Genomic DNA, 255,448 nt, shown 5'->3' with positions numbered 1-255,448 from the left:
GCCTGTTGTAGTAGGTGACATTAGACTGTGCTGTTACATCAAATAAACTGACAGAACTGAACAGCAGCTTTGAGCAACAACCTCTGACACACTGACACATTGACATGGGATCAATCTCTTGCCTTGTTTCTAGACTGAAGCCTCAAACCCAGTGAGACTCTGAACCAGGAATGATATGAATGATAATTGTGTCAACACTGAAAGATGTTGTGAATAATCTTTAAGGCCAGACCAGGACCTGACAGCAACATAATGTAGAAGTGGAGCTGTATTTGGGTCTGTTTTTCTGTATCTGAATTTTAGTTGTAGGTATTTTTTTTGATACTTTTTTGATTCTACCTTACAGTGTGCTACTTTTAAGCAGCTTGTAATCAGTGGATGAAAAATGCAGGATACACAAATTAGAAACCAAGTTGAGGTTTTGTAACATCTGTTCAACTCCTGATAAATGTTTTAACAGAAATGTGTAGTTGCCAAATGTATGCTACAATCATCAATGCCTTTTTATTCTAACAATTAGCCTGCTAAAAGTTGGCTACAGTAACTAATTTGCCATATTAACAATGTGCTGACATAAAAAGTAAAGATCTGCTTTTGAGTATTTATGTATTTTTTTTAACCAAATACTGCAGTGCTCTTTTTTTTCACTTTTCCTGGAGTCATATTTTACCATTATGATCTTTACACTACCTCCAGACTGGAGGAGTTAAACGTATCTTCACTGTACAGGTTCACACAGTGACCCTGAGAGCTCAGCGCCTGGTTCATCACTTTTTGTGTGTGTGCACTGAAAACACGTCCATGTGTTTTTAGCATTTTCAGTTGTTTGTGTTGTCAAATGTTTTCTGAGGTTGTTTGTGTTGTGTCCATTTGCCTGTGTTGTCTTGAGCTCTAAGGGCCACTCTAAGTTCAAATGAGCTGAACCTGCATGGGGTGTGATGAAGTGCATAGCATTAGAGATTGGACCGTTTTCAATATAGAGCTAAGGCCCATAATGAGATTTTTTTTTTTTTAAGGAGGGGGTTGTTCAGAAACCCCCACACTGGCACCATGTGCTTGTAACCCCAAGCCCCTCAGGGGTCATGGGAGAGCCAGAGGTGAGCAGGATGGATGTGCAGATGAAGGTGGGGGGTGCAGCTTGTCTCCAGCCCGAGCTCTCTCCCAGCCCTCCCATGCTATTGTTCTGCAGGACTGCTGACCCTGAACTTCACAGATTTAGGTCCATCCCCCATAAAATATGGGATGGAGAAAGAAAAGAGGGGTCCTGATCAGCATATACAAATCTTTGCACCAATATCCCTCCATTCCTCTCTCACCATCTCTGATTTAAAAGCAGCTTTGGAGGACAAGAATAAAATGATGAAATATTTCTATTTAACTCTTTGCAAGTATCAGTATTGTTGAGAATAATGCTAAATCTGTAATGACAAAATGTTTGATAAGACATTTAAATATGAACAAATCTGAGCAAATTGAAAATTTTCATCATGTCCACTATTATACATTTGAATTATTATCCTTTCTTGTCTTTGTTTTCTTTGCCCCTGACCTGGCTCAATATCTGTGTCATAAGAACACTTTGAACAGTGTGCAGCAAAAAGGCCTGGACTAGTAGCTGGGAATAACTGGGAAACCTTGAAACCCATTGCCTGGGGGCTTCCTCTTTTGTCCAACAGGGTGGGAGTAAAACTGATGGTGACGTGTCTTGGCTCTGTTGTGTAAACCAGATGTCATTTAAGTGTCATGTGCCAAGTTCAATGTCCAAACAGTGTTTGTAAGAGATGGACTGGGAGAAAAAAAACATTCTTTGTTAAAAAACTAAAGGAAACTCAGTGTGATGAAAAAGAAAGTATTTTTGGGTTTTGACACTGATGGTGACCCAATATCTAAGCCATGGTGCTAAAACCGGATTGTTTGAATCAGGAGCTGACTAAATAATAAACAATATTATGAATCAGGTGATATATATATATATATATTGGGCACAGGTTTGCACACAGCATTTCAGTCTTTTCAGTAACAAATCTGTCTTTCCTGGCCTATTGACAACATGCTTACTAGGGTATAATGACACTGGCCCATGACGTCCAATCTGCATTTGGGATGGGGGGTTGATTTCTAGGGTCAGTGCAGATTTAAATGGACTGACCAAAAAAAAAGAAGAAGATGGGAGCTGATGTGGATCAATAGCAATAACCTCTGATGTGGTGGAGGGGAGGCTTCTTTGTCAACCCTGAGCAGCAATGAGCATCCAGGTGATGCAGTAAATGTGCCAAACATCAGTGGTAGCATCTCTAGATAAACCAGAGTGTAGTTTTAATGGGGCAATAAGAGCAGCGGAGGCAGATAACTGTGAGTTACAGGCTCTTGTGCCACTGCTACAAATTATATAGGACCACTGAATTTACCAGCTTCAGTTCGACATTACTGAGAGTTTATCAGTTATAGACCGATAAGATATGATTTTACTCTGCTGCTTTAGCTCTTGGTTGTTTTCTCTCAATTTTTGGTAATAAAGTTTGCTGCCTGAAGACTTCAGCATTATTATTTTTCTATAAAGTGAGGGTTTCTTCACAATTGTGTCTCATAATGAAGTTGAGATTACAATATGGCAATGGGAGTTTATTCAGCTGCTGGGAATGTGCTCTCGTGCATTTCCTATATAAGCCATTTGTTTGCCCCTAATGGTCATACTGGACATTTAGATCCATTCACATTCGCTGCCAATGTAAGCGATGGCTGCAAAAACCCAGAGACCATCTTCATTTTGTTTTGTTTACTTGTTTTCAACTGTTTATCTGAAGCTAAAATGAGGTTTTGCAGCCTGGTAGGAACAGCTTAGTGTGACCACAGTGTTTCCTCCATGGTTCATCTCTGGTAGTTCATGAGCTGTTTGATTGGTCAAACATTTCTAGTTATGAACTGGTGTCGTTCTGGTCAGCAGTGCATCTACTGGTCTTGATCAAACTGGGGAAACTGGATTTATATTTAGCTCGCCTCGACCATTTCCACTGATCTCATCATATAAGGCGTTAAACAGAGTTGTCAGGGTAGTTAATGCTACTTATAGTCATGTTAAGGTTGGATGAGGGTCCCCAACAAAATGTCCCATCAGCCTTGTAATCATTCTGCTACATGGTTCAAATCCTGTTAGCATTAGCCTAAACGCTCCACAGATTGAGACATTAGCTATTTTTGTTCACGCAGCAGGAACCACCAAGCACCACAGGCCCCTTTTGTATCCCTGCTGTGGATTAAAACCAAGGAGGTATCTACTCCATCATGGACGTAGTTAGATGCTGAGCGAGGGACCAGTGGTGGAGGGGTTGGGGGTTTGCTGAGGGCACGGTCATGGGCAGCTGTCGGGGGATTAACGTATACACACATATCTTTAATAAGGTCTCAATCTGAGCGCAGACCGGGGGCAGTGTTATGGAGATGAGGGCGTGAGGGTCAGGTCACTGAAAAATTGAGGGCTTGGGGGAGGTGGTGGTGGTGGTGGGAGGCAGCGACGGGGGGGTTGGCTATTGTGTCCATGATCTGCCCCTCCACAGACTGCTCCACTGACCAGGACGGCTCAGAACCCAACCCCCCCCTTCATAAAGGTCAGAGGTCGTTGACTCTGACCCCTTTCTGCTGTTGGACCTGAATGCAGAACCTCCCACACCGTCTGCACCACCCCTCTTCTTATGCAAAGCTGTCTTCGCTCGAATAAAAACATATTTTCCAAAAAATCTGCAACTTTGTGAGTTATCTTGAACATTTGTTTTGCTTTAATTGTGCCTTAAAAAACAAATGGAAACTTTCAACTCTCATTTTAGTGTTTGGAAATATGATTAAATATACAGAATGAGTAACTTAGTGCTCATTGGAGAAAGGAATTCTGGGTACAGAAAATGTTTTTGCATCCCAGGCAGATAGTTTAATGTTTATTCCAGTTGAATCCAGTTGAACACTATTTTCACACTTTAGCTGGAAGAAAGGAAGTACCTCAATATTTTCAGTGTAAAAGCTTTAAATGTACTCTATGATGTGGCCAATTTAAAGCAGAACAAGCAGTAAATCTGTGCTGAACATTCACTCTCTCTCAATCTAAGAGATGGCGATTCTCCTTCTTTCAGGAAGGACACACAATGAGTTTTTGTCAAATTACAAAGCAGGTACTGTTACTTACAGTTCATGTAAAGATGTTTTTCATCTCTTTGAGTTTTTATATTGTTTCATATTTGTGCATGGGATCAGGAGAAATCAATGAACATCCATATAGATATTGACAATAGCCCCCAGTCATTTGGACTGAGTGGATCTGATTAGTTATTGTTTATTGGTAATTCCTGGACTGGTAGCTGAGGACAGAGCAGAAACCTTTTTCTCCAGTCCACACCAGTTTGAATTGATGGTAGTATATCAGTGCTGGTGGGACAACTTGTATGTTGTGTTTACAATTACTGGCAGGTTTGTTCAACAACAACTGGATCTTCAGCAACAACAAGATGTTTAGACAATGATTATGGATCAAAGTACGTAAATTGGATGATTGATAATTTAGTGTAGAGTTCTGTTTTACTGAATGTCACAGTACAAACTCCAGCAGCATCCCGCTGCTCTCTCATCCTTCACTCACAACTGAACCAAGCTGCAGCTCTAAATTAAAAAAGTGAAAGCATACTCACTCAAACAGGAGAAAGCTGTGAGGAACGTGAGGAAGAGTCTTGGGTTCTCCATGACGTTCAAGCTTCTTACACTTGGAACCTCAAAAGATCAAATGGAATGAAAAATAAAAAGTAATCCAAATGGAAAGATCTTCCTCTGTGTCCTCCAACAATGTTTCTTCTTTGGTGATAAAGCTGAATTTTTTTGTATTTAATTAAAGCATTGCTGTTCTTTAGATTCCCTGGTCCAGCATTTGGCCCATGGAAGGCTGCTGGTCATGTCCAAAGCTACTCTGCGAATAGGGCGAGAGAGACACCTCAGCTCGGACAGAGCTCATTAGTTATTTAGCCTCATTGTTGTCAGTGAATGGACACTGATACAGCAGCTTTCACCGGTCTCCGGCAGGTTGGTCTCCTCTGGACCAATCACAGCCTCGAGGTAAGAGAGGGGTGGTAGCTCAGCCTGGGAGGCTTGATTGATATTCATTTAAACAGAGGGCTGCTGGCCGGCTGCTCTGCCCCACCCTGCCCTACTGCCTGATGGAGCAGCTGTGGCCTGAGCTGGACATATAGGCTGAAGGAGCAGAGTGACTGACCCAAAGCAGGTGTTATTTACAATTAATTCACAAAATTTAGAGGTGAACATTATAAGATTGGAGCAAATATACTCTCACATGAAACATTTTTGCTAAGAGGAAGTTTTAAGACTCTAATAAAAATCAACAAAATTCCGAGTTGTACCTTTGAAGTGGATGAGTGTATTGATTAATAATTGCCTTTTTTGGGGGGGGGGGGGTTACAACCCAAGTATTGCACCTAAACATGCTCAAAGACCTCAGCACACACAGTTATATTCAGTTAAACATGACACTATGGTGGCCATTCTGAATGCAATTTCTTATATTTTATTCCTCTTAAATTAATAAATTGGTATCAAGAGCTCTACTTATTCCACCTAGCTAACTGTTGTAACTAACTAAAGCTACATACAAGAGTTAGAAACTGTTTCTAAGATGTTGATAACGTCTTTACCGTTTTTTGCCAATTGCTTACATCTTGTCTGCATTCTGCATTAGGCCCACTTGATGCAAAACACTTCACAGCTGTGTGTGAAACTCTGCAATCAAAACCTTCCTTTCTAAAAATGTATGTCTTTGTTTTTTTAGTTTTTTAGTTTAGTTTTTTTTTTTTTTTTACTTAAAAAACTATTTTTAAAACTATGGCCCTTTTGTCAAAACTTAACACACAAAAAACAAAAACATACACACAAAGTACAAAATTTCAGACATCTCTTGCACAGCAAACACTTAAGGCTACTCTTTGAAAAATTGTATTTTTCCATCTCTAATAGTAAATCAGTTGCCACTTGCCATTTGCACACTGATGTGGCACATATATAAGACACTATCATCTAGAGTCTTGCATTTCTGTTTGTAGCATGCTGTAAACACAGTTTTTGCCAATTGCTTGCATATTTTTTTAGAATTTGGCTCAAAAACTCTACACATATAAGTAAGATAAGACACAATGCTTGATGTAAAACACCTCACAGCTCTGTCAAAGTGAAACTGCAATCAAAACCCATTTCTGTGCCAGTGTCTGTAAACCAGTGTCATTCTAGCACTGATGACATTTGTTTATTTGTTTATTTGTAGGATCCCCATTAGCTGATGTCATGACATTAGCTATTCTTCCTGGGGTCCTCAATGCAATTTTAAACATTGATGTGCTTTACACAAACACTGAAGTCTATTCTATTCTATTCTATTCTAAAACACTGAAGCCTTTGCTATTTTTACTATTTTCTCATACCATTCTGTGTGAAGCTCAAAAGTGGAATTTCTATAGTAATCAGCTGACAGGTTTCTTTTTTCTCCACAAAAGTCTTTTTCCCCTTTCCTTTTTTTATTTTTATTTTTTTTACAGTAACAGGGAAATGAACATTTCTTACAACAAATACAGTGAGAAAGATAGAATACTGTAGTAACAGTTATCAATACGATATAAACGAATAACAGTACCTACTTTTATTTTACTGACCTCATCCACATTGCTGACAATTCCTCTCAGGCTAGGGTTACACCTGAATATCCCTGCATTCCTCTTACATTGCAGAAGAGGCATGTGGGCATGTGGTTGGCGATCATATATACCTTCCATGGCGCTGAGATCTGCAAATTGTGTTTTACTAGGTAAAGATTGTTTATGGTTTTGTCAAAAAGATGTTCAATTCAGTGAATGAGGTTAGACAACTGAGCAACTGATTCACACGACAGGAATTAGTGTTTTAGCAATTCAGACAGACTGTAAATAAAAGAGTCTTCCCCATGATAACAAGGTGTAGGAAACATACAAAAACTGTGCTGAAGAATTGCAAACAAAGTGCAAAGCAGAAAATCTGTATAGAAGAAGTTTTGGTTTTGAAGCTTTGTGTGACAGTTGATGGTCCTGTCACTATGCCTCCAACTGATCATGCGCCCTACAGTGATATCCCTTTGGTCGAATGGTCGGCGCATTGTTGGCAGGATCCATGTAGCACCAGTGGTGGGTCCATGAATTCCTGATGGGTGGCAGCCTGCGTGGAGCACGAGGACGTGCTTGTGAAAGAGGGGGAGAGATGTGAAGGTTGACAATCCTGTCACTATGCCTCCAATTGATCATGCACCCTGGCTATACTTGGCCACTGGTTGAATGGTCAGCACGCATTAGAATGGGGTTCAAACCCTGCCCGGGCCCTCCTTCGTCCTGCCAGCATTCACTTTTTGGGTGTAAGCAATTGGCAAAAACTGTAATTCTTCGATTTGGTTCAGAAATGGGGAGTAAGGGGGCAAATATAACACTGTGAAATTATGATGGTTTGTGAATCTGAGCAGCCTGATGGAACATTTTAATATTATAGCACTTTGGCCATCTTGGTCCAGTTATAATTCAGTGTTTTAATTTTAATTATTTATTGTCAGCATCTGTGATCTGTCTATTGTTTATGTTTACTCCAGTGTTTTGTGTTTGTATGTTGTTTTTATGCTCCTCACTCCTGCAAACGAATTGCCCCACTGGGGGACAATAAAATTGTTAAACTTGAACTTGAAACCTCGGCTGCCAGTTGACAGAATGTCTTACCTGAACTCGGTTAGACTGATTGCTGTTGAGTTATCTGTGTAAGTGTTTTCAGGTGTGTGCAGAAGTCTTTCCTATTACCAGGTGTTTTACATTTCAAATAAAAGTGTTTTCCCAATGATAACTTTTGAGTGAAGTGTCTAATGTAGGAAACTGTTCAACAACTGTGTTGAAGAATTGCAAACAAAGTGCAAATTTGTTTAAGGTACAATGCGTTTCAGGTATTGTGACAAGAAGTTCTGGTATTGAAACTAAGGTTTTCATTTTCTAGATGTAATCTAGACGTAATGTAGATGCAATTGGCAAAAACTTTATTTTACAATAGACAGAAGACTATTAATCAGGAATTGACTTTTGTGCTGTAGCTTTTGAAACTTTAATTTTCTTTTGTTGGGTTTAGTTAATGCAGTACATTTTGAAGCTTAAATCTAAGCATTTGTTTTTTCGATGTAAGTAGTTGACAAAAACTACTTGATAGGTGGGTGCATAGCACATTCATAAGACTTTTTAAAAGGTGTTCATAATGTATTCATGATGGCTTCATTAGGCATGACTCAGCATCACACATTGAATTATATTGCTATAACAAACTGGGAAACGTTTTCAAAATGTACGTCCTCTAATTGCACCTGGAAATAGTCAAACAAAAATACCTCTATTTGGCATTACTGTACCTATATTGCAATGGTTCATGAAGGCCTCATAAAACAGTCACAAATACAGTGTGTTGCCCCATGAGTGTGTGCCTGGTTTTCTGGTCTAAATGAAAGAAAAGAAGAAACATATGATCTCAAAGTAATTTAACAGTTAAAAGTTACATTACATTAAAGTCCTATGGTCCATGCTTGTTCCATTTTTACACTTGGATGCGACTTCTTCGTTACAACCACACTCATTGTGGTACGCTAACAGTTTTCTACACTGGGTGGCCTATATTGACATGTCAGAATGGCACCCTGGAAGTATTTCATGATTAGTTTATGAATGTTATTTTGTATGTCACTTTACAATACAATGATGATTTCATAAGGGCTATAATTATTTGTAATCTTTCATGGATTGTGTATGAATAATACTTTGTATGTTACTTTGGATGTAACTTGGTGGTGAAGGATTCATAACTGAATTACAAATGATGCTACCACTGAAATGGTTTGGTGTCTGGGCATCTTTGGGTGACAGGAACAAACAGTTGGTATTTTGTCCGGGATCATCCCTATGTTCCTCGGGTCCTATGTTCCCCGGGTCCTATGTTCCCCACTTTGTATGGGACCAGGGACCATACCCTTTTTCTAAAAAATGGTCCTATGTTCCCCGCTTTTCCCTAAAAGGGTCCTACTGTATGTTCCCTGTGACCGGGGAACATAGAACTCTTTTTTAGAAAAAGGGTCCTATGTTCCCCGCTTTTCCTCAAAAGGACCTGGGGAACATGCAATTTTTGTGCCCATACCTGGAAGTGGAGTTGTGACTTTGCAGATTTTTGTCTATTTCTAAATGAGAAGTTGAGTTGTGACTTGACTGAGAAGTGGAATTGTCCCATGGGTTTAGGCAATAAAGAAAGGAGTTGGTTAAGTTTAGTAAAAAGGCCTAGACAGGCCAGACAGAGAGAGTCCAGATAAGTAGAGAGAGTCCATCGACCAGCAACAGCGAACATACTGTAGGACCCTTTTTCAAAAAGTGGGGAACATAGGTACGCTCCCATTTTGTCCCAGTAGGCCCACTTCCAGGTGTGATAAAGGGACTTTGATGAAACATCTGGGTAACACACTATGCATTTGTGACTGTTAACCATTGCAATAGAATGCTGTATAGGGGTATTTTTTTGCGGTGCAATAAGGGGACTTTTATTTTGACAAAATTCCCCAGTTCATTATTCCATACAGTAGCAATTAACCTTCTGTATCACTGTTAAAGCAGAAGTGAGTGATATATTTGTGTTAATATAAGTCTTAAATAGTTATATCTTCCGACAGCAATCACTTACATAGAGTGTTTGGACTGAAACACGGGTCTCTCAGTCCCTCTGCTCTGCTCTGAGCCGAAGAGAAAACATTTATCGTATCCTACAGTTTTTATCCAATGAGGAGAGAGAACGGCATGCAGGGCTGTGTGTGCAGCCAAGGGACGCCGTGAATGTGGTGACGTAGCGACGAGGACTGTTATGGTGCGTTCAAGGAAACTCGTATTTTTCCGACCGTGAAGTGGTACCAGTTCGATCTGGTACGAGTTCACCGGTCGGAAGTTACGAGTGGCCGTTATAGTGACTTTCACCGGTAAAACAGGTCGGAAAAACACGAGTGGGTTGCCTGGAACGCTACAAAGTCGTAAGTTGTGACTTGAAGCTGTAATTTACGATTTCAAAAGCCTGCCTGGAACGCAGCATTAGCGAAAACGACCGGATCACTCACTTCTGCTTTAAGTCATGCCTCATGAAGCCGCCGCAAATGCATTACAAACACATAATGAAAGGTCTTGTGAATGTGCTGCACTCGTCAAGTGAAGTGATACCGTGTGTGTGTGTGTGTGTGGGAAGGGGAGGGGGTTGGGGGGTGGGTGTCTCAGACTCTGTGTGAGTGTGTGTCTATATTTGTGTGTGTCTGTGAATTTGTTTTTGTCTGTACATTTGATCCTGTGAGTGCGAGAGTGTGGGAGTGTATGTAGGCCAATGTTTTGAATATTGTTTATTGTATGTTTCTTGTGTTTGGATGTTGTTTATGATTCTACCTGAAGCACTCCTCTGTAAAGTTTCCTTGAGTGGCTTGAAAGGCCCTTTCTAAATAAAATGTATTATTGTTATTATTATAATTATAATAATTATTATTATTATGTGTGTGTGAACCAGTCTGCCATCCAGTCCTCCCATTAAGCTGGCCTGCTCCCTCTGCCTCCCTTGCCTATAAGCTTCCTCCGTCAGCTGTTGTTAACATTTCCATGTTTCCCACATTCTCTGTTATAAACTGTTTTCTTGTCTGTAGCAACATCTATTGCACGTCTGTCCGTCCTGGGTGAGGGATCCCTCCTCTGTTGCTCACCCTGAGCTTTCTCCTGGTTTTCCCTGTTAAAGCGTTTTTCTATGGAGTTTTTCCTCAGTCGATGTGAGGGTCTAAGGGCAGAGGATGTTGTTATGATGGGATGTAAAGCTCTTTGAGACAAACTGTTTGTAAAAACGGGCTTTACAAATAAAATTGCCTTGCCTTGCCTTGCCTCAGTGTCTAATGTAGGAAACTGTGTGTCTGTGAGTGTGTGTCTATGTATGTGTCTGTAAATGTTATGTTTGTCTATGCATGTGTGTGTGTGTGTGTGTGTGTGTGTGTCTATGTATGTGTCTGTAAATGTTATGTTTGTCTATGCATGTGTGTGTGTGTGTGTGTGTGTGTGTGTGTGTGTGTGTGTGTGTGTGTGTGTACATGTGTGCGTGAGATAGGAGAAACCATGGGAGTGTGTCTGAGTATGTGTCTATGTGATGTGTGTGAGAGAGTAGAGACTGTGTCCTACTCTGAGTTTGGCTGCAGCGACACCAGAGATCAGTTTCACACGTCAGTGGTTGGTGACCTCATGTGGCTGTAACAGGTAACTGTTATAACACGTCCAAAGATCAATACGGAGACATTTCATTTTAAATTTTAGCTGCTAATTAAACCCCAAATATTGAAATTATTTCTGACAACAACTGCATGGATGAAGATCACATTGGTCCTTAATCTGAGCAGGTGTTTTTTCAGAATTATATTTAATTGTTAGATCCAAATCATACAACCACTGAAATAATAGGTCAGCATATATTTATAGACAAGACACATGTTTTTCTGGTGTTTAACTTAGTGGCTCCAACTTACCTTAGAACTGTGAGCAACTATAACTCAGCATATGGGCCTACTACTAAAATTTCCATTTCAGTGTCCCTACCTCTTTTGTCCACATGAGGTCGCTGTGCAACATGGTGTAGCAGTGCCAGATTTGATCAGTTACCACTCTTACAGGTTTCTGTTTTTATTTTCATTCGGGACTATGAATTTGATCATCATCATAATTGTCCTTCAATTCACAATTACTTTATTGTTCTACTACTTTATTATAAAGCATTTTGACCTACACTTCTTGAATTAAGTTCTCTATAGATAATTATTAAACATTCTCCCTTTAATCAATGATCCAGTATTAATTTTTGCAATTTAGGGCTAGACAAACTGAAATATAAGCCCTTGAATTATTTATGCTTATAGTGCTGTGTGAACATTGTTCATAAGCCACAACTTCTTTCCCGAATAGAAAGAAATTAGATAATGATACATTAGAAACAGCTAGTGGCTACTTAAAGCCATCGACGGTTTTCTTTGGAAGTGTCCTTTATTATTTGATTGACACAAACAGGTGACGTGCGTGAACGTGTAACCTACTTGTGCGCGTTCAACCGTGCGCGCGGCCGCGGCAGGCGTTGTCCACCGCCAATCGGACCACGGGACGGATCTGTGTCAAGTCAATTAAAGTTTGACAGGATAAAAACCGGAAAACTAACCTTCTACCCTTTCAAAATAAAAGGGTTCGTTTGAACGAGAAGAATGTTGGCCATGAAATGAATATCTAACATTGGAGAAGTAGTACAATTCTACATTTAAAACAGAGCCTAGCAATATAAAAAAGGTGGTTGAAAATGATTTATGTATAGGCGTAGGTCAATATTTTTGGAAAAATGAAAAACCTCCTCATAAATCTCCTCTTAAAATCTTTTTTGTTTGTTCGTTTGTTTGGTCCTACAAAAGCTACATTAAACCCATCAATCATTGAAAAAAAAAAAAAAATACAGAAGCCATTGATCCATGTTTGTGCTATACGGTGTCAGATAACTGTACCATTTATATGATGCATGATAGGCAGATGAGGTAGGCTATGTGTAAATATAAATACCAGGATATATATATATCGCCTATATTTTTTTCCTTTTTCTTTTTTACATTTGTAATATCGGAGTTATGCTATTATTTAAAAAAAAAATTAAATCATATTTATATAGCTGAATTGAGCACTGTCTGATGTTGTTTTGAAGTTTTATTTTGAAAAGCGATGGCTCCGTTGGAATAATTCACTGTGTGTCTTGACGCTCCTGCAGAGAGCAGGGGGAGGAGGAGGAGGAGGAGGAGGAGGGTGGGGGTCTCTCCAGCTGGGTGTCTTTAGTTGATCGAAGGACATGATGAGAGACAGACCCGTGTTTCCAGTTCTCATGGACACTGTCGGTAATGGATTACAGTAACAGCGTGTGTCACGGTAAGTTCGCTTTCAGTGTAGATCACACTGTGATCACTGCTGACAAAATGTGTTGTCATGTAACGTTAACGTCTCGTTTTACTGAAATGCAGTGACACACTGTCACTGAATTAGATGATATGATTGATTTTTATTTGAAATTTTTTTTTTGTAATCTATAAGAGGTGTATTTATAGTAATCACTTGTTGGCATCATAGTCTTCCAGTCATGCGTGGTCTGGCGCTAAGCTGAGAGCCAGAGAGAACTATAAACCAGACTCCATTTAAAAAACTACTAAATTAAGAGGCTTTGACTCTCTTCAGGTTTAGCACAGAACCAGAGAAAACTATACGGCAGAGTCCATTTAAAAATAAAAATAAAAACACCTAAATGAACAGACTCAGACTCTGCCAAGCAGCTTTGTCTTATGTGAGTGGACACATTTCCTCCATCACTGATAATAATTTGGGCTGTCTCTGATCCACTAAAGTGTCCACTGTGAGTGACAATGAATCCTCAGTCTCTCTCCACAACCAAGGGCCGTGAACCAAATTGTATGTAATTAATCAAAAAATATTGCTGTATTGATGTGTGTGTATTTGCAGATGACCAAAGATTTATACATTTACAGATTTAATTGAAATGTGTCCTATCCATTCAGTGCAAGAGACAAGTCAGTCTGTGTTGCCAAGCAACACCTTTTTCCTTCTTCTTCTTCTTCTTCTTTTTTTTTTAAAGCTATATCTCCATGTCAGGCTGCTGGGGTGTTGTTAAAAAGCCTTCCTCTGATCTGTCCCTGAAGACTGGATATGAATTCAAAAGCCCTCATCCTGTTGTTAACTGATTCACACATTGAATAGAAATTAGCGTATGAAATCCCTGCCGGCTGCTGTGGCGCTACATGTGCAAATGGGCTCCGATCCACCTTGCTGTTTTATTTCTCATTCATCTCTCACCACCAGGATAATGTAAGGATCTGTAGTCCAGAGGGAGATGGGAAGGGGGGGGGTTACAGTAGGCCTACGTGTTGGGTGCTTGGTCTTTTGTATAGCAGAGGGCTGATGTGTGTTTGTGTGCTTTGACTCATTATGCATACTGTGTTGACCCCTCCAGGCATGAGCTGCACTCCCCGGGGAATGAAGTCAGCCTTGTGAAGATTTGGGGACGACTTCTCCTGCTCTCTTAAACAAGATGGGGAACGGCTCATCAGATCGTCACTCTCTCTTCCCTTGCCTCCCTTCCTTCCAGGCCCTGCACATCGTCATTCTGGGGCTGGATTGTGCCGGAAAGACCACCGTACTGTATCGCCTACGTTTCAACGAGTTTGTGAACACTGTCCCAACTAAGGGTTTCAACACAGAGAAGATCAAAGTACCAGTCAAAGCTGGCCAGAGGACAGTGTCCTTCCACTTCTGGGATGTAGGTGGCCAGGAGAAGCTGCGGCCTCTGTGGCGCTCCTACACGCGCTGCGCCGATGGTATCGTGTTTGTCGTGGACTCGGTGGACACCGAGCGCATCGAGGAGGCCAAGACGGAGCTGCACAAGATCACACGCCTGGCGGAGAACCAGGGTGTGCCGGTTCTAGTGGTGGCTAACAAACAGGACCTGAGGAATTCGCTCAGTCTGGCTGAGATGGAGAACTTGTTGGCTCTTGGCGAGCTCAGCAGCGCCACACCCTGGCACCTTCAGCCTTCGTGTGCTATCATCGGGGAGGGATTACAGGAAGGACTGCAGAAGCTGCACGCCATGATCATGAAGAGGAGAAAGACCCTACGGCAACAGAAGAAGAAGAGGAGATGATGTGTGGAAACTATGAATTAAGAGCTGGATCTAACGCCGTGTGGGAACTGCATGCTGCGTTCAGTCTGCTGGTTCATGGTGCTTTCTTTGAAAGAAGCACAACAACTCCTGTCCAGTTATTCAGCCGATTGGCCAGGATTGATCATCCAGTGGAACTGATCAGGTGGCCAGTGCTTGACTCCCACAGAGGACAGTGGGACTGGTTGTGCTTTGTGGACTTGGGATACCAACATCCTTCACAGCAACAAGTCGAACTATCGAGTTTACACTGAAGAGGGAAATTTAGCTCTGTTTTATGTTATTTGTAAAAAAAAAAAAATGTGCTGCTTCTCTGTTTAAAACAATCAATCTTTATATTTTTATTCACTGAAAAGAGAAAGAGAGTACTGGACAATTGTACTCAAGTAGAACTGCTGTTTTTATTCAAGTAGAAATAAAATTGTGCAAAAATAGGTTCACGTTGCAGTCTCTGCTTACAACTGACATATGCATAACCACTTAACTAGAAAAAAAGTGGGGAAAACTGAAGCAATTCAACAAAAATGACCAGAAACAAATGAAACGTGTCACTTTAGGTAACCATATATGTAGTGAGTGACATTAAGCTGGAGTCCCTATATGAGAAATAGCAGGATAAAGCATTAATTAGACAAACATCGCAGAGGTGTAAACATTTTAAACTCCACATGGTCTGCCGTCCACAAAAATTACTTCTCTCTTATTCCTCTGCCGCCCTTTGTAATGATACATTTTATGATTTGCTGCATTCGAATGGGGCTCAGTGTACTGGGAGCATGCACTCCTCCTCTTCCTTTCAGCTTACAAGCTGCTGGGAAACCCGTGCAACAAAGTAGCAACACCTTCTGTTAATCAGTCAGTCAGTGACTTTCTGGATTATAGGGCTGGGCCAAAAATAGCAGAATAACAGAACGAAAGCACTGCGCTTTGGAGCAAAAGTTAGTCAGAGGCACATGTGTCCATGTAAGAGGTGAGAATAGTAGTGGTATTGTGAGACTTCACTGACATAGCTTCATGTTGAGGTTCCTGTTTGTGTGCACCGTCTGTTGACTGACAGGCCCATTTGGCCCAACAGGAATAGTCCTTGGCTGGCTGTCGGCGTGTCCCTCCTCAGATACACGTTCAGTGGAGCTGGTGTCTGAATGCAGGACAGTGGTTGTTTTCCTCCACTTTCTAACAGCCTCTGATTCTCAGACTGAAAAAGTCAAATACTCCCTCACAAGAAGCCATTTTAGATATTTACGCTGGATACTGTTAGCAGTTTCACAATCCCCTGGTCTGTTTGGCAGGGGGTTGTTGATAAGTCTGTTTGATCCTCTGTTTTCCTGGAAGAGAGCAACAAAAGGACAGTGACACTGTGACTGTTTGTTTCTTTATTTCCATCAGTGTAGCAGAGCACAGTCCTGCATGATCCACATTTATCCTCCACTTGTCGGTTTATATGTAACTAGCAAACTGTTCACAGCAAGAGCTGCCCTCCAGTGTTAAAGAGGCTCTTCTTGGCTCTCTGAATATGTAAACACCAGTTGCCTTTGTTGCATTATAAGGGAGAAACAGTGTTTTTCTTAACATTAGCTGTTGGTCCAGAGACATGGACCAACACTCACTTGAAATCCAAATGTTCTGCAGTTTGCCTTTGGTATTGATTGCTGTATATAATCTTGCTATAAATATTCCAAACAAGACTAAGTCAAACTCATATGGCTGATCTGTGTCGCAGCAATGGAGGACTCGAGGCATCACAGGTAAAGTAATGAAGCAGATCCTTCAATATGAATTTGCATAAAAATTATAATTGTGTGAGGAATTCATCAATGAACTGATATTCAACCAATTTTCAATTCATTAATAAATAGAATTTAAACCACAATTTGAAAGGACTTTGTAAAAATGATGATTTAAAATTCTATTTCTCTTCTTTTGTTGCTTTTTCCTTTCCTCTCCCATTAGTTCAGTCATTTAACTTAACTTAAACTTAAAATTCACTGCTTCACTCCCCAACCAATGTCCCAGCTCAGGTAATAGTATTACAAATATCAAACATTTGTTTTAGATTCCCATTCTCTGAGATGAGACATCTCATTAACAGCTTGGAGAAATTATTCAACTCAGTTCAACACTTATTCAAATATGGCACAAAAACTCAGCAACTGATTAGATTAGGGTGAGTGGTCTGAGGTCAAAGGTCAAGGTTGCAGTGATATAAAAGAAAACAAGGTTTTGGCCTTATGAATACAATATATCAGCAAAACTTTGACCCAAGTGTCCACTTCTCAAAGCTTAACACATCAGTGGTGGCCTCTAGAAGCCATTGCTCTCTTGTTTTGTTTTATTTCGCCTGAACAATTCAAGTCTTTATGAACTACAAGAAAAACCCTAGTTATATTTGGTCCAATTCAACATTTACTAAGCAATAGTTTAAAAGAATTGTGTCGACATGTCCACAGGGCAACAACCCAGGGAAGATCTCACTTGTCCTTGTCCATCATACCCCCAGGACAACGGGACATGATTAGTCATGAGCTCTGTGTGAGGTGTGAATTCTGTACAGTTTCTTAACAAAACTAAAAAAACAGGAGGCTACCTCTGAGGCGTGTCTCTAATAGCTGTCTCCAGTGTGTTTCGTGAGTACAGAGGACAGTCCTGGGTCAGGCGGGGTGTGCTCTGAGAACAATACCCGGCACAAGCACATGGAGGAAGGAGATAATGGATTTTGCAGTGCAGGGAGTGCTTCCCTTTCTTGTCCTGACAGCAAGGCCAACTGACTAACTCTACACTATCTGGGCTCCTAATGACACAAAACTATATCAGATAATCTCACAATTTCTGAAATAGGATAATTCGCTGCTGTATCAAACTCTTTTTCACAGGGTTGATATTGTTACACCACCGGTATCAGATTTTATTTTAAGCACATTGAACCAAAGATCTCACATCTGCTTTCGTCAGCTGATACAGTATGGAAACAAGGTGCTAAAGGCCTTTGCTCTATCTGCGGACCAGATTTCCTTATTTCCTGTTCAGTGTCCTCAATGTGGTTTAGTCTTGTCCACAACTTAAATGTTTTTTCCTGCATCAAAAATATAAAGATAGATAGCAAAATGTTGCTAAAGTTATTATTACTTCACTGATATGAATATCATCTTGCATTCAGTCATCTAGTCTTTGATCCCTCACTTTCTCATTTGTAGAAATGTGCTATGAAAGTACAGCCGTTTATCAGAAGAGTGTGTATCCAGCAGGAGGGATGTGAGGTTTGTGGGGTTTGTGTTCAAGCCGACTGTCGACTGTGTGAACTGCTCATATGATCCTCAGACAGCCTGAGCTGGAAAGGGTGTAAACAGGGCAATGATTTGAGTGGAGGTCAGGAAGGGAGATAAGGAAAGAGGAACCACTCCCTGCCTCAGTTTCCTGAGAAGAGCTTGGCTGTTTGCCACTACAACCAGTTCAGCTCAACCCCCCAAACACTGGGTCCAGAGATGGCAGGGGCTGTTCTTCTCCACACTGTGACTTTTACGGTTCTCAAGTTGAGTGGTACACTATTTTGGAGAGATAAAAAAGAGACATAGATATGCGACTATAATGTGAGTGAGAATAATGCTGAAGAATTCGCACTGTTGACCAGCTGCAAGTCAGTTCATTTAGATAGGTCAAATGTCACAGAACCCCAAAAAAGTCTAAATTAGTCAAATTTGACATCAGTTTGTTGAATGAAAATGTCTTGCATTGAAGCATCAGGTCCTTTTTCAAAAAGGAATGTCATAGAAATAGAAAGTTTTCATTGTTAAAGCAGAAGTAAGTGGGACGTTTGTGTTAATATAAGTCTTAAATAGTTATATCTTCCGATTGCCGTCGGAAGATATAACTATTTAAGACTTATAAATAGTTATAGGTCTGTCAGTCACTCTGCTCTGCTGTAAGCCGAGGAGAAAACTTTCCTTGTATCCTACAACCTTTATTCAATGAGGAGAGAGAACGGCATAAAGGGGCGGTCCTCTCCGTGTGTGCAGCCAAGGGATGCGCATGCATGCGGTGACGTAGGGACGAGGGCGGGGACTGCTAACTCCATCGGCTGACAGGAAGTTAGCCAAAACGACCGGATCGCTTATTCTGCTTTAAGATATACAATAAACTACTCCTGATCTGTGCAAATAGTAAACACATAAGATGGACAAAAAGAAAAGAAAGTGAAAAGCTCTGCTGATTATCTTTTTTATACATTTGCGTTCTTCATTGTTCAGTAGCCTAGTACTAATCTCACATGACACAACATCCAACCAGCTTTTGCATTTCCAACTGATAGACCACGAAGGTTGGGGTAAAGTCTATATCACAATATTTCTTTGTGATGCTGATATACAATGCAAAGGTTTGGGTTCCCCGGGACAAAATGTCTGTGAATGTGACACATTCCCTTTACATTTATAATATATATGTATACATATATATTTCTAAAAGGGTCCACAGCAAAGGTTTGGGCACCCTGCATATTTAATACCTAGCACCACCTTTTGGAAACTATCCCAGTGTAGTAAATAGTAGCTTATCTGATACCTTGGTCAAAATTATGTGAGATCTCAAGTCTCCTGGGTTTCCCAATGCTGACTTATAAGGCTCTTAATGACAAAGCTCCATGTTATCTGAAAGACCTCATCATTCCTTACTGTCCTACCAGTAAAGAGCACTTTACTCCCAGAATGCAGTTCTGTTAGTGACTCCCAGTACCTCTAAAAACAGACTGGGAGGTAGAGCCTTCAGTTACCGGGCTTCTTTACTGTGATCCAGCGCTCTCCATGGGCCAGAGAGGCAGACCTTTCCCCTGCTGTTAAACTGGTCTGCCATCTCTTCTCACAATCCAGTCTGCCATACGCCCATTAAGCTGGTCTGTTCTCCCTGCCCAGCAAAAGATGCCTTCACCAACTCTTGTTTTTCCATTTTCTGTTATAAACTGTTGTCTGTATACAACATCTACCTGGTTGAGGGATCCCTCCTCTGTTGCTCTACCTTTACCTCAGATGTGCATTGAAGTATCTGAGCTTCCCTCCTTCCTTTCATACTCTTCTGATGACTAGATATCATTTGCAAACTTTGCTATAATCTAAGATAGTTATCAACTACCACTGTAACACTCATTGACAGTTAATAGAAAATGAAAAAGCTGAGGGATTCATCATGTTAACATATGTCAGCAGCAGTAACACTCGTGGAAAGTATCTCTTCTATTCAGTTACTGAAGTCAGAGCTGTCTAGTCTAGAGCAGCCTTTGTCAAATAATGGTCTACAATGACCCCTTGTGGTCCATGACCCACACTGTAACCAGAGTACACAGTGTAGGTCATGATGATTCAGGATATTGATATTTTGTACCAAAACTATCATGGTTTTTGATACTTTTGTTCAGCATTTGTTCAACATATAAAGAGGGGGGGCACAATAAGCGTTTCAATTTAAAAACTTTAAAAATTCCTACCAAACCAACGGTAGATGCTACAGTTTTGAAACTCCACCACAATGTCGCCTCAATACTGCTGAAACTTTTGTCCACTTAAACTCATTACAAATTATGAAGTCCATCACTCTGTTTTTTTCAATAACTGTAAAACTTTTAAAATGTATCTCCTCCCACAATTTTTGCTCAATTGACACCAAACTTGCTACAGAGCATCTCCAGACCGTCCTCCACAAAACTTGTTTCTCAGATTTTTGATTAAGCAAAAATTGAGCCTACAGTGCATGAAAACGTTTGACTGTAAACAGTACTGTAAACATATACCATCAAATTCTTGATAAATACATTTTCAAACTTCCTGAAAAAAAATTACAATATTTTGGAGTCATCGTTGATGACAATACGATGACGATAGACAACGGTCTTTGGTTCCCGAGGTTGTGGGTTCAATCCTCAACTGATGCAAATTGGACATTATAAGGTCAACTGTCTTGTCTTCCTATTCTCCTGTTTGTTGCTCAGAATTGCCTAAATTTGCCCAAAAGTAGCCTGGACCCAACCCATCGCTGCGCAGCAGCTATAATTATAATAATAATAATAATAATAATAATTATTATTATAATTTTTTTTTTTTTTTAATTCTGCTCGTCATACAGAGTTGCACCTGGTCCAATCAGGTCCTTCCATCCCTCATGACCTTTAACCTTAATGTAGGATTTTGAAACATTGGTATATTATCTGACATGTGTGTGTTACTGACATTATGTTATTGACACTTTCGTAAATGCAGGTTTCGCTTTCTCTGGTATATTAAAATCCATAATGACAGAATGAGGTCTCACGCACTGAGATCAATGGAACAATCTGGTGAGGAGTGAAGAAGCTTCTTATACTGCAGCCTACACGGATTAGTTGGCCTGGAATAGGCCCGGTGGCTAGGACAGTTTGGTATGTTGATAGCCAGAGTTGGTACATTAATTTTGTGGCAAATAAAAAGAGACAGTAGATGAAATGGTTGTATTGTTTGTGCAGTGTTGTTAAGAAAAATCACCCATCGTCTTCAAGAATGTATTCAAACAAGATACAGATAATGCAGAACAATACAGAATGCAGAAATGGCAACATCTACTACTCAGCCTGTTACACGTAAATTTCCACCCTCTCCTTGGTAACACTTTACTGTACTTGACGGGTGGGTGCATAGCACATTCATAAGACCTTTTATGATGTCATTCATGATGACTTCATAAGGCATGACTCAGCAGTCATACGTTGGGTTACGTTGCTATTGAATAACGAACTGAGAATGTTTTTCAACATAAAAGTCCCCTAATTGCATCTGGAAAGAATGCATACAGTATGTGTGTTACTCAGATGTTTAATCGAAGTCCCTTTATCACACCTGGAAGTGGGCCTGCTTATGAGCTTCTTCTCCTTGATATCCAGGTTTATAAAAACATTTGTACGTTAATTTCCAGGTTTGGTGCATTTATTGTTTCTACATGCAAGGAGATTAAAGAAATGGTGGTTTGATTATTGGTGCAGAACATATGAAGAAAAAACTTCCATCATCTTCAAGAGTTTATTTGAACAAGTAACAACAGATGATCCCAAAAAAGACATATCACATACCAAATCCTCTAACTCCTCTTCCTCAGACCCTACAGGTCACTGTTCTTTTCACATGAGCCCCAACACTTCTCCACAGCCCCCACCCCGTCCTCTAAGAACAGATGATGCATTGTCACTGAGGTGTTTCATTGGTTGATTCAGGGATGACAGAGACTTTTAATAGATTTTTTAAATTAGCTATGATATTGATCAATTCATAAATTCTTTTAAGAGTATGTGAGAAAATGTTTGATGGAGAATGTATTTGCCCTTCACCATGGATAACTCAAAATTGATTAATTCGGCTATGTAATGAGAGATGGCTGAATTGTAAGATGTGGGTGGCACGGTGGGGCAGTGGTTAGCACTGTCGCCTCATAGCTAGAGGGTTCTGGGCAGGAACTACGGTGCTTCTGAGATTACTAAATGATAACCAACAAACCCACACTCATTTGCATGTGATGTTAGAATCAAACTTAAAGCAGAAGTAAGTGATCCGGTCGTTTTGGCTAACGTCTTGTCAGCCGATGGAGTGAGCAGCCCCCGCCCTCGTCATGGATCTATTGGTCCTCGTCCCTACGTCACCACATTCATGCGCATCCCTTGGCTGCACACACAGCCCTTCATGCCGTTCTCTCTCCTCATTGGATAAAGGTTGTAGGATACAAGGAAAGTTTTCTCCTTGGCTTACAGCAGAGCAGAGTGACTGACAGACCTGTGTTTCAGACCAAACACTCTTTGTAAGTGATTGCTGTTGGAAGATATAACTATTTAAGACTTATATTAACACAAACATTCCGCTTACTTCTGCTTTAACTTGAATCAAATATAATTTGCTTGCTCTTTCTCACTAAAGCCAGCCTGGACAATTTCTTTGATTCTCTCAGTCTCCTGTGGTGGAGCAGCCGGCAGAACAGCCTTCAATTCACCCTCTATTTTTGCCATCCTGGCATCAGTCTTCTTCTGAAATTCATCCTTGTTCTTCAGGACCAGCCTCAAAATCCCTTCTTGAGCTTCATGGCAGGAGTGTAGCAGGCTGTGACGTTCCTGTTCGAACTCTGGTTTCTCCTTATCCATGGCCATGAGCTTGCCCAGGCTGCTCACTTTGTCCATCAGGTACTTGTTGGACACCTCAGTGTAGGTCGTTGAAATCATGTGGACCAGGCCGGCAATGTTGGAGGCTTGAAAGGCCTGATTGTACAGGAGGTCTTTGGCAAAGAGCTTCCCATTGTAAGAGAGTTTCTTTGTATCCTCAGATGTTGTGACAAAGTTGTGCAGTGTCTTGCTGAGGCTAATTTTGACGATGTTGGAGACCATCTGGAAGAAGAGTACCATCTTCTCCCACTGCTCTTTGACTCTGCCCATGGCGTCCAGACCCTTGACCAGCATCTTAATGGTGGTCTCAAAGTCGATCTCTTTGATTTTGCAGTTCTGCATTTCAACCAGAACATCAATCAGCTCCTTTTGGTTCTTCTCCATGTTCTCCACACACTTCTCATATTGCTCCCGTGTTTGTTTGAGTTGTTCGCGGCTCTGCTCTATTTTGAAACGGGCAGTCTCAGCTGCTCTCTGGCCAGCAGACTTCTTTTCCGAGCTGTTGCTCTCTGCTTTATACATCATCGGTGCTGTTTGGGTAAAAGCTGGTGTACCTAAAGCTTTTTTGCCGAAAGAGTCAAACGTGAGGGCTTCATCATTCAACTCTGTAATCTTCTCAATCAGCTGTTTAGTTGCTGCCTCATTCCACTTCTGATCAGGGGAATATTTTGCCAACTCTTCACATATGTTGCGGCTCTTTGCACAGAGTGACAAAACTTTGTCACGTGTTTTTTCTTTTGGCATCTTCTCCATTTCCTCAGAGATCCTCTTAAATTGATTTTCAGTCCATTTGGTATTTGGGGATTTATTATTCTGATCATACAGGTTCTTCCAGTCTATTTCATTTCCAATGGCAAAGTTTTTGAGATTTCCTACAAGTGGCAAAATCTCTCCAGACTTGCTGCAAGCTGTCATTTGTGTTATCATTTGCACTCCTGTAGATAAGCATCCCATAGGAGTACGGTTGATCATTTGAGTGGCAAGTCCATTGATTAGTCCTGTTACAGCTGTTGTGAGTCCTTCAACAAAATCCATGCCGACCATCTCCCACCCAGAGGGAAGTGAATCCATGGATTGTTTAAACGTTGCTTGTGCTTCTTCCACCTGCTTTGACATGGCCTCCATTGCTTTCTTGGACCGTTCATTCAGAAGTTGGGCAGTCTTCTCCCTCAATTTGGCCTCTTCCAGTTTCATCTTGGCCTTTTCCAGCTCTTCTCCATAAAAGTGTTCAGCGTTAACACAGGCCTCCAGCAGCTCCTGGATTAAATTGATCACGTCAGAATACTTCTTTTCAACACCGTCTGCCAGTGCCACACAGTCGTCTGCAATTACACGAATGTTCTCCAGTTGATTTGGTAGGAGGTTTTCAATAACTTCATCACTACCATTAAAAAGAGTGTTGACCGCTGCCTTCATGTGATCAGGAACTGTTGCTGTGCGAAGGCGGATCTTATCCATATTCTTGTGGGCTTCATTGAATGCATGCCAGCCTGAGTTACAGATCTGCATGAGACAGGCCCTGAAGGAGTCTGGGTATCTGATGTACTTGAAGCCATCTTTAGGGGCGTTCTTGTTGATGGAGAAATCTTGAACTGAGGAGATGAATACAAGCTCCCCCATAATGGCAACAGAGAGGGGAGCAGGAGTCAGATACTCCTCCCAGTTTGCATAGGGTTGCATCAGCATCATGGTGGTTTCTCGCATCTGTGCTGCAGTGGTGAGACTTTGAGTGGTCTTTGCAACTTGGTCAGCCATGTTTACTGTCTAAAAAAGGAGAAATAGAAGTTATCAAGCTATCTTAAACCTACACCGGTGAAGTTGTTCACCTTCTCAAGCTGGTGGAAAATAAGAGATGAGCTCATTTTAAACAATTTTGACATTTTTAAACTGTGTTTGTAATATTCTGCAGATTATCAGGCCTCAATTATGTTCTTTTTAAAGCGAAGCTCTAAGTATTTGAGGAAATTCGACACCAGTGGCTACATTTCAGATAATATAATTGATAATGCAACAAAACTTTTTTCATTCAGAGTTAGTGGCTGCCTGGGCGAAGCCATTTATTATCCCACAATTGTGTTTGATCTTTTTGAATCCTAATGATAAGTGCAAACATCAAAATGGCCCTGATCAAAAGTTTACATACCTTGTGGTATATTTCGATGTCAATGCTGATGAAAAGATGACCACTCTGACACGTCTTCTTTGTAGATGGTAAAAAAGAGTTTATTACAAAAAAGATGTAGGGCCCTAGTTTGCTGGCGCAGCGCAGGTAGCGCAAGGTAGCGCAGCCGGTCTAATGCAAGTTTCGACCAGCGCAGCCGAGCGCAAAGTCAGATTGGAAGATTGGCAGATCGCGCTGCGCTGAGATAGGCGTGGCCGCGCAGCAGGGGGAGGCGTCACAGATTCAGCTTGGTGCAGTGGAAGTTTTGTGCGAAAATGTCTCGCCGAGGTTGCGCTGAAAGCTCGCCACCTCCAACCAGGTCTAGTCTCAGCGCAGGGCGAAGCGCAGCAGGTGCAGTGGAAGTTTGGCTGACTGACCTGCAGTGCACACACGTCACCAAGACCTCACAGGCAGATTTCCACAGTTCCAGACACATTTCAATGCAATAAATATCCACAATAACCACTATTTAATGCAACTAATGGAATCAACAGTGAATTTATATCTATATAGATTGTCCCGTCACATCTGACGTCAGATCAAAGCAGAGATCAAAGGCTGTCGGCGCGTAATGGAAACTCCACCTGAATTAACACAGCAGGGACGAACTGGCACTGAAAAGCAGCTGTGGATGTCCCAAAAGCAGGACTGAGGGTGGATGACTGCATGTCGCTGCCGTGTTGAGATACCACTCTGCCCTTGTGATGATCGCTTTATTTATTTATTTATTTACTTATTAATTCATTAGAGCTAGCGACCGCATCACGCAGCCGTAATGAAAAACAAAACACAAATCATCATCTCTCTTAGTCCACCACAGCCTCTGTATCAGATAGTCAGTATATAGCCTACTACAGTATACTCTCTATCACAGAAAAAAAAGAGAAAAAAAGAGACGGACAGAGAGAGAGAGAGAGGAGGACAGAGAGAGAGAGAGAGCGCGTCCTTTACGCTGATTTCATGGTGTTTGTTTATGTTGTGATTAGTGTAGGCTACACCTCTCATCTTGCTTACACAGAGTTTGAATAAATGTGAGTTTCTTTATTAGTTTATTAGTTGTTGTTTCTTACATTGAGCACCGGTTCTCAGTGTATCAGATCAATCCTGGTTAAGTATATTAGTAAACTCATTATTGGTCACTCTGAGCTCGGACCTCCGGGGAAACAGCTGTTTCCTCCGGGGAGAGGTTCGGCCTCTGGCGTCGCTGTTTCCTCCGTCCATGTCAAAGTATAAAATGACAAACTTGCAGCGCGCATCACCCGCCGCGCAGTTAAAGGTGAGGAGAGGAGCTCATTTGATTGGTGAAGATCTGACTCGGCTGTGTCAAACCCACTCCACGCCTTTCTCTCCTCCTCCTGTCTCCCTCCCGCCCTGTCTCCTCCCTCTTTGCCGTTTGCGCCGGTGGGAGGGACGAGGGGAGGGTTTACGCTGGTCTAAGTCTGACTGCGCGGCCCACCAATCTTGCGAAATGGTCCTGGGCCACACCCCGTTGACGTGGCGAAGCTGCGCTGCACTTAGACTTCGCGCGGTCAAGGAAACTAGGGCCCGTAGTGTCAAAAAGCCGAATCTTCGAGAAGCCTCTATAGCCAATTACGAGACCTCTGGCTCTTAGCCAAAAGTCCTGACCTTATATACTGTAGTATGTTCTAAAACTCCACCTCTCTAAACATAAGGAATGAGTATTTAATCAATAAGAGTCAGCTGCCACACTGAGTGGTACAGTAGCTGACGTCACCAGTTACTTTGGACCTCCTTTTCAGACAATGGTATTTATGTACCTTGAACTGTCTGTAAATGACCTTTAATATGGGCATAGTATTTTTATAAATGTGTTTTTATGTTTACTTAGTAACATTCTTTAAAGCCAGGCTTTTATTTTTTATATATTAAGCAGACGGATATTCAGTGCTTTTATTTTGAAAGCGTCTCGCTGAGACCTCGTACACATCCGGTGCTTCGGAGTTTACCGGCAGAAGGAAAAGTGTGTCTTCAATGCTAAAAGCAAGCAAAGTGTGTCTAACCCTCATGAAACGCCCTAGCACCTGGCTAATAAGGGGCACAAGGTTTGTTTTGTTACCATTTCATGCTATATTTATGTCCGGCTCGAGTTTGGTTGCCGTGGATATTTTCATGCATAAAACGTATTGTGGTTAGCGGTAGCTACTATTAGCATCGGCGAAGCTGCCTTGTCGGTCTGTATTGAAGTGAGATGAAGCTATAAGCTAACTCGTAGGTTGGTTTAGTAATGCAACAGAACGTATTTTGTCTGTTTTATATAAGGTCTGCTAAGGTTAAAAACTGTTTATTGGGTTAAAAACGAACGGTTAAAAATGCTAATTTCATGTTAAATACTGTTTTATATTGCACTCTATGGGAGGTTGTCTTTCAGTTAAAATGTGAATTTTCCCTCATGACTGTAACATCAATCGTAGCAGTTAAAATATATATTTAAATTCATGGAGTAAAACCTGTGAGTCTACAATAAGTTTATTAGATAAAAGGTCAACTTACATGATTGTGATAAAGGCAGTTAAAGGTAATTTCAAGTAAGAGTAAAGGTAACTGTATTTTGTTTTCTTCTTTTCATAGCTCTTACGGTGTGTTTACATTGAATACGGTCCAAGGAATAAAACATTGTGAACCATCAGTTTGAGAGTCCGACCATCATTTAGCCGGGGATGCTACAGTAAGAGCTTCACCTCATCCGTCACATCACGCCGCTGACCAAGGACAACTGTAGAGGGACCTGATGTGATGGTCAAGGATTGTGGTACCTGCTCACAACATGGAAGCATCAGTAAAGACGCCTCCAGACGACAGCGACTCCGAACAGATGAAGGATAAGGATACTGAAGAGGAGGATCTCCGTCGCTCTGGTCGCCTACGGAATCCCACGGAAAAGATGCATGCATTTCATGAGGAGGAGGCCCACAAAAAGGAGAAAAGGTTGACTCACATTTATGAACAATGGAAGATCCAGGCACGTAAGGCTAGAAAACAGTTAAAGTTAAACATTCCTGAAAGTGACATTGCAACTCTTATAGACACACTAGAAGAAGGAAAAAACTGTGTTATAAACCTGTACATAGACATCAGAGCTCACCTCACTCCATCTAATGAGACAAGACGTCGTATTGATGCCTGTGAGGCAGTTACAAGGGACATTGTTAAAATTGCTCTTGAAAGGATATCAGGCGTAGATGAAGAATTTGATAGTGAAGCAGTAAAGCAGCGTCTTCATGAGCTTCTTAACAGAGACTATGCTCACTCCATCTACGGATCCACAGCTTCACCTCCAAGTCAACACTCAAGTAAAGGTTCAAGTCAACACTCTGTTATAGCAGCAAAAAGAGCAGACGCTGCAGCAGAATTAGCAGCAAAGGAAGCAGAGTATGAAGTGTTATTGAAGGAGGAGAAACAAAAAGAAAAGATTCAACTCTTAGAGGAGAAACAAAAAGAAAAGATTCAACTCCTAGAGGGACAACAAAGGAAAGAACTTGAAGCTCAAAAACGTGAGTTGGAAAGATTAAAGGCAGAGAAGGACATTAAAGCTGCACGAGCTAGGTTCACAACTTATGATCAGGAAGTAATGCAGGAAGCAAGTGTTCATTCTGTAGATCAGATGAGAACGAGAGAACATCAGTTTGTGTGTCCTCCTTCAGCTCTCATCCAGCAGCCCACTGATATCACAGTGACAGCATCACCTGCAAGGACAGATGTAAGTTATCTGGCTCAGGCAGTCCAAGATAGCATAGCTCTGAACAGGCTCCCAATGCCAGAACCGTCTGTATTTACTGGTGACCCTATCCAGTTCATTGAGTGGAAGGCTTCCTTCACATCCCTCATAGACAAAAAGAACATTGCTTCAGCTGACAAATTACATTATTTGAAAAAATATGTAGGAGGTCCAGCTCGAAAGACACTTGATGGCATATTTTATAGAAGTGATGATGAAGCCTACAAAGATGGATGGAACCGTCTCAACCACAGGTATGGTCAGCCGTTTGTTATACAAAAAGCATTCAGGGAAAAACTAACAAACTGGCCAAAGGTCCATCCAAGAGATGCTGAGGGACTTAGAGCATTCGCTGATTTCTTACACTCATGTCTGGAAGCCATGCCTTATGTCAAAGGTCTGGACATTTTGAACGATTGTGAAGAAAACCAGAAATTGGTCCAAAAGCTACCTGATTGGGCAGCATCACAGTGGAACCGCAAGGTCACTCAAGTCATGAGAGTTGACCAGGAGTTTCCCAGCTTCCAGGAGTTTGTCTTCTTCATTGTAACGGAGGCAGAAATTGCATGTAATCCTATTACTTCATTCCACGCTCTCCACTCATCAGAGGCTAACTCATCACGTCATCTGAAAGAAAAGAAATGTAAATCCAGTGTTTATCACACACAGACAGTTACAGAGAATGAAACACAAGGACAGTTAAGAACAGGTTTAAAGCCACCATGTGTGTTTTGTCAAGACAGTAAACATCAACTTCATCGCTGTCCTGAGTTTAAAGGGAAAGCTCTGGAGGAACGACGGAAATATGTGAAAGAAAATAAGCTTTGCTATGGCTGCTTGAGGACGGGCCATAACGCCAAGGACTGCCGCAATAGACATTCATGCGACAAATGTAAAGCAAGACATCCTACGCTTCTCCATGATGACACCTATACCAAGGCCAAGCCCACGTCAGTCTCAAATCAAAGTAACACAGAGGAAACAGCAACCACATTGGCTCTCAGTGTGGCAACTAAGGAGCCATCTACCAACACTTCAATGATAGTGCCAGTGTGGGTTTCTTCTGTCAGCAATCCAGGTACGGAAAGACTTGTTTATGCGCTGCTTGATACCCAAAGCGATACAGTCTTCATTGACCAAGAAGTCAGCAATAGTTTACAGACTGAAACTCATCCTGTAAGACTGAAACTAACGACCATGACAGGAAAGGATGCATTAATGCATAGTCAAAGAGTGTCAGGTTTGAGAGTGAGAGGTTACAGCTCTGCTATCCACGTTGATCTTCCCCCTGCTTACACCAAGGACTGTATACCAGTGAATCGAACACACATTCCTACCTGTGACACGGCACGGAACTGGAATCATCTCATCAAAATAGCAGATGAAATCCCACCACAGCTGGAATGTGAAGTCGGTCTGCTGATCGGCTACAATTGCTCAAGGGCACTGGCACCACGGCAGGTAATCCTTGGAGGAGATAGCGAACCATATGCAGTTCAGACGGATTTGGGGTGGAGTATCGTAGGCTGTTCACCTCACCACAACTCACCAAGCATCACCAACATGTGTCACAGAGTTTCAGTCAGAGAGCTTCCTCCAGTGACCCCAGCTGAGGCACTCAGGGTTCTCGAGTCTGACTTTAAAGATGCCAATAAGGACGGAAAGACTGTGTCTCAGGATGACATCCGCTTCCTGGATGTGTTAAAGGAAGGGATCAAGAGGAACATTCAGGGACATTACGAGATGCCACTCCCCTTTAAAGAGATACCTCTAGCTACAGATGTTAGCGCAGAAATACAGATTGGAGATCCTGAAGTCAAGAGGATTCAGACTCTAAACACACAGACACGGGAACAGCTGAGTCTCTCAGACCGCCTGTCAAAGTTTTCTTCGTGGTCAAAAGCAACTCAGGCTGTCGCTCGTCTCATTCGTCGTGTCAGACATGATAAGTCAACAGACCACAGCACCGTCCAAGAACGAGAAGACGCACGCTGCATCATCATAAGAGACTTACAGAGACACGCATATCCAGAAGAGTTAAAGTTGCTCAGTAAGGTAACTCAACTTCCCTCTCAGAGTAAACTGTTTCAGATGGATGCTTTTCTTGATCAGGATGGACTCCTCAAGGTGGGAGGAAGACTGGAAAATGCATCACCCCCTACCTCGCTGAAGCATCCAGTGATCATACCAAAGAGTCATCCCATCACCAAGGCAATAATTGCTCACTGTCACGAGAAAGTCCAACATCAAGGAAAAGGCTTGACTATTAATGAGATCAGATCAAATGGATTCTGGATTCCAGGAATCAACAGAGCTGTGGCAACGCATCTGCATCAATGTGTTACATGTCGAAAACTCAGAAGATTCACAGAGGAGCAGCGAATGGCAGATTTGCCGTCTGAGCGTGTGGATCCATCACCACCTTTCACCTATTGTGGAACGGACTGTTTCGGTCCGTTTTTCACCAAACAAGGACGCAAGGTACAAAAGAGATACGGACTGCTTTTCACCTGCCTTTGCTGTCGAGCTATCCACATTGAAATGTTAGACGACATGTCGACAGATGCTTTCATAAATGGACTTCGTTGTTTCATTGCAATAAGAGGAGCAGTACGTGACATAAAATGCGACCAAGGAACGAACTTCGTTGGAGCTAAAAATGAACTGAATGAAGCTCGTCTGACTACGTTTTTGGCTGAGAAGCAGTGTGACTTCAGCATGAACGCTCCGCATGCAAGCCATGCTGGAGGCGTATGGGAGAGACAGATCCGAACGGTGAGGAATGTTCTTCGTTTAACTCTTTCACCCTCATCAGGCAGGCTGGACGATGCCTCTCTACGGACATTCTTTTATGAGGCAGCAGCTATTGTGAACAGTCGTCCACTCACTGTTGACAACTTAAATGATCCAGATAGTCCAGAGCCGCTAACGCCCAATCACCTGCTCACCATGAAACCCACTGCAGCCTTACCACCTCCTGGCAGATTCATCAGAGAGGACATGTATGCTCGTAAGAGGTGGCGCCGTGTTCAGTACCTTGCAGAGCAGTTCTGGGGCCGGTGGAGAAGAGAGTATGTGTACAACATTGCTACCAGACAACGCTGGCATACTCCAAGGAGAAACCTCAAAGTAGGTGACATTGTGATGGAAAAGACAGAAGATCAACCTCGCAACGAGTGGAAATTGGCTAAAGTTGTAGAGACAGTGACTGATAAAGATGGACTAGTGAGGAGAGTGAAGATTCGTGTTGGAGACCAGAAGATGGGAAAGGAGGGACAGCGTTCTGGCAAGCCATCCATCGTTGAACGTCCAGTGCAGAAGCTGATCCTGCTCCTAGAGACTGTTTAATCACCCCCTTCACTCCACAACCTATCCTTTACAGTATGAAGAGTTTATGGACATTTTTGACTCAAACACTAAAGGTTAAAGGTCACATGGTTTAGAAATCATTCATGCTTTACATCTAATAAGGGGATGAAAAACCAGTAATGATTTGGTGGGAGTGTAAATGACCTTTAATATGGGCATAGTATTTTTATAAATGTGTTTTTATGTTTACTTAGTAACATTCTTTAAAGCCAGGCTTTTATTTTTTATATATTAAGCAGACGGATATTCAGTGCTTTTATTTTGAAAGCGTCTCGCTGAGACCTCGTACACATCCGGTGCTTCGGAGTTTACCGGCAGAAGGAAAAGTGTGTCTTCAATGCTAAAAGCAAGCAAAGTGTGTCTAACCCTCATGAAACGCCCTAGCACCTGGCTAATAAGGGGCACAAGGTTTGTTTTGTTACCATTTCATGCTATATTTATGTCCGGCTCGAGTTTGGTTGCCGTGGATATTTTCATGCATAAAACGTATTGTGGTTAGCGGTAGCTACTATTAGCATCGGCGAAGCTGCCTTGTCGGTCTGTATTGAAGTGAGATGAAGCTATAAGCTAACTCGTAGGTTGGTTTAGTAATGCAACAGAACGTATTTTGTCTGTTTTATATAAGGTCTGCTAAGGTTAAAAACTGTTTATTGGGTTAAAAACGAACGGTTAAAAATGCTAATTTCATGTTAAATACTGTTTTATATTGCACTCTATGGGAGGTTGTCTTTCAGTTAAAATGTGAATTTTCCCTCATGACTGTAACATCAATCGTAGCAGTTAAAATATATATTTAAATTCATGGAGTAAAACCTGTGAGTCTACAATAAGTTTATTAGATAAAAGGTCAACTTACATGATTGTGATAAAGGCAGTTAAAGGTAATTTCAAGTAAGAGTAAAGGTAACTGTATTTTGTTTTCTTCTTTTCATAGCTCTTACGGTGTGTTTACATTGAATACGGTCCAAGGAATAAAACATTGTGAACCATCAGTTTGAGAGTCCGACCATCATTTAGCCGGGGATGCTACACTGTCTGTTTATCTATAACTATCATGCACTCAAGACTCAATCATTCTGACAGTAGATGTCCAGCCTGTGTTATAACGTCCAGTCTCACAATTACTTAACAACTTAGGAGGTAGAAAATACACCACAACCTCCAAAGTTTTACCCTGATAATATACACACAGATTGACACCAGTGGCGTAGCCAGAAAAAAGACATTGGGTGTGCACCTGCAAAGACTGGGTGTGCCAAATTTATTTTCAACAAACTGAGCGTTACACCTCCATAAATATTCAAAAGAATTCCAACATTATTGTGTGCGTTCTCATCAGTAATAACAAACCATGTGTTATTCGCTCTCAACAAGCCATAGGCCTTTAACAAGCATCAGACACAGACTGCACATAATAACTTGGGTTTAACAGTGGCATCATGGCAAGCCTGTATGATCATACTTATCTTCTAATCTATATGCAACGCTGAGTAAAAAAAACTGCTTAGTAACTGCTCTTATGGTCAACAGTACAACAGGTCTAAACATTCACACATATGACGTGCTCAAATAAATCAATAACAAAGTCATAAAAAAACACACTTTTGCGTGTCTGGTTAGCGCACACACAATAGGTGATCTACTAAGAGTAACACGCTAAATGAAAACACGCGCAAACCGCAGTATTTAAATGAGGGTTTTGCGCGTAATCGTTTCCGCCATGGAGAGTGTGGACAGAGAGCTGGATGGATACAAACGCAGAATAAAAATTTGATCCGACGCATTAATAGAGAGAGGGACAAATAAACATATTGTGGAGCTGCAGCATAAGAAACATGGGAGATTATCTATGAGAAAGTTAAAATGTGGTTGGTAAAACAAGAAGAGAAGAGATGAAGTGAAGAGAAGATGGGGAGATATAGGCCTATGCGGCAAATAACAAAATAAGATTTTAGTTTATAATAAAACCTCAGCAAACGAGGGAGAGCTGCTCTGATCAGTGTTGAGCAGAATCTGAGCAGGTAACTGGGAGACCTGCTGTCATTCATTGAGCTGGAGCTGCGCGCTATGGCACAGAGCTCAGGTGGGACACTCAGGCCACACTCGGATCTAAACGCGCTGACCAGAGGGATCACAGACCGCCATAGAGCGCACTGGACGAGAGAGGTGCGTGCGCAACGGCGCTTAAATGACTTTGATCACATGATCAACAAAGCTATTTAACCATCTGAACACAACTACTGGGCTTATCATTCATCACATATGATTATGTTACAGCTTGGCCTGATGGTTTTATATCGCAAAGCAGCAGAGGACAACGATATCGCTGCTTACCCGTGCGCACTGCGCAGCTCTCAATTTAAAGGGCAAGACGGCGTGGCTTGGCCTTGAACTCGTTAATTATTCCATTAGTCCAGTTTCTCCGCGAGCCGGTGCAGGTGTCGCAATGCATCACCTGACGGCAATTTTTACAAATTTATTAACTGATCGATAACATGTTAGTAGCTATAGACTATAACAAAAACAAAAAATGCATCAAATTTTTGGGTGTGCCAGCTTCCTCTGTGGGTGGTATATATATTCAGTAGGCTACTTAATTTCATTAGCTCAATCAAACAACTGAGTGATGGTTATAGCGTAGCAGCAAAGCAACTGAAAACACGGAGGGACAACCCAGCTAGAAATTTTTTGTTCTAAAAACATTCTGACAATGTTACCTATAATGTTGTTAGAATGTTTTTAGCGGGAAGTTTTCTTTAAGTTCCCAGAACATTCTCTGAAAACATCTTAAAAATGTTTTATGATAACCTTCTTGAAATGTTGAAAGGAAATAGTGCTATAACATTATACCCTAATGTTTAAATGATGTTTTTAGCGGGAAGTTTTCTTTAAGTTCCCAGAACATCCTGGAGGAATGTTCTCTAAAAACATCCTAAGAATATTTTGTGATAACCATCTTAAAATGTTGAAAGAAAACAATGCTATAACATTATACCCTAATGTTTTAATTGTGTTTTTAGCGGGAAGTTTTCTTTAAGTTCCCAGAACGTTCTGGAGAAACATTCTCTGAAAACATCTTAAAAATGTTTTATGATAACCTTCTTAAAATGTTGAAAGGAAATATTGCTATAACATTATACCCTAATGTTTTAATTATGTTTTTAGCGGGAAGTTTTCTTTAAGTTCCCAGAACGTTCTGGAGAAACATTCTCTGAAAACATCTTAAAAATGTTTTATGATAACCTTCTTAAAATGTTGAAAGGAAATATTGCTATAACATTATACCCTAATGTTTTAATTATGTTTTTAGCGGGAAGTTTTCTTTAAGTTTCCAGAATGTTCTGGAGGAACGTTCTCTAAAAACATCCTAAGAATGATTTGTGATAACCTTCTTAAAATGTTGAAAGAAAATATTGCTATAACATTATACCCTAATGTTTTAATTATGTTTTTAGCGGTAAGTTTTCTTTAAATTCTCAGAACGTTCTAGAGGAACATTCTCTAAAAACATCCTTAAAAATGTTTTGTGATAACCTTCTTAAAATGTTGAAAGAAAATATTGCTATAACATTATACCCTAATGTTTTAATGATGTTCTTAGTGGGAAGTTCTTTTTAAGTTTCCAGAATGTTCTGGAGGAACGTTCTCTAAAAACATCCTAAAAAGTTTTGTGATAACCTTCTTAAAATGTTACAAATGAAAACATTGCTATAACATTATACGCTACTGTTTTAATGATGTTCTAGCAGGAAGTTTTCTTTAAGTTCACAGAACGTTCTGTAAAAACATCCCAAGAATGATATGTGATAACCTTCTTACAATGTTACAAATGAAAACATTGCTACAACATTATGTCCAAATATTCTTGCAAATGGTTACAGCTGACAGTTTTTAATGTTTCCAGAATGACAATACTTAGGGACTCAATAACATGCTTTGAAAAAAAAGAAATCCACAAAGGTAATGTTGTAACATTTCATTAAAATATTTAAACATTGAAATATGACATCATCATTCAATTTCAAGATTACACTTTCCTAACAGACCACTAGGATCACTGAGAATTTACCTAATAATGGAACTGGACTACAAGCCCATGTTAATGTTTGACAACATTAATTTATTTAAAACATTTTTTGATCTACTTCAATAAGCAATACAAAAGTACAAGGTCATCTACTGTATGATTTGAACCATTTAAAATATCAATCACAAGCAAAAAAACCCTAACCCAAAAATACAAAGAGTGTGTGTTCACTGTTCATGTGTCAGAATCCTCTGACAGCAGTGTGGGGCTCACACACTGCAGGACAGGAGTCTTCCTCTGTGACAGATGGTCCAGTTGCCTTAAATCACCACCTGCATTATGACAAAAAAAAAAATCATAAAATCATGATTGTTTCGGCTTCATTAGATGTCTTTTGGTTATCCTGTAAATTACAGACCATTAATAATGAAGTTAATACCAGAAATAACCAGTTATATCAGCAATATAAGTAAAGTAGATAAAAAGTGAGGTATGGTAATAGTGGTAGTGATACAATGTCTAGTAATTACTATACTATTTACTACTATATACAGGATTCCAAAAAACTTGTTAGGGATAGTTCAACATTTTGGCAAATTGGCCCGTTGCCATAATCCCTATAGTTTTAGCAGTAGGCTTGTTACCTTTAATTGTGGGTGTAAGCTATTTTTAGAACGGCGGAGCAGAGCCGCGAGCTGCTACGGAGGCTCATGTGATTTCTTGGTTTCCCTCATCAAATACACAATCCAACAACTCCACAACGCTCTGGTGAACAAATTGTGACCTGCACACACGGCCGGATTTACTAAGATCCCAGATAGCGGGCGCTATATTGTTTGCACCCGCTATCTGGGATCTTAGTAAATCCGGCCCTAAGTATTGTTTGTTTGTTACCTCAATAAAGTCATTTCTATTTAATTTGTGTATATATCTTAGTCATTAACATTGAAAACACTCTCTTTTTTGTAGTAAAAATAAGAGTGAAAGGTAAAAAAAAAAAACAAGCCCCTCGGTGTATGTTTAAATAGCCATCTGACGTTGTCTGTGGGGGGAAAAAAATGTGGTTTTGAGGGAAACAGGTAAACAGCCTAAACAACGTAAGATCCGCCTTCTCCCATTACGGGGGCAGCTCTCCATTCCGACACACCTCCACTTCGAAACACCGATGTTCCGATGGGGACAGGAGGGCTCTGTCTCGCGCGCGATTTTCGTGGCGCGCCGCGTCCGATGTGTCCCCGGCGTTTGGTTCAGTTGACTTTTTTTCTCTGCTACTCTACACAACTCTACAATGGGTTGAAACTGCTTCAGCACACTGCTGCACCGTGTTGTCAGACATGAGTGTTGCATGATTCTCTATGTCAGCAGCTTTTTGCGTAGTTTAGAAAGGCCAATCGTACCAGCGTATTTTGATGTCAAATTGCATACCTGCTTCGCAAAATGTGTACACACGAGAAGGTCTCAGACTCAGAGCAGAACTTGGTGCGGTGGCCCGGTGTGTGTTGATTCCTCCAGCAGCAACATGCTACCTGGCTCTCAGAGCTGCAGGCTTTCAGCAGCTGCCTCTCGGCACACGGCAGCTCGATCCCCTGGTCCAGCCCCAGCTCTCTTCTCCGCAGCTTTCCAGTTTTCAGCAGGACACCGCAGCTGCCGTGACATATTGGCATGTGAAGTGTTACCCACTAAGCGCCACAGGGTAGTATGATATATGGACCAGGGACAGGTTCCTAGCAGGAGGGTTAAAGTGACAGAGAGAGAGAGAAAATGACACATTATCATAAATGGAGCCACAGGATACAGTCAGCTTGGCTGTATTGACCTGTATGGAAAATAAAATAAAAAAATACATGGAAAGTGTCCAGTGTTATGTTCGTTTCAATGTCCCTTTAATGTCGTTGTTGTGGTCAAGTCAGCACGCTCAGTCCAAAGGGAATAAAGTCAAGTCAGATATAGTTTAAAAGTCTTAAAATCTGTGTTAAGTGTCATCCGAGATTTGATAAATATGTTAGAATATGGTTCTTGAAAACACATGCAAAGACTGATAACTATGGAGCACTGATCTGAGGGTAAAACTATTTTAGAGGACAAGGATTTCTCAGTCCAGGTGAGACGCTGGCTACCACTGGCAATGGGAGCCCTGAGCTATGGGCCAGACGCTCCAGCGCCTCACCTGGACTGTATGTCTTTTCCCTCAGCATGTGTTTATCTGAAGTATTCAGAATTAGAGCTGGACTCAGACTCAGAGGTTCAAACCTGTAGCTGCCCAGGTATGATGTGACAGTTTGCATGAATGTCGTTTGGTGGTACTTGATTGAAAGTTCAAATTTGACAAAGCTCAGCAAGTGGGCAGGGCTTCAGTGCCTGCAGCAGACACAACTCCAGCTTCCAGAGCTAGGAGAACTGCTTGATTTTGTCATGATTTTAAAACCTAATTTACTAAACTAATTTTTCTAGCATTAAATCAAATTTGACAGGATGGTTAAGACATCTGTGGTGTGACTAACTTAGAAAACTAGTTTAATTTTATACAGACTTTAAGCTCAGTAGCCGTGAGTCTATGGTGGTCCTACCACAGTGTGGATGAAGGTGTCGAAGAGGGTTTGGTGTCCTCCTTGGGCACAGTCGATGTTGACCCAGTCCTCGGGAAGGAGAAGCCTTCTCACTGGGGGCTCGTCATCTCCCTTGTTTCCTGACAGATCTCAAAAACCTAGCCTGTAAAGACAATGCTCTTACTATATGTTATTTTGAAACTCTCTATGGCCATATTCAACACAAAACACTAGTCTAACACAACAGTGATTAAATTATCTTTTTCTTCTAATCTCAAATGGAGTATTTTAAATCATGAATTATCATATTATAGCTCTTTTCCTATTAAATATAATTAATTTCCCTTTTTTTGTCTGTTACATACATTGCCATAAAATGATGAACTAAATAACAGCAAAACACACATCCTATAGGCTACACTTCTCAATCTCAAAATAGTCTTTTGATTTTGTGATAAATGAACAATGAATTTAGGCTTGCAGTTTCTTTAAACATACTACACATTATGAACAAAGTGAACACACACACCGTAGCATAACAAAATAGCATATCTCATTTTCTATTAGGTTATCAGTGCAGAAATATGCAGCTCTAAATCTTGCTTTAATACACTTAGCATACAACACTAAACAGTAAGTCAGGTTCATGTATCGTCGGTGGTTTTCCACCTCTCCTGCTCCACTCACCACATGGCTAATACAGTTAGCATGCGCTAGCTTAACTCCACCAACTCACCATGACACCGCCAAAAGTAGTGATAGTCCTGGCTCACGGCTCCTAAACCACCGCTCGGACTCAAGTTGCGTCCCTTAAATAATTATTCAGTGGTGATAACCGCGTTCACAACCACTGTGTGCTTAATTTCTGCTTGTTTTCTTCCTTTTATCTCACCCCTGCAGCCTCACCGCTCTGACTCGGCACTGACGAATTCAAACTGGAAGGGGCGGGACTTACTCCCCTCTGACCAATCATTGATCTGCGCTGCTTGATCTAGCCAATGAGGATCTAGTGTGTGTAAAATCACTCTGATTGACAGATTAATGAACAAATGGGGAAATAATGTGAATAACTAGTAAACTAACTGGACCCAATTCTCTACTGGGGATCAATAATCAATTCAAAACAGTTATTGTAGTCTTACCATGATCCACGATCACAATCTGGGCCTCCAATGTGGACTTGGGAGCGAAGTAGTCTGAAGTTGCAGCAGGTTCCTGGTTCCTGTTGTGTCCCGCCGGCTTGGGGGTCAAACCACCAGTCAATCACTACTGGTCTAAGTCTTGAATTTTAATTCCCGGCTGGGCGGTAAATCTACTACATGCCAATGATCTTATCAACTGCCTAGGCTAATAGATCACTGACACCTTAATAACTGTTGTTTAAAACGCACACACAACAATGAGCAAGGCAACATATGCCACTAAAACACACATAGCCCCATTTTCTTTTCTTTTTTAAGATCATCCAGTGAAAATACATTAGCATGATGATTTAAAAAAATATATTTTAATTTTATTATCCTGTAAATATACTTCAAAAGCATTAAATCCAAATTGGCAAGCTTTCAGGCCACCATTTAGCTTCCCCCTAATGTACAACCTACAACCAAGTTGCCCACTTATTTCAAACAGCCCACACAAATACAGTGGGCTGCATAGAGCTGCCTGTATTTTATATTGTGGCAAAGGAGTTGTTGTCCTCATTCGGGGAAAGATGGACTGTAGAGTAGACAATGGATAAATAATTGCCTGCCCATCTCTGTCAGGTTTCTCATGTTCCCATGATAATTACTGACCTTTCTCATATCAAACTTCATATCACAGATATCATAAAATTCAGCTGCTGCTGATTTGAAAATTTTCTAAAGTAGCCTAGGTGAAAAATAACTTTTGCCCCATACTGTAATCAGTGTCATACAAAACGTGCCCATTCATATCGTGAGAGAAGATGAGTCAACCTAGTGCATATTTCCTTATAATTGATGAGTAAAATATTGATAAGTAAAAAATAATTATTAGCTGATGACTGACTGATCAGTCCTCTAGTCATCATCAATCATTGTGATAGAGCAGGATGGTTTATATATATATATATATATATATATATATATATATATATATATATATATATATATATATATATATATATATATATATATATATATATATATATATATATATATATATATATATATATATATATAAAGGCTATAATGTAATCAAGGCCTTGTTAACATACTGAAAACCTGTTCTGAATGTTGCTTTGAGAATGTTCCTCTGTTGTTTTCCTCTAACATCATGGAAATGTTTTATAGAATAACATTCAATAATCAAAAACATCCCCAGGACACCCTAAGCATGTTTTAGACAAATATTCTACGTCCGTCTGTTAACATATCACATTAAAATGTTTTGGAAAAGAACACTGCATAATCTGAAGTATCAATAACATCATGAAAATATTTTCCAAATATTACTTAGAAAATATTCTTAAAGGGGAACTAAACCCCTCAGTTTTGGATGACGTGCTCTAAGCTTGAAATTCAAAAAATGCCTTGATTATGGGCGGGACTCAGGAGTGTCGCTACCCGATCCGCGACGCTACCGGATCCGTGACAGCCACGTACGGCAACTCCACTTGGACAAACTTAGTTGAATTGACTTAGGATCACTGCCCTATGTGCGTCGCCAGAGACGGTTTATCTTTTTATTTATTTTTTTAAATACTTTATTAGTAATGTAAATTGAGGGTTGGTTGTGGTGGTCTGGATCTTGATGCTCAGAAAACAGGAACACAGGCGGACTTTTAATGTTTACTGTCCTCTTTTCTCGCCGGCCTCATTACCATGACAACCACAAACAATCACAACTACCACAACACTCACTGAATAAACGAGTCTGCCGCGGCTGTCTTATGACGGACCTCCGCGGTTTTTATTTTATTTTATTTTATTTTTTAATCATTTTCACAGTACCGTATTTTAAATTCACAGAACTTAAAGCATGTACGCAAATCGGGCAGTGCCCAAATGAAGTTTGTCCAAGTGGAGTTGCCGTAGGCAGCTGTCCAAGATGGCGGCCGGTCTGCGCATGCGCAGACCAGTTTTGTCACGGATCCGGTAGCGTCGCAGATCGGGTAGCGACAGAGAATTTCTAATATTGAGGAGAACTGCCACTCTCGTCCTACTTCCGGGTTTTCGGTACACGTCTCTGTCCATGTGGGGGCGCTCGCAGGCGAGTGCAGAATGAATGGGAGTCAATGGGGATACACCCCTAAAAATCCACTTTTCTCTGGAAATAATTTTTTGTCAAGTAATTTGAATATTATTATCAAAAGGGGGAAGCAATAAAATGCACTTGGCTGAATATTGGATTTTTTAAGTTCACTTTTCTGTTCTAAAAAGCTGTTCAAAAAAACAAGATGACGTCACAGACAAGAGGTGCTGCTTTACGGTAATTTCTGAGTCACCTCAGAGCACGATGACAGCCCGTCCAGCCCGTCTACAGAACCGCGGACCGTAACCATGTTATAACCCAGTGTCTGAGAAAGGCTGTTATAACCTATAACATAACATAATAATAATTTTTTTTTTAAACATTTAATGCAGGCGATCGGTTCGTTGTAAAATATTTATTTATTTATGTAAATGTGGTGAACGTAGGAGGCTACAGAGCCCCCAGGCAGCACTGCTCTCTGTCCAATACACAAATGAAGCTTCACTTTTCATTCAAACAATAAACTAATGCTACTGCTACAATTGTTAGATTTCATCAACCAGCCGGTGGTAAACCTCTAAAAACCTACGGGTAAGTTAATTAACGACCGTTTTCTCCGCCGGGATCGACGACAGAGGTACGCCGACCGAGCACGTCAGCAGACCGGCTGCTGCCGCTGTGATGTCCCGGTCATTGCTCCACAGGTGCAGCTTCACTTCTCCGAAAACATCGGAGCAGACTTCTAAACAGCCGTCATTTGGATGAAGTGACCGCATATTGGGAGACTAAACAGTTACTTTCTCGCTTGAAAAAATATTAAAAGTTAATAAAAGTGCATAATAACAGCGGTACAGAAAGAAATAAAACAGCTTTTCGCCCGTTTTACAGCTACTGTGTCATCAGGTGGGATCTCTGGTCGTAAATAGTCGCAAGTCCGTCACTGACCAGGGTCATTCCATGAAAACTGTTAAGTTTGGGTCCCCAACATTCAAAGAGGTATAGGAGGCATAATAAAACTGTCAGTAATACTTTCAGTGTCTGAAGCCATTAATTAAAGTTTACTTTCTAGCATGAGGTAAAATAAAAGTAAATAATAAATATACAATTTGCACATATATAACTTTTTGTGTTAAACTACAGTCATTTTCTCATGTCCGCTCTGACCATTTTTCTCATTCATGTAATGTAAAACTTAAAAAACATCAAATAAATCTCAAACATTTATTGTTCTTATAGTTAGAAATACTTTCTTCTTAATAGGAAATATGTTAATTATATTAAAATGTCATATTTTTTTATTAAAATAGCATAATTTCTCCATGTCCATCAATTTCATATTCCACCCCGTCACACCAATGTAATTTTGCGCCAAAATGCAATAAACTTCCTGTAAGGAAACAGGAAACAGGGAGTGACATCATTCAAGAGTTTGAAGGAGGGAAGTGCAAACAATGATGAGTTCTGATTTTTCTTTTAGAACATTTTTGGTAAATTTTTCTTTCAAAACCTTCTCTGTTAAGCATAGCATATCCACCCCGTCACACACAAAAAGTGGGGAAAACAATTTTTAAATCAAAATTTCAAATTACATTTGTATAAATCCTTAATTTTACGATGTAATTCCATGCTAACTGCAGTGTTAGCTTTTAGCACATCCAGGATTTTGGCCATATTGCTTTAGATTTTCCACCCCGTCACATTCCACCCCGTCACACACTAAAGTGACGGGGTGGAATCAGTGGCACTGTTCTTCATATTGAATTAGTATAAAATATTTAAATCTCTATCACTTTCACATTTCCCTCCCCCAGCATCAAATGAAACACTTTGTTCTGTGTTATCAGTATGTTCTTAAATTTTGTCCATTCCACCCCGTCACAATATTCCACTCCGTCACACATATATTCCACCCTGTCACAGTGTGATTTAACAAAAAAAAAAAGATTAAAAAAAAATAATTTAAACAAACTATTGGTGTTTTTGAACAAAAAGAATACTTCTGAAGTGAATAACTTTTTGTTTGTCTTATTTTAATCTAAAATTACTGTTCAATTTGTTAACCTTTGTCCTGTGACGGGGTGGAAAAAGAAACTCTGATTTCGGGATTTTAATGTGATAAAAGACCGTCAGAAAAGGGTGTCTGAGCTTGAAAAATATGTTTTTTTGCAAGTGTTACATGTTCTTCATGCAATGAAACAAAAAAAAACAAAAAACGTTGAGATCAAAAAACTCAAATTTCCAAAGCCCAAATTTAACAGTTTTCATGGAATGACCCACCAATCAGCATGCATTAGCAGAATGCTAGCGTTTTATGGGCAACAACAGCCCAACCTGTAGGAAATCGAAAGGACAAAACTTCTCAACAATTTCACTTTTAACCTATAATCCATATTGATCTTGCAGAAACTACAACAATATTTGCAATTTTTTGACTATTACCAGGTGAAAGGGACAGATTTAGCCTTCTAGCTCCATAGGGCCCCATTCATTCTGCACTCGCCCGCGAGCACTCCTAGTGGAATTCTGGCGGAACTGCAACCAAGTTCGATACAATGGGGCTAATGGAGAGTGGCAAGGCTCGTCAATAGACTGGCTCTGGTAGCGACAAGGAGCACTCTCCGATCCCCCCCCCCTCCCCCTCGCGCCCCATTCACACCCGCGAAATCACACAAAAGAGAAAAAAAAGTAATAAACACACATCGACACTTCTGCTAGCGCTAACGAGCTACTAACGAGCTACTAACAGCACTAGTAGCGCGGACACTACTAGGAGCCCTAACACAGTGCATCTACAGCTGATCCGCCGGCTCGTTAGGTCGTTAACGGCTCGTTAGCGCCAGCGGCGGCCGCACTAACGATTCCCGTTCAGGCAGCTGTTAGCAGCCGTTAGCTGCAGCAGAGCAGCTAGACTGCCTAGCAACCGTTAGAGGCAGGCAGCAGCCGGTGCTGATTGGCTGGGGAGCTAGTGGACGGTGACGAAAGCTGCCTCCAAAACGTCAGCTGCCTCCATCTCAGCCAATAGAAAAATTCGATTGTAATAGCCGTGTTTCGACCCATAGAGGGCAGTCACACTGCATTTTTACTACAAAATACACCAAGTTGAAATATTTTGACTAAAATGTCAAAAGTTGGACCAGAATCAACTCACAACACTACCTTATACCCAAATATATTTGTTTTCAGCAGAAAAAAGTGGTTTGGGGGTTTAGTTCCTCTTTAATGTGATATTATTTAACATTGAGGGAACATTGTATTAATAACATGCTGTAATCTGTTACCTAATCATTGTCCCTAAAATATTCTCAGAATGTTACATGCAAAACATTCTTCCTTTGTTTACATAAAACATTAAAGGAACATTTGGTAAAAAAAAAACAAAAAAACATTTTGTGATCTGAGGCATCAATAACATCCGGCAAACATTTTCAAAATATTGCTTTGTGCATATTCTTCATTTATCATCATATAACATTGTAAGAATGTTTTATAAATAACATAATATAAACTGTGGCCTTAATAACATAATGAAAACGTTTTCTGGATGTTGCTTTGACGATGTTCCTTTGTGGTTTTCCTGTTACATCAGGGAAATGTTCTCTAGAAGAACATTCAATAATCAATTAACTCAACAACATACCCAGAACATCCTAAGCATGTTTTAGACAAATGTTCTACGTTTGTTAACATATCGCATTACAGAAATGTTTGGGAAAAGAACATTGCGTCATCTGAACTATCAATAACATCCTGAAAACATTTTCCAAATATTACTCTGAAAATGTTCTTAATGTAACATTATGAGAACATTTTATAAATAACATTCTGTAATCTCTATGTAAACGTTGTCCCTAAAATATCCTCAGAATGCTATGGGTAAAATGTTCTTCCTTTGTTCATAAATGACATTACACAAACATGCTATTTGTGATCTGAGGCATAAATAACATCCTGCAAACATTTTCAAAATATTGCTTTGTGCATATTCTTCGTTTATCATCATATAACATTGTAAGAATGTTTTATAAATAACATAATATAATCTGAGGCCTTAATAACATAATGAAAACGTTTTCTGGATGTTGCTTTGACAATGTTCCTTTGTGGTTTTCCTCTAACATCAGGGAAATGTTCTCTAGAAGAACATTCAATAATCCATTAACTCAACAACATCCTCAGAACATCCTAGCATGTTTTAGACAAATATTCTATGTTTGTTAACTTATCGCATTACAGAAATGTTTTGGAAAAAAACATAGCGAAATCTGAACTATCAATAATATCCTGAAAATATTTTTGAAATATTGCTTAGAAAATGTTCTTCATGTGATATCACTTAAAGCAGATATCAGCTTCACGGCCGTTTCGGCTAATGCTGCGTTCAAGGCAGGCTTTTGAAACCGTAAGTTACAGCTTCAAGTCACAACTACGACTTGGTAGCGTTCCAGGTAACCCGTAGCTCGTGTTTTTACCATCCTGTTGTCTGTGAAAGTTCCCTATAACGGCCACTCGTAACTTCCGACCCGTGAACTCGTACCAGATCGAACTGGTATGACTTCACAGGAAGGAAAAACACAAAGTACGAGTTTCTTTGAACGCACCATGAGTTAGCAGCCCCCGCCCTTGTCAGGCATCAATTGGTCCTCGTGCTACGTCACCACATTCACGCGCATCCCTTGGCTGCACACACAGCCCTTCATGCCGTTCTCTCTCCTCATTGGATAACACTTGTATCCCACAAGGAAAATTTTCTCCTCGGGTTACAGCAGAGCAGAGTGACGGAGAGACTCGTGTTTAGGCTGAAATACTTCATGTAAGTGATTGCTGACGGAAAATAGGACTATTTAGGACTTATATTAACAAAAACATTCCACTGATATCTGCTTTAACATTGTGGGAACATTTTATAAATAACATTATGTAATCTGTTACCTAAATGTTGTCCCCTAAAATATTCTCAGAATGCTATGGGTAAAATGTTCTTCCTTTGTTCGTAAATGACATTACACAAACATGCTATTTGTGATCTGAGGCATTAATAACATCCTGCAAACATTTTTAAAATATTGCTTTGTGCATATTCTTCATTTATCATCATATAACATTGTAAGAATGTTTTATAAATAACATAATATAATCTGAGGCCTTAATAACATAATGAAAACGTTTTCTGGATTTTGCTTTGACAATGTTCCTTTGTGGTTTTCCTGTTACATCAGGGAAATGTTCTCTAGAAGAACATTCAATAATCCATTAACTCAACAACATCCCCAGAACATCCTAAACATGTTTAGACAAATGTTCTACGTATGTTAACATATCACATTGCAGAAATGTCTGGGAAAAGAACATTGCGTAATCTGAAGTATCAATAACATCCTGAAAACATTTTCCAAATATTACTTTGAAAATGTCCTTCATGTGATATCATTTAACATTGTGGGGATATTTTATTAATAACATTCTGTAATCTGTTACCTAAACATTGTCCCTAAAATATCCTCAAAATGCTATAGGTAAAACGTTCTTCCTTTGTTTATAAATTACATTACACAAACATTCTATTTCTGATATGAGGCATAAATAACATCCTGAAAACATTTTCAAATATTGCTTTGTGCATATTCTTCGTTTATCATCATATAACATTGTAAGAAAGTTTTATAAATAACATAATATAATCTGAGGCCTTAATAACATAATTAAAATGTTTTCTGGATGTTGCTTTGAGAATGTTCCTTTGTGGTTTTCCTCTAACATCAGGGAAATGTTCTCTAGAAGAACATTCAATAATCCATTAACCCAACAACATCGGCAGAACATCCTAAACATGTTTAGACAAATGTTCTACGTTTGTTAACATATCACATTGCAGAAATGTTTGGGAAAAGAACTTTGTGTAATCTGAAGTATCAATAATATCCTGAAAACATTTTTGAAATATTGCTTTAAGAATGTTCCTTCTTTGTTATTGTATAACGTTGTAAGAATGTTTTTAAAATAACATATTCCAATCAGAGGCCTAAATAACATCCTGAAAATGTTTTAAAACTGTTTTTCTGACAATGTTTTTCCTTTGTTATTATGGAACATTTAGATAATGTTTTATAGAGGAGCATTCTATAATTGTTTACCTCACCAACATCCCCAAAACATCCTTAGAATGTTTAATCTAAAACGTTCTATCTTTGTTAACATTTAACAATACAGGAACATTGTTTGAAATAATAAACATCATTATAATGTTCTTTAAACATTAGATGAAAATGTTTTCTTTAAAACACAAACAGAACTTGTAGGGAATGTTAGCCAAAGTTGTGGGAACGTTCCCTGCTAGCTGGGAAGTACCATAAGGAGAAACCAGAGCCGCTAAAATTCCAGCAGTAATCTGAAGAATATGTGTTGAAAGGATTTACGTCCATGAGTTGTAACACACTCGAGGCATCGTGTTTTCCTGTGGAGAGAAGTCAGCAAACTGGCATCAAACCAGCTCATCTCCAGCCACATGTAATGTCGATTAGGCTCCTGAGTGTTTGAAGAGGAAACTTTGTGAATTCAGGTGAGTGTTTTTGAACAACGCCATCAAAGTGATCAACTTCATAAAGTTAAGACCACCAATGCACATCTGTTTAGCCGCCTCAGATTTTATTTTATTTTTATTTTTTTGTGAAGAAATGTTTATTTGGGGCGGTGTGTGGCGAAGTGGGTAAAGCGGCCGCCCCGTGTAGAGGCTACAGTCCTCACCTAAGGCGGCCCCGGTTCGAATTTTACTATGTTTTTTGTCTGTCTTTTAATATATTTTATTTCTAAATAGTTCAAAAGAGGTCACTACAATTGATCAATGTTTTACACAGTTATAAAGTTAACAACAGTTTATATATTTTTCAACCAAGAATGCTTTGCGCCGGTTAGTGGGAATGGCTGAAAAAATATCTCACAGGGGGAACTTCACTTAAAGCAGATATCAGTGGAATGTTTTTGTTAATATAAGTCCTAAATAGTCCTATTTTCCGTCAGCAATCACTTACATGAAGTATTTCAGCCTAAACACGAGTCTCTCCGTCACTCTGCTCTGCTGTAACCCGAGGAGAAAATTTTCCTTGTGGGATACAAGTGTTATCCAATGAGGAGAGAGAACGGCATGAAGGGCTGTGTGTGCAGCCAAGGGATGCGCGTGAATGTGGTGACGTAGCACGAGGACCAATTGATGCCTGACAAGGGCGGGGGCTGCTAACTCATGGTGCGTTCAAAGAAACTCGTACTTTGTGTTTTTCCTTCCTGTGAAGTCATACCAGTTCGATCTGGTACGAGTTCACGGGTCGGAAGTTACGAGTGGCCGTTATAGGGAACTTTCACAGACAACAGGATGGTAAAAACACGAGCTACGGGTTACCTGGAACGCTACCAAGTCGTAGTTGTGACTTGAAGCTGTAACTTACGGTTTCAAAAGCCTGCCTTGAACGCAGCATTAGCCGAAACGGCCGTGAAGCTGATATCTGCTTTAAAAACGACTGAGAACCACTGGTCTTTTCCGCCTGATTTTGCAGATTAATTTGCTGTTTTTGGTTAAGGTGATGCTTCACATAATACTGCCTATGTGCAGTTAGTCACGAGAAATATTAAAATTAAAATGTAACTTGCCTTTCCCGAGTCTCTGGTTTAGTCGAGATGTGTGGACTGAACTCTTGTCAAATCACCTCCTTAAATACAGATCTGAGAGACTAGCTCCTCCTAACACTCATCTCATTATCTTCTCCTGCCCACTTTAACTTTGTTCCATTATAGATTAAATCTAAAGTTTTGTGTCATTTTGACACTGTTTCAGAACACAGATCTGGGAGGTAAGAAAAACGCACACTATTGCTACAGTTAATTCAACAAAAAGAAGCTTGAATCAGCTGAAAACTCTTGTGATTTCACAGTCACTTGGCAACATCAAGGGCTGGAGCTGGAAATCACATGTTTACCCTCCACTGTGACATCAGCGCTAGATGCAACTTTAAATAGCACTGGCAGGGCAGCACATCCACAAACAGGTAGGTTAACCGTAACTCTGTAATCCTAGCCCTAAATCTAACACACATGCACAGTCAGATCATTTGGTGCCATTAAAGGGACAAGGAGGAGTTTCTATTTGGTTATAAAAAAGTCTCACGTTAATGTGGATGAATCTACGCTACCCACACTTGTTAATGGGCCCATTTTCGATAAATGTATCGTTTTGTCTTTATCGTTATTTTGTTATTATTAGTGGTGGCGGAGCTGATCCTTACTTTCGGTTTCGTGGCGAGTCATGAGAATAACGCCGCCGAATCGCCATTTATGGTCGGAACTACGACGGTATGTGATCGTCTTCGAACCTCTGACTTTAATTATTGATGAATGAAAACATGAGTCCGTCTTGCGCCGGTCAAAGAATTTCACGGTGCGCACGGAGGCTCATAAATGTAGTGTGAAAACGCTTTGCTTTTCCAAAACTCCTCCTTGTCCCTTTAATGACTTGTATAAGAGCTATGATCTCTTTCACATGGGAGTTTCTGGGAATTCAGTAATGGTACCATACTAGGCTATATGACAGGTAGGCTACATGTTGCACAAATAATACACCCAAAGATTTAATATCATATTATGCTACCAAACTATCAATAGTAACGTATTGATGTGTTGTTTTGTTTCTAAAACAATAAGTTTTAGAAACCTGGTGGTCATTTAATGTGGTCCTGATGTTTTGACCTGTTTCCTCCATATAAAAAAAACAAAGCATTATTTAAGCAATATCACACAAGAGGGAGTGCGGTTGTACTGAAAATCAGCACTGGTGTGATTCGGCCATAGGCCGCAGATACTCGCACCAGCAGATAATCACACCATCAGCTTGGAGATGAATCTTATGTTTCTGAAGTGACCTTAAGATGTCCGGCTATGTGTCCTTTTGGCTCTCCCCTGTAGCGAATAAGGACCTCACAACACCTGCTGTGATGTCACACTAAGCTTTATCTATCAAGAAATTGTGGTGCTACAGTAGGCTACACTTTGTCAGAGGATGAGTTCATCTGAGATTTACAACTATATTTACCTTCTGACGAGCTGTGTTTGCAGCATCAGAGGCCTTGTCCATCTACGCTTGACCAACACCAGCCATAATCAAAGTAGATTAACTGCAATATAGGAGGACCTCAACTGATCATAAATCATTTTAGCGTAGACCACACCGATGTCATGCTCACAATAAAATATGTTGCAGATATCTTACATGCCTGTTTAGAGCCCCTCTCTACTGTTCTCACAGAGTTCAAACTAGACAGGGTGAAGCAGCATTTAGCTGTTATGCTGCACACAACTGGAACAAACTACCAGCAGAACTGAAATCAACCCCAACTGTGAGCACTTTTAAATCCAGGTTAAAAACATTTCTCTTTTCATGTGCTTATAGCTGAGCTCTTTTTAAGAACTTTATCTATTTTCTTTTATTTTACTTTTTTATTCTTCTTTGCTCCTGCTTTTAACTGTGTTTTTTTTTTGTTGAAAAAAAAAAAAGTTTTGTCTTCATAAGCACATTGAGTTGCCTTGGTATGAAATGCGCTATATAAATAAAGATGCCTTGCCTTCTGTCTGGGAAGGGGTTGGGGACTTATGATTTCCAGCCAGAAGTGTATAGCAATAATATACATGTTAGAGCTAGAGCTAGGGTTACAGGGTTACGGTTAACCTACAGTACCTTTTTAGGGATCCTCTGTGCTGCCCTGTCAGTGCTATTTAAAGTTGCTTCTAGCTCTGATATCACAGTGATGGGAAATAGGGGTCAGGTGGCGACTGTGATCATGTGGTTTCAGGTTAAATGTGTGATTTCCAGCTCCTGCCCTTGATGTTGCCAAGTGACTGTGAAAACACAAGAGTTTTCAGCTGATACAAGCTGCTTTTTGTTAGTATTAACTGATTCTAATAGTGTGTGCTTGTTTTACCTCCCAGATCTGTTTTTAAATCTCAAACAGTGTCAAAATGACACAAAATGTGAACTATGATTTTATGAAAACCACAACAGGTTAAATGTATCTGTCTATAACGGACCAAAGTTAGAGTGGACAGGAGAAGATGATGAGATGAGTGGTGGGAGGAGGGAGGAGGGGCTTGTCTCTCAGATCCGTATTTAAGGAGCTGGTCGTGGAAGAGTTCAGTCCACCAAACCAGAGTCTCAACAACAGGAAAGGTAAGTGAATTTATAATCTTAATGTTCTCATGATGACTTAGTAGGGAATAGACCAGTGGTTCTCAGCCTTTGTTTTAGTGAAGTTCCAGTGCAAAGCATTTTTGGTTGAAGATGTAAAACACAGCACTGTATAACTGTGTAAAACATTGATCATTTGTAGTGACCTATTTTGAACTATTTGGAAATAAAATAAATACAGACTAAAAAAAACAATCAACTTGATTATATTTAAAAATTCATGCATTATTATCTTTTGGGATTATAATAATAAACTGATTTTGTGAAATTAATTGTAAGATAAATTAATATTTCTCAATAAATAAATGACAGAACAAAAATCCAGATTGCACTGCTTTGCAAGCCAGTCTATGTCCTGGAACAAGGTGACATCGGGGACTTGTGCTCAGTCAGAAAGGTGTGTACTTCAGGTCATAATTGAGAGCCACAGCACTTCTGTGCGCAGCAGCATGTGTGTGTGTTTCACTGTGGCGGCAAATTAGAAGTGCATTAGTGGCCTTGACTTGATAAAGCTGATTACTTTGATGTTCATCCTTCAAAACATCATGCAACACTGACCTGAATTCACTTCAGAACTGGGCCCTCATTAAATTATGGTAAATTTTCAAAATAGGTCCATTTGTGAGGAAAAACGTGTAATATTTGAGTTACATAATAGCTTTTTATTTGTTTTCTTCCTAATTGTCCTTTAAAATTGTAGCCAAGAAACCCCTCTAATAGGTTAATAAGAATGCACATTGTAGAACAGGCTTGCAAGTGGAGCGCCGTCATTTTGTTTTTTGTTTTTTTAAGCAGCACTGACCTTACAGGTGACACACACAGACGTCCGTTTATCGTCTCACCTTCCATGCCCGGGGACTGCCCTGCTGGCACATATTGCAAAATATGTAATTTAATTTTTGCTGCAAAATATGACTGAAGACATGGAAATTGGCACGTGTCGACATGCCACTATGAGTTAACCGATAGTATTAATCAGTCAAAGTTCTTATTATTGGATAAAGGTTAATTGTGTGCATGCCTATTGGCCACAGATCAAAATTTGATGTCGGAGAGGAGAAAAGGAAGAGCTAAGATTATCTTGTCTCAGGCCCAGGAAAGACTGCCAGCTGGCCTGTTTTGAGGACGTAAATCCTTTCAACACATATTCTTCAGTGTATACTGCTGGAATTTTACCAGCTCTGGTTTCGCCTTTTTTGGCACTTGTCCCTCCGTGCTACGTTGCTACTATGTTTCAAACAAGACTCGCTTGTTTGATTGACACGTGGTGCCATGGTTCATGATGAGTTTATGAACTCATAAAGTAATCTGATTGAATGCCATGACTCAATAATTGAGTAAGTTATGTTTGGCAGTGGCACCATTTAAATAAAATTGACTTGTATTTATTGTTATTATCATTATTTTTCTTGCTAAATTGATTAATTTGGTTTTGGTGCCCTACATTTTGACTGAGATGCCCCAGTTTGCCCAAATTCTTTGGAGCAAATGCCCTTGCTCAGATAGAAAAGAAACTGTAATATTCAGCACAGTTTATGAGGCCTCAAATTAACAAACACATAAGTTCAAAGATGTCACAATGTGCTAATTTATTTTTTCCACCGGATTGTGAGGATTAACCACTTAACCATATGTAGGTTTGCAGGGTAAAAGATTTCCTAATAATTTCTGTTTCTCCTTTTTTCAACAGTAAACATGGCTGACCAAGTTGCAAAGACCACTCAAAGTCTCACCACTGCAGCACAGATGCGAGAAACCACCATGATGCTGATGCAACCCTATGCAAACTGGGAGGGGTATCTGACCCCTGCTCCCTGCTCTATTGCCATCATGGGGGAGCTTGTATTCATCTCCTCGGCTACAGATTTCTCCATCAACAAGAACGCCCCTAAAGATGGCTTCAAGTACATCAGATACCCAGACTCCTTCAGGGCCTGTCTCATGCAGATCTGTAACTCAGGCTGGCATGCATTCAATGAAGCCCACGTGAATATGGATCAGATCCGCCTTCACACAGGAACAGTCCCTGATTACATGAAGGCAGCGGTCAACACTCTTTTTAATGGCAGTGACGAAGTTATCGAAAAGGTCCTGCCAAATCAACTGGACAACATTCGTGAAATCGCAGACGACTGTGTGATACTAGCAGACGGTGTAAAAGATAAGTATTCTGACGTGATCAATTTAATCCAGGAGCTGCTGGAGGCCTGTGTCAACGCCCAACACTTTTATGGAGAAGAGCTGGAAAATGTTAAGATGAAACTGGAAGAGTCCAAATTGAGGGAGAAGACTGCCCAACTTCTGAATGAACGGTCCAAGAAAGCATTGGAGGACATGGGAAAACAGTTGGAAGAAACACAAGCAACGTTCAAACAATCTATGGATTCACTTCCCTCTGGGTGGGAGATGATTGGCATGGATTTTGTTGAAGGTCTCTCAACTGCTGTAACAGGAATGCTGAATGTGGTCTCCCTTCCACTGAAACTAATTTCCACAATAAAAGAATCAGTCACAGACCAACAAAGCTCAGGTGAAATTAATGAGAATGTTGATGAGTTCACACAAATGACAGTCAATAGTAAGTCTGGGGAGATCCTGACCCTTGTAGGAACTCTTAAACATCATGTCAGTGGAAACGAAATAGACTGGAAGAACCTGTATGACCAGGAGAAAAAGTGTCCAAAGACCAATTGGACTGAGAGTCAATTTAAAAGGATCTTTACGGAAGTGGAGAAGCTGCCACAGGGAAAAGCAAGTGGGAAAGTTCTGTCAATCTGTCAAAAAGGGATCAACATATGTAAAGAGCTGGCAACGTATACCCCTGATCAGAAGTGGGATGAGGCGACAACTAAACAGCTGATCAATAAGATTACGGAGCTCAATGATGAAGCCCTTGCTTTTGACTCCAGGAGCAAAAAAGCTTTAGGGACTCCAGCTTTTACCCCAAAACCACCAATGATGTATAAAGAACAGAGCAAAGGCTCAGAAAGCACGTCTGCCAGCCAGAGAGCAGCTGAGAATGCCCGTTTCAAAATCGAGCAGAGCCGAGAACAACTCAAACAAACACGGGAGCAATATGAGAAGAGTGTGGAGAACATGGAGAAGAATGAGAAGGAGCTGACTGATATTCTGGTTGAAATGCAGAACTGCAAAATCAAAGAGATCGACTTTGAGACCACCATCAAGATGCTGGTGAAGGGTCTGGACGCTATGGGCAGAGTCAAAGAGCAGTGGGAGAAGATGGTGCTCTTCTTCCAGATGGTCTCCAACATCGTCAAAATTAACCTCAGCAAGACACTGCTCAATTTTGTCAAGACATCAGAAGACACAAAGAAACTCTCTTACAATGGGAAGCTCTTTAACAAAGACCTCCTATACAATCAGGCCTTTCAAGCCTCCAACATTGCTGGCCTGGTCCACATGATTTCAGGGACCTACACTGAAGTATCCAGCAAGTACCTGATGGACAGAGTGAGCAGCCTGGGCAGGCTCATGGCCATGGATAAGGAGAAACCAGAGTTTGAACAGGAGCGTCTGAATCTGCAGGAATCCTGCAAGGCAGCCCAAAAAGGGATTTTGAGCCTGGTCCTGAAGAACAAGGACAAGTTTGAGAGGCAGACCAATGACAGGATGGCAAAAATAGAGGGTGAATTGAAGGCCATTTTGCCGGCTGCTCCACCAAAGGAGACTGAGAGAATCAAAGAGATTGTCCAGACCGGCTTCAGTGAGGAGGAACAAGCAGATTACATCTGATTCAACTTAACATTTTCTCATATCAAATGCAAACACGATAGAGTGCAGGTTTGTGCGTAACCATGTAATCAGAAATGCCACATTTCTGCTATTAGCAGCTAATAATAGCCTTGTTAGTTTCTCATGAAACCACAGTCAGTTGTTACCGTCACTGTTGAGTTACTAGAGATGCTCTTTTGTTTGCTGTTTTTTCTTGCTTAATTGAAAATCATAAACAAAGCTACAGTAGACGTGTGTGTTTGAGCTTTTACAAATGACAGGATACATACTTAATCACATCACATTTCTTTTGACTATGTTTAAGCCTTTTACTCTGACAGTTTTTTTTTGTTTTTTTTTACTAATCTAGTAATTCTAGGACATGGTTAAGAGATGACATCATCCCCTTAATGCACAATGCCAATGGCTACGGACAAGCAGTTTTATAATGTACTATATGCATACAGTATAGTATGGGTTTTTAAAAAAAAAAATAGATGAATTTACATGTACGTTATCTGTCTTTGCATAATAGTAATCAAATCCTACTTTTGGTGAAGGGCAAACATGGTATTGCTCAAATGTTTTAAAGCATTTATGAATTAATCAAATAAAAAAAATCTACAAGCGGAAACAAACTTGTTGCAGTGCAATAATTTAATCTGAACATGCTTGTATATTTTGAAATATTTGTGTGGTGAAAGGTTTTTTTATGTGACCAATGAACTTTTGTCTTCGAGTAAATGGTAATGGAAACACCTACATTTCGAAAAACGTCTCAAATATCGCTAAAACATTTTTAAGCTCTCATGAGGTGGTTTTTCAGATGCATCGATATAAACGTGTATCGCAAAAGTGCTTAAAACACTTATTTTGCATTTACATGTCACCGGAGATGTGTAGTCAACTTTGCATTTAAAAGTCTGTGGACACAAAAAAGTTCTTAAAAAATTCTTCTCCAAATTAATAGTTATTTCTACTTTAAAAAACTCAACTCTGGTTTACTTTCTCTAACTGAAGATTTAATATACAAGTGGTTAGTGTAGTGTAAGGTTAGAATGGGACACACCCCGAAGAGGGAGCAGCTTCGGCGGGACCTTCTTTGGGTGAGAGTGTCTTTTGATAAGTGGTCAAAACACTCATCTCAAGGCACACAACTGAGGATGTGTCCCAGGAGTGAGCACCGACTTTGCAGGGTCTTATTCCAGACTGACGCTCAATTGGAAAACGTAACCCATTTTTTGCAGCTGGGAATTCGTGGGCAGAAATGCCCATGTATTCAGACAACAGTGCTTGTATTAAATAGGATTGCCAGTGTCAGTGTTGGGGTTCAGGCTCTTCACTTATCTGGGTCACCTAGACTTGGGTTTGTGACAAAGGGCACGACAGCCCTTATCCCTCCACCTCTCAATTCACTCTTCCTTGGCCCCCACCACATTTCCCCCTGTGGCTCTGCACGCCAGACACATGAACTGTGTGACTCTGGTGTCTTAGCTTACAGTTAGGGTCTCAGGTTTAAAAGCTGTGTCTGGGTGAGTCGAGAGAGATTGGTGCGGATATTATGGGATGGTCTCCAGCACTGTTCAGAGTAAAACTGGGTTCAAACTAACTCTATTAGAAATGTAATCTAAAACAATAGAAAATGACAATATGCGCTCATGGGAAATGCAGTCTTCATTACGGCAAAATGCTTTCGCTTTTGAAAGTTCCTTGCAGGGGCTTTAAATTAATGCCAATATTGCACAATGAAATATTTCACCATGTTAATTTATTTTTCTGTTGCCCTCTTTTTTAAATTCAGGATAAGAGACTAAATCTTTGTGTGTTTAATGTAGTTGGAAAAAACCCTTTATATTCCCATGATGCTTTCTATTCTCATGGGATGGGGTCTTGTAGTACTGATATCTGACCACCAGATGTGGACATGATATTGACTTACACCACAGAAAAGTCCTTGAACTGAGAAGATGTGACAGAAAAAAACAACACGTTCTCACTCCCAGTGCGTCAACAGCCTGACGAACGGTCACTGTCCCTCCTCATCACATGCCTGACTCATTAGGTGCCTGTTTTTCGTCAGGTTTTGACGCGCTCGGCTTTCAGTTGATTCCAATGCAGTTCCCTCCGCGGCGATATGTGACGCTCAGAGCAAGTGATCCAGCCGAGCCGGCTGCGGCACGGAAAGACGCTGTGAGCAGAGGAAAACTTTTTTTTTTTTTTTTTTTTTTAAAGCAGATATCAGTGGAATGTTTTTGTTAATATAAGTCCTAAATAGTCCTATTTTCCGTCAGCAATCACTTACATGAAGTATTTCAGCCTAAACACGAGTCTCTCCGTCACTCTGCTCTGCTGTAACCCGAGGAGAAAATTTTCCTTGTGGGATACAAGTGTTATCCAATGAGGAGAGAGAACGGCATGAAGGGCTGTGTGTGCAGCCAAGGGATGCGCGTGAATGTGGTGACGTAGCACGAGGACCAATTGATGCCTGACAAGGGCGGGGGCTGCTAACTCATGGTGCGTTCAAAGAAACTCGTACTTTGTGTTTTTCCTTCCTGTGAAGTCATACCAGTTCGATCTGGTACGAGTTCACGGGTCGGAAGTTACGAGTGGCCGTTATAGGGAACTTTCACAGACAACAGGATGGTAAAAACACGAGCTACGGGTTACCTGGAACGCTACCAAGTCGTAGTTGTGACTTGAAGCTGTAACTTACGGTTTCAAAAGCCTGCCTTGAACGCAGCATTAGCCGAAACGGCCGTGAAGCTGATATCTGCTTTAACTTTGCCTTAAATCTTTATTGAACCTGATGCTGCTGTGTCTGACGTAGCTTTCGGCAAGGACGTCCTTTCGGTTATTTATTTATTTATTTATTTATTTAGTGATCATGGTGTTTGGTGCAGAATAATAAATAAATAAATAAATAAATTACGTCCTTGTCGGAAGCTGCGTCAGACCAGGAGGGGGGGGGGGGGTTGTGGATTCTACAGGTGAAGACCACTTCCGCGTTCAAAAAGCTGCTCTGTTTAATCAATATTCTGAAGAAAGATCTGATTATTAGCCATAACGCTGTAACCATCCAAGGAAGACTGTGTAACAATATTATGTGCTTCTGCTGAGTCCAAAAGCCCTGTGTAATATCAACTTTATTTTAAGAAAACACGCTTTGTTTCCAATGTCATATCACAGAGAAGCACTACATTACCCATAATCCTCATATTTATCAGCGACGTGTCTGATTGGTTGAGCTTGCTGTTACCAGCAAATGAAAAAATAAAACAAATTGAGCTTATATTATTTTCTTAGTAACTAAAAGGTCTTAACATATTTTTTGTTTTCCACATTGAATAAAAAAACGGTGCTATATTGTTAAAATTCAACAATAAAGTGCATAAAAGTTCTTTCTTTTTTTCTTTTTTTTCATAATTTTCACCAGCATCTTTCTGGTCCACATCACATCACATTTATTGTAATTTTTAATTCAATGAGTGACATTTTATTTTTTATCTGAAAAACATTATTATGAATTCAAGGGTCAGAGGTCACTGGTGTTAAATTTAACCTTTTTGACCCTGTTTCCTTGAATAAATCACTAAGACTTTGATGCGGGAAGCTGAGATTTTGATTTGATTTTGTTTCTGTAGAATTTCAGACCTGTCGGACCTCTAGAAGGGTCACAGCTGACCGTCCAGGCTCGTTTCTCGGCCTTCAAAGCCTAGATTTAGAAGCCTTTTGTCTAATAACGTCTACATCCTTGGGGTTATAAGGCTGAAAGTTTCATGCATTTGTCCGGGGCCTAAGGCCATCCACCATGTGCAATTTCAAACCCGTGCGACCTTCACAAGGTGTCAAAGGTCGCTGATCTGTGACCTTTTTGACCCCGTTTCCTTGAATAAAACACCAAGACTTTGATGCGGGAAGATGAGCTTTTAAAATGTGGTCCAGAATGTCTAGTAGATTGTGTGTGCAAAAGATTCAGAGCTCTGTGACATTCAGAAGGGTCACAAATAGCCAAAAAGCAATGCTCCTTTCTCTGACCTCATATTAAAGGAGAAATGCAATTCTTTAATAGCTTCCAGATGCTTTGGCCTATCAGGCTGAATTTTTAGCTACAGGAGCTGGTGTACGATCAGGAAGTAGGGGAGCTGTGCATAAAGCCAATTGGTAAGTGTCAAAGGTCACAGGGGTCAAACATAAAAGTGAATCCAGCCATTCCTGCTTTTTCTCAACAAAACATACACGCTTTAAGTTATCATCATGAAATATTAATAGGTTGTATATCAGAGAGTCCTCTATCAGAATATTTTGGTCCCGTTGCTCTAGGGGCCCCAGGGGGCCCCGGGGGGCCACTTGGCTTTCCCATGCTCCCACAGAGTTGGGTCTCGGGGTGATGGATAAGGGCCTCACCATGAGTCCACAGGCCAAGTTTCAAGTGATTTGGACGGTTTCTATGGAAACGGCGGCCTCAAGGATACAGAGGAATGCGACTGTTTGAAGCCCTGCCTCTCGAAAAGTAATGGCTCAATCAGGACCAAACACACATCTACGCGTTCGTCTTGGGCCCCCGAACCATATATTACGAAATCAGAACTGTACGACTTTTGGAAATGTGTTTTGTCTATTTCGGCTTTTCAGACTCAGAGTCTGTCAGACTTAAAGCGTGAGAGACCCTCTTAGAAACGAGCCTGGACGGTCAGCTGTGACCCGTCTGGACGTCCGACAGGTCTGAAATTCTACAGAAACTTTGTCCCTAGTGCTCTGAACAAAATCAAATCAAAATCTCAGCTTCCCGCATCAAAGTCTTAGTGATTTATTCAAGGAAACAGGGTCAAAAAGGTTAAATTTAACACCAGTGACCTCTGACCCTTGAATTCATAATAATGTTTTTCAGATAAAAAATAAAATGTCACTCATTGAATTAAAAATTACAATAAATGTGATGTGATGTGGACCAGAAAGATGCTGGTGAAAATTATGAAAAAAAAGAAAAAAAGAAAGAACTTTTATGCACTTTATTGTTGAATTTTAACAATATAGCACCGTTTTTTTATTCAATGTGGAAAACAAAAAAGATGTTAAGACCTTTTAGTTACTAAGAAAATAATATAAGCTCAATTTGTTTTATTTTTTCATTTGCTCACAGCGTCTTTCCGTGCCGCAGCCGGTCGGCTGGATCACTTGCTCTGAGTGTCACATATCGCCGCGGAGGGAACTGCATTGGAATCAACTGAAAGCCGAGCGCGTCAAAACCTGACGAAAAACAGGCACCTAATGAGTCAGGCATGTGACGAGGAGGGACAGTGACCGTTCGTCAGGCTGTTGACGCACTGGGAGTGAGAACGTGTTGCAAAAAACACACACTCAGCTGTCATATCCTGCAGTATTGCATGTTATGATAAAGTTTCTTAAACAATGACCTGACAGACTTTTTCTATACTGCAGACTGAGCCAAACCCTATCCCAACCTAACACCTAACACATTACCCAAACAAACAGGAGAAGAACTTTCTAGTGGTCAACTGAAATGTCTGAGGAACATGACCACCTAATGACCTGCAACCAATGCTGCAATGATCAAAGGGACCCAGATTGACACAAGCTAATACAAATGTAGGGTTCTCTAAAAATCTCTAAAAATGTGTATAAATAGGCTATTCATTCTTTATTTTACTGGGTTTCAGTCATGTTAAAAAATATGCAGATTATCCCTTTTATATCGCTTCTAGAAGACGGAGTATAGAGAGGACTTCATTTCTTATATTAATATTCTATGGTCTTTAAAAAAAATTATAAAGGTTAACTTTTCCTGTTTAACAAAAAAGAGACTAGAACATTCTCCGGGAGGAAGTATCCCACAGTTCATCGGGACAGTGAAGGAGTTGGCTGCGTTTTCCTCGGCAGAGAGAAAAAGGTCAATGTTTGGAGACTCGGACTAAAAGTTGGCCCAGATATTGCACTGCCCAGAGAGACTTTTATTGGTCAGAATACTCTTTTCACGTATCTCAGTCGAGTGTGTTTACTTTACACGACGGTGAAGTTTTACGAGCCGCGACAGCGTAGTCTCCGGCATTATCTCCTACATTAGCTTAGCAGTGTTGCTACTAGTTAGCTCCTCGGCAGAGAAACCAGACTGCTGCACAACACGGACACGAGGAAGTCTACACGGGACATTCGTGCGGGAGTGAGGACGGACAGGACGGACGGGACGAGTCGACAGCAGGGAACGAGGACGTGTCGCAGGTAGCCGGAGCTGCGGGAGTCGGCGGGGAGCTGTCTGGACATCGCTCTGCAGCCTGGCTGGCTACACCGCCATGTTGCTTCTACACTGAGAGGTTGCGTGAGTACTTGACATTGGAACGATACCGAGTGCAGGATAGAGGCACGGGACTGTGGTAAAACAGACTCGGTTTCAAAGTTAAAGCAGAAGTGAGTGATCCGGTCGTTTTCGCTAATGCTGCGTTCCAGGCAGGCTTTTGAAATCATAAATTACAGCTTCAAGTCACAACTTACGACTTTGTTGCGTTCCAGGCAACCCACTCGTGTTTTTCCGACCTGTTTTACCGGTGAAAGTCACTATAACGGCCACTCGTAACTTCCGCCCGTGAAATCGTACCAGTACGTCTTTTTGTACAGTCTATGTACCAGATCGAACTGGTACGACTTCACAGGTCGGAAAAAAACGAGTTTCCTTGAACGCACCATAACAGTCCTCGTCCCTACGTCGCCACATTCAGGCGCATCCCTTGGCTGCACACACGCCCCTTCATGTCGTTCTCTCTCCTCATTGGATAAAAACTGTAGGATACGATAAATGTTTTCTCCTCGGCTCAGAGCAGAGCAGAGGGACTGACAGACCCGTGATTCAGACCAAACACTCTTTGTAAGTGATTGCTGTCGGAAGATATAACTATTTAAGACTTATATTAACACAAATATATCACTTCCTTCTGCTTTAACTCTTCTTCTCATAACTGGATAAAACTTCATGTGCACCAACACTTCAAATGGGCCCCAACGGTTAGGGAAAATTATCCAAGCGCTTGGGTTAGACTTTTTCTGGTATCATTATCATCTGTGTGAACTGTGAAGATATTGTGGTACAAGTGTGGGTACTATTACTGTGTTTTGAGTGCACAAAAGCACTATGGTTGATATTTCTATGCATTTGGGTTATTGAAATCATATTGAACAGTTAAAGGAATACAGTTCAAATATTAAGAACACATCTAGGTAATTATTTCATATGTGAATGGTTTATTAGAAAAGATAACCATAACTTAATTTAGTTTACAAGCAAGCTAAAAAACCTCATTCATAGGTTTATTGTTTTCATTAAAAATATTGGGTTTGAGCTCAAATTAAAACAAATTCATTTCATTTATGTGAGGAATCTGAAAGGGTTAAAAGCAGTCTTTTGATTAAAAATCATAAGCACCTTGTAATTAAAAATTATTGGTTGGTTGAAGTAAATTAAAAACTGTTCTATTGATTTAAAAAAGGGTCAAAAGAAAGCATTTTGAAGCTTCAGGTATTACTGTATTGATTTAAAGCATACAGGAAGTGTTTTGTTTATTATTTTCTATTTGCTGAAGCATTTCCAAATTTAAAGCTATCATTACAAGAACAATTTAAAAGGTTTAGTAAAATAAATATTTGTGTATTACCTTTTACATAATGTGGTTTAACATTCTTTTAAGAGTAATTTGTATTTCTGAGGGCTTACATAATTTTTGCTAACACCTAGCATAGTAGGCTAAGTTTTCAGTGGCGGCACCGCGCTAGTTATTTCCTTTTTCCCACTCTAATGATAAAGTCCCTTAATTCAGAACCACAGCGAATTCACCATCTTTAGCTGAGAACCTAGGACCTGTTTTATTTTATTGGGTGTGACCACAGTGTAGTTTACAGGCATGAAAATCACTCACCTTTCGGCGAAATTCGCCGTTTTGAAACCAAAATAGATGACCTACGTGAGTCGTGGAGATCCGATGAGAAAATATTTTTGAGGGGGGTGGGTCAAGTGGCAAGTGATCGGGATTTGGAGGTATAGATTGCGAGAGCCTTGAATTGAGAAGAGAAAAAAAGAAGATGAAAACACCCACAAGCGCGAGAGCACCTGATTGGGTTGTGAATTGTACTGTGCAGTCCGCTCCAGGGTGAAACTGCCTTCAGCCGTCGACTTCCAGGCTGCGCAGCCTGGGAGGCTGCACTATGGGCTGCACAGGCGCCACCCTCTACCGCAAGCGGCAGAGCGGAGTGATTCAACTGAGCGGCAACCTAACAAACTGCTTAGCAACACTGCAAACTGCTTTAGCTAGATATTTAAGCTGTTTGATTCGACAAATACAAACAAGAGTTAGATTTTCAGAGTATTTTTGTAAATTAACTGGTTAGTTGAGCTGCTCAAATTGTTTAATTGCAAGTGCTAACGTGAGCTTATAGCTAACTTTGTTTGTTGATACAAAAGGCATCAGCATGAAAGGCTGATAGCAGAGATTACTTGCAGGCTGGCCATAATGCTATGATAATTTATCATTATTCAACACTTTACTGTACTTGACGGGTGGGTGCATATTCATAAGAACTTTTATGATGTCATTCATGATGACTTCATAAGGCATGACTCAGCATTCATACGTCGGGTTACATTGCTATTGAATAACGAACTGAGAATGTTTTTCAACATAAAAGTCCCCTAATTGCATCTGGAAAGAATGCATACAGTATGTGTGTTACTCAGATGTTTAATTGAAGTCCCTTTATCACACCTGGAAGTGGGCCTGCTCATGAGCTTCTTCTCCTTGATATCCAGGTTTATAAAAACATTTGTACGTTAATTTCCAGGTTTGGTGTATTTATTGTTTCAACATGCAAAGAGATTAAAGAAATGGTGGTTTGATTATTGGTGCAGAACATATGAAGAAAAAACTTCCATCATCTTCAAGAGTTTATTTGAACAAGTAACAACAGATGATCCCAAAAAAGACATATCACATACCAAATCCTCTAACTCCTCTTCCTCAGACCCTACAGGTCACTGTTGTTTTCACATGAGCCCCAACACTTCTCCACAGCCCCCACCCCGTCCTCTAAGAACAGGTGATGCATTGTCACTGAAGTGTTTCATTGGTTGATTCAGGGATGACAGAGACTTTTAATAGATTTTTTAAAATTAGCTATGATATTGATCAATTCATGAATTATTTTAGTATTTTAAGAGTATGTGAAAATGTTTGATGGAGAATGTATTTGCCCTTCACCATGGATAACTCAAAATTGATTAACTCGGCTATGTAATGAGAGATGGCTGAATTGTAAGATGTGGGTGGCACGGTGGGGCAGTGGTTAGCACTGTCGCTAGAGGGTTCTGGGCAGGAACTACGGTGCTTCTGGGATTACTAAATGATAACCAACAAACCCAAACTCATTTGCGTGATGTTAGAATCAAACTTAAAGCAGAAGTAAGTGATCCGGTCGTTTTGGCTAACTTCTTGTCAGCCGATGGAGTTAGCAGCCCCCGCCCTCGTCATGGATCTATTGGTCCTCGTCCCTACGTCACCACATTCATGTGCATCCCTTGGCTGCACACACAGCCCTTCATGCCGTTCTCTCTCCTCATTGGATAAAGGTTGTAGGATACAAGGAAAGTTTTCTCCTTGGCTTACAGCAGAGCAGAGTGACTGACAGACCCGTGTTTCAGACCAAACACTCTTTGTAAGTGATTGCTGTCGGAAGATATAACTATTTAAGACTTATATTAACACAAATATATCACTTACTTCTGCTTTAACTTGAATCAAATATAATTTGCTTGCTCTTTCTCACTGAAGCCAGCCTGGACAATTTCTTTGATTCTCTCAGTCTCCTGTGGTGGAGCAGCCGGCAGAACAGCCTTCAATTCACCCTCTATTTTTGCCATCCTGGCATCAGTCTTCTTCTGAAATTCATCCTTGTTCTTCAGGACCAGCCTCAAAATCCCTTCTTGAGCTTCATGGCAGGAGTGTAGCAGGCTGTGACGTTCCTGTTTGAACTCTGGTTTCTCCTTATCCATGGCCATGAGCTTGCCCAGGCTGCTCACTTTGTCCATCAGGTATTGGTTGGACACTTCAGTGTAGGTCGTTGAAATCATGTGGACCAGGCTGGCAATGTTGGAGGCTTGAAAGGCCTGATTGTACAGGAGATCTTTGGTAAAGAGCTTTCCATTGTAAGTAAGTTTTGTTGTATCTTCAGATGTCTTGACAAAGTTGTGCAGTGTCGTGCTAAGGCTAGTTTTGATGATGTTGGAGACCATCTGGAAAAAACGCACCATCTTCTCCCACTGCTCTTTGACTCTGCCCATGGCATCCAGACCCTTGACCAGCATCTTGATCTTAGTATCAAAGTCGATCTCTTTGATTTTGCAGTTCTGCATTTCAACCAGAACATCATTCAGCTCCTTCTGATTCTTCTCCATGTTCTCCACACTCTTCTCATATTGCTCCCGTGTTTGTTTGAGTTGTTCTCGGCTCTGCTCTATTTTGAAACGGGCATTATCTGCTGCTCTCTGGGCAGTGGACTTGCTGTCTGAGCTATTGCTCTCTGCTTTATTCAACATGGGTGCTGTTGGGGTAAGAGGTGGAGTGCCTAAAGCTTTTTTGCTGAAAGAGTCAAACGTGAGGGCTTCATCATTCAACTCTGTAATGTTCTTGATCAGCTGTTCTGTTGTTGCCTTATCCAACTTCTGATCAGGGGAATACTTTGCCAGCTCTTCACATATGTTGAGGCTCTTTGTGCAGAGTGTCAAAACTTTGTCACGTGTTTTTTCTTCTGGCATCTTCTCCATTTCCTCAGAGATCCTCTTAAATTGATTTTCAGTCCATTTGGTCTTTGGGGATTTATTCTTCTGATCATACAGGTTCTTCCAGTCTATTTCATTTCCAATGACAAGGTCTTTGAGAGTTCCTACAAGTTTCAGAATCTCTCCAGACTTACTGCAAGCTGTCATTTGTGTGATCCTATCATCATTGTCATTTGTGTTGCTTTTCACTGCAGTAAGGCACATTTTGGATGCTAAGATTGCTGTAGGAGCACCATTGATCATTTGAGTGGTGAGTCCATTGATCAGTCCTGTTACAGCTGTTGTGATTCCTTCAGTAAAATCCATGCCAATCATCTCCCAGCCAGAGGGAAGTGAATCCATGGATTCTTTGAACTTCGCTTGTGCTTCTTCCACCTGCTTTGACATGGCCTCCATTGCTTTCTTGGAACGTTCATTCAGAAGTTGGGCACTCTTCTCCCTCAAATTGGACTCTTCCAGTTTCATCTTGACATTTTCCAGCTCTTCTCCATAAAAGTGTTGAGCGTTAACACAGGCCTCCAGCAGCTCCTGGATTAAATTGATCACGTCAGAGTACTTCTTTTCAACACCATCTGCTAGTTTCACACAGTCGTCTGCGATTTCACGAATGTTCTCCAGTTGATTTGGGAGGAGGTTTTCAACAACTTCATCAGTGGCATTGAAAAGAATGTTGATCGCTGCCTTCATGTAATCAGGAACTGTTCCTGTGTGGATGCGGATCTGATCCATATTCTTGTGGGCTTCATTGAATGCATGCCAGCCTGAGTTACAGATCTGCATGAGACAGGCCCTGAAGGAGTCTGGGTATCTGATGTACTTGTAGCCATCTTTAGGGGCGTTCTTGTTGATGGAGAAGTCGTCACATGAGGAGATGAATACAAGCTCCCCCATGATGGCAATAGAGAGGGGAGCAGGAGTCAGATACTGCTCCCAGTTTGCATTGGGTTGCATCAGCATCCTGGTGGTTTCTCGCATCTGTGCTGCAGTGGTGAGACTTTGAGTGGTCTTTGCGACTTGGTCGGCCATTTTATTTACTGTAAAAATAAACAGAAACAGAAAGTGTTTTTTACTCTGTAAAACTCTATAAAACTACTTTTGATTAAGTTGTTCCCCTGACCCTTCAAGTAAGTGGAAAGTAATAAGCAAAGAGTTTTTTCTGACAATTTCAATCACTGGTTGCAGTTATTGTAATTACAGAAAGAAACAAATACGTTTCAATAATATATCAATGATATAATTATATATATTATTATATTTTCATGTACATTTATTCATACATGTATTTATTTATGTGCCAGTGCATTTATTTAATTACACCTGTTCAGACAAACATGAAAACAAAAATAAGCTATTCATTCTGTATTACTTCATTTTGATACCTTTTCAATGACTTTATTACTTTTAATTAGCATTTACAGATTGTTCCAATTAATAATTTGTATGTTTCTTTTTCCAATGTTTATTTAACTATTTAACCTATATCAAATTTATCCAGTCCTGTGTTTTCTTTCTCTCATCTATATTCAAAATCATACCCTATTTTCAAATCATTCACATGCAAGTAAATTGACCCTTTGTTGGCCTTCTGATTGGTCTGCTGATCCACCAATCAGAGCGCTTCTCCCCATGTCAAATGTTGCACAACATTCTAAGGTTGGACAACCCTGGAATGAAACCCTATGAAACAAGATAGGTAGACAGCAATTTTTTTTGGCAAAAACTACTTAATAATTTTTCAATATGGTTAAAATGTGCCTGGGGTTCCTGCAATAGCAACTCACGATATCTGGAACATATTCCCAGAGTCATTTTTATCCCATTCCCCAAACCCAAGACATCAATAAACATAGGCTAGTAGTCTATGTGTACTGTATAACATATTACTTTAACCTTCTGTTAGTTGAGCCAGAGCCAGTCTAAGCTTAATAATAGGGTTTGGGGGTGGTCCACTAGGGGGAGCTCTAGGCATAGGTCAGGGGTTAACTGCAAAGTTTTGTTTGTTGTTGTTGTGTGCAGTCCTCATGAGAAGTGAGCCTGTTTTTCCCTGGCTGTATTACTGAAGTGCTATTGAAGCTCATTCATTCTCCAGTCCACTCTCTGGTCATGTTCATAGACAGAGAAGATCTAATACCTTCAAAGTTATCTAGCAAACGTAACATTACCGCTGCTAATGTCTTTTGAACTTTGTGAAGTTTTACGAGGAAAAACGGGAGATCGGCGGAGATTAAGCGTTAGCTTGTAGCTAACGTTAGCTAGCGCCGTTAGCTACTAGCTAGTGAGTGACCAAAACAATGATTTTTCCCCACTTTTCGGAAAAGTCAGGTAATGCCAGTTGAATCGCTCTTTAGCCACGTCTGTCTTCTATCACGGACACCATTTTTCTGATTTATAAGTTAATTCAAATTTTCCTTACAAGCAATTTAAATCTGCCTAATTTTCAATGGTTTCCAATGGGAGTTAACCCTTCCGTGACCATTGTTTGTCCAACCTAGCAACAGTAACCGTGGGGGGCGGGGCCTTGACAAAGGGTCAATTGTGATTAAGTATATTGTATCATACCTTGAAATAAACTAAAGCTATTGAAAAATTAAAAAGCTATACTGTAATTGTGCAACAGACTGTGTTATTGGTGATACATCCTCAGAAGAATTAGAATATATTACTGCGGTAAACAAACAAACAAACAAACAAACAAACCATAAACAAAATGTAGGCAGAGGAAAATATTTATTTTGTCTTCTACATGCTAAATGACTGTTAGCTATGTAAAAATGTAATGTTATCATAAGAACATATACATAGCTCACTTTCATCTACCTACAACTTTTATAAATACACACACACACACACACACACACACACACACACACACACACACACACGTTCACAACACAAGGTGGGCGGACGGGTGACCACGCCCACTTAGGAGACAGTCAGGAAGTGAAACCATTTCATATCTTTGGAGCGGCATGAGAATCTGAATTTACAGGGGCTTCTCCTTTGGAAATCTACATTACCTTGCAAACTATGCAATCCGTTGGAGAGGAAGGTCACCTTCATTTTCAAATTAGTCCTTACATGCTCTTACTGTTTCTGGGGATAGCTAGACTGTATTCTTTTAAGTGGAGCATATACGGATCTACATCTAATAGAAGATGAAGTGGAGGCTTGACTGCAGCAGTTAAAGCAGATATCAGTGGAATGTTTTTGTTAATATAAGTCCTAAATAGTCCTATTTTCCGTCAGCAATCACTTACATGAAGTATTTCAGCCTAAACACGAGTCTCTCCGTCACTCTGCTCTGCTGTAACCCGAGGAGAAAATTTTCCTTGTGGGATACAAGTGTTATCCAATGAGGAGAGAGAACGGCATGAAGGGCTGTGTGTGCAGCCAAGGGATGCGCGTGAATGTGGTGACGTAGCACGAGGACCAATTGATGCCTGACAAGGGCGGGGGCTGCTAACTCATGGTGCGTTCAAAGAAACTCGTACTTTGTGTTTTTCCTTCCTGTGAAGTCATACCAGTTCGATCTGGTACGAGTTCACGGGTCGGAAGTTACGAGTGGCCGTTATAGGGAACTTTCACAGACAACAGGATGGTAAAAACACGAGCTACGGGTTACCTGGAACGCTACCAAGTCGTAGTTGTGACTTGAAGCTGTAACTTACGGTTTCAAAAGCCTGCCTTGAACGCAGCATTAGCCGAAACGGCCGTGAAGCTGATATCTGCTTTAAACGTTGCTTGGATTTTGAAATCTCTTTAAGTCCAAAAAACAGAAAAAAATATTACTCCAAAAAACAGGAAAATAAATTACTCAGAAAATAGTTCCTACCGGGCTGTGTAAGAAACAAATATCGTCTGCAAATGGGTGGAAAATGTTAATATTTTTATTCTGCCAGTGTGGCAGTTGTTGTAAAGAGCCAACCTGATGGATAGTAACAGGTTGCTTAGTTTGAGCACAGGCAGTTGTGGTAATAATAGTGGCTTTCATAGGTTTTTAAGCACCTATCCTGTCTTTTTGTCTTTATTTCAAATATCGAAAATAATTCATTTTCTGATTATCTGCTGCTTCAGCAGTGGATTTTGAAAGATAATGTTGACCTCAGTTCTGAAACACATAATTCAGTTGTTGTGTGATGCTGCCAACTGACTCTCTGTGTTTACCAAATCAAAAAATTGTTCAGGCCGAGACCAATGAGGACTTTGTTCAGAGTGGAATTCAGTGCATTAGCAAAGCAGAAAAGAAACAAATTGAGTTGCCAAGTCCAAACATTCACTCAATACCTGAACTAAATGCAAGTTTCATAAAACACAACACTCACTTACCTCAACATACATTCATAGGTTAATCACTGAGCAAAGATGTAGATGACACTTTATGTCCCTGTTCTTAGAAAAGTTTAAAATTAATGAATTTTGTGCATCATTATTATAATCAGTCTCTCTCTCTCTCTCTCTCTCGCTCTCGCTCTGTCTATATATACACACAATAAACCAAACTGCACTGTCTACAGTCAGTATGCCTGACATAAGATTTGCAGTGACTCATGAGACATCAAATTATCAGTTCACTTACCTTTCCTGTTGTTGAGGGAAGCGAGAGACTCTGTTTTAGCTGAGAGGTGTGTGTTGAGATCTTGTCAAATTACCCCTATAAATACAGATGTAAGGGACCAGCTCCTCCTCTAATCACTCAACCGGTTTGTCCTGTCCGTGTTTCTCAGAAATCACATGACCCCTTCAAAAAAAAAAAAAATTGAAATGTAATGCATAAAAAGGGTTAGAGTTAGCCTCAGGGTAATGCAAACCCTTATAGCCTATTTAACCCTTTTTACCATGAAGACTGTTGATACAATACAATGATATAATTTGATACAGTAATGACAAACCAGGTACAGTATATAAAAAGTTGACACCCTGTCAGGACCACTGTGAATCAGTGCAGGTGCCAAACAGGGCTTTAACAAGTGCTTTGTTAACTCTTTCGCGACCACACTAATTGCTCAGCACATCCGCTTCGGACCACATGTTTTTGGCTATTTTTTTTAACCTTTTTTTCTCACGTTGAACTGAACTCTGTACATCACCTAGAAAGTGGTTGAAGAGTGACTTTCCAACGTGCTCCTTGAAAAAACTGCGAGTTTTTCCGCCGTTTCGTTCGTGAGTATGAAGGAGAAGAAGAGAGCTCGGTTTCTCCAAAAACGGAGCTCCCACTCTAGTTTCAGAGAAAAATGCACTTTTGTGTTAAGTGGCTGCTCATTTTACCGGTACTCTGCAGTGTGGCCTGTCTCCCAAATGATTTCTACGGCTAAATAAGTATATTTGTAGGCAAATCTGGGGTGTGTGGCAGCTTGGAGAGCAGCGGTGCAGCGGTGTGGGTCTCTGGCTGCAGCGAAGCAGCTCCGTGACACTGCTGTGTCACTGGCCGCCTCTGAGTGCTCTGGGGCGGGGGCGGCGGCTCACAGCACCCGCTGCAGAGCGCCCGCTGCACGGTGAAAACAGCTGTGATAACGTGCTTTCAGGTCCGAATCTCCAAACCAGAAACGTTTGTAAGAGCACTGGAAAAAGTCGCCAGATTTGTCGCCAGTCGCTTTTGTAAAAAAAAAAAAAAAGTCGCCAAGAGGGTTTGGAAAGTCGCCAGATTCAGCGAGAAAGTGAGAGGCACCTGGCTGCAGGCCTCCGCTGTGAGGTCGCTTCCGGTGCAGGCTCCACTGTCAGGACGCCTCCACTGTCAGGACGGGAAGTACGGACTTTTTTGGGGGGCGGGGCGGGGCAGGGGGGAGTGAGGAAGTTTAATGTCGATTGCATCCGCCATTTAAACCAAGTGACACCAGCGTGTCAGTCAATGTCCAGAGGAGCGCCGGTGAGTTGCTGATTTTGCGTACACAGAGTAAGTAAATACATGATTTCTTGTGTTCTTCATCAATATCGGTGCCGTAAAATAGTAACGTTATAGAAGTCATTAATGATGCAAATTACTGGATGTTACATGTCGGTTTGTGTTGTCGTTTTGAAGTTAGATAACGCCAAAGTTAGCTTTCTCCAATGGCGGTTAGCATCAACACCGTAAGTTCTCAGGGACCCTTTTTTTTTAATGTGTCATGTGTTTGTTTTTGATACTTGAGTACATTTTGCTTCTAACATAACCTACTAGATTAAGTGTCTTGTTATAGCCACTGTCACTTAACTACGTTTTTGAATGCTGGACATTAACCCGCACTGCAGCATTTTCTTGGTCATTATTAATTCTTCTACAGAAGTAAGGCCTCATTTACACTACCTGGTGCAAGTGGCCATTTTACCTGTAAGCAAAGACAATCTAAGTTTGCAGGCTGTATTAATTAATTTGAATTGAAGTTCACGTACTATCATTCAAACACATGATGCATTTTATATCCTTTTTAGATGCATCATTCAATCATCCTGCGTGATGGAAAGCCTGCAGTGGAACGCTGCACAACATGCTGCAGTCAGTTTCACTGCCCCCTTTGCCCCAAAGGCATGTTCAAGCCAAGCCAACCAGCCAGACTTCAGCGGCATTTGGAGGCTCATATTAAAAATGCTATTGCATTTCAAGGTAATGCCATTGCATTTTAGATTAAACATACACATGTGTGTGCACACACACACACACACGTATGTGTGCGTGCGTTCATGTGCCTTTTTTGACATTGTCTAATATAAACATTTTCTGGACTTACTCTTAGATAAGAAGATCTGCCGCTGCAATTTGAACTGCAGGAATGGGGGACATTATCATTGTCCAATATGTGACAAAACTGTTGTTAGAAGGACAGACATGCAAGCACACTTAAAGTCTTGTCCCATACAACCATCTTCCACCTCAGCTGCTGCCAAGTCCAAACAGAGTCAGGATTCATCCTTGCCCTCCCTGCAACCAAGTTCGTCTGCTGCATCCATTCCTCTGCTTCCACCAACCATAATATCCCCATCTCCAGACCTTCTTGTGCAACAGGATACAACCACATGTACTATTCCCTCTGCCCAATCAATTCAAACATCTACCATCCACCCCTCAGCAGACCCACATATGACATCATCTTCTCCTTTGGTTTCCTCTTCTGTCAACACAAAATAGTATTGGCAAGATTTTATGTTAATTCCTTTTTTTGATAGACACTAATGCCTGTGGACCACATTGTGAAACGATCACAAAAAGTGAGAATGTGAGACCATGCCGATCATCATGGTCCTTCAAGCTTCATCCTGCCCAAGAGCAGCTGGTATGTGTTCTTGAAAAAAACAGCTGTGTGATATAGACAGATACGTGCTTCTCATCTTGACGCCCTACCACCCATGTTCCTATGTTTATAAATTTAAATATGCTTGCTATGATTTTTTTTTTCTTCTTCAACAATCAGCTTAAATACATATTGGACACTGACAACCAAGCGGGCGAGCTCATTGTAAAAACAAGAAAAAGTTGCCTGACCCGAGCTGACTTCTGGGGGCTTGGATTGAACAAGGAAATGGAATCAACCGTGAGTTAACATTTGAACCCATTTTAATTGTGAGCTAATCATGTTTGTATGTCACTGCCAAGTTTTTGTTTTTTGTTTGGTTTGCAGATAGGAAATGCGTGCTTTGAAGTTATTGAGAAAATTGCTCAATCACAGGTATAAAACATAAATATTGTTTTCGTAGTATACTTTTCCTTTTTATATTTTATGGGTATTTGCTCACATTTGAAATGTATTACACAGGGAAAAACCATTTTTGTTGCTGACCTCTATGTTGTACAAACCTGGCGAAAACCAACATTGTGTGATCCACTTGCAAGCTTACCTGTAAGTGCAACTTATCCTACTGAATTTTATTCAGATTATATTTCTTGTGTATTTTACCTGTTTGCTTTTGAACTTTTCCTTTGTATTAGAATGATGCTTCAATCAGAGATGCCATTGTCATTCCTGTGTGGAAACCTGGGCATTTCCTGCTCTCTGTAAGTAGTGATGCTTACTGTAACAGGTGGTTTGCATGTCACAGAAAATTTATATCAAATATTAACAAAAGTATCTTCATTTTCTATTGCAGTGCTGTTGTTGTATTGTGTTGTGCTGCACTTTCACACAATGTTGAGTTTAAATGTCACTAACTACAATTACAGGTTTTGAAACCAGTACAGAGAGAAATAGTCTTTCTTGACTCCAAATGTGCTGAAGCACCATTAGGATTTGGTGATAAGGAGATGAGGGAGCTGATGAGGTCACTAACAAAAACTTTTTTTGTGTGTGCTTTTTGGAGTTCATGTTCCAAAGCTGTTCTAAAGAGTTCCATATTTAGTTTTTTAACCAGGTCATGTTCAGATCTGTGTGACAGCCTTTTTATGGTGCAACATAAGTACAATTGTAGTTTTGTGTATCAAATCATGCTTATAAATCTTATATTAGTTTTACAGATTTACCAACATTAACGTATTTCATACAATTGAGTCAAGAAACTGGCACCATAAAAAAGCCTTTTGAAATAATGTGTGGAGTGTTACTGCATGGAAAGGGATGCATGGATGGTCTGTCCTGAATCGGAACCAGTGATGCATGTGAAAAGAGCCCATATTTATCATTATATTATTTACTATTATTTATCTTTTTAATGCAACTGTTTTAGAAACCTTTCCCAGTCACTAAATCCTGGCAACTGGACAGAGAAAACTGGATTACAAATTCAGGTAAGAGTATAAAGTATGTATATATTAATAGTTGAATACTTAAATACTGTAAAACACTGTAAAACAATAATTACATAATTGACTTCTTTCTGATATCTAGGGTTTTCCACGACAACCATACGGGATTGACTGTGGCATCTTCATGTTGATGGTATTAATTATTTGTGCAATTCTGTGTGCGTTACAGATATCAGCATTAAACTAAAATTACTATGTTTTATTCCTAGAATGCCTTTTACACCACACTGGATGCTCCCTATGACTTTTCTATTGTAAGTTCATTCATGGAATCAAAGTAAGCTCAAAATTACAACAACAAAACATTTATTATGACATGGTGTGAGGCTTTTGTTTTTTTATCTTCACTTTTCAGATGGACATGCCACTTTTGCGACAGTGGTGGTGTATCATCCTTATGGAAAACTTTGACCTTGGAAGGTGAGACTGCAAAGATTTTGATATTGACTTGAAATTGTTGCAAGAAATGTTTTATTTATTTCTATTGTTTAATCATTTTTGAGCCATGGAAAGCTGTTCGCCCACTGGACAGATGCATCAAAAGCCCTCCTGCGAGGTGAGGTGCCACCAGTGTTTAGGCTGATGAAAAGGAAGGTGGATGACATAACTGAGGTCAGATTTAAATTTTGTTTGAGTTCCATCTGAGTTTTTCTTTTGTTTCAGGTCAGAAACCAGCATTTCTATTTCCCTATTTTTTTTACCAATCTTTTTTCCAATTTTACTGCAATTGTGGGGTCGCTTTAAAGAACATGCCATTCACAAGTTGAGGTTAGACCTTCTGTCTGCAGTTTAAAAATAAAGTGTCTAGATCATGCATGATTGGATGATTGCATGATCTCTAATATGTCGAGGAGGGCACTGCTGGATCTTTTCTTTTTTTCTTTTTGGAGCTTGTGTTTTGAATATTACAACTGATCATTTTGCCTATATATTTTCAGGATGAAGAGCAGCAGGCTGAGGTCTCAGTCAGACCTGCCGACAAGGACACACCAGTGGAATGGGTAAGCTTTTTCACAGTATCTATTGGTCAGATACTGTTGGTGCAGCAGCTATGGTACAGACATCTTTCTGTCTTTTCCATAGGACTCGGTTGAAGATCGTATTCTCCATGATTGCAGACATGCAGCAGAGTGGGTTGAGGCCAATGAACAATTGTTCTCTGCCAAAGTGGGCCTGCCTGATATTCTGTGCATGGGGGAGGAGAACCAGGCTGAGGCTGCTCTGCAGTATGGGAGGATTTGGACAGAACAACTGGACGACGATGAGAAGGAATCCATCCTGGAGCCCTTCAAATTTACATTTTTCTCCACTGAGGACATGTGGACATTTTGTGAAGAAATTATGGACAAAAGAAACAGTTTGGCCTACTGTGAATGTCACACAGATGAGTGACTTGTGTTCTGGAAATAAAGGGCTACAGAACATTGATCATGTTGTGACTTGGTGTTTTTTTTTAAATGTTTTTTCTCTTTGATCACTTAATAATTCACTTGGATTATACTGTAGATATCAAGAGGGTTGTATCTAGTGGTACTTAGGTGTTCCAGCAGCACAAGAACATTAGCATAGACATAGAACCAAACTATTTGAAACTATTCGAAATTTATGGTGGTTATGAATAAAAATACAGAATGATACAACAAAAAAACAAATTGAAGAAAAAAAAGTAAAACAGCAGTGCAATAAAGTCAAAGTTAAATGATATTGAAAAGCCAGTGAAGTAATAGTACACAATAAAACTTATAGGCCTATGACAGCTTATGAGATGTTGGCTTATGAATATGAGTAATAACTTAAATTTGTGCACTGACCTATGTTATTCCTGCCCTACATTGTTTTCATTGATCAACTATCTTGGCCTCTTTTCAAGATCCTAAGCTTTATAGTAGGCCACAAAGACAATTGAGCCCCGATTATCACCCACCGTTTGTTTTTCATAATGATAAGTTGTACAGTTAAGCAGCGCAGTGTATGCTATAGAGTCTACATAATATGGCAATCATTAATGAGAATTGTTTTGAAAAAGACAAAGGCTAATGCTTCAATTGTCCATATCAAAAGCTTTATTTTATATATACTATAGCAATTGATCGATTTTACATCATATTTTTACTAATTCATGCTTTTGTGAGGAGAGCGATTCAACCGGAAGTGTACTTGCGATTTTATTTTGAAACGTATCCCGTGCATTTCCTGTCCTGATAGTGACGGTGGCTTGTGAGTAGCCTGCCGCGGTAGCGGCCTCACAGTGGAGGCGGCTTGAGAGTGGAGCCTGCACCGGAAGCGACCTCACAGCGGAGGTCTGCAGCCAGGACCTCTTGGAGAAAGTCGCAACACTGTAGCCGACAGCCGCACAGCGCTGCACGCTGTCCCCAGAGCAGCATTCAAGGAGACCGATTACTCAAACAAAACCAAAATCACACAGTTTATAAAAAACATTATGTTTTGATTGTAGTTTAAAACAGTTTTTACATATCAGAGGACTACCATATTCACACACAGGGTACCTCAGAGTGTCTATTATCATAATCTGTAAAAAAAACGGTTTTGACGAGTTAAAGCAACATTGTGGAGTTTCAGCTCAGTGCTTCCACCATCTGGTTGAGAAGCGCTATCGTCTGGGGGGGAAAGCGAAAACGAAACTTATCAGCGAGCGCATCCAGCGTTTATTCCCATTAATAAACGACAGTATTTCCCACATATTTGCAAGGAGACTGTGTGGCGGGTGGTCGGGGGAGGGGTGGAGGGGGTGTGCGGGGTGGGGGGCTGCGGCGGCGACAACAGGGAAGTTACATACTGTAGTGCAGTTTCAGCTGACGCGACCCCGCTCAGGCTGCAGCGGCAGCACCATTCATCCTATTAACAATTTTTCTACCATTGCAATGAGTCTGGAAACATTATTTTAAGCCGTAGTTAAATTCAATAATGGATCAGTGGCTTATGACTACAACTGTCTGAGTACAACTGACTGAGTTTTATGTTGTAATTTGTGAACTGTTGAAGTTCCCAGATCGTTTTGGGGGCTATAAATATAAGAAATTAATATGTACATCAACAGAAACAATCCGTGTACCTTTCCTTCTTTTGTTTTTCCGTTTCAAAACCAAATCAAAAAAAGTTAAGTTAAGTCTCCCAGAATCTCCCTGAAGTTTCCAAATATCATAATAACAAAACAATAAAAAAGTCAAAAACTTCATTTTCACGTTATTCTGTTTTTGTTTTAAAACAGATTAACAGCTTCACATGTGTGATTTTCAGGGGTGGAAAGTAACGAGTTACATTTACTCAAGTTACTGTAATTAAGTAGCTTTTTTGTGTATTTGTACTTTTTTGAGTAATTTTTAAAATCAGTACTTTTACTTTTACTTGAGTACATATTGTTGGAAGAAATTTACTTAGTTACATTTTAAATAGCTTAAGTTACAAAGTAAAAAAAATATATCAACTTGCACCGCGTCTGTGTGGGTTGTCAGAAGTAGCTACGCCGCTGCCGCCTCTCTCTCTCTCTCTCTCTCTCTCTCTCTCTCTCTCTCTCTGTCCCTTCACAGACGCACACAGCAGCAGCAGGTACACACCTCTTTCCTCCTCACCGCTACGTGAGTTAGTGCATAACAGGGCTCGTCGCTATGTTGTCGTCTTAAAGGGGAACTAAACCCCTCAGTTTTGGATGACGTGCTCTAAGCTTGAAATTCAAAAAATGCCTTGATTATGGGCGGGACTCAGGAGCACTCTCCGATCCCCCCTCCCCCTCCCCCTCCCCCGCGCCCCCTTCACACCCGCGAAATCACACAAAAGAGAAAAAAAAAGTAATAAACACACATCGACACTTCTGCTAGCGCTAACGAGCTACTAACGAGCGACTCTAACAGCACTAGTAGCGTGGACACTACTAGGAGCCGTGACACAGCATCTACAGCTGATCCGCCGGCTCGTTAGCTCGTTAACGGCTCGTTAGCGCCAGCGGCGGCCGCACTAACGATTCCCGTTCAGGCAGCTGTTAGCAGCCGTTAGCTGCAGCAGAGCAGCTAGACTGCCTAGCAACCGTTAGCGGCAGGCAGCAGCCGGTGCTGATTGGTCGGGGAGCTGGTGGCCGGTGACGAAAGCTGCCTCCAAAACGTCATCTGCCTCCATCTCAGCCAATAGAAAAATTCGATTGTAATAGCCGTGTTTCAACCCATAGAGGGCAGTCACACTGCATTTTTACTACAAAATACACCAAATTGAAATATTTTGACTAAAATGTCAAAAGTTGGACCAGAATCAACTGACAACACTACCTTATACCCAAATATATTTGTTTTCAGCAGAAAAAAGTGGTTTGGGGGTTTAGTTCCTCTTTAATATTAGCCATTAGCCGCAGCTAGCGGTTAAAAGCTGACGTTAATGATTGAAGACAACGTTATCAGGTATGGTACGGTGACCAAACGTCCTCTTTTGCCCGGACATGTCCACTTCTCACGTCCTGTCCGAGGTGTCCGGGCCTTATTTTTGTAATGAACTCATGAACATGTCCGGCTGTGTTCGGTAACGGGACCGCTGACCCTGCCAGATTAAATGACTAGACACACCGGGGCTGAAGGCCGGACCGGCGGTCCGTTGAGTTAAATGTAGGAGCCCAGTCAGATCCATGGCCATGCTCAGAGGAACAGACAAGCAGCCCACTGCTTCAGAGCAGTTACATTAAAGAGGCAAGTGTGTGTGTGTGTGAGAGAGAGAGAGAGAGAGAGAGAGAGAGAGAACCTACAGTAAAATACCCCCCCCTCCCCCTCCTTGAGAGCAGACAGGAAAGACAGTAAAAAAGAAAAAAAACAGGTGTGTGTGAGTGAAAGAGGGAGAGAGAGATTTTTCTTTTCTCTTTTTATCCGTATTGAAAATGATATTGAGTATCGAATATTTTCCTTAATATCGATATTGAGTTGAAAATGTTAGTATCATGATCATGATCGTGACAACCTTAGGCCAGTAACTGTAACTGTCCATCTGATTGGCTCTGGACAACTGCAGTGTCAGAAGGTCAGAATCAAGTTGGTGCCACAGGAGCTAAAAGATGGTGGAGACCAGTGTATCGATGGAGAAGGGGCAAATTTGGAACACAGAGACATGCATGGAGAATGTTAGGCCAATCTCTGGTCATTATAGCCCCCCCCGCCAAAAAAAAAAGTAACTAAGTAACTTTTACTCTGAGTAAATTTTAAATGAACTACTTTTTACTTTTACTTGAGTAGATTTTTACACCAGTACTTTTACTTTTACTTGAGTAAAATTTCATCAAGGTAACAGTACTTTTACTTGAGTAGATTTTTTTGGTACTCTTTCCACCCCTGGTGATTTTGTGTTATTAAGGTACACGGATTCATCACAATAACACTTGTTCTCTGCCTAAATGTGGCTATGCAATTTTAGGTGTGCCACACATGACGAGTGATGACAAAATAATTTGGAACTTGGTACACAGGGAAACGGCAGAAGAGCTCACATGTACATTGTGTCCTAGCTGTTTGACAGTTTGCAGATTTATCTGTATATCTTTCTCTCTGAAAAATCCCCTCAAAATGACAAAGAAACTATTTCCTGTTGTAAATAATGATTACAGACCCAGACAAGGAAATCTGTGAAGCATTATGAGGACATCATATAAGAGTAGCCTCACAGGTGTTTGGCAATCTGCCACCTGTTAAAACCTGATCAGTCTTTGCAGAACAACTCACACCTACATGGTGCTGGATCTATTGAACAGTCTGTAGTTTCACACATTGTCCCTGCTCCTCACTGTATTGTAAATAATGATTTGAGACCAAACAAAAAACTGCAAAAAATACATTTCTCAGTCTAACAATGCTTTTAGCGCCGTTGTGTGTGTGTACGTGCCCCCGGATATATTTTCGGTAACACTTTATTTTAAGGGGTCCTTGTTCCTGTGTATATAACTTATTAATTACAGTGTAATTACCTATGTAACCGTATGTAATAACATGTACTTACATTGTAAATACATAGTGTATTTTGGTGTAGTTACAGGTCCTTGTTACACCTGTAATAAGAAATGCCAAAGTGGCCTCTCTCTTTGCACAACAAGCATTTCTTATTACAAGTGTAAAAAGGACCTGTAAGTACACAAAAATACACTATGTATTTACAATGTAAGTACATGTTATTACATACGATTACATAGGTAATTACACTGTAATTAATTAGGTAGATACACAGGAACAAGGACCCCTTAAAATAAAGTGTTACCATATTTTCTGCTCACCCCCCACCTTCTGCAGCGGGGTCTGATGCCTGATGTTCGGCTACTAGGGCTGCCCCCGACCAAAGATTTTGTTGGTCGACCAGTAGTCGTCACTTATGGCGATTAGTCGACTAATCGACCCCCCACCTTGAGGGAATTTTTTTTTTTTTTTTTTTTTTTTTTTTTTTTTTTTTAATATTTTTTTTTTTTTTTTTGCCCGCGGTCAGGTTGAGAATTAATTAATTAATGCTCGTGACTCCGGCCGTGTTGGGTCCGAGATTCAACAACAAGCCGGTCGGGTTTCACCGTTATTACCGGCAGAATGCCCGTTTATCACCAATAAACACAGTAGATGAGGAGGGTAAAAAGTTACTGAGCTCAGGCTGTGACGGGGGTGCGGGGGTGGGGGTCCGCGGCGTGGAGCGGTGCGGGCATAGACATATGTCTATGGGTGCGGGTCTCTGACTGCAGCGGGGACTATCATGGATCCGCTCCGTGACACTGAGACTGACCGCCGGTGAGCGCTGTGGGACGGGACTGGGGCTCAGACAGCACCGCTAATGGTGACAGCGGTGATACGAGAGACTGTGCGTTCAGACCGAAAGCGTCGAGAGCGTCGCGGTGGCCGGAAGTCATTCATTTTCAATGAGAACCAGCGTCGAGGAGCGTTGAAGAGCGTCAAAGGCGTTGGCGTCGCGTTTTGGCGGCGAGAGCGTCAGGAGAAAGTTGAAATCTCCTGAACTTTATGCTAATGAGCGATGATGCGGAGCAGCGGCAACCAATCAGAGTGTAGATGTCCCCCACTCAACCAACCACAACCGACGTCAACTTCTTTGACGCGCGTCAAAAACGCCAGGGTGTTCAGACCACCAGCGTCGCGGAAAAGCGTCAAGAGCGTCAAGAGCGTCTTTTGAAGCTTTTGGTCTGAACGCCCCAAGAGACTGCCGTGCCGTGTAAAAAAAAAAAAAAAAAAAAGTGTCACGTCACGACTTCCTGTATCTGGCCCTTCAAAATAAAAGCCCCATAACCTTTCCTATACAGTTCAGTCATTGATGTTGGCTTAATTTTGACAAGACACAGCTCCAAATGTTTTTTTTTTCTTCCTGCGACCAATCGACCAATGAAATTTTGGTCGGCTAATGATTTTTTGGTCGACCAGTGCTTGGTCGACTATTTGGGGGCAGCCCTATCGGCTACAGTGGCTTGCATTCTCTTTGGGACAGCAGAGTTTGACCTGCTGGTTCCGGTGGTTCCACACGTCTCCGTGGCTCTGTACCCTTTATCATCTTTGGTTATGTCTACTTTTGAATATAGTGTTTAAATTTTGTTTTTCTTTATTGAATTATTTGCTTGATTTGTCTAAGAGTACAGATGTCTACTTATGAGTGCATCTTGTTAAGGATGTCCATAGTGGGGACGGCTCTCCATTCCGACACACCGCTGTTCCGACACCCTCCCCCCGCAGCTGTCCAAGGTGCTGAACCGCGTGACGTTGTTTACACTCTGTGTTGCGGCTTGTCTGTGAAACGTGTGCTGCTCAGAGACTGGGCAGATCTGTCCCACTTGCTTTCTCCCTGACTCCGTTGTTGGAGATCTCCCACACAGTAAAAGAAATACACTTTTTTTCTCCCCCCGTGCTCCGCTCGAGCGCGGCTGAACCCGGCTGAAGCCGGCTTGAGCTCACACGGGCGCAAGGCTGCTGCAGCCGCCGCTCGTGCTGACAAATAGCCTACATAAACGCACACACAAGCTGGAACGTTGGCTCATCCGACAGCTGTCATTTGGGAGGTGAAGGCAGGGTTTTCCCTTAATTGTCCTGACGTTGATGGAATCACTACGAAACTGTATGTTAAAGTTTGAGCAGCAGGGACGGTCAGGTTGAATATTGTTACAAGGAAAGAAAAAGAAAAATAATTACACTGTTCAGGTGCTTGAAAATAAATTGACAGAAAAGAAATCCAAAGGGGGGCCCAGCAGAGAAAGTTTAAGCTCCCTGCTGACATCATGCTTGGAAGAAATTCCTAATCATTCAACATGTGGAGCTACTTCATCAGGTAGCCTAATAATGACATAAATCTTGTGAGATGAGTGAGAAAAAGACTATTGAATCTATTGGTTTGACTAGTTTAATTGTGATTAACATTACTGTCAATCTTTCGAAGACTAAAAAAAGACTATTGACTAAAACTATAGCTTACTAAAATACTTTGGATTTTTTCTGACTAAAACTAGACTAAAATACCAAGACTTTTCGTCGACTAAAATGTGACTAAACTAAATATGACTAAAACTGATAAGGGCATTTGACACAAGACTAAGACTAAAACTAAATTGAAAAATAGCCGACAAAATTAACACTGAGGTTTGTGTAATGTAATTTAAAAAATGGCTTGAAGATTATTAAACATTTTCTACATGCCAAGTGAGGACAAGACTATTTGGAACTTGACGCACAAGGAAATGGCAGAAGAGCTCATGTGTCCTAGCTGTTTGACAGTTTGCTGATTTACCTGTATGTCTTGCTCTCTAGAAAAAACCCTCAAAATTGAAAGTAACTCTTTCCTGTTCTAAAGAACAACTAAAGACCCAGACAAAGAAATTTGTGAAGCATTATGAGGAAATCATGTGTGATTTGCCTCACAGGTGTATAGCAATCTGCCAACGGAAAAAAACCCAACAAAAAAAACAACAACTTTGTTTCAATTACATATGATGAAGATTCTATATAAAATCACCTTTTCTTTTTAGCTGAGAAATAATGTAAATATCAAGCTGATTATTATGAGTATTGTCAATGAATACAGTAATGGTGTTGAAAATGGTATCTTGTTGATTTGGTTTAGGTCTTGACTTTGTCTCGACCGCCTCAAAGTTAGACAGAGGATGTCAAGAAGATGTCAAGTTACTATCATACATGATATATGATACAGTAGTAACTTAACATCGTCGTAATGTATGATACATCATTAATGAAACAATGACTTATTTACTAAGTAAATTAGTAATTCACAAACAAATGTCCATGTAAATTGTGAGGAATATTGAATTTAAAACTTTAAATTCTGTAGTTGTATGTAACTGAAGTGATCATCATTGACATGCCCTTGATGGTCACAGCTCTTTTTCTCAAGGTTTTGCCACATGTCATTGGGTTAACTTTCCACTAGATGGCAGCATTAGAAGCTACTAGATGTCACATTATTCAGGTGGCTGCACACACGCCCTGAATCTCACACAGCACCTCTGTCACCTCCCACTGACTTTAAATATCAGAGCTGGATGTAACTTGAAGTACAGAGAGGACAGAAATTCCCTGAACAGGTAAGTTTACATATCTAAGACATCCGCAAACCATGTCATTGTGAAGATATTGTAGTCTACACTTAGGTTGCTTTCTGGACCCAGTCATTTCTTGTTTGATGAGGATTTTCACGCTTTACTGTTCAAGTTCCTGAGTTTTGCCTCTTGTCTTGCCCACCCATTTTATTTATTTTTATTTTTTCAATTAATGTATTTATTAAATCTATTTCTTTTACTAGACAGACGTGACAGTGGGAGTCTCACATTGTGAATTCCCTCTGCAATTCTGATGTTTGCTTTTTTTCCACACAGTGTCCCTCTACAGAATGAATTAGATTGATTTCATATTGAGTCAGCCCAATGACCTCTATTAGACAAAACTGTGCTGCTTTACAGTTTTGTCCAGAGGATCTCCCCATGGGCGTGTGGTATATTTCTATGGTTTGTCATAAAACAGGCAAGGCAGGGCGATTTTATTTGTATAGCCCGTTTTTACAAACAGTTTGTCTCAAAGGGCTTTGCATGGCATCACAACAACATCCTCTGCCCTTAGACCCTCACATTGACTGAGGAAGAACTCCATGGAAAAACCCTTTTAACCGGGAAAATCGGAGAAACCTCAGGGTGAGCAACAGAGGAGGGATTCCTCACCCGGCCCGGATGGGCAGACGTGCAATAGATGTTGTTACAGACAAGAAAACAGTTTAACACAGAATGTGGTTAACGGTCGGCAGTTGGTGCAGAGAGATGGAGCTCCGGTGGATCTGTGGAAACACAAAGAGAGTGTGAGACACCAAGGAGGAGAACAGGAAGTTAGCTTCATGTTCAACTGTTATGTTGTACCAAATGTCTCACCATTCATCCATGTATATCAAATACATGGATGAATGGTGAGACATTTGGTCATTTGTCTTGTTTAGAAGTGATCATTTGACCTCATTCACTGACCATCTTTTTTCGTTTAAAAAAAAAAAAAAAAAAATGTTACTGCTCTTGTTGTTGTTGTTTTTTCCGGCAGTATACACGCTTTCTGTTTTTAATTGCCGTCTCGATCGTAATCCTGTGATCTTCACACCTTTTTTTTCTAGGCCTACTACTCTCGACAGACAGAAATGATAAATAATAGCAACAATAGGTTTCTTTTACGCCTTTCTTATTTCTTCCTCTTCTTTATTCTTCAGAATATTTATGTTCTTACCTCCTGTATAAGTTACTCAAAGTATTTGTTCTCATTTTGCAGGAACCAAGTATCCAGCTGACATTTAAAATAACTAATGGATCGTGCTATTGGTCATTGGTATGTATAATGTTACACTGTGTATCTGATGTTAAAAAATGTCTGCAGTAGGCCTACTTCAGATAGAGTTTGGTTACACACTAACATTTTATCCTGATCATTTCTCTCAATTACACCTACTTAATTGAGTTGGGATGGATCTGGCTTAGTTACCTGTTTGAAGAATTTAGCATAACACTATAGTTTAACAGTGGACTCTGCTAAGCTCATTATGTAAAGTAGTAGGCCTAAGTCGTAACCAAGTCATAACTGGCCATAGGTCAATATGGACAACAGCAACGTAATGATGCAGCTGAGGCGGTCATGTGAAGATGTGGCAGGGTTAAAGCCATCACAGAATGTGATGCCCCCCCCCATCAACGCAATATCGTTCTGTAAATTCATCTCCGTGTAGCGCTCTTTCTCTGTGTTCACTCACTCACTCACAGAGAGAGAGAGAGAGAGAGAGAGAGAGAGACAATGCATGCAGCCAGTGGTGCCCGGTAAAAACGAAAATTATCAACCAGCAGTGTTCGCATTAATCAAAGCAGAAGGAAGTGATATATTTGTGTTAATATAAGTCTTAAATAGTTATATCTTCCGACAGCAATCACTTACATAGAGTGTTTGGTCTGAATCACGGGTCTCTCAGTCCCTCTGCTCTGCTCTGAGCCGAGGAGAAAACATTTATCGTATCCTACAGTTTTTATCCAATGAGGAGAGAGAACGGCATGAAGGGGCGTGTGTGCAGCCAAGTGATGCGCCTGAATGTGGCGACGTAGGGACGAGGACTGTTATGGTGCGTTCAAGGAAACTCGTTTTTTTCCGACCTGTGAAGTCGTACCAGTTCGATCTGGTACATAGACTGTACAAAAAGACGTACTGGTACGATTTCACGGGTCGGAAGTTACGAGTGGCCGTTATAGTGACTTTCACCGGTAAAACAGGTCGGAAAAACACGAGTGGGTTGCCTGGAACGCTACAAAGTCGTAAGTTGTGACTTGAAGCTGTAATTTATGATTTCAAAAGCCTGCCTGGAACGCAGCATTAGCGAAAACGACCGGATCACTCACTTCTGCTTTAACGAGTCTGTGGCGGCCGTCTCTCTCTCGCGCGCTGGCGCACACACACACAAACACGGGCACATGGACAGGTGGCGCTGTAACGCTAATTTTAAAAAAAGCACCTTGCTTCGTTGAAAGTACCGGGCCCATCTAAGCGCAGTATAGTACCTTTTTAAAATGCCTCAGTACCCCGGTACCAATTTAGTACCGGTATACCGAACAACCCTAGTGTGTGTGTGTGTGTGTGTGTGTGTGTGTGTGTGTGTGCGTGTGCCAGGGCCTCTTTTTTGTGCCAGTCCGTCACTGGTCATAACTAGGCTTTAACTTTTACCTGTCAACATCACAGGTCTGCAGGGCAGCAAGTGGAGTTGAGGCGTCTGGCGCAGGCTCTGATTGTACCACTGAAGAGTGGACTCTCTTCCTTCATCACTGTCTCAGAGATCCTCCTCAGTATTAAAGCAGACATGGTCCTTCCTGGATGCCAGACCTTTGATGATATCAGGCGACAGATTGAGAACATGAAGCAGCAGATGGAAAAGTCAGAGCGCTTGGCCAAAACAGAGCTTCAGCAGGTGGATAGGGCAACTGAGACTCTCACTGTAGAGCAGAGTCAGTTAGCACAGCAGAAGAAAAGGAAAACTGAGGAGTTAAAGAACTTGAATACAAATCTGTCGTCCCTCCAGTCCACTCTAAGCAGTTACAAAGAAGCTCTAGAGACAGAGAAGAGAAACCTGCAGTCAGCAGAAAACACCCTGAGTGACATGAGATCAAAGAGGGATGATGCACAGACAGTGCGAGACGTCGGCATTGGTCTCATGGCTATCCCAATCGTGGGTTGGATTGCTGGTGAGTAAATACACCATAGTTATTTTAAGTGATCACTGTATGTATCCCACTTAAATTAAAAAAAATTGCACTTTTTCATCATTCATCTATTATAATTTCAGGAGGAGTCATGACTGGTGTTGGTCAAACGGACATGAACCAGTACTCTGAAGCTGTGGACAAAGCTCGTCGAGAAGTAGGAAACTGTAAATCTCAGGTGAACTCATATTCTGACAAAGTGCAGCACTGTAATTCCTTGATCAGTCAAGCTCGTCGTGACATCTCAGCAGCTGACAATAAGATTTGTGAGACAGAAGCCAAACTTCGTGACATGTCTGTGAAGCGTAGGGTTGTTGCTGATATTCAGGATAAAATTAGACGAACGGTCACTCAGCTGGGGCTGCTTAGCGGGGTGGGGACTGTGGCCGAGCTGCAGACCCGACGCCTGATCCTGCTGGAGCCTGTGATGAAGATGATGGAGGAGATGACATCAAAACTGCCTCAGATCAGTGGAAATGAGCTGCTGTACAGGGAAGGTATACCGCACCTGGTGGAGAACATGAAGAGAAACCACAGGAAACTTAAAGAACTTGCTGACAGCAGAAACAGTGCAGATATTAATGGTTACATATGATTTGCAATTCTTTGCTGCAATGTAGACTTCTGTTTGCTTCTGATTCTATCTATCTATCTATCTATCTATCTATCTATCTATCTATCTATCTATCTATCTATCTATCTATCTATCTATCTATCTATCTATCTATCTATCTATCTATCTATCTATCTATCTATCTATCTATCTATCTATCTATCTATCTATCTATCTATCTATCTATCTATCTATTGCGTTAAGCCCGCCCAACGACTCTCTAAACAGATAGAGCGCTGTGATTGGTGAACACAAACGGTGTCTGAGACTCAAAAAGTTCCCATGGCTCTTTTCGGACCTGCTGAGCAAATCTATTTGCTGCCGCTAGGGTGCGTCTAGATTTCTAGGCTACCTATTCATCGTATGTATATGGTATATGGTAGAGGTCATCACGGGTCCAATTTGATGGACCCGAGAAAATTGTACCCGGAGCCAACTGGACCCGAGCTATTATTGTAAAGACTTTAATAAAACAAACAACATTTCGGTCCACAGGACCTTTTTCAGAGATGTCTCTGCAGAGATGTCTCAAGCAGAGATGTCAAGCAGAGATATCTCTGCTTGAAAAAGGTCCTGTGGACCGAAATGTTGTTTGTTTTATTAAAGTATTTTGCAAGTGACTTGACAGTGTGCGGGAGACCCTTTTTCCCTTTGTTCACTCCTAAACTTTTTTCCTTTGTTCACAAAAAAACTAACAAACACAAAACCTCAAAGCTCAAAGTTGTACTGGTAATTGTTTTTTGTTTTGTTTTTTGGTATGTACATTGTGCAGGAGAAAAGACAAATAAAGAAATCTTGAATCTCTTGTATCTTGAACTCAAACCCCTCTCCTATAGAGAAAAGCAACAAATGGGGTAAAGTGGGGAAGCAGCCTTATATAGGAAGGAGGCCCCAAGAAAAAGAAGATAGGATACAGATTTTTGTGATTACAATTGAAAATATTCAAAATGTGTATTTGACCTGTAACATGCACTTTGTAACCAGGCTTTGTAATGATGTCTATAACGGTCTGGAAATCCCCTTGAGTCTATCTATCTATCTATCTATCTATCTATCTATCTATCTATCTATCTATCTATCTATCTATCTAGACATGGCTGGCTGGGCACTGTGGTGACTTTTTGTAACCGCAATCGTCTCTCAGTCACTTGCTCACTTTGGTTTATGTAATGTAATTCAATAACTATAAGATAATCAAAATTGTTCTACAAAAGACTATGCTTGAAAAACTTGGTTGCACCCAGGGGCGGGCTGGCCATATGTGTAGGAGGAAATGTGCCAAAAAGAACCTAGAAAAGAAGATGGGTGGAGCAGCAGCCAAATGCACTAAAGTGACAGAGCTTTGTTTTGTGGGCGGGGGGCAAGATTGGACTACAGTTAGCCAGGCCAGAAAATGGTAGCAGCAGGTTGGCGAACACAAAGTGCCTCACTACATGGCCCTATAAGACTTCAGACTTGGCGTGTTTGTGTTTTTGGATGTGTCCAAGGCACACACGTTAGGTTAAAGGTAGCCTTCTGCAATGTTACACCATACCTGCATAAATCATTAATCTGCTTTATCAACTAAAAGTAAAATCCATACTGGCTGACCGGAAAAACGAGTTGGTGCAGAGGGAATGCCAGTCATAGGAGTGAGGAGGAACATCATAGAGTGTGATTAGGGGAGACTGGGGACAGTTGCAACACTTTTTAGTTTTTTCTCAATTACTCTTCAGACTACATGCACTCACCAAACTTTTACATATTAAACATGTGTCTGCTAATTATCAACTAAAAGTAAAATCCATGCTGGCTGACCGGAACAATGCACAAATTTCTTTAATGCAAAAGAAAACGTTTCAGGAGAGAGTTTGTGTTCATAGTTAAAAAGATAATATTTGAATACATAGCCATATAAAATATAATATTTGAATATTTTAATACATCCTGTTTTCTTGTTCTGTTTCTACATTAATATATAGCCATTTTTACCAGAGAGAGAGGGAGAATTCTTTGCAAAACTGCTATAAAGTTTATCACTGTTGCTGTTATTGTTATTGCTGACAAGGCCAGTGTCAGTTGTGAAGTTGATGCAGAGGAGAAACATAATAGTGTATGATTAGGAGACTGGGGACAGTGGCAACACTTTTTAGTTTTTTTTCTCAGTTACTCAGAGACTGTTCGGACTACACTCACCAAACTTTTACATATTAAACATGTGTCTGCTAATTAGATAGACTACTTATGACATGTGTCATCTGTTTGAATGGAAGAATTCAGATGTTGCAACAGATCAAGGACGGTTGCAACATATTACGTAAACACAAAATTTGACTCATGAACTTTTGCTTTTTGTCTCACTGGGTCTCATTCATGACACGTTAGTAAATTGTAGTCCCCCTGTCTTCTGGGGGGAACTACTTGTGGCGCATGCACCATTTTAGTAATGGTCTTATGAAATGACTGCGGGAATATACATATCATCTTGGAAATAAATTGTTTCATCAATGACATCAAATAAATAGAACTTTTTTGTCACATAGAACAAAAATAGTAGCTTATTTTTTCAACAAGTTTTTTGGGGGGGAATCATTTTATTTATCATAAGTCTCTCAGTCAATTCATCGTGAGGAATAACAGATAAACTGTTCCTGTTTTTAGCTGAAAATGTTTAATTTCATATATTTGTGTTTGCTTATGCATTTGCATATTTAAAATAAATTCTGTAAATTCAAAAACAAAACTTGTGTGGTCTGTTTTGATATGACTGTTGCAAGAAATTGTTGCAACCGTCCCCATCGTATCAGCCATGAAAAAAAATGACATTGACAAATGCTAACCATATCATTTAATAGTCAACAAAACGTGATTCAAACTAGGTAAGTTTGGATTCACTCGTACAAAAGGTCACGACAGTACAAAAATACAGCTCATGAAAAAAGCTACTTTCATACCTCTAAACAACTTTGTGTCAGTACAAGCATGCTGAATATATCTTCTCTATTCTTGGTGGGCAGAGGGTCTAACTGTGCATGCGCAGTGTGTCATCACATATGTAGGCCTCTCTCTCTCTCTCTCTCTCTCTCTCTCTCTCTCTCTCTCTCTCTCTCTCTCTCTCTCTCTCTCTCTCTCTCTCTCTCTCTCTCTCCCCACCACAAGAGTTTCCAGATAATAAAAGCTTCATCTATGGAACAAAGTATAAGTAAACAAGAGGAGGAGGTGATGAGATGAGATGAGTGCTGGGAGGAGGGGCTAGTCTCTCAGATTTGTATTTAAGGAGGTGATTTGAGAAGAGATTTTCAGTCCAAACTTCTCAACTAAACCAGAGACTGAATGATAGGAAAGGTAAGTGAATTTATGTTACATAACGTTTTTCATGACTTACTGCAAATCTTATGTAATGCATCAGTTTAACCAAAAATCAGCAACTTAATCTGCCAAATCTATATGTATGGAATACATAAAACAATTAATTCATGAAATCAAAACTTATGCCACTTACAAACTGTGTCATAAATGAAGACTTATTACCGTATTATTAGACTCATTCATATATGCTCGCCAAGTTTTTAGTCCGAAGTGGCAGTCAATGCAATCACCAGTCTTTTAGGAAACACATGCATTGACAGCAAAGTATAAGCAAGAAATGTTGGGTGTGTATGTAATTAAAGAAACATTAATGATCTAATAGTGTCAGTGCTGAAACATCATCAAGGACAACATGTTTATAAAATGCCATGTGGTTAATTTAAGACCTCCCTCCTACTTTTTAAATCCTTTCTCCTCCCTCCACCTCTTCCTCCTTGTCATCCTTGCTCCTCTCTCACACCTCTTTTCCTCCTGAGTTTCTCTCCCTCTCCCTCATTCCTCTTTTTTTGCTGCTCTTTCTGTCTTCTCTTCTCCTCCTTACCTCCTCTACTTTCTCACATCCCCACTTATCTTCACTCCCCCACCACCACCTATCATTCTCCTCCATCCTCTCATCTAATAACCCCTCTTCCCTCTCCCTTCACCATTTTCCCAACTCCTCTTCTCTCTATCTCCCTGATCCTCCTCCTTGCCATATCCTCCCTCTCCTCTCTCCTCACCCTCGTCTTCCTGCACAGGTGTGTTGTGTCCTCCTGTCTGCTGGTATCAGGATGCCGTTTACAGCGAGACAGAGTCTCTGCCTGCTGGGCATGGTCCTCATCTCTCTGTTTCCTCAGCCAGCGCGGGGCCAAGGTATGTGTTTCCGCCGCCAGAGTTAGCCACAGAGATTGCCTGTGGGCTTCTACTCCTGTGTGGTGGTGACTGTGTCTGCAGAGCCCCATCCCCCCACCTATATTTTAGTCTTTTTTTTTTTTAAACATTAACTTCTGGGTGGAGAGTTGAGGCTCCCGTTGTCGGTGAAAGCCGATATCGGTCCGCAGCTCCAGCGCTTCACTCAGAGTGTCTTTCTTTTTCTTTACAGTCTAGTTTAGTTTAGTTTATTAGTTTATTATGTCGAAGACAATCCCAATTAATCAACTGTATCAATAACAGTAAAAAGGGCAGCTTTACCCAACATGGCTAATGTCCTGCTGTAGTCCCCGGCCAGATGAATACAATAAGCACCCTAAAAAGTAAAACAAAAAACAATATATTACAGCACATTGATTAAAAAGAGAGCTTTAGGACAGCTAGGAGACAAGATAGGAGAGAACAGTGAAACATCAGTACAATCATGCAGAGACAACACATAATCAAAACATACAGAAGCAGCACATACAATCACATTCAGGAGTGCAGACAGTCCTGACAACTGCTGCTGCTGCTGTCAGCGGCAGGAGGCTGCACAGTTGAGCCCAGGAGGAGGGGCCCAGTTGAATATTTTGTTTACAAACTGCAAAGAACAAACCTCCAAACTCTACCTCGACCAACCAAATTAGAAAAAATATAACGTGAAATACAGTAATATTCCGAATGGAATAGGTTCTAAGTAAGTAATGTTTAATCCAGTTAATCTTGAATGTGTGTTTATTGAAATCAAGGTAATTAAAGCCACCACTAATGTAGTATTCATTCATTTAAACAGACTTTCTACAGTAATATAATTAAATTTGTTCTTCCAAATGAAGTTATAAAGCAACTGATCAATCTCTTTTATCAGCTTTTATCAACTTCTAAGGAAATAGCAGTGAGTCTGGACCTTCTGCCTTGTAGTGTTCTTCCTTTTACTGAAAGGTCTCTTTGAAGCCACTGATAGAGTTTATTTTTGGTTCTTTCTAAGAGTGGTGTAAAGGTTACTTCTATCTCTCAGTTTTTTTGTTACAAATATTCCTAGGTATGCATTGCAGATTGAACGCAAGTCCCAGTTCTTGAATTGTTCTGCAAAAAAAGTCACCGAAGCTAAGAGAGTTTTAAATATTAATTAATGTTCAATTGAATCGAAAGCTTTGTAAAAATCCAGAAAGAGGATGAAACTTTTGTTATTAATTTGCTCTGGGTAATCTAACATATCCAGGTTAACCAGCTTTCTCCGGACAGACCAGGCTGGAGAAAGCTGGTTAACCTGGTTGGCTCCATGCGCCACGTGCAAGAGAATTAAAGAAAAAAGAAAAGAATCTAACATATCAAGCACGAGTCAAAAATTATTGGAAATATGCCTGTTCTTCACAAATCCAGATTGTGTTTCATCTATATTAGCACCTTGCATAATCAGTGGCTAAAGTTTTCTAACATTATTAGCCGTGTTTCCACTGCAGGAGTTCCTGGTAAAGGGAGGGGGTAGGAACTTCTCACTCGGCCCTCTCAGTGGCTGTGTCTCCACTGTAGAGTAGGACCCCGCGGCGACGTCATGAGTTTCGATTGCCGCTTAATCGTTGTGCGACAGTTTCGACCGTGACGTCACCCAGGCGGGTCACAAGCACATGCACAAAAATCATAACAACAACGAAGAAGGATAGAAGGAGCTGAGGCGGTAGCCGCGTTTCTTTTCTCTTTTTTTTTTTTTTTTTTTACTTTTCACGGCATTGTTTTGCGGCGTGATGGATCCCCAGTGTGTCGAGGTGCGCTGATATTTTCATTTCGCCGCGATGACTCAAACCCCCTCTGAATCTCCTCGGTGCCGTAGACTGCAATCAGTGCCTGCACCTCATCGTCGGTCCATTTGTCGTACATCTTCCTGCTGTTTTCTTGTTGTTTACAGCAGTGTCTGCTATGCTAATGCTCCCCTTCTGCTCCCCCTTTTAAAAATGCCGGTTGTTTTGGTGCTTTCTGGTGGCGTCAGAGCCTGCTCTAGCTTTAGCCAATCAGTGCTGGGTTAACCTCGAGCCCCACCCAGGATCTTTTCGGGACCGAACGGAGTACCTACCCTGGAGTAGGTACTCCGTTGGCCCCTGTAAAAGTTTCTGTAAATGGCTGTGGGGGTAGCCTTGTAAACCAGCCTCTCGCGGAAGTGCCTTTCATTTCATTCCGAGGGAGAGTCTGGCCTCATCCCCATTCTAAGCGTTTGGACTGAAACCCTCAGAAGGCCGAGCCAATCAGCGTCGCCCGCTGTGATTGACACAGCACGTTGGCCAATCAGGGACCGACTGGTGCAAAGCCCCGTCACTACACCAACTTGCTGATTGGCTGAATGGGGTTGTCTGTCAACGCTACTACCAAAGATATTAAACCGTCTTTGCTACTACTCCCGCCCAGCTCCCGCCCACCCCAAACGCTTGCAGGGGGGATGAGGCCAGACTCTCCTGAGAAATGAAATGAAATGCATTTCCGCAAGAGGCTGGTTTACGAGGCTACTGTGGGGGAGGTTCCTGCAGTGGAGACACGCACCAACGGGGCTGGCCCCATAAAATTACCCCGAAGTTCCTGCAATGGAAACGCGCCTATTGAGGAAGGTAATTGGCTGCTGATTATCAATAAGTGGAAGGGACAGCACCATAAGTGAAGGATTTATAAAATTCAGATGCAAGACCATTCACTCCAGGAGATTTATTGTATTTTAAATGATTTACTGAGTCTATTATTTCCTATAAAGAGATTGGATGGTCAGCAGTATTGATTGGATTAATAGGCTATTAACTAAGGAATCCAAAAATAAAACAGTATGATCCGTGTAATATTGAGAGCCATACATTTTTTTGTAATTTTAATAATAATAATAATAATAATAATTCATTTAATTTATATAGCGCTTTTCAGTGACCCAAAGACGCTTACAAGGACAACAAAAGAAACAGGGTAGAGACATACAGGGGGAGACGAGGGAGAGACAGTACACAGTGAGACATTAATGAGCGGGGTGATGGAGAGACCGGCTATGGGTAGGGGAGGTCGTAGGCTTGGGAGAAGAGGTATGTTTTTAACCGGGACTTGAATGTGGGGAGTGAGGTTGAGTCGCGGACAGATGGGGGGAGAGAGTTCCAGAGTCGGGGTGCAGTACGGGAGAAGGCTCGGTCGCCGAAGGATTTGAGTCTGGATGTGGGTGTTGTCAGGGAGAGAGTGGAGGAGGATCGGAGGGCACGGGTGGGGCGGTGGGGAATGAGGAGGTCAGACAGGTAGGGGGGGGGGCAGGTGGTGGAGGGCTTTGAAGGTGAGGAGGAGGATCTTGAATATGATGCGCTGTTTGATGGGGAGCCAGTGGAGGGAGTGGAGGACGGGAGTGATGTGTTCACGGGACCGGGTGTGGGTGAGGAGGCGGGCAGCAGAGTTCTGGACCATTTGAAGTCTATGGAGGGAGTGGGAAGTGATGCCGGTGAGGAGGGAGTTACAATAGTCGAGGCGGGAGGAGATGAAGGCGTGGATGAGGGATTCGGCAGCAGGGGGAGAGAGGCAGTGTCGGATTTTGGCGATGCGGCGGAGGTGGAAGTAGGAGGTCTTGATGACGGAGCTGACATGGTGATCGAAGGAGAGGGTGGGGTCCAGGATAACGCCAAGGTTGCGTGCCAGGGGGGAGGGAGTGATGGTCGAGGTGTCGATGGTGAGTGAGATGGGTCCGGTTTTGCTGAGGGTGGATTTGGTGCCTATGAGGAGGAGCTCTGTTTTATCACTGTTGAGTTTGAGGAAGTTGTGAGTCAGCCATGTTTTTATTGTGGAGATGCAGGTTTCGATGTGGGTGAGGGGAGGGTTCTGGGTGGATTTGGTGCTGATATAGATCTGGGTGTCGTCGGCGTAGCAGTGATAGTCAAGGTTGAGGTTGCGGATGATGTGACCGAGGGGGAAGAGGTAGCAGATGAAGAGGAGGGGGCCGAGGACTGAGCCTTGGGGGACCCCCTGCGTGACCGGGGAGAGGATGGATGTGTGGCCGGAGAGGGAGACGAACTGTTGTCTGTTGGTGAGGTAGGAGGTGAGCCAGTCGAGTGCAGTGCCCTCAACACCCTGTTGGCGCAGCCTTTGAAGGAGGATGGAGTGGTTCACAGTGTCAAAGGCTGCGCTGAGGTCTAGTAGTAACAGGATGTTGAGGGCACCGGAGTCTGCAGAGGTGAGGAGATCATTGATGACTTTGACAAGGGCGGTTTCAGTGCTGTGGAGTGGGCGGAATCCAGACTGGAGGGGTTCGAAGAGGTTGTTGGACTGGAGATGGGTGTGGAGTTGAGCGGCGACGATGCGTTCCAGGGTTTTGGAGAGGAACGGGAGGTTGGAGATGGGGCGGTAGTTAGAGAGGTTGGCTGGGTCCAGGGTGGGCTTTTTGAGGATGGGAGTGATGGAGGCGAGTTTGTAGACAGTGGGGAAGTGACCAAGGGATAGAGACTGGTTGAAGAGGGTGGTGAGGTGAGGGAGGAGGACAGGGAGGCAAGCCTTGGTTAGGGTCGTTGGAAGGGGGTCCAGAGAGCAGGTGGTTGTCTTGGATGCGGTGATGACGTCCAGGATGTGGGAGGAGTTGACAGGGGAGAAAGCTGTGAGAGGAGGGAAGGGGGGGAGGTGAGGGAGGGGGGGCGGGAGTGGTGGGGGAGGGGAGGTGGGGGAGGAAGAGTTACTGATGGTGGCAGTCAGGGAGCTGTTGATTTGGGAGACTTTGTTGTTGAAGGCGAGGAGGAAAGAGTTACAGAGGTCAGGGGAGGAGGGTGGGTTGGTGGCCGGTGGCTGGAGCACTTTGTTGACGGTGGAGAACAGGATGCGGGGGCTCTGGTTGGTGCTGTTGATGACGGATGAGAAGTGGGCAGATTTGGCAGCATGGAGAGCGTCGCGGTAGGAGGAGATGTGTTGTTTGAAGGCTTCAGCATGGACAGTGAGGTGAGTTCGTTTGTAGAGACGTTCAAGTTGGCGGCCAGTCTGTTTCATGGTGCGGAGTTCCGGGGTGTACCAGGGGGCGGAGTTGGTGAATGAGACGGAGGAAGATTGTAATTATAATCTACTTGAACTCTCTATTTTAACCTATTTATTGCACTCACCGCACTTTCTTTCTCTTTGTTTTTGTGTATGCTTTCCATGGTCAGTGTTGATATTCTGGTGTGTTTGTATGTAATGTATGAACAAGGCAGCTGTTTCTCCCTGTGCTACTTGCCCAAGACAAATTTCCCTTGCGGGACAAATAACTTTGATTTGATTTGATTTGATTTGATTTGATTTGATTTGATTTGATTACTTCCATATACTTTTTCAGTTTGGGCCTCATTCCAGACAACTTGTATTAGCCTAGTTCTTTAAACCTGAGTTTAAAGGTGTACAGAAAAGAAAATTGAATTTAAGCCCACTCTGGGTCATAAAATTAGTGTAATAACTCATCTATCAGACGATGTAGGCCAAACTTTGTGCAAAATTCTATTTTTAAGTAAATCCGGGATGAAAGTGTGTATTTTCTTTCGCATTGGATAATGCATGGCGCAGGGATTATACGTCAGCCTGTACACGATTCACCAGCCACTGATATTGGATCCGTAATCCGTCATTCAAAGTCTGAGACACGCACACACACACGGAGCTCGGGCTCGCCCCAAGCTTTGAATATCCCGCCTGCTCGATAACGACCAATCAAATTCGTTTTCCTTACTCGGGTAAACTCGTGTTGCAGCTCGTGACAACTCGGCGCGACAAACAGGACAAACGGCCATTTCTGTACACCTTTAACTGCTTCATGAAATAGAACAGCGCTGTTAAAGGGCATTATAGTCGTAATCAATGTTTACCTCAGATATCAGGTAATCTATGATAAATTACTCCCAACTGCAGTGTGTGTATATTCGATTTTGTTAAATAATCTATTGTTTTTTCAATGTTCATCAATGGGCTCCGGACTAATTTTAAAATTGTTCTGTGGTCACAAGTAACGTCCTTTTGACCATCATTTAAGTTTTAAAGTTCCCTTTACAATTAAATTAAATAAAAATTCTGACTCACTGGGGCTTCCGCATTGTCCCTAAGCTTAAAGGAGCGGTATGTAAGAATGTGGCCAAAATTGTTGCTGCAGTCAAATTCAAAACACAGCAGCGCGCTGTTTCCCCTCCCCAACCCCCCAGACTCGAAGTTGCCAGACAGCGATGCGCCAACCTCTGCTTTGCTCACTCAGTCAGTCTCAAAGTCTCAAAGCAGAGTAAAAAGCTAAATATTCATCAACAACCTCACTGTTTTATTGCTCTGACTCACACGTGCGGGGTTCACGCCAATCAGGTGATCTGCAAGTTATTGTTACATTTCACTGCTCCGACTCTGTGTGTCTGTAACACTGACACACACACACACTGTAACCACGCATCTACAGGAGTCTTAGTGCGTGTTCTTCACGCAGTAGAAAAGCCAACATATAAAACGCCTTACCGCAGAATAAACAACACGAGCCGCTCCGTTTCTCCTCCACTTTCTGACATCGGATCATAAAACATGACGACGGGAGACAGGCGACCTGACCGGGCTGGACTCATCTCATGACCACGCCACACGTTCACCATCACTTCATTTACCATCGGCTCCATTTCGCCACATTTCCTCCCTCTTTTCTGACTTTCACTTTGTAAAAGAGAGACAAGCCGCTTATTTCTACCGTGTGATATCAAGGAAATATGACCATAATAATTGATAATAGAAAACAATGACCATAATAATCAATAATAGAAAACAATCATTTTTTCACAATCTAATTTTATCTCCTGCCCGTACAGTAGCTGCATCGCAGTGGAAGCTTAACTGGCAACCCGAAGACTGAAACGCCTCTGACACTGTGATTGGGAGAGAGCGCTGGGTGGTGCCACATGCCAACACGTAAATTCCAAAACATAAACATGATTTGCGGCCTGCAATTTTTTTAAAGTATATTTTTGGGGCTTCTTATTGCCTTGATAGTGCAGTCGAGAGAGAGACAAAAGGAAATGGGGAGGTATGGGGGAATGACATGCAGGAAAGGGCCGCGTGATGCGGGATTCGAACTGGGGCCACCTGCAGTGAGGACTGTAGCCTCAACATGGGGCAGCAGCTCTAACAAGTGAGCTAAGCACCGCCCAAAAATTAATGTGAATATTCTGGCTGTACTATTGTTGTTGGTGAGATCAGTATGTTATATCAACATTATACCTGAGTGTATAAGGAGGATTTTATGACTATTTGCTTTTGATTTCTTACACTGTTCCTTTAAATGATGGTCAGAAGGACGTTACTTGCGACCACAGAACAATTTTAAAATTTGTCCGGAGCCCATTAATGAACACTGAAAAAACGATAGATCCTTGAACAAAAACGAGTCCTGAGAAACTGCTGAATATTTTAAACACATGAGTTTAATTTTTTTTTTTAATTGTTACGAATGTGCTAATTTCTTGTTTTTCACCAGCTTGGGAGGGTGAATAACTTCACCATATGTATTTTTATGGGGTGAGAGATTACCCGATAACTTCTGTTTCTCATTTTTTCAACAGAAAACATGACCGACCAAGTTGCACAGATCACTCAAAGTCTCACCACTGCAGCACAGATGCGAGAAACCACCAAGATGCTGATGCAACCCCATGCAAACTGGGAGGATTATCTGACTCCTGCTCCCCTCTCTATTGCCATCATGGGGGAGCTTGTATTCATCTCCTCAGCTACAGATTTCTCCATCAACAAGAACCCCCCTGCAGATGGCTACAAGTACATCAGATACCCAGAGTCCTTCAGGGCCTCTCTCATGCAGATCTGTAACTCAGGCTGGCATGCATTCAATGAAGCCCACATGAATATGGATCAAATCCGCCTTCACACAGCAACATTTCCTGATCACATGAAGGTAGCTCTCAACACTCTTTTTAATGGCAGTGATGCAGTTATTGAAAACCTCCTACCAAATCAACTGGAGAACATTCGTGTAATCGCAGACGACTGTGTGGCACTGGCAGAGAGTGTAAGAAACAAATATATTGCCGTGATCAATTTAATCCAGGAGCTGCTGGATGCCTGTATCAACGCTGAACACTTTTATGGAGAAGAGCTGGAAAGGGTAAAGATGAAACTGAAAGAGGCCAAATTGAGATTGCAGCATGCCCAACTTCTGAATGAATGGTCCCAGAAAGCAATGCAGGCCATGGACAAAGAGCTGGACGAAGCACAAGCTACGTTCAAACAATCTATGGGTTCACTTCCCTCTGGGTGGGAAATGATCGGCATGGATTTTGCTGAAGGTATCTCAACTGCTATACCAGGAATCCTGGATACGTTTATCCCAAGGCCATGGAATTCGAACACAAGAAACCAAAACAGCTCAGGTGAGAATGTTGATGTGTTCGCACAAATGACAGCCTTTACTAAGTCTGGACAGATTCTGAGCCTTGTAGGAACTCTTACACAATTTGTCAGTGGAAATCAAATAGACTGGCAGAACCTGTATGACCAGGAGAAACAACTTCCAAAGACCAAATGGAGTGGGAGTCAATTCCAAAGGATCTTTAACATAGTGGACAAGCTCCCAAAGGGAAAAGGCGTTACAAACGTTCTGGCAATCTGTCAAAAAGGGCTCAACATATGTAAAGAGCTGGCAACGTATTCCCCTGATCAGATATGGGATCAGGCAAAAACTGAACATCTGATCAAGAACATTACAGCGCTAAATGATGAAACCTTCACTTTTGACTCTTTCAGCAAAAAAGTTTTAGGCTCTCCAGCTCTTACCCCCAAACCACCGATGATGTATCAAGCACAGAGCACAGGCAGACAAAAAGCAAGTCAGAGAGCAGCAGATAATGCCCGTTTCAAAATAGAGCAGAGCCGAGAACAACTCAAACAAACACGGGAGCAATATGATAAGTGTGTGGAGAACATGGAGAAGAATCAGAAGGAGCTGATTGATGTTCTGGTTGAAATGCAGAGCTACAATATCAAAGAGATTGACTTTAATACCACCATCAAAATGATGGTCAAGAGCCTGGACGCCATGGACAGAGTCAAAGAGCAGTGGGAGAAGATGGTGCTCCTATTCCAGATGGTCTCCAACATCGTCAAAATTAGCCTCAGCAAGACACTGCACAATTTTGTTACAGCATCTGAGGATACAAAGCAACTCACTTACAATGAAAAGCTCTTTAACAAAGACCTCCTGTACAAACAGGCCTTTCAAGCCTCCAACATTGCCAGCCTGGTCCACATGATTTCAACGACCTACAGTGAGGTGTCCAGCAAGTACCTGATGGACAGAGTCAGCAGCCTAGGTAGGCTCATGACCATGGATAAGGAGAAACCCGAGTTCCTTAGTGAGCATCTGAATCTGCAGGAATCCTGCAAGGCAGCCCAGGAAGGGATTCTCCAACTGGTCCTGACATACAAGAATGAATTTCAGAATCAGACCAATGCCAGGATGGCAAAAATAGAGGGTGACTTGAAGGCTGTTCTGCCTGCTGCTCAACCACAGGAGACTGAGAGAATCAAAGAGATTGTTCAGGCCGGCTTTAGTAAGAACGAATTAGATGATCACGTCTGACTCAAGTTAAGTTAGTTTCTCATGTCAGATGCAAGCAGCAATTGTTCTAATTGGAAATTAATTATTACATAATTAATCAAATGTTACCTGTGGTGAAGGGCAAATGTATTTTACATCAAAGATTTTATTTCCAATTATGAAAAGCATTCGTGAATTGATCCATATCATAGCTAATGATGTGGTACGTCTCTCTCATACCTGAATCTAGCAATGAAACACTTCAGTGACTAATCTGTTCTTAGAGGATGGGCTGAGGACTGAGGAGAAGTTGAGGAGCTCATGTGAGAAGAACGGAGTCTGAGAGGAGGATTTGGAGTGTGATATGTCTTGTTTTGGATATCTGTTGTCAATCTGTTTAAATAAATTCTTGAAGATGATAGAAGTCTTTTCTTTGTATGTTCTGCATTAATATTCAAACCATCATCTTTTTACATGCAGAAACAGTAAATACACCAATTACTATAATATGCAATATTCCAACTTGATGGCCGTGTTGATCTATCACATCCTCTTTGCTGAAGCTGAGGTGCAAACCAACATCATGTCCCCATCTAGTGGTCAGATATCATACTACAAGAACTTGTCCCACAAAGAGAAAAGAAAACAGTCAAGATTTTTTTGTGTAAAGAAAAAAAAAGAGACGATTTTAGACTTTAAGGCCACTTGACAAAACATCAGCACTACATCCAGTTTTATCTTGAACTACACAACATTTCAGGTCAACATCTTAATGAATGGCTCATGTTTGTTCATTTTGAGAACAGACGGAAACCTCATTACATCAGTCTTTCTTTTCACTCTCAAACTAGGCCTACTTGTCACATCACAGTATTGTTCAGGTCAAGACCACCTAACCTAAGACTGAGACAAGACCATGACCAAAATAAGTAAGTACAAGTAACTAAATTTTTTAAGCACCTTTCACAAAGAGGACTCAATGTGCTTCACAAGGTAAAATGCAGAAACACACACAGGAATACAGCAAAAATACACAGAAAACATTACAGCCAAAATACACTGAATACATGACAGTAGGTAATGACAGCAAGTACAGTACTGGAACACACAAGATACGTCTGTAACTGTCCACATGTGCTCGGTATTCAGTACCAGAACTCATAATACTCATTTTTCCCTTTTTGCCTTTAATTGATATAGGACAGTTGAAATAGACAGGAGGCAGAGAAAGGGGGAAATAACACACAGAGAGCACACCAGAGGATTTAAAGCAGGGCCCGCTGCAGAGAGGACGATAGCCTCTGTATATGGGGCACCTGCTCAAGTCAGTGAGCTATATGAGGCCCCCCAAATCTATTGAAACAAAGTTTGGATTGAACAGAAGAGCACAGCACAGAACCTGCTGAAGTCTCCTCCCGCTTTTGACGCTGGTACAACAACCAGGGACAGACTGGGGTTGAGCCTATCCGATTGTATGAAGGATGATTCGCTTTCCTTTTTCTAATGGGTACCTAATGCTTCGGCATGTGATGCGAAGGGACCCTGACCATTTGTCAGGCTGTGGATGCATTGGAAGTAAGACCGTGCTGGTGTATGTAGTTGATATTCTTTAAAACATGGCAATGGAATTTGAATTTTGGTAACAGCACAGAATTCAAGAAAAAGCTCCCGCACACTGTCACAATCTCAATTTACTAAAGCAACGTTTCGGTCAAACCTATGACCTTCATCAGGCATATGGAAAACATTTCAAACATGATTCATATATATAAATACATATATTCCCGGTGGGACTGACCAATCAGAGGACTGGGGGGCTCAACTTGTGATGAGCTTCACCTGTTGGGGGGCGAACACATTCAATTAACACATAGACACATCATAAAGTATAACATGATGAGTGAGAAAATTTTGAAAAAATATATTTTTAGTGTTAGGGTTTTTTCTTTTTTTTGAGACGTCGGTGTCTTCGGTGTCCATAGCAACAATTCAGCAATTACTGTAAATGAACCAATCGCCAAATATTACACGAATGAAATAAGCTAAATGTCTTACTGTTTTGATAATTTGAAGCAGATTACAGCTGAACAAATCAATAGAGCTATTCATTAAACCGGTCTAACTCCAAGTCACGGTACCATGGTTGGACCATGGGTTAAATTTACACTGGAATATCCCTTTAAATGCAAAAAGGAAAAAAAGATAATTATGAGTTCTGGTACTGAATACCGAGCACAGGTGGACAGTAAAGACGTATCTCTTCAGGTGTGTGTTCTATTACTTTTTTAAAGTATATTTTAGGGGCTTTTTGCCTTTAATCGACAGGAGAGTTGAGAGAGAGACAGGCAACGAAACGGGAGGCAGAGAGAGGGGAATGACACGCAGGATAGGGCCGCTCTGCGCGGGATTTGAACCAGGGGCGCCTGCAGTGAAGACTGTGGCCTCAACACATTGGGCGGGTGCTCTACCAACTGAGCTAAACACCGCCCTGTGTGTTCCAGTACTTACTGTGGTTTATTCTGTGTACTTTTCCTGTAATATTTTCTATGTATTTCTGTGTTGTTTCTGTCTCTGTGAAAAATGGTTAAAAGTTTTACTTATTACTTTCTTGTTTTGGTCATGGTCTTGTCTCAGTCTTAGGTGGTCTTGACCTGAACACTACTGTGATGTGACAAGTAGTTTGAGAGTGAAAAGAAAGACACTGATGTAATGAGGTTTCTGCCTGTTCTCAAAATTAACAAACATGAGTCAACCATTAAGATGCCGACCTGAAATGTTGTGTAGTTGAAGATCAAATTGGATGTGGTGCTGATGTTTTGACACGTGACCTTCTTAAAGTCTAAGATCTAGGTTCTATGATCCTTTTTTTTCTTTACACAGATCACACAAATCCAAGTCAACCAATCTTTGTATGTGTAATTTGGGAATAACTCTGTTATATTGCCTGAATGTTTTCTGTTCTCTTTGTGGGACAAGTTCTTTTAGTACTGATATCTGACCACTAGATGGGGACATGATGTTGGTTTGCAGTTCAGCTTCAGCAAAGGAGAAGATGTGATACATCAACACGTCCATCAAGTTGTAATATTGCATATTATAGTAAATGGTGTATTTACTGTTTGTGAATGGAAAGAGATAAATATGATGGTTTGAATATTAATGCAGAACATACAAAGAAAACACCTCTATCATCTTCAAGAATTTATTGAAACAGATTGACAACAGATATCCAAAACTAGACATATCACACTCCAAATCCTCCTCCCAGACTCCATTCTTTTCACATGAGCTCCTCAACTTCTCCTCAGTCCTCAGCCCATCCTCTAAGAACAGATGACAGTCACTGAAGTGTTTCATTGCTAGATTCAGGTGTGAGAGAGACTTTACACATCTGTTATCAACAAGCTTGTTCCTGCTTAATAGGTGTTTTTTTTATTAGCTATGACATGGATCAATTCATAAATGCTTTTAATAGTTTGAAATAAAATCTTTGATGTAAAACACATTTGCCCTTCACCACAGGTAACATTTGATTAATTATGTAATAGTTAATTTCCAATTAAAATAGTTCCCCACCACTGCCACGACTACAGTCAGAGTAACAGAAATCATCATTTACATCTATTCAGAAGAAATGTAGTGAGATTTAGCAATTGCCACACATCATTTCTAAAAGTGGAATGCATATACACCTAAAGCTTTGGTTATGATTTTCAGAATGACTTGCACATTTGATAAAATTAAAGTTAACCAACTGTACGTACTGTACTGGAAAGAAACCTGCTAGCAGAAAATATGGTGCTTCTGATTATTAAATGATAACCCACAAACTTGCACTCTGCCTTGTGCCTTGTTTGCATCTGACATGACTTAATCAACTAAACTTGATTCAGATGTAGTCATCAAAACTGTTCTTACTAAAGCCAGCCTGAACAACCTCTTTGATTCTCTCAGTCTCCTGTGGTTGAGCAGCCGGCAGAACAGCCTTCAAGTCACCCTCTATTTTTGCCATCCTGGTATCGGTCTGCCTCTGAAATTCGTTCTTGTTCCTCAGGACCAGACGGAGAATCCCTTCCTGGGCTGCCTTGCAGGATTCCTGCAGATTCTGACGTTCCACTTCAAACTCTGGTTTCTCCTTATCCATGGCCATGAGCCTGCCCAGGCTGCTCACTTTGTCCATCAGATATTGGCTGGACACTTCAGTGTAGGTCGTTGAAATCATGTGGACCAGGCTGGCAATGTTGGAGGCTTGAAAGGCCTGATTGTACAGGAGGTCTTTGGTAAAGAGCTTGTCATTGTAAGTGAGTCTTGTGGTAACCTCAGATGTCGTGACAAAATTGTGCAGTGTCTTGCTGAGGCTAATTTTGACGATGTTGGAGACCATCTGGAAGAAGAGCACCATCTTCTCCCACTGCTCTTTGACTCTGCCCATGGCGTCCAGACCCTTCACCAGCATCTTGATGGTGGTATTAAAGTCAATCTCCTTGATATTGCAGCTCTGCATTTCAACCAGAATATCAGTCAGCTCCTTCTGATTCCTCTCCATGTTCTCCACACTCTTCTCATATGCCAGTCGTGTGTCTTTGAGTTGTACTCGGCTCTGCTCTATTTTGAAACGGGCATTCTCAGTTGCTCTCTGACTTGCTTTTTGTCTGCCTGTGCTCTGTGCTTGATACATCATCGGTGGTTTGGGGGTAAGAGCTGGAGAGCCTAAAACTTTTTTGCTTAAAGAGTCAAAAGTGAAGGTTTCATCATTTAGCTTTGTAATGTTATTTATGACCTGTTCAGTTTTTGCCTGATCCCATGTGTGATCAGGGGAATACGTTGCCAGCTCTTTACATATGTTGAGCCCTTTTTGACAGATTGCCAGAACGTTTGTAACGCCTTTTCCCTTTGGAAGCGTGTCCACTACGTTAAAGATCCTTTGGAATTGATTTTCAGTCCATTTGGACTTTGGAAGCTGTTTTTCCTGGTCATACAGGTCCTTCCAGTTTATTTCACTTCCATTGACATACTGTCTCAGAGTTCCTACAAGGCTCAGAATCTCCCCAGATTTACTATAGCCTTGCATTTGTGCATCAACATCAACATTCTCACCTGAGGTGCTTTGGTTAGTGGGTGATTGTCCTGTGTTCGATCTATATGTATCTGGGTTAAATATATTCAGGACTGATGTTACAGAAGTTGCGAGACCTTCAACAAAATCCATGCCGATCATATCCCACCCAGAGGGAAGTGAATCCATAGATTCTTTGAACGTTGCTTGTGCTTCGTCCAGCTGTTTCTCCATGGTCTGCAGTGCTTTCTGGGACCGTTCATTCAGAAGTTGGGCACTCTGCTCCCTCAATTTTGCCTCTTTAATTTTCAGCTTGACCTTTTCCAGCTCTTCTCCATAAAAGTGTTGAGCGTTGATACAAGCCTCCAGGAGCTCCTGGATTAAATTGATCACGGCAATATATTTGTTTCTTACACTCTCTGCCAGTGCCACACAGTCGTCTGCGATTACACGAATGTTGTCCAGTTGATTTGGTAGGAGGTTTTCAATAACTGCATCACTGCCCTTAAAAAGAGTGTTGAGCGCTACCTTCATGTGATCAGGAACTGTTGCTGTGTGAAGGCGGATTTGATCCATATTCACGTGGGCATCATTGAATGCATGCCAGCCTGAGTTACAGATCTGCATGAGACAGGCCCTGAAGGACTCTGGGTATCTGATGTACTTGTAGCCATCTGCAGGGGGGTTCTTGTTAATGGAGAAATCTGTAGCTGAGGAGATGAATACAAGCTCCCCCATGATGGCAATAGAGAGGGGAGCAGGAGTCAGATACTCCTCCCAGTTTGCATTGGGTTTCATCAGCATCTTGGTGGTTTCTCGCATCTGTGGTGCAGTGGTGAGACTTTGAGTGGTCTGTGCAACTTGGTTGGCAATGTTTTCTGTTGAAAAAAGGAGAAACAGAAGTTATCGGGTAATCTCTCACCCCATAAAAATACATATGAAATTATTCACCTTCTCAAGCTGGTGGAGAATAAGAAATTTGCATATTTTAAACAATTTAAACCATTTGTTTGTCAGGCCTCACATTAACTTTTTTTGAGCAAGGCCTCTTGGTCCTTTAAAATTAGGCCATCTCAGTCAAAATATAGAGCAACAAATTGCAAAACCAAATTAATGAATTTATCATGAAAAATAATAATAACATTAAATTCAATTTAATATTATTTAAATGGTGCCAAACAGTTAAACTCAATTATTGAGTCCTTAAATTAAATAATTGTTTGTTGGAATGTATTATAACAGAAGTTTATAAAAGGTCCATCTGCTTGAGTTTGCCTGGTGTTCAGATAAAAAGAGTATCACATCAAAAATAGACAGTACATATAGTGGGGCCCTACTGCTTCACTTCGCTGTTTAGCTCCTTTCATCTGTTGAAGTTGTCAATCTCTTTAACTTTCCAACATCATTTCCTCTTTCCCTGGCCTCTTTCATTGCTGAGATGAGGTCTGCTCTTCTTCTTCAGCAATTGAGAGAAGTCCTTATTTACGTACATTGTGGTGTTGTTGACTTGAGCTTTCACCTTCGCTTGAATAACAGGGTTAATACAGTACGGAATCCATTGGATAGATTTTTAGTTGTTCAAAACTCTCTGACCATTTGTTCAAAAACTCTCTGACCGTTTGTTCAAAAACTCTCTGACCATCTGCTCAGTATCTGACCAAGACTCATAAGTGTTGTTCTGTATCAGACCATCAAAAACTACATTGTTTTTCCAACTCTGAAATGAATAATAGATGTTATTTGTTTAATTTGCTTTGAATGGTGAACAGGAGACAGTGAACATTCAAATTAATATTGAAGATAACTGATGCACTTCGTTGAGGTAGCTAGCTAGGTGCTAGTGTTTACTATGCTAACTATAGATACTTATCAGTAGGTGACGTCACGGTGCGTTCCACCGGGCCGCCGCCATGCTGGGTACCGAACACTGAGTTAACCTCTATTCAGCTCAGTGCAGCCACATCCTCTCTGACCAGAAATGACTGCTGCCTGTAGTTTGGATATGGATATTTCTCATTTTGATGGCCTTGCCTTGAAAGCACACCATTTCTGCTGAGACGAGCTTTGACAGCGCGGTGCGCCGCTCTCTCTCCCGTTAAAAGTTAATCTAGCTCACCCAGCGGACCACTCTCTCTCTCTCTCCTCGTCTCTCTCTCTCGCTCTCGCTCTCACTGTCTCCCCTGTTACTTATATGTGTTTAACGAAAAGCCAAATCAAATCAGAAATGCGTACCCCACTTCTTTTTAACTCACAGACATTTATTTTCATAAAGTAGGCCTAATAAAATAAAAAACAATGGTTTGCACAGATAAGTCTTAAAATATGTGCAACACCTTCTCATCACAATCCACACCATCTACACAGTTACGTTATCAGCTGTTATTAAAACCCAACTCATCAGGACGCGATGACCACCACTCACATTAAACAAACCTTTCTATTAATCCACACTCAAACCGAGGCAACAATAGTGTTAACTGTACTCAACACGCTGTTATTACAAGGTTTACAGCAGATATGACAGACAACCTGGGCCGTGTGTGTGCGTATAAGAAAGGGAGGGAGGGAGAGAAAAAATGTAGGCCTACCGTAAAACTTCAAATAAGGGCCGAGTCCCAATTAACCGCCGGGTGTAGCAAAAATATATTTTTTATTAAACGCCCATCCCAAATAAACGCCGGGTCAAACATTGTTTTTCTGGTTGTCAAAAAATATTCTATGCAAATATAGCGGGTGTATCTAGACATTAAAGACGGCCGAGGACCGACGAGAGGTCAGCTGGTTGCTCCTGCCCGGTCTGTCCACTCCTCTCAGCCGCACTTCAGCACCTGTCCTGGGCTGCACAGTGTCGGCTCGGCTCGCTCCTCGTTTTAAATGACTTTTAAAAGTAGCGTAAACAGCCTACTGTTCTCTGATTACCCATGCGCGTATTTAGTTAGGCTATACGTTGCATTATTATTAGTTATAGACCTACTTCATTCAATCAAAAAAAAAAAAAAAAGGACGGTGGTGCGAGCCAACAGGTGCTGAAGTGTGAGAGAGGGGTGGAGAGACTGGGCGTCCGCGGGGTTTTTGCAACTTGCGGCGGATTAAGAAGGGCGGAGGACCGACATGACGGGTCAGTCTCCTGGTACCTGTGCGGGCCAGGACGGACGGCGGAGGTCAGCGAGAGAGAGAACATTCGCCCTGGCCGTATTTACAGTAGGCTAATGCCTTGAGAAATATCTGAAATATCAATAAATTATCGGAATACGACATTCAATAGAGCCATGTAATAAAAAAAAAGGTTTATCCACTATTTTTGTGAGATTTGATGTCACAGCCATGGATGTATTAGGTCACAGCCCATAGACTGCCTTTGGAAGTCGGTACCCAAGATGGCGCTGTGACCGGCTGCGAACGCTGTGTGACGTCACGTGATATCTATCAATACCTGGTCCCTAACATTGCAACCATTTGCAGGGCGACACTGCAAAAACTCAAAATCTCACCAAGAATATTTGTCTTATTTCTAGTCTAAATATAATTTCTAGTTAAAAACATATCCCATTATATGTAATTACATAAAAAGTAGCTTGTTTTTAGACACTTTTTACTTCTTTCAAGCATATTTTTACTTGAAATAAGTAGAAAAATCTGATAGTGGAGCATTTTTTCTTTCTTATTACAAGCACAGAATTTAGGCAATTCTGAGAAACAAGAGAGAGACTAGAAAGAGAACAAGAACATCTGCATTCTGCCTTAACGGTGGCTTGAACACACAAACTCTGACACCGTGGACCACCACCAAACTCATGAAGCTAACTGGCTAGAGGTGAGGTACTGTGTGGCTACACAAATTAACTAAGCCTGTCACTATGGTGGCAGCAGCAGTGAAGGCAGATTTACAGTAACATAAATCAAACATAAATTACATCTTGGCAGCCTGGAAATGTTGGTGATTTATTTTTAACGATAAGTGTTTTGCTCCATAAGTGAAAATCATTGACTGCGATTATTCCCATGAGAGCAGAATTCAAAATGTTTAAAAAAATTCAGTGTTTGAGATAAAACCCTGATATTTGCCAAACTTCATCAACCATAACTCTTAAAGATGGTCAGTTTCTTTCAGGAAGATTGGAAATGTATTGAGCAAGAATTGACTATAGTGTGAATGCTGAAAATAAATTATTATCTGTTTTGAAATTTGCTGCATTTAGGATGTCTGATTTGCTATTTTGTTTCGGGTTATGTGTTAACATAGAAAACAAGTTGTCTGGAGTGAGGCCCAATCTGAAAAAGTATATGGAAATAAATGGGAACTTTTAAAGTTTGAAGTTGGAAAATTTCTTAGGAAATACTGTAGTAATCTTGCTAAGTCAAACGTTATGAAGAAGAAAAGGTGATCTCCAAGATAACTGCCTTAGCTTCCATATGTCCCGATAAACAATCCTCTGGAGAAAAAGAAAAATTGTTTCAAAACAAACTAGATACATTTTTATCAGTCTAAAGCTGAAAGGGCTTTTGTAATGTCTAGAAGGCAAAGCCTGCGAGGAGGGTGAACAGAACTTTGTGTATTTTCTTTTTAGGTTAGAAAAATCCCAGTCCAAAATAGTATCCATCAGCTTCAAATAGATAACATAATGATGATGCAAAGCAGATTGCAACCTTCTGTTGCAACTTTTACAAAAATCTTTATAGCTCTCATTATTGCACGAATCTTACTGTTTCATTTCTGGATTCCATAGTTAATAGCCTATTAATCCAATCAATACTGCTGAGTACGAATATTGTGATCATCCAATCTCTTTATATAATATATAGATATAGAAATAATAGACTCAATACATAATTTAAAAAACAATAAATCTCCTGGAGTGAATGGTCCTTCTCCATTGAACTAGCCCCATTTTGTGAAAGTATCACTAATGATGCTCTCCCTTTCACTCTATATATACTCTATTTATACCTAAACCTAAAAAAGATCTGTGGTGGAAATTTTGATGGAGTCCTATTCTGGGTAAGTCTATTAGAATGATCAGTGTTGACCAACTGTACCCTGGTGTGGTGAACACTTTGTTTAAGGTGAAGGTAACAGGATGAACTCTATGACCTGACCACTCTGTGTTGTAATAAAGTTAAGCAATAAGTGGGGGGTTAGCAAAACACCATTTAGGGCACACATCCGGCATTGGGTATTGCACACTGATTGTTTTATTACTAGGAGAGCTCATCTTATGGCTGATAATTACACTGATTGTGTATTTGATGAGTTTGATGAGGGAAACCAAGAAACCAAGAGAGCTCTGAGCAGCTCGCGGCTCTGCTCTGCCATTCTAAAAAATAGCTTACATCGACAATTAAAGGTAATGAACCTACTCCTAAAATTATAGGGATTATGGTGATGGTCCTATTTGCCAAAATGTTGAACTATCCCTTTTACTGTATGACAACCTAAAAACAGAGGCACATACTGTAGTCAGAGAATGTTGACCATACGAGAACAGTTTAGTGTTCCCCTTCCCTGCAAAGAGTTGACCCTTTATAATATAACTAAGCATGCATTTCTATTGTCAGCACATTGTCCAATTACAGCATATCTATTTTAAGCAATAAACAACAAGTGTGATGACTAATGAAAGGGTTGAATTCAACTATTCTCCATTGTGGTATGGTATGGGTTAGAAGGGAGAAAATCATACAGTTCCTAATATCATCATACATACAGTATCTGTGACTAACTCAGGCGGCGGAGGTACATACCTTGGCCCCGTGCTGGCAGAGGAAACAGAGAGATGAGGACCATGCCCAGCAGGCAGAGACTCTGTCTCGCTGTAAACGGCATCCTGATACCAGCAGACAGGAGGACACAACACACCTGTGCAGGAAGACGAGGGTGAGGAGAGAGGAGAGGGAGGGTATAGGAGGATCAGGGAGATAGAGATAGAGAGAAGAGGAGTTGGGAAAATGGTGAAGGGAGAGGGAAGAGGGGTTATTAGGTGAGAGGATGGAGGAGAATGACAGGTGGTGGGGGGGAGGTTAATATAAGGAGGGATGTGAGAGAGTACAGAGGAGGTAAGGAGGAGGAAAAGGGATGTGAGAGAGGAGCAAGGATGACAAGGAGGAAGAGGTGGAGGGAGGAGAAAGGATTTAAAAAGTGGGAGGGAGGACTTAAATTAACCACATGGCATTTTATAAACATGTTGTCCTTGATGATGTTTCAGCACTGACACTATTAGATAATTAATGTTTCTTTAATTACATACATTTCTTGCTTATATTTTGCTGTTAATGTATGTGTTTCCTAAAAGACTGGAGATTGCATTGACTGCCACTTCAGACTAAAAACTTGGCGAGCATATAAGAATAAGTCATACATAACCAACCCTCCCCCCTCCTCCATTTCTAAACTGATATCTCATTTAATGACGCTACCAAATCAATGTCTCTTTTAATGTAAATCTGTAAATCCATTCGTGTGCAGAATTAAATGCACTATTATATGGCAAGCCATTCTAACATTTAAAGGCCAGACTGAATATGTGTTGCAGATATCTGTAATTCAGTTTTGCCTCGTCAAAAAGAATATTTCAGATATCTGCAACTACATTCTTCCTATCCACACTCGTCGTTTCAGATATCCACAACTACGTTCTTCCTAGGACAAATGACATCACTTTCGCCATTCATGTGTGTGGGGTTTGTCATTACAGATATCTACAATTCAGTTGCAGATATCCGCTATGTGAATTATGGATATCTGTAACTGAATTACGACTAACAGTAATTCCAGTTTGGGATGTCTACAGTTTGATACCGACTAGTCATAATTCCCTTTCAAGATATCTTTAATTCACCACAATTAAAGATATCTACATGTCCCGTTTCAGATATCTTAAGTTAAGTTTTGACTAGGCGAAATGACGTTGTAGATATCTGTAAATGGAATTATGACTAGTCAAAATGACGTTGTAGATATCTCAAAGTGGAATTAGGAATAGTTGTAATTCAGCTCATGTGAAGCTACGTGCAGCACAGTAGGCTCAGGGCTGCTAGCCCCACTAGCTGTCCCGGACTTCTCTCACTCACTCTCTCACTCTCTATCTCTCGTGCATGTGAGGGACAGAGCAGAGCAACAGTGGACGGAGAGGCAGCTTTAGGCTCAACACACACACACATAGCCTACAACCTAGGCTACGGTCATGAAAAATTAACATAAATTCACTTACCTTTCCTATCAATCAGTCTCTGGTTTAGTTGAGAAGTTTGGACTGAAAATCTCTTCTCAAATCACCTCCTTAAATACAAATCTGAGAGACTAGCCCCTCCTCCCTGCACTCATCTCTTTCTCTCTCTCTCTCCCTCTCTTTCTTACACACACACACACACACACACACACACACACACACACACACACACACACACACACACACACACACACACACACACACAGCCCAGGTTGTCTGTCATATCTGTTGTAAACCTTGTGATAATAGCTTGTTGTGTACAGTTAACATTATTGTTGCTTCGGTTTGAGTGTAGATTAATTGTGAATGGTTTGTTGTGTAGCTAATGTGAGCGGTGGTCCAATAACGTGATCCTGTTATTGATGAGTTGGGTTTTAATAACAGCTGATAAATGTGTAGATGGCATGGATTGTGATGAGAAGGTGTTGCACATATTTTAAGACTTATCTGTGCAAACACTGTGCAAAACCTGTTTGTGGTGACTTTTTACGTGATAAACTGATTTGCTGAATACCGACCCCTTACTAAAATAGCACATGCGCCACAACTAGTTCTCCCCAGAAGACAACAACATACAGAGGGTGAATTTAGCCATAAGAGTTTAAAAATGGCCATATTTATGTTATGGAAACATTCTTCTCTCGTCTCCTCTCTTCTTCTCTAAATTCTTCTTCTGAAATGGCACAACTCAGAGTTAGCTTTTTGTTTGGTAACCAGGTTCAGGTTACATAACAATAAAATAATGAAAAAAAACAGCTGAGGCAGTGAGGCAGGCACTGCTGCTGTATTGAATATGGTGTCATATTGAATATTTTCCTGGGTATTGGTGTCGAGTTTGAAATTTGAGTATTGTGACAATCTTACAAGTATTGTGACAAGTACTGTGACAATCTTACAACTCTGTGACAAACACCAATGATCAGAGGGTTGGTGGTTCGAATCCTGCTCTGTCCCGGTTGCTGCCGTAGTGTCCTTGGGCAAGACACCTTACCCACCTTGCTCCTGATGGGTCGTGGTTAGCGCCATGCATGGCAGCTTCCGCCATCAGTGTGTGAATGTGTGTGTGAATGGGTGAATGCAATGTACTGTAAAGCGCTTTGGGTATCGTTCAGGTATAGTAAAGCGCTATATAAATACAGACCATTTACCATTTACCAAAACAGCCAGAAACAACTAAAATGCAGTAGAATAATTAAAATGATTTTCATTTGATAAACAGTTGTGTTATGTTGTGACCACTTTAAGAGAATCATCAACATGTATGAGTGAGGGGGTACTCGTCGTATGGCAAAAAGACTCAGGGGGTAAACAAGACAAAAAAGTTTGGGAACTACTGTTCTAAAGAAACCTTCAACTGTTCTTTGATAAATATTACAAAACAAATAAATAATAATTTAGTATTATTGTAAAAAAAAAAAAGAAGAAGAAAAAGAAGCATATTTTAGCAATACTACGCTTACTGAGACAAAAAGCAAAAGTTCACGAGTGAAATTGAATGCATGTTACAACCGTCCATGATCTGTGTTGCAACTCTCCCCAGGTTTGGGGTCAGTTCCAACATCTGAACTCTTCCTATCAGATCACCACTGTTAACTGGAAAGTTTCTATATACAGTAAACAGTTTCCGTAAACACCACGTTTTAGAAAAAATGTGTTGTGGGGCGTTGTTTGAGCACCTGCCCCACGTGTTGAGGCTATAGTCCTCACTGGTTCAAATCCTGTGTCAAGGGGCCCTATCCTGCGTGCCAACTCAACTGTCCTGTCCATTAAAGGCAAAAAAGCCTAAAATATATATACTAAAAAAAAACTTCAGGTCAGTTCATACTTAAACAGTATGAGTGTAAAGAGTATTTGAGGCAGTTATTGGTTGTACTCATTTTTGTAAGTTTAACAAACTTAAATTATCAAGTTTTACCTCTGGCCACAGTGCTACCCAGTTGTGATTGGCTCATAACTAAATTCAAGTCTGTGCTTGTCAGTTGGAGGATACAGAGAAAGTTGTGCCATTTTCTTATTTTCACAGAGCAATTTAAGCAATGGTTAGTTCATCCATATGAGACAGTTCTTTGTTCTACATTATACTTATTTGCAGAGCAAACTTCAAATTCACCATGACCTCTACAAACAAAGTCTTTGTAATTTCAACCATGGGTTACTCAAGGCTAGACAGCAACACTGTTCTGAAAAGATTTAAGAACATCAACAACACTCGTGCTCTGTTTGCCATGGTTGATAAGCTTGCAACTTACTTGCTTTTTCAATGAAAAAAATCAAATCTCTTGATCCACGCCCAACCGATCAAAACGCCACTCATAGCCACAAATAATGCTCAGAACAGTACCAAACGTCATCAACAGTACAAACAGGGTCCCAGCACATACTGTAATACAAGGCATCAAACATCTTAGCTTTGCCTGGCTATTGAAAAGAGACCAAAACAACTCACCCATTCTCCTCCAGTTATACGCTATGCAGCAACTTTCCACGTCCAGCATAGCGTGAGGAGAGAATCACGTAAACAAGCACAAGATTAGACGACACAAGCGAGATCAGGACGACATTCGTTGCCGAAAGAGACTGCAACATAGTGAAGCAGATCACAGAAGGGACTACATGGCTGAATTTATGTTAACAACAACGACTGGAATCATTTCAATGGTTGCCCCTATCAGTTTCAGTATCAGTATCAGTATCAGAGACCGAGTTCACCGAAGATGAGCTGAAGGAAATGGAGGAAAAAAGTCAAAGAGAGCTACGGTGGAGTCTATGTGCTGGAAATGAAAGAGAAAAGTGAAAGAGGGAGAGGTACGGTGGAGTCTATGTGCTGGACCTGGGGGAATCAAGTGGTCAGTGTGGTGGTCACTGCCTGTCGGTGGCCACTGAAACCAGATGTGTGTGCTGCCAGTCGGCCTCGGACGTGTGTTGTCAGTGCCTGGACTCTATGCTGGACGCGGAAAGTAACTGGAGGAAAGTGGGTGAGTTGTTTTCGTCTCTTTTCAATAGAAACCAGGCTAAGCTAACAAATGTTTAGTGCCTCGTAGTATGTGCTGGGACCCTGTTTGTACTGTTGAAGACGTTTGGTGCTGTTCTGAGCATTATTTGTGGCTATGAGTGGCTTTTTGATCGGTTGGGTGTAGATCAATAGACTGCGCTGTTTGTTATGGTGCGGTCTTTGCTTAAGTTGCTCCAACTAGAGAAGCTAGCGGTTAGCAGACTTCATCTCTCGAGGGGGGGTCTGTGTCACGGTGTGTTGGACCATGGGTTAAATTTACGCCGGAATATCCCTTTTAAGTTCCATTTGAGGTAATCTCTTGATGAAAGTGAAATGGTTTATTTATGGTTTATCCGAGTTAACAGTGATGTCATAAGAATCCAACTTGAAATTCAATGGTATGGGTAATTAGCAGACATGTTTAATATGTAAAAGTTTGGTGAGTGTAGTCCGAATAGTCTAAAAATTAAAAAGTGTTGCAACTGTCCCCAGTCTCCTCTAATCATACACTATTATGTTCCTCCCCACTCCCATTACTGGCATTCCCTCTGTATCAACTTGTTTTTCCGGTCAGCCAGTATGGATTTTACTTTTAGTTGATAAAGCAGATTAATGATTTATGCAGGTATGGTGTAACGTTGCAGACAAGCTACCTTTAGCCTAATGTTGTGTTTGCCCTGGACATATCCAAAAACGCAAACACACTGTAGGGGAGAGTGGGGTAAAGTGAGACATTTTTTACATTTGCTCCCCTCTAAGCAAGCTAAAATGATTTATCAGTAAAATTTACACATTTACCATTAATTCAGGATGTTTCCTAGCAATGGAAATTATCAGAATGTATTTAGAACGAAGGGCAGTGAAAATATGATTGTTTAAAAAAAAAGTGGTCTCGTGTCTCACTTTACCCCAGCTCAGGGGTAAACTGAGACAGACTAGAGAAATCAACAAGAGTGTCTGGCTGCAGACCTCCACTGTCAGGCTGCTTCCGGTGCAGGCTCCACGCTCAGGCTGCCTCCACTGTCAGACAGGAAGTGCACGCAAGAAACTTCAAAATAAAATCATGTAGACATTTTTGGAGGAAACGGCTTTGTCGTTGATTTATATATTTAATTAAACACCAATGTAACGCAAGTCTGTCAGCAACATTATTGCATTACAATATAGAACGTCTCTGATAACATTAACTGTCAAAATGGGGTATAGACCTAAACTCTGTCCACATAGCAACAAGTTCATCGAAAAATATTTAATATTTTAACTTTAACTATTAACCTCAGTTCCAGTCTTTGTAAAAAAAAAAGCAACAACAAAAAACACCTTATTTACCATTGAATGGTTTAGGCCTAGTGTAGCCTACCTAAATAAGATCTGATTTAATATGAAAAATGTATTTCAAAACACAATGCTGATGCATCTGCTCAAAGGCTTAAGCCTATACGTAACTTTACAGTAGGCTAATCTCTGCACACGTACAGTAGAGAGCAAGATTTTAAACCATCAACCAATAATTAACTAAGATTGTTTTCATTGCTCCACATTATTTAGTCTATTGCATGATTCCACTTGAGTCTTTTATATGATATACTTATGGTAAAATAAAATAAAATATACCGGAGTCGGACTGAAAAAAAGAAAAGAAAGATACGCTCAGAACAGGATGGACTCGAACCCGTGCTACTTGTACCATCTGCAGTATTTGCGGTGACTCTACCAGGAGAGCTATGGGATAATTTACAGGAAACATGGTGTAAAGCTGACACTATTACCCACTGTCCCAGCAATTATAGAGAAATTATAGTACCATCTCAGAAACACAGCAACACAAACAGAGGTAGGGAATCCGGAGGATTAATCATTTGGTATAAATCTGATCTACATATTCAAATTGATCCCATAAAAATGGGCAAATACTACATATGGTTAAAACTAAAGAAAGAGCTCTTATTAACAGATAGAGAATTATTCATGTGTGCAATATATATCCCTCCCTCCGAATCCCCCTACTTCTCAGAAGACACCTTCCACAACCTAGAGACAGAGATAAGCCATTTCCAGGCCCAGGGAAATGTGCTCATCTGTGGAGACACAAATGCACGCACAGTAACACTCGCTGACCTCACAGATCCACAAGGAGACAAATACATCACAAATGGAAATATCTTTAACACTTTCACTCTGCCCCACAGGAACAATAGTGACCAGGTCATCAACAAGAGCGGAAGAGAGCTGGTGCAGCTCTGCCAGAGCCTCAGTCTGTACTTTGTCAACGGTAGGGTACGGGGGGACAGCCTGGGTAGATTCACCTACTGCTCACCTCTTGGCCACAGTACTGTAGACTACATGATCACAGACCTTGAACCTTCCTCTCTCAGCTCATTCACTGTTAAACCACTAACCCCTCTGTCTGATCACAGCCAAATTACCCTGTTTATTAAAAGATCAGACATTGAAAGGGTAAACACAGAACCCAATAAGCTGTACAACATCAGAAACTCATACAGATGGGACCAAAACAGTACAGAACAATACCAAAGGGCAATTGACACCCCAAAAATCCAAACACTTTTAAATAATTTTTTGGATTGTACTTACGCTTGCAATAAAGAACACCTCAATCTAGCAGTGGACAATATTAACAATATATTCAGACAAACAGCAAAAGAAGCACAACTAAAATTGACCAAGAACAAACCAAAATCAATAACGAATAAAAACTGGTTTGATACAGATTGTAAAATGATTAGGAAAAATCTTAGAACGCTATCAAACCAAAAACACAGAGACCCCCACGATGCTGACTTACGCACTCTATACTGTGAAACCCTAAAACTCTACAAACGTACACTCAGACTCAAAAAACAGCAATATAACAAACAGCAACTGACAATAATTGAAGAGGCAATCAACACAAACAACTTTTGGCAACACTGGAAAAACCTAAACAAACCTCAACATCAAGAATTGGCCATACAAAACAGTGATGTATGGACCACTCATTTTAAAACACTGTATCACACTGTTCAAATTAATGCAAACACAGAACAATCTCAAATTCACGAGACGCTAACTAAATTAGAACTAGCTATAAAAAATTATCAGAATCCATTAGACTCACCCATTACTGAGCAGGAACTCCTAAAGAAACTGCAGACCCTCAAATCTAAAAAAGCTTGTGGGCCTGATGGCATCCTGAATGAGATGCTAAAACACATGGACAAAAAATTCCAACTGACCATATTAAAACTGTTCAATTTGGTTCTGAGTGTAGGTTTTTTTCCTGAGATCTGGAATCTCGGACTTATAACCCCAATATATAAACATGGAGATAAATTTGACCCTAATAATTACCGAGGCATCTGTGTGAACAGTAATCTGGGGAAGGTTTTCTGTAATATTATGAACACCAGACTTATGAACTTCCTTACCAAACACAATGTCTTGAACAAAAGTCAAATTGGATTTATACCAAAACAACGCACAACCGATCATATTTATACCCTACATACCCTAATTGATAAACATGTAAACCAAAATAAAACCAAAATGTATGCCTGTTTTATTGACTTCCAAAAAGCTTTTGATTCTATTTGGCATGTTGGATTGTTGTATAAAATGCTTGAGAGTGGCATAGGGGGTAAAACATATGATATCATTAAATCAATGTATTCTGGCAATATGTGCAGTGTAAAAATTGGTAACATGAGGACAGAATATTTTACCCAAGGTCGAGGCGTCCGTCAGGGCTGCAACCTCAGCCCTGCACTCTTCAATATCTATATTAATGAATTGGCAACCACCCTAGAAAAGTCCTCTGTACCTGGTGTAAGTCTCCACAATCAGGAGATAAAATGTCTTCTCTTTGCAGATGACCTGGTTCTGCTGTCCCCGACAGCACAGGGTCTACAGCAGAGCCTGGATCTGTTAGAGCATTACTGTCAGACCTGGGCCCTGACAGTAAACCTCAAAAAGACAAAAGCAATGATATTTCAAAAAAGATACAGATCCCAGGATATTCTACATAAATTCTCAATTGGCACACAACAGGTAGAATACTGCACACACTACACCTATTTAGGAATAAAAATAAGTTATACTGGAAATTTGAATGAGGCAGTTCATGAGCTGAGAGAGAAAGCACGCCGGGCTTTCTATGCCATAAAGAAAAATATACAAACCGAAATACCAACACGAATCTGGCTAAAATTAATTGAATGTGTTATTGAACCGATTGCACTCTATGGCAGTGAGGTGTGGGGTCCACTTACAAAACACAACTTTACTCAGTGGGATAAACACCCCATTGAGACCCTGCATGCAGAGCTGTGTAAAATCCTTCTGCATGTCCAGAGGAAGGAGACAAACAATGCATGCAGGGCAGAATTAGGCAAATACCCACTAATAATAAAAATTCAAAAAGAGCAATTAACTTTTGGACACATCTAAAACTAAGTGACCCCCTCTCGTATCATTTCCAAGCCCTGCAATGCCAAGACATGAGCAGTAGAAACCCCCTTACCCAACTGGTCCTGAGGCTGAGATCACAAACCTGCCCCACTGGCTCAGCCCAGGAACACAACACCTCACCAATCAGACCCAACCAGATTACTAAACAGCTAAAACAAGACTACATCACCTACTGGCAAACACAAACAAAAACACAGAGCAAAATGCAGTGCTATTTGGCCCTAAATCGACAGTACACCACAGCAGATTATTTGAGCATGGTGACTGATCAGCAACTAAAACGAACCCTGACAAAGTACAGACTGAGTGAACACAGCCTTGCTATTGAAACAGGGAGGCACAGGAAAACCTGGCTCCCTGCAGAGCAGAGGCTGTGCTGTCACTGCAGCCTTAACCAACCAGAAACAGAACTACACTTCCTCACCAAATGTGAAAAATATATAAATATTAGAGAAACATATTTCCTAAAATTTGAATCTATAACAAAAGGTTTTTTAAAACTATCAGATGAAGAAAAACTTCCCATCCTGCTAGGGGAAGAACCAAAGAATAATAAACTAGCAGCAGTCTATGTCTCTGCCTGTCATAGACTGAGGGACAGGAAGAGACACTCGTCAGCTGACACAAATGTTGTTGTTTGATGTTTTGTTTATTGTACTTACAATGATTATACGTCTTTCTTCAGTAATGACAACACTATACTGTAAATGTTGTTTTCCTTAATTGTCATGATTATTATTATTTTTCTTTAATTCCAAACGCTTGCTTTGGCAATATATACAATGTATGTCATGCCAATAAAGCCAATTGAATTGAATTGAATTGAATTGAATTAATTTACAGTGTCATGATATATATATATATATATATATATATATATATATATATATATATATATATATATATATATATATATATATATATATATATATATATATACGTCTATATACGTCTTATTTAATAAAACAAACAACGTTTCGGTCCACAGGACCAAGCAGAGACATCTCTGCTTGAAAAAGCAGAGATGTCTCAAGCAGAGATGTCAAGCAGAGACAACTCTGCTTGAAAAAGGTCCTGTGGACCGAAACGTTGTTTGTTTTATTAAAGTCCTTTGCAAGTGACTTGACAGTGTGCGGGAGACCCTTTTTCCCTTTGTTCACTCCTAACCTTTTTTCCTTTGTTCACAAAAAAACTAACAAACACAAAACCTCAAAGCTCAAAGTTGTACTGGTACTTGTTTTTTTGTTGGTTTTTTTGGTATGTACATTGTGCAGGAGAAAAGACAAATAAAGAAATCTTGAATCTCTTGTATCTTGAACTCAAACCCATCTCCTATAGAGAAAAGCAACAAATGGGGTAAAGTGGGGAAGCAGCCTTATATAGTAGGGAGGCCCCAAGAAAAAGAAGATAGGATACAGATTTTTGTGATTACAATTGAAAATATTCAAAGTGTGTATTTGACCTGTAACATGCACTTCGTAACCAGGCTTTGTAATGATGTCTATAACGGTCTGGAAATCCCCTTGAGTCTATCTATCTATCTATCTATCTATCTATCTATCTATCTATCTATCTATCTATCTATCTATCTATCTATCTATCTATCTATCTATCTATCTATCTATCTATCTATCTATCTATCTATCTATCTATCTACCTACCTACCTATCTACCTATCTATCTATCTATCTATCTATCTATCTATCTATCTATCTATCTATCTATCTATCTATCTATCTATCTATCTATCTATCTATCTATCTATCTATCTATCTATCTATCTATCAACTCAAGTTCAGTTCAATTCAAATTTGAAGAACGGAACTTAATTTGTGAAGAGCGATTGTTTATATTCTTACAGAAATAAATATACTGTATATGTTAAAGGAGAGAAAGGCACGCACATATACATTTACGAGCAGCATATATAAGGGTGTTAGATTACAGTAGTTGCTTAGTAGTCCAATAGAAGAAGGTGATGATTCTCTGTCTTGTGGGATGTGTCATGTATTTTGCCTGTTGTGTGGAATGAGAAATGTGTTCCTTATTATTCTCCCTTTCTCTGTGGGGTTATGGTTTTTGGGGTTATTTGATGCTTTGTTTTTCCTTAGTCTAAAGGTTAGAGGTTATGGAATATCTGGATAGTGGTAGCCTGGAAGAGAGAGTAACGACATGCATTGGTTCAATGGAAGCGCCTCCTGATGGCGAAATATGGGTATTGCAAAATTGCCCAAGAACTGACATCTCTGCATTGTTGGTGAATGAGCAAGTGTGGTATTTTCAATAATTGAAGGACATTTATAGATCACCCATGTTACAGTTTTTCTCAGTCGCTTTGGTGCTATTCTCAGATCAGAATGAAAGTTCTCATAACTATTAGTTCAACCTCCACAACATGTAGTCATTTGTCCACATCATAGTAGCAGTTTCTCCTTCCTCTGAACAAATTGCAAATGCTTTTGGACATGTATCAGTTGCTCTCATACAATTCTCTGCTGTTTTACAACATTATCATTTGTTTATGTCATGTCAGTCAAAATGAACTATACTTCTGAACGCTGAATAGTCTTTCCCTATAAAACTAATAGTCCTCATTTCATTGCTTGAGTCATTACATACAAAATTGTTGAACTAGTTTTCAAAATCTGTCAAACTAGTTTTACGTAAATGTTGGGAGAAGCACTGTGAATTCAATGATTCAAACATTTACAGTAAGGAACAACAGGTATGTATGGTATTGGACAGTAATTCAGCACTAAACAATCTGCACTGCTGTCATTGTGTCAGGCATTACTGTAAGATACAGTGGGACAAGAACTTTTTTACATTTACATTTAGACTTACAGCTTCACAAGAGAACAGATTTATTGTATTGTAATGTATTACAGCAACCACAGTAAAGATTTCCCATCTTTACAGTACGGTACTGTCCTACAGCATTTTACAAGTAGGAAGCACTTTTACAGTATTGTACACTACAGTAATAATGGTTGATGCAGTACATGTACTGTACATTACTGTAATTTTACTCTGCATCACATAGGATTACAAGACAACCTCACAGAGGTGGAAGAGACTGAGCCCTTTTTACTCTGCTACAAGAACAAGACATTTGTGCAATGGTGATTACAAACAATGGCATAAGGTTGAAAGAGATACAATGTAAGGATGACATTACTGTATCTTTGGGAATATTGAATCTGTTTCAATCGCTACAACTGACAGAGTGATAGATGAAAATGTGACTGGAACGTCTGGATGTGCAGGAATGATTTACAGTACTCTGTAGGTTCAGTTACTATATGTACTGCAGCATTGTTTACGGAAAGTTGTACCCAAAGAGTGTTTCTTATGTTTGTTGTAGATGACTGTAGTGTATTTTTCCTTTGCAGAACGCTGTGAACAAATCAGAATTGCAAAGAGCATATGCAGTAGAAATGTGAAACATACATATTCAGTATCTCCACTAAACACAGTAATGTGTAACTTTACTGTAGTTTTCACATGGCTGTACAAGTAGTGTATAGTGCTGTCTTGAGCATTTTCAGGTAGTATCATCACTTTTTGCATTGGAAAACACTTAGAGAATAAAGTGTCCTAATGAAAACATGACAAAGCCATTTGACTATCTTGTTCATAAACGATGGTGTCAGGACTTCTCATTTTGACGGCACTGACAGTTTCATTGACATGAGTACTTGCTTTTGAGGGATGGACAATCCATTTTGAGCAAGTGACACACTTTTGCAGGTTATCCACTAGGTTTTGCAGTTTGTGATAATTGTTCTGAGAAATGCACTAACTGTTGTGCAAATGTTAAGAGTGATGTGAGAATAGCACCAAAGCGACTGAGAAAAACTGTAATAGCATCATCGTGGATCCTTTACAGACATTAACACAAAGGCGAGTAAAAACCAAGACACCTAAAAACAAAAACACGGCCGTTTTCATCAATTTACAAGCAAATGGGCAACACACATACATTGGAGTGAATGAGTTTTCTGGGCGCTTTTGCAATACCCATATCCTGATTCCTGCCACTCGGGGCGCAAAGCCCTTACCACGGGAGTCAATGGTGGTGTCGTTACTCTCTTTTCCAGTGCTCTAGTGGTACCTCTTTGTTGGTGAAGGTGGAGTGTTGAGGATAAAGCCAACATGAAGCTATCTATCTATCTATCTATCTATCTATCTATCTATCTATCTATCTATCTATCTATCTATCTATCTATCTATCTATCTATCTATCTATCTATCTATCTATCTATCTATCTATCTATCTATCTATCTATCTATCTAAAGAGACATGACTGCGGTGACTTTTTGTAACCGCAATTGTCTCTCTGTCACTTGCTCACTTTGGGAATACTGTATTTACTTATCATTTTGGAAATCAATAGTTTCCAAGATGTATCCACGTACCCCCTGCAGATGTTACTGGTGGTAGCCTGTTAAAACTCAATAGTTCAGTGAGACAAGAAGAATGGGACAATTTTGCAATAAAACAATTTAAATTAAACATCTATTCTACTTTTAGAGATGTGTTCACTATATGACATCAAATAAATAGAACTTTTTTGTCACATAGAAAAACAATAGTAGCTCTTTTTTTTGGGGGGGGGGGGGGGGGTCATTTTGTTTATCTTTAGCATATAAGTCTCTCATAGTCAATTCATCGTGAGGAATAACGGAATAAAGGAATAATAAAAATGTTAATTTTTTTACTTTTGTCTTTTCTTATGCACTTGCATATTTAAAATAAATTCTTGAAATTCAAAAAGAAAAATGTTGTGTGATCTGTTTTGATATGACTGCTTAGCATGGGGAAAGTTGCAAGAAGTTGTTGCAACCGTCCCCACACTATCAGCCATGACAAAAAATGACATTGACAAATGCTAACCATATCATTTAATAGTCAACAAAACGGTGATTCAAACTAGGAAAGTTTGGAGGGTTAGGGTCTGTCTGTTTGCATGTGTGTGTGTGTATGTGTGTGTTTGTGTGCGCGCAAAGAAAAGGAAAATGGACATAAGACACTTCTTTAAGTGTAACTGTAGAGCCTCAACAATACAGATATTGAATAAAAGCCAATATTTAAAGCCTTAGTAGTATTGGGGCTAAACCGTGACATCCAGCGTTCAGAATCTAGATTGCAGCGCTCACTCGCTCACCCCTCCCGCTGGCAAAGATCAGAGGACAAACTTACTCGGACATAGATACGATATGCGTCACCTGTAACAACAGCGCTGCTAAAAAACAAACAAACAAACAAACAAACAGAGAAGAAGGACGTGGGTCGCTGTGCTCTCCAGCCGGTTCAGCTGCAGCTCCACAGCTGTCAGAGCAGCCTCTGCTGCTCCTCTCTCTTCAGCCTGGTGTTTGGCTGCACTTTGTATAAGAACAGTTCAACATTGTAAGATCCAGCTAATGCAAATAAGCACCGTGTGTGTTTTGTAACAGCAGAAAAAAACAAAAACAACTACGTCGATCATCCTCTGGGGGCACAAGCTTAGTCAGAAACACTCAATAGGCGTCTGAGCCAGGTTGGTCTGCTGTCGCGTACTCAAAGATGGTGATGCAACATGACAGCCTTCGGTGGGTGCAACGGGCACTTATGTATTTGTAAACAACTTATTCTGAGCTACGAGACAGCTTTCATCTGTTTGCGGTTGTGATTAGACTTCGGTAAATACATATCTATGAAAGCAATATTTGATTTTTGCTAATAAAAAGCCAAATAAGCTACATACTGCCCCTTTAATGGTTAGTATTAGTAGATCTGTGCAAAAGATAATCATCTTTAAACTCAATTTGAAAATACTTTTAACACCAGTTTGTAACATAAAAAGGATAAAAATGCTCTTTTGTAGGCCTATATCCAGTCTATAAACAAGACATACGGTAATATTTTCAATTCAATGATTGTGCATATGTGTCTTGTTTCATAAAGATAAAGCAATGGATCGTGTTACTTATTTTCTTTATGTGTGTCGGAAATTTTCTGTCTTTGGTGAAGAATGAAATAGAGATTTCTTGCCGGCCGACAAAGTTTTATTTTCTTTGCAAAGAAAAGGTCAATCAACATGCGAGCAGTTCAAAATGAAGAAAGACCCTGAGCATCAAGAAACTTGAACATTTGTACCTGAGGAAAAGCCCACCTCTTGGGTGTGTTTTACGTTCTTTGTCTGCTGTGGGGTCGGCCCCCTACTCAGGGTGTCTTTTCACACTCTTGTCTGTCGGCACCGACATCCTGGAGTGTGAAGTTAAGAGGTCTAGTCAACACAATTTAAAATACAAAAGGGTTTGAATATTGATGAGGAAGTGAGGGGTTGGGTGTCTCAGGTACTTGAAATGCAAAGGAATTTAATTTACAATTACATTTAAAAGTCAGGTATGTTGGTGAGAAGGTGGGAGGTTGGGTATTTTACAAAGAGATTGAAATTACAATTACATGTGGAAAAAAAAGAAAAACAAAAAAGTTCAAATATGAAAATTCAAATGACTTTTAAACCATATTCTTATTCATAACAAACATGACGTAAGGTGATCGAGACTTCTTAGACTTGTTCTTCTCCCCCTCCCTTCTGTTTTTCTTTATCAAATTTTAAAGTTAAATATCATAAGAAAGGACACAAAGTTAGCAATTGACAGTTCATTTTATGTTTTTGCTCTAGTCTGGAGAAGTCTGGAGACTCCAGCGCAGCTTTCAGTTTCTCGGCCTTCCCCTGTATCTTTTCCATGCTGTCTCTGTCCACGTTCAGCATCAGTTGTCAAACTAAACTTGATTCAGAAGTATTCATCAAAACTGTTCTTACTAAAGCCAGCCTGAACAACCTCTTTGATTCTCTCAGTCACCTGTGGTTGAGCTGCCGGCAGAACAGCCTTCAAGTCACCCTCTATTTTTGCCATCCTGGTATCGGTCTGCCTCTGAAATTCGTTCTTGTTCCTCAGGACCAGACGGAGAATCCCTTCCTGGGCTGCCTTGCAGGATTCCTGCAGATTCTGACGTTCCACTTCGAACTCTGGTTTCTCCTTATCCATGGCCATGAGCCTGCCCAGGCTGCTCACTTTGTCCATCAGGTACTTGTTGGATACTTCAGTGTAGGTCGTTGAAATCATGTGGACCAGACTGGCAATGTTGGAGGCTTGAAAGGCCTGATTGTACAGGAGGTCTTTGGTAAAGAGCTTGTCATTGTAAGTGAGTTTTGTGGTACCCTCAGATGTTGTGACAAAATTGTGCAGTGTCTTGCTGAGGCTAATTTTGACAATGTTGGAGACCATCTGGAAGAAGAGCACCATCTTCTCCCACTGCTCTTTGACTCTGCCCATGGCGTCCAGACCCTTCACCAGCATCTTGATGGTGGTATTAAAGTCAATCTCCTTGATATTGCAGCTCTGCATTTCAACCAGAATATCAGTCAGCTCCTTCTGATTCCTCTCCATGTTCTCCACACTCTTCTCATATGCCAGTCGTGTGTCTTTGAGTTGTTCTCGGCTCTGCTCTATTTTGAAACGGGCATTCTCAGTTGCTCTCTGACTTGCTGATTGTCTGCCTGTGCTCTGTGCTTTATACATCATTGGTGGTTTGGGGGTAAGAGCTGGAGAGCCTAAAACCTTTTTGCTTAAAGAGTCAAAAGTGAAGGTTTCATCATTTAGCTCTGTAATGTTCTTGATCACCTGTTCTGTTTTTGCCTGATCCCAAGTGTGATCAGGGGAATACGTTGCCAGCTCTTTACATATGTTGAGCCCTTTTTGACAGATTGCCAGAACGTTTGAAACACCTTTTCCCTTTGGGAGCTTGTCCACTGCGTTAAAGATCCTTTGATATTGATTCTCAGTCCATTTGGTCTTTGGAAGCTGTTTCTCCTGGTCATACAGGTTCTGCCAGTCTATTTGATTTCCACTGACAAATTGTGTAAGAGTTCCTACAAGGCTCAGAATCTCCCCAGATTTACTATAGCCTTGCATTTGTGCAAACGTATCAACATTCTCACCTGAGGTGTTTTGGTCAGTCGGTGATTGTTCTGTGTTCGATCTATATGTATCTGGGTTAAATATATTCAGGACTCCTGTTACAGCAGTTGAGAGACCTTCAACAAAATCCATGCCGATCATATCCCACCCAGAGGGAAGTGAATCCATAGATTCTTTGAACGTTGCTTGTGCTTCATCCACCTGTTTCTCCATGGTCTGCAGTGCTTTCTGGGACCGTTCATTCAGAAGTTGGGCACTCTGCTCCCTCAATTTTGCCTCTTTAATTTTCAGCTTGACCTTTTCCAGCTCTTCTCCATAAAAGTGTTGAGCGTTGATACAGGCCTCCAGCAGCTCCTGGATTAAATTGATCACGGCAATATATTTGTTTCTTACACTCTCTGCCAGTGCCACACAGTCGTCTGCGATTACACGAATGTTGTCCAGTTGATTTGGTAGGAGGTGTTTAATAACTGCATCACTGCCCTTAAAAAGAGTGGTGAGCGCTACCTTCATGTGATCAGGAACTGTGGCTGTGTGAAGGCGGATTTGATCCATATTCACGTGGGCTTCATTGAATGCATGCCAGCCTGAGTTACAGATCTGCATGAGACAGGCCCTGAAGGACTCTGGGTATCTGATGTACTTGTAGCCATCTGCAGGGGGGTTCTTGTTGATTGAGAAATCTGTAGCTGAGGAGATGAATACAAGCTCCCCCATGATGGCAATAGAGAGGGGAGCAGGAGTCAGATACTCCTCCCAGTTTGCATTGGGTTTCATCAGCATCTTGGTGGTTTCTCGCATCTGTGGTGCAGTGGTGAGACTTTGAGTGGTCTGTGAAACTTGGTTGGCAATGTTTTCTGTTGAAAAAATGAGAAACAGAAGTTACCGGGTAATCTTTCACTCAAAAAAATACATATGGTGAAGTTATTCACCCTTGCAAGCTGGTGGAAAACATGAAAATGAGCACATTTTTACAATTTTGATTTTTTAAACGTGTGTTTAAAATGGTAAATGGTAAATGAGCTGTGTTTATATAGCGCTTTACTATACCTGCAACGATACCCAAAGCTCTTTTACATCATACATTGCATTCACAAATTCAGCACAGTTTTTCAGGCCTCACATTAAAGCAGAAGTAAGCAATCTGGTCGTTTTGGCTAACTTCTGGTCAGCGGATGGAGTTAGCAGTCCCCGCCCTCGTCCCTACGTCACCACATTCACGCGCATCCCTTGGCTGCACACACAGAGAGGACCGCCCCTTCATGCCGTTCTCTCTCCTCATTGGATAAAGATTGTAGGATACAAGGAAAGTTTTCTCCTCGGCTTACAGCAGAGCAGAGTGACTGACAGACCCGTGTTTCAGACCATAAGTGATTGCTGTCGGAAGATATAACTATTTAAGACTTATATTAACACAAATATTCTGCTTACTTCTGCTTTAACTTTGTTTTTAACAAGGCCTCTCGGCCCTTTAAAATTGGGGCATCTCAGTCAAAATATTGAGCACCAAATTGCAAAACCAAATTAATGAATTCATCAAGAAAAATAAAAAAAATAGCATTAAATTTAATTCAATATTATTTTGAGTCCTTTAATCAAATAATTGTTTGTTGGAATGTTTTAGAACAGAATTCTATGAAAGGTCCATCTGCTTGAGTTTGCCTGGGTAAAGATGAGGTCATGGTGTTTAGATAAAGAGAGAATCATATCAAAAATAGACAGTACATATAGTGGGGCCCTGCTTCACTTCGCTGTTTAGCTCCTTTCATCTGTTGAAGTCTCTCTGAAATGAATAATAAATGTTTATATGTTTGTTTGCGTTGAATGGTGGACAGGAGACAGTGAACATTCAAATTAATATTAAAGATGACTGATGCACTTTGTTGACGTAGCTAACTAGGTGATAGTGTTTACTATGCTAACTATACCTGGTCCCTAATATTGCAACCGTTTGCAGGGTTTTTTTTTCAGAAATAGTTGTGTGGAGGGTGGAAAATTTTAGTTGTCTGACATCGCATGGGGAGTTTCAACACAGGAAATAATAAGTGATTGCCGTCGGAAGATATAACTATTTAAGACTTGTATTAACACAAACATTCCGCTTACTTCTGCTTTAACAAATGATCAATGTTCAGGGCCAGACTATTCTGGACGAATTTAGGCAATTCTGAGCAACAAGAGACGGACTAGAAAGAGAACAGGAATATATGCATTCTGCCTTAATGGAGGCTTGAACTCACAACTTCTGACACCATGGACCACCCCCAAACTCATGAAGCTAACTGGCTTGAGGTGAGTCCTACTGTGTGGCTACACAAATTAACTAAGCCAGTCACTATGGTGACAGCAGCAGTGAAGGCAGATTTAAGAAATTTGATCAGGGGTATACTTTGCCAGCTCTTCACATATGTTGAGCCCCCTTTGACAGAACTTTTGCAATAGCTTTTTTATGTGGCAGCTTCTCAACTACATTACATAAATATCCCTTTAAATTGACTCTCAGTCCATTTGGTCTCCACCATTCTAAAAATAGATTGCACCGACAATTACTGTAAGGTAACAAACCTACTCCTAAAACTATAGGGATTATGGCGATGGGCCAATTTGCCAAAATGTTGAACTATCCCTTTTAAGACAACCTAAAAACAGAGGCACATACTGTACAATAGGAGTCAGAGAATGTTGACCCAAGAGAACAGTTTAGTGTTCCCCATCCTTGCAAAGAGTCGACCATGCATTTCTATTGTCAGAGCATTGTCCTATTACAGCATTGGGGATATCTATTTTATCAAGTATAGAGGGATTGAAGCAATAAACAACAAGTGTGATGACTAATGAAGGAGTTGAATTCAACTATTCTCCGTTGTGGTATGGTATGGGTCATCAAGAAGAAGGGAGAAAATCATACAGTTCCTAATATCATCATACATATCTGTGACTAACTCTGGCGGCGGAGGTACATACCTTGGCCCCGTGCTGGCTGAGGAAACAGAGAGATGAGGACCATGCCCAGCAGGCAGAGACTCTGTCTCGCTGTAAACGGCATCCTGATACCAGCAGACAGGAGGACACAACACACCTGTGCAGGAAGACGAGGGTGAGGAGAGAGGAGAGGGAGGATATGGCAAGGAGGAGGATCAGGGAGATAGAGAGAAGAGGAGTTGGGAAAATGGTGAAGGGAGAGGGAAGAGGGGTAATTAGATGAGAGGATGGAGGAGAATGACAGGTGGTGTGGGGGAGGTTAATATAAGGAGGGATGTGAGAAAGTGGAGGAGGTAGGGAGGAGAATAGAAGACAGAAAGAGCAGCAAAAAAGAGGAATGAGGGAGAGGCAGTGAAACTCAGGAGGAAAAGGGATGTGAGAGAGGAGCAAGGATGACAAGGAGGAAGAGGTGGAGGGAGGAGAAAAGATTTCTTTAATTACATACACACCCAACATTTCTTGCTTATATTTTGCTGTTAATGCATGTGTTTCCTAAAAGACAGGTGATTGCATTGACTGCCACTTCAGACTAAAAACTTGGCAAGCATATATGAACACGTTAAAGACCAACCCCCCCCTCCCTCCTCCATTTCTAAATTGATATCCCATTTACAGTAATGACGCTACCAAATCAATGTCTCTTTTACAGTTTTTCTCAATTGCTAAAACACTAAACCCTGTTGTCTGAACCAAATTCTCAGTTGCCTGAACCCACTGATTGAATCAGTCACTCTTTTGGCAAAACCATCAGCACTTTTCACCTGTTTAGACACATCTTGTCAACACATTTTCATTGTGATGCACCTGTGTTGCATAATGCTGAGCACGGGTGGCAAAAGTCAAACACAACTAAAGCACGGGTTTCACCAGTTGAACACAACAACTCAAAATTGATAACACTTGTGTCCAATGATGTGAGGGCACATATACTGTAAGTAGTAGTTCAGGATGAAGTCCTGTGGCCTGATCCAGTACAGAGAAATGATGCTGTGGCTGAGTTATGCACTTCTCATTTCTATATTTTTGTACTTTATTTTTACATAGGCTTACTGCATACAAGTGCTAAATGCACAAGATTTCTGTTTGTCTTTGTACTGTACAAGTGCTACGTGTAAATGCACAAGATTTCTGGTTTTTGTACTTCTTTTTTTTTTTTTACTACTATGTACAAGTGCTAAATGCACAGGTTTTTTGTTTTGCAAGAGGAGAAGATGAGAGACGACAGGGTGAAGGAAGAGAGGATGAGGGAGGGAGGGATGAAGGGGATTAAATGAATGTGGAGAGGGAAGGAGGAGGGTGAAAGAAAGGGAAGGAGAGAAGTGCTACAGTGTAAATGCACAGTTTTTTTGTTTTGTAACATGCATTTAGCCCACAGTGAACAATAAACATTTATTTCTACAGCTTCATGTGCTGAGCATTGTGTTTTCTATTTTTCTATGTAGTGTTTAGTGGCTGCTCAGTAGTGTTTTTAATTTTGATTGACTCGGGGCACGATTTGACAACATAGTTCAGTTTTGGGCACAGATTGAACTGTTTTGAGGTGAAAGTTTGGTTTTGCAAGAAGAGTCTGAGGTTTTGTGAATGTAGCTTGAAAATTGGGGTTTGTGTTCACAGTTTAGAGAAAATGAGAGAAGCTTTCGAGAAATGTGTCTTAGCAATCGAGAAAAACTGTAATACCTAAGTAAATGCACTATTATATGGCAAGCCATTTTCACATTTAAAAGCCAGACTGGATATGTGTTGCAGATATCTGTAATTCAGTTTTGCCCAGTGAAAAAGAATATTTACGATATCCGCAACTCCATTCTTCCCAGCACAAATGACGTCGCTTTTGCCATTCATGTGTAGGGGGTTTGTCATTACAGATATCTATAATTTAGTTGCAGATATGTGAATTACGGATATATGTAACTGAATTACCACTAACAGTAATTCCAGTTTGAGATATCTATTTGATTTTGACTAGTCATAATTCCATTTCAAGATATCTTTAATTCACCCCAATTAAAGATATCTACATGTCCCTTTTCTCTCCCTCGTGCATGTGAGGGACAGAGCAGAGCAACAGTGGACGGAGAGGCGGCTTTAGACACAACACACACACATAGCCTACAACCTAGGCTACGGTCATGAAAAATTAACATAATTTCACTTACCTTTCCTATCAATCAGTCTCTGGTTTAGTTGAGAAGTTTGGACTGAAAATCTCTTCTCAAATCACCTCCTTAAATACAAATCTGAGAGACTAGCCCCTCCTCCCAGCACTATTCTAATCATCTCCTCCTCCCAGCACTGATCTAATCATCTCCTCCTCCCAGCACTGATCTAATCATCTCCTCCTCCCAGCACTGATCTAATCATCTCCTCCTCCTGTTTACTTTTCCTTTGTTCCATAAATGAACTTTAAACTGTACTGGTTTTTATCAGACTCAGTGTTGTGTCATTCATGTTTCAGACACACTATTGCCAAAATTAATTCTAACAAAAAGCAGCTTTTATCATCTGGAAACTCTTGTTATCTAGATAGATAGATGCTGATCTAAATGTGTCATGTAAACACGTTGATTGGAAAATTTTAATCTGGAAAGGCTTAAGGCCCCCACACACCGCCCCGACGCGAGCCGATGGCCGGCGGCCTTTATCCGACCACTACATCGGCTCTCGTCGGACACAGTCGATTGATTAGGTAGGTACTGTAGTATATTATCCACCTTAACGTTCTTGCTTTAATATCTTGTATTATCTTATGTTCTTCTTTGTGTGTGTGTGCCTTTCTGGAACTGAAGGAATGTGTGAATCGATGCTCTGCTCGATGGACTTCATGTTTTGCTTAGAAGTAATCTTAGAAGTAATTTATTGATTCTGTTTCAGTCCAATGTGCGAGCGCCCACCCCCCAGCACACCACCCCAAAGAACAAAGTACTGGCCACAACAGTCTTAATCATTGTCAGTATATTCAATAAACCTTGTCAATTATCACACACTGGACTTGTAAACGTTGAGTAAAAAGCTTTCAATATCAAGTTTTTGTTTGTCATAATACTTATTTGATAATGTTACATTTCACCCCAGGGTGTGTTACAACTAACCCAGATTATGGGGTGAATTGTGTCATTTTACTCCTTGTGTTTGAGACTAAACCATGCATTTTCTGTTTGTGTTGCAGAGATAGGGTCAGACATTCCAAAAATGTTACGACCACCCTCGGTCTCCTCGGTCTCCCCCTGTGTTTGTGTTTCCCAGAAACCACTTGATCACAGCCCTCCCCTCTTTTACCCAACCCCCAACCCCTCCTTCCCACGACTGTAAGTATAAAAGTTGGGTCTAAGCTTGTTTATATGAGCACTGACAGGACAGCAGAGGCTCTTTAAGAGGTAAGTGTGCAGCCACATCTCGGATATCTGTAATCATGTCATTGTGAGCATGAAGTCAGTGTAGTCATGCATGTGCACACATGTACTTTCTAGCCACTTGTTGACAGATTGGCTTATACAGTCTATCCCCTTTTCCATTCCTTTCCCAAACAGTGTATTCAGCACAACTAGAAAATATCCTTTTCAATCTGCCTTTATGTGTCACACAAAAAAAATAACAAACACAAAACTTCAAAGCTCCGGTTTTGTTTTTTTGTGTTTTTATGTTGATGTGCTACTGTTATTTTATTGTATTAGAATATTTAACCTTTTCTTGATTTGTGACTCTGTTGTATACTTATTGGGGGAAGATTTTTAGTTCAACATTTTGGCAAATTGGCCCATTGCCATAATCGCTATAGTCATAGCAGTAGGTTCGTTACCTTTATTTGTCGGTGTAAGCTATTTTTAGAACGGAGGAGCGGAGCGGCCGGCTGCTCAGGGCTATGCTATGGAGGCTAAAGGAATTTCTTGGTTTCCCTCATCAAACTCATCAAATACAAAATCCCAAAACTCCAAAACGCTTTCGTGGACAAGTTGTGACCTGCACAACCACCACGCTATGAGATAATAACAGAACGTTACGAAACGGAGCCGTTTTCAAGGTAAATACAAGGTAAATACAGAGTCTGCTTGCTGAAAAATTGTCCCTGAACGCAACACGCATCAGCGGTTTTGCATGAATTTACCTCTAAAACAGCTCCGTCTCGTAACGTTCCATTATTATCTCAGTCATAGCGTGGTGATTGTGCAGGTCACAACCTGTCCACGACAGCCTTTTGGAGTTGTTCGGTTGTGTATTTGATGAGTTTGATGAGGAAAACCAAGAAATTCCCTTAGCCTCCATAGCATAGCCCTGAGCAGCCTGCCGCTCCGCTCCGCCGTTCTAAAAACAGCTTACACCAACAATCAAAGGTAACGAACCTACTGCTATGACTATAGGGATTATGGCAATGGGCCAATTTGCCAAAATGTTGAACTATCCCTTTAAAGAAGATAGGGCACAGGAGCTGAATATATATACTAATATAATATATTATACAGAAGGACCACGGAGGTCTCAGCATGTCAAGCACTAATTATTCACACAGATTTTTGTGATTACAATTGAAAATATTCAAAATGTGTATTTGACCTGTAACATGCACTTTGTAACCAGGCTTTGTAATGATGTCTATAACGGTCTGGAAATCCCCTTGAGTCTGTTGTTCCATTGACTTTCCTCCTGTATAAGATGATCAAAGTATTTGTTTTCATTTTTGCAGAGATCAAGCATCCAGCTGTAACGTTGAGATCATGGATAGTGTTGTTTATTATGGGTACGTATTGACTTAACTGTACTGAAATTTCACACTGTCACCTGTACTAAATTCAACTATGTCATATGTCACAGGGAGTTTGGTTACACAATTAATTTTATCATGATTATTTCTCATTTCTGTCAATTAAACCTATTGAATTGAACTAGAATTTTAAGTGAATCTGGCTAATTAACCTGTTTGGTGAATTTACCATTACACTCAAATTTTGCGGTAGCCTCTCCTCAGCTCTTTCTGTTATGTAACTAAGCTTTAACCCTTTCCTGTCTACATCACAGGTCTGCAGGGCAGCATGTGGAGTTGAGGAGTCTGTCCGATAGTCTGATGGTACCACTGAAGAGTGGACTCTCTTCCTTCATCACTGTCTCAGGGATCCTCCTCAGTATCAATGCAGACATGATCCTTCCTGGATCCCAGACCTTTGATGATATCAGACGACAGATTGAGAACATGAAGCAGCAGATGGAAGAGTCAGAGCGCTTGGCCAAAACAAAGCTTGAACAAGTGGATAGGGCAACTGAGACTCTCACTGTAGAGCAGAGTCAGTTAGAGAAGGAGAAAAGACAGAAAAATAATGAATTGAATAATTTGAATACGCAGCTGTCATCACTCCAGTCCACTCTAAAGAATTACAACCAAGCTTTAGCTACAGCCAGGAGGAACCTGTGGTCAGCAGAAGACACCCTGAGTGACATGAGAGCAAAGAGGGTTGAAGCACTGAGAACACGAGACGCAGGGTTTCAAATTACCTATCTTCCATTTCTAGGTCGGACTGTTGGTGAGTAAATACACCATGTTATTAGTTATTCTAAACATAATAAAAATGATCACTATATGTATCCCACTGAAATGAAAAAAACTTGTTTTCTGTCACAATATTTGTCATCGATGTGTTTCATCATTAATCTACTTTAATTTCAGGATCAATTGTGATTGCTGTTGCTCAATCTGACCTGGACCAAGCCTCTGAAGCTGTGGACGCAGCTCGTCGAGAAGTAAATAACTGGGCATATGACGTGAACCATTATTCTAACCAAATACAGCGCCACTATTCCTTGATCAGTCAAGCTCGTCGTGACATCTCAGCAGCTGACAATAAGATTCGTGAGACAGAAGCCAAACTTCGTGACATGTCTGTGAAGCGTAGGGTTGTTGCTGATATTCAGGATGAAATGAGACAAACGGTCACTCAGCTGGGGCTGCTGAGTGGGGTGGGGAGTGTGGCGGAGCTGCAGACCCGTCGCCTGATCCTGCTGGAGCCTGTGATGAGGCTGTTGGAGGATATGACATCAAAACTGCGTCAGATCAGTGGAAATGAGCTGCTGTACAGGGAAGGTATACCGAGCCTGGTGGAGAACATGAAGAGGAACCACAGGAAACTTAAAGAACTTGCTGACAGCAGAAACAGTGCAGATATTAATGGTTACATATGATTTGCAATTCCATTGTGGTATATTATCCTCAACTCAGCTCAGTTCAATTCAAATTTGAAGAACATCAGCAACTCTATTTGTAAAGAGCGATAGTTTTTATTCTTACAGAATAAATACAAATAAATACAGATGTTAACGGAGAGAAAGGCACGCACATATACATTTATGAGCAGCATAGTAGTATATAAGGATGTTAGATTAGTTGCTTAGTAGTCCAATAGAGGAAGGTGATGATTCTCTGTCTTGTGGGATGTGTCATGTATTTTGCCTGTTGTGTGGAATGAGAAATGTCTGTGTTCCTTGTTATCCTCCCTTTCTCTGTGGGGGTATGGTTTTTGGGGTTATTTGATGCTTTGTTTTTCCTTAGTCTAAAGGTTAGAGGTTATGGAATATCTGGATAGTGGTACCTCTTTGTTGGTGAAGGTGGAGTGTTGAGGATAAAACCAACATAATAGAGAGGGGGTTTGGGTTAAGACAGGGAGAGAGATCTCACATTGGCACCAGAGTCTCTCCATGATTCTGCATTTTTGTGACATTGTCCTTTTTGTAATAAATTCCTTTTTGTATGCAAGTAAAGACATGTCAGCGGTGATCACTTCTTTTCATCAACACATAAATATACCTATCTATCTATCTATCTATCTATCCATCCATCCATCCATCCATCCATCTAGATAAAGAGACATGGCTGGGCACCACAGTGACTTTTTGTTACTGTAAATGTCTCTCTGTCACTCGCTCAGTTTGGTTTACAGTAATCAAAATTGTTCTACAAAAGTGTATGCTTGTGTAACCATCTGAAACACTTGGTTGTACCAGTGTCAAAAGTGGGAGGAGACTTCAGCAGGTTCTGTGCTCTGTTCTTCTATTCAATCCAAACTTTGTTTTACTGTAATAGATTTTATGATGCAAACAGTTTATCAAGAAGCAAATGTGGTCAACCAGATCAAAGGCCTTAGACAGATCAATGAAAATTGCACTAGTTAATTGACCCTTATCAAAAGAGGTGAACACATCATTTGTGAATTTCAACAAGGCTGTGGTAGTGGACAAATTTTTGTCTGAATCCTGATTGAAAAGGCGATAGAATATTGTATGAATTGAAGTACTGAGATAGCTGGTTAAAAATAAGCTTTTCAAACGTTGCGATTGAGCAAACAATAGAAATGGGGCGACATCGGATGGATCACCTCCTATGAAAATGGGAGTAACCGTAGCACATTTCCAGATCGAGGGAATTGAACAGGTGGACAGAGACAAATTAAACAGGTCAGCAAGGGGATACATCAGGGCATGAGCGGCAAGTTTGATAAATTTAACTTTGAGGCCATCAGGGCCAGCAATAGTGTTATCTCTCAGTTGACGCAAAGCAAGAAAAACATCATTGGGCAAGATTTATTAAAGGAAAATGAATGGTCGGAGAAGGTACTATATGAGGGGCTGGCAGTCCAATAGGAATCAAAGTGATAGGAGCTACAGATATTAGAGAAATGATGATTAAAAGCATGAGGAATAAGTGATGGATCAGAGATAGGCTCATTATTAAATTGAATCTTGGATAAAGCATTTTTGTTATTTCTGTTAAGAATGAGATTCAGTCGTTTCCAGAACTGTCTTGGATTGTGGAAATTTTGTGACCGGCTTTCTTTGTAGTAATTAGACTTTGCGTTCCTGGTTTTGACTGTACATTCATTCCTTAGTGATCTGTAAGTGTCCAAGTAGCATCCCTAGATGCAGGATATATAGCCCATGCTTTATCCCGCTGCTTAAAAAGACTAAGGTGTTCAGAACTAATCCAAGGCAGGTGACTTCCTTTAACTCTGACAGTCTTCATCGGAGCATGTTTTCCAATAACGTTACATATTTCAGAGTAAAATAAGTTCCATGCATCCTCAACATAAGGAATTTGTCCTCATTAATATGTTTACATTGTCTGAAAGCAGGGCCGGCCCGTGGCATAGGCAGTATAGGCAAATGCTAAGGGCGCCGCCCATCCAGGGGGCGCCAGCGCCACAAATGAGAAAGAAAAAAAAGTGTAACTTTCACTATTTTTATAACTAGTTGGTACTATTATTTCTTAATACAAAAAAATATCCCACGTTAATTTAAATGCAAAGCAATACCTATTAAAAAGTAATAATATAATATGTTACAACATTACTTACTAAGTCGCCCCCCCCCTCCCCCACATGCCCATTGGTACTGCCCTCCGCTCTCCCCACAGTCACACACAGCAGAGGTACCTGTCTGCATGGGAATGCTTTCAAGCCGTTTTCTTGTTAGAAACGCCACATTTTTAATTAGATGTGTGGATACTTGGTTGCATTAATCCTCAAAGTCGGCGCAAATGCCGGCTCGTTTGCGCGATATGTTTTTGTTTATATTTCGGTCATTTTATGCCACCCTTGACGACCTGTCAATCAAAAGAACAGCTGTGAAGCGCTTCGAACCCGAGAGAGAGAGAGAAGCAGTGAGGAGGATGACGGTGCTTCAGAGGCTGAAAGTTTTGACTCATTAGATGAGGAAGATATTGAAAAAAGAAAAGAGACTTGAGACTTCAGCCTGCTTAGACAGCAGGGCCACAGCTCCAGCTCTGTATACAGACCTGCTGAGCTCTCAAACCATTTTTTTTTTACCTCTCAAACAGCACCACAGTGACAACACATGGAGGGCACATTATATAGGTTAATATTGTAAATTTTGTGTTTTTTGTCTGTTTAGTTGATATTTTGTTTGGGAAAAAAAAGCTAATTTCTCATTTAGGGCTACACACACCTCATGAAGTTTGAAATGTAATGTGAAGTCACTGTTCAGCTTCTTTTATTTTACATTTGAGACATTTGGTGAAAATAGAATGACAGATAACATTTATGCTCAAAAAGCAATTTCACAAAATTTCATTTTAACTTGTTTTCCACACGTATATAGCCGTTTTTCATACAGTATATTCCACTGCTTTTGTGAAGCTAAGGCTTTCGTATACCCATTTCAAGCAACAGGTTTTTCTCATGACTGTAGAGAGACAACATTTTTTCATGTCTTCACCCAGGATTTACTTGATGAAATTTTACTGATTGTTGTGCAAGTTGTGTATCTCGGGTCAGAGGGGACATACAGATACACTGCTACGTTACCGTTATGATCATTGTTGGAGGGGGGGGGGGGGGGGGGGGGGCGCCTGGGAGTAATCTCGCCTAGGGCACCAAAATGGCTAGAGCCGGCCCTGTCTGAAAGTAATACATTTGGGAGGAGAACGAGGAACCTTTATTTTCCAAACACAAAATATAATAGAATGATCACTTTAACAATCAGGCATGACTCCAGACTTGACTATTCTGTCAGGGTTAGAGACAAGGATCCAGTCAAGCACAGAAGAGGATCTATAGTCAACTCTAGTGGGTTCATTAATGAGCTGAGTGAGGTGTACACTATCAAACAAGTTTCTGTCCTTGTGAGAAGAATGATGAAGCCAGTTACTGTTGAAGTCACCTAGAATAATTAGTTCATTATGCCTCCGAAGGGAATTAATAGTAGATGAAATGCACATGGTAGAATCAGAAGGGGCTGAGGGAAAATTATATTGATGAAAAGACATTCAAAGTTAACTGGCTCAACAGTAGGACTGATGAGGCAAGAAACTAAATTTGATGCAACATATAGCCACACCACCACCTCTGGAGGACAGCTCTAAATAACACAACAATTTCAATTTCAGTTTCATTATCTGATGTTGTCATGAAGCCATGTCTCAGAAATAGTAATGATGTGTGGTTTATGAAGAGTAATCCAGGCTCTTAATAAATACATTTTTGAGACAAGACTCGAATGTTAAGGTGGATAATCTTTAGTCCCTTCACTAAATCAATTGTGTATTATACGAAAGATGACAGTACAGATAGAAAAGTTTGAGTGGGGGGAGATAAATTGATGAGAGCAGGGAGCAAGAACAATAATAGACAAAACACACACTTACAGACATAGACACACAAAGGCACATACACATACAAATGTGGACACACAATGTAGCAACATGTATAGGTCTTAAATCAAAGACTCAGATTGCAATATTATGCCAGTAAAAATAAGGAAGGGCCCTATTTAATTCAAAATATGCAGACAAAAAAAATAAAAAATAGCCTAAATAAAGTAAATAAGTAGGCCTAATATGTCTTACATTTTAATATCATATAGATTATAATCATACAGCCACGAAGGAACAATGTGGAGCACCATAAACAAAAGGTTATAAGGCCATATGGGCATCAAGAGGCAATAATAATGAAAAAAAGACAGCAGTCATAGCCTAGTTAATAGTTTTAGGCAAAAGTCTGTTTGCGACAGCATCACGACAGTATCCGCTGGAACCCAGTAACATGACGTCACTGGTGGAGCAGGATACGTAAACACACAGTGGGAACTCACACACAAGTAATACACAGTAGATCCATGGCAAAAAGGGTTGATTTTACAAGTGACAAAACGAAAGAGTAAGAAACAACAGAGCACCAAGGAAGAGTAATGACTCAACAATGTTGCGGTTATGTGGGGAGTTCCAAGGAAAGAACCGGTGCATATTCTCATTTGTCCAGGTCATAGTATTTCAAAGGAGGTTAAATCGAAAGCAACTGGACTTAGTTATTTGTCTAGGAAGACGTTTCACCTCTCATCCAAGAGGCTTCAAAGCTGGTGCATATTCTCATTTGCCCTGGTCAGTTGCGTACATGAACTGATGAAGCCTCTTGGATGAGAGGTGAAACGTCTTCCTAGACAAATAACTAAGTCCAGTTGCTTTCGATTTAACCTCCTTTGAAATCCAAGGCAGGAAGTTGCCAACATTAGCAGAATGACTCACAGAGCTGTCATGGAGATGGAGCAGTGGAATCCATGGATCTATCCATGATGGAATCGCTGAAGAAAGAAGAATATATTGTCTAAATAATCCACATTCGAACATGGTGGCCTATATAACAACAACATGTTAATATTGGTTTGAAATAAGGAATGTGAATTTGAAGCCATCAGGCTACTCTACACCATTCCTACTTAAATCATTTCTGATTTTAGCTGGAATGTGCTCTTTCAGAAAAAAAGCTGTGCCACCTCCAAATCTATCCCTATCCAGTCTAAATAAGTTGTACCCTTGTATAGAAACTACTGAATCCGCTATTGTGTTATCCAAATGGGTTTCAGAAATGGCCATTTTGTGGATATCATTGTCATGCAATGCTGAGCTTAACTCATTAACCTTGTTTTTCAAACTGCAGATGAGCACATTTTAAACGTTTTTTTGGGGGGGTATTTTAATAGACATGTCTGTCCAAATAACTCAAACAAACCAAAACAAAAAATAAAATAAAACGAAACAAAATGAAATGAAATAAAATACGTAAAATAAAAGGTACACTGCTATTTATCACTTAGTCCAGTAGGTTTCATTTCGGGGTGGAGGTCACAGGGGAGGGATCAGCACTTGTGTTGCTGTTTAAACCACCCCCCCTCACCCTTGGTGGGTGGATGACTAAATGGTCAAATTTAAGGTGCACAATGTCCCCTCTGTCCTAAGCCTCTCTCAGTTTGGGCAGCAGCTCCTTTCTTTTCTGTCGAACTGCCTCGGAGAAGTCTTCGTTCAGGTAGACCCCTGGGGCGGTTCTCTTCAGCTCCTTCCTCTTAGACCAGACCAGTTCTCTGTCTTTGAAATTTAAAAAACGTAGCCACTATGGGCCTCTGACACTCACCCGTGGGGTCCCGCTTCCCTGTGCGATGGGCTCTCTCGAAGACCATGGCCCCAGTGTCCAGCTTTACTGTAACTTCTCAGAGATCAGGCTACGGACTTTTCTCTCTGCATCAGCTGGTTTCTCGCCGTCCAATTCCCTGATAGATTAGATTATTCCTTCTCGACTGATTTTCCAGGTAGTCAGCCTTTTTTTTCCAGTGCCAACAAAGTGTCACAGATGGTGTGCATTCCACCTTCTACGGTGTTATGGTCACTCAAAACCTTGGAGGTTTTGACTTTCGTCTCATCCACTGTGTGTAGTGGATGCTGTCTTTTTGCTCTTGAATGTTTCTATTCATTGAGTCCAGCCGCTCATTAGTGGAGTCCATGAGCATGCAAACAAACGTATTACGTAAATGTGCCCGCTTGTCTGTGCAGCATCTCTTAATAGCATATACTTGTCACTAGTTTGGCCACATTTTGATGTCTGGCCAAAAAGTACTCCAAGATGTTGCTCAAAAATGTTTCATCCACTCCCGGTCACTTCCCAATTTTTGGGAAGTGAGGACATTTTGGCCGGTCGTCACTTTTTCCAAGGCCTGTTACAGGGTTAAGACTTTAGATTATAATTAGGTTTAAGTTAGGTTAAGAGTAATGCTTAAAGTTACACAGCATGAAAAGTGGGTTTTTCGTCCCCATAAACGCCCGCAGATTTTCCTAATTACCGGCAATTAACGACAATTTATGGACTGCAAACGTCGCGTTTGTCCGTGCCACATACTGACGGAAACGAACCACTGGTGGAGGGGCTAATTAGCATATGAATAGCGGCGAAACAGCGCCTGGTCAGAAGGTGTTAATGGCTCTAATCAGCATATGAACAGCAGCGGCCAGGCGGGGCTTGAATGGCCTCACTCAGTATTGGTTGAAACCACTACTCTTAAACCAGAAAAATGACTCGTGATTGGTTGATATATATACTTTTAAACTAGGAAAATGACTTGTGATTGGTTGATATATACTTTTAAACTAGAAAAATGACTCGTGATTGGTTGATATATACTTTTAAACTAGGAAAATGACTTGTGATTGGTTGATATGTATACTTTTAAACTAGAAAAATGACTCGTGATTGGTTGATATATACTTTTTAAACTAGAAAAATGACTCGTGATTGGTTGATATATACTTTTAAACTAGGAAAATGACTTGTGATTGGTTGATATGTATACTTTTAAACTAGAAAAATGACTCGTGATTGGTTGATATAGGCTACTTTTAAACTAGGAAAATGACTCCTAATTGGTTGAAATATACACCTATTGTTATCCTATGGACATGAATTTATTGAGCAAAGAAAAATTGCCAGCAACATGTTTATTCACAGAAAGAGCTTTATTGGCATAAATAATAATAAAAAATGTATGTAGCCTATACATAGCACAAAACACAACACACAGCAGTCTCCTCCATGATCCTAGGCACAGCTCTGTTTGCTGCGTCTGGGCTGTAGGTAACAGATGACATTCTTTTTTAATTTTGTCCATGTTGTAAACGTCTGTGGTGTGTTGCCCTGTATTTAGGATTTGCCTCTGAATGTGAGGCTGCAGAGCTCCAGAGAACTTTTCACAGCTTCCGCCTGCGCTGCAAGTATAAGACAGTAACACTTAGGCACAGCATTAACATGCATCTCCTTACATTGAACACTAAGCAGAAAGTAGTACGTTACTTACACACAATAGTGTCTTTATCGGCATCAGGCACAGTGGTCACGAGGTCAGTCTGTGAAAACAAAATGTACGGTTAAGATGAGTATCTATTTTACGTTTTTCCTTATGCAGCAGAATGAACACAGCCTACTCTTTAAATCTTACCCTTGCTCTGGTTTGTAGCTCCTCCAAGTTGCCTCAGAGTTGTGAAGACGGCGTACTGCATCCTGTAAATACACAGAAACACACTTTGATAAAGCAACACACTGGTTCAGGCTACTTTTAGCTTGGGCTACGGAAAGAAAGCTTTACTTTGAGGCTACTAGCTTAGCAAGCAGGCACCGAACATATTCATCTTACCGCAATTTTGGGATTGCATCCGTCTTTTCCACTTATGGGGCGTTCAGACCAAAAGCTTCAAAAGACGCTCTTGACGCTCTTGACGCTTTTCCGCGACGCTGGTGGTCTGAACACCCTGGCGTTTTTGACGCGCGTCAAAGAAGTTGACGTCGGTTGTGGTTGGTTGAGTGGGGGACATCTACACTCTGATTGGTTGCCGCTGCTCCGCATCATCGCTCATTAGCATAAAGTTCAGGAGATTTCAACTTTCTCCTGACGCTCTCGCCGCCAAAACGCGACGCCAACGCCTTTGACGCTCTTCAACGCTCCTTGACGCTGGTTCTCATTGAAAATGAATGACTTCCGGCCACCGCGACGCTCTCAACGCTTTCGGTTTGAACGCACAGTTAGAGTTGGGCTCCTCTGGCCTGTTTTTCATCTCCAAGGCAAGAAGGCAGTCAGTCCGAGTCTGTGTCGGCGGTAGTTATCTGACGAGACAGCCCACTAACAGCGTTCAAAAGCACTCCTCTCGTCGGTGTGCGGACTTGCTGTGGAAAGGTGTTCGCGTCCATGCAGAGGAGTTGAGGGGGAGGCGAAGTTAAGACGCCGTCCAGCCATTGTAGTCAACGAATCAGCAAAGTTAGAAAAAGTTGTGAAGAAGTCTGTTTACTCCTTGTAGCCTCGCCTTGTAGCCTCTTCAGACAAGCGAAGAACTCCTTGCAAGTACTTCCGTGTTAGTCCCGCCCATGACCTCACGTGATTGGATGAGGACCCGGAGTCTCGTCGGGTCCTCCACAGAGTTCATTGTTATATGGAAGAACTTGCGAGATGTGGTTTGCCCATCTCTCAACACTCATTCCAAACGTAGCCTAATATGTTTAAAGTTGTATTCATTTAGACAAACCTGGGAAAAGTCCTGGGAAATAGTGTCCCATTTAAATTGTCTAGTTAAAATGTGGTTGCTTTTCACTGTTGTGGTTGTTGTATTAATCTTTTTTACATAACACTGTAGTAGATAACACATTTTTACATATTTTTTAAAAACCTATTTAGATGATGATTAAAGTCAATTTGTTTGTTTTTTCTCTGAATATATTTCTTTTAAAATAGTTGGGTTTTTTTTGTTTGTTTTTTGTTTTTTTTACATATGGCCCTAATACACCAGCGTACTTCTCAGTATTGACAAAATGTGTTAAAATTCAAATGCATAAAAACTTTTTGTGGATGTTTTAAATTGACAGTGGGTTTTATAAGGATTAAAATGAAGTTAATACCTTTTAGAAAGATCTTACCTGGAATAACACTCCCCCTGCTACCATGCTACACTGATTTGCATTTGTATAGCTCACAGCACGATCATTTACATGTTAAAGCCTTCCCTTGAATTAGGGAGAGGGGGGTGATGGGGGGGAAACTGCCCAGCAAAGCCCACGGCAATTTCTGACCATTCACGACAATTCCCGACAGTTGTGGGTGTTTCCTGCAAATTGTCGTATGCAGTCGCAAACCTGAACTTCCACGACAATCTACAGTGCTGCTAACTGTCGAAAATCCCACTTTTCATGCAGTGTTAGGCATTTGTTTTGGATGGTTAAGGTTAGGGTAAGGGGCTAGGGAATACATTATGTCAATGAGTGTCCTCACAAAGATAGCATTACAAGGGTGTGTGTGTGTGTGTGTGTGTGTGTGTGTGTGTGTGTGTGTGCGTGCGTGCGTGCGTGCGTGCGTGTGTGTGAGAGAGAGAAAGAGAGAGAGATTAGTAAAATCGAAAGTCAAACTCTTTAACTTTTACAATTTTCCCAGAAACCACGTGATCACAGCCCAACCTCCTTGACCCAACTCCCAACCCCTCCTTCCCACGACTCTAAGTATAAAAGATGGGTCTGAGCTTGTTTATATGAGCACTGACGGGACAGCAGAGGCTCCCTGAAGAGGTAAGTGTGCAGACATATCTCAGATATCTGTAATCATGTTGTGAGGATGAAATCAGTATAGTCATCATGCATGTTTACACATGTACTTTCTAGCCACTTGTTGACAGATTCACAGCCTACTTGGCTTACACTATCTATCCCGTTTTCCATTCCTTTTCCAAACAGTGTATTCAGCTTAACTAAATTTCCTTTTCAATCTGGCATTATGTCACCCAAAGAAAACTAACAAAAAAAAAAACCTCAAAGCTCCGGTTTTGTGTTTAATGTCGATGTGTTATTGTTTGGTATTGTATTAGATTAGAATATTTAACGGTATTTAAAGGTATACTGTTTTTATGGCGTTATTTCCATGTTAATTTTTGTCCTCCTTGGGTAAACATGTATGAGGGTTGGGCAGCCCCCAGGCAGTATTAAAAGCCTGATTAAAAAGGTGTGTCTTTGACCTTCCTTTAAAAATATCAACAGTCTCTGCAGTCCTGAGGCTCTCCGGCAGGCTGTTCCATGAGTGGGGACCATAGTGGCTAAATGCCGCCTCACCGTGGGTTTTAGTTCTGGGTTTTGGTATGGTTAAAAGGCCGGTGCTGGAGGACCTCAGAGTCCGCAAGGGTTGATATGGTAAAAGCAGGTCAGATAAGTAAGAGAGCGCAAGGCCGTTAAGACATTTAAAAAACAGTAAAAGAAACTTAAAATCGATCCTGAAGCAGACGGGGAGCCAATGCAGCGACTCTAAAACCGGTGCAATGTGCTCCCGCCCTCTTGTCCTCGTCAGCACGCATGCGGCTGAGTTATAGGCTATAGAAGGGAGGCCCCAAGAAAAAGAAGATATGGGCACAGGAGCTGAATATCAAATTACACAGAGGGACCACGGCGGTCTCAGCATGTCAAGCACTAATTATTCTCACAGATTTTTGTCATTACAATTGAAAATATTCAAATTGTGTATTTGACCTGTAACATGCACTTTGTAACCAGGCTTTGTAATCATGTCTATATGGGTCTGGAAATCCCCTTGAGTCTGTTGTTCCATTGACTTTCCTCCTGTATAAGATGATCAAAGTATTTGTTTTCATTTTGCAGAGACCAAGCATCCAGCTGTAACGTTGAGATCATGGATAGTGTTGTTTATTATGGGTACGTATATTAGACTCTACTGTACTGAAATTTCACCCTGTCACCTGTACTAAATTAAACCATGCAATTGCCTGCTGTATGTGACAGAGAGTTTTGTTACACACAATTAATTTAAACATGATTATTTCTCATTTCTGTTAATTAGACCTGGAATTTTAAGTGAATCTGGCAAATTAATCTGTTTACCATTACAATAAAATTTAGCGGTAGCCTCTCCTCAGCTCTTTCTATTATGTAACTAAGCTTTAACCCTTTCCTGTCTGCATCACAGGTCTGGAGGGCAGCATGTGGAGTTGAGTCTGTCCGATAGTCTGATGGTACCACTGAGGAGTGGACTCTCTTCCTTCATCACTGTCTCAGGGATCCTCCTCAGTATCAATGCAGACATGATCCTTCCTGAATCCCAGACCTTTGATGATATCAGACGACAGATCATGAACATGAAGCAGCAGATGGAAATGTCAGAGCGCTTGGCCAGAGCAGAGCTTCAACAAGTAGATAGGGCAACTGCAACTCTCACTGTACAGCATAGTCAGTTAGCACAGCGGAAAAGCCAGAAGACTGAAGAGTTGAATAATTTGAATACGCAGCTGTCATCACTCCAGTCCACTCTAAAGAATTACAACAAAGCTTTAGCGACAGCCAGGTGGAACCTGCGGTCAGCAGAAGACACCGTGTGGAGAATGAGAGCAAAGATGGATGAAGCACAGGAATTACGAGATGCAGGGATTGGTATTACCTTTATTCCAATTGTGGGTTGGATTGCTGGTGAGTAAATGCACCATGTTATGAGTTATTTTTTAACACAATAAAATGATCACTATATGTATCCCACTGAAATGAAAAAGGGGACTTGGCTGTATAGTTTTCTGTTACAATATTTGTCATTGGTGTGTTTCATCATTAATTTACTTGAATTTCAGGGCCAATTATGATTGGTGTTGGTCAATCTGACATGGACCAAGCCTCTGAAGCTGTGGACGCAGCTCGTCGAGAAGTAAATAACTGGGCATATGACGTGAACCATTATTCTAACCAAGTGCAGCGCCACTATTCCTTGATCAGTCGAGCTCGTCGTGACATCTCAGCAGCTGACAATAAGATTCGTGAGACAGAAGCCAACCTTCGTGACATGTCTGTGAAGCGTAGGGTTGTTGCTGATATTCAGGATAAAATTAGACGAACGGTCACTCAGCTGGGGCTGCTGAGTGGGGTGGGGAGTGTGGCGGAGCTGCAGACCCGTCGCCTGATCCTGCTGGAGCCTGTGATGAGGCTGTTGGAGGACATGACATCAAAACTGCGTCAGATCAGTGGAAATGAGCTGCTGTACAGGGAAGGTATACCGCACCTGGTGGAGAACATGAGGAGGAACCACAGGAAACTTAAAGAACTTGCTGACAGCAGAAACAGTGCAGATATTAATGGTTACATATGATTTGCAATTCCATTGTGGTATATTATCCTCAACTCAGTTCAGTTCAATTCAAATTTGAAGAACATCAGCAACTCTATTTGTGAAGAGCGATAGTTTTTATTCTTACAGAATAAATAGGCTACAAATAAATACAGATGTTAACAGAGAGAAAGGCACGCATATATACATTTATGAGCAGCATAAGGATGTTAGATTAGTTGCTTAGTAGTCCAATAGAGGAAGGTGATGATTCTCTGTCTTGTGGGATGTGTCATGTATTTTGCCTGTTGTGTGGAATGAGAAATGTGTTCCTTGTTATTCTCCCTTTCTCTGTGGGGTTATGGTTTTTGGGGTTATTTGATGCTTTGTTTTTCCTTTGTCTGAAGGTTAGAGGTTATGGAATATCTGGATAGTGGTACCTAGAGCACTGGAAGAGAGAGTAACGACACGCATTGGTTCAATGGAAGCGCCTCCTGATGGCGAAATATGGGTATTGCAAAATCGCCCAAGAACTGACAACTCTGCATTGTTGGTGAATGAGCAAGTGTGGTATTTTCAATAATTTAAGGACATTTATAGATCACCCACGTTAATAGCATCATCGTGGATCCTTTACAGATAAACATTAACACATAGGCGAGTAAAAACCAAGACACCTAAAAACAAAAACACAGCCGTTTTCATCAATTTACAAGCAAGTGGGCAACACACATACATTGGAGTGAATGAGTTTTCTGGGCGCTTTTGCAATACCCATATCCTGATTCCTGCCACTCGGGGCGCAAAACCCTTACCACGGGAGTCAATGGTGGTGTCGTTACTCTCTTTTCCAGTGCTCTAGTGGTACCTCTTTGTTGGTGAAGGTGGAGTGTTGAGGATAAAGCCAACATGAAGCTATCTATCTATCTATCTATCTATCTATCTATCTATCTATCTATCTATCTATCTATCTATCTATCTATCTATCTATCTATCTATCTATCTATCTATCTATCTATCTATCTATCTATCTAAAGAGACATGACTGCGGTGACTTTTTGTAACCGCAATTGTCTCTCTGTCACTTGCTCACTTTGGGAATACTGTATTTACTTATCATTTTGGAAATCAATAGTTTCCAAGATGTATCCACGTACCCCCTGCAGATGTTACTGGTGGTAGCCTGTTAAAACTCAATAGTTCAGTGAGACAAGAAGAATGGGACAATTTTGCAATAAAAATTTTTTAATTAAACATCTATTCTACTTTTAGAGATGTGTTCACTATATGACATCAAATAAATAGAACTTTTTTGTCACATAGAAAAACAATAGTAGCTCTTTTTTTTTTGGGGGGGGGGGGGGGGGGATCATTTTGTTTATCTTTAGTATATATAAGTTTCTCATAGTCAATTCATCGTGAGGAATAACATAGATAAACTGTTCCTATTTTTAGCTAAAAATGTTTAATTTTATACTTTTGTCTTTTCTTATGCACTTGCATATTTAAAATAAATTCTTGAAATTCAAAAAGAAAAATGTTGTGTGATCTGTTTTGATATGACTGCTTAGCATGGGGAAAGTTGCAAGAAGTTGTTGCAACCGTCCCCACACTCAGCCATGACAAAAAATGACATTGACAAATGCTAACCATATCATTTAATAGTCAACAAAACGGTGATTCAAACTAGGAAAGTTTGGAGGGTTAGGGTCTGTCTGTTTGCATGTGTGCGTGTGTATGTGCGTGTTTGTGTGCGCGCAAAGAAAAGGAAAATGGACATAAGACACTTCTTTAAGTGTAACTGTAGAGCCTCAACAATACAGATATTGAATAAAAGCCAATATTTAAAGCCTCAGTAGTATTGGGGCTAAACCGTGACATCCAGCGTTCAGAATCTAGATTGCAGTGCTCACTCGCTCACCCCTCCCGCCGGCAAAGATCAGAGGACAAACATAGGACATAGATACGATATGTGTCACCTGTAACAACAGCGCTGCTAAAAAACAAACAAACAAACAAACAAACAGAGAAGAAGGACGTGGGTCGCTGTGCTCTCCAGCCGGTTCAGCTTCAGCTCCACAGCTGTCAGAGCAGCCTCTGCTGCTCCTCTCTCTTCAGCCTGGTGTTTGGCTGCACTTGTATAAGAACAGTTCAACATTGTAAGATCCAGCTAATGCAAATAAGCACCGTGTGTGTTTTGTAACAGCAGAAAAGAAAAAAAAACAACTACGTCGATCATCCTCTGGGGGCACAAGCTTAGTCACAAACACTCAATAGGCGTCTGAGCCAGGTTTGTCCGCTGTCGCGTACCGTATTCAAAGATGGTGATGCAACATGACAGCCTTCGGTGGGTGCAACGGGCACTTATGTATTTGTAAACAACTTATTCTGAGCTATGAGACAGCTTTCATCTGTTTGCTGTTGTGATTAGACTTCGGTAAATACATATCTATGAAAGCAATATTTGATTTTTGCTAATAAAAAGCCAAATAAGCTACATACTGCCCCTTTAATGGTTAGTATTAGTAGATCTGTGCAAAAGATAATAATCTTTAAACTCAATTTGAAAATACTTTTAACACCAGTTTGTAACATAAAAAGGATAAAAATGCTCTTTTGTAGGCCTATATCCAGTCTATAAACAAGACATAATATTTTCAATTCAATGATTGTGCAGATGTGTCTTGTTTCATAAAGATAAAGCAATGGATCGTGTTACTTATTTTCTTTATGTGTGTCGGAAATTTTCTGTCTTTGGTGAAGAATGAAATAGAGACTTCTTGCCGGCCGACAAAGTTTTATTTTCTTTGCAAAGAAAAGGTCAATCAACATGCGAGCAGTTCAAAATGAAGAAAGACCCTGAGCATCAAGAAACTTGAACATTTGTACCTGAGGAAAAGCCCACCTCTTGGGTGTGTTTTACGTTCTTTGTCTGCTGTGGGGTCGGCCCCCTACTCAGGGTGTCTTTTCACACTCTTGTCTGTCGGCACCGACATCCTGGAGTGTGAAGTTAAGAGGTCTAGTCAACACAATTTAAAATACAAAAGGGTTTGAATATTGATGAGGAAGTGAGAGGTTGGGTGTCTCAGGTACTTGAAATGCAAAGGAATTTAATTTACAATTACATTTAAAAGTCAGGTATGTTGGTGAGAAGGTGGGAGGTTGGGTATTTTACAAAGAGATTGAAATTACAATTACATGTGGAAAAAAAAGAAAAAGAAAAAAGTTCAAATATGAAAATTCAAATGACTTTTAATTCTTATTCATACCAAACATGACGTAAGGTGATCGAGACTTCTTAGACTTGTTCTTCTCCCCCTCCCTTCTGTTTTTCTTTATCAAATTTTAAAGTTAAATATCATAAGAAAGGACACAAAGTTAGCAATTGACAGTTCATTTTATGTTTTTGCTCTAGTCTGGAGAAGTCTGGAGACTCCAACGCAGCTTTCAGTTTCTCGGCCTTCCCCTGTATCTTTTCCATGCTGTCTCTGTCCACGTTCAGCATCAGTTGATGCCCAAGCAAGCACATCCAGCTCACTGAGAACATTCAAACAGGCCATAAAAAGGTTATAGCAAAGACAATGCAGATTTGGTACCATACATCATGCTCTAGTCTAGACAGATCCACATCCTATACTGGTCCCAGTAAAATGAATGGATAAGACAGGACTCAGTCTATAGGCTCAACAGCCTGAGCTATAGGGTGATGCTTATAATGCTGAAGGGGGCGTTCCGTGAGGGGCTGCGACCATGGCTGCGGCCTGCAGCTGGACCCTTCTCTCTCCAAACCAGGCTCCTGGGCTGAATTTCAACCCCAGACTACCCCTGGTTGCACAAATGTCAAAAGTGGGAGGAGACTTTAGCAGGTTCTGTGCTGTGCTGTTCTGTTTAATCCAAACTTTGTTTCAATAGATTCTTCTTGGGCATTATCTATCTTTTGGGGCCTCATATAGCTCACTGACTTGAGCAGGTACCCAGAGGCTATCGTCCTCTCTGCAGCCGGCCCTGCTTTGAATCCTCCGGTGTGCCCTTTGCTGCGTGTTACTCCCCGCTCTCTCTGCCTCCCAATTTCCTGTCTATTTCTACTCCCCTATATCAATTAAAGGCAAAAAGAAAAAGAGTATTATTATGAGTTCTGGTACTGAATACAGAGCACGTCCGAGTCTTTGGTATATGCTCTGGTGGACAGTTGAAGACGTATCTCTTCTGGTATGTGTTCCAGTAATATGCTATTTGTTACTTACTGTCATTTATTCTGTGTACTTTTGCTGTAATGTTTTCTGTGTATTTATGCTGTATTTCTGTTACTGTTTTTGTATTTTACCTTGTGAAGCACTTTGAGTCCTCTCTGAGAAAAGTGCTGTATAAATAAGTTTTACTTACTAGCACTTACTTATTTTGGTCATGGTCTTGTCTCAGTCTTTGGTATGTGGTCTTGACCTCAACACTACTATGATGTAAAGTAGTGTGAGAGTGAAAAGAAAAACACTGATGTAATGAGATTTCTGTCTGTTCTCAAAATTAACAAACATCCATTAAGATGCCGACCTGAAATGTTGTGTAGTTCAAGATACAATTGGATGTGGTGCTGATGTTTTGACACGTGACCTTCTTAAAGTCTAAAATCTAAGATCTTTTTTTTTTCTTTACACAGAAAAATCCAAATCAACAAATCTTTGTATGTGTAATTTGGGAATAACTCTGTTATGTTGCCTGAATGTTTTCTGTTCTCTTTGTGGGACAAGTTCTTGTAGTACTGATATCTGACCACTAGATGGGGACATGATGTTGGTTTGCAGTTCAGCTCCCCCAGCAAAGGAAATTAGCTGATTGCTATAATCCTGCATATTTACATGAAAGTGTCTATTATATGTACTGTCCCCTGATTTTTTAATAATCAAAATAAACCAATCTCAATCTCAAAGGAGAAGATGTGATACATCAACATGTCCATCAAGTTGTAATATTGCATATTATAGTAAATTGTGTATTTACTGTTTCTGCAGGTAAGGGGAGAAATATGATGGTTTGAATGTTATTGCAGAACATACAAAGAAAACACCTCTATCATCTTCAAGAATTTATTGAAACAGATTGACAACAGATATCCCAAACTAGACATATCACACTCCAAATCCTCCTCTCAGACTCTGTTCTTTTCACATGAGTTCCTCAACTTCTCCTCAGTCCTCAGCCCATCCTCTAAGAACAGATTAGTCACTGAAGTGTTTCATTGCTAGATTCAGGTGTGAGAGACACTTTACACATCTGTTATCAACAGGCTTGTTCATGCTTTTTTTTTATTAGCTATGACATGGATCAATTCATAAGTGCTTTTAATAGTTTGAAATAAAATCTTTAATGTAAAACACATTTGCCCTTCACCACAGGTAACATTTGATTAATTATGTAATAATTATTTTCCAATTAAAACAGTTCCCCACCACTGCCACGACTACAGTCAGAGTAACAGAAATCAACATTTACATTTATTCAGAAGAAATGTATAAGCTTTGGTTATGATTTTCAGAATTACTTGGCTAAAATTAAAGTTACTGTAAAGGAGCATTAACGTAAATCCGCGGCCACTAGATGGAGCCAGTGGCGGAGCATATCAGATATAAACAAGTGGGCATATCTCCTATATGCTTTATAGTAGGCTGTTAAAAATCAGCTGTCAGAGAGAGAGCAGCCTCCTTTGGTGATAAGAAGAACAAGTTCTCTAGTGTAGGACATGAGGAGAAAAAACATGGAGGTTTTCTGTAACATTATAAGACGGCGCAAATTACAATTTACAAATTTACTATTGCATTTTTCCAATTCGGAGGTCGGATTTGCGAGTTCCAAGTGCAATCGAACACAGCAAGCGCCGGACCGGCTTGTATCATAACAAAGACAAATTCTGCATTTGCCCCATGGACACTACACTGTTGGCTATTTTCTTTGTAAATTTCTCCCCCCGACCTATCTTTTGCACATTTCATCTTATTTTATGCTATTACTGCTATATTTGCGATAATGCACCTTTAAGCAACTGTACATACTGTACTGGAAAGAAACCTGCTGGAAATACGGTGCTTCTGATTATTAAATGATAACCTACAAACTTGCACTTGCGCTTCTGAATCAACTAAACTTGATTCAGAAGTATTCATCAAAACTGTTCTTACTAAAGCCAGCCTGAACAACCTCTTTGATTCTCTCAGTCTCCTGTGGTTGAGCAGCCGGCAGAACAGCCTTCAAGTCACCCTCTATTTTTGCCATCCTGGTATCGGTCTGCCTCTGAAATTCGTTCTTGTTCCTCAGGACCAGACGGAGAATCCCTTCCTGGGCTGCCTTGCAGGATTCCTGCAGATTCTGACGTTCCACTTCGAACTCTGGTTTCTCCTTATCCATGGCCATGAGCCTGCCCAGGCTGCTCACTTTGTCCATCAGATATTGGTTGGACACTTCAGTGTAGGTCGTTGAAATCATGTGGACCAGACTGGCAATGTTGGAGGCTTGAAAGGCCTGATTGTACAGGAGGTCTTTGTTAAAGAGCTTGTCATTGTAAGTGAGTTTTGTGGTACCCTCAGATGTCGTGACAAAGTTGTGCAGTGTTTTGCTGAGGCTAATTTTGACAATGTTGGAGACCATCTGGAAGAAGAGCACCATCTTCTCCCACTGCTCTTTGACTCTGCCCATGGCGTCTAGACCCTTGACCAGCATCTTGATGGTGGTATTAAAGTCAATCTCCTTGATATTGCAGCTCTGCATTTCAACCAGAATATCAGTGAGCTCCTTCTGATTCCTCTCCATGTTCTCCACACTCTTCTCATATGCCAGTCGTGTGTCTTTGAGTTGTTCTCGGCTCTGCTCTATTTTGAAACGGGCATTCTCAGTTGCTTTCTGACTTGCTTTTTGTCTGCCTGTGCTCTGTGCTTTATACATCATTGGTGGTTTGGGGGTAAGAGCTGGAGAGCCTAAAACTTTTTTGCTTAAAGAGTCAAAAGTGAAGGTTTCATCATTTAGCTCTGTAATGTTCTTGATCACCTGTTCTGTTTTTGCCTGATCCCATGTGTGATCAGGGGAATACGTTGCCAGCTCTTTACATATGTTGAGCCCTTTTTGACAGATTGCCAGAACGTTTGAAACACCTTTTCCCTTTGGGAGCTTGTCCACTGCGTTAAAGATCCTTTGATATTGATCCTCAGTCCATTTGGTCTTTGGAAGCTGTTTCTCCTGGTCATACAGGTTCTGCCAGTCTATTTCATTTCCACTGACAAATTGTGTAAGAGTTCCTACAAGGCTCAGAATCTCCCCAGATTTACTATAGCCTTGCATTTGTGCGAACACATCAACATCCTCACCTGAGGTGCTTTGGTCAGTCGGTGATTGTTCTGTGTTCGATCTATATGTATCTGGGTTAAATATATTCAGGACTGATGTTACAGCAGTTGAGAGACCTTCAACAAAATCCATGCCGATCATATCCCACCCAGAGGGAAGTGAATCCATAGATTCTTTGAACGTTGCTTGTGCTTCGTCCAGCTGTTTCTCCATGGTCTGCAGTGCTTTCTGGGACCGTTCATTCAGAAGTTGGGCACTCTGCTCCCTCAATTTTGCCTCTTTAATTTTCAGCTTGACCTTTTCCAGCTCTTCTCCATAAAAGTGTTGAGCGTTGATACAGGCCTCCAGCAGCTCCTGGATTAAATTGATCACGGCAATATATTTGTTTCTTACACTCTCTGCCAGTGCCACACAGTCGTCTGCGATTACACGAATGTTGTCCAGTTGATTTGGTAGGAGGTTTTCAATAACTGCATCACTGCCCCTAAAAAGAGTGGTGAGCGCTACCTTCATGTGATCAGGAACTGTGGCTGTGTGAAGGCGGATTTGATCCATATTCACGTGGGCTTCATTGAATGCATGCCAGCCTGAGTTACAGATCTGCATGAGACAGGCCCTGAAGGACTCTGGGTATCTGATGTACTTGTAGCCATCTGCAGGGGGGTTCTTGTTGATTGAGAAATCTGTAGCTGAGGAGATGAATACAAGCTCCCCCATGATGGCAATAGAGAGGGGAGCAGGAGTCAGATACTCCTCCCAGTTTGCATTGGGTTTCATCAGCATCTTGGTGGTTTCTCGCATCTGTGGTGCAGTGGTGAGACTTTGAGTGGTCTGTGAAACTTGGTTGGCAATGTTTTCTGTTGAAAAAATGAGAAACAGAAGTTACCGGGTAATCTTTCACTCAAAAAAATACATATGGTGAAGTTATTCACCCTTGCAAGCTGGTGGAAAACATGAAAAATGAGCACATTTTTACAATTTTGATTTTTTAGACGTGTGTTTAAAATGGTAAATGGTAAATGAGCTGTGTTTATATAGCGCTTTACTATACCTGCAACGATACCCAAAGCTCTTTTACATCATACATTGCATTCACAAATTCAGCACAGTTTTTCAGGCCTCACATTAAAGCAGAAGTAAGCAATCTGGTCGTTTTGGCTAACTTCTGGTCAGCGGATGGAGTTAGCAGTCCCCGCCCTCGTCCCTACGTCACCACATTCACGCGCATCCCTTGGCTGCACACACAGAGAGGACCGCCCCTTCATGCCGTTCTCTCTCCTCATTGGATAAAGGTTGTAGGATACAAGTAAAGTTTTCTCCTCGGCTTACAGCAGAGCAGAGTGACTGACAGACCCGTGTTTCAGACCAAACACTCTATATAAGTGATTGCTGTCGGAAGATATAACTATTTAAGACTTATATTAACACAAATATTCTGCTTACTTCTGCTTTAACTTTGTTTTTAACAAGGCCTCTCGGCCCTTTAAAATTGGGGCATCTCAGTCAAAATATTGAGCACCAAATTGCAAAACCAAATTAATGAATTCATCAAGAAAAATAAAAAAAATAGCATTAAATTTAATTCAATATTATTTTGAGTCCTTTAAAAACAAATAATTGTTTGTTGGAATGTTTTAGAACAGAATTCTATGAAAGGTCCATCTGCTTGAGTTTGCCTGGGTAAAGATGAGGTCATGGTGTTTAGATAAAGAGAGAATCATATCAAAAATAGACAGTACATATAGTGGGGCCCTGCTTCACTTCGCTGTTTAGCTCCTTTCATCTGTTGAAGTCTCTCTGAAATGAATAATAAATGTTTATATGTTTGTTTGCGTTGAATGGTGGACAGGAGACAGTGAACATTCAAATTAATATTAAAGATGACTGATGCACTTTGTTGACGTAGCTAACTAGGTGATAGTGTTTACTATGCTAACTATACCTGGTCCCTAATATTGCAACCATTTGCAGGTTTTTTTTTCCAGAAATAGTTGTGTGGAGGGTGGAAAATTTTAGTTGTCTGACATCGCATGGGGAGTTTCAACACAGGAAATAATAAGTGATTGCTGTCGGAAGATATAACTAGGGGTTGCACAGACTAGTCGACTAATCGACTAGTCGACTTTACTGCTCCACAATGACGTTTTCAGCTTGACGTCGACTAGTCGCTGATCATGTAACATAGGCTACAAGAGTAGCGGCTGTAAACAACAGCTGAGTGCGCTGAATGAAAAAAATACGAGCGCCGTCAAGCTGGATAGAACGAGCGCGTACCAGACAGGAAGTCGGGCACAGAAAAGGCGAGAGAATCCGGTCGATTTTCAAAATAAAATAAATGATAATTAAGTTTGCTTGTCCGTCTATAGATATTTGTCAGTTGCGCCTGCACACAAGGCACACATCCGTACAGCGCTAGAGACAGACCTGTGTGTGTGGAAAACCGAGCAGCCTACAGACGGGTCGATGTTTGACCGGCGCGGAGAGAGCAGGAGAAGCTGCTGCCTGCGAGACGCCAAGCGCGGCGCGCCTGTGAGGCGCTGCGCTTCCGCGGGCAGTGTGTCCGGCTGCCGGCAATTAAAAAAAATAAAATAAAACTCCGCTCATATCGACAGCTTTACGTCGCGCACAACAACAACAACCAACAACAGCAACAACCAACCAGAAAAAAAGCTGTGAGTGAAACTGAGTGAGCAGGACTGTGATGGTGACGAGGCCTGTGTGTCGTTTTCCTCCCTAATTGTTTAACGGACAGTAGCTACAGTAGCCTATTTTCTTTTGCACTTGTATAGGAGTGCATACTTATTACAAAAAACCAAACTGATTTACAGCTTGTTGTTCATAAAGCTGCTGTTCTGTGGACTAATTTCTGTGCATGAGCGTCTGTCAGTGAATACAGATTGTTGCAAAGCATTTCCCTCCTCCTGTGATTTATGATGGGAAAAATATGAATGACGTCATCAGCGACTAGTCGACGTCGACTCGACTTTCATAACATTAGAGTCGACTTTTAAAAATCTGAAGTCGTGCAACCCCTAGATATAACTATTTAAGACTTGTATTAACACAAACATTCCGCTTACTTCTGCTTTGACAAATGATCAATGTTCAGGGCCAGACTATTCTGGACGAATTTAGGCAATTCTGAGCAACAAGAGACGGACTAGAAAGAGAACAGGAATATATGCATTCTGCCTTAATGGAGGCTTGAACTCACAACTTCTGACACCATGGACCACCCCCAAACTCATGAAGCTAACTGAGGTGAGTCCTACTGTGTGGCTACACAAATTAACTAAGCCAGTCACTATGGTGACAGCAGCAGTGAAGGCAGATTTAAGAAATTTGATCAGGGGTATACTTTGCCAGCTCTTCACATATGTTGAGCCCCCTTTGACAGAACTTTTGCAATAGTTTTTTTATGTGGCAGCTTCTCAACTACATTACATAAATATCCCTTTAAATTGACTCTCAGTCCATTTGGTCTCCACCATTCTAAAAATAGATTGCACCGACAATTACTGTAAAGGTAACAAACCTACTCCTAAAACTATAGGGATTATGGCGATGGGCCAATTTGCCAAAATGTTGAACTATCCCTTTTACGTAAGACAACCTAAAAACAGAGGCACATACTGTACAATAGGAGTCAGAGAATGTTGACCCAAGAGAACAGTTTAGTTTTCCCCTTCCCTGCAAAGAGTCGACCATGCATTTCTATTGTCAGAGCATTGTCCTATTACAGCATTGGGGATATCTATTTTATCAAGTATAGAGGGATTGAAGCAATAAAAAACAAGTGTGATGGCTAATGAAGGGGTTGAATTCAACTATTCTCCATTGAGGTATGGTATGGGTCATCAAGAAGAAGGGAGAAAATCATACAGTTCCTAATATCATCATACATATCTGTGACTAACTCTGGCGGCGGAGGTACATACCTTGGCCCCGCGCTGGCTGAGGAAACAGAGAGATGAGGACCATGCCCAGCAGGCAGAGAGTCTGTCTCGCTGTAAACGGCATCCTGATACCAGCAGACAGGAGGACACAACACACCTGTGCAGGAAGACGAGGGTGAGGAGAGAGGAGAGGGAGGATATGGCAAGGAGGAGGATCAGGGAGATAGAGATAGAGAGAAGAGGAGTTGGGAAAATGGTGAAGGGAGAGGGAAGAGGGGTTATTAGGTGAGAGGATGGAGGAGAATGACAGGTGGTGGTGGGGGAGTGAAGATAAGTGGGGATGTGAGAAAGTAGAGGAGGTAGGGAGGAGAATAGAAGACAGAAAGAGCAGCAAAAAAGAGGAATGAGGGAGAGGGAGTGAAACTCAGGAGGAAAAGGGATGTGAGAGAGGAGCAAGGATGACAAGGAGGAAGAGGTGGAGGGAGGAGAAAAGATTTCTTTAATTACACACCCAACATTTCTTGCTTATATTTTGCTGTTAATGCATGTGTTTCCTAAAAGACTGGTGATTGCATTGACTGCCACTTCAGACTAAAAACTTGGCAAGCATATATGAACAAGTTTAATGACCAACCCTCCCCCCTCCTCCATTTCTAAATTGATATCCCATTTACAGTAATGACGCTACCAAATCAATGTCTCTTTTAATACCTAAGTAAATGCACTATTATATGGCAAGCCATTTTCACATTTAAAAGCCAGACTGGATATGTGTTGCAGATATCTGTAATTCAGTTTTGCCCAGTGAAAAAGAATATTTCCGATATCCGCAACTCCATTCTTCCCAGGACAAATGACGTCGCTTTTGCCATTCATGTGTAGGGGGTTTGTCATTACAGATATCTATAATTTAGTTGCAGATATGTGAATTACGGATATATGTAACAGAATTACCACTAACAGTAATTCCAGTTTGAGATATCTATTTGATTTTGACTAGTCATAATTCCATTTCAAGATATCTTTAATTCACCCCAATTAAAGATATCTACATGTCCCTTTTCTCTCCCTCGTGCATGTGAGGGACAGAGCAGAGCAACAGTGGACGGAGAGGCGGCTTTAGACTCAACACACACACATAGCCTACAACCTAGGCTACGGTCATGAAAAATTAACATAATTTCACTTACCTTTCCTATCAATCAGTCTCTGGTTTAGTTGAGAAGTTTGGACTGAAAATCTCTTCTCAAATCACCTCCTTAAATACAAATCTGAGAGACTAGCCCCTCCTCCCAGCACTGATCTAATCATCTCCTCCTCCTGTTTACTTTTCCTTTGTTCCATAGATGAACTTTAAACTGTACTGGTTTTTATCAGACTCAGTGTTGTGTCATTCATGTTTCAGACACACTATTGCCAAAATTAATTCTAACAAAAAGCAGCTTTTATCATCTGGAAACTCTTGTTATCTAGATAGATAGATGCTGATCTAAATGTGTCATGTAAACACGTTGATTGGAAAATTTTAATCTGGAAAGGCTTAAGGCCCCCACACACCGTCCCAACGCGAGCCGATGGCCGACGGCCTTTATCCGACCACTACATCGGCTCTCGTCGGACACAGTCGATTGATTAGGTAGGTACTGTAGTATATTATCCACCTTAACGTTCTTGCTTTAATATCTTGTATTATCTTATGTTCTTCTTTGTGTGTGTGTGCCTTTCTGGAACTGAAGGAATGTGTGAATCGATGCTCTGCTCGATGGACTTCATGTTTTGCTTAGAAGTAATCTGGTTTAAGGTGATTGTTGATTCTGCTGTCTCCCCTAATGGTTAAAGCAGTACTAAAGAACTTTCAGTTTTGGTTGAGTTTGGCGGCGCCTGTGGACCACAGCGGTAGTGTTTTGCCTGAAGGAAGACTCCATTTCCCATGAACACTAGCGTGAAGCCCTGTAAATATCCTGCATTAAAATTAACAAAAGACATCAAAACTAAGTTTCTGTTTCCAGTGGATCATTTCAAAGTGAAAACACAAACATAATCCATTGCTAAAGTGCTGTTTTGCCTGCTCCCTCCTTGTTGTGACTCGCAAAAGTGAAAGTGAAGGAAGACTCCATTTCCCATGGACACTAGCGTGAGAGCAGGGTTCCTACCATGCTCCTCAAAGCTGCTTAGTGCCAGAGAAAGAGATACAGACCCCCTCAGGCCATGACAGAGGTGTCATTCAACTTGTTGTAAGTCGATGTATCATCACAAAAGTTATGAAAATATTTTATGAAGGTTGAAAAGTTCCTTAGTGTCGCTTTAAGGTCCCTGAGATACAGGCCATTGGGTTCGTTCTTGCCTAAAAGTTAGGGGGGTAGGTCAAGGGTCATTTAACATCTGTTTTAGGGCTCCTCTCTGTCTGGAGAAGAAGCCAGGAAAGGTATATAGGCAAGGCAAGGCATATACTGTATGTTGCAACCGTCCTTGATCTGTGTTGCAACTGGGTCAGTTGCAACATCTGAACTCTTCCTTTCAAACAGATGTATCCAACTTTAAAGTCAATGGTATGGCTAATTAGCAGACACATGTTTAATATGTAAAAGTTTGGTGAGTGTAGTCCAAATAGTCTCTGAGTAACTGAGAAAAAACTAAAAAAAAAAAAAGTGTTGCAACTGTCCCCAGTCTCCCCTAATCACACACTATTGTGTTCCTCCTCACTCCTATGACTGGCATTCCCTCTGCATCAGCTCATTTTTCCAGTCAGCCAGTATGGATTTTACTTTTAGTTGATAAAGCAGATTAATGATTTATGCACATATTGTGTAACATTGCAGGCTACCTTTAGCCTAATGTTGTGTTTGCCCTGGACATCCAAAAACACAAACACAGTATGCACTGTATATCTGAAGTCTGACAATATGGCCATAAGTGAGGAACTTGAACTTTGAGCTTAACCTTCTGTGGCCATACTGCTCGGTCCCTCTGGCCTGGCACTTTTTATAGCACTTTTGAACTCACAGTGTTAGAGCACAAAGAAAATATAAAACTTAGGGCCGGGACTTTAACGCGATTAATTAATTACACAAAAATTAACGCACGTATTTTTGCACCGCGGAACGTTTCTCACTGGATGAGTTTCAGGCGTACCAATTATACTGGAGCACAATCATCTATCGAGTTAAAAAGCCGGCGACACTGATCACTGCCTGAGGAGTTTTAATGTAGCCTGAACGCAGCTCAAACCGACCGGGTGCCTCATCACGGCAACCAAGCTTTGATAAATACAGCTGATCTGCGCTGGTTTACAGTATCCTCCTGTGGTTTAGCCGGTCGTTTGTTTTCATCAGGCTGAGTTCAACAAATCAGTTTATGCTACTGATTTAAGTAGTTAAATACAGTAATCATCATAGTGTAGTGGCAGGAAAGACCATTTAATCTGTATTCTCACTGTTCTCAGGTCAAATATTTATATGCGATTAATTTCGATTAATTAATTACAAAGCCTCTAATTAATTTGATTAATTTTTTTAATCGAGTCCCGGGCTCCTGTTCACATCAGGGAAACTTACTGGAACTGAATATTCATAACAGGTTTAATGGTTTACCTGACATGAAATGACAGAACATGTGACTTGTGCTAATATTACAATCTTTTACGGACACCACAAGTTTGTTTAGCTGGTTGACATAAAATCTATAGGGTCAGTCTCTCAGTCCTGTAGGTCAACATTTGACTTTGTCCTACTTGAGTTGGTAAACAATTGTTTTATCTTGTGTCTGAAATCCACTTTAAACTCTTAACACTGAAGAACCACTACTACAAACCACTATTCCCCTCCAGGACTTGTTTAGATAATGTTTAGAATTTGCATCTTTTTGTTGTTGTTGTCGTTGTTGTTTGGTTGTAACCAATACCTGCCTTGCCTAACCTCAATTTCTTACTTTTTTTCTTTTTTCTAATAACTGTAGTGATGATTAAAGGTACAATATGTAAGAAATCTAAAGCAACTGGCCGTGAAATCCTCCTGAGACTCAGGAATAATGTTCATATAACATGTCCAGTCCAGTCCCAGCCTGGTCAGATGCGTACATGAACTGATGAAGCCTCTTGGATGAGAGGTGAAACGTCTTCCTAGACAAATAACTAAGTCCAGTTGCTTTCGATTTAACCTCCTTTGAAATACTATGACCTGGACAAATGAGAATATGCACAGGCTTCATATAACATGATGAACTCACCAACAACAATAGTACAGCCAGAGTATTCACATTAAAAATCTTTTTTTGCAGACTGCAAATCATGTTTATGTTTTGAATTTACGTGTTGGCATGTTGCGCCACTTCGCCCTCTCTCCTCAGTGGCATTTCAGCCTCCGGTCTGCTTCCACTGAGCTGCCGCTACGGCTGGGAGAAAAAACAAGATCACTGTGTTTTGAATTTGACTGCAGTAACCGTTTTTGTCCACATTCTTACATATGGCGCCTTTAAATTGTGAATTTTGTGTGTGTATGATTAATGAATAATTAAAAGGGAGAATTAATGGCAATTTACTGTAAATCATGTCTTTATGTTTCAACCACTTGAGATGTCCCCACACCATGCTTTTTCCACCAAGATATGAGACCTTGTGTATTAACCATTTGTGAGTTATAATATACCGGTAAGTTTCACCCTCTTTATGTTTGAGTTACCCTGTCTCACATGCGGTATCCCCACTGTTGTTTTCCCATGGGAACCCACCAGGGTTCAACTCCTGCAGGGCACCCCAAATGGGAGAACAATAGAATTAGGTGGATATCAGTTCCCGATAGACCAAAAGGCCCTTTGAAGACCCCTGAGAGGTTCTACCTAAGTATAAATGTAGATGTTACTTGGTGCTCTGAGTCTTTCCTTTACCATCACTGCTCAGGTGAGGACTGACCTTTCCTTGCAAGGAAATAAGAAACTTGTTGGCCAGCAGAAGTCTCTATTTCATTATTCACCAACAACAAACCGCTAAAAAATTTCCACAACACGCCCCATCTCCTGCTATATCACTCTTGCAAGACCCTTGTTATATGTAAAGAGAATAATTATGTGGCCACGAAAACCAAACATAATTTATTTTACAGTGATTATACACTTATACAAATATTCATGTTAGTTAATAATCCTTCACAGGAAATTATGATAGTTACAGCAGCAGCATTGACATGTCATTCATTGCATCAATAATAATAATAAAAAGAACGATAACAGCTCTATCTAGAGAATTACAGACCTTAGTATAAAATTAAGCTAAGCTATAACTCCCAATAACCTAATAACCTACAAGTAGAAATGCAAATGCAATACATATAAAATCAGAGGTAAAAAGACTGAAATTAGTTATTAATAATTTAAAACAACAAGTTCTGTTTTAAAGGAAGTGAAGTGCTGGAGTGAGAGTATTACACATTAGGCTGAGCTATTGCACATTGAAGAGTTTTATGGGGGCAGGGAGGAAGATACCGATGGTGGTGCTCGCCTTTTTAATCAATTTATTGATTCTGTTTCTGTCCAATGTGCGAGCGCCCACCCCCCAGCACACCACCCCAAAGAACAAAGTACTGGCCACAACAGTCTTAATCATTGTCAGTATCAGTTATCACACACTGGACTTGTAAACGTTGAGTAAAAAGCTTTCAATATCAAGTTTTTGTTTGTCATAATACTTATTTGATAATGTTACATTTCACCCCAGGGTGTGTTACAACTAACCCAGATTATGGGGTGAATTGTGTCATTTCACTCCTTGTGTTTGAGACTAAACCATGCATTTTCTGTTTGTTTTGCAGAGATGGGGTCAGAAATTCCAAAAATGTTACGACCACCCTCGGTCTCCCCGGTCTCCCCCTGTGTTTGTGTTTCCCAGAAACCACTTGATCACAGCCCTCCCCTCTTTTACCCAACTCCCAACCCCTCCTTCCCACGACTGTAAGTATAAAAGTTGGGTCTAAGCTTGTATATATGAGCGCTGACAGGACAGCAGAGGCTCTCTAAAGAGGTAAGTGTGCAGCCACATCTCGGATATCTGTAATCATGTCATTGTGAGCATGAAGTCAGTGTAGTCATGCATGTGCACACATGTACTTTCTAGCCACTTGTTGACAGATTCACAGCTTGGCTTATACAGTCTATCCCCTTTTCCATTCCTTTCCCAAACAGTGTATTCAGCACAACTAGAAAATATCCTTTTCAGTCTGCTTTTATGTGTCACACAAAAAAAATAACAAACACAAAACTTCAAAGCTCCGGTTTTGTTTTTTTGTGTTTTTATGTTGATGTGCTACTGTTATTTTATTGTATTAGAATATTTAACCTTTTCTTGATTTGTGACTCTGTTGTATACTTATTGGGGGAAGATTTTTTTCTTTTTTTTGTATGTATGTACATTGTGCAGGAGAAATGACAAATAAAGAAATCTTGAATCTCTTGAATCTTGAACTCAAACCCCTCTCCTATAGAGAAAAGCAACAAGTGGGGTTAAGTGGGGAAGTAGCCTTAAAGAAGATAGGGCACAGGAGCTGAATATATACTAATATAATATATTATACAGAAGGACCACGGAGGTCTCAGCATGTCAAGCACTAATTATTCACACAGATTTTTGTGATTACAATTGAAAATATTCAAAATGTGTATTTGACCTGTAACATGCACTTTGTAACCAGGCTTTGTAATGATGTCTATAACGGTCTGGAAATCCCCTTGAGTCTGTTGTTCCATTGACTTTCCTCCTGTATAAGATGATCAAAGTATTTGTTTTCATTTTTGCAGAGATCAAGCATCCAGCTGTAACTTTGAGATCATGGATAGTGTTGTTTATTATGGGTACGTATTGACTTAACTGTACTGAAATTTCACACTGTCACACATACTAAATTAAACTATGTCATATGTCACAGGGAGTTTGGTTACACAATTAATTTTATCATGATTATTTCTCATTTCTGTCAATTAAACCTATTGAATTGAACTAGAATTTTAAGTGAATAGGCTAATTAATCTGTTTGGTGAATTTACCATTACACTCAAATTTTGCGGTAGCCTCTCCTCAGCTCTTTCTGTTATGTAACTAAGCTTTAACCCTTTCCTGTCTACATCACAGGTCTGCAGGGCAGCATGTGGAGTTGAGGAGTCTGTCCGATAGTCTGATTGTACCACTGAAGAGTGGACTCTCTTCCTTCATCACTGTCTCAGGGATCCTCCTCAGTATCAATGCTGACATGATCCTTCCTGGATCCCAGACCTTTGATGATATCAGACGACAGATAATAAACATGAAGCAGCAGATGGAAATGTCAGAGCGCTTGGCCAATACAAAGCTTGAACAAGTGGATAGGGAAACTGCGACTCTCACTGTACAGCATAGTCAGTTAGAGAAGGAGAAAAGACAGAAAAATAATGAATTGAATAATTTGAATACGCAGCTGTCATCACTCCAGTCCACTCTAAAGAATTACAACCAAGCTTTAGAGGCAGCCAGGAGAAACCTGCAATCAGCAGAAAACACCCTGAGGAGAATGAGAGAAAAGAGGGATGATGCACAGAGGATACGAGATGCAGGGATTGGTATGACCTTAATTCCAATTATAGGTTGGATTGCTGGTGAGTAAATACACCATGTTATTAGTTATTCTAAACATAATAAAAATGATCACTATATGTATCCCACTGAAATGAAAAAAGCTTGTTTTCTGTCACAATATTTGTCATCGATGTGTTTCATCATTAATCTACTTTAATTTCAGGACCAATTATGATTGGTGTTGGTCAATCTGACATGGGCCAAGCCTCTGAAGCTGTGGACGCAGCTCGTCGAGAAGTAAATAACTGGGCATATGACGTGAACCATTATTCTAACCAAGTGCAGCGCCACTATTCCTTGATCAGTCGAGCTCGTCGTGACATCTCAGCAGCTGACAATAAGATTCGTGAGACAGAAGCCAAACTTCGTGACATGTCTGTGAAGCGTAGGGTTGTTGCTGATATTCAGGATAAAATGAGACAAACGGTCACTCAGCTGGGGCTGCTGAGTGGGGTGGGGAGTGTGGCGGAGCTGCAGACCCGTCGCCTGATCCTGCTGGAGCCTGTGATGAGGCTGTTGGAGGACATGATATCAAAACTGCGTCAGATCAGTGGAAATGAGCTGCTGTACAGGGAAGGTATACCGAGCCTGGTGGAGAACATGAAGAGGAACCACAGGAAACTTAAAGAACTTGCTGACAACAGAAACAGTGCAGATATTAATGGTTACATATGATTTGCAATTCCATTGTGGTATATTATCCCCAACTCAGCTCAGTTCAATTCAAATTTGAAGAACATCAGCAACTCTATTTGTGAAGAGCGATAGTTTTTATTCTTACAGAATAAATACAAATAAATACAGATGTTAACGGAGAGAAAGGCACGCACATATACATTTATGAGCAGCATAGTAGTATATAAGGATGTTAGATTAGTTGCTTAGTAGTCCAATAGAGGAAGGTGAGGATTCTCTGTCTTGTGGGATGTGTCATGTATTTTGCCTGTTGTGTGGAATGAGAAATGTCTGTGTTCCTTGTTATTCTCCCTTTCTCTGTGGGGTTATGGTTTTTGGGGTTATTTGATGCTTTGTTTTTCCTTTGTCTGAAGGTTAGAGGTTATGGAATATCTGGATAGTGGTACCTCTTTGTTGGTGAAGGTGGAGTGTTGAGGATAAAGCCAACATAATAGAGAGAGGGTTTGGGTTAAGACAGGGAGAAAGATCTCACATTGGCACCAGAGGCTCTCCATGATTCTTCATTTTTGTCACATTGTCCTTTTTGCAATGAACTCCTTTTTGTATGCAAGTAAAGACATGTCAGCAGTGATCACTTCTTTTCATCAACACATAAATATACCTATCTATCTATCTATCTATCTATCTATCTATCTATCTATCTATCTATCTATCTATCTATCTATCTATCTATCTATCTATCTATCTATCTATCTATCTATCTATCTATCCATCCATCCATCCATCCATCCATCCATCCATCCATCCATCCATCCATCCATCCATCCATCCATCCATCCATCCATCCATCCATCCATCCATCCATCTAGATAAAGAGACATGGCTGGGCACCACAGTGACTTTTTGTAACTGCAAATGTCTCTCTGTCACTCGCTCAGTTTGGTTTACAGTAATCAAAATTGTTGTACAAAAGTGTATGCTTGTGTAACCATCTGAAACACTTGGTTGTACCAGTGTCAAAAGTGGGAGGAGACTTCAGCAGGTTCTGTGCTCTGTTCTTCTATTCAATCCAAACTTTGTTTTACTGTAATAGATTTTATATCATACTGTATGTGGTCTTGACCTCAACACTACTGTGAAATGAAAGTAGTGCGAGAGTGAAAGGAAAGACACTGATGTAATGAGGTTTTGTCTGTTCTCAAAATGAACAAACATCAGTCATCCATTACTGTAAGATGCCGACCTGAATGTTGTGTAGTTCAAGATAAAACTGGACGTGGTGCTGATGTTTTGACATGTGACCTTCTTAAAGTCTAAAATCTAATATCTTCTTCTTCTTTTTTTAATCAAAATCAATCTTTGTATATGTATATGTAATTTACTTGGGAATAAATCTGTTATGTTGCCTTGATGTTTTCTGTTCTCTTTATGGGACATGGTCTTGTAGTACTGAAATCTGACCACTAGATGGGGACATGGTGTTGGTTTGCAGCTCAGGAAACTCCTTCAACAAAGGAGCAGATGTGATGCATCACACGGCCATCAAATTCTATAATATTGCATAATAAATAAATAATTAAGTGGGGAAAAGGCTGTGAAAAGCTATGACCACTCCAGGCTTTGTGTGTGTCATGATGACCCAAAACTGTGGTTCAGAAGAGGCTGTAGCAACTTTCAAAGAAACCAACTTTCATCACACAAAAACCTGACACTCACCTATAGAATGAGCCATACTTTAGCTTTACAAAGGTTTAAGTCGCTCCACTGTGCAGCAGTGGCACGCAATAAGGCGTTATCGATAAGGCAGCACCTCACTCTACCTCTAACCGTGGCATTTTTATACCACAGCTTTTTTTAATCCCTATGCACAAGAGGAATTTATCCAAAAACACATAAAAAAGGGTACTTTTTAATATGAGGCAAAAAGGGCTCAAGCACCCCTTGGGCCTTATGTGTGCATGTGCATGTGCCTGAGAAACACACATTTCAGGACAGGACAGACATGTCCTGTGATTTTCAGCCTCCTAGAGGAGGTACAATACCTGACAGTAGCTGTCGGGACAGGGAAAGGCTGGTCCCTCCTGAGACCCAGAGGAAAAAAGGTTTTACTTTTTTTTTTTTTTTTTTTTTTATAATTTAAAGGGACAGTATGTGAGATTTACCCCCATCTAGCGGTGCGGTTGCATGTCGGCACGTATTCTTGCTGTTGCGTTTACGTAAACTCGGGCAGAAGTCAGAAAAACAACACACGCTGCATCAGGATAAACAAGCCTCTATGTAAACAAACAGTCCACCAGCACGAGGCAAAACAATACAGGCGTGACAATATGTTGTCATGGTGATGTCGTATTGTTTACCTGACCCACGTTTTACCGGCTTTCTCTCGTCGAGTAAAATAACATCCAGTCGGTTTGCCGACGGCGTCACTCACGGCGTCATTCAGGTGTCTGACTGCACCTGAAGGCAACACCAGTGCCTCCGTCCTTCCTCACACTAGCTACACGGTGGTGACAGTTTTAACAGGCGCTGTCTGGAAAACTTTCTCCCCGAGCCGAGAAGCTCCGGCGGCCCGAGTTTGAGGTTACTTACAGCCACGGTGACACTGAACGTAAAACATGGCGATTCAACATGGCAGAGAAGGTTCGGTGAACCCCCCCCTGTATGTTTGTAACGACTTGTAGCATCTCATTCTAAGGTACGAGAAAGCGCTCGTTTGTATGCGGGCGCGATTCCACTTCAGTGAAATACGTATTTATGAAAGCGATATTTGATTTTTGTCAATAAAAAGCCAATAAAGTCCCATACTGTCCCTTTAAGTATTGTGGTCCAAAGAAACATGTTGAAACAATTTTTTTTTCAATAAACTTTTTTATAAATTTTTTATTGACTGTCCCTTGTAGAGGACATCGGGACTTGCTTCATACAGAATGTAATGATGTAATTGTATGATACAGTGAATTCATTTTTGAGTGGATTTGTTGAAAAAAATCTTTCCATTTCTTGAACATTAAAGTAAATGAAGACAGTTACATGAAGAAAACACATCTTATCTGTTTAGGAGTTAGGGAATCAGCACATTTCGATTTGTCAATGTGAAAAGATGAAAGATTAGCAACGAGCGATAAAGTGAGGTGAGACAGCCATATGCTTTTTTAACAATGTAGTCTATGTGAAGTCCAAGATATTTGAATATATCAACTGTCAACAGGGGATCCATCAGAAAAATAAATATGAAAATCAACTGACTGGGATCGGAGATGACGTGTACTGAAAATCATACTGCATGACTTATTTTTGTTCAGTACAAGTTTGTTCTTACAGAACCAGTCTTGAACCATATCAAAATCAGACTGTAAAGAGTTCTGGATTTGTGTTATATCAGATTTAGAGGTGTATATAACAGTGTCATCAGCATATAAGTGGGTATGACAATTTGAAATACTAAGCATTAAACCAGAGAAGAGCATTTCGATCGAGACCAATTGCAAACAGTTTATCAAGAAGCAAATAGTGGTCAACCAGATCAAAGGCCTTAGACAGATCAATGAAAATTGCACTAGTTAATTGACCCTTATCAAAAGAGGTAGGGGTGTGACGATACACTCAGCTCACAAGACGAGACGAGACACGAGATTGGGATCACGAGATCGAGACGAGACGAGATTTTAAGAAAACTACAATGACGAAATATGACTGGACCAACAGACTTTTATTTAACTGAGTTGCACATGCATTTTGAAATGTTTTATTCTAACTATTTACATGCATGATGTAAGCATGAGCTTTAAATAAATTTCTTCTTTCACAAATTGAAACTAAGACTAACATTTATAAAAGTTAAAATAAATTAAATTAAATTAAATATTTATTTCTTTTTTTCAAGTGCAAACAATATTATGTGCAGTGTTTCCATTTTTTTAAGTAGTGGCAGCGACCGTAATGAAAAACAAAACACAAATCATCATCTCTCTTAGCCCACCACAACAGCCTCGGTGTCAGATAGTCAGTATATAGCCTATACTCAGCATCTCTATCACAGAAAAAAAAGAGAGGAGGACAAAGAGAGAGAGAGGAGGACAGAGAGAGAGAGAGAGAGAGAGAGAGAGAGAGAGAGAGAGAGAGAGAGAGAGAGAGAGAGAGCGTCCTTTACGCTGATTTCATCCCGCATGGTGTTTGTTTATGTTGTGATTAGTGTACACCTCTCATCTTTCTTACACAGGGTGTGAATAAATATGAGTTTCTTTATTAGTTTATGAGTTGTTGTTTTTTACACTGGGCAGTGGTTCTCAGTGTATCAGATCAAACCTGATTAAGGATATTAGTATTAGTATTATTATATATATTAGTAAACTCATTATTGGTCACTCTGAGCTCGGACCTCCGGACCAAAACAGCTGTTTCCTCCTGGGAGAGGTTCGGCCTCTGGCGTCGCTGTCTCCTCCGTCCATGTCCAAGTATAAAATGACAAACTTGCAGTGCATCGCCCGCGGCGCAGTTAAAGGTGAGGAGAGGAGCTCATTTGATTGGTGAAGATCCGAATCGGCTGTGTTAATCCCACTTCTCCTCCTCCTGTCTCCCTCCCGCCCTCTCTCCTCCCTCTTCGCCGTTTGCGCCGGTAGGAGGGACGAGGGGAGGGCTTGCGCTGGCGTAAGTCGGACTGCGCTGCCCACCAAACTTGCGAAATGGACCTGGACAGGCCTCATTGGCCTGGCGAAGCTGCGCTGCACTTAGACTTCGCTCGGTCTAGGAAACTAGGGCCCAGAGAGTCGCGGCCGCCACAGAGTCGTTAATTAGCACTGGATGCGCTGGTTGATAAGTTTCATTTTTACTGAGGAGGAATGAAGAACTCAGCTGTGACTGAAAAGCACCTAAACCAAGTCGAGTAGAGTTAAAACTGTGTAGTGGAAAGGGTTGCAAAGTAATGGTAACTGGTAGTGGAAACCCTGCTTTACATTTTTTAACAAAAAGATTTTTAACGCAACGAGAATTATCGTTGAGTTTAATCTTGCGAGATCTCGTGGGACGAGATCTCGTCACACCCCTAAAAAGAGGTGAACACATCATTTGTGAATTTCAACAAGGCTGTGGTAGTGGACAAATTTTTGTCTGAATCCTGATTGAAAAAGCGATAGAATATTGTATGAATTGAAGTACTGAGATAGCTGGTTAAAAATAAGCTTTTCAAACGTTGCGATGGAGCAAACAATAGAAATGGGGCGATAGTTATTCACATCGGATGGATCACCTCCTATGAAAATGGGAGTAACCGTAGCACATTTCCAGATTGAGGGAATTGAACAGGTGGACAGAGACAAATTAAACAGGTCAGCAAAGGGATACATCAGGACATGAGCGGCAAGTTTGATACTGTAAATTTAACTTTGAGGCCATCAGGGCCAGCAATAGTGTTATCCCTCAGTTGACGCAAAGCAAGAAAAACATCATTGGGCAAGATTTATTAAAGGGAAATGAATGGTCGGAGAAGGTACTATATGAGGGGCTGGCAGTCCAATAGGAATCAAAGTGATAGGAGCTACAGATATTAGAGAAATGATGATTAAAAGCATGAGGAATAAGTGATGGATCAGAGATAGGCTCATTATTAAATTGAATCTTGGATAAAGCATTTTTGTTATTTCTGTTAAGAATGAGATTCAGTCGTTTCCAGAACTCTCATGGATTGTGAAAATTTTGTTACAGGCTTTCTAATTAGACTTTGCGTTCCTGGTTTTGACTGTACATTCATTCCTTAGTGATCTGTAAGTGTCCAAGTAGCATCCCTAGATGCAGGATATATAGCCCATGCTTTATCCCGCTGCTTAAAAAGACTAAGGTGTTCAGAACTAATCCAAGGCAGGTGACTTCCTTTAACTCTGACAGTCTTCATCGGAGCATGTTTTCCAATAACGTTACATATTTCAGAGTAAAATAAGTTCCATGCATCCTCAACATAAGGAATTTGTCCTCATTAATATGTTTACATTGTCTGAAAGTAATACATTTGGGAGGAGAACGAGGAACCTTTATTTTCCAAACACAAAATATAATAGAATGATCACTTTAACAATCAGGCATGACTCCAGACTTGACTATTCTGTCAGGGTTAGAGACAAGGATCCAGTCAAGCACAGAAGAGGATCTATAGTCAACTCTAGTGGGTTCATTAATGAGCTGAGTGAGGTGTACACTATCAAACAAGTTTCTGTCCTTATGAGAAGAATGATGAAGCCAGTTACTGTTGAAGTCACCTAGAATAATTAGTTCATTATTCCTCCCAAGGGAATTAATAGTAGATAAAATGCACATGGTAGAATCAGAAGGGGCTGAGGGAAAATTATATTGATGAAAAGACATTCAAAGTTAACTGGCTCAACAGTAGGACTGATGAGGCAAGAAACTAAATTTGATGCAACATATAGCCACACCACCACCTCTGGAGGACAGCTCTAAATAACACAACAATTTCAGTTTCATTCTGATGTTGTCATGATTCATGACAACATCAGAATGAAACTGAAACTATTTCTGAGACATGGCTTCATGACTCATGAAGCCATGTCTCAGAAATAGTAATGATGTGTGGTTTATGAAGAGTAACCCAGGCTCTTAATAAATCAATTTTTGAGACAAGACTTGAATGTTAAGGTGGATAATCTTTAGTCCCTTCACTAAATCAATTGTGTATTATACGAAAGATGACAGTACAGATAGAAAAGTTTGAGTGGGGGGAGATAAATTGATGAGAGCAGGGAGCAAGAACAATAATAGACAAAACACACACTTACAGACATAGACACACAAAGGCACATACACATACAAACGCGCACACACAATGTAGCAACATGTATAGGTCTTAAATCAAAGACTCAGATTGCAATATTATGCCAGTAAAAATAAGGAAGGGCCCTATTTATGTAGCCAAGTGAACAGGGGTTACTGTGTTTTTTGTGTTAGCTGAGCCCTAATAGAATGTGTACTGTCACTTTAAGGCCAGCCAGGTTGAGAATCCTGTGAGAACCAGGAAGTCACGCGAGACGTGAACACCCGCGAACCGTCGTCTTCCTAACGCAAACAATGGCGGAGAGGTCTGTTTCTTGTCTGTGAGAGTGTGTGCAGGGGTTAAACCGTGAAAAACGTGTAACACAGAGGAAATAAGTGACCGAGTGAAAGAGTTAGAGCGGACCGGTAACTGAGCCGTCTGACGAGCGTGTGTGACTGAGAACTTCGTGTTTACTTCTCGTCGGTCGGGGGTTTGTGTATTGTGTCCACGGTGTCGGGAGCCGCCATAGACGACCACGGGTCAGCGTAAGTGGCACATAATGTACTGAATATTAGTTACTGTTATAATTTCAGTGTTAAATGCTGTTTATGAAGCTATATGTTGTGTTACCCATGTAGAGGGGAGACAGAGCCGTGTGTGCGTGTGAGCTGCATCCAGGTGCAGGATGAGGCTCTGAAGCTACAAGCTAGAGTAAGTGAGCACATGATTTTGGTTTCTGAATGTACAAGTTCATTAAAGGTCATGGTAAAAAGTGTATTTTGCACTGAGATATGTAAGAATGTACATTGAAGTTAATTCATGGTGTTTATTAATTTAATTCATGAAGTCTACCAAGTTAAAACCTGATGTGTATTGAAAAATGTGTCTGATAAAATGAGGAGAGTGGCTTAAAAATGTATTCATGCTAATTAATGTATTTTATTTCCTGTTTACATAGGAATAGGCCACTGCTGTTGTTTGTTTTGTTTGTTTTGGTTTGTTTTGCCTGTTTATTTTACTTATTTTGTACTGAGACAGTCAGAAGAAATTAAGGAAAGACAGGAAAGAATTAGTTTTATTTTTATTTTGACTGTTACAAGCAAATCTCTCAAAATTAGAGAATTAATGCTGTGCTCGTTTGAGGGCAGTCGGGGTATTAAAGATCCTACTATAAATTATTTCTGTGTCCGGTCTCCTCCTTCGTTGACCTGGCCACACTAATTGGTGTCAGAAGTGGGATACCCTGTTTAATTTTGAGATCTTAGTCAGATAGAGAAATTACATAGAGCAAACAAACAACAGTAGTGGTGAAGATTGGACCAGCGTGTGGTGTTCCTGAAGTGGCCGTGCGAGGCTGGAAATCCAGGCGAGAGAGGTGTCTGCATCGCCGACGTGGATCGCTGGAGGAGCTGATCGTCTGGTGTCCCCGTCTCTGAGACTGTTCGACAGAGAGACATTGAACTTGCTACTGACTGTGTTATTTCCCTGCAATAAAGACACAATAAGAGACTTTTCAAAATGGCAGAAGAAGACAAGGGAGCGGCTGCTCCTGGACCAGAATCCAGCGACGAGGAGATGGACAGCGCCACTGCTTCTGTGCAGGGGGAGGAAGGTAACCCTTTGGTACAGCAGCTGCAGTCACAAGTCCTGGAATTGAGTAAGAAACATGATGAAGTTCTGTCCAGTATTGCTAATTTGGGTGATGTTCAAACAAGATCCATTGTTTACATTCCAAGAGAAAAACATATTGTACCATTTAGTGGTGAACCAGGTAAAGATGTTTACACTGTAGATGAGTTCATAGAGGAGGTAGAGAGGGCAATGAGAGCGAGGGGTCTACGCAATCAGGATCAAGCAGATTTTGTTCTTTCACTGTTAAGGGGTCCGGCCTTAGAAGAAGTCAAGTTGTGCATGAGGGGACAGGTGTGGGAACCCAGTGATCTGTTTACATGCCTGACAGGAGCCTTCAGGGAAAAGCGCAGTACCCCACAACTGTTGCATGCTTTCTATGCCCGTAGACAGTTAGAGGGAGAGGACCTAAGAGATTACTCCCATGCACTCTCACAGCTGCTTAACTCTGCTCTCCAACAGTCCTTTGATGCAGTAGCTGACGCGCAACTAGCACTTAGAGACCAGTTCATTGAAGGTGTGCGGGACTCCGCCCTGCGACGCGAACTCCGAAGACTCGTTAGAGAGAAACCTCGGTCTAGTTTGTTTGATGTCCGTGAGGAAGCGATCATGTGGGCTCTGGAAGACCGTCCTCGGAGCTCAAATGTAGCAAGAAGTAGAAATCTAGTTGGTGCTAGCCCCAATGAGGTTACAGAACAGACCACTGACTCACCGACTGACTTGAGACTGACTCTGCAGGAAGTAGTTAAGATAATTGCACAGCAGGGTAAAGCTATTGGTGAGCTAACCAATGCAGTCCGCGAGCTCACTACCCAGAATCTCAGTTCAGGTGGTGGTAGCAAGAGTAGCAGACCCAAAGTTCAGCCTAAATACACAAGCGATGGTCAGCCAATCTGTTTACGCTGTGAAGGGGTGGGGCATATTGCTAGACATTGCACTACACCACGTAAACCAGAGAGCAAGCATAATGTTACCCCTTCTCCTGCAGCACAGGGAAACGAGATCCCTCCATTGCTATGAGCCGGGCAATGCGAGGCAAGTCAGAAGGCTCAGCAGACACTTTAACCAAAGAGCGTTTTTTAAAAAATGCTGTAGGTGAGTGCCCCGAGGTAGACATTCAGATAGATAGTGTCCCTCTTAGATGCCTGTTAGACACGGGAAGTAATGTTAGCACTTTGACAGAAAGTTTCTTCAGAGACCACCTCCATGGAGAAGAAGATGACATGCACTGCACTGCTAAATGGCTCAAATTAACAGCTGCAAACAAGTTACCGCTGCCATACTTAGGCTATGTTGAGCTTGACATACAGGTGGCTGGACTTACCGTCCCAGAGTGTGGTTTCCTCATAATCAAAGACGATGACACAAACGAACCAGACTCTTCTCTACCTGGCATCATTGGAATGAACATTGCTAAACGGTGCAGGCAGTTAATGCTCTCAGAGTTTGACACAACTCTACAGGGTGAGCTGGATTCTGTTTGGAGAGAAGCCTTCAGCCGGGTGCAAGAGGCAGAGCTCATTGAGAAGATGTCTGTGGCTCGTGTAGCTGGCAAACACAAAGTACATGTACCTGCTTCATCCGTTTCCACCGTCCATGTAAGAGGCCGTAAAAACCAGACAGAGGGTGGGGGCGTCATGATGTTTGAACCGGGGAACGTTCCACTTCCTGGTGGGTTGATAATTGTTCCCACAGTGATATCATCCAACAATCACATTTTTCCAGTTCAAGTAATCAACTTTTCACCAGAAGATGTCTGGCTCTCCCCGAAGGCTAGGCTTGGTATCCTTAGCCAGTGTCAGTGTGTTGAGGGTGACCCCTATGAGGTAAAGTTTCAGCGTATCTCTGCTAATCATGAGGAAGTGATAGTTAACCGGAAAGATGATCAGGGATCCAGCAGTGACGCACAGACTTTACTTGACCGCTTGCACTTAGGAGGTACACCAGAGCAACAGAAAGAGCTAGTGGCAGTTTTGATGAAGTACGTGGATGTGTTTGCAGCTAATGATGAAGATCTGGGATCCGCTGATCGAGTGAAACATGAAATCCCACTACTGGATGAAACACCAGTCTCCCAACCGTACCGCCGTATACCACCTAATCAGTACAAAGAGGTTAAAGAGCACATTTCTGACCTGTTGAGGAAGGGAGTGATTCAGGAGAGTTCAAGCTCGTATGCTTCACCAATCGTTCTCGTGCGCAAGCCTGATGGAAGTTTGAGGCTATGCGTAGATTACCGGAAGCTGAATTCGAAAACGAGGCGTGATGCATTTCCACTTCCGCGCATCGACGAGAGTCTGGATGCCCTGAGTGGTGCGGCTTTCTTCTCAACCATCGATCTCGCAAGCGGATACCACCAGGTTGTGATGAATGAGAAGGATAGAGACAAAACAGCGTTCACAACACCATTTGGGCTATACGAGTACCTACGAATGCCATTCGGGCTATGTAACGCCCCTGCAACGTTTCAACGTTTGATGCAGGCCACGATGAGTGATTTAGCCTTCCAGATTGTGTTGATTTATTTAGATGACTTGCTTGTGTTTTCTCCAAACTTCCAGGACCACTTGGTGAGACTTGAGACCGTTCTGAAGAGGTTGAAAGAGACAGGTCTGAAAGTTAAAGTGGAAAAGTGCCATTTTCTCCAACCTGAGGTTAGGTTCCTTGGCCACCAGGTCTCAGCCCAAGGTATAGACACAGATCCAGAAAAGATAAGTGCAGTGAAGTCATGGCCCATCCCTAGCACTGTAAAAGAGCTTAGGTCGTTTTTGGGGTTTTGCAGTTACTATAGGAGGTTCATAGAGGGGTTTTCACAGATTGCGGGGCCTCTTCATGATGTTGTAACTGCATGTGTCAAGGAAAGCAGCCAGGTCAGGGCTAATCAGCTGTTCAGGTCGTCGTGGACACCAGAGTGTCTAAGAGCTTTTGAGCATTTGAAAGAAAAGCTAACCAGTGCTCCCACACTAGGCTATGCAGATTTCACTCTTCGTTTTGTACTAGAGACAGATGCTAGCAGCCTGGGTTTAGGGGCGGTTCTACATCAGGAACAAAGGGGAAGGAAGACAGTTATAGCATATGCCAGTAGGAGGCTCAGAGGGGCAGAAAAGAATGATCAAAACTATAGCAGCATGAAGCTTGAGCTCCTAGCCTTAAAGTGGGCAGTCACCGAGAAATTTAGGAGTTATCTTTTGGGGTCAAAGTTCACCATCATCACCGATAACAACCCCCTGTGCCACCTCTCCACAGCCAGTTTAGGAGCCATTCAGCAGCGGTGGGTTTCTCAGTTGGCCGTGTTTGATTTTGATGTAAAGTATCGCCCCGGCAGGTGTAATACTGCTGCTGATGCCCTTTCTCGGCGACCAGCAAATGGTGAGCCAGAACCCGATAGTGAGGATGCAGAATATGATGGGTGTGTAGCCATATGTAACACTCTCAAGACAGGTACAGCCCTAGACTTAGATCTAGTGACAGCAGGTGTTGAGTGTTGTAAGCTCAGACAGCTAAGTGCATCTGAGGTCAGTGAGACAGGGACTAACAGTGTGGCCCAGGAGAACACTCCCACACTCCCTGGATATTCCAAAGCAGAGCTCCAGAGCTTCCAAGAGTCTGACCCAGCGCTCAGAGTTTTGAGAGGGTTTTGGGATAAACAAAGGAAACCAACTTACCAGGAAAAGAAAACTCTAACAAAGCCAGTCTGCTCTTTGTTAAAACAGTGGTCGCGTCTACAGGAGAAAGATGGACTTCTGTACAGAGTGATTGAAGATGCTCACACTGGAACCTGCCATCAGCTCCTGCTGCCAGACTGTCTGAAGGAGCAGGTTCTCAAAAGCGTTCACGAGCAAATGGGACATCAAGGAATCGAAAGGACGTTGGGCCTGGTGAGACAAAGATGTTTTTGGGTGGGTATGTACAGGGATGTTGAGCAGTGGGTGAAGAGATGTCAGAGGTGTGTGTTAACAAAAATGCCACAGCCAAAGATTCAGGCCCCACAGACTCCATTTTTGGCCACTCGCCCACTTGAGGTGGTTGCTATGGATTACACAACACTGGAACGTGCCACAGATGGTCGTGAAAATGTACTTGTAATGACAGATGTGTTTACTAAGTTCAGTCAGGCCTTTGCCACACGTGATCAGAAGGCAGAAACTACTGCTAAAGTCATCCTGAAAGAGTGGTTTCTAAAGTATGGAGTACCAGAGCGCCTGCACTCTGATCAGGGCAGGAATTTTGAAAGTGCAGTGATTGCAGAGTTATGCAGATTGTATGGAGTGAAGAAAACCAGAACAACGCCACATCATCCACAAGGGAACCCCCAGTGTGAAAGGTTCAATCGCACTCTGCATGATCTTTTGCGTACACTTCCCCCTGAGAAGAAGCGGCGTTGGCCTGAACACCTGTCAGAGCTTGTGTATGCGTACAATGTCACACCACACTCGACCACAGGGTATTCACCCTATTATTTGCTGTTTGGAGTTCACCCTCATCTTCCCATTGATGCACTGCTGGGCCATGAACAGGAGAACGGTGATAAACCAGACTGGTTGGCTGTACACCAGGAGCGTCTTCAAGATGCGCATGCCAGAGCGAGAGAATGTGCTGAACGAAAGGCTGAAGAGAGACTAGCTCAGCAGCAAGAGCGCGTGTACTGTCCAGATGTTGAGGTGGGACAGCTGGTTTATCTCCGTCATCGTCCACCAGGAAGGAACAAAATCCAAGACGCTTGGTCAGCCACGGTGTACAAGGTTGTGGAGATCCAAGGAACCACGTACACGGTGGAGCCCCTCGAGGGTGGGCTGGTAAAGAGGGTGCATAGGTCCAACCTGCGGCCATGTGTGGGTCCTGTGCCAGCGCCGAGGCGACGTCGCCAGTCAGCCACTCCTGTGGATGAACCTGCCCCAAGTCACGAGTTGGAGATGGAGTTCATGGAGCCTGAGTTCATTTTGGAGGAGAGAGTGACATATCCCGCAGCTGAGCCGGTTGCAACCCAGGAGATTGAGGATGTGGATCCAGTTATTGATGAGACCGAATACCAGGAAGAGACTGAGAGAATGGAAGAGAGTGAGGATGGATGTGAAGAGGAGATGAGTGACGTACCTGAGGAGAGCTTGGAAACGGAAACATTGCCCTGTTCTCATCCACTATCAGGATCTCCCTCTGCACCTGCAGAGAAGCCAGAGGAAAGGCCTGTGCCTGCTCCCAGGAGGAAAAAAGAGGGATCGGTCAGGGGTGACACACCCATTTCCCCTCCACGAAGGAGCCAGAGAACAACAGCTGGAAAGACCAGAAACCCTTTTAACTTACCCAGGTCTGCATGCAACGCAGTGTCCTTTAGTCCAGATCTACTGTCTCAGGTGTTAGCTGGCATGGTCTTTTATTCATCACAACTTAAAGGGGCTATGGGTACAGAAGTCACCGAGGACGTTGACTTGTAGCAGGGGAGAATGTAGCCAAGTGAACAGGGGTTACTGTGTTTTTTGTGTTAGCTGAGCCCTAATAGAATGTGTACTGTCACTTTAAGGCCAGCCAGGTTGAGAATCCTGTGAGAACCAGGAAGTCACGCGAGACGTGAACACCCGCGAACCGTCGTCTTCCTAACGCAAACAATGGCGGAGAGGTCTGTTTCTTGTCTGTGAGAGTGTGTGCAGGGGTTAAACCGTGAAAAACGTGTAACACAGAGGAAATAAGTGACCGAGTGAAAGAGTTAGAGCGGACCGGTAACTGAGCCGTCTGACGAGCGTGTGTGACTGAGAACTTCGTGTTTACTTCTCGTCGGTCGGGGGTTTGTGTATTGTGTCCACGGTGTCGGGAGCCGCCATAGACGACCACGGGTCAGCGTAAGTGGCACATAATGTACTGAATATTAGTTACTGTTATAATTTCAGTGTTAAATGCTGTTTATGAAGCTATATGTTGTGTTACCCATGTAGAGGGGAGACAGAGCCGTGTGTGCGTGTGAGCTGCATCCAGGTGCAGGATGAGGCTCTGAAGCTACAAGCTAGAGTAAGTGAGCACATGATTTTGGTTTCTGAATGTACAAGTTCATTAAAGGTCATGGTAAAAAGTGTATTTTGCACTGAGATATGTAAGAATGTACATTGAAGTTAATTCATGGTGTTTATTAATTTAATTCATGAAGTCTACCAAGTTAAAACCTGATGTGTATTGAAAAATGTGTCTGATAAAATGAGGAGAGTGGCTTAAAAATGTATTCATGCTAATTAATGTATTTTATTTCCTGTTTACATAGGAATAGGCCACTGCTGTTGTTTGTTTTGTTTGTTTTGTTTGTTTTGGTTTGTTTTGCCTGTTTATTTTACTTATTTTGTACTGAGACAGTCAGAAGAAATTAAGGAAAGACAGGAAAGAATTAGTTTTATTTTTATTTTGACTGTTACAAGCAAATCTCTCAAAATTAGAGAATTAATGCTGTGCTCGTTTGAGGGCAGTCGGGGTATTAAAGATCCTACTATAAATTATTTCTGTGTCCGGTCTCCTCCTTCGTTGACCTGGCCACATTTAATTCAAAATATGCAGACAAAAAAATAAATAAATAGCCTAAATAAAGTAAATAAGTAGGCCTAATATGGCTTACATTTTAATATCATATAGATTATAATCATACAGCCACGAAGGAACAATGTGGAGCACCATAAACAAAAGGTTATAAGGCCATATGGGCATCAAGAGGCAATAATAATGAAAAAAAGACAGCAGTCATAGCCTAGTTAATAGTTTTAGGCAAAAGTCTGTTTGCGACAGCATCACAACAGTATCCGCTGGAACCCAGTAACATGACGTCACTGGTGGAGCAGGATACGTAAACACACAGTGGGAACTCACACACAAGTAATACACAGTAGATCCATGGCAAAAAGGGTTGATTTTACAAGTGACAAAACGAAAGAGTAAGAAACAACAGAGCACCAAGGAAGAGTAATGACTCAACAATGTTGCGCTTATGTGGGGAGTTCCAAGGAAAGAACCGGTGCATATTCTCATTTGTCCAGGTCATAGTATTTCAAAGGAGGTTAAATCGAAAGCAACTGGACTTAGTTATTTGTCTAGGAAGACGTTTCACCTCTCATCCAAGAGGCTTCAAAGCTGGTGCATATTCTCATTTGCCCAGGTCAGTTGCGTACATGAACTGATGAAGCCTCTTGGATGAGAGGTGAAACGTCTTCCTAGACAAATAACTAAGTCCAGTTGCTTTCGATTTAACCTCCTTTGAAATCCAAGGCAGGAAGTTGCCAACATTAGCAGAATGACTCACAGAGCTGTCATGGAGATGGAGCAGTGGAATCCATGGATCTATCCATGATGGAATCGCTGAAGAAAGAAGAATATATTGTCTAAATAATCCACATTCGAACATGGTGGCCTATATAACAACAACATGTTAATATTGGTTTGAAATAAGGAATGTGAATTTGAAGCCATAAGGCCTCTACACCATTCCTACTTAAATCATTTCTGATTTTAGCTGGAATGTGCTCTTTCAGAAAAAAAGCTGTGCCACCTCCAAATCTATCCCTATCCAGTCTAAATAAGTTGTACCCTTGTACTGAATCCGCTATTGTGTTATCCAAATGGGTTTCAGAAATGGCCATTTTGTGGATATCATTGTCATGCAATGCTGAGCTTAACTCATTAACCTTGTTTTTCAAACTGCAGATGAGCACATTTTAAACGTTTTTTTGGGGGGGTATTTTAATAGACATGTCTGTCCAAATAACTCAAACAAACCAAAACAAAAAATAAAATAAAACGAAACAAAATGAAATGAAATAAAATACGTAAAATAAAAGGTACACTGCTATTTATCACTTAGTCCAGTAGGTTTCATTTCGGGGTGGAGGTCACAGGGGAGGGATCAGCACTTGTGTTGCTGTTTAAACCACCCCCCCTCACCCTTGGTGGGTGGATGACTAAATGGTCAAATTTAAGGTGCACAATGTCCCCTCTGTCCCAAGCTTCTCTCAGTTTGGGCAGCAGCTCCTTTCTTTTCTGTCGAACTGCCTCGGAGAAGTCTTCGTTCAGGTAGACCCCTGGGGCGGTTCTCTTCAGCTCCTTCCTCTTAGACCAGACCAGTTCTCTGTCTTTGAAATTTAAAAAACGTAGCCACTATGGGCCTCTGACACTCACCCGTGGGGTCCCGCTTCCCTGTGCGATGGGCTCTCTCGAAGACCATGGCCCCAGTGTCAAGCTTTACTGTAACTTCTCAGAGATCAGGCTACGGACTTTTCTCTCTGCATCAGCTGGTTTCTCGCCGTCCAATTCCCTGATAGATTAGATTATTCCTTCTCGACTGATTTTCCAGGTAGTCAGCCTTTTTTTTCCAGTGCCAACAAAGTGTCACAGATGGTGTGCATTCCACCTTCTACGGTGTTATGGTCACTCAAAACCTTGGAGGTTTTGACTTTCATCTCATCCACTGTGTGTAGTGGATGCTGTCTTTTTGCTCTTGAATGTTTCTATTCATTGAGTCCAGCCGCTCATTAGTGGAGTCCATGAGCATGCAAACAAACGTATTACGTAAATGTGCCCGCTTGTCTGTGCAGCATCTCTTAATAGCATATACTTGTCACTAGTTTGGCCACATTTTGATGTCTGGCCAAAAAGTACTCCAAGATGTTGCTCAAAAATGTTTCATCCACTCCCGGTCACTTCCCAATTTTTGGGAAGTGAGAACATTTTGGCCGGTCGTCACTTTTTCCAAGGGCTGTTACAGGGTTAAGACTTTAGATTATAATTAGGTTTAAGTTAGGTTAAGAGTAATGCTTAAAGTTAGGCATTTGTTTTGGATGGTTAAGGTTAGGGTAAGGGGCTAGGGAATACATTATGTCAATGAGTGTCCTCACAAAGATAGCATTACAAGGGTGTGTGTGTGTGTGTGTGTGTGTGTGTGTGTGTGTGTGTGTGTGTGTGTGTGTGTGTGTGTGTGTGTGTGTGTGTGTGCGTGCGTGCGTGCGTGCGTGCGTGCGTGTGTGTGTGTGAGAGAGAGAAAGAGAGAGAGATTAGTAAAATCGAAAGTCAAACTCTTTAACTTTTACAATTTTTCCAGAAACCACGTGATCACAGCCCAACCTCCTTGATCCAACTCCCAACCCCTCCTTCCCACGACTCTAAGTATAAAAGATGGGTCTGAGCTTGTTTATATGAGCACTGACGGGACAGCAGAGGCTCCCTGAAGAGGTAAGTGTGCAGACATATCTCAGATATCTGTAATCATGTTGTGAGGATGAAATCAGTATAGTCATCATGCATGTTTACACATGTACTTTCTAGCCACTTGTTGACAGATTCACAGCCTACTTGGCTTACACTATCTATCCCGTTTTCCATTCCTTTTCCAAACAGTGTATTTAGCTTAACTAAATATCCTTTTCAATCTGGCATTATGTGTCACCCAAAAAAAACTAACGAAAAAAAAAACCCTCAAAGCTCCAGTTTTGTGTTTAATGCCGATGTGTTATTGTTTTAATGTGATTTTATTGTATTAGATTAGAATATTGAACGGTATTTAAAGGTAAACTGTTTTTATGGCGTTATTTCCATGTTAATTTTTGTCCTCCTCAGGTAAACATGTATGAGGGTTGGGCAGCCCCCAGGCAGTATTAAAAGCCTGATTAAAAAGGTGTGTCTTTGACCTTCCTTTAAAAATATCAACAGTCTCTGCAGTCCTGAGGCTCTCCGGCAGGCTGTTCCACGAGTGGGGACCATAGTGGCTAAATGCCGCCTCACCGTGGGTTTTAGTTCTGGGTTTTGGTATGGATAAAAGGCCGGTGCTGGAGGACCTCAGAGTCCGCAAGGGTTGATATGGTAAAAGCAGGTCAGATAAGTAAGAGAGCGCAAGGCCGTTAAGACATTTAAGAAACAGTAAAAGAAGCTTAAAATCGATCCTGAAGCAGACGGGGAGCCAATGCAGCGACTCTAAAACCGGTGTAATGTGCTCCCGCCCTCTTGTCCTCGTCAGCACGCATGCAGCTGAGTTATAGGCTATAGAAGGGAGGCCCCAAGAAAAAGAAGATATGGGCACAGGAGCTGAATATCAAATTACACAGAGGGACCACGGCGGTCTCAGCATGTCAAGCACTAATTATTCTCACTGATTTTTGTCATTACAGTTGAAAATATTCAAATTGTGTATTTGACCTGTAACATGCACTTTGTAACCAGGCTTTGGAAATCCCCTTGAGTCTGTTGTTACATTGACTTTCCTCCTGTATAAGATGATCAAAGTATTTGTTTTCATTTTGCAGAGACCAAGCATCCAGCTGTAACGTTGAGATCATGGATAGTGTAGTTTATTATGGGTACGTATATTAGACTCTACTGTACTGAAATTTCACCCTGTCACCTGTACTAAATTAAACCATGCCATTGCCTGCTGTATGTCACAGAGAGTTCTGTTACACACAATTAATTTAAACATGATTATTTCTCATTTCTGTTAATTAGACCTGGAATTTTAAGTGAATCTGGCAAATTAATCTGTTTACCATTACAATAAAATTTAGCGGTAGCCTCTCCTCAGCTCTTTCTATTATGTAACTAAGCTTTAACCCTTTCCTGTCTGCATCACAGGTCTGGAGGGCAGCATGTGGAGTTGAGTCTGTCCGATAGTCTGATGGTACCACTGAAGAGTGGACTCACTTCCTTCATCACTGTCTCAGGGATCCTCCTCAGTATCAATGCAGACATGATCCATCCTGGATCCCAGACCTTTGATGATATCAGACGACAGATCATGAACATGAAGCAGCAGATGGAAATGTCAGAGCGCTTGGCCAGAGCAGAGCTTCAACAAGTGGATAGGGCAACTGCAACTCTCACTGTACAGCATAGTCAGTTAGAGGAGGAGAAAAAACAGAAAAATAATAAGTTGAATAATTTGAATACGCAGCTGTCATCACTCCAGTCCACTCTAAAGAATTACAACAAAGCTTTAGCGACAGCCAGGTGGAACCTGCGGTCAGCAGAAGACACCGTGAGGAGAATGAGAGCAAAGATGGATGAAGCACAGGAATTACGAGATGCAGGGATTGGTATTACCTTTATTCCAATTGTGGGTTGGATTGCTGGTGAGTAAATGCACCATGTTATGAGTTATTTTTTAACACAATAAAATGATCACTGTATGTATCCCACTGAAATGAAAAAGGGGACTTGGCTGTATAGTTTTCTGTTACAATATTTGTCATTGATGTGTTTCATCATTAATCTACTTTAATTTCAGGACCAATTATGATTGGTGTTGGTCAATCTGACATGGACCAAGCCTCTGAAGCTGTGGACGCAGCTCGTCGAGAAGTAAATAACTGGGCATATGACGTGAACCATTATTCTAACCAAGTGCAGCGCCACTATTCCTTGATCAGTCGAGCTCGTCGTGACATCTCAGCAGCTGACAATAAGATTCGTGAGACAGAAGCCAACCTTCGTGACATGTCTGTGAAGCGTAGGGTTGTTGCTGATATTCAGGATAAAATTAGACAAACGGTCACTCAGCTGGGGCTGCTGAGTGGGGTGGGGAGTGTGGCGGAGCTGCAGACCCGTCGCCTGATCCTGCTGGAGCCTGTGATGAGGCTGTTGGAGGACATGACATCAAAACTGCGTCAGATCAGTGGAAATGAGCTGCTGTACAGGGAAGGTATACCGAGCCTGGTGGAGAACATGAAGAGGAACCACAGGAAACTTAAAGAACTTGCTGACAACAGAAACAGTGCAGATATTAATGGTTACATATGATTTGAAATTCCATTGTGGTATATTATCCTCAACTCAGCTCAGTTCAATTCAAATTTGAAGAACATCAGCAACTCTATTTGTGAAGAGCGATAGTTTTTATTCTTACAGAATAAATACAAATAAATACAGATGTTAACGGAGAGAAAGGCACGCACATATACATTTATGAGCAGCGAGCATAGTATATAAGGATGTTAGATTAGTTGCTTAGTAGTCCAATAGAGGAAGGTGATGATTCTCTGTCTTGTGGGATGTGTCATGTATTTTGCCTGTTGTGTGGAATGAGAAATGTCTGTGTTCCTTGTTATTCTCCATTTCTCTGTGGGGTTATGGTTTTTGGGGTTATTTGATGCTTTGTTTTTCCTTTGGCTGAAGGTTAGAGGTTATGGAATATCTGGATAGTGGTACCTCTTTGTTGGTGAAGGTGGAGTGTTGAGGATAAAGCCGAGAGGGGGTTTGGGTTAAGACAGGGAGAGAGATCTCACATTGGCACCAGAGGCTCTCCATGATTCTGCATTTTTGTCACATTGTCCTTTTTGTAATAAACTCCTTTTTGTATGCAAGTAAAGACATGTCAGCAGTGATCACTTCTTTTCATCAACACATACCACACTATCTATCTATCTATCTATCTATCTATCTATCTATCTATCTATCTATCTATCTATCTATCTATCATCTATCCATCCATCTAGATAAAGAGACATGGCTGGGCACCACAGTGACTTTTTGTAACTGCAAATGTCTCTCTGTCACTCGCTCAGTTTGGTTTACAGTAATCAAAATTGTTCTACAAAAGTGTATGCTTGTGTAACCATCTGAAAAACTTGGTTGTACCAGTGTCAAAAGTGGGAGGAGACTTCAGCAGGTTCTGTGCTCTGTTCTTCTATTCAATCCAAACTTTGTTTTACTGTAATAGATTTTATATCATACTGTATGTGGTCTTGACCTCAACACTACTGTGAAATGAAAGTAGTGCGAGAGTGAAAGGAAAGACACTGATGTAATGAGGTTTTGTTTGTTCTCAAAATGAACAAACATCAGTCATCCATTACTAAGATGCCGACCTGAATGTTGTGTAGTTCAAGATAAAACTGGACGTGGTGCTGATGTTTTGACATGTGACCTTCTTAAAGTCTAAAATCTAATATCTTCTTCTTCTTTTTTAATCAAAATCAATCTATCTTTGTATATGTATATGTAATTTACTTGGGAATAAATCTGTTATGTTGCCTTGATGTTTTCTGTTCTCTTTATGGGACATGGTCTTGTAGTACTGAAATCTGACCACTAGATGGGGACATGGTGTTGGTTTGCAGCTCAGGAAACTCCTTCAACAAAGGAGCAGATGTGATGCATCACACGGCCATCAAATTCTATAATATTGCATAATAAATAAATAATTCAGTGGGGAAAAGGCTGTGAAAAGCTATGACCACTCCAGGCTTTGTGTTATCATGACCCAAAACTGTGGTTCAGAAGAGGCTGTAGCAACTTTCAAAGAAACCAACTTTCATCATGATCAACACAAAAACCTGACACTCACCTATATGTGCAGCAGTTGCACACAAGGCATTATCGATAAGGTAAGGTAAAGGTACTTTATTGGTCACATATACAGCTAGTACAGTGAAATTCTTTCTCTGCATTTAACCCATCCCTGAGGAGCAGTGGGCAGTTACGGTGCGGCGCCCGGGGACCAACTCCAGATTATGAGCCAGTGCCTTTGGTCAGTGGCACTGACTGGAGGATTAACCTAGCCGACATGTTTTTAGTGGTGGGGGAAACCGGAGCACCCGGAGGAAACCCACGCAGACACGGGGAGAACATGCAAACTCCACACAGAAAGGACCTGGGCGGCCGGGGATTGGAACCCAGGACCTTCTTGCTGTGAGGCAACAGTGCTAACCACTGTGCCAACGTGCCGCAGCACCTCCTGCCCTCCATCTGTGGCATTTTTATACCATTGTTTGTTTGTTTTTAAAAATCCCCATGCACAAGAGGAATTTATTTATTCATCCAAAAACACATGAAAAAGGGCACTTTTTGATATTAAGCAAAAAGGACAGGGGCCTTTTTTTTCTCACCAACCACAGCTCCCCACTAAACCATTTCTGACTTCAGATCAGTTTCATTGATTCTTGCCTTTACAATGATAGGAACCTCAGTCAGTTAATGTGCTTTTCATGTGAAGGTGTTGTGAGGGATCAACCTCAAACCACGAGTTCAAAATGTTCAACGCCAAAACCTCCTATCTTAAAGCAGATATCAGTGGAATGTTTTTGTTAATATAAGTCCTAAATAGTCCTATTTTCCGTCAGCAATCACTTACATGAAGTATTTCAGCCTAAACACGAGTCTCTCCGTCACTCTGCTCTGCTGTAACCCGAGGAGAAAATTTTCCTTGTGGGATACAAGTGTTATCCAATGAGGAGAGAGAACGGCATGAAGGGCTGTGTGTGCAGCCAAGGGATGCGCGTGAATGTGGTGACCAGTGTTGGGGCTCGTTACTCAAAAAAGTAATATATTACACATTACATATTACTCTCAAAAATAGTAATGCCTTACATTACTTTATTACTCCCTAGAGAAAGTAACTCGTTATATTACTAGTTATATTACTCGTTACATTTTTTTTAAAAATTGCATTCAAGAACCTGCTTTCAATCAAAGTAAATTAACTCGGGCGGTAATTTTTTTCGATCGATCAGCTGTGTTTACAGTTTCATAGTTCTGATGGTTAGACAGATGAATTAGTCCTCTAACACATCCGTGGGCCAGTTTGACATGTCAGAGTTTTTCAGAAGAGGGGCAAGTCAGGTTTAAGTGTCGGGAGTCACTGTCGGGATGCGAGTAATCTCGTCCCTCTGCAGTCTGTCTGTCTCTCTGCCGGTGCCGCGGTCACACTGTGTGTGTGTTACAGGACTGATTAAAACACACAACGTAACGTACGGATTGTTGAGTCCTTCTGACCTCAGTTTGTCAACTTTTACCCGGTTTCTCTGTGTCCACCGCTATCCTTCACCACGTTGAAAAGAGCTAGCAGCAGCATGTTCTGGGTCTTGTTGATGCTTCCATTTTTTTCTCATCTGTCCTTGCGGGTGCCGGCTGCCGGGTGGCGACCAATCGGTGATGGTAAATGATACCTCGTGCCAAACCCCAACCAATCACTGACCCATTCACGCCCCCCTCCCCCTCCCTTCTGTTCTGTGTGATGTCTGTGTGGTGAAGTTGCTGCTAGCAATGTAACGCAAGTAACGAGCTTGGAAAACTGTAATCTGATTACTATTTTCAGAAGAGTAATGCCTTACACTACTCGTTACTGGAAAAAGTAATCTGATTACAGTAACGCGTTACTTTGTAGCGCGTTACACCCAACACTGGTGGTCAGGGCCGGCCCTGTACATCTGGGGGCCCTAAGCAGGATAAAATTGGGGGCCCTGCCTCACAGTGTATATAGGCCTATGTACCATCAAATATTCATAAAACCAGCTACTGTATGCAACCCTTGCATATTTTATTGTACCTCTATCAACATGATGGCGAGCAGATATTTTATTACTAATTAGAGTCACTGAAACACTTAAAGCTGTCTAATTGCACTTGTCATTTTTTCTTCTACTTTGTTTTTGTCTGAATGTTAATGTTAATATTGTGAATGGCAATAGACGGCTCCAAACCTGCAGTATTAAATCACTACTTTTGATGTAGCAGAAAGATAAAAGATTCTACAAAAGATTACAGTTTGAACAGATTTGTTTTCTTTAAATTATCTGTACAGCTAAATTCTAGAACCCTTAAAACAAAACTTCAGTTGAGAAGAAGATAGAGGATGTTGGTTGGTCAGCAGCATCATCAGCAGTAACCATTGGAGCTGTGGAGAAGATTAGTAGAATTTTTTTAGCCACTTGTGTACACACAATTAAATTTTCCAACAGAGATAAACATATTGTGGCAACAAACAAGAAACTTACCAACTGGATGACTGGAACCAGCCACAGGGGAATGAGGATGTGGCAACATGACATATCTAATCAGCCATTAATAAATGGGTGATTGATCCTTTATCCCCTCACAGGAAAACAGCTGTTATCTTTTCACTGTAAACAGACCTTAAAATCAGCCAGGACATGTTAACTGCAGCAGGCTACATGTAGCAGCTTGCCAGCTAAGTGAGCTAACACAAGCACAGACATGTTTTTCGGCTAAACGTACATCCGGTAAACATAACATTAATTAGCCTTACCTTGTCCTTGTTTTTTTTTCATCCTCGACCTTCTTCTTTTTCCTATTTTCCGCACCTGACGGATATATCCTTTTGGACATCGTCGCTGTCCAAAAGCTAATCACCTCCTCGCAAATCGCAATCTCAGTGAGTGAGTGAGGGACGGAGGGAGGGGGCCAGGAGGGAGAGGGGGGGAGGGGTGGACGGTTAGACAAATGATTGAGCAAAGTTTGGGGGCCCCCTAGTGGCTGCGGGGCCCTAAGCAGCTGCTTAGTTCGCTTATAGGGAGGGCCGGCTCTGCTGGTGGTGACGTAGCACGAGGACCAATTGATGCCTGACAAGGGCGGGGGCTGTCAGTGCCCGATCCGTACCCGGAACACGATCCGTTCCAGCGCTTCTGCGCATGCGCCGTTTTACGGCATTAGCTTCAAAGCTATGCTAACTGATAGCCTAGCAGTAGAGCAGCTAAAAGTCCGCCGTAGCGTTGTTAAAACGTCACTTTATTAATTTTAAATATTTTTTCATGCGAGAAAGTCACAGTTTAGAGTCCTAATCTGTGGTCAGTTTATCCAAATGATCTGTTTGGAAGTTTGCTCCGAGGTTTTGGGAGAAGTGCAGAGCTAGCTGGGAGCAGCTACCTGGGAGTAGCCACCGGGAGCTAACGTTAGCTCGCTGCTCGGCTCATCTCAGAGGCAGCAGCCGGCCGGCTGAGGTGATCGACCATAGATATATAAACGTTTATATATCTATGGGATCGACCGGTCACCCAGACGTCGTCACGCCGGTGGAGAAAGCGAGCAGATTAATTTATGGTCTCACTGATTAGTTTGTGTAAGTTAAATGAAAAGTGAAGCTTCAGGAGGAGCTGGTCAGAGGAGCAGTGCTAACTTGCTGCTGTCTGTATGTGCAGAAATCACCACATTTACATCAATAAATAAATGTTTTACAATTAACTGATCGGTCTACATTATATTTAATTTAATCAGAAATAGAACAGAGGGGAATTCGTTGCGACGTGCTTGTGTTTTTCCTCATAGAACGTCTCTGTATTCATCCATATCCGCGGTGTCTGCCGTAAACTAAAAGAAGGGGGGAAGTGCGCATGTGCGTGCGCATGTGCGTGCGCATGCGCAGAACGGATCTGGAACGGATCGTGTTCCGGGTACGGATCGGGCACTGACAGGGGCTGCTAACTCATGGTGCGTTCAAAGAAACTCGTACTTTGTGTTTTTCCTTCCTGTGAAGTCATACCAGTTCGATCTGGTACGAGTTCACGGGTCGAAAGTTACGAGTGGCCGTTATAGGGAACTTTCACAGACAACAGGATGGTAAAAACACGAGCTACGGGTTACCTGGAACGCTACCAAGTCGTAGTTGTGACTTGAAGCTGTAACTTACGGTTTCAAAAGCCTGCCTTGAACGCAGCATTAGCCGAAACGGCCGTGAAGCTGATATCTGCTTTAATAGATGCAGATAAATGGTTTTTACCTTGCAATAGTGGTGTTTATTTATTTATAATGCGCAATTGTGCAATTATGACATTCTACAGTGCTGTTTCGAGCATTATTTCCTCAGGTTTTCGATAAACTCACCCTTTTGATGTGCTAAAAGTTTCAACACTGGGTGCTAATATGCTATCCTGCACAATTCAGACTATTCTTATCATTAACCTGACAGAGATACTATCAAATACTCGACTAGTACAGACGAAAAAAAGCACAAGGCTTACTTCAGGCACTCACGCGCAGGAGACAAGGTGATGCGTAACAGCCTTTAATAAATCAGGGCATGGATACAAAAGAACGCCGACCGGTCGTGGATCAAGGATCAGAGTCACAGGTGGGAGTCTCTTATATAAACTCTGTGGGTGGGCCAATGGCTGGCTGCTAATCAAAAACAATAAATGATAAATTAATACAGGTAAACAATTACATTGTGTGTATCAACCAAAGAATATAATAGTGAAAAATTATATGTAATCAAAGGATATATAATCAAAGAATAATAATAAGGGCTATGTTTATAGACAATGAGGACATACCAGACTAGATTATAGGCCTACTCGACTAGTACAGTTGGAAGACACGTTTTATTTAGAAAACAATGGAACAATCTGACAGAATAACCTCTAAGAACAGGTGATGCGTTGTCACTTAAGTGTTTCAATGCTAGAGCAGGGATGACAGAGAATACAAGCTTGTTCCTGCTTGATAGATCTTTTTTTTTTTTAATTGATCAATTCATAAATGCTTTTAATAGTATGAGAAAAGCTTTGATGTAGAACACGTTTGCCCTTCACCACAGGGAACATTTGATTAATTGATGAGAGATAGCCTAAATAGTATTTTAGAATTCTAATATAAATCATATATACACACTATAGATGAATCACCATAATTTCTGTTAAACATATCCTAGAGTAGCGTACTTTACCAGATTAAAAGACAAGCACTGACCAGTCTTTGTACTGCAATTCACATCCAATCAAAAATCAAGCTCCCCACCACTGCCACAACTAGAGTCAGAATAACAGGCATCAACATTTGTGTATATTCAGAAGAAATTTAGTGAGATTTAGCATTTGCCAGACATTGTTTCTAAAAGCGGAATACAACATATCTTAAAATTTTGCTACTTTCACAATTACTTACACATTGTCTGAAATTAAGGTTAAGCAACTTATACTGTACTGGAAAGAAACCTGCTTGCTAATAGGAAATATGGTGGTTCTGATTATTAAATGATAACCCACAAACTTGCACTCTGCCTTGTTTGCATATGACGCGAGAAACTAACTTAAAGTAACATTGCAGAGTTTTTCGGCCTTAAAATAATGTTTCCAGACTCATTGCAATGGTAGAAAAATGGTTAATAGGATGAATGGTGCTGCTGCTGCAGCCTGAGCGGGTTCGCGTCGGCTGAAACTGCACTATGTAACTTCCCTGCACGGGTACGAATCACCGCCCCCCCCTCCCCTCTGCGTCAAGAGAGAGACGTGGTGGGTAAAAGCGAAACTTACGGTTCCCCTCCGGTCGCCATCGTCGCCGCCGCTGCTCCCCCCTCTACCCCATCCACCCGCCACACAGTCTCCTTGCAAACATGTGGGAAATAGTGTCGTTTATTACCACTGTAATTCTGTAATATTCGCCTATCCAAGGAGTACCCAAAGTAAATTGAATGCTGTTCTTGAACTGTTTGGAGAATATGGATGGGCTTGGTCTCTTTTGAAAGGTATCACTCTGAAGTGTTTCCCCAAACTGAAATAATCACTATAAGTGCTACTATCATTGAGTAATCTAAGTGGGAACACACTGAATTAGAATGTTTTTATTCTCGCCTGAATTTTCTTTTTGCAATCAGATGCCTGAAGATGAGTGTAGCTGAGAATTTTAGCTGGAAAACACAATGGGACCACAGCACCTGGCCCCAGTTCAAATTTGATAACAATCCTGCTAAAAATGAGTATTTTACACATGTTTTTCTGAGTGTACGTCTAGGCGTTTTCCTAAAGTTGCCATTGAGAAACAATACATGCGCCAAAGTGCAGCTTTTGCACAGTTACGCATGAAGATGGCAGTGCTGCCTTTTCCCAGGGACCGTGAATGCAGCACATCGTTTTTTTCGGAATTTCATTGGCTATTCAATGCATCAGTTGCCATCAGGATCGGTTCCTATTGGCTGAAGTCATTCAGCGCTGTCAGAGGGGATGTTCTTCATGAGACACAGCCACTCATTCGATATTGCAGGCGGCAGCCGGGGACAGGGAGCTTGTGATTGGTCGAGTGAGCTGTCAATCGAAAGGTCAGAGTGCAGCACCATTTTGTGAAGTGAAATAAACATTGTTTTCATGTAAACGCCGGACTTTTGAGGAGAAATAATGGATATACAATGCGTAATTTCATAAGATGCAGCAGCGGGATGAGGCTATCTACCGGTACAACCGTGTGTTTTGGACTAAATACTTTACTGGATTGGATTTACTGGACTTTTCTGAATGTAACGACACCAAGTTTGTGGGGAAACCCTGTGATCCTGAGCCTGCCCTGACACAAATCGTGAGTTATATCGGCTTTTTACTAACTTTGTTAGCATGTTTATAGTCTGATTCGAGTGTTGCTGTGATGATTATATTTAGGAATGGTCGGCATATCTTTAATCACAAGAGTTTTAGCTTTCCAACGATATGTGGCATGACTATTTCAAGTGACTGGTGACATCCTCTATGACACCTCCCTGTTTAAAACCCCCCCGGGGGCCCGTGGGTGGGCCGTTGGAACGGGAAGGGGAATAAACGCTGGATGCGCTGGCTGATAAGTTTCGTTTTCGTTAAGTTTCGTTTTTCCCCCCAGACAATAGCGCTTCTCAACCAGATGGTGGAAGCACTGAGCTGAAACTCCGCAATGTTGCTTTAACTGTAAGTTGTAAGTTGTGTGTGCTATGTGAGATCTACTGTGTTTGACTCTGAACTTTTGCTGCAAACCAAATTCCCCTTCGGGGACATTAAAGATTTTCAAATCAAATCAAATCAAAGCTTCTACATCTTCATCTTCCTTACTAAAGCCAGCCTGAACAATCTCTTTGATTCTCTCAGTCTCCTGTGGTTGAGCAGCCGGCAGAACAGCCTTCAAGTCACCCTCTATTTTTGCCATCCTGGCATCGATCTGCATCTGAAATTCGTTCTTGTTCTTCAGGACCAGCTGGAGAATCCCTTCCTGGGCTGCGCTGCAGGATTCCTGCAGAATCCGACGCTCCTCTTTGAACTCTGGTTTCTCCTTATCCAAAGCCATGAGCCTGCCCAGACTGCTCACTCTGTCCATCAGGTATTGGTTGGACACTTCAGTGTAGGTCGTTGAAATCATGTGGACCAGGTTGGCAATGTTGGAGGCTTGAAAGGCCTGTTTGTACAGGAGGTCTTTGTTAAAGAGCTTCCCATTGTAAGTGAGTTGCATTGTAACATTAGATGTCTTGACAAAGTAGTGCAGTGTCTTGCTGAGGCTAGTTTTGACAATGTTGGAGACCATCTGGAAGAAGCGCACCATTTTCTCCCACTGCTCTTTGACTCTGCCCATGGCGTCCAGACCCTTCACCAGCATCTTGATGGTGGTCTCAAAGTCAATCTCTTTGATATTGCAACTCTGCATTTCAACAAGAATGTCAGTCAGCTCCTTCTGATTCCTCTCAATGTTCTCCACACTCTTCTCATATGCCAGCCGTGTTTGTTTGAGTTGTTCTCGGCTCTGCTCTATTTTGAAACGGGCAGTCTCAGTTGCTATCTGACTTGCTTTTTGTCTGCCTGTGCTCTGTGCTTTATACATCATAGGTGGTTTGGGGGTAAAAGCTGGAGAGCCTACATTTTTTTTGCTCTTGGAGTCAAAAGTGAGGGCTTCATCATTTAGCTTTGTAATGTTATTTATGACCTGTTCAGTTTTTGCCTGATCCCATGTGTGATCAGGGGAATACGTTGCCAGCTCTTTACATATGTTGATCCCTTTTTGACAGATTGCCAGAACGTTTGAAACGCCTTTTCCCTTTGGAAGTGTGTCCACTGCGTTAAAGATCCTTTGGAATTGATCTTCAGTCCATTTGGTCTTTGGAAGCTGTTTCTCCTGGTCATACAGGTCCTTCCAGTTTATTTCACTTCCATTGACAAACTGTGTAAGAGATTCTACAAGAATCAGAATCCCCCCAGATTTACTATAGCCTTGCATTTGTGGGTAGTCATCAACATTCTCACCTAAGGTGCTTTGGTTAGTGGGTGATTGTTCTGTGTACGATCTATATGTATTTGGGTTAAATATATTCATGATTCCAGTTACTATACCATCCAAAAAATCCATGCCGATCATAGCAAACCCAGAGGGAAGAGACTTCATGGATTCTTTGAACGTTGCTTGTGCTTCGTCCAGCTGTTTCTCCATGCTCTCCAGTGCTTTCTGGGACCGTTCATTCAGAAGTTGGGCACTCTGCTCCCTCAGTTTTGCCCCTTTCAGTTTCAGCTTGACCTTTTCCAGCTCTTCTCCATAAAAGTGTTGAGCGTTGATACAGGCCTCCAGCAGCTCCTGGATTAAATTGATCACGTCAATATATTTGTTTCTTACACTCTCTGCCAGTGCCACACAGTCGTCTGCAATTTCACGAATGTTGTCCAGTTGAATTGGTAGGAGGTTTTCAATAACTTCATCACTGCCCTTAAAAAGAGTTTTGACCGCTGCCTTCATGTGATCAGGAACTGTTCCTGTGTGAAGGCGGATTTGATCCATATTCACGTGGGCTTCATTGAATGCATGCCAGCCTGAGTTACAGATCTGCATGAGACAGGCCCTGAAGGACTCTGGGTATCTGATGTACTTGTAGTCATCTTTGGAGGTGTTATTTGATATGCTGAAATCTTTAACTGAGGATATGAATACAAGCTCCCCCATGATGGCAATAGAGAGGGGAGCAGGAGTGAGATACTGCTCCCAGTTTGCATAGGGTTTCATCAGCATCTTGGTGGTTTCTCGCATCTGTAGTGCAGTGGTGAGACTTTGAGTGGTCTGTGCAACTTGGTTGGCAGTGTTTTCTGTTGAAAAAAGGAGAAACAGAAGTTATTGGGTAATCTCTCACCCCATAAAAATACATATGGTGAAGTTTAGGGCTGCCACGATTAGTCGATTAGTCATGACTACGTCGACTATTAAAATCGTCCACAACTAATTTAATAGTCGATGCGTCGTTGTTGTTTTTTTTGTTTTTTTCAACTTTGTTTTTCTCTCAAAACTGCTGCGGCACCGTCCACACACGCACCCGCCGCTGCAGCCGCCCACCACACACATGTGCACTCAGTCATTCAAGGCGAGTACACATAGGCTAGGTGTTCTCTCTCTTTTCTCTCTCTACCTGTCTTGTCCCTCATCAAGCGGCACCGGTGTGACCCCCCACCGCCACCGCCGCTCCTCTCCCTCTCTCGCTCTCTCTCTCGCTCTCTCTCTCTCTCAATTCAATTTCACAAGCTTTATTGGCATGACTGTCATTACAATATTGCCAAAGCGTTACAGAAATGGTAAAATAACACATACAATATAAATAAATAAACAAATAATATAATAATACAGATGATACTAATGAACAAACAGTGTAGATATCATTTAGCAGGTAAAACTTAACAGGAGCAGCAGCTGCTCATATAGAGGAGCTCATGTTGAGCAGCTCTTCTCTCTTTTTGTGACAGGCACAAACATATTTTGCTGCTTCTAAAGCAGTGGCTCTTTGTTCTCCTAACAGATGACAGAATTTGTCCTGGTCTGAGAGTTGGGTGAAGTTGGGTGTTGTTAGTGTGATGTCAGTGTATGTCTGTGTTCTGATGTGTGTGTATGCGTCACAGTGCAGCAGGAAGTGCTGCTCTGTCTCCACCTGTCTATGTGGACAGAGCTGACAGAGGCGCTGGTCTCTGGGCAGCCAGGTCTGTCTGTGGCGGCCGCTCTCTAAAGCCAGGCTGTGGCCGCTGAGTCTGTACATAGTCAAGGTTTTCCTCAGTCTGGGGTCAGTTACTGTTTAGGGCCAAATAGCATTGCAGTTTGCTTTGGGATTTGGTTGTACATGTCCAATAGTTGATGTAATTGTCTTTTTGTTTTTCTGTAATTTGGTGGGGCCGGATTGTGTGAGGGTGGTCTTGGTGCTCGGTGATGGTGGAGCTGAGCCTGTGTACCAGCTGGCTGAGGGGACTCCTGTCTTTGCTCTCCTCTTGGCACTGCAGGGCTTTATAGTGGTAGGAGTTGGGGTCGCTGGCTTTGAGGTGTTGATTAGGGGTGGGCATTGCCAAGGACCGCACGATACGATACGCATCACGATACTTGAGTCACGATACGATACAATATTGCGATATCCAAATTTTGCGATATATTGCGATATTCTACGATATTCTACATAGTTCACTGAAAAATGTAAAAGGCATTATGCATCTTAAAATCCGAGTTATATGTACATCAAATGATAGTGATAATTTATGGGACAAACTGAGTCAAAACAATGTCATTCAAATTATCCGTGCCATTTTATACAAGTGAAAGTTACAACAACATACTGAACAACACACTGTCTGAGGCAGCAGCACAGTGACACCTCGCGGAGCAGAGGTGCAGAAGTCGTACTGGATTTACGTCTGAAACATGATTTTATTATTTGAAATAAAAAATTGAATTTTTTTTTGAAAAAAAAATCGATATTTAAATATTGAATATCGATATCGTATCGCGGTATAAAGTATCGCGATATATTGCCATATCGATATTTTTGCCCACCCCTAGTGTTGATAGAATTTGATTGCTCTTTTTTGGATCCGAATTAAAAGGGGAAATTGGCCTAATTCAGCTCTGCATCCGTTATTGGGAGTGTTCCTATGGACTTTGAGGATGTTTTTGCAAATCTCGGTATGCAGGCTTTCGATCGGGTGTTTGTCCCATTTTTCAAAGTCTTGGGTTACAAGAGGACCCCACACCTCACTACCATATAGTATAATAGGTTCAATTACCGATTTAAATATTTTCATCCAGACTCTAACAGGGATATCAATACATGAGGATTTTTTAATGGACCAGAAAGCTCTTCTGCCCTTGTCTCGCAGATCGTTAATGGCCAGATTGAAATTTCCTGTGGCTGTAATGTTTAATCCGAGGTACGTGTAACTGTGTGTGTGTTGTATGTCTGTAGAGTCCAGGAGGAACCTGTGTTGGTCTTTCTGACACTTGGGTCGTTTCTGGAAGACCATGACTCTGGTTTTGTCCAGGTTAATGGTCAGGGCCCAGGTCTGACAGAACTTTTGCAGATGATCTAATTGCTTTTGTAAAGCCTCCTTAGATGGAGCAAGCAGGATTAGATCATCTGCAAAGAGTAGACACTTGACTTCAGTGTCAGAGAGGGTGAGACCAGGGATGTCTGACTCTACCAGGGATTTGGCCAAATCATCAATATAAATATTGAACAGGGTGGGGCTGAGACTGCAGCCCTGCTTCACCCCTCTACTTTGGGGGAAGAAGTCGGTTTCCATGATTCCAATTTTTACAGCGCATTGATTATTTGTGTACATTGTCTTGATTATATCATAGGTTTTTCCCCCAATACCTTTTTCTAGTAGTTTCAGAAACAGACCATGATGCCAAATTGAGTCGAATGCTTTCTTGAAATCTACAAAACAAGAGAAGATTTTGTTTTTGTTGTGGTGGACGTGTTTCTGGATGAGGGTGTGGAGGGTGTAGATGTGGTCAGTGGTTCTATGTTGTGGAGTGAACCCAATCTGACTTAATATCGTTACCGCGTCCGGTCACAGCGGTCCTCGTCACGTAATGAGCGCTCATCTTACTGTAACGAGGAAGTCTTCTCTCCCGGCGTAAAACTACGTCAATATTTCCCGGTAGCTTCTCATCACAGTCCACACCTTGCAGAGTTTGAGCTGCACCTCAGTTTTACTTGTTTTCACTTGACAGAGTTTCACACAGAACTTTCTGTGTTTCTTTCCATGCTTCTCCCTCTGTGACAGTAAAAAGGCACATTTACATTTCTTCAGACAAGACGATTGTCTTATAAACTATATGATTTTTTTTTAACAGAACGACTAGCCCATTATTTACACTGAGCACAAGTTATATTTGAATAGGCCTACCAAAACTTTATTATTGTGAATAATTCCTTAGTTTCAGGTGTCTACCTCATTTTATTTAAATGTAGCTGCCAGAGACAAATAAAGGAAAGAAAAACCTATAAAACCTTTAAGTATTTATTTTGGTGTTGTTTAGGTCAGTGCCTTATCTTTATTTTACTCAGCTGTTTGCACTTTATGCTGCATATTTCTTGATGAACTATCATCTTAATTGTCTTTATTTTTAGTTAGCATATACCTTGATGTGACCGGGTGAGTCATCTCCCTCCTGGTCACTGCATGGCGCTGTTGTCAGCCGGGCGCAGGTTAATGGGGGGACGGCACTGTTGGGTGATTAAAACAGCTGTGTTGGTCGACATTTTCCCTCTCTGCTTCTGCTGTGCGGTGCGTCCGGTGAGCTGGCCGGCGTGCTTGTTTGTGTCCTCCTGTCGTATCATTAAGGTAGGAATTCTGCATATTTGCTGGTTTGTGTTTGCTGTTATTGGGCCTGAGGCCTCATCCTTTCGCTCCGTTGCAGTGTTGGAGCAACGGCGAGCTGGTGGAGCGACGCTGTGTGTGTGATTGGGACAGGTGTGTTTGGTCGCTGTTCTCCCTCTCTGCCTCTGCTGTGCGGCGCGTTCGGTGAGCGGGCTGGCGTGCATGCCCGAGTCTCCCCGTCATATCACTAAGGTAAGCATGCCGTGTTAGTTATTGTTTGGTGTTTTACTTTTATTGGCCCTGGGGCTTCATCCTCCCGCTCCGTTGCAGTGCTCGGAGCGGCGGTGAGCCGGAGGGAGCGAGCGGTTCTGGTGGGCGCGTGTTGGGTGCAGTAGAGCTCAGAGGTAGGCTGCTCTAATTGTCTGCTGTTGCAGTTTTACATCATTGCACTAGTTGTGACACTGTCTCTCTTGCTTTACAGCGGGGCGCTGTAACCAGCGGCCCCCACTCTCCTAGTTCTGCACACTATCCTGCGTCCTGGTGTGTTCCGGTCATCGGCCACCATGATGTTTGCTGCTGTTTTGTTTGGCTCGATTACATGGTTTTGATTAAATGATTGTTGTTGCCGACGATAGTGACCTCGGAGACATTTAACAATTTATTTATTTTCTTTCTTGTTTTCTTTTTTTCTTTTTGTGGGGGGGCGGGTTTGATAATTGTTTAATTGTTCTCCTCTAATTTGTATTTGAATATTTTAAGAAGACTTTATTATGTTGGTTTTGTATTATAAATAATATCTAATTGTTCTTGGTGTGTGTGAGGAGGTCAGCTAGACTGCGGCCATCTTAATTTTTCCCTCTCTCCCTGTGGACAGGTGCTGTAGTCCAGCGCGGCGGCCCAATCCCTGGTGGTGGCTTCTTCACTTCTCCATTGCGTGTGTATGCAGTGTCACGGGTGATATTATTTTTCTTGGTTTGTTTCTCCTTCCCCTTGGTTTGGTTTAAGGTCGCCGTGGCTGGCCCAGCCCTATCCATTCCCCTTTCTTTGGCCCAGTCTTTTGTGAATGTGAAATATTTTGGCAACTATTGAAGTTTTATAGAAACAATATTGTGACAATAAATTATTATTCTTTTTATACCTGAACTCTCCCCTGTGGTGATTCGAGCCTGCGTGACCTTTTTCATTTTTATAAAAAACAGTAACTATTTCCTGGGGCGAAACTCCCCAGGTGGCGTTGTTGGCAACCACTCACCACTACTCACCACTCCACCTCGCCACATCTTGGCGTTGTCGGCAGGATCACCACATTTAAAGGGGCAGGGACGTGTTTTTTTTTTTTTGGTTGTGTTTGTTTGTTTGTTTTTTTTTGCTATTGAGATTGATTTATTCTTTTTCATTGATATTATTGTTTCTAGTTACAGAGTCAAAACAGCAGCATCCATCCCAAGAACCAGACTTCAGTATCGTGAGTATTGGTGCTATTCCACAGCCATCATGGCGGATGAGGTACAGCGACTTAGGGATTTAGTGTCACAGCTAGAGGCAGACAATGAGCAGCTACAGCGGGAGCGCACTGCTTCCCGGGACGTGCCCGGTGGAGCTGTTGCAGGTCCCTCCGGTTCAGCTAGCTATGCCCCATCTAGTGCTGCTACTGTCACGGAGCGGTTGGTTGTGGTTCCCAGAGACCGTAAATGTCCCTTGTTTAATGGGAAGACAGGTTTAGGGATAGCTGAGTGGACGGAGGAGATCGAGGCATGCATGCGGGTTCGCCACCTTTCCGCCGCCGACAAAGCCCTGTTCATTTTTGATCATTTAGATGGGGAAGCCCGAGAGGAGATCCGGTTTAGGCCCAGCACAGAGCGAGGAGATCCAGCTAAGATTTTTGCTATTCTGAGGGAACTGTATGGCTGTGCACAATCTTATGTAACGTTGCAGCAGGCCTTCTTCTCTAGGAAACAACAGGAGGGGGAGACTCTGCAGGAGTATTCCTTGGGCCTGCTGGCTTTAATGGAGCAGGTTGAGCGGTGCGCACCCGACGGGATTCCTAATGCTGGGGATCTTTTGCGTGACCAATTTGTAGAGCATGTTCTTGACAGTTCTCTCCGTCGAACGCTTAAACAGTACGTCCGTAGCAAGCCGACCGCTTCCTTGTTGGACGTACGCGCTGAGGCTATCAGATGGGAAAGGGAGGGCCAATCAAGTGGGTTTAGGGGGCGAAGCCATTCGTTACCATCAGCTTACGGTCTCCAGTATGGGGTGCAAAGCGACTCCCACCCACGTCATCCCGTTGCCCCTCCCAGGTCAGAGATGAGTGATTTAATGGAACTTTTGAAGCGTCAACAGGCCCAACTTGACCAGCTCACGCAGACTGTGGCTGCTCTGCAGGCCCCACGACCACCAGGGAATTTCTTTCGAAATGGTCCTTTAATTTGTCGAAGGTGTCAACAGCCAGGCCACATCGCACGGGAGTGCCGGGGCCCAACCGTACCCCCTCGTGCACGGGCCAACTCTTTTGGTGGTGCAAACCCTCAGGTTACCAGGGCGACCTCCTCGGCTCATCAGCCGGAAAACTGACACCCTCTGAGTCGGCGGGCCTCCGCTCAGATGGGGAAGTCAAGGGCTCACAGGAAGAGTTAGTTGCTGGTTTGATGTCGTCATGTCCAAAAATTGATGTTGTGTTTAGTGGTGTTCATGTCCCTTGTTTGGTCGACACTGGGTCTATGGTGTCCACCATTACTGAGAGCTTCTTTCAACAGCAGTTCTCATCTTGGGACCAGGATCGGCTTCGGTCGTGCAATTGGCTGCAGCTGCCTGCCGCTAACGGGTTAGAAATTCCCTATGTTGGTTACTTAGAGCTTAATGTTTTATTGTGTGGAAAGGTAATTCCTCGCTGTGGGGTGTTAGTCGTCAAGGACCCCCCCGGCGCTGTGTCTTCCGTCCCTGGCATCTTGGGGATGAACGTCATTCGCAATTGTTACAGAGAGCTTTTTGGAACTCATGGTTCTTCCTTGTTTGCCTCGCCACCCGTGTCGCACGCTCCAGGTCCAATCTTTGAAGCGCTGCAGCAGTACCATCAGTCTTCAGTCAGCGAGCCAAACCCGTGCACAGGCACTGTGAGGGTCGGGGGTGAGTGGACGATACGAATACCTGGTGGGGTCCTTAGGCTTGTCGCCAGCACTTGTCCCGAGCAGGCCAGCGATCAGGCTGTGCTTTTCGAACCCTTGGAATCTGGTCTGCCATGTGGCTTGCTTGCTTCTCCCTGTCTTGTTCGTGTCATCCGAGGCACTGCTTACATCCCGGTGATCAATCTGGGGACGACAGATGTTCTTCTGTACCCTCGGACTCGTCTTGGCTCCCTCTGTGGGGCCCAGGTAATCAGTCTACCTCCGGGCGTGACTGAGGTTAAGTCGATCACCGCCAGTGTTTCTGCCCAGGGAGCAACCAGTGTAGCACAGGATGAGCTAGCATCTATTGACTTGGCTACATTGTCTGATGAGGACCGGAGGGAGGTGAGATCATTATTGCAGCGGTACCGTTCTGTCTTTTCCACCCACGATGGTGACTTGGGTTGCTCAAATCTCATATCGCATAACATACCACTGCTGGATGATGCGCCAGTCCGGCAGCGTTACCGCCGCATCCCACCCTCTGAGTACGAAGAGGTGAAGTCTCATATCAACCAGCTTCTTGAGACCAAGATCATTAGGGAAAGTTGCAGTCCTTATGCGTCGCCGATTGTTTTGGTCAGAAAGAAGGACGGGAAACTTCGACTGTGTGTAGACTATCGTTTGTTGAACACCAAGACCCGGAAGGATGCGTTCCCTCTCCCTCGCATTGAGGAAAGTTTGGATTCTCTCTGTGGTGCTCGTTGGTTTTCCACGATAGATCTGGCTAGCGGATACAACCAGGTTCCAGTTGCAGAGGAAGACAAACCCAAAACAGCATTCTGTACACCGTTTGGACTTTTTGAATTAAATCGAATGCCTTTTGGGTTATGTAATGCCCCGAGCACTTTTCAACGATTGATGCAGAGAATGTTCGGGGGTCAGCAAGGTCAGTCTTTGCTTCTTTACTTAGACGACATTATTGTCTTCTCTTCCTCCGTCAGTGAGCACTTACAACGGCTGGAGGCCGTTCTGGGCCGGCTCCAACAAGAAGGCCTGAAAGTTAAGCTGGGGAAATGTGCGTTCTTTCAACAGCAGGTCAATTATTTGGGGCATGTTATCTCCAGCCAAGGCGTTTCCACCGACCCTGCTAAAATCGAGGCCGTGGCAAAATGGCCACGTCCACGCCAAGTGGCTGAGTTGCGCTCGTTTCTCGGCTTTGCGAGTTACTACAGGCGGTTTGTAGAGGGCTTCGCGAAATTGGCTGCCCCCCTTCACAAGCTGGTGGCGACTCTTGCCGGTACGAAGTCCAGAAGAGGGTCAGGGCAGGCCTTTAGTGATGCTTGGACGTCCCACTGCTAGGAGAGCTTTGAGGCCCTTAAGTCCAGGCTGGTTTCTGCTCCTGTGTTGAGCTATGCAGATTTCTCGCGTCCATTTATCCTGGAGATCGATGCGAGTTATAGTGGTTTGGGAGCTGTCCTTTCCCAGGAGACAGAAAATGGCGTAAGACCACTGGCTTATGCTAGTAGAGGCCTCCGGCCCACGGAGCGCAATATGAGCAATTACAGCTCGATGAAACTAGAGTTCTTGGCACTTAAGTGGGCCATGTCTGAAAAATTCCGTGACTATCTGATGGGGCACAAGTGCATCGTCTTTACAGACAACAACCCACTGAGTCATCTCAATTTGGCCAAGCTTGGGGCGACAGAGCAGCGATGGGCTTCGCAGCTTGCCATCTTTGACTTTGAAATAAAGTATCGTTCGGGTCGCAGTAATAAAAATGCAGACGCGCTCTCCCGGAAGCCCGAGGTTGTATCCAGCGCCATCGGTCAACTCTTGCCTGGTACGCCAGTCCCCAAGGTCCTTCAGGAAGTGTCACGTCCAGCTCCTGGGGCGACGGTGACCCAGTCCATCGTTTCGGCCCTCCCAGGCCAGTCCACTGTCGACATTGGTTCCTTGCAGGAGGCGGATCCGCTCCTGAAGGAGGTCTTGTCTTTCTGGAGGAGGCAAACTCGGCCTTCTGCAGTTGAACGGCGTCAGCTTTCTCCATCAGTCATGGCTGTGTTACGTCAGTGGGACCGTCTGGTTGACCATGAAGGGGTACTGCATCGTCGGATCTTCCTCCCGGAGGGTGGAGAGGGGATTCTTCAGCTCCTCCTCCCAGCAGTTCTCAAAGAGGAAACTTTGAAACAACTTCACGAACAGCATGGTCATCAGGGCGTTGAACGGACCACCGAATTGGTCAGGCGTCGTTGTTATTGGCCAGGAATGTTCCTGGACATAAAGAGATGGGTACAGGAATGTGAACGTTGTCAAGTTGCAAAAGACTCTGGCTCGGTGCCACATAGCTTTATGGGCCATTTGTTGGCCTCCCGGCCAAATGAAATTGTGGCTGTGGATTTTACACTGCTTGAGCCTTCCCGAAGTGGTTTTGAAAATGTTCTTGTCATGACTGATGTCTTTAGTAAATTTTCTGTAGCTGTCCCCACCCGGGATCAGCGGGCTTGTACCGTTGCTCGTGTTTTGTTACATGAATGGTTCTACCGGTACGGGGTTCCGAGTCGCATCCACTCAGATCAAGGTCGTTGCTTTGAGAGTCTGTTGATCAAACAACTTTGCTGCTTGTATGGTGTTAATAAATCCCGCACCACTCCATACCACCCTGCCGGGAATGGGCAGTGCGAACGGTTCAACAGAACTCTCCACAATCTTCTTCGCACCCTGCCAGTTTCACAGAAACAGGACTGGGCTTCTTGTTTGCCACAGCTGCTTTTCAGTTATAACAGCACACCACATCAGGTTACTGGCGAGTCCCCCTTTTTCCTGATGTGTGGGCGGGAGCCACAGCTTCCGATCGATTTCCTTCTTGGTCGAGTTAAGGACCCGGTCCCAGGCGAGGTACAGGATTGGATCATTGAGCATCAAGCGAGACTTGAGGTAGCATTTGAGGGTCCTAAGGAGCGGCTGTTGGCTGCTGCAGGCCGCCGAAAGGAGAGGCATGACCAGAGAGTCAGAGAGGTGCCTTTCCAGGTTGGTCAGTTGGTATATGTGCGGGACCTTGGTGTCAGAGGTCGGCACAAGATTCAGGATGTCTGGAGCTCTTTGGTCTATCAAGTAGTGAAAGCTCCAGGTCAGGGTGCAGTGTACACTATCGCTCCTGTGGAGGCTTTGCATCAAGAGCGGACAGTACACCGTGACATGTTGAAGGCTGTCGTCAGGCCCGAGCCCTTATTCCACCCCCGGAGGAGCAACCTCCCCCAGCTGTGTTGGAAGCTGACAGCGACTCTTCTGTTGATAATCTTTACTTGCTGGTTCCAGAAACCCCATTGCCCCGCACCCCAGTGGTGCCAAGCTCGGTTGGCTCCTCACGCCAACTTTGGAGAGACCACCTAGGAGGTGGGTCCAGCCCCGGCGCTGCTCCACAGCCGGGAGGTTCTGTACCAGCTCCGTCGCACCCTCCCAGGGATCCACCCTGTTCCAGTCAGCAGGCTCCACGTCGTACACCTCGTTTAACAGCTGGTCTGCACTCAAATGTCTCTCATCTCCCACGCTCCATCGGTCTAGATGGTGCTACCAATGAGCAGCCCGTACTTACCGCTCAGTCTGCTCACTTTAGGCCTTGGAGTTGAGGTTTCACGGTGGTTCATCGTCGGGACGCCGATGCAAGAAAGGTGGGGTAGATGTGACCGGGTGAGTCATCTCCCTCCTGGTCACTGCATGGCGCTGTTGTCAGCCGGGCGCAGGTTAATGGGGGGACGGCACTGTTGGGTGATTAAAACAGCTGTGTTGGTCGACATTTTCCCTCTCTGCTTCTGCTGTGCGGTGCGTCCGGTGAGCTGGCCGGCGTGCTTGTTTGTGTCCTCCTGTCGTATCATTAAGGTAGGAATTCTGCATATTTGCTGGTTTGTGTTTGCTGTTATTGGGCCTGAGGCCTCATCCTTTCGCTCCGTTGCAGTGTTGGAGCAACGGCGAGCTGGTGGAGCGACGCTGTGTGTGTGATTGGGACAGGTGTGTTTGGTCGCTGTTCTCCCTCTCTGCCTCTGCTGTGCGGCACGTTCGGTGAGTCTCCCCGTCATATCACTAAGGTAAGCATGCCGTGTTAGTTATTGTTTGGTGTTTTACTTTTATTGGCCCTGGGGCTTCATCCTCCCGCTCCGTTGCAGTGCTCGGAGCGGCGGTGAGCCGGAGGGAGCGAGCGGTTCTGGTGGGCGCGTGTTGGGTGCAGTAGAGCTCAGAGGTAGGCTGCTCTAATTGTCTGCTGTTGCAGTTTTACATCATTGCACTAGTTGTGACACTGTCTCTCTTGCTTTACAGCGGGGCGCTGTAACCAGCGGCCCCCACTCTCCTAGTTCTGCACACTATCCTGCGTCCTGGTGTGTTCCGGTCATCGGCCACCATGATGTTTGCTGCTGTTTTGTTTGGCTCGATTACATGGTTTTGATTAAATGATTGTTGTTGCCGACAATAGTGACCTCGGAGACATTTAACAATTTATTTATTTTCTTTCTTGTTTTCTTTTTTTCTTTTTGTGGGGGGGCGGGTTTGATAATTGTTTAATTGTTCTCCTCTAATTTGTATTTGAATATTTTAAGAAGACTTTATTATGTTGGTTTTGTATTATAAATAATATCTAATTGTTCTTGGTGTGTGTGAGGAGGTCAGCTAGACTGCGGCCATCTTAATTTTTCCCTCTCTCCCTGTGGACAGGTGCTGTAGTCCAGCGCGGCGGCCCAATCCCTGGTGGTGGCTTCTTCACTTCTCCATTGCGTGTGTATGCAGTGTCACGGGTGATATTATTTTTCTTGGTTTGTTTCTCCTTCCCCTTGGTTTGGTTTAAGGTCGCCGTGGCTGGCCCAGCCCTATCCATTCCCCTTTCTTTGGCCCAGTCTTTTGTGAATGTGAAATATTTTGGCAACTATTGAAGTTTTATAGAAACAATATTGTGACAATAAATTATTATTCTTTTTATACCTGAACTCTCCCCTGTGGTGATTCGAGCCTGCGTGACCTTTTTCATTTTTATAAAAAACAGTAACTATTTCCTGGGGCGAAACTCCCCAGGTGGCGTTGTTGGCAACCACTCACCACTACTCACCACTCCACCTCGCCACATTAAGTTAAACACTTCAAGCTGAATGCTAATGATGGTATATAAGAGCAGCTGCATGCTGGTGCGATAAACTGTATGTTTTACATTCAATTTACGTATGATCCGATTAGTCGACTAATCGAAAAAAATAGTCGTTGACTAGTCGACTATCAAAATAATCGTTTGTGGCAGCCCTAGTGAAGTTATTCACCCTCGCAACCTGGTGGAAAACAAGAAATTAGCACATTTTTACAATTTTGAAATGTTTTAACTCATGTGTTTAAAATATTCAGCACAGTCTGTCAGGCCTCACATTAACTTTTTTTTTTTAGCAAGGCATCTTGGCCCTTTGAAATTGGGGCATCTCAGTCAAAATATAGAGCACCAAATTGCAAAACCAAATTAATCAAATTATCAAGAAAAATAAAAACATTAAATTCAATATTATTTAAATGATGCCAAACAGTTAAACTCAATTATTGAGTCCTTAAATCAAATAGTAGTTTGTTGGAATGTATTAGAACAGAAGTTTATGATCGGTCCATCTGCTTGAGTTTGCCTCTGTAAAGATGAGGTAATATGGTGTTTAGATAAAGACAATTATATCAAAAATAGACAGTACATACAGTGGGGCCCTACTGCTTCACTTTGCTGTTGGCTCCTTTCATCTGTTGAAGTTCGCTCTCTTTAACTTTACAACAACATAATTTCCTCTTTCCCTGGCCTCTTTCATTGCTGAGATGAGGTCTGCTCTTTTCTTCTTCAGCAATTGAGAGAAGTCCTTATTTATGTAAACTGTGGTGTTGTTGTTGTTGAGGTGAGCTTTCACCTTCGCATGAACAACAGGGTTCACATATGGAATCAATTGGACAAATTTTCAGTTGTTCAAAAACTCTCTGACCGTCTGCTCAGTATCTGACCAAGACTCCTAAGCGTCGTTCTGTATCAGACCATCAATAACTACATGGGTGGAAAGGGTGAGTTGCCTGACATCACATGGGGAGTTTCAACCCAAGAAATAATTTCAGTGACGTTGAGGACGCGCAAGGTTCGAAACAGGGCAAGAGAGTGAAATTTACAAGTGAAAAAGCAATGTGTGTGAGGGTAATGACAATGACTTATGAGACTGATACCAGGACAGACAACATGACGATGTTGACATACTGGTGTAAGATGAATTTTATTTTATTATAAGGGACTATTTTATGTTGTGTGATTAGAACTGTGTTGTGTTAGGATGTTAGGGCATATTGATCTGGGGGGCCAAGAGTCGAATGTTGGGGGGTGAAATGTCAGTTGGGTTGAGGAGAAGATGAGAGAGAGACTGGCGGTTGTGGTTTTGGTCCTGTGAAAATAAATCATAGTTTTGGGCTAACCCAGAGTTCCCGTGCTGTTCCTATCATCTACAACCCCCGGATCGAGGTGATGCTAATACAGTCTGTCCTACATGTAGAAGACTAAAGTACAGGTGGGGGGATGGGGCTCTGCAGACACCACCACACAGGAGTAGAAGCCCACAGGCAAAGATAATCTATATCTCTGTGGCTAACTCTGGCGGCGGAGACACATACCTTGGCCCCGCACTGGCTGAGGAAACAGAGAGATGAGGACCATGCCCAGCAGGCAGAGACTCTGTCTCGCTGTAAACGGCATCCTGATACCAGCAGACAGGAGGACACAACACACCTGTGCAGGAAGACGAGGGTGAGGAGAGAGGAGAGGGAGGATATGGCAAGGAGGAGGACCAGGGAGATAGAGACAAGAAGAGAGAGGAGTTGGGAAAATGGTGAAGGGAGAGGGAAGAGGGGTAATTAGGTGAGAGGATGGAGGAGAATGACAGGTGGTGGTGGGGGAGTGAAGATAAGCAGGGATGTGAGAGAGTACAGAGGAAGTAAGGAGGAGAATAGAAGACAGAAAGAGCAGCAAAAAAGAGGAATGAGGGAGAGGGAGAGAAACTCAGGAGGAAAAGAGGTGTGAGAGAGGAGCAAGGATGACAAGGAGGAAGAGGTGGAGGGAGGAGAAAGGATTTAAAAAGTGGGATTGAGGACTTAAATTAACCACATAGCATTTTATAAACATGTCCTTGATAATGTTTCAGTACTGAGGCTATTAGATCATTAATGTTTCTTTAATTACATACATGTCTTGCTTATATTTTGCTGTTAATGCATGTGTTTCCTAAAAGACTGGAGATTGCATTGACTGCCACTTCAGACTAAAAACTTGGCAAGCATATATGAACAAGTTTAATGACCAACCCTCCCCCCTCCTCCATTCCATTCCTAAAGTGATAGCCTACAGCGATCTAATTTAATGATGCTACCAAATCAATGTCTCTTTTAATACCTCTGTAAGTCCCTTTGTGTGCAGAATTAAATGGACTATTAGCCTACATGGCAAGCCATTTTAACATTTAAAAGCCAGACTGGATATGTGTTGCAGATATCTGTAATTCAGTTTTGCCTAGTCAAAAAGAATATACTATCTGATATCCACAACTAAATTATTTCTATCCACAACTACATTCTTCCTAGGACAAATGAAGTCACTTTTGCCATTCATGTGTATGGGGTTTGTCATTACAAATATCTACAATTCAGTTGCAGATATCCGCAATATGAATCATGGATACCTGTAACTGAATTATGACTAGTAGTAATTCCAGTTTGAGATATCTACAATTTGATTTTGAATAGTCATAATTCCAGTTCAAGATATCTAATTCACCCCAATTAAAGATATCTACATGTCCCTTTTCAGATATCTTAAATTAAGTTTTGACTAGGCAAAATGACGTTGTAGATATCTGTAAATGAAATTAGGAATAGTCGTAATTCAGCTCAGGTGAAGCTCTCTCTCTGTCTCTCTCTCTCGTGCATGTGAGGGACAGAGCGCGGAGCAGCAGTGGACACACCCACACCCACAAACAATAATCCGCAATGAGAGAGGGAGAGAGAGGTCCACATGCGCGCATGCAGCGCGCAGGTACGCGCTCATACACACAAATAACCCGCAATTGAGAGGGGGGGGGGGGAGTATTTCAGACTCAGAGCATGGAGGAAGGCTCGCATGAAGTAGTAGGCTGAGGCTCCATTTCACAGTCACTTATGTCCGGTTCTTGTGGGGCTTTTCTTTTATAAAAACGATGCATGATGCTGTTGCTTGTTCCTTGCTCTTTGTGAAATCAAATGTATTTTCGTGGTTAAATTATAAAACAATGTGCTGCGCAGTCACGCTGACCCCGGTGGGGACGTCATGACATGTTACTGACAACGGGTTAATTTTATATATTTATTTATCTAAAATTAATTTACAATTGTATTAATCCATTCATATGTAAAAAAAGAATGTATTTATGTATTCAATTTTATGCACTTTTGAAAGGTGCCCTGACTGAAAAAAGTTTGAGAAAGGCTGGTCTATTCCATACATATAGATTTGACAGATTAAGTTGCTGATTTTTGGTTAAGATGGTGCAGTAAATCATGAAAAACGTTATGTAACATATGAATTCACTTACCTTTCCTATCATTCAGTCTCTGGTTTAGTTGAGAGGTTTGGACTGAACTCTTCTCAAATCACCTCCTTAAATACAAATCTAAGAGACTAGCCCCTCCTCCCAGCACTCACCTAATCATCTCCTCCTCCTGTTTACTTATACTTTGTTCCAGATGAACTTTAAACTATTCTGGTTTTTATCAGATGTGTTGTGCCATGCATATTTCAGACACACACTAGGGATAGTTCACCCAAAATTCAAATTTCACTCATTTCACCTTCATGTCGACTAAGGGCTGGGAGAATTTTCAGAGTCCTCCGTGCCTTCTCTGAGTTATGGGGGGGGTCCACGCAGCAGTATTTGTCCATATAATGGTTGTGAATGGTGCTCACTTTTCTTCGTCCAAAAAGACACACCAAAAAACATCCAAATACCTCCATGCTGCTCGTCTTGTATTGAAGCCCCAACATGAGAAATTGTTCAGAAAAAAATTAAATAAGTCTATGGGCTCTATTTTAATAAACTAAAAGAGCGACATACACAGCCTCAGCTCAGTCACTACTCACCTCATCTACTGTGATGACACGGTCCCCCCACCTCCTCCTCCTCCCTCCCCCCTCCTCCTCCCTCACCAGGTTGAATGAACGTGCAATCGCGGGAAAAAGAAAACTCGCTAGTGGAAGCAGCAGCTCTACATCGCGCACAACCACAACAACGGCAACAACAGCAACTGCAACTTCCTCCTACAAATGTATGATCGTTGGTGTGACGTGCAGACCGCAGTGGGACGATTCAGTGACTGTAAGCACCCCAAGACTGCTACATTACAATTTACTGTTGCATTTTTCCGGTTCTGAGGTCAGATTTGCGAGTTCCGAGTGCATTTTAATGCAGCAAGCGCCGGGCCGGCTTGGATCATAACAAAGACAAATGCTGTATTTGCCCCACGGGCACTACACTGTTGGCGATTTTTTTTGTAAATTTAGTCATGGCTCCCCCCGACCCATCTTTTGCATATTTCAACTTGTTTTATGCTATTGCTGCTGTATTTGCGATAATGCTCCTTTAAGCTTCCTTTTGACATTTATGTAATTTTATGTGGTCTTCAAATATGAAAAGCAGAGTGATTTTGGTAAAAAAAAACTTGTTTAGATTTATTTATCTATGTGAAGAAATGAAAAGAATTCAATTTACAATGAAAAAAAAAGTATTAAATAGTTAAAGCAGAAGTGAGTGATCCGGTCGTTTTCGCTAATGCTGCGTTCCAGGCAGGCTTTTGAAATCGTAAATTACAGCTTCAAGTCACAACTTACGACTTTGTAGCGTTCCAGGCAACCCACTCGTGTTTTTCCGACCTGTTTTACCGGTGAAAGTCACTATAACGGCCACTTGTAACTTCCGACCGGTGAACTCGTACCAGATCGAACTGGTACCACTTCACGGTCGGAAAAATACGAGTTTCCTTGAACGCACCATAACAGTCCTCGTCGCTACGTCACCACATTCACGGCGTTCCTTGGCTGCACACAAAGCGATAGATATAACAGAGTGGCGACAGCCTTTGATGTCGCCGCCAGCGCGGTCACGTGGTTCATGTAGCTCCCAATAGTTCCAAACGAGGCTGCCGCTGTCATGTTCTTCTATGGGACAGACAGCACTGAGCTTGCTTTTGGACGGTAAATATTAAAAAATAAACCGTACAAAGGTGTATTTACAACTGTTACTGGATTACTGTATGTACATCAATGTCAGTTTTCAAACAAAAGGCAAAATCTTCTTGCTTCAAGGTTTTATTTGTCACTCTAAAGTGAAGATTAGCCTGCCCTACAGTAAAAATGGCATAAGAAGAGGAGTAAAGCAATATATTAAGCGGGAATATTTAAGCATCAAAGATGTTCAATCAAACCCACACGGTTTGAAACAACGTTCAAAACACACACAGCCAGTATCACAACTAAACATAAGCCCGTTAGCTTAATGCTAACGTATAATGCAAAACCTCATAGACGGGCTAACAGAAATTAGCATCGATATCGCCATTTCGCGGCAACCGAGCCATAGCAGTAAAGCTGCCAAAAACCTGGCTTTAGCGCTGTCAACACGTCACAGTTTTAATATTTTTTTCATGCAAGAAAGTCACCGTTTAATCCGGAGTCTGTGGTCAGTTCATAACGTTTGTTAGGAACTTGCACCGATGTTTGTTCTGGGAGAAGTGCAGAGTCTGTGTGAGCCCCGACCGGGGGACCAGGGGGGGCAGCGGCTGTCACAGCAGCAGCAGCCCGGTCTGCTGAGCTGATCTGCCGGGGCCGACCGTCCTCCTCCCGGAGGAGGAAACGAGCCAAGTAACGTATCCGCACGCTTTTAGAGGTTTACTGCTGGCTGGTTAAATTATTTTTTGGAGATTAGTGTTGGTTTTATTGATGAAATTTAACAACTGTGGCAGTGGCATTAGTTTGTGTGAATGAAAAGTGAGCAGGGCTGCTTCTGGGCTACGGACTGAAATCACCACAGTTACGTAAATAAATCAATGTTTTTCAATGAACCGATCAGTCTAATAATTTTTATTTTGTTAAGTCAACATGGTAACTGTACTTGGGAAAGATTATTACCACTTTATGACTTAAAATTGGTCGGTATTTCATCAACGTAGCTCAGTAGTTTCTTGCTGTGCAGCCATAGAAACAGACGTGGTCCAGCGCCGCGGGAGGAATGTTTGGAACTATTGAGGGCTCCATGACCCGGAAGTCGGCCCGCCATTTTTTACAACGGAGTCCTATGGGAGTGTCGCCACTCTGTTATATCTATCGCTCTGGCTGCACACACAGCCCTGCATGCCGTTCTCTCTCCTCATTGGATAAAAACTGTAGGATACGATAAATGTTTTCTCTTCGGCTCAGAGCAGAGCAGAGGGACTGAGAGACCCGTGTTTCAGTCCAAACACTCTATGTAAGTGATTGCTGTCGGAAGATATAACTATTTAAGACTTATATTAACACAAATATATCACTCACTTCTGCTTTAATTTGCATTTAATGTTAAAGCAGAAGTAAGCGATCCGGTCGTTTTGGCTAATGCTGCGTTCCAGGCATGCTTTGAAACCGTAAATTACAGCTTCAAGTCACAACTTACGATTTTGTAGCGTTCCAGGCAACCCACTCGTGTTTTTCCGACCTGTTTTACCTGTGAAAGTCACTATAACGGCCACTCGTAACTTCCGACCCGTGAACTCGTACCAGATCGAACTGGTACGACTTCACAGGTCGGAAAAACACGAGTTACGAGTTTCCTTGAACGCACCATAACAGTCCTCGTCCCTACGTCACCACATTCACGGCGTCCCTTGGCTGCACACACAGCCCTGCATGCCGTTCTCTCTCCTCATTGGATAAAAACTGTAGGATACGATAAATGTTTTCTCCTCGGCTCAGAGCAGAGCAGAGTGACTGACAGACCCGTGTTTCGGTCCAAACACTCTATGTAAGTGATTGCTGTCGGAAGATATAACTATTTAAGACTTATATTAACACAAATATATCACTTACTTCTGCTTTAATGGTTCAAAGGATGTCAGGCTAAATGGTCGGCCGACTCGGCCCCCACACATTTTTACCTCACCAAATCTGGCCCTCTTTGCAAAAAGTTTGGGGACCCCTGGTGTAAACCTACAATTTTATACTGGTTTGATAGCCATTAAGGCCAGTGAAAAATGGCTGAGCATTTACAAAGAGCTTGTGCCTTTTTCCCATGTCACCTCAGGAGGTGTTTGTTTTATAGCCACTTTTGGCAGAAATATTACAGTGAAATTCAACTGTGTCTAAGCTCAAACTAACACAAAAAACATTATCAAAAATACATCTTTAGTTGTTGAACAGCTCATGATTGACATTTTACTTTCATTCCAGCTAAACAAATAAGTGAATGTGTGATTTGCTTGTTTCATTTTTTTTTTAAATAAGTGATTCATGATAGCCAGCTTTGAATGACTGTTTTTCCAGAATCACCTTGTGTGTTGTGAAGCCAGTTAGGGCAAAGAAACATGTAATATGCCGACCATCCACGTGACAAGGCTCTGGCTATTATTTCTATAGCTATGTTTAATTTTTTATTGCTAGATGGTCCTATTGAAGGCCCAGGGTCTGGGTCCACGGTTCGCCACTGGGTTTAACACAGCCAAGTTCGTTCTTCACCAATCAAATGAGCTCCTCTCCTCGCCTTTAAATCCGCCGCGCGCGAGGCGCAAGTTTGATTCCACCGTGAAAGAGGGAGGCAGCAGTGAGACGGGAGGAAACTGATGTTCTGGTCCGGTTCAAGCTCGCAGTGTCCAAATAATGGTCGCGCGAACAGACCTCACGGGCTGACTATGCAAAAGTAGTCTGAGAGGGAGGAGGTTACTGATATTGTTATCCAGGTTTGCTCTGACATATTGAGAGCTGTTGCCCAGTAAAAAAAAAAATTAAAACAAACAGATCACAACATAAACAAATACCATACGTAACTAAAATGAAATCAGAAACAGCTGTGCGTAAAGGAGGCATCATGGAGTGTCTCTCTTTTTTCTTTAGAATTTTCCTGAGATGGGAGATGCCGAATATCTGCTCACTATCTGATGCCGATGCTGGTTGTGGTTTGCTAAGAGAAATGGTAGTTAGGGAGAGTGAGGTAATGTGAGACACCCCCTGTCTCTAGAAAACGGAACACCTTTTTGGTCATGTGACCATTATGTTTTCAAGCCCCTTCCATTTCCCCATGGTCATGAAGGAGAGGACCTCATGATGCTGTGGAAAGCATGTTTTTTTCACAGAAATGTTATTTTTGCAATGTAAATTTTCTTGCTGTCAACTTAATCAACTGTTGTGCCAAAGCAAATTGATTCAGGTAGAAAAACTTATATGAAACATGATGATGAACTACCAACACATAAAACCATGTGATGATGCTGGCTGAAAATTAGCCTGAATTTCTAAGAGAGGTCATTTTTTCTAAAATGGGGGTGTTGGGGTAAAGTGAGACAAATGCTGCGGGGTAAAGTGAGACCATGGATGTATTATAATTAATCCAAGAATGAGACTGTGAGCACACCACACACAAAGATTTACACTAGAATTTCGTCCCCCAAGCCAGAAATCTCACGTGATCAAGCATAATACTGCTTTGTTATGCTATGTGCTCTTCAGTCAGCTCGCTTATTTATCTGACATCATTTGAATGTTAATTAAAACATTTTGTGTTTTTGTTCTTGAGTCACTTTGTGTTGAGGAAAAAAAGTGCTTAATTGACCAATCCCCATGATTCTGTTACTAGTCCGACATTAGTTTTGGGATGTGTGGTTGTCAAGCTTGCTGTCAGGACTCTAACTGTTACAACATGTGTTGTTATGGTGGTTTCAGAGTGGGAAAAGTAAGTGGATCAGTTTACCCCATTGATTTCTCTAGTCTGTCTCAGTTTACCCCTGAGTTTGGATAAAGTGAGACACGAGACCACTTTTTAAAAAACAATCATATTTTCACTGCCCTTCGTCCCAAATACATTCTGATCATTTCCATTGCTAGGAAACATCCTGAATTAATTGGAAATGTGTACATTTTACTGATAAATCATTTTAGCTCACTTACACCCTTAGACCCTCACATCGACTGAGGAAAAACTCCATAGAAACCTGCAGGACGGACAGACGTGCAATAGATGTTGTTACAGACAAGAAAACTTTATTTGTTTTAAGTTTTTCGTTATGGTCGTGTGACGATGCGGCCGCTCGTCCACTAATAAATCAATAAGTATAAATAAATATAGCGGATCATCGCAACGGCACAGTGTGTAGTGTCAACATAGCAGCGACATGCAGTCATCCACCCTCACTGTCCTGCTCTTGGGACATCCACGGCTGCTTTTTTGTCCCAGTCCCTCGCTAGTTTCATAATTCAGTCAGGCTGAGTTTCCATTACGCATGCCGACAGCCTTTGATCTGTCATCAGCCTGACGGGACAATCGATATAGATATAAGTTTATGTGCTGATTCAGATAGTTACAATAAATAGGGGTTATTGTGATTATTAATTGCATTTAAATGTGCCTGGAACTGTGGAAACCTGCCTGTGAGGTCTTGGTGACTTGTGTGCACTGCGCGCTGGGCAGATGGAGGTAAAAGTGGTATCCATTCACAACCATTATATGGACAAATACTGCTGCGCAGACCCCCCGTAGCTCAGAGAAGGCACGGAGGACTCTGAAAATTCTCCCAGCCCTTAGTCGACATTCGGGTGAGTAGATAATGAGTGAAATTTGAATTTTAATTATCACAAAAAGAATAATGTGTAAAATGCCTTTGTATAAATTGAAGACTGAAATTAAAATTATTTTAATTCGATAATCAGTTGTGTTTTGTTGTATGACCACTTTTGGAGAATCATCAACATATGAGTGAGGGGGTAGGCTACTCGTGGCATGGCAAAAAGACTCAGGGGCTAAACAAGACAAAAAATGTTTGGGAACTACTGTTCTATGCAAAAGAAACCTTCAACTGTTCTTTGATAAATAAATAAATAATACTAGTATTATTGTAAACAATGCATATTTTAGCAACACTATTCTTACTGAGACAAAAAGCCAAAGTGCATGAGTGAAATTGAATGTTTGTTTAATATGTTGCAACCATCCTTGATCTGTGTTGCAACTCTCCGCAGGTTCCAACATCTGAACTCTTCCTTTCAAACAGATGACCACTGTTAACTGGAAAGTTCTTTCTATGGAAACAGTTTTTGTAAATACCACTTTAAAAAATGTGTTGTGTTGCATTACTGAAACAGTATGAGTTTATAAAGAGTATTTGAGACAGTCATTGGCAAGGCCATGCAAGGCAAGGCAATTTATTTGTATAGCCCGTTTTACAAACAGTTTGTCTCAAAGAGCTTTACATGGCATCGTAACAACATCCTCTGTCCTTAGACCCTCACATCGACTGAGGAAAAACTCCATGGAAAACCCTTTTAACAGGGAAAAATCAGAGAAACCTCAGGGTGAGCAACAGAGGAGGGATCCCTCACCCAGGACGGACAGACGTCCAATAGATGTTCTTACAGACAAGAAAACAGTTTACAACAGAGAATGTGGGAAACATGGAAATGTTAACAACAGCTGAAGGAGGAAGCTTCTGGTAAGCAAGGGAGGCAGGGAGAGCAGGCCAGCTTAATGGGAGGACTGGTTGGTGTAAAGTAGTGAAAGGTCCACACAATACTTATGAATTGATAAACTTTACTACTGGCTCTGAACACAGTCACACATGAGCACAAGCAAGCACACAGATGCAGGCGGCGGTGCAGAGAGATGGAGCTCCGGTGGCTGAAGGCTCTTCCTCCCAGTCTGATTTTAGAGATACTGGGAGTCAATGACAGACCTGCATTCTGGGAGTGGAGTGCTCTGGTAGGACAGTAAGAAATGATTAGTTATTTCAGATAGGTTGGAGTTAACTGCCTTTTCTCGAAAATTGCATATCCATAATAAAATGAGTATATCTCTGCAACCACAAGGTCTATTTGAATACTTTTGGTGTCATAGTAAAGGGGAAAAAATGAGGAATTGAGGAAAATAAATTTCAGTATATCTGTTACTGGTGAAGAGTAAATGAAGATGACACACAGAAAAAAAAAAAAAAATTCATATTCGCCTTAAAAAAATCATATTTTTGATGAGTGCCCTTTAGAATAATGCTGATGAAGCTCAAACTCTCTATAAAATCATTGTACAACATGTGAACATTGTCTCTGCAGTGGTTGATTCTGATTAATTGAAGCAGGACAAGATTATTGAGATTTTACTACAAAATATCCAGGCGAACTTTCCAAAATGTCCATTTTTGGCACAGCTTGGAACCACCTGCCACTATAAACTATTATTTAATCTTTATTTTCACACAATTTGGATAAACCAACTGAAAATAAATCTACTGGAACCGATTGTAAATCATGCTGTATTCAGTGTCTGCGTCTGAGCCCTGCTGAACTGAGAGCAGCTTCTGGATGGGTTTGGCTATCAGCCTCTATCTCTGCAGCGCATTGGTCGATTTGAGTAATTGACGGCTCATTCTGACCATTAGAGAGCATAGAATGACGCCAGACCCACGTTGATGTGATTGGCCGCACTGGCAGCCATGTGACAGCCATGAACCAATCAAATCAGCAGATCCACGTGCAGGCCAACGTGGGGTTGTGTGGGCTAGAGTGCCTTCATTAGATTCACATGACGTCACTGTGTTTCTGCGCCGCCATATTTGTGTCCGAATCAGGGCAATCTGGGCACAGATCACAGCGCCACGTTACCAGAACAAGTGGAGTAGTAGGAGGAAATCAGCAAGAGACCGAAAATTGACGTTATTTGAAAGATGCCAGGATTATATTGTGCTGTTGACTGTGATAGCAGTCGCCAAAAAACCCCGGACTGCAGTTTTATTCCATCCCAAAAGACGTAAAGTTATAGGCGGAATAAATAGTTGACTGCAGGCATCTATCAGTCGCAGCGTGGGCTGTGACAAGTCTCACAAAAAGAGGGGATTCACTTTTTTTTAATAACATGGATATATTGAATTCTGCATTTTGATTACTTTCTCATTAATTACTCACTGATTCTGCATTTAGGGTCTTTTATTTCTGTATAACAGACCGTTGCTAAGTAAAACAGGCCGTTGCTAGGGACGCCGCTCTGATCAGCGGAGCAGGGCAGAAGAACTATCAAGGATTTTTACCTTGTGTTTCATTTTTACCAGCTTCAGACTAATTGTGATGTTAGAGAAATGACTTGTAGCTTGTTAGAGGGAGAGTGGAGGCTCTCTGCCTCCCTCACCGCTGCTGGAAACCAAACCTGCGATCAGAGCAGACAGAGCGGACGGGCCAGCGCAGTGTCACAGCTGTGACCAGCTGTGTCTGTGCCACCGCGAGTCCGTGACATACGTGTCCCGTAACCGTCATCTCTTATGACAGACAGGACGACATAAATGCGCACATCGTAACATTTACATGATAATTCATCAATCTACTGATTGATTATCAAAAGCTCGTTGAAAACAACTACACACGAGTCGACCGAGAGGAGGGTGAGGAGCAAACAGCGGAGAAGTGACCGGACTAAGGACTTTGATCAACATTACGTCTCTAATTAATTAATTAATTAATTAATAAACTGTGTAATAAGTGGGATAATATAGAGTTAGTCTGTTGTTATAGAGATATAAACCCAGACAGGATGTATGAAACCCTGTCATTTTGTCAAGAAACTGTCATTTCCATCCTGCGGTTTGCATGCTGTCATATGAGGAGACCTGTCAAATCGGACACAAATATGGCGGCGGTCCCTTCGACGTGACGTCACTGCAACCCATGAATATAGACCTTTTCAGAGGGTATAAACAAATACAGGTGTTACCAAGGATACTAATTAAGGCTCCATTCCATTTAGTGTAGCAGAGCGTTTTCTAATGAGCCACACCTGTCTTTAGGCGCGTTTCCACTGCAGGAACTTCGGGGTAATTTTACGGGGCCAGCCCCGTAGGTGCGTGTTTCCACTGCAGGAACCTCCCCCACAGGGCCATTTACAGAAACTTTTACGGGGGCAAACGGAGTACCTACTCCAGGGTAGGTACTCCGTTCGGCCCTGAAAAGCTCCTGGGTGGGGCTCGAGGTTAACCCGGCACTGATTGGCTAAAGCTAGAGCAGGCTCTGACGCTACCAGAAAGCCCCAAAACAACCGGCATTTTTAAAAGGGGGAGCAGAAGGGGAGCATTAGCCTAGCAGACACCGCTGTAAACAACAAGAAAACAGCAGGAAGATGTACACAAATGGACCGACGATGAGGTGCAGACATTGATTTCAGTCTACAGCACCGAGGAGATTCAGAGGGGGTTTGAGTTATCGCGGCGAAATGAAAATATCAGCGCACCTCGACACACAGGGGATCCATCACGCCGCAAAACAATGCCGTGAAAAGTACAAAAAAAAAAAAAAAAAAGAAAACTCAAGCAGTATTACAATCAGCCGCCATGTGCACAAACACACAAACGCGGCTGCCGCCTCAGCTCCTTCCATCCTTCTTTGCTGTTGTTATGATTTTTGTGCATGTGCCCACCAGCTCACAGGCCCAAGGGGCAGAACACAAGCACCTGAGAGGCGCCCTCACAACTTGTGGTTACCCTAACTGGACCTTTGTGAAAACTGCAGCTGCTTCCAGAAAGAAAACCAGCAAAGTGGTTGAGAAAGAAAGACAAAACAAGAGAAAAAACATAGTCATTCCATATGTGTCTGGAGTATCAGAAAAACTCAGGAGGATCTTTAACAAACACCGTATCCCTGTGTATTTCAAACCCAGCAACACACTCAGACAGAGACTGGTACATCCCAAGGACAGAACACCACACACCCACAAAAGCAATCTGGTGTATGCAGTCCAATGCAACGAGGAATGCAAAGACCTCTACATTGGAGAAACAAAACAACCACTGCATAAACGCATGGCCCAACACAGGAGAGCAAACTCCTCAGGACTGGACTCTGCTGTTCATTTACATCTCAAGGAGAAAGCCCACTCCTTTGAGGACAGCAATGTCCAAATCCTAGACAGAGAGGACAGATGGTTTGAAAGAGGAGTTAAAGAAGCCATTTTTGTAAAAGTAGAAAAACCAACCCTCAACAGGGGAGGAGGTCTGAGACACCACCTATCCCCAATTTACAATGCTGCCCTTTCATCCCTTCCCAGGAGACTCAACAATCTAGCCTCAAAGAACAACTACTGTTCACAAGTGGCAAGTGACTCCAACGACTGTCGTTAGAACACAATAGGGCACTAACGAAGTCGAAACCAACTTCCCACCAACGACTGTCACTCCAACTACTGTCGTTGGCACTTGGAGCACAAAAGGGAACCAGTGACATCATCACCCTTGTGAAACGCCCACACAAGAGGTTAAATAGTGAGTCTCCACACCAGATAGTTGGACCAGTCCCAGCCTGGTCAGCTGCGTACATGAACTGATGAAGCCTCTTGGATGAGAGGTGAAACGTCTTCCTAGACAAATAACTAAGTCCAGTTGCTTTCGATTTAACCTCCTTTGAAATACTATGACCTGGACAAATGAGAATATGCACCGGCTTATTTTTCAAGATAGCGTGAACGGTGGGTTTCAAAGAGGGTGTCAAAATAATTATGAGACATAGTGCTACAAAAGAAACAAAAAATAAAACATTCAAAATGATTGTTAGTTAGTCTACGCTCCATCAAAACACAAAAACCCACTGAGTGCAATGTAAAAATGCCGGTAGCTGCCCCTAAATTACCCAGGATGCATCAGTCATTCTCATTTGCATAAAAAAGCCGCTCTGGTCTATAGGCACTCTAGTGTGCGCTCCGTGCAGGCTTCCCACGGGTCCTAAAGCCGTTTCAGATGTAAACACTAGGCAGAGTTAAACTGGAAATATTGTGGATTTACCCATAAAACAACCTTTTCACGGCAAAACAGCAAAGGTAAGAGGAAATGTACGACCATGTTTTGGCCACGCAGCGTCTGTGGTTGCTCGACTTTGCTCGTTGTTGGCTTCTCCCTCTGCCGTGCTGCTGCTAGCTGCTTAGTCGCGGTTGCTATGTAACGCCCCAATGTTAGTATCCGGCTCGTTGAGATGAGCGGTGGCTGATGTGTTTTGCATAATGTACAGTTGTATACGAGCCAGAAATGTGGCGACTGGGTCCACACAGAGGTGCTTCATGAAGTTTGATATCTAGTTGTTTGTTTGAGTAGTGTTTGGGCTGTGTTTGGGTCATATACGTTTTTACACGTTGTAGCCCAGCTTCTGCTGTTTAATTTGACATATAATATGACCATATTGTTTCATAATCAGTGCAGTGGTGTGGTGGCTCTGTTATTGTTATGCATGTCTTTAAGTCCCCCAATTGGGGGACTCTTGATTTTAACAGGTTGAGCCTTATAAGTCAGCAGAAGGATTTTGAAGTCTATTCTAAATCCTACTATGGAAGCCAGTGGAGAATGAAACAGACCGTTTTGCAGAGCCCTGTTTTTGAGAATGCTGTGATGTTTGATCTTTGGGGTATTTTGACCGAAGCACGTATGTCACCCTAATGTCGGGCTGGGGTGAAAACAAGTCGGGGTGTGGGAGGAGGAGGCAGCGGAGTCAGGACGGACACATGGGGAGGTGGAGGGAGAAAGGAGGCGTGGTCTCGGGGTTAATTAGGGAGCGCAGGAAGATGGATAGATCCTCAACAGAGGGGTGAGGGCAACCGAGGTGTCACCACCATGGAGAGGGAGAGGGGGAGACAAAGGATGGGCAGCCATTTTGGACATTTAAGTGTGTTACATACTCACCAAAGTGATGAAGAAGTCTCACACTGAGCCACTAAACTATGTCCCTGATGTACTGAGAAGCATTTACTTATATCCTTAGTGACACCAGGCTACATAGTTATTCATTCAGGTATTTGTTAATGTTAATCACATTTAAAATTGAGCATTTACTATTAAAATATAGTAAAAATCCAGGTTTCTATCTGTGTCAGGTCATTAAGTTTGTTTTTATTTTAACACGCCTCGTGCTCATAATGTTTGAGGTTCATGTTCAGAGGAAACCGTTGACGAACAGGAGGGGCCGAGGCGAGACAATGAGATGGAGTCTGGGGTGAAACTCAAGGTCAACAAAACCCCTGATCAATACAGAGTATGGATCGATTGATGAACGGTCAGCTGAGGAAGGAGACGCCTGACACTTTCTAAACACGGTGGTGGACAGCTGGACAGATGAAGGGGTGGAAAGCTAAACCCCCAGAGAGAGACTGAACACACACACACACACACACACACAGAGAGAGAGAGAGCAGTGATGTATAAACTGACAATGACAATGAAAAGAAACAGTTTATTGAGCTGTTTATGTGAGCTGCATCTGTGTGTTTCAGTTACTACAGATCACAATCATTCATAGATAGATAGATAGATAGATAGATAGATAGATAGATAGATAGATAGATAGATAGATAGATAGATAGATAGATAGATAGATAGATAGATAGATAGGTAATAGGTCGTGGGGTCACAATGAGCGTCGGGGTCGTTAGATCAATAGGTGCGTTTCCATCAGCTGTTTAGATGCGCATCGAGATGTATCGCATCAGAAAATGATGATGGAAACGCTGTGATTCGCATTAAAATCTCCTGATTCGCACAAAATGAAATACGCTCGCTATGGCCGGGTTTTGGTTGATTCGAATGGGATGGAAACAGCTGTATGCGAATTAAGTGTGACGTAGCGCACTTTCACCCCATCTGCTCCCGTGTTACAGTTCACTCACAAGACAACATCAGGGTTTCCGCTGTCACACAACAATTAATTAATTGTGGCGCATCGCCATGGCAAAATAAAAGCCCCCACACACCTTCATATGTGATTACTGCACAGTTCTTCATAGTTCCTCCTCAGTAAAAACCAAACTTATCAACCAGCGCGTCCAGCGTTTATCATTAATAAACTAATAGGCCTAAAGTCGGCAGGTCTGTCATAATCTCTACCTGGCTTTGGTATAACAGATAATATGGATTTTACTTTTAGTGGATAAAGCAGATTAATGATTTATACATGTATGGTGTAACATTGAAGACAAGCTACCTTTAGCCTAATGTTGTGTGTGCCCTGGACACATCCAAAAACACAAACACACTGTATGCCAAGTCTGAAATCTGAGGATATTGTAGGGCCATTTATACAGGCACTTTGTGCTTGCCAACCTGCTGTGGCCATGTTGCTCAGTCCCATGTCCTCTCTGGCCTGGCTCTTTGGTAACTCTGTAACCCAGAACCTCAATGACCTTTGGTTGCCCTTCAAAAAGAGTGGGACAGCATGAACAGCATGAGACGTCGTTGTCAAGCTGTAATTGAAGTTCAAAGGCACATAACAAGTTATTGAGACATTTTTTGTTGTGGTGTACCGACCACTGTTGGCTTTTGTTTCAATAAATTGTTTTAGATGAGGAAATAACCAGTGCATGCTTCTACTGAAATTATCTACTTTCATGATATAATATCACTGTAGTGTGAACTTTTCACATTTTCCAAATTTTCACCCGAAAGCCAAATATCTCTAACTTTTTGTGAGTAGCGTATATTCAAATACTGTGGCACCGCCAGATAGATAGATAGATAGATTTTATAGGGTTTTTTCTGCCCCCCTCCTTCCTCTGCTACCGGTGTGGAGGTGTCTGCTCTCCCCCTTAACTTTTCCTCTGATCTGCACTCCATCCTCTGACCACCTGTTTTCAACCCTTTATTCTAATCAGCATTATCAGGAAATGTGGTGATTTTTCCTGATCTCTCATCCCTCCCTCCGTCCTCTGCTACCGGTAGCAGAGGTGTCTGCTCTCCCCCCAAACTCCTCTGTTCTTCACTCCATCCTCTGACCCCCCTGTTTTAACATCCTCTCTTCTTCTGGTCCTCTGTCTGTCACTGGGCAGACCATGGGATACATCCGCTATTACAATGTGGGGGTGTCGCTTCTCGCACCGCAGCAGGTGTGGCCTCCACCTGCTTCAGGGTCGGGTGTAGTTATTAGGATGTAGGGAGAGAGAGTGTTACGGGTCCCAAGGATGAGGACCGTGGTGACAAATATGTTACCTGTAAAAGCAGGTGAAGAGCGGAGTAATGAAGACACCATGCGTCTCTGTTTTCCTCCAGAATGTGTCTGAGTCTGATTTATTTTACACAAAATAAAAGCTATGTAAACACTAAACATGAGTCTTCACTATACAATTCAGCTGGTTCTTTGTTCACATCATTCACATTCAACTATTCCACAACCTCAGTGAAATATGTTCTCTTTAAGCAGTTTCAGTTTCTCTAATAATCACATTTCTTTTCATACACAGTTATATTCAATAAACAGTATCAGTAAATACATCACATGTTTGTCAAATTCAGTATTTTACCGGTAGAAATCACTATTCACAGTGTATAATGAAAATCCAGCATGTTGGAATAACCCTTTAATTGCATCTGTTAGCTACACAGAAGTGCTCATAGTGCTTGTGCTACACTAGCTAATAAACTCAGTCACTTTTAAATATTAACTGTTAACATTCACATCTCAACAAAAATATACTTTAATTGGAATGATACAAACATAACCCGTGTTTTTGTATAAAGTGCCCAGACTCTCATTACGAGTGCTTGACCTGAACGAGCTCGGCTCGTTAATGGCGGCTGTGCGGCGCATTTCTCCCGTTTTCTAGCGCATGTTACCCGTAAATAACTCAAACAAACCGTCTTAAACTCTCTTGTTTACATTAGCATGGATAAAAGGCAACAACATCAAACAACATTTTCCGGTTCTCAAACCGTTTACCGACCTGTAAAAGCAGGTGAAGAGCGGAGTAATGAAGACACCAGGCGTCTCTGTTTTCCTCCAGAATGTGTCTGAGGTAGCAGCGGAAGGTGGGGCTCCTTTACCGTACCCCCCGAACACCTGGAGCAACCACAAACGGTCCGCCCCACTGCTTTTCTAAATAAAATGACTCCTTTCATATGGTTCTCTATTTTTTAAATAAAATAAATGAAAATAAATACATATATTAATAAGAAGTGTCCCATACATACATAGGTTTTATACAAAATAATATTAATGTGGCCATTCCCTCTTAGGGGTGCCACAAGAGCAATAAATTAACAAGTCCTGTACACAAGCACCTTACACATACACTCATCCCACCTACTCTATAAAAAATAAAATAAACAAAAACCTACCACATCAGATGTTAGTGACGGGGGTCAAGGAGATGTGGTCCTCTTGATCCTTGTACATGAAGCCATCACATGCACCATCCGATGTGTCCAACATGTCATCAAAAATAAGACGTTTTCTAATGCCTTCAAAACATCTAATGGCCTTGTCCTTTTTGACAACTTCTTGCAAAGCATTAAACAATGAGCACACCGCTGCTCTGTCGCACCACTGCACAAAAAATAAATCATTAAACTCTTTTGACTTTGCAGATGTGCAGTCTAAATGGGCTGTGAGATACAGCGAGGACCCGTTGTGGCATGCCCTATATGTTTCTGGACCAGACGGGCTGTGCCACGAGTTGCAATAAAACTCATTATAAGTGGGAGGAGGACTACAGTGAAACTTAGATTGTAATATGTCATAAAAATTGGTCCAGTCGCGAAGAGCCATTCCGTGATCCTCCCCTATGCCATACATATTTACACTATCATCTCCGACTGTGAGATGTACTTTACCATCCACATATTCAACGGTGTAGACGTACCTAAAGACGCCGGTCACACTATCAGAAAACTGCAGCTACGAGTTACTGGCAGCTACTGACTGGTGATGAACCGCGACCAGCAAGTTTCTCGGGTAAGGGAGGGGCTCTACCAGCTGGGAGGGAGAGCGAGTGAACTGAGCTGCTGTGAACCGCGAGTCGAGTATGCGGTGAGTTCCTCGGGTAGGGGAGGGGCTCTGTGAGCTGAGTGGGAGAGCGGTGAGCAGAGTTTCTGTGAACGAGTGAACGGCGAGTTGGTGAGTTCCTCGGGTAGGGGAGGGGCTCTGCGAGCTGGTAGGAGAGTGGGTGAACTGTGCTGGAGCAACAGAGCCGTTGCTTCAGCCACGTAGCTAATACAGCAACTAGCTTGATACATTTACGCAATTGAAGTTGGAATAACAGTTGTGTGACATCTCTTCTTAGCAGCTAACTGCTAAGAAGAGATGTCACACAACTGTTAGCAGCAGTGAGTCAGTGAACGAGTTAATGGAGACAATAACTCGTGATTCCCGAGTCAGTAAAAATAATCTCGAGTTTTGAACAATTCGTTCATGAATCGCACATCACTACTCCACAGGGATGGAGCTACCCACGAGGGTAGCCTCCGGACTGCCTCCTTCAGTAGGATCCGTCGTGCAGCCGAAGTTGAAGTGGACTTCCTCGGCCCCGAGGCGCTGCGGAGATGTTGCCAACCGCCGTTGGAGAGGAGCCCAGCGCGGGTCCAGCCTTGGGGGCATCCGGGCATGGAGGCGGTGCATGATCAGCACCCCTGTCATCAGCGAGCTCAGACAGGGGCTGAAAGTGGTTGAGGAGTGTGACAGCAGGGATGTCAGGGCTCCCCGTTGATGTCGTTTTTCGTCCTTTGACCACTACCTCGGCCCATGGCTGGCGGTGGTTGGGCGTTGAGCAGGAGGACGGGGAGACGGTGGTCTCACAAACGCCACGCATGCGTACGCGTACGTTCAGTGGCAGCGTGACCGTAGGTAACCACGGAAACTCCGCGGAGCTGTCAGCCACTTGTGAACCACTGTTCACAAGTGGCAAGTGACTCCAACGACTGTTGTTATAACACAATAGGGCACTAACGAAGTCGAAACCAACTTTCCATCAAAGACAGTCATTTAAACGACTGTCGTTGGCACTTGGAGCACAAAAAGGGAACCAGTGACATCATCACCCTTGTGAAACGCCCACACAAGAGGTTAAATAGTGAGTCTCCACACCAGATAGTTGGACCAGTCCCAGCCTGGTCAGTTGCGTACATGAACTGATGAAGCCTCTTGGATGAGAGGTGAAACGTCTTCCTAGACAAATAACTAAGTCCAGTTGCTTTCGATTTAACCTCCTTTGAAAAAAAAAAGCTCTCCATGATTCTTCATTTTTGTCACATTGTCCTTTTTGCAATGAACTCCTTTTTGTATGCAAGTAAAGACATGTCAGCGGTGATCACTTCTTTTCATCAACACATAAATATACCTATCTATCCATCCATCCATCCATCCATCTAGATAAAGAGACATGGCTGGGCACAACAGTGACTTTTTGTAACTGCAATGTCTCTCTGTCACTCGCTCAGTTTGGTTTACAGTAATCAAAATTGTTCTACAAAAGTGTATGCTTGTGTAACCATTTGAAAAACTTGGTTGTACCAGTGTCAAAAGTGGGAGGAGACTTCAGCAGGTTCTGTGCTCTGTTCTTCTATTCAATCCAAACTTTGTTTTACTGTAATAGATTTTATATCATACTGTATGTGGTCTTGACCTCAACACTACTGTGAAATGAAAGTAGTGCGAGAGTGAAAGGAAAGACACTGATGTAATGAGGTTTTGTCTGTTCACAAAATGAACAAACATCAGTCATCCATTACTGTAAGATGCCGACCTGAATGTTGTGTAGTTCAAGATAAAACTGGACGTGGTGCTGATGTTTTGACATGTGACCTTCTTAAAGTCTAAAATCTAATATCTTCTTCTTCTTTTTTAATCAAAATCAATCTATCTTTGTATATGTATAATTTACTTGGGAATAAATCTGTTATGTTGCCTTGATGTTTTCTGTTCTCTTTATGGGACAAGGTCTTGTAGTACTGAAAACTGACCACTAGATGGGGACATGGTGTTGGTTTGCAGCTCAGGAAACTCAACAAAGGAGCAGATGTGATGCATCACACGGCCATCAAATTCTATAATATTGCATAATAAATAAATAATTCAGTGGGGAAAAGGCTGTGAAAAGCTATGACCACTCCAGGCTTTGTGTTATCATGACCCAAAACTGTGGTTCAGAAGAGGCTGTAGCAACTTTCAAAGAAACCAATTTACATCATGATCAACACAAAAACCTGACACTCACCTATAGAATGAGCCATACTTTAGCTTTACAAAGGTTTAAGTCGCTCCACTGTCACGGTTCATCTATGTGCAGCAGTGGCACGCAATAAGGCGTTATCGATAAGGCAGCACCTCACTCTACCTCTAACCGTGGCATTTAGGGTGTGTTACAACTAACCCAGACTATATGGGGTGAATTGTGACATTTCACTCCTTGTGTTTGAGACTAATGCATTTTCTGTTCTGTGTTGCAGAGATAAAAGCTACACCATTTACTGTAATAGCATATACTTGTCACTAGTTTGGCCACATTTTGATGTCTGGCCAAAAAGTACTCCAAGATGTTGCTCAAAAATGTTTCATCCACTCCCGGTCACTTCCCAATTTTTGGGAAGTGAGGACATTTTGGCCGGTCGTCACTTTTTCCAAGGGCTGTTACAGGGTTAAGACTTTAGGTTATAATTAGGTTTAAGTTAGGTTAAGAGTAATGCTTAAAGTTAGGCATTTGTTTTGGATGGTTAAGGTTAGGGTAAGGGGCTAGGGAATACATTATGTCAATGAGTGTCCTCACAAAGATAACATTACAAGGGTGTGTGTGTGTGTGCGTGTGTGTGTGTGTGAGAGAGAGAGAGAGAGAGAGAGAGAGAGAGAGAGAGAGAGAGAGAGAGAGAGAGAGAGAGAGAGAGAGAGATTAGTAAAATCGAAAGTCAAACTCTTTAACTTTTACAATTTTCCCAGAAACCACGTGATCACAGCCCAACCTCCTTGATCCAACTCCCAACCCCTCCTTCCCACGACTCTAAGTATAAAAGATGGGTCTAAGCTTGTTTATATGAGCACTGACGGGACAGCAGAGGCTCCCTGAAGAGGTAAGTGTGCAGACATATCTCAGATATCTGTAATCATGTTGTGAGCATGAAATCAGTGTAGTCATCATGCATGTTTACACATGAACTTTCTAGCCACTTGTTGACAGATTCACAGCCTACTTGGCTTACACTATCTATCCCGTTTTCCATTCCTTTTCCAAACAGTGTATTCAGCTTAACTAAATTTCCTTTTCAATCTGGCATTATGTGTCACCCAAAAAAAACTAACAAAAAAAAAAACCTCAAAGCTCCGGTTTTGTGTTTAATGTCGATGTGTTATTGTTTGGTATTGTATTAGATTAGAATATTTAACGGTATTTAAAGGTATACTGTTTTTATGGCGTTATTTCCATGTTAATTTTTGTCCTCCTCAGGTAAACATGTATGAGGGTTGGGCAGCCCCCAGGCAGGATTAAAAGCCTGATTAAAAAGGTGTGTCTTTGACCTTCCTTTAAAAATATCAACAGTCTCTGCAGTCCTGAGGCTCTCCGGCAGGCTAAATGCCGCCTCACCGTGGGTTTTAGTTCTGGGTTTTGGTATGGATAAAAGGCCGGTGCTGGAGGACCTCAGAGTCCGCAAGGGTTGATATGGTAAAAGCAGGTCAGATAAGTAAGAGAGCGCAAGGCCGTTAAGACATTTAAGAAAAAGTAAAAGAAGCTTAAAATCGATCCTGAAGCAGACGGGGAGCCAATGCAGCGACTCTAAAACCGGTGTAATGTGCTCCCGCCCTCTTGTCCTCGTCAGCACGCATGCGGCTGAGTTATAGGCTATAGAAGGGAGGCCCCAAGAAAAAGAAGATATGGGCACAGGAGCTGAATATCAAATTACACAGAGGGACCACGGCGGTCTCAGCATGTCAAGCACTAATTATTATCACTGATTTTTGTCATTACAATTGAAAATATTCAAATTGTGTATTTGACCTGTAACATGCACTTTGTAACCAGGCTTTGTAATCATGTCTATATGGGTCTGGAAATCCCCTTGAGTCTGTTGTTACATTGACTTTCCTCCTGTATAAGATGATCAAAGTATTTGTTTTCATTTTGCAGAGATCAAGCATCCAGCTGTAACGTTGAGATCATGGATAGTGTTGTTTATTATGGGTACGTATATTAGACTCTACTGTACTGAAATTTCACCCTGTCACCTGTACTAAATTAAACCATGCCATTGCCTGCTGTATGTCACAGAGAGTTTTGTTACACACAATTCATTTAAACATGATTATTTCTAATTTCTGTTAATTAGACCTGGAATTTTAAGTGAATCTGGCAAATTAATCTGTTTACCATTACAATAAAATTTAGCAGTGGACTCTCCTCAGCTCTTTCTATTATGTAACTAAGCTTTAACCCTTTCCTGTCTGCATCACAGGCCTGGAGGGCAGCAAGTGGAGTTGAGTCTGTCCAATAGTCTGATGGTACCACTGAAGAGTGGACTCACTTCCTTCATCACTGTCTCGGGGATCCTCCTCAGTATCAATGCAGACATGGTCCTTCCTGGATCCCAGACCTTTGATGATATCAGACGACAGATTGAGAACATGAAGCAGCAGATGGAAGAGTCAGAGCAGATAGCCAAAAAAGAGCTTCAACAAGTGGATAGGGCAACTGCGACTCTCACTGTAGAGCAGAGTCAGTTAGCACAGCAGAAAAAACAGAAGACTGAAGAGTTGAATAATTTGAATACGCAGCTGTCATCACTCCAGTCCACTCTAAAAAGTCACAACCGAGCTTTAGCAACAGCCACGAGAAGCCTGCGGTCAGCAGAAAACACCCTGAGTGACATGAGAGCAAAGATGGATGAAGCACAGAGAACACGAGATGCAGGGATTGGTATTACTTTTATTCCAATTGTGGGTTGGATTCTTGGTGAGTAAATGCACCATGTTATTAGTTATTTTATAACAATAAAATGATCACTATATGTATCCCACTGAAATGAAAAAGGGGACTTGGCTCTATAGTTTTCTGTTACAATATTTGTCATTGATGTGTTTCATCATTAATCTACTTGAATTTCAGGACCAATTATGATTGTTAATGCTCAATCTGAAATGGACCAGGCCTCTGAAGCTGCGGACGAAGCTCGTCGACAAGTAGATAACTGGATATCTGACGTGAAACATTATTCTAACCAAATACAGCGCCACAATTCCTGGATCAGTGAAGCTCGTCGTGACATCTCAGCAGCTGACAATAAGATTCGTGAGACAAAAGCCAAACTTCGTGTTGTTGCTGATATTCAGGATAAAATTAGACGAACGGTCACTCAGCTGGGGCTGCTGAGTGGGGTGGGGAGTGTGGCGGAGCTGCAGACCCGACATCTGATCCTGCTGGATCCTATGATGAGGCTCTTGGAGGACATGACATCAAAACTGCGTCAGATCAGTGGAAATGAGCTGCTGTACAGGGAAGGTATACCGCACCTGGTGGAGAACATGAGGAGGAACCACAGGAAACTTCAAGTGCTTGCTGACAGCAGAAACAGTGCAGATATTAATGGTTGGATATGATTTGCAATTGACCCTTCGCGTAAGCCCTGCCCCCTTGGTTACTGTTGCTACGGCGGGCAAGCTTTCACTCCCAGCCATGCTCCTGGCAATATTTGGTATCGATTTCAAAGGAAATATCAGCAAATGTCTGGATAAACTGTTCTGAGATAATAGAGAGAAAAAGTCACAAAGATCATTCATAGTTTTCAGTGACGTGACTCGCACAGGAGGATAAAACATCTGTTCAACGACACGACTGGACAATGTACAGAGCAGCAGTAAGGGCTGGTCATTTTACCGTCTATCAACCCACGAAGACTTAGGTCATCCACTGGTTGTCAAACTGCAAGTTTTTGGGCGATTGTGAACCACATAGGCTACAGCTTTCGCTGCTTTCTTTTTTTCTCCCACCGCTGTATCAGTCAGTGAAAGCAGTCCCTGCCTGGAGGATCCCTCGCCTAAAAGCCCAGGTAAAAGCCCTAAAAGTACAGCTGTCATTTCGGAGGTGAACATATGGTTATCCCCACATTTACACTTGCTCAAGTCGAAAAAAAAAAGTCCGCTCGTATCTGAACATCTCTATATTGCTGCTGCCGCTGCCGCCGTAGTAGCAGCAGCAACAACAACATCCTTCTCTACAAACAAATGTTTTTCGTCCTAGTCTCAAAATGTGTCCACAAAAGCAAACGTAATGACTCACTGCGGAAAGCTTGCCAGGCCTATCCACCTTTTTCCGAACGTCAAAAACGTAGCCTGTTTTGCCGGTTTTGGAATGTTATGTTTACGTTTCCATGGTTTCAGTAGCCGCGGTAAATGCATGGATTTTAATTTTTTTTTCCCCCAATGAAAATCGGTAAAACACATGGATCATCGCAGCAGCTTTTAACAGTGGATATCACACAAATTGACATCTGTGTTAAAAGCCAGCGTTAATAGATCCATGCGTTTACCGCAACTATGACAACGCCTGAAAACCATGGAAACGTAAACGTAAAATTCCACCAAACCGGCAAACCGGAAGCCAGTTTTGACCATAGATGACGTTCGGAAACTTGTGGATAGTTATGGTTGCTAACGTAGGATTGGACAATAGCCGTTTGTGGGAGGAGTTCTTATCAGTAGGTGACGTCAGGATGCGTTCCACCTGGCCGCCGCCATGCTGGGTACCGAACACTGAGTTAACCTCTATTCAGCACAGTGCAGCCACATCCTCTCTGACCAGAAATGACTGCTGCATGTAGTTTGGATATGGATATTTCTCATTTTGATGGCCTTGCCTTGAAAGCACACATCATTTCTGCTGAGATGAGCTTTGACAGCGCGGTGCGCCGCTCTCTCTCCCGTTAAAAGTTAATCTAGCTCACCCAGTGGACCTCTCTCTCTCTCTCCTCGTCTCTCTCTCTCTCGCTCTCACTGTCTCTCTCCTGTTACTTAACCAAATACACGAAAAGCCAAATCAAATCAGAAATGCGTACCCCACTTCTTTTTAACTCACAGACATTTATTTTCAAAAAGTAATAAAATAAAAAACAATGGTTTGCACAGAAAAGTCTTAAAATATGTGCAACACCTTCTCATTACAATCCACGCCATCTCCACAGTTACGTTATCAGCTGTTATTAAAACCCAACTCATCAGGACGCGATGACCACCACTCACATTAAACAAACCGTTAACTATTAATCCACACTCAAACCGAAGCAACAATAGTGTTAACTGTACTCAACAAGCTGTTATTACAAGGTTTACAACAGATATGACAGACAACCTGGGCTGTGTGTGTGCGTATAAGAAAGGGAGGGAGGGAGGGAGGGAGAGAGAAAAAGTAGGCCTACCGTAAAACTTCAAATAATGGCCGAATCCCAAATTGCCGCCGGTCCCAATTAACCGCCGGGTGTAGCAAAATAGTATGTTTTATATTAAACGCCCATCCCAAATAAACGCCGGGTCAAACATTGTTTTTCTGGTTGCCAAAAAATATTCTATGCAAATATAGCGGGTGTATCTAGACATTAAAGTCGGCCGAGGACCGACGAGACGTCAGCTGGTTGCTCCTGCCCGGTCTGTCCACTCCTCTCAGCCGCACTTCAGCACCTGTCCTGGGCTGCACAGTGTCGGCTCGGCTCGGCTCGGCTCGCTCCTCGTTTTAAATGACTTTTAAAAGTAGCGTTAACAGCCTACTGTTCTCTGATTACTCATACGCGTATTTAGTTAGGCTATACGTTGCATTATTATTAGTTATAGGCCTACTTCATTCAATCAACAAAAAAAAAAAAAAGGACGGTGGTGCTAGCCAACAGGTGCTGAAGTGTGGGAGAGGGGTGGAGAGACTGGGCGTCCGCAGGGTTTTTGCAACTTGCGGCGGATTAAGAAGGGCGGAGGACCGACATGACGGGGGGTCTCAGTCTCCTGGTACCTGTGCGGGCCAGGACGGCGGAGGTCAGCGAGAGAGAGAACAAGTCCGCCCTGGCCGTATTTACAGTAGCCTAATGCCTTGAGAAATATCTGAAATATCAATAAATTATCGGAATACGACATTCAATAGAGCCATGTAATAAAAAAAAAGGTTTATCCACTATTTTTGTGAGATTTGATGTCACAGCCATGGATGTATTGGTCACAGCCAGGTCACAGCCCATAGACTGCCTTTGGAAGTCGGTACCCAAGATGGCGCTGTGACCGGCTGCGAACGCTGTGTGACGTCACGTGATATCTATCAATAGCTTGTTTTCAGTCACGTGGTTATGATGACGCGAAGGGGGCGGGGCGATGTCAGATGGAGGGCAGGAAGTGGAGAGCGGTGCCTGAAAATAATGGAAAGCGAGTACTCCGAAGCTTTTGGTCGAGCCTGCACGTAGCAGGTATCACCAAAAATTAGAGAAATATATCGGATACGATCCATACAACCTTAAATCGGGAGAAAGGAAGCAGTGAAACACACCGCCTCGACCAGAGCGATTGATATAACAGAGTGGCGACACTCCCATAGGACGCCCATAGAAATACAGAGTAATTTTAAGTCATAAAGTGGTAATAATCTTTGCCATGTACAGTAACCATGTCGATTTAACAAAATAAAATTTATTAGACTGATCGCTTCATTGTAAAACATTTATTCATTTACGTAAATGTGGTGATTTCAGTCCGTAGCCCAGAAGCAGCCCTGCTCACTTTTCATTCAAACAAACTAATGCCACTGCCACAGTTAATTTTCATCAATAAGACCAGCATTAAATCTCCTAAAAAATAATTTAACCAGCCAGCGGTAAACCTCTAAAAGCGTGCGGATACGTTACTTGGCTCGTTTCCTCCTCCGGGAGGAGGACGGTCGTCCCGCCGGCAGATCAGCTCAGTAGAGCGGCTGCTGCTGCTGTGACGACCGTTACCATGGTCCCCGGTCGGGGCTCACGCAGACTCTGCACTTCTCCCAGAACAAACATCGGAGCAAATTCCCCAGCGTTATAAACTGACCACAGACTCTGGATTAAACGGTGACGTGTTAACAGCGCTAAAGCCACAATTAAAACCGTTTTTAGCAGCTTTACTGGCTGTAAACTGCATGCTAATTTCTGTTAGCCCGTCTATGGTGTTTTACATATACGTTAGCATTAAGCTAGCGGGCTTTATATGCTTAGTTGTGACACTGGCTGTGTGTGTTTTGAACGTTGTTTCAAACTATGTGGGTTTGGCTGAACATCGTTGATGCTTAAATATATATTGCCGCTTAATATATTGCTTTACTCCTCTTTCTATGTGCCATTTTTACTGTAGAACAGGCTAGAACACCGTTTGTTTACTATGGTCACTTCCGTCCCTCCCACACACCGTTTTACGGTCAGTTGTTGAAATTTGAGTCCTTTATGTGTTACTACCTTAGGAACTCTCAAGTAACTTTTTTGATTTTCCCGGTTTGACCGTTTTGAACAGCCGTAGACAGCGCAGACAGTAGGCATTTTCCTATTGTTTTCCTGCGGGCAAAACACTTCCTGCCCTCCATCTGCAGTCGTGACGTTCCACGTGACGTCATCTGAAAACCACCTATAGTTGCGGTTGCTAACGTAGGATTGGACAATAGCCATTTGTGGGAGGAGTTGGCGAAGGGTCAATTCCATTGTGGTATATTATCCTCAACTCAGTTCAGTTCAATTCAAATTTGAAGAACGTTAGGAATTTCATTTGTGAAAAGTGATAGTTTATATTCTTACAGAATAAATACAAATAAATACAGATTTTAAAGGCGCACATATACATTTATGAGCAGCATAGTATATAAGGATGTTAGATTAGTTGCTTAGTAGTGCAATAGAGGAAGGTGATGATTCTCTGTCTTGTGGGATGTGTCATGTATTTTGCCTGTTGTGTGGAATGATAAATGTGTTCCTTGTTATTCTCCCTTTCTCTGTGGGGGTTTGGTTTTTGGGGTAATTTGATGCTTTGTTTTTCCTTAGTCTAAAGGTTAGAGGTTATGGAATATCTGGATAGTGGTACCTCTTTGTTGGTGAAGGTGGAGTGCTGAGGATAAAGCCAACATAATAGAGAGGGGGTTTGGGTTAAGACAGGGAGAGAGATCCCACATTGGCACCAGAGGCTCTCCATGATTCTGCATTTTCGTGACATTGTCCTTTTTGTAATAAACTCCTTTTTGTATGCAAGTAAAGACATGTCAGCAGTGATCACTTCTTTTCATCAACACATATACCACACTATCTATCTATCTATCTATCTATCTATCTATCTATCTATCTATCTATCTATCTATCTAGATAGATAGAGATAAAGAGACATGTCTGGGCACCACAGTGACTTTTTGTAACTGCAAATGTTTCTCTGTCACTCGCTCACTTTGGTTTATGTAATGTAATTCAATAACAAGATAGAGATAACAACAACAAGATAATCACAATTGTTCTACAAAAGAGTGATTGTGTAACCATCTGGATAACTTGGTTGTACCAGCGTCAAAAGTGGGAGGAGACTTCAGCAGGTTCTGTGCTCTGTTCTTCTTTTCAATCCAAACTTTGTTTTCATAGATTTTATATCGTATGTGGTCTTGACTTCACCTCTGTGACAAGTAGTTTGAGAGTGAAAAGAAAAACACTGATGTAATGAGGATTCCGTCTGTTTGTTCAAAATGAACAAACATGAGTCATCCATTAAGATGCCGACCGGAAATGTTGTGTAGTTCAAGATAAAACTGGATGTGGTGCTGATGTTTTGACATGTGACTGTCTTAAAGTTTAAAATCTAGATCTTCTTTTTTTTAATCCAAATCTATCTTTGTATATGTAATTTACTTGGGAATAAATCTGTTATGTAGCTTTACAGTAATGTTTTCTGTTCTCTATGGGACAAGGTCTTGTAGTACTGAAATCTGACCACTAGATGGGGACATGATGTTGGTTTGCAGCTCAGGAAACTCCTTCAACAAAGGAGCAGATGTGATACATCACACGCCCATCAAATTCAAAGTTCAAAATGTTCAATGCCAAAACCCTATCTTCATAGATGCAGATAAATGTTTTTTACCTAGCAAAAGTTAGGCTAACAAACATGATACTTACAAAATAATGCCTATTAAGAATGCTTAATTATGCAAATTATGCAATTATGAAATTCTACAGTGCTGTTTCAAGCATTATTTCCTCAGGTTTTCGATAAACTCACCGTTTTGATTTGCTAAAAGCTTCACCACTGGGTGCTAATATGCTATCCTGCACAATTCAGACTATTCTTATCTGTCCATTGCATTTGTTGTGTTTTTCACTGTCCTGCCCTGTCCTGTTCTAATGTGAAAATTTTTGTGAAAAGAAATGAACACACACACACACATCACCACAGCATGCACGTTCCAATTATGTTAAAACATAAAATGGCAAATAAATGGAATCTTGAATATTGAATCTTGAATCATTAATTTGACAGATATACTATCAAATACTCTACTAGTATGGTTGGAAGATACATTTTATTTAGAAAACTATGGATTATTACAGTCTGACAGAAATTTAGACAGGTCTACATAACACAGACATCACAAATTCCAGCTCTGCTGCTGCTGCAGATAGGAGGTTTTGCACTTCAAAATATTCCCAATGAAGGCTTTGGTTAGGTGACTTTTCTGTCACATTTAAGGGTGGGATTATCTTGCAGACAGACTAAATGGGAGAATCCTTCCCTGTTCTCATTTTAAGTGAAATCAGCAATTTGGAAAGTTTTGCAGATAGGAGATTTTGCGTTTCGACCATAGGGGCACCAACAACTTCTAAGAACAGGTGATACATTGTGATACATGAAGTGTTTCAATGCTAGAACAGGGATGACAGAGAATATACACATTTGTTATCAACAAGTGTGTTCCTTCTTGATATATTTTTATTTTAATTGATCAATTCATAAATGCTTTTAATAGTATGAGAAAAGCTTTGATGTAGAACACATTTGCCCTTCACCACAGGGAACATTTGATTAATTGTCATGAGAGATATAATTTCTGTTAAACATATCCTAGAGTATCTTAATTTACCAGATTAAAAGACCAGCACTGACCAGTCTTTGTCCTGTAATTCACTTCCAATCAAAAATCAAGCTCCCCTTCACTGTCACGACTAGTTAGTTAGTTAGTTTATTTTGTTATACATTAAAAAGTACGGTGTGCAGTCAATGCAATGAAATGAAGTCTGCCCTGGCTCTCTCTCAACCCTTAAAAAATAAAAACCAATAACAATAGTATAGCATAGAATGAAAAAACAATGACAAAGTAAGACAGACTGACTACAGTCAGAATAACAGGCAACAACATTTATGTATATTCAGAAGAAATTTTGTGAGATTTAGCACACATTGTTTCTAAAAGCGGAATATGTATATACACCAACCTATCTTAAGCTTTGCTTTTGCTATTTTCACAATTACTTGCACATTGTCTGAAATTAAGGTTAAGCAACTTATACTGTACTGGAAAGAAACGTGCTTGCTAATAGGAAATACGGTGCTTCTGATTATTAAATGATAACCCACAAACTTTCACTTTGCCCTGTTTGCATCTGACATGAGAAACTAACTTAACTTGCGTCAGATGTAATCATCTACTTCTTTCTCACTAAAGCCAGCCTGAACAATCTCTTTGATTCTCTCAGTCTCCTGTGGTTGAGCAGCCGGCAGAACAGCCTTCAAGTCACCCTCTATTTTTGCCATCCTGGCATCGGTTTTCCTCTGAAATTCGTTCTTGTTCTTCAGGACCAGACGGAGAATCCCTTCCTGGGCTGCCTTGCAGGATTCCTGCAGATTCTGACGTTCCACTTCGAACTCTGGTTTCTCCTTATCCATGGCCATGAGCCTGCCCAGGCTGCTCACTTTGTCCATCAGGTACTTGCTGGACACTTCAGTGTAGGTCGTTGAAATCATGTGGACCAGGCTGGCAATGTTGGAGGCTTGAAAGGCCTGATTGTACAGGAGGTCTTTGGTAAAGAGCTTGTCATTGTAAGTAAGTTGCTTTGTATCCTCAGATGTCGTGACAAAGTTGTGCAGTGTCTTGCTGAGGCTAATTTTGACAATGTTGGAGACCATCTGGAAGAAGAGCACCATCTTCTCCCACTGCTCTTTGACTCTGCCCATGGCGTCCAGACCCTTGACCAGCATCTTGATGGTGGTCTCAAAGTCAATCTCTTTGAATTTGCAGTTCTGCATTTCAACCAGAACATCATTCAGCTCCTTCTGATTCTTCTCCATGTTCTCCACACACTTATCATATTGCTCCCGTGTTTGTTTGAGTTGTTCTCGGCTCTGCTCTATTTTGAAACGGGCATTATCTGCTGCTCTCTGGCTTGCTGATTTGCTGCCTGAGCTGGTGCTCTCTGCTTTAGACATCATCGGTGGTTTTTGAGTAAAAGCTGGAGTGCCTAAAACTTTTTTGCTGAAAGAGTCAAAAGTGAAGGCTTCATCATTCAGCTCTGTAATCTTCTTGATCAGCTGTTGTGTTGTCGCCTCATCCCACTTCTGATCTGGGGTATACTTTGCCAGCTCTTCACATATGTCAAGCCCCCTTTGAAAGATTGACAGAACTTTTGTAACGCCTTTTCCCTTTGGCAGCTTCTCCACTACCTTTAGGATCCTTTTAAATTGACTCTCAGTCCATTTGGTCTTTGGACACTTTTTCTCCTGGTCATACAGGTTTGTCCAGTTTATTTTGTTTCCACTGACAAACTGTGTAAGAGTTCCTACAATATTCAGAATCTCGCCAGATTTACTATTGACTGTCATTTGTGTGAACTCATCATCATCCTCACATGAGCTTTCTTGGTTTCTGGGTGATTGGTTTTTGCTGGAAATCAGATTCGCTGGACCAGTGAACCCTTTCGCTGGAGCGGTGAACGTATTCAGGACTCCTGTTACAAAACCTGTGAGTCCTTCAACTAAATCCATGCCAATCATTTCCCACCCAGAGGGAATTGAATCCATAGATTGTTTGAACGTTGCTTGTGCTTCTTCCACCTGTTTTTCCATGGCCTGCATTGCTTTCTGGGAACGTTCATTCAGAAGTTGGGCACTCTTCTCCCTCAATTTTGCCTCTTCCAGTTTCATCTTGACCTTTTCCAGCTCCTCCCCATAAAAGTGTTCAGCGTTGACACAGGCTTCGAGCAGCTCCTGGATTAAATTGATCACGGCAATATACTTGTTTTTTACACCATCTGCCAGTGCCACACAGTCGTCTGCGATTGCACGAATGCTCTCCAGTTGATTTGGTAGGAGGTTTTCAATAACTTTATCATTGCCATTAAAAAGAGTGTTGACCGCTGCCTTCATGTAATCAGGAACTGTTGCTGTGTGAAGGCGTATTTGATCCATATTCACATGGGCTTCATTGAATGCATGCCAGCCTGAGTTACAGATCTGCATGAGAGAGGCCCTGAAGGACTCTGGGTATCTGATGTACTTGTAGCCATCTTTAGGGGCGTTCTTGTTGATGGAGAAATCTGTGACTGAGGAGATGAATACAAGCTCCACCATGATAGCAATAGCTAGGGGAGCAGGAGTCAGATACCCCTCCCAGTTTGCATTGGGTTGCATCAGCATCATGGTGGTTTCTCGCATCTGTGCTGCAGTGGTGAGACTTTGAGTGGCCTGTGCAACTTGGTCAGCCATGTTTTCTGTTGAAAAAATGAGAAAGAGAAGTTATCAGGAAATCTTTCACTCTGTAAGCTCGACTCTACACTCTACTCTACTGTATGCTAGTTGTTAACACTCTGGTGGAAAATAAGAATGCAATATTATTTAAAGGAGTACAGAAATGGCCGTTTGTCCTCTTTGTTGCGTCGAGTTGCCACGATCGCCGCACAAGTTTACCCGAGTAAGGAAAACAAATTTGATTGGTCGTTATCGAGCGGGCGGGATATTCAAAGTTTGGGGCAAGACTGAGCTTGGTGTGTGTGTTGGATTGACAGATGACGTATCCAATATCAGTGGCTAATGAATCATGTACACGCTGACGTAAAATCTGTGCGCCTGCACTATCCAATGTGGAAAAAAATAACCCACTTTCACCACGGATTACTCGAAAATAGAATTTTGCACAAAGTTTGGCCTACATCGTCTGATAGATGAGTTATTTCACTAATTATATGACCCATAGCAGAATCAAATTAATGTTTCTTTTCTGTACACCTTTAAATGGTGCCAAACATAAACTTAATCTTGTATCTGTTTAACTTTATAATTTCCACTTTCCCTGGCCTCTTTCATTGCTAGTATGAGGTCTACTCGTTTCTTCCTTAGCAATTGAGAAAAGTCCTTCTTTATTTACATTGTGGTGTCTTCGCATGAATAACTTCTTTATCTCTGTAACTTAAGAGTTTCACCAGAGTTAATTCAATTCAATTTTATTTATGAAGCGCTTTTCATGCACAGGGCAAACTGTGCTTTACAATAGTTAAACATTTATAATACAATGCAATAATAGTGCAAACAATTAAAGAAGTGCAAATTTAAAACAAGACAAAACAAAACAAAATCATCATAAGCCACTTCACAAACGGCACTCGCTGGTTGGAGAATATTTATATTAAAGCAGAAGTGAGTGGTCCGGTCGTTTTCGCTAATGCTGCGTTCCAGGCAGGCTTTTGAAATCGTAAATTAAAGCTTCAAGTCACAACTTACGACTTTGTAGCGTTCCAGGGAACCCACTCGTGTTTTTCCGACCTGTTTTACCGGTGAAAGTCACTATAACGGCCACTCGTAACTTCCGACCGGTGAACTCGTACCAGATCGAACTGGTACCACTTCACGGTCGGAAAAATATGAGTTTCCTTGAACGCACCATAACAGTCCTCGTCGCTACGTCACCACATTCACGGCGTTCCTTGGCTGCACACACAGCCCTGCATGCCGTTCTCTCTCCTCATTGGATAAAAACTGTAGGATACGATAAATGTTTTCTCTTCGGCTCAGAGCAGAGCAGAGGGACTGAGAGACCCGTGTTTCAGTCCAAACACTCTATGTAAGTGATTGCTGTCGGAAGATATAACTATTTAAGACTTATATTAACACAAATATATCACTCACTTCTGCTTTAAATATAATATACTGATATTTAATGTTTATCTTAATTCAATGCTGTACAACACAAAAATACTATGTCCTTGTTCTTAGTAGTTTTAATTTTATGAATATTGCATGAATTGTTTTAATGTATGTCAGTATTCCATACAAATAGATTTGGCAGACAAATAAGTTGCTGATTTTTGGTTAAGATATGATGCTTGACATAAGATTTGCAGTACTAAGTCATCAGAAACATTTACATTATAAATGCACTGACCTTTCCTGTTGTTGAGTCTCTGGTTAAGTTGAGAGGTTTGGACTGAACTCTTCTAAAATCACCACCAGTAAGAGAGACTATAGCCCCTACTCCCAGCACTCATCTCACCATCTCCTCTTCCTGTTTACTTCAACTTTGTTCCATTTTAGATGAACTCAAAACTATTCTAGTGTCACGTCTCCATGTGGCGGGTTCAAACTGAGTTCAGCAACTTACTGCTGACTCCATTACTGTCTAGCCACTTGTTGACAGATTTACAACCGACTTGGCTTACACTGTCTACCCCATTGTCAATTATTCTGTACTTTGCCAAACATTCGGCGCTGATCTGTCTTGCAGGTGACCGCCATTAACTCTCTCACTTCCCCTTCCGGTCTAGGAAAACTGTAGTTTCCCTCACCCCTCCCTTCTCACTGGGTTAAAAACCATCTTATATAACCAAACTCTTTCACTTTCACCATTTAGAAGTCCCCTATTTTACCAGAAACCATGTGATCACAGACCCCCTCCATTACACAATCCCTGACCCCTCCTACCCACAACTTTAAGTATCTGAGCTGGGTGGGAGATATCAGCACTGACAGGACAGCAGAGGCTCCCTAAAAAGGTAAGTGTGCAGACATATAGGACATCAGGGGCGATCTGGAGAATCTGGACGGACAGCGGCCGCCATGCAGTCACTCTGACAGCCAAGTTTATCTGTGATCTACCGGTTGAACCTTAGAAAAGCCACTCGTGATCGTTTAGTTCTGCTTGCAGAGGTCTATGCTTGAGCTTGTTTATACGCATTTGCTTACCGTGTCACAGTATTGTATGTGTGTGTCTTCAACCGCTGTCCACTGCTGCTCCACTCTGTGTCTCACTGAGGGGCTGCCACGTGTGTGTGTGTGTGTGTGTGTGTGTGTGTGTGTGTGTGTGTGTGTGTGTGTGTGTGTGTGTGTGTGTGTGTGTGTGTGTGTGTGTGTGTGTGTGTGTGTGTGTGTGTGTGTGTGTGTGTGAGAGAGAGAGAGAGAGAGAGAGAGAGAGAGAACGGTGCTGCACATACATGAGACGTGACCTTTGTCAGCGACCCAATGTTTACTTTCATTTTGTCGCATCTCTTCCACAAACAAACGGGGCAAACTTCCTGAGTTAGGAGCTGTCAGAGGTTGTGAGTTCAAGCCTCTGATAAGGTAGAATGGATGTTGTAGCCTAATGCTAATGTTCTTGATGTTTTTATATTTTGTCTCTTGTTGCTCAGAATTACCTGCATTTTGTTTGCACCATTGCAGCGAAGCAGCTTTAATACTGCATTTGTGCAGGATAAATTACAAATAAAGAAATCTTGAAATATCTTGAATCTTGAACACCAGCTCTTATGGAGAAAAGCAGAAAACGTTGTAAAGTGGGGAAGCAGCCCAGGAGGGAGGCCCCAAGAAAAAGAAGATAGGATACAGGAGCTGGATATCAAATATTACACAGAGAGAGGGACACGAATCAATCGGTCTTTAGTGTTTATACTTCAGCAGGTCATCCTCCAATGTTGTTCCATTGACATTCCTCCTGTAAAAGATAATTAAAGTATTTGTTTTTATTTTGCAGAGATCAAGCATCCAGCTGCAACTTTGAGATCATGGATAGTGTTGTTTATTATGGGTACGTATTACTGAACTGAACTGTCACAGAGAGTTAGGTTTTACACTTTCATTTAATCGTGATAATTTCTCATTTCTCTTGAAGTGAATCGGGCTAATTAACCTGTTTGGTGAATCTACCATTACACTAAAATCTAGCAGTGGACTCTCCTCAGCACTTTCTCTTATGTAACTATAAGCTTTAACCCTTTCCGAGTTTCAAGTTTATTTCTGACATTGCAAGACAGACAGTCGAATACACGTTGAAGGACACAGTCTAATCCACTGAGCATCCTAGTATTGTCCGAAAGGGAATAGGATGAAGCAAAAGCTTATGTAGTTTCCTGTCTACTTCACAGGTCTGCAGGGCAGCATGTGGAGTTGAGGAGTCTGTCCGATAGTCTGATTGTACCACTGAAGAGTGGACTCTCTTCCTTCATCACTGTCTCAGGGATCCTCCTCAGTATCAATGCAGACATGGTCCTTCCTGAATCCCAGACCTTTGATGATATCAGGCGACAGATCATGAACCTGGAGCAACAGATGGAAGAGTCAGAGCGCTTGGCCAAAACAAAGCTTCAACAAGTGGATAGGGCAACTGAGACTCTCACTGTACAGCATAGTCAGTTAGAGGAGGAGAAAATACAGAAAACTAATGAGTTGAATAATTTGAATATACAGCTGTCATCACTCCAGTCCACTCTAAACAATTACAACCAAGCTTTAGAGGCAGCGAGGAGAAACCTGCAATCAGCAGAAAACACCCTGAGTGACATGACAGCAAAGAGGGATGAAGCACAGAGGATACGAGATGCAGGGATTGGGATCATGTTCATCCCAATTATTGGTACAATTGCTGGTAAGTGAATACACCATGTTATTAGTTATTTTTAACAATAAAATGATCACTGTATGTATCCCACTGAAATGAAAAAGGGCACTTGGCTGTATAGTTTTCTGTCACAATATTTGTCATTGATGTGTTTCATCATTAATCTTCTTGAATTTCAGGAGCGGTTATGGTTGGTGTTGGTCAAACAGACCTTAACCGGTACTCTGAAGCTGTGGACACAGCTCGTCAAGAAGTAAATAACTGTGTAAATAACGTGAACTCATATTCTAACGAAGTGCAGCGCCACTATTCTTTGATCAGTGAAGCTCGTCGTGACATCTCAACAGTGGACAATAAGATTCGTGAGACAGAAGCCAAACTTCATGACATGTCTGTGAAGCGTAGGGTTGTTGCTGATATTCAGGATAAAATTAGACGAACGGTCACTCAGCTGGGGCTGCTGAGTGGGGTGGGGAGTGTGGCCGAGCTGCAGACCCGACGTCTGATCCTGCTGGAGCCTGTGATGAGGCTGTTGGAGCAGACGACATCAATACTGGTTCAGATCAGTGGAAATGAGCTGCTGTACAGGGAAGGTATACCGAGCCTGGTGGAGAACATGAAGAGGAACCACAGGAAACTCCAAGAACTTGCTGACAGCAGAATCAGAGCAGATCATGATGAATTTTGATTACAAATCCCTCTCCATCTTGCTTTAAGATGTTGACTTGACTTAAGATACCATGTACTTTACTGTTTATTGTTAAAGATAACACTTTATATATACTGTTTGTCATGACCATGAATGCTCATAAATTACTACCAAAAAATAAAAAATAAAAAATGAATTGCAATGTATGAAAAGTGCCATAGCCTACAAATAAAAGTTGATTTGATTTGCACAATTTTTTCACAATATACAAACATGTGTAGGTTAAATTATTGCCATTACAGTTGCAACACAACTCCTGAAGACCAGCATAACCACAAACCTCAGGCAGAAGAAGATTTGAAGCGGTTTTGTGTCAGAAATGAAGTCCCAAGATGATGAGTCAAGTTGCACTTTTTTTTTATATCAGTATAGAAGTCGCACAGTTCATAGCTATTTAACTGTGTGTGGCGAGGGCTTAGTGTAACACAATGTTAAAGGGGGAACTAAAGATACAGTAACTAAAGAGGGACAAACAATGCCATCTGGGGACTTGCACCCCATGTAAAAAGCAGAGAAATTAAACCAGTGTAATGCAGAAAATGTAAGGGCACAGGTTTAAGAGACTAAGGAGGCAGAGACAGTAAGTAAATTAAATATTTTATTGTGATAATAAATCAAGGATAAACCTACGAAAGCTGGAGCCGTTAGAAAAAGGAGAAAGAACACAAGATGAGTAGGACAAAATAATTCATTAACAGAAATCTAAAAGTAATTTTATTAATGGAATACATCTAAAAGGCCGGATAAACACACAATTAACTGTAACAGAAAACTAAAATCAGTGGGAGGCAGACTACTAGGTATGTGCCTATTCCGACTAGCCTGGGGTGTAATAACACAAAACACTACAAAAACATGCACTAAAGGTGCCCCAGTGTACGGTGGCCCTGAGGGGTCAGGATGCTGCAAACTCCACAACACAACACATTAAGGAAAAACACGCTTCAAATCTCACAACACAACACATTAAGGAAAAACAAGCTTCAAATCCCACAACACAACACATTAAGGAAAAACAAGCTTCAAATCCCACAACACAACACATTAATGGCGCATTTCCACTAGCACGGTTCGGCTCGGTACGGCACGGCTCGGCGCGCTATTGCGTGTTTCCACTAGCACGCAGTACCTGCAACCGGGTACATTTTTGGTATCACCTCAGCCCTGGTTCCAAGCGAGCCGAAGCGTTACTAAAACGTGACGTCAGCCGACTGCCTTCCACTGATTGGCCGATGAGTGTCGTCACTGGAAGCGACGACCGACAACAGAAATGTTCCTGCTGAAGCCTGAAGCCTGTTATTACCAGAGAATTTCTAATATTGAGACTGGCTCTGTTATTACGTGACTTTATTAAGTTTTAATATTTTTTCATGAGAGAAAGTAACTGTTTAGATCCCCATGTGCGGTTAGTTTATCCAAACGACGGCTGTTTAGAAGTTTGCCCCGATGTTTTTCGGAGAAGTGAAGCTCCAGGTCCGAGCAGCGACCGCGACATCACAGAGGCAGCAGCCCGGCTCCTGACGTGCTCCGCCGGCCAGCCTACCACCGTCACCCCGAGGAGAAAACGACCGCTAATTAACTTACCCGATGGCTTTTAGAGGTTTACCACCGGCTGGTTAAACTCTTAAATGTTGGTCTCATTGATGAAATCTAACAATTGTGGCTGTAGCAGCAGTTTGTTTGTGGTTAGAAAGAAGAGCAGCACTGCCTTGGGGTCTGAACGCACAGAAAACACCACATTTACATCAATAAATAAATGTTTTACAATGAACCAGGTCAATCTCAGAGCTGGCAAGACTCTCCGGTAAGGCATATTGAACGGTTAAATGCCGTTAACGGGACGAGAGCAGTCAAAACGGCGGTTTAAAGCTAGCTACAGCGAGGGTAGGTTCACTTCCTGTTTACAAAGTAAAAGCACCAATTCTATCGTAATGGCTTTCCTTATGATAAAAGGCAACGGGTATTTTATTTTGTGAAAATAACCGGAAGTGCGTTGCTCACTACGGCTAGCTTTAGTAACGCCGACTTCGTTGAAACAAAATTGTAAACAGCTGGTATTTTGCCAGATTTTCAACACGTTGGGGATCTAAACGACTACTTTCTCGCCTGAAAATGTTTCAAATGTTGCTAAAGTTATATATTTACAGAGTTTAGAGCGTTGCTCGGCGCCGTGTAAATGACGTCACGGCGGTAC

General features: G+C 41.7%; 11 protein-coding genes and 5 long non-coding RNA genes across 18 annotated transcripts; 8 read left to right on the top strand and 8 right to left on the bottom strand.

The window, feature by feature from the left end:
- Positions 1-12,905: 12,905 nt before the first annotated feature.
- On the top strand, positions 12,906-15,264 carry LOC310994127 (ADP-ribosylation factor-like protein 4A). The gene is made up of 2 exons (XM_083982712.1): positions 12,906-13,031; positions 14,125-15,264. Exon 2 carries the CDS (start codon positions 14,203-14,205, stop codon positions 14,809-14,811), a length of 609 nt encoding a protein of 202 aa, XP_083838838.1. The 5' UTR covers positions 12,906-13,031; positions 14,125-14,202; the 3' UTR covers positions 14,812-15,264.
- Positions 15,265-21,689: 6,425 nt separating this feature from the next.
- Positions 21,690-71,414, bottom strand: LOC310994094 (uncharacterized protein). 2 transcript variants are annotated; one of them, XM_083982641.1, is made up of 2 exons: positions 71,404-71,414; positions 21,690-24,744 (listed from the first exon to the last, which is right to left on the bottom strand). In XM_083982641.1, the coding sequence occupies exon 2, from the start codon at positions 24,737-24,739 to the stop codon at positions 22,712-22,714; it is 2,028 nt and encodes a 675-aa protein (XP_083838767.1). In that variant the 5' UTR covers positions 24,740-24,744; positions 71,404-71,414; the 3' UTR covers positions 21,690-22,711. The 2 variants fall into 2 exon arrangements, with proteins under 2 accessions (XP_083838767.1, XP_083838766.1); XM_083982640.1 differs by lacking the exon at positions 71,404-71,414 and adding an exon at positions 49,674-49,716.
- LOC310994202 (uncharacterized protein) lies at positions 52,152-56,631 on the top strand. The gene is made up of 2 exons (XM_083982807.1): positions 52,152-52,243; positions 53,952-56,631. The coding sequence occupies exon 2, from the start codon at positions 53,957-53,959 to the stop codon at positions 56,012-56,014; it is 2,058 nt and encodes a 685-aa protein (XP_083838933.1). The 5' UTR covers positions 52,152-52,243; positions 53,952-53,956; the 3' UTR covers positions 56,015-56,631.
- On the bottom strand, positions 64,925-67,857 carry LOC310994093 (uncharacterized protein). Its single transcript, XM_083982639.1, has one exon. It carries the CDS (start codon positions 67,851-67,853, stop codon positions 65,787-65,789), a length of 2,067 nt encoding a protein of 688 aa, XP_083838765.1. The 5' UTR covers positions 67,854-67,857; the 3' UTR covers positions 64,925-65,786.
- Positions 71,415-72,658: 1,244 nt separating the features above from the next.
- LOC310993695 lies at positions 72,659-73,577 on the top strand. Its single transcript, XR_014595755.1, has 3 exons — positions 72,659-72,717; positions 73,233-73,404; positions 73,535-73,577. It is a non-coding gene; the product is annotated as an uncharacterized lncRNA (long non-coding RNA).
- Positions 73,578-74,609: 1,032 nt separating this feature from the next.
- On the top strand, positions 74,610-76,926 carry LOC310993171 (uncharacterized protein; the record flags this gene model as incomplete). The annotated part of the gene is made up of 9 exons (XM_083981486.1): positions 74,610-74,635; positions 74,725-74,790; positions 75,456-75,516; positions 75,617-75,667; positions 75,744-75,788; positions 75,890-75,954; positions 76,038-76,146; positions 76,473-76,535; positions 76,618-76,926. Exons 2-9 carry the CDS (start codon positions 74,726-74,728, stop codon positions 76,924-76,926), a joined length of 768 nt encoding a protein of 255 aa, XP_083837612.1. The 5' UTR covers positions 74,610-74,635; position 74,725.
- Positions 76,927-92,070: 15,144 nt separating this feature from the next.
- LOC310993297 (uncharacterized protein) lies at positions 92,071-103,074 on the top strand. The gene is made up of 3 exons (XM_083981614.1): positions 92,071-92,207; positions 92,969-93,083; positions 100,667-103,074. Exons 1-3 carry the CDS (start codon positions 92,196-92,198, stop codon positions 102,697-102,699), a joined length of 2,160 nt encoding a protein of 719 aa, XP_083837740.1. The 5' UTR covers positions 92,071-92,195; the 3' UTR covers positions 102,700-103,074.
- Positions 94,654-100,254, top strand: LOC310993300. Its single transcript, XR_014595729.1, has 2 exons — positions 94,654-96,683; positions 97,789-100,254. It is a non-coding gene; the product is annotated as an uncharacterized lncRNA (long non-coding RNA).
- Positions 103,075-105,845: 2,771 nt separating the features above from the next.
- LOC310993298 (uncharacterized protein) lies at positions 105,846-115,059 on the bottom strand. The gene is made up of 3 exons (XM_083981615.1): positions 114,922-115,059; positions 113,456-113,570; positions 105,846-108,591 (listed from the first exon to the last, which is right to left on the bottom strand). The coding sequence occupies exons 2-3, from the start codon at positions 113,535-113,537 to the stop codon at positions 106,547-106,549; spliced, it is 2,127 nt and encodes a 708-aa protein (XP_083837741.1). The 5' UTR covers positions 113,538-113,570; positions 114,922-115,059; the 3' UTR covers positions 105,846-106,546.
- A 14,115-nt stretch (positions 115,060-129,174) lies between these two features.
- LOC310993299 (uncharacterized protein) lies at positions 129,175-135,602 on the bottom strand. The gene is made up of 3 exons (XM_083981616.1): positions 135,508-135,602; positions 133,334-133,448; positions 129,175-131,226 (listed from the first exon to the last, which is right to left on the bottom strand). Exons 2-3 carry the CDS (start codon positions 133,413-133,415, stop codon positions 129,182-129,184), a joined length of 2,127 nt encoding a protein of 708 aa, XP_083837742.1. The 5' UTR covers positions 133,416-133,448; positions 135,508-135,602; the 3' UTR covers positions 129,175-129,181.
- A 22,260-nt stretch (positions 135,603-157,862) lies between these two features.
- On the bottom strand, positions 157,863-164,238 carry LOC310993625 (uncharacterized protein). Its single transcript, XM_083982030.1, has 3 exons — positions 164,151-164,238; positions 163,003-163,117; positions 157,863-159,921 (listed from the first exon to the last, which is right to left on the bottom strand). Exons 2-3 carry the CDS (start codon positions 163,082-163,084, stop codon positions 157,877-157,879), a joined length of 2,127 nt encoding a protein of 708 aa, XP_083838156.1. The 5' UTR covers positions 163,085-163,117; positions 164,151-164,238; the 3' UTR covers positions 157,863-157,876.
- Positions 164,239-195,114: 30,876 nt separating this feature from the next.
- Positions 195,115-195,668, bottom strand: LOC310993615. The gene is made up of 3 exons (XR_014595748.1): positions 195,574-195,668; positions 195,302-195,427; positions 195,115-195,201 (listed from the first exon to the last, which is right to left on the bottom strand). It is a non-coding gene; the product is annotated as an uncharacterized lncRNA (long non-coding RNA).
- Positions 195,669-200,072: 4,404 nt separating this feature from the next.
- On the bottom strand, positions 200,073-217,377 carry LOC310993804 (uncharacterized protein; the record flags this gene model as incomplete). The annotated part of the gene is made up of 3 exons (XM_083982283.1): positions 217,317-217,377; positions 215,368-215,482; positions 200,073-202,114 (listed from the first exon to the last, which is right to left on the bottom strand). The coding sequence occupies exons 1-3, from the start codon at positions 217,326-217,328 to the stop codon at positions 200,073-200,075; spliced, it is 2,169 nt and encodes a 722-aa protein (XP_083838409.1). The 5' UTR covers positions 217,329-217,377.
- A 19,387-nt stretch (positions 217,378-236,764) lies between these two features.
- Positions 236,765-239,017, top strand: LOC310993756. The gene is made up of 4 exons (XR_014595761.1): positions 236,765-236,790; positions 237,843-237,896; positions 238,168-238,664; positions 238,818-239,017. It is a non-coding gene; the product is annotated as an uncharacterized lncRNA (long non-coding RNA).
- Positions 239,018-245,424: 6,407 nt separating this feature from the next.
- On the bottom strand, positions 245,425-251,005 carry LOC310993626 (uncharacterized protein). 2 transcript variants are annotated; one of them, XM_083982032.1, is made up of 2 exons: positions 250,898-251,005; positions 245,425-248,433 (listed from the first exon to the last, which is right to left on the bottom strand). In XM_083982032.1, the coding sequence occupies exon 2, from the start codon at positions 248,426-248,428 to the stop codon at positions 246,359-246,361; it is 2,070 nt and encodes a 689-aa protein (XP_083838158.1). In that variant the 5' UTR covers positions 248,429-248,433; positions 250,898-251,005; the 3' UTR covers positions 245,425-246,358. The 2 variants fall into 2 exon arrangements, with proteins under 2 accessions (XP_083838158.1, XP_083838157.1); XM_083982031.1 differs by lacking the exon at positions 250,898-251,005 and adding an exon at positions 250,101-250,253.
- Positions 250,582-253,405, top strand: LOC310993648. The gene is made up of 4 exons (XR_014595753.1): positions 250,582-250,707; positions 251,682-251,735; positions 252,441-252,572; positions 252,725-253,405. It is a non-coding gene; the product is annotated as an uncharacterized lncRNA (long non-coding RNA).
- Positions 253,406-255,448: the final 2,043 nt, after the last annotated feature.

Source organism: Trachurus trachurus, assembly GCF_905171665.1.
Source record: "Trachurus trachurus genome assembly, chromosome: 11".
NCBI classification, from domain to species: Eukaryota; Metazoa; Chordata; class Actinopteri; order Carangiformes; family Carangidae; genus Trachurus; species Trachurus trachurus.
This window is presented reverse-complemented; position numbering and strand designations above follow the sequence as displayed.

Bases quoted from the DNA above. Each gene is read 5' to 3' on its own strand.
- LOC310994127 (XM_083982712.1), top strand. From the start codon at position 14,203: ATGGGGAACGGCTCATCAGATCGTCACTCTCTCTTCCCTTGCCTCCCT.
- LOC310994094 (XM_083982641.1), bottom strand. From the start codon at position 24,739: ATGGCTGACCAAGTTGCAAAGACCACTCAAAGTCTCACCACTGCAGCA.
- LOC310994202 (XM_083982807.1), top strand. From the start codon at position 53,957: ATGGCTGACCAAGTTGCAAAGACCACTCAAAGTCTCACCACTGCAGCA.
- LOC310994093 (XM_083982639.1), bottom strand. From the start codon at position 67,853: ATGGCCGACCAAGTCGCAAAGACCACTCAAAGTCTCACCACTGCAGCA.
- LOC310993297 (XM_083981614.1), top strand. The intron at 93,084-100,666 runs GTATGTGTTTCC...TTTTTTCAACAG, and splicing joins TCAGCCAGCGCGGGGCCAAG to AAAACATGACCGACCAAGTT.
- LOC310993298 (XM_083981615.1), bottom strand. From the start codon at position 113,537: ATGCCGTTTACAGCGAGACAGAGTCTCTGCCTGCTGGGCATGGTCCTC. The intron at 108,592-113,455 runs GTATGTACCTCC...TTTTTTCAACAG, and splicing joins TCTGCCAGCACGGGGCCAAG to AAAACATTGCCAACCAAGTT.
- LOC310993299 (XM_083981616.1), bottom strand. From the start codon at position 133,415: ATGCCGTTTACAGCGAGACAGAGTCTCTGCCTGCTGGGCATGGTCCTC. The intron at 131,227-133,333 runs GTATGTACCTCC...TTTTTTCAACAG, and splicing joins TCAGCCAGCACGGGGCCAAG to AAAACATTGCCAACCAAGTT.
- LOC310993625 (XM_083982030.1), bottom strand. From the start codon at position 163,084: ATGCCGTTTACAGCGAGACAGACTCTCTGCCTGCTGGGCATGGTCCTC. The intron at 159,922-163,002 runs GTATGTACCTCC...TTTTTTCAACAG, and splicing joins TCAGCCAGCGCGGGGCCAAG to AAAACATTGCCAACCAAGTT.
- LOC310993626 (XM_083982032.1), bottom strand. From the start codon at position 248,428: ATGGCTGACCAAGTTGCACAGGCCACTCAAAGTCTCACCACTGCAGCA.